This window comes from Phalacrocorax aristotelis, chromosome Z (genome assembly GCF_949628215.1).
Source record: "Phalacrocorax aristotelis chromosome Z, bGulAri2.1, whole genome shotgun sequence".
NCBI lineage: Eukaryota > Metazoa > Chordata > Aves > Suliformes > Phalacrocoracidae > Phalacrocorax > Phalacrocorax aristotelis.
This window is the reverse complement of record NC_134311.1, coordinates 62,678,856-62,933,952: the sequence shown is the minus strand read 5'-3', so window position 1 is coordinate 62,933,952 and position 255,097 is coordinate 62,678,856. Positions and strand designations below refer to the sequence as shown.

General features: G+C 40.6%; 9 protein-coding genes across 16 annotated transcripts; 3 read left to right on the top strand and 6 right to left on the bottom strand.

Annotated features, from left to right (window-relative positions):
• Nucleotides 1-10,414: 10,414 nt before the first annotated feature.
• Nucleotides 10,415-16,958, bottom strand: LOC142050785 (granzyme A-like). Its single transcript, XM_075079918.1, has 5 exons — nt 16,898-16,958; nt 16,669-16,810; nt 13,860-14,004; nt 11,213-11,491; nt 10,415-10,540 (listed from the first exon to the last, which is right to left on the bottom strand). Exons 1-5 carry the CDS (start codon nt 16,956-16,958, stop codon nt 10,415-10,417), a joined length of 753 nt encoding a protein of 250 aa, XP_074936019.1.
• A 4,788-nt stretch (nt 16,959-21,746) lies between these two features.
• On the top strand, nt 21,747-27,651 carry GZMA (granzyme A). Its single transcript, XM_075078547.1, has 5 exons — nt 21,747-21,831; nt 23,070-23,217; nt 24,957-25,095; nt 25,792-26,064; nt 26,848-27,651. The coding sequence occupies exons 1-5, from the start codon at nt 21,771-21,773 to the stop codon at nt 27,004-27,006; spliced, it is 780 nt and encodes a 259-aa protein (XP_074934648.1). The 5' UTR covers nt 21,747-21,770; the 3' UTR covers nt 27,007-27,651.
• A 4,861-nt stretch (nt 27,652-32,512) lies between these two features.
• Nucleotides 32,513-55,292, bottom strand: CDC20B (cell division cycle 20B). Its single transcript, XM_075079917.1, is given in 12 exon segments — nt 32,513-32,677; nt 38,051-38,167; nt 38,671-38,796; nt 39,870-40,113; nt 43,364-43,449; nt 44,289-44,479; nt 46,144-46,254; nt 47,084-47,088; nt 48,927-49,033; nt 53,197-53,317; nt 54,862-55,163; nt 55,275-55,292. Coding segments are annotated over 12 exon segments (1,593 nt in total).
• Nucleotides 55,293-57,726: 2,434 nt separating this feature from the next.
• On the top strand, nt 57,727-61,706 carry GPX8 (glutathione peroxidase 8 (putative)). 2 transcript variants are annotated; one of them, XM_075079025.1, is made up of 3 exons: nt 57,727-57,956; nt 58,567-58,828; nt 61,293-61,706. In XM_075079025.1, exons 1-3 carry the CDS (start codon nt 57,750-57,752, stop codon nt 61,454-61,456), a joined length of 633 nt encoding a protein of 210 aa, XP_074935126.1. In that variant the 5' UTR covers nt 57,727-57,749; the 3' UTR covers nt 61,457-61,706. The 2 variants fall into 2 exon arrangements, with proteins under 2 accessions (XP_074935126.1, XP_074935127.1); XM_075079026.1 differs by lacking the exon at nt 58,567-58,828.
• Nucleotides 61,707-85,349: 23,643 nt separating this feature from the next.
• MCIDAS (multiciliate differentiation and DNA synthesis associated cell cycle protein) lies at nt 85,350-87,582 on the bottom strand. The gene is made up of 4 exons (XM_075079916.1): nt 87,045-87,582; nt 86,443-86,657; nt 86,180-86,290; nt 85,350-85,826 (listed from the first exon to the last, which is right to left on the bottom strand). The coding sequence occupies exons 1-4, from the start codon at nt 87,580-87,582 to the stop codon at nt 85,350-85,352; spliced, it is 1,341 nt and encodes a 446-aa protein (XP_074936017.1).
• A 1,937-nt stretch (nt 87,583-89,519) lies between these two features.
• On the bottom strand, nt 89,520-92,464 carry CCNO (cyclin O). Its single transcript, XM_075079915.1, has 4 exons — nt 92,415-92,464; nt 90,435-91,101; nt 90,164-90,349; nt 89,520-90,005 (listed from the first exon to the last, which is right to left on the bottom strand). Exons 1-4 carry the CDS (start codon nt 92,462-92,464, stop codon nt 89,520-89,522), a joined length of 1,389 nt encoding a protein of 462 aa, XP_074936016.1.
• A 2,281-nt stretch (nt 92,465-94,745) lies between these two features.
• Nucleotides 94,746-119,803, bottom strand: DHX29 (DExH-box helicase 29). Of its 5 annotated transcripts, none has more exons than XR_012658032.1 (27): nt 119,339-119,803; nt 117,520-117,593; nt 116,670-116,783; nt 116,000-116,129; nt 115,471-115,613; nt 114,714-114,839; nt 114,139-114,265; nt 113,699-113,860; nt 112,938-113,103; nt 112,057-112,180; nt 111,056-111,652; nt 110,065-110,208; nt 109,800-109,976; nt 109,050-109,190; nt 107,374-107,518; nt 107,041-107,161; nt 106,048-106,132; nt 105,340-105,428; nt 104,622-104,750; nt 103,687-103,762; nt 102,288-102,512; nt 101,245-101,381; nt 100,494-100,587; nt 99,468-99,770; nt 97,960-98,012; nt 95,850-95,946; nt 94,746-95,081 (listed from the first exon to the last, which is right to left on the bottom strand). XR_012658032.1 is itself a non-coding variant. In XM_075079042.1 (27 exons), exons 1-27 carry the CDS (start codon nt 119,763-119,765, stop codon nt 95,026-95,028), a joined length of 4,341 nt encoding a protein of 1,446 aa, XP_074935143.1. In that variant the 5' UTR covers nt 119,766-119,802; the 3' UTR covers nt 94,746-95,025. The 5 variants fall into 5 exon arrangements, 4 of the variants coding, with proteins under 4 accessions (XP_074935143.1, XP_074935145.1, XP_074935146.1 ...); XM_075079042.1 differs by having other exon boundaries at nt 97,960-98,091; nt 119,339-119,802; XM_075079044.1 differs by having other exon boundaries at nt 97,960-98,091; nt 119,579-119,801.
• Nucleotides 119,804-119,937: 134 nt separating this feature from the next.
• MTREX (Mtr4 exosome RNA helicase) lies at nt 119,938-167,650 on the top strand. Its single transcript, XM_075079047.1, has 27 exons — nt 119,938-120,281; nt 120,662-120,793; nt 123,039-123,105; nt 125,175-125,237; nt 125,767-125,879; nt 126,722-126,896; nt 127,900-127,990; nt 128,341-128,465; nt 130,287-130,385; nt 131,095-131,197; nt 131,334-131,465; nt 132,661-132,740; nt 134,186-134,296; nt 135,393-135,494; nt 136,976-137,101; nt 150,464-150,614; nt 152,419-152,591; nt 152,894-152,962; nt 157,092-157,220; nt 158,361-158,471; nt 158,755-158,943; nt 160,557-160,720; nt 162,140-162,245; nt 163,494-163,550; nt 163,968-164,130; nt 167,019-167,123; nt 167,423-167,650. The coding sequence occupies exons 1-27, from the start codon at nt 120,166-120,168 to the stop codon at nt 167,473-167,475; spliced, it is 3,105 nt and encodes a 1,034-aa protein (XP_074935148.1). The 5' UTR covers nt 119,938-120,165; the 3' UTR covers nt 167,476-167,650.
• Nucleotides 167,530-232,840, bottom strand: PLPP1 (phospholipid phosphatase 1). 3 transcript variants are annotated; one of them, XM_075079050.1, is made up of 6 exons: nt 232,477-232,840; nt 202,665-202,816; nt 199,634-199,914; nt 183,091-183,148; nt 169,759-169,935; nt 167,530-167,975 (listed from the first exon to the last, which is right to left on the bottom strand). In XM_075079050.1, exons 1-6 carry the CDS (start codon nt 232,532-232,534, stop codon nt 167,850-167,852), a joined length of 852 nt encoding a protein of 283 aa, XP_074935151.1. In that variant the 5' UTR covers nt 232,535-232,840; the 3' UTR covers nt 167,530-167,849. The 3 variants fall into 3 exon arrangements, with proteins under 3 accessions (XP_074935151.1, XP_074935150.1, XP_074935152.1); XM_075079049.1 differs by lacking the exon at nt 202,665-202,816 and adding an exon at nt 214,808-214,962 and having other exon boundaries at nt 232,477-232,830; XM_075079051.1 differs by lacking the exon at nt 232,477-232,840 and adding an exon at nt 203,029-203,062.
• Between the last annotated feature and the right edge of the window lie 22,257 nt (nt 232,841-255,097).

Below are 255,097 nucleotides of genomic sequence, written 5' to 3'. Positions count from 1 at the left end.
AGCAATTAGTAGTAGGCAACTTCTTCAAAATCCAATGCAACTAGCCTCTGGGAAGTGAAGGAAATACTGCAAACCTGGAAGTGAAGATTGCAGCTAAAAACTGAGGAGGAATGAAAGTGCAAGGTTATAATGAGCAGATGAATTAGAAATGGATATACTATCCCTGACCCCATCATAACTACAACAGGAAAAAGCTGCTTTAAAAAAAAAAACCCAACCCAACATCTCCCCTATAGTTCACAGATCAGCAGAGTGGTGTAAATCACTGCCCCTTTCTGCTGGCATAAGCTTCAACTAAAATTGACATTGGTTTATATTAATACATCAGGCTGTAACCTGTGGGGCTCAGGAGCCTATGTAAAACCCACTGGGCAATCAGTCTCTCAGTAGGAGATAGAGGCTAAGTTCAATCAGAGGGCCAGAAAGAACAGCTAAGGGCTGTAACCATTTCAGTCCCCTAGCCAAATCTGCTCATAAAGGTGAAATAGCCCAAAGAAGCAGGTTGCATACTTAGTGCATGAGACTTCGCAGGTCTGCAGCAGTAAGGAGCAGGAAAGTTCTCCCTTAAGTCCCTCCCTTAAGTATTCCTTAGGTTAATTCACACCTGCCCTAAATTCATACTTGCTTGCTTACTCAGGGGAGATAATAGAGGAGTGTGCAGAGCCATCCACACATGAACTTAGGCATTTATTGCTGGTAGTAAACACCAGCTGGTAAATCTTGTTCTATAAATATATTTAGGAAATGCTCCTTGTATAAAACACCAAACAAAATCTGAAAGGGCTGCGTTTCACGTCTGGTTTTCTCACAGGGAAAATGTCCTAGGGAGATGATAAATAAAAAAATTACACACAGATGTGGTGAGGAAAAGAAATCATAAAAGAAATCAGCACACTCCCCTAGCAACTAGCCAATATTATTTGGAATAAGATGGAAACTGTATTCTGTGCTTGGAGCTAGAAGCCAAAGTAAATTATTACAATGGATCAAAAAATACATGTAATGGAAGAAAACAATATGAACAGATAGAGGTCTGGCTTATACATGAATATTGTGGAGGAAATAATGATACTATGATCTTCCAATGTCCACTGATTAAGTAGTGAAATAAAGCCAATGTCACTCCCTGTGGTTTTAATGTTTCTTTGTTGTTTTACCTTTTGAATCTATCAAGCTTTTCTTTCCAATGCACAGTTTGATCCTGTGAAGCCCTGAACTGAGCTCTCCCTGAAAACTGGTGCAACAGAAATTCATGAAGCTTCTCAAGCTATCAACAGCAGAAAATTTGGCACCATTATTTAACTTGTGGTATAAATATACTTTAAATGTGGAAGATTTTCTGGATCAGATCAGATTGGAGGTATTTTTTTTCCAAATTTACAGTATAAATTGTCTTCATTCCAGTTTACATCATAATTACATCACCATATATAATGTTTGGCATTCCTTCTAGAAGCAGAAAATGTTTCAAACCTTAGGTTCAATGCTTTACAGGAAACTGAGCAATTACTGGTTTAGTATCATTAAGCTGTGAACTGTGTTTCCATCTGAATACTTCAGAGCACAAATTTTCTAGTTCTTTTGCAAATAATCTATTTCTCAAGCGAAAGCATCTGTGTGGGGGGTCTTGAAGTTGTATTTATGCCCTCTAAAAACTTTGACCCCAACTGTTAAATATTCCCATGAAATTACATACCTCATGATACATGATTAATCTGTGCTAATACATAGGATTCATCTATTCATTAGGCCAATACTCTTAAGGCTGTGCTCATTTTACTCTTTAGATAGAGAGAGTATCATTCATTTCAGTTCTTCTAAACGGAAGCATTCTGGCCACTGTCATTATCCAGTCTTCTGAAAATTTAAAGTTAGGATAAGCAGGAAGCATTAATATCTCCTTAAATATGGGGAAAGGTTTAATACATTACCCTTGTTGCTCATTTCCAAAAGGCAGTCCCTAAACTAAAAATATGTTACCACACATTCCTGAATGATCCAAACTTTTCCCAGGCTTCCTTTACAAAAAGCCATAGGCACAATGCTATATGAGAAGCAAAGATTCAAAGGGAAGCACCGAAAGGAAGCTGAGCTGCAAAGTCCAGAAATAGGAAGTAAAAGATAAGAATCAGGAAAGTGAGATAGCAGCAAGGACTCCCCTTTGTATGATTTCTTTTCTTGTATCTTTTCAATGAATTGCTAATTACTCTTTGTTTCCACTGTAATGTGGCAACTCAACTTCACTCTGATAAAAATAGATGCTTTGGGACACTTCCTACTTGCTGAAGGCAAGAGGTGTTTACATCCTTTCTCCGGGCAGACCAGGTGCTACACAGAGAACTGGGTAGGCTGGCTGCCTATGCACAGACCTCAGGAGCTACTACAGAAATGACTGGGTAAGCCGGGGTAATCTGCAGAGAGCCTCAGGAACTAGAGCCATAGCTTGTTAAGAGCATATTCAAAATATACTTGCCCTTAACGCCACATACCAATATCTCGCATGTCCAGCCTGGGAGCTGGAAGACAAACTGACTGCACATAAATTCCGCTCTGAGTTTCCTCCCTCAGACCTATGATCTGCGTAGCACAAACCACTGTCTTTCCCTCAATGAATTCATTTAATCGGGTCAAATCATTCTACTGTGCTTAGAGAACATGTTCAAGAGACAAAAAAACATCACAGAGTGGTGGGAAAGCTCTTCTACATGGCAATAGGGGTCAATTTTCTCCAAGGCAGGCAAGTTTGGGTTTTTAACACACAATAAACAGGTAGCTGATATAAGTGGGGAAAATTATGAAAAAATAGGTTGTGATTCCATTATGCTGAAGTCTTTTTTCTGCTCCTTTCAAATCATCTACATTTTGAAAGGAAGGAAGGACTTTCAGTGCCCAGCACCTCTAAGATCTATATTACAGGGTTTCTTAAGAGTACGAGAAAGACACATACCTTCTCTGTACTTCAGAAAATTTACTTCTCTGAATATGATGCTAAACTTGACTGATCACTCACACACAGCCCAAACCAATGGTCTGCCTTCAGACCACCCCCCACCTTATCAATAGTTTTGTCAGTAGCTGTTTCTTTGTGAGACTTTTTGGTCAGAGGAATCTAAATCACCCTGATGAACTCATAGGTCCACTTCAGAAAAAAAAAAAAAGGCTTTCCACACAGAAAAATATCTCCACTATTTTTCACAGTTATTGATGTTCAGCCATTCCCCTCCACCCCCCCACCCTCCCCCACCCCCACCCCCCCAAAAAAAAAGACTCTTTCAGGAATAATCTTCAAACATTAGGGTTCTTTATCAGTAAAAGAAAGCAAGATGTGAGTGATGGTTCTTTGCATGTTCTTTGCATATATTCTGCCCATATGGTATGCAGCTTTAATGCTGAGATAATGTGAAAGATATTTTATCTCTCACTATTGACACAGTTAACTGATGTAGGAATACACACTCCATTGCCATGCAGCCTATGCTCTCAGTAGTCCTCTGCAGAACTAGAATAAAACATATTTGTCTGGAACAAGCATTTTCATTAATTTTGTTGTGACATAAACAATAACACAACAGTCAATAAAATTATAAACATTGTGAATTTTATCCTTTCCCTACTCAATGTGAGTGGTAATTGTACTCTGACTCTGTCAGTACCTGATAACTAAGCCAAATTCCCATCCAAGAAATGTTTGTTCTTGGTACTTGTGCAGAATCTCAAAAGTACACCATTTGGTTTTCAAATCCTAGGTCTATATTGTAGAATAAGATATTTTAGAATTGGTGCAGAGTATCCTTTTACTTGCAACTCAAGCTGATTTTGATCTCTGCTCTTTAAGAAAAAAAAAGGTGACATCTCTTTAGACACTTCTGGGAGTAGAACCATATCTTACATATTAATATGATTTCTACTTTTGTCTACTAAAATGTGGTTTTGAAAACCTTGTTGCGATTAAGCAGTAGTGCTATTGCCTACAACATTTCTGCAAAAGTTTTACCTTTGCTTTATATATAGTTCAGACTTGACTAAGTAGCTATTTCCTGTAATGAATGACAAAGCTATTAAAAGCTCAGCTCTTGTACTTGATGGGTTGCTAACAAGAAAATCTCTGATCATATGTGTGAAATGTTGAGTTGTTTGAGCTTGGGATAGGTGTCCTCATGAGCTAGTATTTCCATGTATTCTTTGCAATATCGCCAGGATAATAACCTTTCCATTGGCAGAGAAAAACAATTTTAATTAATTCATTCAGATAAGCAGAATGATAAAATTTATATCAATCATCACTTTTCTTTAAGAAGAAATCTCTCTTCCTTTTCATAAGTACCCATCTTGAAGCATAAATACTTTTCAGAATAATTAGATGATTCCAGAAAGGCCATAAGAGAACTTCAGCATCTTCTAGGTGATAAAACTTCAGGGAAGAGCCAGCCAAAGGCTGAAAGGAGTAAGGACACCGATGGGAACTATTCCGCAGTTTTACACACACTTTCTTTCCTTCTTCTTCCTGGCTTCTCTCTGCCACACAATGTCTCCAGCTCACACTTAGTCCTCATTATGCTGTTTTTCTTCACTGCTGACAATTTCATCTCTTTATTTAAATGTCCACTTTCTGTCTGATTTATATGCAGCTTTATTCTTTGCAAGTCTAGTTATGCCACACACAAAACATACCCTAAAAATAAGAGTGGAACAAGACTGTACCCCTTCAGCCCACCTTTATTGCTTTCTCTTTTTCACAGTACTCACACTCTGTCCATCTTGTGTATTCAGACTGAAGCCTTTTTGAAACTGGGCTAACTTGTGCAGAGTCATCTTCAAGGAGAATTTTGACAGTTGGTCTTCAGGCATTTCTATGCTATATGCAATTGGTATCGACTTCAGTGAACAGGTTTGGACACAAATTGAATTAATATCTTGGCTTCCATGAAAAGACACACCAGTCTAGGCCTCCCAGAACAATGCACTAGGAGGGACCTAGCACAGGCCCAGTTGTTTCCCCAAGGCATCAATAGGACCTTCACGCATGCACATACTTCTTACATCCTTTGTCCCTTGCCTCATCAATCATATGGCTGCATTTTCAAATATTTGAATATTTTTTTTTGCTGGGGTACACGTATTATGGGTGAACACTGACCACAATGACATAAATACTTTTCTGCTCATTTCAGTGGGGCCAGGATTTCAAGCAATATTTTCAATGTGTTATGATCTTCTCTGCTGTAAAGAAACCAAAGCCAGTTCAAAGCTTTTTGAGGGTGTGTTTTTAGTTAGAGTAAGGACAATAAAGTTTGCAAACAAGCTCTAATTAGAAAGCAACGAGGAGTAACAGCTACGTATCGCCTGTGTGTCATTAAGCAACAAAGCTGCCAAAAAGCTTAGAATTATAAGACATAAACTGAAAAACAGCCTAATCACTTCCAAATCTGTTTTAGCTCATATCTCATTATTTTCAACTTTCTTAATATATTGATAAAAGAGGTCTTATAACTAAGCAGTGTTACAAGTGCAGAACACAACCTTGTGTTCTTACTCAGAAATTTTATAATTTATACACATCTATAAATTCTCTCAGCATATTTGAGAGAATGAAGCAAAATTTGATTACTTATATTGCTTTTTTATTTTGTTCATAGATAAAACTTAATTGTTTGATCAAAAACTTGATGTTAATTTTCAGTCATTTAATGAAATACCCAGAAGCTTAATCATTTAAGACAAATGCCTAAAAAAAATCAGTAAATTATTCAAAGGTGCAGCTATTTTCCCACATTACGAAACTGGCAGACTGTTTATGTGATTTCTCCATACTGGCATATTTTTCTTCTCTTTTGCTTTACCTTCTGAATTGCCATAAACTGACCATGGGGGTTTTTAGATGGTTCCTGTCCTTAATAGAATAAACTATTTAAGCAAGCAGAATTTCTGAAATACTTCACATTCACATACACTTTCTTAGATGATTTAATTAAAATCAGATATTACTGCTCAGCCCCCAGTCCTATGTTCTAATTGTCCCCCATGTTGTGTTAAGGATCCTCTTCACTGTGCCAGGGGTTGGCCTATAATGTTGTAGACTATGAATTATGGCCAGGTGCCGGGTAAGTATCTCATCCTGCCTGTCAAGAAGCTGCAAAGGGACCAAAAGGAAGGTCACCTACAGGTTTTTGTAGACAGTATGTGTATGCCTGAGAGTTTAATTAGTGAAAGCCACATCACTATCAGTGTAGTCCATTGCCATTTGAAAATGTAACAGGTTTTGCAGACACACTAGTCCAGAGCTTCCTTTTCTTGTCATGCAGCTGCTTTAAAAGCAGGGTAACAAGGGGGCTGAAAAGATGTGTGATGCATCTTTATTTATGACAGCTTGAGACAGGGATGTTTCAGGAAGCCTGGACAACACATCCTGGTAGGTAACATCTTCTACATGGTTTCAAGATAACCTAAACCAACAACCATGTGCCATGTATTCATTTAAATTGAAAGGGTTCATTAAATATTCATGACTAGCATTTTTTATGACAGCGGTGATAAAAAGTGAGTTAAGTAACTTTTTTTTTCTTTTACTGGTGTCACTGTTTTAATTACTGCCTATCTTACTTTTCTATGTGGCTGCATAGAGGTTTGGTATTTTATCAAAATAAAGGTTTTGTGAGAGCATGTTAATAGGGCAAAGTCTCTCTTTTTACAAACAAATGTACATAAGATTGAACCCTGTGAAACTCCATTGTTTATACGTTAAATCTAAACTGTGCCTTTGGAAGTAGCTAAGATCTGCAAGTTTCTGTTCACTTTTTCGTTAAAATAAGGGCTTTTTTGCTCATCTTTCTGTGGTTTCCTCTTTGTCATGACAAGGATGTGGGTCTTAGTACAGCTTTTAGAGTTGATGACTTTTTGTGAGACTCAAAGCTAACTTTAATGCACATTTCACAGCTAATTTCAACAGCTTTGAAGGAAGCTATGCCACCTTGAATTGAATTACAGTTAAATTTAACCTATTTGCAATCTGCTAGATATTAAGTATGATTAGTCAATCCAAGAAGAGCTTCGTCAGATGATTGGGGAGTTATAAACATACTGGGATGGAGCTGTCTGGACCATCTGCCAGATCATTAATGAGATGAAGATAAATTTTGGAAACTAGTAAATCCTAAATAAATGATGTAACAAACATATTAAAAGGAGTCACTGTGATTTTCTGACTATGGTGAACTGACCTATTCAGACTTCGAAAGAGCCTTCTGGTTTATCTTTATTTCTTTTTGGCAAGTATCCAAGAAAATTATCCTGAAATTCTGATGGCTTTCTTTGTTTCAATTCTATTTCCTAAATGTTTCTTCCTGATGCCAGATTGAGTTGCCCAAAAGGAAGGTTACTTTTACAGCTTGCTAGATGGCGGGCAGTTCTGCAGTCGGAAGATAAAACAAAGACTTTGACTAGGAGCTGTGGAGGCAATCCATGCTCCAAACATATCACTGCACTTTCAGGAAATAACAGTTGCTGATAATAGAAATGCCACTTTCTGTACTGAGAACTAGAAGTTTGTTTAAAAAAAAAAAAAGATTTCCACATGGATTGCCATGGAATGCCATACAGTGCACATCAATGCCATATGTCAAGTCTTTGCATGGCCTGGCCAACCCTAGGGGCTGCTTTCTATACCTAGATATGACTATGTGACAGGTAACAAGTAAGTCATGCTTCTCAGCAAAAAAATCCTTTAGAAATATCATTTACCTGGAAGACCTCAGTAAAAACAGAAATAGATTCAAATGTCTGACAGAGAAATCAACTCAGCAGAGACCAAGCTGCAAAGTACCAAGTGTAGATAGAAGCCCAGCCCTGGCCAAGGGCAGAAGGATTCCTGGGACAACACTTTAATCCACTCAGAAATTTCCAGTAAAGATAAACACATATAGTATGAGAGAGCTAGTCTGGTACAAGAAGCCAGTATTTGGAAACTGGGAGGTAATGTGTAAGGGGACACCTCACAGACACCTAGAGATTAGTGTTGAGGCGTTCCAGATTAAAAAAGACACAACCAGATTTCTCTTACTGAAGGAAAGTGGAATTGCAAATGCCGTCCTGGAAACAACTGGAATCTGTAGTAAACTGCCACAAGCTGATGAATACAAGCTCCTCTCAGTCTAGTAGGAATGCACCTCTACCTTATTTTTGTCAGGCTTTGTGGGTGTCTGTTGTTGTAAAACTACAGTGTACCTGGAGCTACTCACTGTGGCTTTCCTGTTTTCAGCTCAGTTCTGAGAACCAGCCCAGCAGTGGTTTCAGCAGTGAGTGACACCTGTGGTCACCTTGTTAAGCCAACACACACCCTTTCTGCACCTTTGCCTAGCCCCAGCTCTAGAACCAGTCATCCTTCCACTGCGTGCTTTCATGGGTGCTAATGAAATAGAGAATTGCAGAACATTTTGCAGGCCCACTGCAAAAATCCTGCCATGCTCCCTGGCCCAGACTGCCCCTCACCCAGAGGGGCAGATGAACAGGCACTCTCTCAAGACCCAGGGATTTCAACACTAGCAAAGCCTTCCCTCCTGTTGCACATGGAGCAAATAAAGACTCTGCTCGCCTCAGGGTGGACTGAAAATGAGTCAAGGTTACTGCTCAGCTCACTGCTCCTGCACCTCCCTGAGGACAGGCCAAGGGCAGGCCAGGTCATTGGCCTGCAGGTAGGCCCAGCTCAGCAGGCCCCAGGGCAGGGCAGGGCCAGGCTGAGGGCAACACCTGCTGCAGTGTTGCTGGGGCAAGGGCTGATGACCCTGGAGGCTGACATGGGTCCTGGGCTGTAGAAGCCCTGGCAGCTGGGCAGGGCAGTGGTGCCCTGGGGGCCTGGCATTAATGCCCTTCCACCTGCTACATCGCCCATAAAAGAAAAAGAGGTGCTGTAAATGAAATCATTACAGGAGATCTCACACACACACACACAAATTTCAATATCTGAACTGGAGTTAACTTTCTGGGTTATGGTTTCCAGACTTTATTGCTCATTATTTCCTATCGATGACTGAGGTACAGCCACTGTTTGCATGAACAGAGGAAGTGAAATCTTTCCCTCCAAGAGGTTAAACACCAATCAGTTGTTACTGTGCTGCAGGGTGTGATGATTCTCCTGTGGGAAGGGCAGAAGGATATCCTTGCTGTCATTTACCTTACAAAGGTAAAAGGGACTAATTTGTGTTTGCAACTTCCTCTAAGACCCCTCAGCTGAAAAGTGTTAACAGCGGTTTATTATTCTATCCACTTTGATATTGCTTCCCCTTCTTTCCCCCAGTTTTTCCCATTTTCTCCCTGTGTTCCAGGCCTGAGCCAATTCTCACTGGCATCTCTTAAGATCTTCCTATGACCTTCAGTGAGAATTGGATGAAGCCCCCATATGCCACCTCAGCAGATTTTATTGCACCATGGCCAACTACCAACCCAGCTACGCGGTGTCCATTTGCTCCCTTATCTGTATAGCCTTTATGAGACAGGGCTTGCTCTGCCCAGCACAGTGATGCAGCTGCTGGTCAATAACCAAGGCCAGTATGTTGCTGTGTAGAAGTTACTTATTCATGCCTCTGTGACATCCCAAAGTTTACAGTATTCAGTACATATTAATGCAAAAATTAAAGAAGCAGAGAAACCCTGCAGACGGTCACTTCTAAACTGTTCACAAAAAAAGACCTCGAGAATATTTGCAAGATAATGGGAATATATCAAGCTAACCACAGGCTTAGACAAGTATAATTACTTCCTTTACAATCAGTATTTATACTTTTTTCAACAGACCACTCACTGAAAGGGTAAGATCATGAACCAAGCTGTGAGAAGAGATGATTTTGTTGATTTGATCACTGAAAAAAAAAATTAGGGAAAATAATTAGGAAAAAAAGACATTTTTTTCTCTCTCATAATAGATTAATTGGAAAAATGTTTATCTGTTTAATACTTCAACTCTTTGAAAATTAATCTAGTTAAATATTTAGTAATGGGGAATTTAAGAAATTGGTTTTGAATAACGTCACAGCAAAATATTTGAACACTTAAAGCTTTTGTTCTGTTTTTTCTTATTCAGCAGGCACCTCATTCACTATCAGGCTGAAATTGAATTTTTCTGCAAATACACATTCAAAAATGTTGCCTCATCCCAGGCACAACACAGAAGGTGAGCAGTACTTTCCCATCGCACCAAGAAGTAGTGTGAAGTCCAATACAAACTGTGTTATCTAAGAGGCAGTTTCCTACTAAAGATGAGAAAGCATGTTATCTGTACAAATATTTGAACTATTCTCATCAAGCTGTGGTGGTGTTATTAAAGCTGTAAAGTTGGGAGGTACTTTTTAAGGGTGGCGCACTAAAGCAGCATCATCTAGTTCTAACGCACAGCACAGTATTTATTAAAAATGTCTTGCCTGTCTCATGGATCTCTGTGAAGGGAAATTATTTCTTCTTTCCAGGCAATATATTCTTCAGTCAGTCTTATATAAACTCCAGGCATGCCTCTTCTTCCACATCCTTTTCCAAAAGAAGCATGTAGTGCCACCTGCAGTGTGTAAGCATGCTTGGAAAAGTTGCATCTAATCTGTTTCAACATACAGAATGGATCAGTTGGCTTTTGTCACTTCATAGGAGTTGGGTGAGGTATAAAGAGAGGTGGATTTTAAAGCCTGAGGAGCCTTTGATGTAAATGTTGCAGACCAGCACAGTGGTGAAATAATTCTATTTCAAAAGGTATTTTTTTATTCTTGGTATAAATTGACTCTCACTTCTATAACAATTGGCTTGGCCCTTCTGGACTCAGCACAGAAGGCATTAAAAGCAAGATCCAAACAGCATTTTTGAATGTACAGTTAATTCTGTACTATTCAGATGTTGACATCTGAAAGGGATCAGATGATTCAGACCCTAAAAGTTGTTCTTTTTCTCTGATAACTACAGGTGGTGCCTAAGGAGAGCACCTTAGCTAAAGAAATGCGATCATCCCAGACTCAAATTTGCATACTCTGGATCTTTTTGTGTACATTGACCTAAACTACTCAAAGTTTTAACACTTCCTTTTCACAGCAATAAAGTCTGTTACAAATGTGGTGAAAATCACTGTGAATCTGATCAGTAATCATAATCATCACACAGCGAATCATTAAGTGTCTAGCACCACTTTGTTCCCAGTGAAAAGAGAACCATTGTTAAAAGCACACCCCCTTCTCTTTGTAACTTTGTTTCTTTCCTTGCAAGCATCTCTTCTCAAAAATCCAAGTGTCCCTTTAGCACACAACATGTTGCTTGTTATTTTTGTGTCATTTCCATATTTGCTGTCACAGCTTTTCCTATCAACAATTTTAAGGGCTGTTTGCCACAGGTGTTTTGATGGCTTTCCTGAAGCTCTGACTCCCCAGCCAGCCACCCTGCATGTTGTGCCAGGTTTGATATCTTCACAAAAGACAGGCAGAGGCAAAAGTTGCACATATTTATTCAGCTTTGCCATACCATTCAGCTAGAAAAAAGAAGAAAAAAAATGCTTTCTTTTGCAGAAAGGAAGGAAAGTATAATCTAGTTTCACTTGGCATTTAGTCTCATTTTACCAATACTTTATAAATTACTTTTCAATACACAGGAACAGATCCTGAGCTTAACTGTCCCTTTGCAAATCCAAAAGAATTTTCCTAGTGTCTGTATAGCAATTCCCTATTTACAGCAGCAGTAGTGAGTTCAAGCCCAGCTTCCCATTGATTACAGCAGGAAATTAAAAACCTGCACAGGAGTTAGGCTTTTGGATCTATATCCTATCTGAGAACCTAACTTGCCACTGAGCATCTGTGTTGAAATCAGACTCTGGTGCTTGACTAACACACAGAAGTGTCTCAAAGCAAGGTGCAATGCACCCAGTAACAAAGAGGAAAACAAAAGCTATAACCAGTTAGACGTGACAGCAGCAACATAATTAGGGAAATAGGGAAAAATTAAGTCTTGAACTCTTTAGACTGCCAAGTTTTTGCTCTGAGAGATTCATCATTCAAACTGTCTGTGTTTTCATGGCCTTTACCTGACAGATTCATCCTTCAGCAGAGACCAGTTTAAGCCTGCAAATCAAAGCATAACAAAACACTAATGCATATGCTCAATGTGCTTGGTAAGGGCTCACAGCTACTGAACAGAAATTTTCTGTTTTACACATGATCACTGCACCATGCTGCATTTCACAGGTGGCTAGATGTGTTGCTGAATGGTTGTCAGTTAGACTACTCTGGCTTTATACCTTTTAAAAAAGGCATTCCAACAAATCACAAATTTATCCAAAAAATCCTTACGGTTTATTATCTCCAGTACTGGTGGGAATTTCCAAAGACTGAAAATTTATCCCAAGTCACTTAGTACCGCATTGCAGTGGAACTGTAGAGGTGGGAGATAAACCCTGGTGATAACACTATCGCTGGTCTGTGTCAAATTCAGACAAAGGATTTTATGGTATCCATGTCACTCTGGAACAGAGTTGTAACTTTCAGCTCTAGAAATACTAATTCCTAGCATCCATTTTGCTGTTGTGTTCACAGATAACCTGGTGCTCCTGATAAGTTGTTGGTAGACACAGGAGAAGCCAGTGAAATCAATCTGTCTGCCTTTGCAATGAATCAGATGGAGAACGCTCACTAACATCTGGGACTAGGAACTTCTCACACTTGGACTAGGAACTTCTCACACTTGGGCAATGGCAAGTCGCTGGGGGCACAAGTGTCTGTAGATGCTCCAGCTAGTTCCAAAACCAGACATTGCTAGTTTTCTCCCTGTGTCATTGTCATACCAAATGGGTGATACCATCTAAATATTAGAAATCAGGTTCAAGTCATCACTTCCTTTTCAGTACAATTCCACCAATTATTTCATAAGTGTGGTAATATTCATAATATACTGTACCTAGTCAATTATTTTACATATACATATCAATCTTTCACATACAATTTTTTCTTCATTATCACAGGTGTAACATTAAAGCATAGCCTGAATAAAGATCCATCCAAGATTTCTTAGGCATCATACTGAAGTCATGAACTTTCTAAAGGTATAGGCAAGATGATGTATAAGTCTTATCTTTCTCAGGGACTTTGGATCAGCACTGAAACTGCTGGTACCAGGAAGGTAGTCCTCCAGAACCATTTAACCATTTTCTGCATAGAGAGTGGCCTCTCCCTGTTCAAAACACCCATGGCTGCCTCCGTGTAAATCTCAGTGCTGGATTAACAGAGTTCTCAGTGCAGGGACACATGAGGCATAAGCCAGACTAAGCAGGAGCTGGTATGCAGAAAATTCTTACAGCCCTGCCCCACTTTGCCGTCCAGGATGATGATGTTGGTGAGGACATCTTTCCATGCTTCATTCTGCAGTGTCCTGAGCCTTCTTCACTGTGTGACCACTCTGTGCTCCTAGAGCTGAATTCATCTGTGTTCTATATTATCCATACTTTTATTTTATATGTTTACCCCAAATAATTAATAGTAAGTTTCAACCCCATTTTTGCTTAGTCCAGCACAAGGTATCCCTTTTGGATACAGCTGTGACCCAGACTCCATTGCATACATCACTTCAGCGCTGCCTTTGAAAAAGCGTTTTGGGGTTTTGGAAGGGTTGCTGTGTGTGCTGTGAGTGGATTAAAGGGAGTTTTAGAGCACTGAATGGGCTTGAAGTGTCATCCCTGCTCACAGTGCCACTGATCCTGTAGCCCTACCTAAATTAGTACAACCAAGTGCAGGGTGTTCTGTGATATTGTGAAGCTACCTAAACAATGTACAATTTGATATCAAAGAATAGCCAAAATTATCATTAGCAAAATTCCTTTTATAATAATACAACAGTAATTAACCCAATACCTTGAGGAGCATTATATCATTTTCCTTGGAAGACCAGTCAAAATGAGGATTAGGAAAGTAGCACATAACCTTAAATATCTGCTCTTCTTTTACAGCTATGGATGCTTGATGGTCTCCAAGAACTCTCCCTCCTGGTTCGTTTAATCTGTAATTTAAAGAAAGTACAAGGTGAGAAGGTCACTACTGGAGCTAATCAACATCTCTCAAGATAATCAAAAGACATGTAACATAATACTCACAAATTCATTTTACAACAACTTGATTAAAACATAGGGAAGGACATTGTTCTTTTCGATGTTTGGCATAAGCTTGTGTTTTCCTCTACAAAGTAATATTTCTTTACTGTAAATCTAGTTTGGTGAAATAATAGTGTGATAGCTGACTTTCAGGGATTTCCAGAGTTTGGAATTAATTTAATGAAAAAGCCTGCTGGCTTTCTAAGGATAGTCCCTTGCACAAGGACTGCTGGTGCTGATGCCTTTCATTAACCTTTTAATGGTCTCCTTTGGACTTACGACCTAATCCTACAAAGGATTCAAACATGCCAGATTAATGCATGTAGGTTGTCTTGCTGACATCAGTGGGTTGTCACTACACACATCAATACTCAATAATCATTCTGAGCAATATGCATACAGGTGAGTGTTCTGCTAAAGTGGACATCTTTAATATTAGTAAGAGTTTTGTCCTTAACTTCACTAAATACAGGATTCACACTATTAAGGAAGAGGGATGGGTGTTAACCTAACTCAAGACACCCTTGTAGTGAATATTAAAAAGGGAGACTGCCAAAACCCAAAGACAGTTATATGTCCAGTTCCCGCTAATAAAGAGTAATAGTTAAGCAACTCATAAGTCTCCCTCTGCCCAAAGCTATCTGACTATCAACAGAAATGTACGTATTAGAGTTTGTATTTCTTCATTTTGCCCTGCAGACCTAGTGCAGCCCAGTAAGATGACATTGCCAGAAGACATACTGCTAGTTTCCTGTGTTTCATCTTCAGAACGTAATCTCACTACACACAGGACAACTTATTCAAGCCAGAATGAAGACTTTATCAATCCAAACAAAAAAATAGTTATTTTTTTCATTCCAGCTGCATGTGTCACTGAAAGATGTGATTCATTTAATTGTATGCAAATGTTTGCTTGTGAAAATAGCTGCAAAGGCAGTGCTGGATCCTAAAAATTTCCTTTTTTATCTACAAAGCATACTTACACAGTGAGAATGATACAAGACTCACACAACTCCATCCCGGGGACTCTCATGTATCAATGTATCATCCCCAACAGAGGTGCAATGTATCATCCGCAGCAGAGGTCCAACTGCTTGACTTGGAGAAAGCCCAGTCAATCAGTCATTGTGCATACAGAGAAGCCTGGGGAGGAAAAAAAAAAAAAACCAACCCACTGCAACCTCATCCAGGTCTCTGACAGGTTGTTTGCAGGCCACCTGTTGCTGGATTCATGCAATTTTTTCTGAGACAAAAATTATTTCAGAAGTGATTAGCACATAATATTTATTGGTTAGAAAGGCTTACATGCACTGCAATTGCACCTGCTCGGAATAGTCTGGACATAGCATAGGGTGGGTGGGTTTTTCATGGGCATCATCATACAACTCAGGAGAAGGAGACCAGGCAGATGTTGTTTCACTTTGCCCCCAGTGACAAAGAAAGTCAGACCAAAACAATGTGCTTGTTAGAAAATCAAACCAGTGACCAGAGCTGCCCTTTCCTCAGGATCAGAGACAGTCATCTTCCCACTGAATAGTTCCCAAATCTGAATTTTTATAACCATAACTAACTGGATATCTCTAAGCCGTTGACTGAAGAGTGAGAGACTTCAACTACCACCAGAAAATCCCTTCATTCCGAAGGGGAAGGCTTGGCTTTTGTTTTGTAAATGTCCAAACCAGCACGTGCTAGGTGTGAATATTTCTACCCTTACAAAAAATACAACCAAACCTGATCCAGCTGAAGAAGTGTGGAAGTCAATTTCACTTAGAAAGAAGGAGCTGTGTCTGCTATTTCAGACAGCTGATGGAAGAAGGCTGGCTGAGCTGCCCATGCTGTGTTTGAGGAGGTCAGGTTTGCACATTACATTACATTGCAATTACAATTGCAAATTGTAATTGGTTTGCTTTTAGTTACTCAAAATACAGAAAAAAATATGGAGAACTAAAATATGATAGAATATTTTAGCAAAAACATAGGTATTTAACCTCCTCATGTGAACAGCAAATTATATCATTACCCTGAGCCAGCTGTTCAACAGCCTTGGGGTATCCCACCTGGAGAAGGGTGGTTGGTGGTTGTGCTCACATTTGACTTGTCAAAAGGACAATGCTTCTTGTCATTGTCATAGTCATGACTGACATTCAGTTTTTATGAGCCCAGGTGACTTAAAATGAGAGGAATAGTGTTTCCATCTCATTCAACTTCGTCTCTCAGGGTGTTTTGAGGCTTAGTCCAGACACAAAATTGAGGCACTTTGGAATATATCTCCAACTCTAAGACACTGCTGTTGCAGATGCATAAATGAAGAACTGGGTCTTTTATTAGCACAGTCTCTATCCTGTAACATTGGCAGGATCTGACTAATGAAGGTAACTAACTGTACACAATGCAGATCAGTAGTTTACAAAACTACTTAAAACAGAATGACAGGATTTAGATCAGTTTGGTGAGAGAGCTGCAGCTTTTAAAAATTCTTAAGAAATCAAAACCCACTTTTCTTTTATTACAGGCTTGTATGCCATGCCCCACCTCAGTGAATAGTTAAAATTGCCCCAGTATAAGATACTTACTTATAATGTGCTGCTGTCAAAACCCATTGCTTTTTCACAGGAGCTCCTCCACACACAGTTAAATTGTCTGACTGGATAGCAGCCATAAAAGGCCAGGAATGAGGACACACAACATATCCCCTGATAATGTCCGTGCAGCCATCTGAAATGCAAAAGAAGTGCCATTATGTTACCTGTTATCCAGAGGAAGTGGGAATTTGGACTTTTTTATCCTTAGATGAGTTCCTACATCTCAGGGGTACGATAACAGCAATTAGAGAGACCAGGAGAACTAACAGGAGGCTTGGCATAGTAGCTGCTATTTACTGACAAGAACATTGTAAGTCACAATACAGCCTTCTCTGTTTAAATGTCCCCTACAGAAAATGGTGGTCAAAACAGTTTATTAATAAGTCCCTCTCTTGAGATTTCCCTTTACATCATTGTATTTATTGTATTATTTTGTAATTTACTGCATTTATTGCAAATTTATTGTATCTATTACAAATCTATTAATTTGCAATTTATTGTGTTATTTTAACTGCAGCTTGGTTTCTTTAGATTTTTTCTTCAGGTTTATTTAAAACCTGCCTGTTTCTTGAATGCCCAACATGTGTCAATATTAATTGGTCCAAGTTTTACAAGAACTTCAGCAGCCCTTTACCACAGAAATTATATTAGAAAGCAAGCACTTAAGAAAATTCCTGAGCATTACATGGGATGAATGTATAATAAAACCTAAGTGTCTCAGAGAATTCAATGTTCTTTCAAATTTAAAGGGAAAAAAAAAAAGGGAAATATGTGAGCAGAATTAAACTGGCCGTCTTCAAGCAGGTGAACGAAAGTGAGAACAAGCACAGGGCCACCTGAAAAGGCTTCACAGAACACCAGTGAGAGGGAAAAATGAGTGCACATAAGAGTAAAAAAGCCATTCCCAAATTGTGGACGAAGATACAGCAGCAGCCAGCAAATCCTCTGCAGAAGATGGACTAGATAATCGCTGAGGTCCCTTCCAACCTATGATTCTATGTGAATTATACTGCCCAGGTAACATTTTCAGTTGAAAGACTGAAAAGGATTAATTCATTGTTTATGAGAGCCACTGGGAATTGGCATGCATCTGTTGTCTGATAAATTTAGGAACACCTCACACAACAGACAAGCTACACACATGGAGCGCAGAGCAATTTGTATTTTCTTAGCAGCAATTTTTGAGGGTGCAGGATTCAGATGCAGAAAAACCTAGAGCGTGCAAGTGTCAAATGCAAACAAAATGTCTCATCAGTGTTCACAAGAAAAAGCTAAAAAGACACAGTGGTGTGAGAGACGTTTCTGTATCGTAAACACTGTGTCTGCACCCATGTTTTGTATGCCTTGCTGGTAAACCACTACAAAAAACCAGAATGCCCTTGTGTGAAGAACTTAAAAAGCCTGCTGTGATCTTAAGTACCTTTAGAAAGGATCAGAAATGTAACTTGCCCAACATAGCTAGCTCTCGTTTTTATTCAAGAGTTAGAGAATAGCAGCTCACCAGATTGTTGAATGAGATTATATAATTGAAATGCTTGTTTCTATGGCACAGAATCTTACTAGTTATAGCCCAGTTTGAAAACATGTACATGATGCAACATAAAGTAACACATTTCATATTTCAGAATATTCTTCCAAAGCTCTTTTAAAAGAAAACACATGACTTAGAATTCATCAGCTTATGAATGAGCCAGCTCTAATTACCCCAAAATCACTCTTCATCCTCCAGCTAATCCTGGCATTATTAATCCTCTGGAGGTTACCTCTGCAAGGAGGGTTCCTTGCATAATTATGTTCAAGTCCTTTATGGCTTTGTTGTCCCACTAAGTGGCTAGCTTGGAAAGCAGCATAAGAGACAAAATGGGCAACAGACCCACGTTCTGACCAGACAGGGAAAGACTTGTGTTTCCAGAGTATAATATCTAATGCTGGATTCTTTCTGTCAAGTACATTCAACCTCATAGAAGTAATGCTGATTCGCTACAAGGCTTTGAGGACTCTCTGAGTTAACTACATCTACTTGTATTTCTGTGCTACTACATTTTCCTTTGATATCACAGAGTAAATAGGTGAAAATAGAGAAGATGAGCACATAGCTGAGGCAGAAAAGACAACGGTAAATATCATAAGACCCTGAACTGATAAGACTTCTCACATCAGAGAAGAAAGTAAAATAGGCATTCCCAGCATATGTCCTGTCCTTCCCCAGTGAGCCCCTGGGACTGTGTTCACCAAACACTGAGGGATGTGTCCAGGCAAACCCACTGGAATGGGGGTGGGGATGGGGCAGCCTAGGGAGGATAGAGGGAAGGAACCCCAGCTCTGCCTCACTGTGCTCCTGGCAGCTACCTGCTCTGCACCACTCTCCTGCCCTCCCTTCACCAACCCCAGGTGCCAGCCCTGTTGCTGAGCTAAGATGCTGCCTGAAGTCGGGCACCCAGCTGTTCTGGAAGGCTTAAAGTTGTGGTTCAAACTGGTCTCCTGAATTTGTCCCCTAAAATCATACCTGATGTTCACCTTTAGCATCATAGAAAGCAGCATGAAGGAAAAAGGAACATAGTCATCGGGGAAGCAAAATGATCAAAACAACTGAGTACAAGATAAGGGGCAGAAGCACTTGACACAGTACAGGACAGAGTTGAATGATCCACTGACCCACGAGCCTAATGACCTGGGAAATTTCCTCAAAGGCAAAGGCTAGAAATAGAAGCTGGATAGACTTGTTCTTTTACTCAGGCAGTGGTTTCTGCTGAGAGAGTGACTATGCCCCTTGCACACTGAGGGGAAAAGGATGGAGCATTTTGCTTACGTATGTCAGTCCTCTTGAAGACAAATTGTTTATGCAGCAGAGGAGCTAATAAAAGAGTTGGACAATGCACTCAAATAGAAAAGGAATTTTTCCACTGAGTTTGCCTTTACATGCAAAAGGCCAATAAAATCCAAACTTGACTATAAATGACCATAATGAAAGGAACCTAGCCAACTTGTTGCACACCGTAAAATTTGATGACAATTTTTCATCCACATCTACACAAGTTTTAGGCTGAAGAGGGCACTCTAACAAAAGCACTTGGGGCTAAAACTAGAGGCTGGTTATGTGCATATCAATCTAATCTTTAATACCTGTGCAATTGAGCAGAAAGCAGTCAGTTTTTATCAAACAGTATTATACACAATATATTTCTCATTCTAATTATCAATGTAAATGAGATTTCTCAGGATTAGAGGGGATTTCCTAAAAGGCATGGGCATGCTCATACCTATGGAGTTTCAGAAAAAAAGTCTTGAGAAGTAAGTAGGTTTTAGAAGTAAATAGGACTACATTTAGATATTGAAAAGATATAAACAGGCTATAGAAGATTTGTTTTTAGAAGGTAAGCGTGGGTTTATCTTAGTTGCCTGGAAAATATCTAGGAATATTTGCTAATGTTTTATTCCATGTCTCCCAAATGGGTTTTTCTTGAAAATAGATCAGGTAAACATAGGATGATACACACCAAACTTCTTTTCACTAGACATGGCTCCTCATATAGGAATATCCAAGGATGAATCATTGTAGTAGTATGAGTTTAAGCAAGTGTCAGTGTACAGGATTTTTGCTCACAAGTGCTCATCCTGATCATGTCTGTGCAGATTCCAGAGAGGAAACAGCTTCGGTATGGTAAGACTGCTAATTAAAATGTCATAAAAACAGACTTTGGCAATTATTTATATGTGAAAAATGAAAGAACAGTACCTATGATAACTGGCGATACTGTGTTCAGGAAAACATTGGGAAAAAAGAAAACACTAAGAACGCTAGTGCTACAAACTGCTGATACTTAGAGGGGATATGCAGGTATTCAGGAGAAAAATTAAAGAAAATTAAAACCTTGGTGTGGTTTTGCAGTGCATGCAGCTGTCACCACATCACATAGGTGACAGTGTTTCTGAAAAGCCACAGCACTGACAAACTGCTCTGCTATATCTGAAAATAGCTCCAGATCTGCCTTCTTCAGAGAAGTCACCAACAATTACCCTCTGTCCCAGAAGGGAGGACAACGGCAAATTCAAGCCAGCTGTCTGTCCAAGGATTTCTACAGGTAAAACTCACATCAGGCTGGGCCAACAGAGCTCAAAGATGCAACACAGCCAGAACACAGAAGCTTTCTGCAGGCTGATTGTAGTGGGGCTCAAGTCTTCAAGAAACCTTCTAGGCTGTGTGGTAGCGACACTGCACTGAATGTACATAGTTAGCTAATAGAATATTTGATATTCCAAATTATTTAATATTGATGGAAGTTATTTCTATTATTTGGATGTATATTTGGAAGTGAGGAACTGTGCCTTTACAAGGCTTTAATAAGATTTATTCAGTTTTCAGGACTCAATTCCGTTGCCCAAAACTCGGCATTTAGTGACATCTGAGATACCCTGGCTTTCATAGACATGGGCACAGGGCTGGCAAATATGACATAGCATCTGCAGAAGACCCATGGCCTTCTGCACAAGGAGGCAGATCTAAGACACCTTAGGACACTTTAAATGGCATTATACCCTGAGATCTACATCACTAAACCACAGTCAGTGCTACATGGATGCTCATCCAGTGAAAAGCTAATGAGTAGTGTCAGGTGCTGAAAGGAGCAAACATCAGATTCCTTGGCCTGAGGGGCTCCTGAACAGTGCCGGTAACTCTCTAATGGGGAATCGGCTGGGATTCATCTCTGACCTGGAGGGCATCTGGGGTGTCTAGAGTGAAACTACCCGTCTTCATGTGGGCAACTGAATCAAGCCAAAATTTATGTGTGCTGGGTCCCACTGTGTAACTGGACACACAAAGGCTGCAGGGTTTCACCCCAGTACTCATATATTAGCTCTCTACAATTGCTACAGAGAATACATGAGGCGGGGCAGATCCTGTTTTCACATCACAACAGACAATGCAATTTCTCACTAATACCTCTGACGTAAGCTACCTTGTTGGGGAGGTTTTTTGCCTTGGTCACAGTTACAAATGTCAAATACCATTAAAAGGAAAAACAAAACCCACATCCTTTTCACTTAGATATATATATTGAGCAGTGAATAAGGGGGAACACAAGACAGAAATCATGGGAGCTTTCCTTAATTTGTCCACCTATACTGCTGCCATTCTCCTGGTAATTCATGGAGGTAAGTGCCCAGCTGGATCCTTCTGAAGGTAAATGCTGAACATACAGAGTTCCAGTTAAGCCAGCCTACATTAATGTAAAGGAAATAGTCATAATTATTATTTGAGTTCTTATTATTAGATCTTTTTCTACTGTCTGCATGTGTTTGATCTTCTGTACAAACAAAATAATTTCTGAATGGGTAGTATTTAAAGCCACACAGAGGACAGGCTATTTGGAGTTGTTCAGAGGAGTTAACATAAAGATTATCTGACCTTTTTCTCCAGAGGCATACACATACATTAATGCCTTGATTTTCTGTTTTTCTGAAAATCAGGGTCATGTAATATGACTACATATAGTCACTTATATAGCCCAGTTTCCAGGTGCCTGCATAAGTCATATATTGTACATTTATCATGTAGCAGATCTGAGATTGTTACTCATTGTAAGTTAATTTCTTAACTATAGCAGCAAACTTCAGGAAAAGAAATCTGCAAGAACAACAATACTTTGGTGCTTTTCTTGTCAAAGCTCACCCCACTAATCTGATTTTGTTCCCATTGAAACATAGAATCATAGAATGGTTTAGGTTGGAAGGGACCTTTAAAGGTCATTCTAGTTCACCCCCACTGCCATGGGCAGAGACATCTTCCACTAGACCAGGTTGCTCAAAGCCCCATCCAGCCTGGCCTTGAACACTTCCAGGGATGGGGTATCCACAGCTTCTCTAGGAAACCTGTTCCAGTGCCTCACCACCCTCACAGTGAAGAATTTCTTCCTTATATCTAATCTAAGTCTACCCTCTTTCAGTTTAAAGCAATCACCCCTCATCCTATCACTACATGCCCTTGTAAAAAAGTCCCTCCCCAGCTTTCCTGTAGGCCCCTTTCAGGTACTGGAAGGTCTCCCCACAGCCTTCTATTCTCCAGCCTGAAAAACCCAACTCTCTCAACCTGTCTTCATAGGAGAGGTGCTTCAGCCCCCCAGCCATCATCGCTGCCGTCCTCTGGACCTGCTCCAACAGCTCCAACAGCTCCAAACATATAGAAGTAGTACTGCTGAGCAATTTTAAAAGTCTACCCTGAAGACCAGCATTGTGACATATGTACATACTTGCGCACAAGTATACTGTATTATTGTATTATGTAGTACTGTATACTTAGTAATTACATTAACTCTTTTTGCTAAAAGACTTTGTGTGCGTGTTCAGTATTTGTTAGTCCAGCTGTGTGTATTGTTATGTATTTTTATATTTAGGTTTGTGTGTGGATATCATTGGTGGAAATGAAGTAGCACCACACTCAAGACCATTTATGGCCCTGATCAATGGAGCAAATGGAAAAACTTTTTGTGGAGGAGCTTTGATCAAGGAAAACTGGGTGTTAACAGCTGCCCATTGTGAAGTGTAAGTTCTTACTCTGATTAAGAGATTGTCCTTAGTGAGAATCTGATGTCTCTCTTAGAGAAGGAAAGTTAATATCCCTGGCGGTTTTGTGCCTTTAGCATGACCATGATCATGTTCTGATTACTGTGTTTTATAATTTATATTGGCCAATGTGCTTCAGTGAGTAAAAAATCATATAACAATGTATACAGATCTTTACTGTTTCTGAAGAGATATTTACAAGCTCCTAGCTTCATGCAAGCACAAAATAGAAACACTGAAGTAGTGAATTTGGGGCAAGGGTTTATTTCTGTTTTCTCAGTCAAGCAGTGCACTGGGCCAGAGGATGGGCAGACTAAATAGCTGCTCAGAAAACAGAAATAAATTCTTGTCATTTTATTCTGTAAAAGATACGCAGTTCACCATAGAAAGAGACAGCATGCAGTTATACAGGAGCAAAAATCCTCCCATCAGATGACAGGAGACACTGAAAAGTCTCAGCTCTATTGGATATGTTGGTTTGTCAGCCAACATTTTTCTCCCTGTATGACTCAAGGTGCAAATGGATGTTTGGCCTTGCAGAGTAACTCAGTGAGGCAAGATGTGACGTTTAAATGATACATCCTATCCCTTGCCTTTGTGAGGAGGACTGGAGCAGTGCTGAGGCAGACCTCACACAGGCTTTGCCAATGGCCAGCCCAGGACCAGTGAATCACTGGACTCTGCAGACATCAGAGAAATGTATCCATCTCTCCTGTCCCATTCAAACAGGGAGATATATGGGACCTACTACAAAGACAGCATAAGGCCCAAAAATTGTCATATTAACATAAGGTAAAAAGTGTTTCCAAAGGAGATCTCATTTAAGAGAAAATACAATAAATAATTAACTTAATGATGTTCAGTCAACAGTGAGACAGCTCTTAACAGCTGAAGGGAAGGAGCAACCACTTCCTCAGGGTTGTGTTTGCTGCAGTGAGTTGCAAATGATGGCCACCTACACATCTGCTCATCAAAGATTCTCCCATTCAGCTGTAACGTACATTGTTCACCCAGAAACAGCTATATCTGTGGTCTGATATAAAGGTCTGCTTGGACTGCTTGACCAGGGAGTGCTAGACTCCTGGTTTCTCTGCTAGAGAATGCCAGCAGGCACCACTGTCACCACTTCAGTACCTAATAAGTATTTGAATTTGCAGAACAAGTTAGAGAAAGAGAGTGAGCTGTCTCACATGGACTCAGAAAGTGGTGTTGGAATGGTGTTAGGGCAAAGCAATGGTACAATTCAGTCCAGTCATGATGGTTTCTGAACTAACAGTGCTGTGAGCTATTCTCCCAAATTTTCAATACAAATTGCAGAGGACACAGCTGGTGAGACTACTACCAACAGCAAAGCTGATGCATCCACCCCTCATTCAGTTCCCAAAGGGAAACAACAGGGTTAGGTTCAGAGTCAAGTACCTGAACCCTGACTGTGCTCCTGGGAAGCTGAAAATAGGATAGCATGAATTTTGATTCATTGAGTCCATTTTTTTAACTACTTGTTAAAACAGGGTAATCTTTTCTGTTTTTTTTAAATTACTGTGGTTTTTTTATTTAATTTAAATTGATGTTTATTATTTTTATTTAAATTACATGCCTCTTCAGACATGAGAAAAGAGACTGTTTAGCAGCAGGACATTACAGCACCACAGTGAACAGCAAAGAATTATGGAGTTACAGCAAGTGAATCCCACTAACCATGTTGTCTCTCTTCTCAGGGAAAGAGGCGAAGTTATTCTTGGAGCTCATTCTCGGAAAGCAAAAGAAAAAGAAAAACAGGTTTTTCAGATTGTGAACCAAATTCGCCACCCACTCTACCGTCCTGCTCATAAGGAAAATGACCTCATGCTGCTGCAGGTATGGACTTACATGTCACTTACAGAATATGAATCTCCTATGATGTACCAGTTTCTTCCTTCTGGAGGGAGATGAGCCAAGGGAGTTTCTAGTGACTTTTCTTCTGGGGTGATATATTCTGGTCTGCTAATCCAGCAGACTGGAGAACTGCGGATACACAGGGAACTCAGGCAGTCAACAATTCCTGTAATGCATGCCATTGCCAGAAGTAGAAAAATTCTGGAGCTTGACCAAGATATTTCAGTTTCTGGCTTTTCAGTGAACAGTGAAAGAATAAAGATTGTCCACAGAAAGAAGCACATTTCACACATAGAAATAATTTGGCTAAAACACCTAATGTTCAGTCTGAAAAATAGTTCTAATTAAAAATTTCTGACTTCTCTGATTCTCAATTTTGCCAGCTTCAGTGATTACTGTTAGTTTGTCCTCCCAATGGTCTGAGAACCAGAGAAGTAAAACAGGGCATTTTTGTATAGCTAATATTTCAGCAGAAGATAAATGGGTTTTTATAAGACAAAAAATACTCATTTTCCTCATTCTTATGTTGACTACATAAATTCTGTCACAAAGACCTGAGGAATCTCAAAAAGAGTTTGCAGTAACCCCCCATCACCATAAAGGAAAAGATCCAATGGTTACATGCAGGGCCTCTGTTAGACTCCGCCCCATACTAACTATTTTCCATATCTTCTACAGCTTCACAAAAGAGCAAGACTTACTAAAGCTGTACAGCTCATTCCACTGCCTAACACAGGTGATGATCCCCAACCAGGAACAACTTGCACAGTAGCAGGATGGGGACAAACTCACAATAATCGGAATGTGCCTTCTGATACCCTGAGGGAGGTCAATATCACTGTCATCAGTAGGCAAACCTGCAATGACAAAAATCATTATAGAAAAAAACCTGTTATAACAGACAACATGATATGTGCAGGGTCTAAGAATGGAGGAAAGGACTCATGTTTTGTAAGTATATATACTGTCTATATCCACATAAATCATATTAAAAATTAAAGTACTAACTTTTACACATTTATAATTTCTGCCTCTTTTCCATTCAATGATTAATTTTATTTTAAAAAAGAGTGAATTTACAAGGGTTGTTCTTCTAAGCTTTAAAATCAAAACTTCTGAATTGATAATTCCACCTTCACAGACTTTGGGTATTGTGGTTTTATCGAGACATGGCAGGTAGCTATTCTATTCTTCAATAAAATTATTTTAATAGAAAAGTCTCTACGGAATAACTTATGAGCCTGTTCTCAAGCAGCTTACTTCAGTGGAAAAACTTCTCTGATGTCAGAGGGCTTTGAAACAGGTTTTGCTGATAAAAAGCATTTTGGCTGGGGCCCCAAGTCAAATGCAAAACTGTGTAAGAACTACCATGTTTTAAAAGATTTAAATATTGAATTAATGAAGTTACAGAAAATATGCCAATTTCTAGAGACTTTCTGGTTTCCAAGAGGAAAGTTTCCAGCTTTTTCTTTTCATATTCAAAAAGACTATCTATTCCTTAGCACTGAGCTAGATTCACTCTCCATTACTCACACTTGAAAGATCAGATTGAAGTCTTTTTTCTTCCTTTTTGCTAATTAAAATCTTACTTTCCAATGAGGAAAAAAAAGAAATCCACAATAGCACTCTCTACGTTTTTATTTCCTCCATGCATCTGGTGCAAATTTTATTTAAAAGAAGCAATTTTTAGCTTTTGTAAATTTGAATGACCATTTTTCTGTCCCCTTTTTCCAGGGGGATTCTGGTGGACCTTTAAGATGCAATAATGTGATGAGAGGCATCACTTCTTTCGGGAAGCCAAAGAAGTGTGGTACTGTCGATGGCCCTGGTATCTACACTCGACTCACAAAGCAATATCTTCGGTGGATAAGGAAAACCATAGGGGGAGCCTAATATATTGGGTTTTGACCAAGTGGTTTCCTACTTTGTACTTGTGCTAACAATATCTAGTTTTGAAATACACTTTTAAAAATAGCTTCATTATTCTGTAGAAGAGGTATTCTCATGCTGAATTTTAGCAGCTTGATGTCCTAATAGATGAAAATACACACGTCTGTTTTCAGGGCAGATGTGATCTTGACTGGGCCATAACACAATGCTCTGCTATAACAGCATTTGTAGCTTATACTGTCAGCCATGGAGTCATTCGACAAGTATTTGTGACTCAGACTTCCAACATTCTTGCATTGCTCATTCATACTGAGCTTTATGTGGATGAGTATTTCTGAGCAAGAATCTCAGCTGTTTGTGTCCTCACTGCATGCTGAGTATAAACCCCATTCTTCTGTATCTGGGCTTCTGCAAATAACCCTGAAAGTTAATGAGATGCTAGGTACAACTCCAGACACCTGAAAAACTTGGTAGTTTCTCTGCAGCAGAGTTCCTGATTTCACAGGTGTAGGGGACTGCTAAGCTTCAGAAAATTTTCAGAAACTTCATTTGAGTGTGGGACATAATAAATGTATTTCCTAACTGTCTAGTATTTAAGACCCATAGCTTTCATCCCTCTATGTACTTTGCATTTAATAAAGAAATGGCAATAAAAATTTACTGCTTGCAGCTGTCACTTTATATGGAAAGCTCCATCTGTTGCAGTACAGACAGTCTGTGTACATAACGTTTTGGATGTGCAATATGTTTGCAGAATGCACCAAGATCAGCAACATTATGTTCAAAAATCATCTGAAAACCCATCCTCCAGAGAAATGACAGGATTTGTCTCAGCTGGAATATCAGTATGATAAAGTGCTCTCCATAACATGAAACAATCTTAATTTTATGATGCCACTACTGCTGTTTGAGATATGCAATGAAATTAAGTGCTTCAGCAGCCGCTTGTCAAACAGCAAACAGACGTATTGTGAAAAATGCTTCTGCCCACCTCTGTATTAACAGTCTTGGGCACTTTCGATACCACGAACACCTCAAAAAAAGGCTTGGTTTTATTTTGTGTTCCTTGGAAGTAGTCATTAGCTAAGAGAAAGCAGAGGATGTTCAAAGAGTGAAAAAATCTTTATTGATTTTCGTTTTAAAATGATTGCTCAGTTCATCATAAGCAGCTAAACATCACTTATAACACAACACGGGAAAACACAGACTAAAACTTTTTACACAGCTGCCTTCACCTGATCTTGTTGAGAAGAGACAGTAGTTTTGGCATAGAGGAATAATGAAAAGTGAAGGAAGGAGAAGGCCTAAACTATAGGGATCTTTACTGAAAGTTTGTATGCTGAACATCTTCTTTTATGTTTTCTGTCCACTACAAACATTACACATAACTTTTCACATTCCTTATTCTTATTTCTAAAATGTTCTGACACTTGGGCTGAACACACAAACAAGCACACAGACACAGAGGCAAACACAAACATAAGAGCAAAGCAGGAGCAGAGAGGAGAATTGCCAGGAAAGTAAGTCTGCATCAGTGAAACTGAGAGCAGAGTTTGACCCACTGACTGGTACTGACACCCAAAACAGTGATTTTGATTCTGTCTTTAAACACATAGGAAATAATTAAGGCAAGTCCAGACTTTTTCTGTTTTTGCAAACCACCAAACACTTGCTTAGGAAAGAACTGATTCTAAAAAACCTTCAGAAAACAAAAATATCCTTATCAATCTAGTGAAAAATCTGTAGCTAATCTTCAAGACAACTGATCACCTAGGGTTATTTGACTCTTCCCATACATTAGTCTTACTTAATTTCTTTCCTCTTTGTCCATTTTTTCACTCTCTTTCAACCTGTTATAATATTTTTTCATGTTACTGCTTCCTCTTTGGTCTGCTTCTTGCTCTTCCCTGGAAGTCACAGGCAGCAACCTTGTCAATGGAAAATCCCACTCAAAGCCTACCATTCAGTACTTCTCAATTTTTCACACAGTAGTTCTGACCCAAGTGGGATCAGAAAGGAGAGGTTCTAACCCAGGAGAAGTTAAAATGCATGAAGAAATGTGCAAGAAAAAATGTGCAGTCTTCCTCCTCTAGCTTGACATTTAGGATCTACCCAAAAATACTTTAAAAACTTGCTTTTTTACATGTGTGTTATTTAGTGAATTGTGCAAAATGAGCCAGTGGAATGGGACTTACATGGTAAACAAAGTATTCAAGCCTCTGTCACCACTGCCAGTAGGGGGAACCTGGGAAAAACAGCAGAAGCAAGGAGATGGAACTGAGTTTTCATCTAGGCTGGGACTTTCTCTGATCAAGAGACATGAACCCATCCCCAGTACAGCTCCAACACTATGGGATGCAGCCCATGCAAGTTCATGTACTAGGTAAGAAAAATGTTATGATCTTTCAATGTCATTTTGACATCTAGAATGTAAAAACTTCTTCTCACCGTGGGTATATGTGATAACCGGGGGAAACGAACAGGTAATGAACTGCATTACACAAACTAATGCCCCATTTATGAAGGTAGCATCAAGTCAGATAATATAGTGCCTGAAGAACAAGGGACTGTCTGCTAGAGACTACTTAGTGCATTTATGTGTGGAAAGAAAAGGATTCCCCAACCTGAGTTTCTTTAATACATTTCATTGCATTACAGACAGACAATCATACTGTCATATTGGCATACCTGGGAAGACACATGCCCTGTATGGGCAATGAAGTTTTTCCTCTTGTAAAAATTTTTTTTGTCCTGAAGTTTTGGATTCCATATGTTGTACAGTGCTTAACCTTGGACAGGACTGTAGGGATGGCTGCCTGAGTTTAGGCAACTTAAATTATACTTAATCCTCTGTGCCACCCCTGGAGACTCAACTTTTAGTGCATACAGACCTCAGGTGCAGAACAAGCTGACCTCTTAGAAATGGATTCTGATTTCTGTCTCACTATAGGCCTGAATGATATACTAGGCATGTAACAGGCAATGAGCTAAAATATGCCATATTCTACAGGGAGGAAGTAAGAATTTCACATTTTGCCCAAGACTTCACATGTTAAGACCTTTGCACTGGCAGGATGAGGCAGCTATGCAAAAGCGATTTACTTTCAGCAACGGCATACTCTATACCTGCAAATATTCAACATTACCTGCAAAAGATTAGTGAAGCAGAATCACACTGCTTACTCAAGTCCTCAAATTCCTATTACAGAAAGATATATTTGGCAGTGAGGGAGCCTATCTAGAAAAGAAACACATCCAGAAAAGGAACTCCAGTTTATGTTTAATTTCATTCCAGAATAGTCACAGTCTGGAATTTAAATGCATGCTTAAATGCTTTCTCAGACATGGTCACAGAACAGAGCTACAGATCACATATAAGATTCTTTCATATTTATGGGCTGTTGGTTGGTTCTACTGAAACCAGTGACTTCTCTCGCTTTTAGATACTATGTTAAAATACTGGGGGAATACAGCCTGACCACTTTAATAACGAACAAGCATAATTAACAGATATGAGCACTTCTCAGTCTGAAAGAAAGGTATTTTCTTATTTTGACAGTTGAGGGTCCAACAAGATATGCTTAGCTTCAATATTGACCAGCTCCTTCCCCACCACAGCCCCCCATCCTGTGTTACACATCTCTTCCTGTGCTTGGCAAACCAATAGCATTTAGGCACTGGCAAAGGAAAGAGGAGAACTTCTGGGAGAATCTAAAAAATATACGAGTAAAGAGACTAATTCCACTGCTTTTTTTCCCATTCAAAAGAGAAAAATGTTTTTAACATTTTTAAAAAACTTTTAAATTATTTAAAATACTATTTTGAATACTTAAATCAGATTCTAAATGTTTGGTAAAATCTCCTCCAACAAACATGCTCATATGTGAAGACAGACACAGTATAAGTTATTTCCCATTCTTAGACATCAGTTTCTTGGTAGGCATTTCTCAACTGATAATCAATGTTCCTATTCTCTAACCTGTTTTGAAGACCACATGAGATGAGGTCAGAAACCAGTAGTTTAGTAGAAGATTTATTGTAAATTAACAACTTACTAGGTAAAAAAGATCAGTGGTCTCAACCTTCCAGACCTAAATTTAGCAACCACGTGATTTACAAACAGCAAAAGATGAGGTTTTAAAAATTATCAGAACTAAAGACATCACAGTTTCACATTCATTTCCAGAGATACTTGTGCCCCTGTTAACTTTGCCTATCTCTTTTCATGCACTTGATCACAGCTTAATTTTCCCTGGGCTGACACTGCTTTCCTCCCCTAATCTCCAATTCTTTCCCAGCTACAGGAAATATTCTAAATAAATTTCCAGCAGAAAAAAAAAAAATACAAACAAAATGAGTTTCTGAGCTCACAGGGCTTTTAATATACAAATGCAGGAGTGAATCCTTATCCCTGTGTCTCTTCATTCCTAATAATGAAAGCAAAGCTCTGAAAATGTCTGTGAATAGAACACATTTTGAATAGCACTACTGAGTTGCATCTGAATAGCATCTGAAGACCAATCCTGACAACCTTACTTAGCTGTTGACAGTGTAAAAGTCTTACACAGGCAAATTTCTGTCAAAGTCCAAGAGGTTCGGTCCTTGTGAGTACTAAATTAAATTCATAAGAGGGTAACAGCTGCCAGGTTTGCTGACACCCAGAATTAAACTGGTACCCTTAAGGAATGTATGAACTAACTGCTGTGTTTGATCCATGCTCAAATGCTCAAACAGCACGTTTCTTTGACTATGTCCATCCGGCTTATTAACCAGTTGATTACATAATTATACATAATAATTCTATTATATTTATATTTATATTTTCAATCTATTTATATTTTCAATCATTGTCAAACATAGTAGGTGGGTTTAAGGAAAGGAAACAATTAAAAATCCAATAAAGACATTTTCTAATTAAGCTAATTATCATTACCACTACAAAACCTATAAAGAATTCCCAAGAAATAATTTATATTTAGTTACAGTTGTATGTTTAACTGACACTCCAGAAATATCTAGACAGATTCTGTACCATGATCTATGTTTTTATATATATATATATATATATATATATATATATGTATGTATGTATATAGACCCTGGACTGGTCTCTACTGATCCTAGCCTCTGAATGATTCAAGGCAATTTACATGAATTGGCATGTGGTTCCCAATGGGGATGCTAAGAAGATGTAAAATTACTTATAAGAATCAGAGCTAAAAGAGGGACCTAAGACTTTATGCTGGTACCTGACACAAAGTGGATTCCATCCATGCTTGATAGTTTAATGAAAATAAATGCGGTGTTATTCTTCAGAGTTAGAATATTTTTCCTCTAAGGTAAGTAAGACAAGCTACTAACATTTCACATGATAGACTGATGGGGAAAATTGCTTTCTCTTTAAAAAATTGTACTAACTTTTGCCATGCTTCCATTGGAAGGAACACACATATTTTGAATTATTGAATGGGCTAAATACATTTAATCACTTGCTTTCAAGGAAAAGAAGTCACAAGAATGAGCTCAAATAACCGTCAGAAAAAGCCTTGCTGCTGTGCTTGCTGTCCTCAGACTCGTGGCACTTCCACAGACAAGCTATCACATCAGCCGCAACAGAAAAGAGCCTGCTCTTATCTGGGCTCAGGGCTATATGCAGGACTCTCCCTTTGTGACCTGTAAAATAAAATACATACAAAAAAATAAAAGATACACCACAATTCTACACTGATTATGCTGGTCACTGCTGGTCACTTTCACCATCCCCATCCCCCCCTCCCCCACTATGGCTTGATGCATTTTTACTGTAGCAGCAAAACATGCTGCATAGGATGTGGGAAGCTAGCATTATCAATAGAATATTTCTGCATCCAGAAAGAGCTGAAGGCAATATTTTCTTATTAGTGACCAGGCTTTAACTGCCAGCACTGCACCACATTGAGAAGACATTTCTGTCAAAGGAGAACACTGAACCTGAACTCTTGATTCCCCACACATTTACACCAACAGTCTCATCTGTGTTTGGTAATCTGTCTCAAGGCTGAGCTTTCCCATCTGACTGCACACGCCCTGCAGACAGTTTGCAGCTGATCCAAAAATAATGAGATAGTGTCTCCAGCTGCTCAGTTATTACTGCTAATGAGATCTTTTAAAAGTGATCCCACTAAATAATTTATTGGAGTTGTATATTGAGTTTGTCTGCAGTTGTAGTAAACTTTGGGAGCTAGACACTGAAGGCCAGAAGCTACCCCAGTCTAGCGGCACAAAGAACATACAAAACTCATTAACCTGGTTGTACAAGAATCTCCCTCCGTAGAAGCAACTGAATTTGAACTGAAGGCAGAAAGGGTCTGGTACTAAACTGAGACTGCTGAGACCTGTATTTACCTCACTGTTCTGCCATTGACCTCCTGTATCATCTAGCACAATGTCAATGCTAGGCAAACCCATGAGGTTTTTAGGCACATAGAGGAATGAGAAATTAGAAGCCTTTTTATTCTAAGTTACTGGCCATTAGCTTCTCTGGTTGGGTTAGTTATTGACAATCATATAGCTGAGCTAGTCACCCAAGGGGAAAAAAGAAACTTCTGAGACATAGTGTATATCATCTAAAACAGCCCAGATGAACCACATCCTAAAAGAAAGTTTGAAGGTATGAAACAAGTCTTGGGTGACCAACTTGAATGACCCTAAGTAACCTGTGTCCTCCCATTACCGGTATCTGAGTTCTCCATGAACACAAGGGGATAGCACTTCTCTAGCTCAAAATAATTTTATGAGAATAAACATGTGAAGAACTGTAAAGCCCTCTGAAACTCTGATACCTACCACAGTGGTACCTGATGAAGATCCACAGCACTGTTGCAGATGGACAGTCTGCCCTAACTTTATGAAGCTGCTACAATGGTTCTCTGGAGCCACTGTGACTAAAAGCAAATATCTGCTGTCCTGGTGCTGAGTAATATGTGTCCCTCCCAAACATTGTGACTAGAATTTTGACAATGCCACTAAATTATTTCAGCAGAGATTCATTTTCAGGCTTTGCTCCTTCTCAAGTTATCAAAGTGTACATGATCTTTTTTAATATTTAAGACCATGAGTTTAGAACTCAGCGAATTCTTTATGCTATCTCCATTCAGTGGCTGTAACAACTTTGAAGGAAGAGCTGAGGATGTAGTCTTTGGAGGCATCCAAAACTATCCACAACACTGACTGAAATCTGATTAATACTTTCAGTCAAAAAGAAGTGAAGGGGATAGGGAGAAATCAGAAAAGCTGAAATTATTCATTTCCGTGTCTTGTGAGTGGAGTTTTCTGGTTTTATTTAATTGTTTCAGGGTCACATTCAGATACTTTTCAAAGCAATTACATATCTTGTTTGCTTGTATGCTTTCTTTGATTGCAACAACTTTTCTAAGGGGAGAACATTTACATCCAAAATGAATCTTTTTTTCTAGTAAATTACTGTAATAGTTCTATCAGAAGTACTTAAAAAACTGACTCAGTGCTATAAAAAGGTTATTCTATTCTGAATATGCTCGGTAATAGGAAACCTCAATTGCTAAAGTACTCAACAGTAGCTGATGGTACTTCATTGTTAGCTGAGGTCTTCAGCATTTTGCAGGAGGATTAAACAATGAGATTCAGTTATGACTTATCTGTTCATTTCTTTGGGTGTAAAACTGAAGTAGTTAAGGGTGTCTGAGGCTGACTTAGAACCATCTCATAATCATCACACACAGAGTATTTTTTCTGAACATATTTTGATACATGCACAATTTCTTCCAAAATTCAATTGTTTATCTCTCTTCCACTCATCTTTGTTTTGACTCTCCTGTGCTTTCCTCTTACAACCTAGTGTTGAAGACAAGTCTGTCATTCCACCTGAGTCCCTGGTTCCAAGGAAAGCACACAAGTATAGCTGGGATTTAATAGATGCCTTTAAATGTAGCAATAAGGTACAAAAAGTACTTGTAAATGTAAGCTGTCAGGTTAAAAATCCAAAGCTTCTTTGGCCATATCTTGTCAGTGAGTGTGAAAAAAACATACTTGGGAAAATGTAGGCAGTGCACAAATAATTTATTTTCCTTTAACTTCAGATGCTTCTATTGGATCACTTCAGTTAACATTAAAACAAGTAAAATTAATGGATAGGAGTGACGTCACAGAATCACAGAATGGTGGGGGTTAGAAGGGACCTCTGGAGAACACCTCGTCCAAACACCCTGCTTGAGCAAGGACACCTAGAGCAGGGGGCACAGGAACACATCCGGGCGGGTTATGAATGTCTCCAGGGACGAGACTCCAGAGCCTCCCTGGGCAGCCTGTGCCACTGCTCTGGCACCCTCACAGCAAAGAAGATTTTTCTCATGTTTAGCTGGAACTTCCTGTGTTCCAGCTTGTGCCCATTGTCCCTTGTCCTGTCATTGGGCGCTGCTGAAAAGAGTCTGGCCCCATCATCCTGACATCCACCCTTTAGATATTTATAGGTATCGATGAGATCCCGCCTCCATCTTCTCTTCTCCAGTCTGAACAAACTGAAGTCTCTCAGCCTTTCCTCATAAGGCAGATGCTCCAGTCCCCTGGTCATCTTTGTAGCTCTCCACTGGGCTTGCTAGAGCACTTTCCTTCTTAAACAGGGGGGCCCAAAACTGGACACAGCACTCCAAATGCAGTCTCACTAGGGCAGAGTAGAGGGGGAGGATAACCTCCCTCGACCTGCTGGCCAACTTCCTTTTTATGCAGCCCAGGATACTGTTGGCTTTCTTGGCCACAAGGACACACTGCTGGCTCATGGTCAGCTTGCTGTCCACCAGCACTCCCAGGTCCTTCTCAACAGAGCCGCTTTCCAGTAGTTCAGCCCCCTGCCTGTACTGCTGCACAGGGTTGTTCATCCCCAGGTGCAGGACCTTGCACTTGCTCCTGTTGACTTTCATGAGGTTCCCCTCGGCCCAGCTCTCCAGCCTTTCCAGGTCTCACTGGATGGCAGCACAGCCTTCTGGTGTATCAGCCACTGCTCACAGCTTGGCATCATCAGTGAACTTGCTGAGGTTACACTCTATCCTATCGTCCAGGTCATTGATGAATATGTTGAACAGGACTGGACCCAGCACAGATCCCTGGGGAACACCACTAGTGACAGGCTTCCATCCAGATTCTGCTCTGTTGAGAACGACCCTCTGAGTTCTGTTGTTGAGCTGGTTCTCTGTCCACCTCGCTGTCCACTCATCCAACCCACACTTCCTTAGCTTGCCTGTGAGGATGCTATGGCAGACAGTGTTGAATGCCTTACTGAAGTCAAGATAGACAACATCCACTGCTCTCCCTTCATCGACCCAGCCAGTCATGCCGTCACAGAAGGCTATCAGGTTGGTCAAGCATAACCTTCCCTTGTTGAATCCATGTTGACTACTTCTGATAACCTTCTTGTCCTCTACATGCCTGGAGATGACCTCCAGGATGAACTGCTCCATCATCTTTCCAGGGATGGAGGTGAGGCTGACTGGCCTATAGTTTCCCTGATCCTCCTTCTTGCCTTTTTGAAGACTAGAGTGACATTTGCTTTCCTCCAATCCTCAGGCACCCCTCATGTCCTCCACAACTTTTAAAAGATGATGGAGAGTAGCTCAGCAAGAACATCCACCAGTTCCTTCAGCACTCATGGGTGTATCCCATTAGGGCTCATGGATTTGCAAGGATCCAGTTTGCCTAGGTGATCTCTGACCCAGTCTTTCTCAACCAATGGGAATTCTTTCTTTCTCCAGATTTTTCCTTTCTCTCCTGGGGGCTGAGATGCCCGAGGGACAGCTTTACAGTAAAGACTGCAGCAAAGAAGGCATTCAGTAACTCCGCATTCTCTGCATCCTGCATTGCCAGGGCCCCTTCCTTGTTCAGCAGCAGGCCCACTGTATCCCCAGACTTCCTTTTACTGCTGGTGTATTTAAAGAAGCCCTTCTTGTTATCTTTGACATCCCTTGCCAGATTTTGTTCCAAGTGGGCCTTAGCCTTCCTCGTCACATCTCTGCACACCCTGACAACATTCCTATACTCCTCCCAAGTGGCCAGTCCCTTTTTCCACATACTGTGAACCTCCCTCTTCCATTTGAGTTTCTCCAGAAGCTCTCTGATCATCCATGCAGGTCTCCTGGCTCCTCTGCCTGACTTCTTCCTCCTGGGGATGCACCAATCTTGAGCTCAGAGGAAGTGGTCCTTGAATACTGCCCAGCTCTCTTGGACCCCCCTCCCTTCTAGAGCCCTAGTCCATGGGATGCCTCCAAGCAGGTCTTTGAAGAGGCCACAGTTGGCCCTCTTGAAGTCAAGCACCAGAAACAAGGTTAACACTGAAACAATTAAAATTAGTGGATAGAGTGGATAGAGTGATAGTAAGCACCAGAAACAAGAAGGCTTAATAGCAAGGTACAACTCGGAGTGTAGCCCTACAGCACCATGGACCAATACAGTGCTGCAAGGAAACTCCACTTTCCTCCAGCTGTCAGCATGATCCCAGGGAAACATGCTGCACCACACTGCTTCACGGCCAAAATGATTCATTAAAACGCAGACAGCTATAAATAAGACATGGAGGTTTATTTCAAACATCACTTGGAAGCTGGTTCAGGACCCTTGCACAATGAGTGGCAAAAATGAAGAGCTATATCTAGTTTGTGCTATCTAGAAGGCCATCAGCCTGAATATATTGGAAGCAACCTGACATTGGCACACTCAATCCAGGCCTAGTAAGCCTTAGGGAGAAGTGAAAATCCATACCCTGCACCTGGGATGGCCTTTGAAATTATAGGAGAGAATCCCTTCATTACAGCCAAGGAATTTTACAGAAGCAACTTACACTATTATCTTAGTAAGTCAACCTTTACAATCCCAGTAATCAGGATTGTGCACATGGATACATGTGTGTAGGCAGAGGGAGGGTGTGTAGGTGACTTCTCTTTTAACTCTTTTTTAACATAAATGCATAAGGTATGCACTTGCAAAAACACACTAATTAGATACTTAACTTAAATAGTTAAAACTATTAACTGAAATACTTTTCATAGAGATCTGATTAATTGATAAGTATTGGATACTTCCATATTTTCATCTGATTTCCAGGAAGGCCTTGTCCAATCATCAGTTCGCTGGTTTTGGGTAACCAGAGCAAGGAACAAATCTATTGCAATTTAAAATTCTGCTTTAGTTTTCAGAATGGGTCAACATATACCATTCAGTAGATGTAATAGCTCCAGCTTAGAATCTCTTCCTCTGCCTCCTAATATTTAAACTCCAGAGACAGATGTTTGCCCTCTGACTCTTACACCTCACCCCAGCACTCTGGGAATTTTCCCTCTGCCTCAACATTCTCTCCACACCAAGAGTTTTGGCCAAAACTATTATTGCTAATAAGGAAAAGATGATGAGAAGTGTCTGGCTGTGAGACCACCTCCTCTTCAATCTCTTCTGTGTGGAGACAGAAGTGGTGAATGAGAAACAACAAACTGCTTCTAAGTTCAGTCACACGCTGCAGTGCTAAATGTAGTGCAATTGCACATCCAGAGAAAATCCTGCTGTTCTTCTGACCACAGAGCTGCCCTCAAGGTCAGTGGGAGTCTGCCAGATGAGCACAGTTATACAACAAGAGCACAGCCTAAGTATGCAGACATTTCATCATTTCACCTGAGAATCTGTAGCTGCACTTTGGATTATTTTCTCACGGTTTATGTCCCAGACATGCAAAATCCCATCTTTCATTCCACCCCCTGTAGCAAGGACTTTGGACTGCCAAGGACACCAGTTCATAGCCTAAAAAATAAAAAGACAAAAAAAAAAAAGAAAAGAAATGCCAGAACACACTAGGAGGTTCACTGGAAAAACAGAGTGGTTTTTGCTTAAAAGCGTAGTTGTAAAAATGAACGGCAGCAAACACCCAGAATGTACACACAGAGCAATGCAGGATCCCAAAACTCCAAATGCTGCTTCCCTTGCTATTGCTTCACAGTAGCCTACACTGTCCCACATACGCTCCTAAAACTCCAGCTTCTCTGCTTACCCTTCACAGACCACATCTCAGTACCAGAAGAACCCAGCAGGACAGAGTCTTATCACCTAAGCCAAACCATCACAGAAGCCTAAGCAACATGACTTACAGAAAAGAGACCTGGTTTATTCTGAGATATTTCCAGGATATGCCTAAGGCCCAGATTCTACCTGAAGAAAAGCTACTAAAAACTCGGTTCCACCTGTTTTAGTAAATTCCTCTGACCCTTTAACCCCAGTGCTTCAAGCCAGGCTTAGACTCTTTTGGGAGGATAAACAGCTTTTAAGTGCTGGACTCCCCTGCCTTTTATTGCTAATACCTGTCCTCTTTCCCACACAGACTGGGACTTCATAAAGATTAAGAATTTTAAATTGTCTCATTTCCAGTTTCCCACTTCAGATTATTTGCTACCAGCAGTGATATGAAAATATGGACAGCAAGGCAAAAGAAACCATATATTTAACTTAATTGCAGCAGCGAGAATTTTCCAAAGCTTCAAAAACTGAAACAATTCATTTGTTAACTTGTAAGTATTATGCTACCAAACTTTTCTGTGCAAGGCAGAGAGATAGAGGAGAACTCTGTAAAATTTATTTCTATTTGGCATTATATTTACAAAGGCCTACTAATTTACTAAAATTTCCTAATCAAAGGCCTAGCAAACTTATCTATGACTTGGAATGAGGAGAACTGGTCTTAAAATTAACTGCATCAGAGACAGGGAAAAGAAACCAATAGATATCAATAAGATAGTCTGAAAAATACCCTAACTGTCCACATCAATAATGTGATTTCATGAAAGCAAATATAAAAAAGCAGACATTCCTCCTCCATATACCTCAACTGCTGAGGAATGAGGTATGGTTTTCGGTGGTAGTGACCGCAATTTCACACCAGGATCACCAGATCAGATATTCAATATACCATCACTAGACCCACTTGCCAGCAACTGGTTGGTTAGTGACCATTTCAGGCTGCAAATGCTTTGTTTGTTCTGGCAAAGAGTCCCAACATGGTGCTGCGTGGCCCAAACATCATGGTGATGAATAGATCCTAGTCGTGAACCAATATAGATGACAAAAGACAGCATGTGTTTAATGTTGAAGAAGAAAAGCTACATTATCACACTGATGTTTCTTCTGTGGTTTCAGAAGCAAACCACATCAGAGTGAAATGTGTCTGCAGAACAACGGTATTTCAGTAAAAGGAAACACAAACCAACTCTCAAAAGCAGACCCTGGCTGCAGAGGTGGCTTACAACAGAAAGGAGCCAAGCAGCTGCTCAGTTCAAACCAGGCAGAATACCTATTTTCTCCCATGCTTTTCAGTTCCCTCAAGATATATTGCATTGTATGCCACTAATCTGTACCCTGTTCAACGGTGAAGTGATTTAATGTGAACTATTTCCTCTTCTTAATGAAAAATTGTTTTGCAAGATGATTTTTACCAAGGCCAGATATGACTCCAGGACCAAAAAAGAGGCAGTGTAAAACTGCATTGCTCTGAGAAAGGGCTTACTAGCAAATAACAGTGTGTTGTTTGGCTCTACCCCTTCCCTCGTGTCCTTTCTCCTTCCCACTTCCAGGCTTAAAGAAAATCTGCACAGCTTGACACTGTTGTACCAATTGCCTGTTAGGAAATGGATGCATGGTTCTACAGCCAGTACCACCAGTCTACCAAAGGAAGGAAGAAATACCTAGCTCCCAGACATGGGTTTTACACATCAGTAGTAGAATTGCACTGAAAATATTGAAAATACCTTGCAGTGCATTTTCTTTTCCTGCCTTTCTATGGATATTTCTTTTATTAAACCTATGACAAAACAGAAGAGCTTCCTGCTGGGAATTCACACTTGCAACTATTATGATGACATTGACAAAATCAGCAAGTTCAATACCATCTTTCTGGGTATCTGAGAAGCACATATCTGACGTTACTGCAATAGATTGATTTAAGGCAATAATGACTGAATACTTTCCAATACTGGCTCTTAAAGATCTTCCACATCCAAGCTGAGTGATTTGGAAGCTCTAACAATGCACACACAAAACTGACTGATTGCAAGAAACGTCATTCTGTTGTGCTTGTATCATGGACTTGCCAAGCTCTTGAAATTCACGAAAGCATGAAATATTCCACCCAAGCAGTGCTCCAGTGAATATTAAGCACATCTTTGTGGAAAATACCTACAGAAATAAATGGGAATATATGCTTTATATACAAAGGCATAATCATTCGCCTCCTGAAGTTTTATACAGATGTTTCCTACTAAATAATAAGCAGAAAAACTAAACAAGTATATTGGGTGTATTAACTCCAGCTGAGATGGAGTTAGTTTTCCCAGCAGCAGCCCTCATCGTGCTGTGCTGTGTATTGGTAGCTAGAAGGATGTCACCAACACACAGGTGCTTTGGCCACCGCTGAGCTGTGCTCACACAGCATCAAGGCTGTCTCTCCAGCATTCCCCCTCACCAGTAGGCTGGGGGTGGGCAAGATTTTGGGAGGGGACACAGCCAGGACAGCTGATCCAGAGTGACCAAAGGGATATTCCATACCATATGACATCTGCTCAGCAATAAAAGCTAAGAAAAGGGAGAGGCGGGGGGCACTTGTTATTACAACATTTGTCTTCCAGAACAACTGCTTCAGGTGCTGAAGCCCTGCTTCCTGGGAAGTGGTTGGTCATTGCCTGCTGACGGCAAGTAGAGAATAAAGCTTTTGTTTTCCTTTCCTTCTGCACACAGCCTTTGTTTTTGCCTTATTAAATCGCCGTCACCTTGACCCAGAAGAGTTTTTCCCATTTTATTTTCTCCCTGTCCCCATCCTGACAGGGAAAGGAGTGATAGAACAGCTTGGTGGGCACCTGGTGTCCTGCCAAGGTCAACCCACCACATCAAGAGAAACAGAACTGAATTGCCCACTTTGGCCACATTAAGGTTTTCAGTAATTCTAGTGGTATGAGTGGGAAGGAACTGGGCTCCTGAGAATCCAGGCTGAAAGTACATTTCTCCACTTGGTGTAAAAAGAAATCAGAATTATATCCTGTTGACCCTTAAGATGGCATATGTTTTGCTAAAAACAAGGTGAACTTTTTTGTGACAGGTTAATTTATGGTACTGAAATTTATTTACAGGTTCAGGATGATGTGTTGTTGGACTATTTTTAACAACAGAAATTAGTATGCAATCCCAAAGTAGCACAATTAATTGTAGCATCATTAACTTTATCATCAATTTCCACTCAGAAAGATTTGTAATTTAAGTTTCTGTTGTTTTCACTCCTTTGGCCAAGTTGAAATGCAACTGAAACTAATGCTTACTGTAATAAGGTATGCCACTTGGCATTGGCAGGATGTTCTAACTGCATCCTTGCAACTTAACAGTGTACCTACTGCAGCGACAGCATTTTATTAACTGGTTGTCCAGCTGGTATCACTCCACCCAGCAGACGTAATACAATCAAAAGCCACAACACTACCTCTAGTGTTCCTATCCAGAGATACTAGTTTCATTTTGAGTTTAACAATAAAATCAGTCCACCCTTGCTATCATTTCTGCACTTAAGTCAAACAGAAGACTATCACATGATTTTAAAATTGTAGAAGCATCCATCATAAACAAGTCTCCCCTCAGCTCCTTCAAGTCTGAGTCAAAGATCTGAAAGAGAAAGTGGAAGGAAGAAACCACAAAAGAGAACACTTGATCCTCATCATCTGAGTCACCATATTGAAATGATTCCTGAATATAAAAAATTCACCAGCTAGTATAAAGTTCACCCTTAGCAAAGCAAAGGTTAACCACTTCAGTCCTCCATCGGTTGTGCATAACAATGAGCTGGCCTTCCCTTGTAGATACACAGCTAGAGGGGTATGCAACTGTAACAGCTGTGTTTCACTGTGTCTGAAAAGACAGCTGCAATCTTGATATCAATGGAGGGGCAGTCTAAATTACATGCCGTCTCCCTGGCACCAGGCAGGCTATGGTTCTGGGAGTCCGGACCCACTGGAGACACCACCATTTCAAGCTCAGGCTTTGCACAAAACCAGGGCCACAGCCTCCACATCCTAGTGAAATTCTGCAAGTGGTGACAGCTTTCTGGAAGGAGAGTAAGGAACAGAGACTAAGGAGGCAGGCAAAATCCCCTTTGGCTGCTTTCCTGCCATACAGTAAATCTACATGTGATTTCTGAGATGGCCAATAAGTAGAGGGACAGGATAAATCACCTTTGAGCAAAACCAATAAAAACAGCTCAAATGAATGGGACATTCATCTAAGTAAAAGCAGCAGGACTTTCTGGGAATATACTATACCACTCACCTGCTCAGAATATAAATGATTCCAGCTCAAAGCTCCAACTACAGACAGGCGACCAAAAATATTTCTCAACCTCTTTTTGGTTTCAATGTCCCACATTTGCCAATCCAAAACAAACAAGAATTAAATATTTAACAACAAAATGAAGAAAGACTTTTTTCTCTTAATTTGTTTGCAAGTAAGCCACTGCTCCATTCTGATTTGACATATGGACAACCTCAAGCTCATTTATTTCACAAGTAAGACAAGAAGGAGTATTTCCAAATTTTGGCACCTTTATCAGTGATGCTGAAGTCAGACAGGATTGAAGGGAATGCACATCTCTGAGTTTAAAGAAATATACTTACATAGCAGTATTTGGAACCACTGGCCTTCAGTACCTTCAGATTGCTGACTCAGGACTGCAGCAGGTAGGTGCCCATATTATCCAGCATCTCAGCCAAAGTCCCACAAGAATCTTTTGATAATAGCACTATAACAGCAGGCTAAGAGGTATGTATATTAATCACATGGAAGTTAAATCCTCATGTGTGAATCCATAAGGAGAGTTTTGGCTTGAGTTCTCAAAGCACTGATCACTAGAGTGATCTTAGCAAGAGAGATAGAAGAAAAAGTAGCCTGTGAGTAATTTAATGAAAGAGTTCCTCTTACTGGTGGAAAAAATCTGATTGCCTCTGGACAACTGAATCATTAATTCAGTCATCAGCTTTTTAGTGGCTTCAGAGGACCCATTCCATATAAATAACACTGGATGTCACTAAGCCATTTGGTAAGGTACAGCATGATACAAGGAAATGCTATATATTGTCTCCAGCAGAGTTCTTCTGTAGTTTAAGCAATCTTTTTCATTTGTTTCCTTTAAAAAAATCAGTATCAAATTGTCTTGTGGCCACTTTAGCTAAAAATGGAGGAAGCCTAAAAAGTAAATTAGCTAGTACTTGCCCTTCTCCATCACTGGTGCCAATCACAAGGCAAGTTCCTTCTTTTATCCAAGCCAGAGATGAAATGTATTTAGAACTGGAATTCAAATCAATGCATTTGGTGGCTTGAAGAGTTCCTCCATTCCAGATGTGTGCAGCAGGTCCTACAGCAATAGCAATGAGTCTTTCAAGGCTCCAGTCCAGTATGTTTAGATCTAGAAGAAAGCTACTAAAAATTACTGCAAAAAAAGTTATAGGTGATACGATGGAGTGAGGGGGAGTATGGTTTGGGAGAAAAAGATTTTTTTTAATAGCCATGGAAAAACTTTAAGAGAATGCTTCTATAAACCATTACTAGCAAGTACTCCTCTTACATGAAGGAAAGATCTCTAACAAGTCAAGGTCTTCATAAGGCTAATCTCCACAAACTGGTATGTTTGCACAACAGGATCTGACTTACAGCTTCCCCACCAGAATTTTTTAATCTATCACCCTGCATTTTGGATCACCACATCACTTACTCTAATTTCTGCCACCAGGAATGAGGCTTCTCCACCAAAAGCTACAGTTCCAAAAACACCCTTGTCCCAAGGTAATTGTTGTTATTGAGAAACACATAGGAGAGAGACTACGTTACAGTCTGTCCTACATCCTCAGGTTAATGATAACATTTACCCTGCACATGACAGAAAAAAAAATGCAGAAAGGAATTAGGGAAATTCTCCTCCTCACCTGCAGAGCTTGCTTAGCAAGCATATGATGGAAATACTGTTTCCTCTGCCCCTGATGCTGGGTGCATTGCACTTGCAGATCCTGGTAAAGCAAGTGACTACAGAGATTAGCCTCAGAACAGCCTGCTATGTCAGGTGGGCCAGAAGAAGTTGGTATACAACATTTGATACCAACCCAGGATATTCTCCCATGTCAAGGGAAATCCTCAGCTGTCCATTTAGGGCAGTTTAAAAGTCATTCTGCAATGACCCCTGAAGCACAGAAGTTTGTTACCATAGGCCAAGGTCTGACATCATATTTTGGTAACTAAAATCACTCTGAAGAACAGCTGAATCTGTCAGTCAGCTATTTGACTACAGCCCTGGTTGATGCAGCCAGAAATAAGTATTAAGAAACCACTTCCAAAGATTTCTGTTAGTGCTGTTAGTCTTGGGACACACCTTGTGCACAATCAGTGTAAATCGTGCTAACAAACCTTTGTCCTGTTCACAGATATACATGAACACTTGCAAGGATATGTTGAAAAAACCTCCACAGGGACAATTATGAACACTTGCACATACAACATTGTTCATTAGATCTTATGAAGTATTAAAATATGTATTTGCTGCTGTAGACCAGAGATTCATGGGTGCTCATGTGTAACTTGTGCGTGTTTAATTTTTGCCGGAGCACCACCAAAAACATATGTGAGAATTCAGTTCAGAATGTATCTATCATCCAAACAATAAACTATGTCACTGATGTCTCCCAAAATATGAGATTTCCAAGTCTGCTCAATAAAGTTGCTGCTGTATTGACCGGCTGCTAGTTATCCAAGGCTGATAGCTTAAACATTTAACTAAATTAAGTGGAAGCAAGTGTATTGGTTTGATTTGAGAGTTGTATTGAGATCTACAGCTGAAGGAAACTGCATGAGAGTTAGGAAGTATTGATTATAGGGTTTGATCAGTCAGATCTCCATCCTGGGACAGACAGTTTTCAAAGATCCATCCTTATAAGAAAAATGACATCATGCATATGTCCTGCAGCATTTCCATTTTATGTGAAAGGTAGACATCTTCACCATCTTTCTTGAAACATAACATACATAATATAAGAATTCCGAATCTCTGCAAAAACTACCACAAAGGAGAAATTAACTCACAGTAATCATTGTGCAAGCCAGTAATATGAAGCCTCACTTCAGGCTCCAATGGTATGGAAGACTTCATGATGATAACAGCTCTAAACTCATTCTGGGTCCCCTCTTGACACCCTGTATAAGAAGATGTATCACACACAGATCAGTAATGCAAAGCACCACCAGTTTTTCTCAGGCCTAAGCCTTTCACATTCTTACTGTATTTGTCTCTCCATGGTCCACAGGAGGCCAGAAGAGTGTAATTTATCCTGGATAGGCTCGAAACACTAGACACACGAAACTAGGTGAAAGCCACCTTTACCACCTGTTTCAAACCTCCATGGATTTAGTCCACTAGAATGGAGAATGGGGTCTGCTATATTTTGTTTAAATTGTACCACAGCTCAATACAGAATGTGGGGGGTTTTGTCTTTTTCACCTTAGTTTTCTGTCAAAAATTGTTAGTAGCAGAATGTTTCATACGTGCTCTCCTAATTCAAAACCTCCTCATAGAGCAATTAACTTTTTTGCTTTCTGGTGTTATTTTCCCACCAAAACATCTCTCCCATCAATACCACCACAGGAAAAGGTTTTTAAAGCACACACCCTTTGATCACAGCACACTAAGTTTGTGACAACGCATAAGTGAGAAACAAAAGCAAATACAAGTATAAGCAAGAAGAAGAGTCATCCTTTGTGGTCACTGTTTTCAACATGCTGCAAGGACTCCTAAACATCATAGCAAAAAAGCCAGATCATTAGCGCTGTGAGTCGTTTAATGCTAGATTTTTACATATAATAAATTACCTTGCTGTAACATGCAGAGCAGAAAGCTGGAGATTGACACTTCTGTGCTTTTCACTCTGTTTTGACTTGCCTTTTTAATTACTCTCCAGAGAGGAGTATTTAGAATGAATATCAAAAGTTTCAGGGGCAGAAGACTTTACTTATCTCTGCAGCTGACCTTCTCTGTTCAAAAAAATTCAACACTGACAAAGTTTTTGTACTCTGTAACTTAAATACAAAAATAAACATCTCATATGGAATTCCAATGACAAATTGTGGAGAACTTCTTCAACACAGTCCTTCCCTACTCTGTCCTAACCTTCTCCCCTAATCCAAAATTTATTTCTGCCAGACAACAAATGTTTCCCCTCACAGCTATGGTACCCCCTCTCTCTCCAAAGACTGAAGGTGAGCAAGAAGCAGGCCACAGTGATTTTATTCTGTATCTAAAATTTTGTGGAGTTGAAAAATCAAGAAAGCTCGCACAAATTACTACCTCCGACCTGCTCAATGGGTTATGTAACACTGCATTTTTACCCTAAAAAGGTCTAATATCACTGAAATGAGATTTCTCTATAAAGAAAAATCTTTGAACACTTTACCAATCCCTTCTGAACCTGGCCAAGTAAGATCATTCAGGAAAACTAAGGCACTTAATTTTAACAGTTGGATGAATGGCAACACATACTGAAACACTCTGAAAATGTTTTTCTTCTTTAACATTGGTAGCTGGTATTGAGCAGTGAGATATAAAGGATTAAATCATCTCTGTAACTCATTTCAGATTTCCCTTCTCTCATGAGTAATTGATCTAACCCAAATTCATACTGATCACACTTTCAGCTGTATTCACATACTTGACAGACACATGAATGTGCCTAAGGGGCTTTTTAATGAGTAGAAATTAAGCTTCATTACACCATTTTGTGCTATCTTGCCTGGGGACTAGCAGGTATCACTGACTTTTGATGGTATTTCAGCCCTCACATGTTTGTGTCACTTCTCAAAAAGAGACTCAGGAAGTGGTAAGTGGTCAGTAATGTCACACCAGACCACTTGATCAACAAGTAGATGGTGGAATAAAACCCAGTTTTCCTGATACCTGCATTCATTTGCCATCAAGAAAAAAAAAACCACTGTGACTAATCCCTCTACTGTTGCTATTGACTGCTCTGAAATGAGTCTTATTTGCATGGAGAAGAGCAACAAAGGTATCTATAAACCTGGAGCTGAACTCCAGATTCATAAGGAAGCTGTTTCTTACTGTTTTCACATGAGCATGAATAAGGGCCTGACTGGCAAGATCCCATCATACACAGAAATAGCCAGATACCAAAACAAATCATCTACCCAAGACAGAACACAACAAAATATTGTTCTGATATTTAACAAACCACCTCATACTCAGATAACTCCAGGAATTTCTGTATTATTTCATAGCTTAGCTCCTCACATACCACCTGTTTTCCAGTCAGCTGATCATTCACACTCCCTTATGATCATTCATTCCTAGGATATCTTTTGGAGCAAATCAACCAACTGCCCCACAGAAGAAACCAGAGGCAGCGCTAGCAACAGTTTGCTTCATCTACCTTTCCTGTCAGGTGGGAGCAACAGGACCCTACCATCTCTGCATGTGTTGCACTCTCATGTACCCAACAGTCCATACGATACATATGCTGTGCCCTTTCTGCAGCACAACCCCACATTATTTTTAGGGTTCTGAAACTGAAAAGCCGAAAGGAAAATAAAGTTTTAGGGCCACCGATGTGTCAGTTGGGGCCCAAAGGACAGCCTTGTAAAATACCTTGAGTTAACCATACTGGAAGTGGTGGAGTATTATCTCTTCACAGGTGGTGGGAGCTGTAGAAGTAGCCCAGAGCAGCATAGACCTCAGCCACTTTGTATTATTCTGTAAACTTGTAGGAACAGGCAAATGCACTTGCTTTTCCAGTACAGAGGCAGCCTGCTGTAACTTACTGTTCAGTGTGCATGAGAATATTTGCTATATTGGAACATACCTTTCCAGATGCTTTCCAGAACTGATATTTTCACAGACCTTCATGTCACCACTTTCTGCAATGCTATATCCAACCTCCTGGATCACCGGAAGCTGAGAAGGACATTTCTGCCAATACATTGAAGTGAAAACATGACTGAATGAAGAAATCTGTCAAAAAATGTGTTTAAGTGTCATGGATAACACAATTCCCATCAAAGGGCTCAACACTTGATACATAAAATCTTCAAAACAGCGTGGGATGGGAGATCAGCAACAAATACAGAATACCAGTGTCCAAATCACGTGCTCTAACTTAAGCCACCATCTTTCGTTCCATAAAATACCAATTCACTGCTAATGATCACACAAACTTCAACAAAGCTGTTTGAACAAGGCCATCTTACCAGTGGAAGAGGTCCCTGACCCTGCACATCTCTAGGTACTACCACAGGTCACCTGCCAAACTTTAGCACCCTTTTGTCCTCTTCTGAATTGGCATTTGGGCTAATTTTACCAGCATACAATGCCATGTTTTCTGCAAGCAGACAGTAAGTCTGATGCCTCAGACTTGCTCTGTGAGGGAAGATCAGTTTTGTGATGCATACACTGCAAGGCCACTGATTCCAGCATGAGGACTACTGGATGCTGGAGTCCACTCTCAAACCAGGGTCCCAGAGCCTGGACTCCATGATCCGATTCCTTAAACAAGTATTACAATATGAAACTGAAAATATATGCATGGCATCTCAGAGGAATAACATTTTTATAATTACATTATTATTTTCTTGGCTGTCAAAGAAACAGATGATGCAGCAGACAAAGATAAGAAAAGGGAGATCTGAGTTGTTATTGGAACTTCTTCATTTTTAAAAAAAATTAGCTTAGGCCTTTAGCCAAGATTCAGGCAAAGGCTCACATCAGCTCACTCAGGATATGAATGTCTTCACCAATCCCTAGTAACATGCATCTCTTTAAAATGTTCACTGAGTTGAATGCTCTGATGCCAGCTGTTCTGTCTAGTCTGTAATTCTTTATTTACAGTCAGGTGGAAATGCAGCTGATGTTTTTACCAGCCACACAAGATCAGAATGCTCTTCCTCTGATGTCTGTGAAACCTATCCTTCCAAGCACATTCAGTGTTACTCTTCTTCAAAACCCTGTTGCAATCATGATAAGAAACATCCTACAAAAACATAGCTAGAAAAAAAAAGTGTTCCTCCTTTATATATCCCAGCTGTTTTACAGCAGGCCTTCAGCTTTGAGAGGCACTTTCTGTATGATTTATATAGACAACTTGGCAGAAAGCTGATCAGATTGCTTGGATCTTTGTCCCTCCAAAATAAGTGCAGACATTTCTGTGGAAAACCAATTGTGTATACAAGGAAGTAATCTTTTGGCCCACAAAGAGACCACACATGTTCCCTGGAATGTGAGAAGATTTTATTTTCAATGCATTCCATCCCTTTATGCTACCAGGCAGCATAAATTAAATAGTCATTAATTACTATATCCAAGAAGATTAATAGACTTTTGCATGGTTTTAACCAAGACTAACTTCCAAATGGTTTTAGGAAGAACTTGGGTTTTGGTCATCCCACAATGTTAACTCAATGACACCCACATTCACTTTTAGGAAATGGTTGTGGTCCTTGACGTAGAACTCTGTATATCTTAGTTCTAACTCAACTCCTGCTTGTAAATTACAGTGTAATTCTACATAAGTCACTTCACTGTAGAGGTGAAAGGCTGACACACAGAAGACTGACACACAGTCCATATCGGGACCAGCACTGTTTAATATCTTCATCAGTGACATGGACAGTGGGATCCAGTGCACCCTCAGCAAGTTTGCAAATGACACCAAGCTGAGCGGTGCTGTTGACTCGCTGGAGGGAAGGAATGCCATCCAGAGGAACCTGGACAAGCTCAAGAAATGAGCCCACATGAACCTCATGTAGTTCCAGAAGGTCAAGTGCAAGGTCCTGCACATGGGTCGGGGCAATCCCCACTATCAATATAGGCTGGGGAATGAAGGGATTGAGAGCAGCCCTGCAGAGAAGGACTTGGGGGTACTGGTGGATGAAAAGCCAGACATGAATAGGCAATGTGTGCTTGCAGCTCAGAAGGCCAACATCAAAAGCAGTGTGGCCAGCAGGCTGAGGGTTGTGATTCTGCCCCTCTGCTCCACTCTGGTGATATCCCACCTGGAGTGCTGCATCCAGCTCTGGAACCCTCAGCACAGGAAAGACATGGACCTGTTGGAGCAGGTCCAGAGGAGGCCACAAAAACGATCAGAGGGCTGGAAACCTCTGCTATGAAGAAAGGCTGAGTGAGTTGTGGTTGTTGAGCCTAGAGAAGAGAAGGCTGCGGGGAGACCTTATTGCAGCCTTTCAGTACTTGAAGCAGGCTTACAAGAAAGATGGGGACAGGCTTTTTAGCAGGATCTGTAGCAACAGAACAGGAGGCAGTGGTTTTAAACTAAAAGAGGGTAGATTCAGACTAGATATAAGGAAGCAATGTTTTACAATGAGGGTGGAGAAACACTGGCCCAGGCTGCCCAGAGAGGTGGTAGGTACCCCATTCCTGGAAACATTCAAGGTCAGGCAGGCCAGGGCTCTGAGCAACCTGCTCGGATTAAAGATGTTCCTGCTTATGGCAGGGGGGTTGGACAAGATGAACTTTAAAGGTCCCTTCCAACCCAGACTATATTATGACTCTGTGACTAAGAGTGAAGACAATGACATGTACTTATCTTTTAAAAAACATTATATTTTAAGGAAGAAATAATGTTTTATGTATATTACGTCATAGAAAATTCTTATCACCTCACAAAAAAGTTTTATTAAATTTCTCTGTGGTGTAGATTCAACTAAGATTCCTATATTCATTGAGTTTTGTATTTTAACAATTCCATAGTTCACAGACTCTTCAGTCAGACCATGGAGGAGGGCAGCAGAAAGGAAGGAGGATCCTTTTTCTTGAAGGAAGAAAGAACTGTTGATAAAAGGAGGATTTTCCAGACTATTTTGCTTATTTAGAAAGAGAAGTGATTGCCCTGAGGACCAGGTTTCCCAGAATGATGTAAAAGCATGGCCTTTTTCCAAGATCCAACGACCTTCAAGAGTACAATTATTACAAGATATCAATCAACAAGCCTGTTAGCCCACCTGTCTGACACTACCTCCTTTTCTTAGAAGTTGAGCTTGATAGCCTCACAGAAACTTCTCAGTATTATTAATTAAGGATTATAAACCACCATAAGCAAGGATATTGAGTATGCATCTCTCAAGCCTCCTTACTCAACGGTTATGGTCAAAAAAGTAATGTGAAAACAGCTATCAGCCTCTTCAGCACTGGCAAACAACTGGTGCAATCAAGGAAAATAGAGCACAAGAAAAAGTGTGGTCACTGACTAAAAGTTTACAACTTAAGATATGAACAGTCACAATTAGATAGCACTAAAATAGGTGGCTTTCAGTGTTATGTTATGGTAATAACTTCTAATAATACAGACAAGTATAACCATGCTTCACATAAGAAGTCAATTTTCAAGAAGTTAGTGAACAGAAGCAGGTGGGTGGCTGGAGCATAAGTTTACTTAAGATGACCAAAAAGCAATGGATAATGCCTAAAAAGAAAACATATTGGTGTGCCAGTGTCCACTAGGAAAAATTGAGGGATAAAGTGTACAGCAATAGAAAACCACACCTAAATGGGAAGTGCTCTAAAGTCTTTATTTCACATGTTAGGCAGATTCCACGTGTTTCTTCATCCTTGGCCAAAAATCTGACCTTCTATTGCCATGACAAATATTTTTTTTCTCAGAAAGCTACTTTTTGGCAACTTTTTCATAGCACATCATTCTGTCTACGTGACAAAATGAACAGCTACATCCTGCACAACTGAAGAAGTGATCTTCACACATAGTGGTTATTAAAGCAAGTGGAGAACTGAGTCATTCATGCTTCTCATGCGTATTTTTTACAATATATGGTTTCCCTCAAAGGTAACAAACGTATCTTGAGGGCTTCATTAGCTTGGTTTCAATTTTAGTTTGCAGGATGATAGCCTGGAGGAAGGGGAGAGAAGCTGAATCAAATGAATGACAAAACAATTGCTCTTGACATTTCTTTAGCAGGCATTTCCTAAATGGGCCTCCTCTTGTTACTGTTCTCCATGTCAGTAAGGTAGTATCCACATAACGGATTCCAGGCAAAAGATAAGGTTAAAAAAACCCGCACCAGGAAAGCAAATATCCTATCTGTGCATTTCAATGTTGCATTACTCACCTGCTTCTTTTCCATTTCGGCTCTCCTGTTATTCCTCCCTTCCAAGCCCCTTGTTGCATGACTGCTAGTTAGAGTCACAATGGTTTTCATGATGGAGAATTTCTTAGGCACCTGGGTATCACTAGAAAAACAATTTTAATGGAAACAATATCTTAAAAACCAGACACGGGGAAATCTGTCAAGGACTTTTCAGAATATTGCTGATTTCATAGTAGCAGTACTTTAAAAGCAAATTTGACACACTAAGTGGGACAATGCAAATACTGGCATTTGAACCAGTAATCCTGCTTTCCTTTTGTCAGTGTAGGGAAAGAGACATTTATACAGCACTATTCACCTTACCCTAAAAGAGGTGTCTAAAAAAAGGTCAGATTGATCATTCCATTTTTAAAGAGTGCCTGTTTACAACTGCAGCTCATATACAGCCTTAGATTTATTGACCGGTTACCCAGGATCCTACCCCAGAGGAAATCAATATCTGATTTTCCAGAACCATACAGGCTTTCACCATTGCTAGTACAGACCATGCAGGACTTCTTGTTCTAGTAACTGAAGAAGGGAAGACTTCACCTTGTTTTAGAACCTAAGTTATCTAGAGCTGGGTAGGTATTATTGAACAGTTCTTGTATTCTGCTTAGCAGAAGATAGAATTGCACTTTCCGACCAACAGCCATGGCATCGTCGGAACACATCCTGAACACTAAACAGCAGCTTTTATTTGCTCGCTAAAGATTTCAATTATTAATCAAGAATTGAGCCTTGTTTAGTTCCCTAGATCTTCCAGGAAGCTCTTCTTGTACATGCAACTTGTAAACCCTTCCCCGCTTTCCCCTAGCACTGCTGGAAGAAGGGGTCAGTGAGTTCAAAGGCTCATTTAAACTTCCTCAGCTCCCACTGTTGTTGACAAACAGCCTCCCCTAGCGTCGCTCTTCGCCAGACCAAATCAGAGTACTCTAAGTTTGATGTGTTCTGAATGGCCCTCAGATAAGTCTCTCCCTGAGGTAAGTTGAGTGTGAGTGTCCCTTGGCCTCTGTCCCTTTGTCAAGACCTGACGCCTCACGCATTGGTGGAGAAACAATGACACAGGGCAAGCTTCTCCTTCAGCGAGCGTACACTATACCACACCCAGGCATGCAGACTGGTCCAAGTTCTGCAGTTATGGCTGGATCTGTGATAGCTATGTGTAAGGCAAAGGAGAAGCAGAAGGAAGGGAAGGGGAAAGGCCTGTATAAATTCTCCTGCTCTGCTGTCAGTTATTGTTAACTATTCCAGATACAAAGGTGAAGCAACAAACCCTATCCACTGTTACAGCCCAGTGCAACTTAAATCCAGACCAATACAGCCCCCATCACAGAGGAAAAAAAGACTGGTTTGCAGCAGACATTGCTTGGCTGGGGATGAGACTTTGTTTGGTCTCTTTCCCTTCACCCGCCTTGATGTCAGCTCTCAATATGACCTGCTGTCCTAGGCTGTCTGCGCACTGGTAACAGGAACCTCAGGCCCAGCTTTTCTCTCATGACAGCAGCATACTCATGCTGAGAGGATACTGGCCCTGCACTTGCTCTGCCCGTGAAGTTCTGCACAGACTGCTGCTGCTGCACACCCAAAACCACACCCAAAGCCCCTGACAGCTGGGACACGGCAGGATACCAATGCACACCTTACGCTAATTCCGTGCTGCAGGTTATTTCAAAAGTCCCTGCACGAGGCCATCCTCTATACAAAAATGTTCCTTTGCATCCTGTCTGACCCGGAGCCTTCCCAGGTGTGCTGATGAACTGAGGCCCCGCGGAGGCACAAATACAGGTCACACAACGGGCCCTGTTCGGCTCCTCTGCGCAGCCTCTCGCGTGCAGCTGCTGCCATCTTGTGACAACAGGGCTGCTCGCCGCAGGAGCCCTGGCCGCCAGCTTCCTCTTAATGGAGCTCTTGAACCTGGAGTATGTGGTCCTTTCTGCGCCTAGGGCCTGCACAAGTGAAAGGAGACAAAACACCACAATTAGTCATGGCTTAATATCATTCTGTCCCTTCATGCTGTTTCAAGTTTTCCTCTGCCACGTGACGTGGGCTCAGCCCACCTCAGAGCAGCAGGCCATGGGGATGATGGGCTGAGGATTACTCCAGCAGCCAGTCACCTGCATGGAGAAAGAGTGAGGGGTAAAAAAATAGAAAGAAACAAAAGTTTCTGGTCAGATAAGTACCCCTGAATCAGCTGTCACACAGAAAGCCTGTGGCAGAGAAGAAAACTAGATTTGTGTCATTCATGCATTAGGCTACAGCACTGGCCTTTGAAAGACCCACGGCATCTTCAGACATTCAGCGTAGGATCCTGGGTCTGGTCTTTCCTGAGAGGTGGGCATTTGGGCAAACCCACATGTTGTCTGTCTGGAAGCAGGCTGGTTTTCTGACCTTCACCCAAAGACGAACTTCGCTCGCTTCTGACTTCTAAATCTCACCACTTCTTTGGCTTGCTTGTGTTTTTATTTTGTTTGTGTTTTTAATACATTAACATATAGCAAATAGAGGTTAAATGACAGATTTATATTTCTTACTTTAAAATTCATCCACAGAGCAATTTATGTGAGAAGAAACATAAAAGATAAGAAGGTATCAAAATTTTAAATGTAAAAGCTTTGATAATATAGAACACAGTATTTTCTTTTTCAGACAGTTTTAAAACAATGTTTTAGGGAAAACAGTGAAAGTAACAACAATAAGCAAGCACAGCAAGTATAATAGGCTTCTGGATCATTATTAGGTACTCCAGGAAATACTTATAATACATTAAGTCTTGTAATTTTTTTCTTATTTCTGAAAAAAAATTAGATGCAGACTACAACCTGTTGAGACGTAACTTAGACACCAGGGTTTTGCATGGATTTTCTGAAACCAAACACAAGCTTGCACAAGGTGAGCATTAGTCACCTGTGTTTGCTTGTTGAGTACAGCTTTGTTCATTTCAGCACAAAAGTCTGCACCTTTTCTGTCCCCACCACCAAAACACCATGCCCACAAGCCTCACTACCAGGCTGAGCTCAAGGCTCACATGTCCTCGGATCACAGGAAACACCCATACAAATTCTGAAATTTCACAGTATTTCCCAAGGATGTCTCTGTTACATAAACTTTGTGGAACTCTGTACAGTCTTGTAAACAAAATGAACTAGGTCTACACCTTAGGTATTAGAGAACAGTTGAATATACTACAATGATATTATGCAAATCAAGGATAGTTGAGGTGTTATTGAAGTCACTGAAAAGCAATAGACCCCTAGATCACAGGTTTCAGCTTCAGACAGTCCCATTCTGTTTTCATCCTTTAAAACGTAGCCTCTAGGTGCAGCAAGAAATTGGAGTGATAAGAAAAACAACCGTGACAGAAATCACTCTTCAATGGTGATTTGGACTGGAAGGAAAAAACAGCAGACTGACGAGCAACACGGGCTGAAAGTCAGGTAATAACTTAGAAAAGCCCAAGAACAGAAATGTGAGGAGGACAAAACAAAATCCCAAAAGCTGAGAGGGAGAGAATGAATAGCAGATGGACAGAAAGAAAGAGGGAAGAACTGAGCAAGAGAAGACATGAAAAAAGACAGAGAAAACTTTGGTGTTTTCCTTAACTGAGTTGTAACAACTACATGTTGATGTACCTTCAGAAACCAAGGGCAACAGGCAAACATCTTTAAAATATAAAATAAAACTAAGAAAGATAAAGACACCAGACTTTTGTGGCTCTAACGTTCAGAGTGTTTTTCACAATTGCCTCAGCAAAACACCACTGGAGCTGCCTGGCTTAGACCTGAGATTTTCAGCTAACTCATTCTCCTCTTGTGCAGGCCTTCTATCTTCTCATATCAGCACAGCTAGTTGCTAGTTAGCCAGAGGCAATAAAAATAGCAACCTACTTTCTATCATCAGCCACCCCTCCCATTACAAAAGAAAAACATTTTATTTTCTGCCCTTACAGCAGCCTATAAACAAGGAGGTTTTTATCTGCCTCATCTGCTCTCAGTTTTGCAAACAAAGCTGCTTGTGTACCCACAGCAGGTGTGACAGGCAGGACAGAGATGTAAGCTGGGTGGCTTCTATCACATTGCCCTCCTTCTACTCAAACACCTGGCCCCAAATTGCTTCTCCCAGTCTGTCTGATAGCATAGGTGCCTACTGCTGAACAACTCTGCCAGGGACACCTGAGGAGCCAAGGGGGTGTTGCCAGAGCTGCCGTACAGACCCAGAAAAGAGGCCCCTCTCAAAACAGTGTACAAACACTGGAGTATCCCACACAGATCAGATAAACGGAGGAATCAGCATCCTTAGGTGATGAGTACACACTTCTCATCCATCATTTCTTTTATTCGCCCCAGCCAGAGAGATTTCTGTATTTTACCTAAAAGCTCTGAAGCCCCACAGAAGCACTGTGAAATGAAACAGCCACTTCTGCAACAGGGATGAAATGAGCAGCTTGTTCTTTCCAGTACAAGCTGCAAGTCTCATATTTCAGCTCCTCCTCCACATTCCAGGCCTGTCCAGGCTCCTCTCCAAAGATTTCAAAAATGGAGTCTCTCACAACTACTTACCCACTGAAATACTCAGTGCCCAAGGCCAGGGTCTTTGTTGTCTTTCTGTCAATGGTTTTGTGTACTGCCATCCTCTGCCTGCTGCAACTCAGATTTTTTAAACCTAAAATCAAAGATTTTTATTCTTTTGAAGTCAAGGATTCACGAGGAAGGATTGTTTCCTTGGAGAAGTACAGAGGGAAAGTAAGTTACAACTTCATTGTATCTTTGTCTTGAATCGTTACTGAAAAACAGGTCTCAATTTGTAGGTTAAAAAAAGGTCTGGTTATGGGAATTTTTGACAGAGATGAGCACTAAATTCCTGTTCTTCAAAGAGTAGGCTGGAGAACTTTTATCTAGGTCTGCGCCAGGAATTAAGTATTAGATATAATAAATCATGAAAAATAGTTTTTCACATTCTTTATCATAAATTAATATAGCCCAATTATACAATTTGTGGATTTTACTCTTAGTTAAGAATGGTAGCATGTTGTGTTCAATTCTGGAAGTTGATCTAGTAAATATGATTTTAGCGCCTGCCCTAAATATCTGCTTTTTTACATGTTTATATTTAAACAATGCTGTAAGTTTAAGTTTATCCATTTATTGGATTTTTAAAACAGGTTGTCTGAAAGTAAATATTTTAAGTTGCTATCATCCTTATCTGTTTAATGAAATTATGATCAGACAGATTAAATTTAGCCTTCAGGCAGGAGGGATTGTAGTAGTGGGAGATGCCATTTTAAGACTTAATTGTAATCTCTATGCAATCTCTAGGTTTTTTTCTTACTATCATAACTTTATTTCTCTGAAGGCAACTTTGGTTGTAAACGTGGCCAGTTACTGCCAGCACACAGACAAAAATTACATCGCACTGCAAGAACTACACAGAGAGTTTGGTCCCTCCCACTTCACTGTGCTGGCTTTTCCCTGCAACCAGTTCGGAGAATCAGAGCCTAGTTCAAGCCAGGAAATAGAATCTTTTGCCAAAGGAAACTATGGAGTAACCTTCCCCGTTTTCCACAAAATCAAGATCCTAGGATCAGAAGCAGAGCCCGCCTTTAAATTTCTAATAGGTAACTATTTTCTTTTATATATCGAGCTGCCTGTAACCATGGTATTCTCCCTAAATTCCAGTCTGAGTTTGTTGGGAAACATTGTAGTCTTCATAGTCTATGGAGAGGCACTCGGCATACAATTCATGTCGTTTCAATGTGGATATCAAAAACGTGGTCAGAAGAGTTGTATCCTGAAAGCATCCATTTCCTCCCACTGATTATAAAAACAGACTACTGCAACCAGCCCAGCTAGAAACATCCATTCTGTGGATGTACAAACTTGAATGCAAAGACTCCCACTTACAAGATCCCATGTCAAATTATATGACTTTTATTGAAAAACAACTTTTCTCATTGACAAAAATGTAACTATGGGAGGTCTTAAAACTACTGGAAGATTTTATGTAAACAAATGCAGATGAGAAGATTCCTGTTTTAGCAGTCATATGCCCACCTTTATGTAAACTGTATTATAAAGCAGGATTATGTATACTGTATTTATATATAATCACTGATTTGCATTAATTTGTCTTGTGAACTTCAGGGCACAGCCTGCTAAACCCACTCACGCAAATACTCCTGTTACAGCAAGCATTTACTGACTTAGAGCCTCATACTCACAAGCAAAATGAAACTCTCTTCAGTTGACCAAAGAGCCCACAGACCCAAAGCCAACTTCAAAAACCTCTCTGAATTTTCCTGAGTTTTGGCCAGGCCTTGAGCCATACTACACACTGATATACAAAAAGAAGGATAATTAGAACATGACCCTTTTCTATCACATCATTTTTACTAGAAAATAAGGTAGGAGAAAGCCCAATCTCCCTGCCCCAAGAGAGGATCACATTTACCCAAATAAGTACCACACGTGTTTTTCCAGACTATTGCAGTATGAGAGATTCCAAAACCTCCCAGCCTATGCCAGTTCTTCACAGCAACTCTTGTCAGAAAGCACTTAAGTCTGTTGCTTCTTGCCATATCCTCTGTGATACCTCTTACGTACTTGAACATTTAGGAATAAATTAAGTGGTCATCATTGTCACTGTAGCTGTTTCTTACTACCTTCCCTTAGGCATGTCACCAAAGACCTCAGGTACAGCCTCATTGCTGCTCTGAGTTGCCTGGCGTCCAGTGGAATTACTGAATGCACTCTGGAGGTGCCTCTCAGTTCATTATAGAGGAGACTAGAGCACATAGGTAACAGCTGGGTGGGATGAATCCAGATTCTAAATACCAGTGCCACCAGTATGAGACATTAATACCTATACAGAAACAGAACAGCCATATTCACTCACTCGGTTCTTATTTGACATGCTGTTCACCCACAAGGAGAAAGATCCTCCGGTACTTAAATATTTTGAAATAAGGTTTTTCTTCGCTGACATTCCTCTACTTCACATGAAATTACTGTGCATCTTCAATTAAAGAAGCACCTATTTTCTTCATGTACCTGTTTTGACAATCAGAAGGTTGAACATGTTTATGCGACACCCCCTTGTGACTGTGAGCAACAATTTTTACAGCACTGTCAAATAGTCTAGTGCAAAAAGAACACAGTGGTAGCACAAAGATGGTTCCAAGGACTTTCTTTATACAACTTCTTCCTTTCACAGCAGTAAGGCATTCTGTTGGGCCAGCACAAGGTTTGTGGCCTCACCTTTCCTCAAATAATCTCCAGCTTCCTATGTGTTTGAATTATTTTGAGTTATTCATATGCGTTAATGAACACTGGAAGAATATTCAGAGATGGGGTTATGTGACTTCAAGACTGATCCTAGATACAACATCTCAGCAAAGGTATAATTACTAGCTGGGCCAGAGCCTCCACGAGATGAGCTTTACCAAACCCATTTGCCTGCCATGGTGTCCCCTGACAGTCACAACATTACAAACGTAGTCCAGTGGCAAAATACAACCCATTGCTTCCAACAATCAGTGGAGAGTTCAGCACTGTTCCCCAGTCAAAATCTCCTGGAGTTTTCTTCTAGTTCTTATCTCAAAAAGCAATTTCCCTCTAAACTTGTGAGACTCTCCAAGGACAAAGCCAGAGCCAACAAACTGCTTCTGCCTCCTCTAGGAGCCACAGTTTCCTGATTGACCCTTAATCTCAGAAATTATCTTGCCAGGTATTCATGATAGCAAAGATACAGGTAAGCTTTTGCCTCATGGGATGAAAGGAGCTGAACTAAGACATCACCAGTGTGACTTCCTGCTCCCATTTCACTTCCCCTAAACCAACATAAAACTAGGGATTCCCAAAATGAGTATGCAGCCCTCATATCCTCCTCCCTAGGAAGCTGAGGTAGTCAAAGTAGGAACTCTTAAACAGTTTCAAAAGAAGTGGAGAGCATAATTCACGTACCACTTTTCAGATCATTAATACCACCCAGTAAATCCAGCATGAGTAGCTGAAGAATCACTGCAGGGTAATGAAACAATGACAAGTGTAAGTCACTAAAATGGTATGACGCCGTTCTTACAGACTCTTCAAAGAAAGAGCCTCGATGGAATTTCTGGAAGTACCTTGTCAGCCCTGAGGGTAAAGTTGTGAAATTCTGGAGACCTGAAGAGCCCATAGAAAGCATCAAGCCAGAAGTAGCATCATTAATCAGGCAGATTATAATGAAAAAAAGAGAAGACCTCTGAAAAAGCCATTCATACTGTGAATCCACTCAACAGCTAGTAACAAATAGATTTTGATAGTCCATTAATACATAATTTCCCTGACTGAAAGACATGGGGCCCAGAGGCATTGTACAGGGCTTTTAGAGACAAATGCAACTGAAGATACCAGCTTTGCAATTTCTTCTCGAGGAAGATTACTGAATTGTGAAGCTGTCACTTAGTTGTAAAAAATTGTACATATAAAATTATTAAAAGAAAAATTTAAAAATTGCAAAAACGTTTCTTTGCCTGCTTTGTATTTTATTAATTTTACATTTCATGTTTACAGCAACACCTTTAACCTCTTTAGCCTTCTCCATACATTTGCGCTGCAGTACAGTGCCTCAGCTGTGAGCTCATCTCTTGCTGGATTCCCAGTCTCCTGACCTGGATGACGGCAGGGCTTGTGTGAATACATATGGTTGCTTCCAGCAGGATCCAAGGGGCAACAAAGAATGAACAGCCTGGTACTCTTAACAGACATCTTCCTGAGACAGTCCAAGACAGTGCTCCCCAGCCAGTTACGTCACATCTCTGGAATAAAACAATCTTCAATTAGAGGTAGAAGGGGATGAAGGTTCATGCCTCAAGCCCCACTCTTTTCACCTTGCAATTTCCCAAATTCTGCATGTAACTGCAAACCCATTACCAGCTCTGTTCCACTGTTCTATTTCAACTTGCCAAGTGGTTTGATTTATCTGTTGGATGAAGGCAGACAATGAATTGGAATAAGGAACCTCATTCCAGCTGTCCAAGTCTTAAAGGAGGGCTGAGAGAATAGAAATGAGGGAAAACAGTGTCTCAGCAGGGTTTTTTTAATATGAAAAAGGACTGGTAGCAGTTCTCTTGTAAGACTAACAGTGACTGAAAATACCTGAAGTACTTCAAAACATTTTCCAATAAAGATAACTGCTTAACTGTATTAAAAAGGTGAGAAATTCAAAAGCAATTGAAAAGAAAAAAAGTATTTTTTCATTCACTTATGACATTAATTGAGAAGTTCACAGAAAACCTCTGAAGGATAAGGGCACTAAAAGATTTTTAAAAGACTGAGGTACTGATGTAGAGGATTAAACAAAGTTACCCTCAGTAATGACAACCATCATTTTGGAAGGGAAGTCAAAACTTATGCATGACAATTTTAGCCACTCTAACTTTCAGAGATCAGTTAAGGGCCATGTAACAACCTAGTTAGTCCAAATGAGCCTACTGCTGGTGTTTTAGACCAGCCTCTGAGCTGTTTGCCATTAGCCTGCAAGATTCCGCATCCAATTGGTCAAGACAGTTCCTCTTCTTATGCTCAGGTCCTGTGTTTTGGTTATAGAATCACAGAAGGGTTTGCGTTATAGAATCACAGAAGGGTTTGCGTTATAGAATCACAGAAGGGTTTGCGTTATAGAATCACAGAAGGGTTTGCGTTATAGAATCACAGAAGGGTTTGGGTTGGAAGGGACCTTTAGGGGTCATCTAGTCCAACACCCCTGCCATGACCAGGGACATCATCACCTAGATCAGGTTGCTCAGACCCCCATCCAGCCTGACCTTGAATGTTTTAGGAATGGGGCATCTACCACCTCTCTGGGCAGCCTGTTCCAGTTTTACTCCAGTCTCCTCATATATGTACCCAAGGATCCAGCCTTGGGAACATTTGACGGAACATGTCAGGTGATTTTTGTCCTCTTATGTCCCTGCTGCTTTGATGGAGCAGGAAGTGAAGTGAGCTATGGATCCTCTCCCCTCACTGGGGGCAGTCTTGATTCCGCAGAACTAAGTGGCAGGACACAATGTTTTTCCCATAAATGGTGGATGATATCTCTTCTTGACATTGTACGTGACTAAAACATGATGTCTATTCATGGGCACTGCTATAGCTCCCTGCTTTTCATATTACTGAGTAAAAAAAGGATAAGTATAAAGAAATGTTGGATGCTGTCAGTGGAACACCTGACAAAAATCTATTTTAGTCCTTGTATTACCTGAGAATCACTCAGCATATGAGACATTTCACTCAAGTTTTTTAAATACCCTATGAAAGATAAACAGTGCAGTATCATTTTCTGGTTTGGAAGGGATTAGGAAGAGAGTGTGCATACCTTGCTTGTGATTCACTCACTAAAGCTCATATTCACAGTATACACTGTGATCTTAAATAACTCAATGCCAGCATTAAGCTCAACTCTCTTTCCTGGTATTCAGAGATAGCGTGGGATATTAGCAAATGAGTGGACAAAATTATTTAACTCACTGCTTCCTGAATTACTTTTACTTCAGATTCCTAGAAAAAGGTTTTGCCTGGGAAAACAGTCATTGAATTTCTTATTTCACTGTATGGTCACAATCCACTACAACCATCTTCTGCAGAAAGCATCTTTAACTGCCAAATCTACAGAGCTGGAAAGGCAAATAAATAAATGGAAGTTAGAACACTGCTATACAAGAACACATTTATCTACAGTCAAAAGCCAACAAAGTAATATGAATACATGTTTGTATAAATATCCAGTTACAATTTATGTAGGATATAGCATATTAAAAAAATACTAAACTACAAATCCTATAAACAAATTAAAACCTATTTATTAGAATCTTAAATTATCCCATCAATTTAAGATAAAACTGCTCTGTTAAGAAAGTTAACAGAGTTCAGGCCATGAGTGTTAAGAGTTTCTTCAACTCCATTTGAGCATAACCTACTGCATCTTTCAAACTAACACTTCCCTCATTCCTGTCTCATGCTTCCCTCACTCCTTAAGTCTGACACATCCTCATTATCTCTACCAGATACCATCTAACTGTCAGCTCCTCTTTCCAAAGAATTGCCTGGGAAGACAAATATTCTAAATCCACTTCAGTCACTGATTGGACATGTCCCTGTTAATTCAAGTACTATGAGAAAATACTTGTTTGCTGAGCCCACACGTCAAGGCTCCAGTAAACATTCAATGGTGTAAAAGAAACATATTGACACAGGGCCCGAACCTGAAACTCTTAATACTTATATAATTTCGTAAATTCTTTAGAAACCAGTTGGATTAGCTGTCTAAGTGTGTCAAATACAGTTACATTTATTTTATACCCTACATTCACTCACTTTGCATAACCCAGCACAGCTCCTTTCAGTCAGAGGAACTAGGCAGGCACTGGATCCCATACCAGCTAAGGATTCAATGAGTTATTTCTAATAACAGTGTTCATAATCTTGTCCCAGCTGTGATGTGCTAATGCGGTAGTGTAGTCAGTTGCTGCTATAAGAACAGCTAACTAACAATACACTACCTAATCACCACATAACAACACTAGGATCACCCTAATTCTGCAGGTCTTCACAAACATTGGCGCCATTTCTCTTCCTAGGAGACCCTCTCTTTGCAAGGCACATACAGCAGCACCCAGATCAAGCAAGTAATAACAAAGAGTTTCTTTTTCATTCTCTAAGTGCCTGAAGTTCCACGATGAGGATAGTGGTAACGCTCTGTTGCCTGTGGCGCTATGTTTGATAGAAGCTTCCACTGTAACATGAATCAAAAGGATCAATGTGCTTCCAGCCTTTATTCCTCCAAAGTATAACACTATGTCCTTTTCAAATCATGTCTCCTGGTTGGTGAGGCTATGTGCAGTTGTTTACAAATTAAGTAATTCTGAGAAGCAAGGGGAGAAGAAAAACTCTGAGGTTGACTTCTCTTTTTTTTTTATAGAATGGACAGGTAATCATTTTTTAGATATAGCATTTAGCCAGTTAATTTCCAGCATCTGATTATTCAGTTTACACACACACCACACACATCCCCCCCCAAAAAAAAAAAAAAAACCAAAAAAAAAAACCAAAAAAAACCACAAAACCACACCACTCTTGATATTTGGCAAATATCATTACAAAAAATGTAAAATCAAACTTTAAAATTTGTAGATTTTTTAACTTCTTCTTTTGCTTTAAGAAAACTTCCAGACCTTAAAATTGTTTGAAATCTTTGAATTATTTACCTGTTTCAAGTATTTATAAACTTCCTGTTACCTTGGTATCTAAAAGCAGATGAAAACCAGAGCCTACATGAAGCAAGAATTATCACAGTTCTTTAGATAATGGTGGATAGCAGAAATACAAGATACCACTATAATACCAAAAATTAGCCTGACAGCCATAACCAGCAATAATCAGGTGGACCCAAAATATTCCTTATACAAAAGTAGTAGCTCTCCATTTTGATGATCAAGGTGTGTGGAAAAGATAGCAACTGCATGTTAGCTGATGTCAGGATTTCAATCATTTAGCATGCACTGCCATCCAAGTCACACACAGATGCACAATCTGCATTCCTGGAAATTAGAGCCCTAGCACTTTCCAAAGGAACCGTGTTTAAACAGCGATGAGCCAGCCCTGCAGCAGGTGGCAGTGCAGTACTAACTGCTACATTCAAATACAGCAGTCAGGTAGCAGTACACTGCCTACCAGACACAGAGTCCGTGCAGAGCGAGATGCATCACGAAATAATATCCCTGGAAACATCTCTTGTTCTCTGCCTAAATTCAGCATTGATTACCTGTTTTGAGGTTCAAGTTTCATATAGGTATACATACAAGATCAAGAAGTAAATATTGTCATGAAATAAATGGTGCAGATAAGTTTCTGATTCAGCAAGACCTGAATTAAAGCAGTAGAATAAAGCCTATGTGGAGTATGACTAGAGTCAGATCCCAGACTGTCCAAAAGGAACTGTATAGTGTTGCAAACAGTTTCTTGCTGTAGTTGTAGGAGCACCAGTACAGTATGTTATGTCCACAAGTTAATTAGTATCATACACACTCACTTCAGTCCTTTTCTCCCTCGGGCATCCATTTATGGTCAGAGTTGGAACCTGGCCCTTAATCTAGATGAGCCCAGAGTCTAACTCAGATTAGGCAGTTTTAGGTTATTTTGAAGTTAGAACTATAATTGGTTGCTCCATATTGCAACTTAACTTTGTGTGACGAGCCACACTGTACCTCCATTTACAGCCGTGTAAGGGAGGATGCATAAAAATCCCAAGATGCAAGCTTACGGATTTAGGCTGGATGGAGGTAAAATTTTACCTACAACATCCATTTTAATGGAAAATCCTTTGCAGCCATGCCAGAAAGCAGCCACCAAGTTAGACACTTTGTATAAGCGTCAATGAATACCAAATGTGAAGCCCTTCCTTTTGTTTCTTAAAAACTGGTCTTAAATGACTCCAAATAAACATCAACACAAAACAAAACACTAAAACACTTACTTGCCTGAGTACTGCTGTTAGCAGCCACAGAAAAGCATTGGCTAATTGACTTCTGCTTATTCCACAGCAAGAGGAAGCCACCTCTTGAGTTTTCCACGATGCTTTTGAATGAAACAATACCGCGTGCAGCTAGCAGCTGTTGACACATCAGAAACAGTCCGCTAACTGCACTGCCTCACTGTTACATTCTGTTGAGTTTTGGCCAGTAGTTCTCCCTCACCCCACAACCAGATTTTCTTCTCCTAGAGCCCGGTCATTGCTCTTTTTAACAACATGGCTCTTCCCATGGGGCCACTTATATAAAAAATTTATGTTGGAGCGACATTCCCAGCAAGCTGGTGGCTACGTTTCTGTACCGTCATTGTACGTTAAGGGCACACTGCTCATCTCCTGCCTCAGTATTTTCAGTATGGCCAGTTCCTTTTACACCTTCACCTCCCACTCCACCCATCTGCATATTGCAGTCTCACCAGGTTTTGAGACCTATGGATACTTCTTCAGGCAGAAGCTGCTTGTATTTTGCCTCTTGCTTACTGTCAAACATATTGCTGGTGATTAATAGGTTTTCCACCTAGGTTCCTACTGTATATGCAAGTTCTTTGTTGTCCCTTTTATCTTTACCACCTTCTAAATGTGGACAAGTCAGATTGCAGTGACAATAGAAAGACAGCTCTGTAAATCCATACAACCCCTTCAATCAGGCTAAGTAACTTTCGCTTTAAACAGCAAGCAGCCCCTCTAGCACCGAAGGAGAGAAGCCCACAGGTGGTTTCGATCTCTTGCCTCAACAGATGTCATTTTACTGTAACTTGTGCTTTTCTGACATTTCAGATGCTACAGTTAAGAAAGTGTGATAAGGATTAGTAGGAAAACAAAAGAAAAAAAGGGGAGGGAACCACCTTCTTTTTCCACAATCACTTATTTTGGACAGTTTCTTTCTCTCCCTCACCTAGAAACATAGAGTAACTCTTTAGTGCAGTGCACACAGAGAGGCGTGCACGTCTCTGCCCGCCCTTACCTGAGCCCCTTACGGTGGGCTTTGCTCTCTGTTCCGCTTCAGGTGGGCTTTGCTCTCTGTTCCGCTTCAGGTCTTTTCCAAGACTTCACATAACGTTCTCCTTGACGGAAACACTGCGGCGCAACAGTTCACAAACTCGTGGCTCACAGTTCCTTCATCCTAAACCACCCTCCAACCTGCCCTGCTGCTGGCAAGGCTTCGCTGGGACCCGCGGCCCCGAAGAGAAGGCAGACCAGGCGGAGAGGTGCCTGCCAGGCCGCCCCCTCCCCAGGCAGCGCAGCCCCCCACATACCCCGAGGGAACCATTACCCGTAGCAAATCCGCATCCCGCCTACTCATCCTCTGGACGGTTTTTAATAACTTCTCCATCTCCGCCGGGGCTGCCGAACCCGCCGACGCCTCGGGCTGGGTCCCCGCGGGCCCCCGGAGGCGGTGAGCGGGACGGGTAGGGCAGGCGCCGTCGGCAGCCCCCGGAGCAGGCAGCCCAGAGGGCGCCGGTTCCGACCGCACGGGAGCCGGAGCTGCCGGTGCCGCCGGAGTCGTCGGAGTCGTCGCCTAGTGAGAGCCGTACCGCTCCCCGGCGCCCTTTAAGCAGCCCACAGGCGCGCTGCCGCGGCGGGAAGCAGCAGGGGGCGGTGCGGCCCGGCCTGGCACAGCCCGTCCCGTCCCGTCCCGCCGGCGGGAGGGAGGCAGCGCGCCCAGACTGCGCGGCGGCGCCAAGGAGCGGCGGCGGGCGGCAAAGGAGCGCGGGAAGGCGGGGGACAGCGGGGCTGCGGCGGCCGCCGGTGCCGAATGGCCCTGCCTCGCCCCCGGGGTCCGTCAGACCGCCAGTCTTTCCGCCGGGGTGGCCGCTGCCTGCCCCCGCCGGGGTTGTTGAGTCATCTCTGCAAGGCTACACCGCCCCCCGGGGGTGCCGCCGCCTCGGAACCTGCCTGGGGGAGGGAGTGAGGGTGGCTTCGCACGATCCGGGCGCAAAACGCTCCCACGTCGGTTTGTCCCTCACGGAGGTGTTTTCGCTGCTGTGGAATTTTAAACAAAGGAGTTTTGTTTTAGAAAAGCTATCCACTGCTAAGCGTATCGCTTCTGAAATGCTTCCAGCATCTCAGTGATGTGTCTTCAAAGTGAAATAAGAAGGTCATCTTAGATGTTTTCATTTCTTTCTCGCCATGGACTCATTTTAGGCTCCTTATTATGGAACCTATGCAGCCAGTTGTTCAATTATTTCACTTACGTACTAGAAACTTTGGTGAATTTTTGTAGCTTGTAAAAATAATCCCAAACTAGATATAGAAACCGTGTAGCTTGTTCCCGCTGACAGCAGAAGGTGTTGATACACCCTTGAAGGCTGGCATGCAGGTTCTCTTTTTTTTTTTTTTTCTCATCCATTATCCTTAAGGTCTTTTAATACTAATTTGTTTTCATCATCAGACTTTGGAATTTATCGAGATAAAATACGAGTTTATTGTCTGAAGGTGAGATTTGGACATCCGTAGCAAGCCTCACAATATTGTCAGAGAATTAAGCGCTGCCTGAAATAACACATTTCAGGAAAAGTTGGATTCATTGCATGCAGACTGCTGAACAAGCACCACTAATACCTGTAGTGTCCAGGTATCTCAGGATGTGATAATGGTGGTGCTCCTTGCCAAATGATCGCTGACAAGAGATGGTGCTAGCTGACACCAAATTTTGGCAAGTAGAAAGATCACAAGAGCAGGTCATAGAAAATTGTCTTAAAAGCAATAGAACACAGGTTGTCTCCATTTCAGTGATAGGGAGACATAGCAATACTGCTCTTTATGTAAGTTTCTGGATTACCTTGCTTAAACCAAAGGCCTAGTTAGAGAAATCTTTCTAGCTAAGGAGCACAGGGCCCTAACGTGGAGGGCTTACTGCACTAACTAGTTTTCCAGACAGAATGTAGTCGCTGTCTGTGATATGCAGTTTGACAAACTAAGAAAGGTGTAACAAATTATGTTAAGAAGAAGATTACACATTTGGAAGTGTGAGGGATCTGAATGAGATGTACCACAGGATTGAGTTTCTATTTGAAATAGGTGGGAAAACTTGCGGAACGTATTTTGATGAAAATTTGTTTCCATTTTGCAGTTGCAAACTGATGCGATGTTTCTGGAAATCAAGGCCTCTAACCTTCTGCCAGGGAGAAAATTATGTCCCAGCTTCATTAGGTGAGATCTTGAGGTACAGAAACATCTGCATTTTTCTTCCTGTATTTCTTCACTGTTTTCTCTAGCTTTTCAGCCAGTATCCCAGAAAGATCCCAATCTTGTTGCGTGCTCTGTCATATCAGTACTCAGATGCTTCTGAGTGGGTTAGAGAAATGGTTCTCATGGTGGTACCAGGCAAACCATGGGAACCTTCTAAGTGACCGACAATAGTAGTAGATAGTAGTTCCCATTTATAAAAGGGAGCTTTGACCCTCAAGTGTTTCTAACTGCAATGGAAAGCAGAGAAAGGGTGGGGAAGGAAGGAATCAGGAAAGTGAAGGGGCTCCATTCCTGTGGCTGTTCTCTTCATATCATTTTATGTTGTAATGAGCAACTGCTGTTTAGACTCTAGTATGTTCACCAGGCAACTGGAATATTCTGGCAGTGAACCCACAGCTTCATTTTAGCTGTACAAAGCACTGGTTATTAAGATGTCCTTCAAAGGACGAAGAGGGAAATAAAGTTCCTGCTTCTTTGCTGGGGTTTACCTTAAGCTAAGCACTCAACATCCCAGTCCGGTAGTGTGCTCATCAGACATCTCCCATCTCATTTATCTTTGCCAGCACAGTAAAAGTGGTTGTGAACATGTGGCGCTTGAACTCTGAAATTACTATCCACTGTTCCTCCTCAAATGAACCTCAACACCTCAAACATTAAGCAAAATTACATCTCCTGCGCAAACAAGGAGGAAAACAAAAAGACCCTGAACCTGTTCCTTATGTTGCTGCATTCTCTTGCCACAGGTAGGCTGCATTATCTGGATAGAATGACACATGAAAGATGGAGTACCATATTTATATTTTTCTAGCTCTTGTCCATTTGTACCACACCTTCCCCAGTACTTATATTTCTTTTATTTCCAACATTAAATTTAGCAATAATGGTGAGCCTGGTTGGCAAGCATGCATAAGTAGACTCAAGATCTCTCACTCAGGCAGGAATTTGTGCCAGCTGTCAGTTTTTGGCTTGAGAAAGATTTTTATTGGTTTTAAAACAAAAGGAAAAAGAACACAAGAAAACAAATGTGTCAGGGGATAGCTACATTTCAATAAATTATATGACTTTTCATGTTACTGTTGACTCCCAGCATTGTCAGTTTTAATGTGACCTTCAGCTTTCATAGAACAACACAACTCACAATCCATTTCTTCAGCGGTAAACTATAGTAATTGCCCATTTTTGCTGTTCAGTGGGCAGATCAAGAGCTGTCCTGCTAGTTTCTCTCTTCAGTGTGTACTCATATTAAGAATCCGTTTCAGCATGCGACTGCTACAAAGACTGTCTCAATTAAGGCTTCCAACATGCTGGAGTCCCATGCTGGCTCTGGGGACTGCACACAACATACAACTACATTTTGTTTACCTTGGCCAAACTCCAAAGCAACAACAGAACCTCTGGGTTTGTTGCCAGCTGCCAACTGTGTGCCTAAATAATATTTCATCCTGGAATCCCGAGAGTCTGGATTAACAAACTGCTAAAATGCCACTCAGATGTGGTTCTTTCCAGAGCTTCTCTAGCAACTTCTCTTGTTAGCATGGTACTTATTACTACATTGCTAGTACCAAACCTCTATAAGTTATTGTAAAACTAAGTTATGCAAAAAGGTATGGCTTTGAATAATTATTAATTGTAACTATATCCAAGGCTTCAGGCACCTGTTGTAGATTATTCCTCTCAGGTGGTCTCGGAGACTGGGCAAGGTTTCTAACATTCTTTCCTGGATAAGACCAATTAAACGTACACCTTAAAAAGCAGTTGTCATCTGTCTTTGGAAATACATTTCAAATCAAGTAATTGCTGACAGGTTCAGCTCCATCAGATGTGAGTTCCTGAAATTCTGTTGCATCTCTATTTCCCATGGAAACAAGTTTCTTGTTTCACTTCAAAAAACTAATATTCAGGGAATCAGGTCAGACTATATTTTCAATATAGTTGAACCTATAAGCCAAGTTTTCAATTAAAATGTATCTTTGTGGGTTTTTTTTTTCAGTTTGGTACTACATTCTTTGAAAACAGGTCAGTAGTTACAATCAGATAACATCGCTCACTGTTGACATCCTGAACTCAGTGGCTTAGTTATGCATTTTCTAGATAACATAGGTTAATTCATATCCTAAGACTGTGTTCTTAGTTAATCACTTTAAGAACTTAATGGTTGAAGATACGCAGTTTGTACCTAACTCTATAGTAGATGTTCATCTATTTCAACTCTTCCACCTGTTTAAACTTCTAAAACCCTTTTTTGTTATTCAGGGTACAGGTATAGGTCAAGTCATGTCTGTCCATCCACTGTATGTGAAATTCTCTCCCCTCAGAGCAGATACAAGTCCATTCCAGCTCCTCTCAGAGGCAGTGTAAGTCTCCAGTCCTGCAAAGATCTTGGAACCACTGGATTCCTGAGCCCACTCAAAGACCTACTGAGGCAAAGCAGACTTTGAATTTCACCAGGAGATACAAACTTGATAACAAAAGAAAAGAGGGGAACACAATATGAACATACATACAAATGGAGCTATGTTGGAGACTATGAGATCAAACAATATATATTTATCAGTAAATATATATGTAGCTGTTTTATTAGTAACACCTTTCACACAAAGAACCCCAAGTAAGAGATTCACCTGTTCTTTTTAGCCTCATCTCTTCCTTTCCCCTTCATTTTCTTGAAGTGTACTTACTCTGCACTGCACAACCCAGAACAACCTAGAGTACATTTTGCCCTTTGCTATGGTAATGTGAATGCATATTTGATAGCTCTAATTAGATTTCTGAAGAATACTCTGCAGAGGTGGTGGGTACGTACCTTTTATCAGCTATGCAGCCTTCCCTAGAAAACCAACCAGCTGCGAAGGAAGCAACAGGTAGGAGTTTCCTAAAAGAAAAAGGAACTTAATCAAGGCTTTTAGAAAGATGAGCAGTGGTGTGTCACAGGTTAAATAGTGACTTTGCAGCAGTCTTTACCTCTCACCACAAAAAAAGATGCAAAATGTCCCAAGGATGCAAACAACTGTAGGAAGCCAAACTGAAATGTGTCAGGAAACCTCCTTTGTCTGTTCATTTCCACCTAACATCCACCTCAGTAAGGAAATTAGAAAACCACTTCTTTGCTGATGCACAGACAGTAAAGGCCCATTAGAGCATAACAATATAGACTGCCTTCAAGACAAAACTCTTTGCAGTCACGTAAACTTTTCAGGCATTCAGCATCAGTCAGTATTAATAAATAGTTCTATGAACTCTTTTCAGGATTCATTTAAAGTTAGAAGTTCCAACACTTGAACTAGAGAACTAATCTGCTGATTTTGAGCAAGGTGAGCATTTTTCTTTAAGTGGTATAATTCCTTTTATTGCATTCCTCATGATTGCTACTTCTTACAGCAACAAAGTACTGAAATACAAAACAGTAAAGTCATGATCTCTAGAACATCACTTAAAAAAAAAAAACAACTCCCTTCTCTTAAACCTTCCTATTCAAATAATTAACTAACATATCCTCAAATCCCGTGAGATCCACACCTTACCACAAAAACCACACCGGCAGAGCCATCACGTATATTGTATGACTCGGCCTAAGTAAAGCGGTCCTGCTAAAGTCACTAGGCCAATTTACATACCTAGGTTTAAGTGGATGTACTAGAGTTTATAGACCTCAGGCCAGAGTACTCCCATATATGCCCCAGCAGCAGCTTGTCTGTTGTCCATGAGAGCTGGGACAGGCCTCAGTAAATGGCTTAGACACCTGTAAGTCAGGGAAGGATGCAACCACACACATTGGCACTGGATGCCAGGTCTGGATACATGCCTTTGGCAAAAAAACAGGAATAGAGACAATTGTATAGGTCAAGTGCAGTGTTTTGGTAATACCCTTCCACTCTGAGAAAGGAATCTAGAGCCTGAAGAGAAGAGGTAGCTCCATACACTGGCAGCCACATGCAGTTCTACCCACACCTAGAGCAGCACCCATTTCACCACCTGACCCAGGACGCTGTTCGGAGGACCTGCCAGTGTTGAACAGTACACCAATACAGCTGAACAGCTACAGACCACTCTTGCCAGCGCGGAGCACAGGTGGGGCCAGTGCTTGACTTTCTGCCCCTTGCTGAGTACACGTTTAGATTGCCAACACGGAGCCAGAGCAGGGAGAAAGAAGGGCATCTCGGAGTAGACACAAAGCCAAGAAAACCTCCATGCTAAGTTGCCTGAATGGTGCGTTAAGCGCAGGGAGGCTGCCACAGCACCACAGCACCCACCTTGAAACAGCTACCTCTAAATACACAAGATGAAGGATCAAGACCCTTCCCTGGGGTCTCTTCCAGCACTTTCCTGCAAAACCTGAGAAAGACCTGCTATAACCTGTTTTAGCAAAGCCAAAGTTGGTTCAGCTTTCCACTGTCTACCTCTTAGACAGGATTTAACCTCATGGTTAAAGCACTTCCCCACAAAGAAGTGGGTCCAGGAGTCCTGCATCCCAAACAGAGACATTGCAATGCCTCAACCTCCACTGGGTTTTTACCTCCCCGTGTAACGTTGACACTTGGACACTGGTTGTCAGGTATGTGGTTGTGTTTTGGAGCAGGGATTGCTACGATCAGGTCTCTTTCCCAGTGGATTAGTGAAAGCAGTTGTGAGCAGATACTGCCTCTATTTACCATAGTGGAAATATAACCGTGTGCTACTGATTGCCTTCTGATTTGCCTCTAACTTCTGCCTTCACGTTTTTTACCTTGACTACTATTATATTTCTTGTTTGTGTGTCATCTCTCTTTGCTACTTATTTTTTGTTCCACAATTTTAATATTTTCTTATTGAAAAATCTTTAATATGAGCATTAAAAGCCAGTGGACATCCCTCAATAGTTTTCTCCACATCCTAGTTTGTGTCACTCTTGATTCTCACTGAAGAACTTTTCCTTGCTGTCAAAATCACTTCTACATCTAGCCCTTGTGCATTTACTGAAATGTAAACATAATTGACAAACATTCATTATCTTGAAATTATGACCTACTTGCTAATTTGCACTGTACTGGATGCTAGTAAAATGCCCCCTTGGTTACACAGGTATATTTGCTTTGTGATTTGTTTTGTGTTTTGTTTAAATTAAGTGATTTGATTAGACTATGGGGCAGTTTTCAAAAGCATCTGACACCCCTAATATTTGTTTGTTTCACTAACTGTTTCCATATTTTCCATTGCTTAAGGCTTGGAAGAAGCAGCATCTCTGTGAAACAGAAAACCTTACTCGTTGTTCTGGAAGAACAACATAGGCAAGTCTGTAGATGCTGATAGAGTTTCACATGTTTATGACAAAGGCTCCTTCTCTAATAAGAGATGGGTGAGGACTTAGGCCAACAAGCAGACAAAATTCAGGACTAAAACCCATTTCTAGTTCCTTTCTAGATGGATCCCCTAGTTAGTGGCAAAAATCAGGTCTAATATCTGTTTGGTGGCCTTTGTTTATTTCATTAAAGTTGGTCAGAGCAATGTGTTCGCTTGCTTGTTGGGTTACGTGTGTGTGTGTATCCAGAAGAGATGGAAGGTCTGCACAAATGTTCAGACTGGCTGAGGTGCATCTCCATTTTCCAGTTCTTTGCAGCTTCATACACTACAGTGAGTTCTGTCGCTCATGTATTATGTTACTTTCACTCGTAAAACATGTTCTGATATTGTTTGAGAATTTCCAGAGATACATCACCAGTGCTATGACCATGTTTTGCTGTCACAACTGTACTACTATGACCAGTAGAGGTTACATACAATATATGAGATTCCCCAGTCTTCTACAAGACATGCTCCAGGTTGCATACAGTGGCCTTAGCTGTGTCTGCAGAAGTAAGGAGTGAGGAGTGGCAGGAGTGGACCTGGTAAGTGAAACAGCTGATGCTAAGATCCAGGGTCCACACTGTACTTGCTTAAGGCAAGAGTAACAGAGAACCAGCTCTAGTCCAGGCGTCTGGACTAAATGGCCATTAGCAGTTGAGGTAAAGTAGATGAGCTCCTGGTGGGCGTCTTTGGTTTCATTTCATCTGTAATCCAGCTGACAAGCTTCGAGACTACTGTGCAATACAAAACCAAGGTGGGGAAGATGGGATCAAGCATGAGACGTGCTTCAAACACACATTCTTCATCTGGACTAAAGTGATAATGTTGCTGTAGTCCTTATACAGCTGAATACTGTCAATGAAGGGTTTTTGAAGTGCCACCACCTGCACAGATGCCTGTCTTCCCCAGATAGGTATCCCACAGAGCGAAAGAGAGGAGACATCAGAGGGGCCAAAGCAGAGTCCACTTTAGCTATTCCTGATATTCTACTGGTGCAAATTAGACATTCATGCAGATAAACTACCGTGTATCAGTGAATAAGGACCCACCACTTCCTCCACATGCTTCAATAGGCTGGAGCCAAAGTCAGCAGAGCATGGTTGTTTTCTGGTCAAGCTGAATCATTTTCAACTTGTGGTAAATAAGACTAAAGTCATAAATATAGGGCCAGATACCATATGTACAGTGGGGGCAGTTTTTAAGGTTTTGCCAACATGCCCATGGACCTTGAAGGGCAGTTTGTAATCTGGCTGATCCCAGGGCTGGAGCCCAGTCTAAGGTACAGAAGGGAGCACCTGTACATGGGTGAGGCTGTGAATGACTCATTTTTCTAACATTTTTATCCCCTGACAGAGACAAAGCCCATGCTTTTGAAGTTTTCATGTTTTTAATTTTGCACAATTTTGGTAGTACAAATCAAAACAGAATAGAGCAATTCGGTGGTTGAGTCCAGTCTTTATTTGCATTTTGGAAGTGCTTATATTTCATCCAGGAAGAAAACCATACACAAGTGAGGTGACCTTTACCTATTTGATAACTCCACACATGCCAGAAGCTGCAATTTGAACTTCATAAATTTGATTGAGTGTCCGTCCTTTGTTGGACACTTGTTCAAATGCATTCATAAGCTCTCAGGGTCTGTGTTATAAACACTGACTGAAAATAGAGTAACAATACACTGAGGTGTGTCTTTGGTACAATAAACAGGTTAATCTGGCTAAACCTTTCATTAACATGGAAAGAGTTTAGGGCTGTAACATAATTTTTTATTGCTTTATTTAAACAGCTGTATACTGTTGAATAAGTTGTAAAGAATGCTTTTGTACTGAGGTTTAGAATTAACATGTTAAATATATTTTCCTACAGTAAAAAAAATCACCTTACATAAATGTTGTGGTTTAGCCCCATTCAGCAACCAAGCACCACGCAGCCACTTGCTCACTCCCCCCCTGGTGGGACAGGGAGAGAATTGGAAGAGTAAAAGTGAGGCAACTCATGGGTTGAGATAAAGACAGTTTAATAGGGAAAGCAAAAGCTGTGCACACAAGCAAAGCAAAACAAGGAATTTGTTCACTACTTTCCATGGGCAGGCAGGTGTTCAGCCATCTCCAGGGAAGCAGGGCTCCATCACGTGTAACGGTTACTTGGGAAGACAAACGCCATCACTCCAAAGGTCCGCCCCTTCCTTCTTCCCCAGCTTTATATACTGAGCATGACGTCATATGGTATGGAATATCCCTTTGGCCAGTTTGAGTCAGCTGTCCTGGCTGTCTCCCCTCCCAGCTTCTTGTCCACTCGGCAGAGGACAGGGAGCTGAAAAAGTCCTTGACCTGTGTAAGTGATACTTAGCAACAACTAAAACATCTCCACATTATCACTGCTGTTTCCAGCAAAAATCCAAAACACAGCCCCATACTAGCTACTACGAAGAAATTTAACTCTATCCCAGCTGAAACCAGGACAGTATCCATCCCTTATTCCATACCGTTTACATCATGCTCAGTTTCCACACTATCCAGTACAACTTCATTAACCTCCACACACACCCCCTCCTTCCATCCTTTGATAAAATATACAGATATAATTTAGTCCATGGCTTTGGGCTCTATCTTTTGTTATGGTCACTTAGGACAGGAGAGGTGGGGTGTTGCGTGGAGTCACTGGGCACCAAAGCCAGCTCAGTTCGGGTCACTGCTGCACTTGCACTGCTTCTTGAAAGGCTTGTCCTCCATTGGCTTGGGTGGTTCCTGCTGTAGTAATTCTTATAACATGCAGCTCAAATCACAGGTTACAACAATTTAAAGGTATTTCCATTACAATCTCCACCCCTGGTCCATTTGGATCAGACCATCAGATTTAACATTGTAATGACCTCCTCCCCTTGCCCCTGCTCTGGCTTGGACTTATCCACAGACTGTAGTCCTTTAGGCTTGTACCTGCTCCAAGTGGAGCCTTACCCAGGAGCCACAGTCTCTCCAGGGACACACCTGCTGCAGCATAGACTTATCCAGAGCCGCAATCACTTTGAGGTGCTCCTGTTCCAGCGAGGCCTTCCGCATAGGCCTCAATGCTTTCAGAGCTATACCTGCTCCAGCATGGCCTTGCCCATGGCTGCAGTCCCTCCAGAAGTAAACCCGCTCCAACACGGCCTTGCCGATGGCTGCAGTCCCTGCAAAGCCTGCTCCAACATGGCTTTGTCCCATGGCTGCAGTCCCTCCAGAAGTAAGCCTGCTCCATTGTGGGCTTATCCATGGCCACGCACTTTGAGGTGCTCTGGCATGACCCCATACAGAGCCACTGATGCTTCAAGGTGTACCTGCTGCAGCATGGACTTATCTACAGCCACAGACACTTCGAGATGTACCTTCTCCAAGATGGATTTAACCTTGGGCCACAATTGCCTCAGAGGTATACCTGCTATGGCACAGCCATAACCAAGGCCACAGATGCTTTGAGGTATACCTGCTCTGGCATGGGCTTATACACAGCCACAGATGCTTCAGGATGTCCTGCTCCCACATGGACACATCTAGAAGTCACAGTCCCTTTGACCTGAGCTGAAACCAGGACAATAAACTTAATGATTATTAGTATACCTTAACAGATCTTTGACCACATGAAACTACAGCCCGGTCATCTATTGCAACCACTCGAAGTATTGTGACAGTAGTGGAAAGTGACTTCAGTTTCCCATGTCCACTCCACCTGAGCTAAAAGAAGATGTATCACAGAGAGTAAATTTGCTAATTCATGTTGTATCTGTTGCCAGAGTAGTAGACAACTGAGCATCTGCAAAGGAAAAAAAAAAATTCCCCGAGGAGTTATGACTCAAAGTAGAATTGTTTGAATAACCTCCAGTGAAAAGTAATCAGGCATACAGAGACTGCGATGTGTCAGAGCACCTGCTAAACAAATAAATATAAATGGTGATAACCCTTCTAGTTCTAGGCATTTACAAAAAGAAACGTTTCAACCAGCTTTTTTTTTTTTTGACGACTTATTCATATGCTCAACTTTTTTCTTCCTAAATCAAGAGTCCATACAAAAGTAACAGCATAGTATTTATAAATACTTTCTGCAGGATCATAGTTCTTCTTGTAGGTGTTGATTTTGGCTTTAACCCAAAACCCTAAAATGAGAAGCAAAAGGATTTAATTTTGAGGATGTTGAATCCATTGCTCACAGGAAATTCTACTCATGGCAAATATTTAGTGTAAAACAAATACTTCACTACAGATCTTGATTATACCTGCTCTGAGTTTTATTCAAATTTAAAAGGATTTTTTTCTGTGTTTTGTGAAGAATTAGAAATGTCATTGTATTTAATAATTTCGAACCGAGCACTAAACTTCAGGGGCTCAAAATTACATTATAATTGTACACTGCCTCAGTTTTAACACTATATAATCCATACTGAAAACACTAGAAAGCTTTACAGTTTGCAGATATCTCATTAATTTTTTCATTTCCCTCCTTTGTTTTTTTTTTGTTTGGGTTTTGGGGTGGCTTTTTTTCACAACTCTTGGCTCTACCACGACGATAGGGTTGTAAGATTTGGAGGGAGGGGGCAGAAGCTGAATGTGGGGTTATAGTGTCTAAACCCACCAGTTCTGGGTCTGTTCTGGGCCCTGGTGTAAGGACACAACACGATGAGATGACCAAGGAGGTGGCAGAGTAGGCTGTTTGAGCCTAATCACTAGCTCAAAGGGACTGAAAGCCTAGAAATAAAGGGAAAAGCTTTCTTACAATATTTCTATGATGTTTGGCAAACAAAATACACTGTGAATTTTTTTACTGATAGTGTAAAGTCACGTGTTTGGTATCTTTCATTCAGAAAATTATTCCTTTAATAATGCGGCTTATTATTCACACTGCTATGAACCCAAAGCTCACTGCTAACCAATTTGGAGTATAACACAACAGAAATTTAAAAACAAAAATGCAAAGGACTCCCTATAAATACTTATTTTTGACTAGACAACTGAACATAATCATGAACAAAATGCCTTTTTCTGGAAGAGTTCAGTGATGTGAATTATGTTTTTAATGTGCTGGTCCTGACCAACTTCTAAAGCCTTTTCAGCAGAAAGACATTTGCTACAAACCCTGCAGTTTAGCTTGCAACATGCTTCCTTTCTTACTTCTCTCCCACACGTGCCTCTCCATACCCCTGACTCCAATATCAGCTAGTTGCAGTCCTCCAAGAGGCAGGATGAGTTCAGGGCACAAAGAAGAGACAATACGTGGTTATGAAGTGCAACCTGAGCAGGTCACAGGAAATCAGGATCCTGCCTCTTATTTTGTCACAGACACATGCAGTGGCCTATGCCAAATCAGGTTACCCTCTGTGCCTCAGCTTCCCAACTGTAACTAGGGTATAGGATGCTCCCTTTTGTATCACATCTATCTTTTTGGAATCAAGGAGTCTCCAAGCTATCTTTTACTATGTGCATATTCCGGGCGCCATGGCCTCTGTGTGCTATTGCAGCACAACTTAAAAGAATAATAATCCCATTAGGAGAAAAGTGTCTGTAGCAGGTCTCTGGCTATACTGCCTCAGTACTATCATAGATGGGAGCTCACCTGATGTCTGGGACAGTTCAACCGTTACCACAAATCCCCAAGCAGAAACTGTTAATCATTCATATTGCAAAGTGCTGAAAAAGGGCTGCGTTTTAAGGCACGAGCCAGCTGTACACATCACTACAGAAAGGCTTAAAAGAGAGGACCTTTCTACTCTTCAAGGTTACAGAAGAGAGCCTTATAATTGTTATTTGCATTAAATGTATGCAAGTGTGGTCAACCGGAATTGAGAATTCCCAGCAATTCCTCCGGAGTGTGGAGACTCTCTGTTGAGACAATGTTCCACCGGTGTCCCACCTCAGAAAGCCAGAGCCGTCCACCCAGAGGGATTCAGGGGGATTCCTGGTACCTGGGCTAAAGCTGTTTGAAACTGTAAAGCATCAGCTGAGGTGATCTTTGTGCGAATAGAAATATGAGATTCAATACAGGAGTCACTGCCTGAAAACCTGAGACCTCTGCCATAGAAGAGATCAGAGCACAAAATGTAACCATCTTCTGTATGCTTGGCATCTGTCAGCCTGTGACAGAGAGACTTTCATGGAGGATGTCTGGCACATACACTCACAGGCATTGCAACAACAATTTACTGGCTGAAAAAGGGAATAAGCCTCAAAATTTCCAGCTACCCTATTTTAACAAGTGAGTTCTAATTGTAACTGCATTACCTGTGCAAGAAATCTGGAGATTTTACCAAAAGTGATCACAATGTGTGAATAACCTTGAAGACACTTACTAATTTTGTTTTTTTCATAGTATTTTTTTGAAGAGTATAACATAAATATTGAACATAAACAGCCACTTGCAATCAGAGTTTGAAGAGGTGCTAGGTGTAAGGCAGACATTAAGACTGTTTCTGCTACACCTATGAAATAATTGTGCCAAAGCAAACTCAGCCTCTTTTGACATCATTAGCTTTAGTTGTTCATTAAGACTGTGCAATGCAAGTGTAAATAATGGCTGCTGACCAAAAGTAAGTCAATGTTTAGAAAAGATGAAGAGTGCTGCTGCTGTTATATAAAACAGACTGCAAAATGCTTGTCTTTTCCCTGAAGTTAAACACAGGGGTAATTTTCTCTAGGAAAATATTCAGGAACACAAGGGGAGAAAAGTCAGTGAAATTCCATTTCTCTGTAATTACTGATCAGAAGAGCCAAAACCAATAGAAGTAGTTTAGTACTGCTGCTAGACTGCCATAGCCACATTACGGTCTAGTCTCTACATGAATACCTTCTTCCAAGCCACTTTGGTGCCCACCTGCCACGAAAGGGTCTGTGGCAAACCAACAGGAGCACCAGCTGCATCTTTCTCATGGGTCTTAGCTTCATATGAATGGGAGCTGTAGGAATCCATTTGCTTCAAAAATGGCAGTCAGGCCAACTGAATGTCACTAAATGTGTGCCTGTGTTAATGAACAAGTTGATATGAAAACCAAAGCAAGAGCATTTCTATTACAAGCACATGGGCAGTAGCTCAGATTCGTGAACAGGCAATATTTTCTTTTTATGACTCATTGAACAACCTTGGCAATCCCCACAGGAAAATGCCATGCCAACACTCAGCCTTGGGTATTGCCTTTAGACAAGGGAATCAGGCAATATGGCTGATAAAAAGGCTTTCTGCATCAAAAGCCCAATGCAATTTCTAAATACCTCCATCCAGGTCACTTTTGCCCATGCCGTCCTGAAAAGACCTAAATTACTGACTTAATATGCACCTATTTACTAAAAGATAGCTCTGCTTTCTTGTATTTCTTTCTAATCAAGCCATACCTTGAGGGGTGGTGTCATTTTTTGATTAACACCTAAAGATTTTACCCAATGAGAAACCCATGTGCCCAGAACAAGGCTTACATGGAATTGAGGTGCTTATATTCAAAACATAATCACTCAACCCTTCCCCTGGCAACCCCACCCCCACCCCAAGTTAAAAGGTATTTTTCTGTTTCACCTGAAAGTGTCACAGTTGTCCGCAGTTCTACACCACCACGAGTCCACAGCCATCCATCCCGTGGCCCAGCAACAGCAGGGCAGGGAAAGACAGAGGAATCTTACTTATGAGCAGGAGCAAGGCTCATGAAATGTCATTGCATCTACTTGATTTTATTTCTGCTGGGGGCTTGGCCAGCTCCCTTCACCCATTGCATGGACCACGCACCACCAGGGAGAGAAAATCACAGTGAACATAAACCACCGACCAACGTGTTCTTCAGCCTGTCAGACCTGCACATCCAGGGGCTCTGCCCTGTGGCGCAGATCCTGCCCCAGACACTACACATAAAGCCAGATCTGTTTGAGCATGAGGTTTCCTAGTGGTGGACTTCCAGACTCTCCATGCATCAGCGTCTGATGGAACAACGATGAAGCATGAGCATGCTTCCAAGGGGCCAGGCTTGTGTCCCCTGGGATCCCAACAACCCCTGCCTGACGGAAGGACAAAAAGCTCTGGGAGCCCTTTTTAGTTCCTGTTGACAAAAGCAGTCATCGGGCTGCTTTAATCTGTGCAAGTGATTTGCCCACTTTTTATGATGGTCCAGTATGGAAGTGAATGGCTTGGCTAAGTGTGAACAGAAAATACACCTTTACAGTGTAAAGGAGATGTCTATAGTGTACCACTGTAACTATGCAACTATGTTTATAGAGTAGCACTATGAATGTGCCATGTTGCATACCAAACACCTTTTCCTTTTACCAGTTATGTGTCTGTGTGTCTGGTGATGCTCCTGTTGAGACTCAGTGAGAAGCATCTTGGTCTGATTAGCCAGTCTTCAGCCTTTCCAGTTAACAGGCACTAAAATTAAACAAGTTTTTAAAAAGACTTGTATGATCATTTCATATTACTTTTAGACCACAACTCAAAATTAATCAAGGATACTTTTAACAAAGAAACACTATGAGCAAAAGTAATCAGTCGAAAGTCTATAGCAGGTTAACTGTAAAAGTGGATAAACGTGTATTTGTAGTTCTGAAAAGGTGTGAAGTAGCAGTGAGAACAACACTGGTGACAATCCAACAGGGTGATTGTTTTATTGCCGCATCCTATGAGAAGTCTACAGTTTAAATGTGTCACTTTATTTCTGAAGAATTGATACGTTTATGAGAATTAGAAAGTCGTACACATGATATATGTTGTGTTTAACTTTGTAAGACATGTGGGGAGGAGCCATAGATACTTAAACAAGCTGCTTTTTTTTTTTTTTTACCAGTTTATTCCCTACTGAATTCAGTGCAGTCGGGCAGGTTTTGTATCTCCTGTCTGCTGCCAAACCAGAGCTTTCATGCAGCATTTTGGCCAAGGTGGCAATTGTCATGTCCTGAAATATGAACGCCTCTAGAGTCGTCGCAGAGTTGAGTCCTCGGTATCCCAGACAGGGCTTCAGCACCTCGCCTGCGGCACAATGTCGAAGGACCGCAGATGGCACTTGAGGACCGCAGATACTGAAGGACCGCCTTTGCGATCTCCTAGGAGCCACATAACTACATGTCATACTGAGATGACGACGTGGTGCTGTTACCTTAAGCACCACACAAGTGTGGTGCAGTCAGATAGCTGTTAATGCTCACGGACCCATGCAAAAATGCTGGAAAATCTAAGTACTGAAAAGCAGAAAAACTGGTAACTTCACAGAGAGAAAATCTCCGTCCTGGTCTGGAGCACAGTGCCTTCATTCAATTATACGCCACAGCAAGATAAACTTCAAGTACCGTTTCACTTACGCTGCCAGCGGTTCAGCTTTCAAACCAGTGGGTGCAAGCGGAATGTATCCATTCAAAACGTTACTCACGCTCCTCTTTACTTGAGATAGTATCACTGAATGTTAACAGCAGCGTGTTTTATTCTAAAATTTGCTGCCTGAGCACACCAAGCAGAGTAAACTTGGTGTAGATGCTCAGCTTTCTGTCATCTTTGCTCTAATGAAAGCAAATGTGCACGCCTGATGCAAAACACCGCGTTTAGATTAAATCAGTACAAATAAACGGCAATTTTAAGCACTATTTAATCACCACAATGAGTGCAAATATACACCTACGGTTGCACACACGAACGACGCCAAGTGTAATTTGTAAGCATCGCGGATGTAAAATTCCGTGGTGGGGAAAGTGTCTCGTGTTCAAACCACTTGGGACGCTCCGTCCCCGTTCATACCGGCCGCCTGCAGTCACGACCCGGTCAGCTACAGACTTCCGCTCGGCTAGGTAAAATCTACGGGCAAAACCCGGCAGATCTCCGTTCAGCCGCTACGCGCGGTACGCTCATCGGCAGACAGTGAGGGCGAGCTGCCGACCGAAGGCTGCGGGTGAAGCCGCCGGCCAGCCGCGGCCCCGCCGCTCTTCTGCCTCCCCCTCCTCAGCCTCCGGCCGCGGAGGACAAGCCCAAATACCCGTTTTCAAAGAGAAAAAAGAGGAGCCTGAGGCTGCGGCAGGCCCCGCTCCGCCTCGCCCGGCACACGCGCGGCCGGGGTCGCGGGCGTGCGTGAGGTCTCAGCGCGGCACCCAGCGGAAGCGGTACCCACCGCCGGCGGTGCGGAGGGTGAAGGCGTTGCCCTGGGGGAAGGACAGGGTTCGCATGCGGCCTTCCTCCCCCAGGGCCATCCGCAGGCTGCCGCCCGCCTCCAGCCTCCCGCCGCCCGGTCGCGGGACGTCGCGCACGGTGCGCAGACCATGGAAGGCGCCGTGCAGGCGTGGGGCCGGCCGCGGGCGTTTGGCCGTGGGGCTCCCCACCGGGCTGCCTCCCGGGATCCCCCCAGGGGTCCCCCCCCCGCTGCCCCTCAGAGTCCGCAGGGCAGCGTGGCACTTCTCCGACACCTCCCGCAGCATGGCGTCCACGCCCGCCACCGACTCCCGCGGCTCCGACTGCACGCACCCTCCCCAGGTCCCGGCCGGACCGGGTCGAGGTGGTGAAGGATGAAGAGGAGGAGGAATGGCTGCCCCGTCGGCGCACTGCGGGAGCGTCATCGTCTGCCGGGGAGAGAGAGCGGGACCTCAGCGGCTGCGCCGCACCGCGCGGCCCCGCACCGCTCCGCACAGCCCTGCCCCACCCTGTCCCACCCCGCACCAGCCCTACCCTGCCACGCTGTCCCCCACTGCCCTACTCCGTCCCTCACTGCTTTACCGCACGCCACACCAGCCCACCCGCTCTGCCCAGCCCCACCGCTCTGCCCAGCCCCACCCTGCCCTATCCCGCCCCACACCTCGTCACCCCCCACGGCCCTGTCCCACCCCGTGCTGGCCCGCCTTACCCCGCACCCTGACCCGCAGCACCCCCGCCGCCCCCCGGGACCGGCCGGGCCGGGCCAGGCGGCCGCGCTCACCTCAAGGACAGCGGCCAGCTGCCTGGCCTGGGTCGCCAGCTCCTTCAGCTGCACGGTGCTCTCGTGCGGCGTCGACAGCTTTACCTGCCTCTGCGTGAGGGTCGTCTGCAACTGCAAAGGACAAGTCGGGACAGGGCGGCAGGGACAGCCCCACTGCCCCGGGGCCGGGGGATGCTGCACACCAGGGGCACGCCGCCACCGCAGCGCGATGCGAGGGAGAGAAACCCAGCGCAGGCCCTTAGGGAGGGCTTGGGGGTCCCGACCTGGCTGTTTGCCTCAGGACTATCTCCCAGCGCTTTCTGGTACTGGTCCACCAGCTGCCCCCAGCAGGGCTCGGGGGAGGGCAGGCGCTGCGGGGGCGTCTGCACAAGCCTGCTGCTCTCCAGCTGCGGGGTGCGGGGGCCGAAGGCCACCTCCTCGCCAAGTGAGAAATCAAAGTCGGTGCAGTCCAACGGCGGTGGCGCTGAGGTGGATGCATCTGGAGGGAATAGCCACAGGCGTTAAGCCAGAGGAGGTTTTCGCATCCTCTCTTCCACCAACCCCAGCACACCACCCCGGTTCTGAGAATCCCTCCGGTATTTCCCGACATGCTTTTATTCTACTGCGGTAGCTGTGCTCCCCAAACCTGTTTGGATTTAATTTCTATCTCCCACGGGGGAAAGCTCGGTGCCAGCCCAGGTCCTTTTAAAGGGGTGTGCAGAGACGCACTGCCTCACAGACTGTCCCAGGGCAGGATGAGCATGCAGTGAGAAGGCATCCAAAAAACCCAAAAAGAAAGCAAAAAAAGAGGAGACTGAACACAACATGACTGCTGGTGTACATATGCAGGTGTGTTTGGCTCAGGTGAAGAAAAATATGTACTTGCCAGATATAAAATAATCGACGGCATCTCTGAACTCTTGGAAATCAAACTCCGGTACATCTTGGAAGCAGGGACCCTGAGAGGAGTGAAGGAAACGTGCCAGTGAGCAGGGTGCACGGCTCAGACGTGGCTGTGCTGCTCGCGACTGCCCACAGCACTCCGACACCGAGTGCTGCCTGTACTCAGCACCTTCCCACAGCCCCGGCACCCCCGGGTGCCTGTTCCCTCCCCTGCCCTTGCCACTAACCCGTCTATCACGTGGGACAAGACGCTGTCCTCCGCTCTGCCCATTACAGAGGTGTGAAGCCCGAGGCTGGGGGGCTGCCAGCACCCATCGGCTGGAGGGGCCACTCCTGTGGGTGCCCTGTGCCAGGGGCGGCCAAGCTGGCCCCAGCCAGGGGGTTACCTGCTGCAGGGTCACAGGGCCGGCTGGGGTGATGGGAAGGGTGGGGGCACAGGCTGCCAAATCCTGCCAGTCGATGGTGGTGAGCACTGGGGACAGCGAGAGGCAGCGGTGAGGAGCCCGGGCAGACACGGGCATAGCCAGGGGGGCACGGAGAGGTAGGAAGCACTGCCGGGGGCATCCTGGAGGGGCACGGCCGGGGGGATGGAGAGCGGGGAAGCGGGGAGGGGGGGGGAGTACGACGACACCGGGACGGGCGGGGGGGAATACAGCGAGGACCACGGAGAGGGGGACGTGGCCAGGTGGGACACGGTGGAGGGTATGGTGGGATGTTACGCCTAGGGGATGCAGGGCCGGGGCACCGTGGGGAGCGCGGAGGGAGGCACGGGGAGGGGGACACTGCCGGGGGGTCAGGGCTCTCCGCCGCGGACAGACTCACCGAGGGCGGGGGCGGCAGGGGCCGGCGGGGCGGCGGAGCGGCGCGGGCGGGGTGGGGGCGCATGGGGGCTGGCAGTGGCCGGGGGGGTCCCCGCCTCCTCCCGACTTGGCCGGGCCGGCTTCTTGGTGAGGCGGGCGGGCGGACCCTGGACCCTGTTGGGGCAGATGCTGCCGAAGGCCCGGCGGCGGCCGCCCTGCTCCATGCTGCTGCTGCGACACCGGCATCGGCGGGCGCCCTCCGTCCCGCGCCCCGTTCGGCGCCGCCCCGCGGGCAGGGGCCGGGGGCTGCCCTCCCGCCTTCCCTCCACCGGGGCGCGGAAACCTCCCGCCGCCTTCCCGGGCCTCGCCGACGCCTCCCGCGCCCGCGGAGCTCTTCCCCGCGCCCGCGGAGCCAGGGCGGGCCCATGGGGCTGCCCCGGAGCGAAACCCGAGGAGAGGCGCTGCCAAGTCCCCTCCGCCCCGGCCGCCCCCCCACCCCTCCGCCAGCACCTCGCTGTCCCCGTCCGTCGTCCCGTCCTGTCCCGTCCCGGGTCCCCGCCGGGCCGCGTGTGGGCGTCAACTCGGTGACTGGGCTACCTTTTACAGGGACAAGTATTATATGCTGGGGCCGTCAGCGCTGGAAGCATAAAGTGGGGGCAGGGAAAAAAAACTAACCAGCCCGCGGCATCTCGACTTTACCGAGCCCCGCAGCGGGAGAGGGTGCCCGCACCGCTGCTTCGCCGAGCCCAGCAGAAGTCACCGAGGGGGCCCCCGGAGGATAACCCGACCCCGAGCCTCTGGTGATGGGCTCGCAGGTGTTTTCTGCCGCAGCAGTTTGGATACGTTTTGCTCGATTTTCCTGTAGACCTGAAGCCAGGCTCGGATCGGAGTGCAGACCGGCGTGCGGCGCACCCGTTGCCTGCTGCCCCAAAAGGCCAGCACCCCCCACACCCCGGGGCAAGGTTAGACGCGTATATGCTCCTTCAGCATCTCTTCTGTGCACAGGTACAAAGGGAATAAAATGGAGAAAATGAAGTATTTTACAACATCATGGCTGGTTTCTTCCTTTAAATCTTCTCCCTGCTTGAGTGCCAACTTGTTTAGGAGTACGCACCTGGATTACAGAGCTGCGGGAAAAATATTAACCAGCTCTTCTATCATTTAACGTTTTGTTTTCCCGCACTTGGGTCAGTGCCTCTATTTTCTTCTCTCCCCGCCCCGAGCCATGACCAAGAGTGTCAGTTTGAAAGGGTGAACCACACCGCCAGGCATGATTTTCTCGTGTTGGACTGAACTCATTCTGTGCCAACGCGTTTCCTCCCCCGGCCGCGTATGCACACCCCCAGCCAACAAACGAGTACAGGTGAGAAGTGTAAAAGTGTTTATTCAACGTTCACTCGGCCCTTCAGTCGTTTTTTTTCGGACAGTTATCGGATTAACAGAAGACTAGTTTATACTCTCTATATTATTTAAATAGACTTCAGGAAAAAAACAGTTGAAAGATATAGCTCTAGTGTACAATATAGCGGTGTGCAGAAGGTAACATAACCCGTGAAACCGACCGGCGGTGCGATGAAGGGGCCCCGCATCAGCGCCGCGGGGTCAGGTCGGCTGCCAGGACTGGGGCCGATCGCCCGCGTGCGTCTTCTTGCCTCTGCCTAGCGGCTGCTCCACAAACACCGACATTTCTGGATCACCTCTGGGGGAAGAAGGAGGTGTAGCGACTGCCCGTTCAGAGACACCAGGAGACGGAGGTGAGTCATACAGTGCCTCAGGAGCCACTGCGGGTAGCCACTGATCCTCAGGTCCAGGGGACGGCGGTGGCGCAGCAGGCAATCTGCCAGCCCTAGGCTGCCGGCGGCCAACAAGGACGGGGCATACTTGACGAAGGCGTAGTCGGCCAGGCTGAGCTCCGCCATGCCTCCAGCCAGGCTGCGGGCGTCTGCAGCTTCTCCAGCATCGGCACCTCGCGCCTCCAGCCGCAGCTGACTGAAATGCTCTAGAAAGAAGCTGACGGTAGGCGCTGCGAGCTCGAAGCCCAGGCGGCGCAAAACGAGGCATTCCAAGTTGCGAAGCTGGTGACGACTGAACGCGTTGCAGCACAAGGTCAGCAATTCTTTCATGCTGGGAGGATGCACCTCCACCTGCGAGGGGGGACACAGCAGCTGGGGAAGCCGCAGCCGGGGGAACAGGGAAAGGGGACGGGGCGCAGAACCCGGCTGGGGCTGGGGCCGGGGCTGAGCCGGCGCCGGAGCCGTTCCGGAGGCCGAGGGGGGCTGCAGGCACCCGGGCGCTGCCCTACCTGCTTGCACGCTATGAGAAGCGCCGTTACTCCAAGCAGCTGAAAGCAGTCGGCGGCGATCGGCGTGGTAGAAAGGAAGCGATCGATGATATTGACGGCCAAACAGAGCGCTTCGAATGAGATACCGAAGTGCCGGTATACGGGAATGAGCCAGCTGACCAGCTTGCAGCGTGCCTCCGCCGTCACCTGCAGCACCGGGAGCGGGTGGTCAAGCGGTCCCGGACCGGGTACCCCCGCCCGCAGCCCATCCCGCCGCCCCCTCTGCTCCCACCTGCGGCTGCTGGGCGAGCGGCTCCCGCGGCTGGAAACGGCTCTCCAGCCCCTTCCGAAAGCGGTACCAGCTCTCCCCGTAGTCCCGGAAAACTTGCAGCTCCTCCGGACTCGCCATCGCTGTCCGTGCCGTCGGGCGCCGCCGCCGCCATGCAGAGCGCTGCGACCAGCAGCCGGGGTAGCCGTCGAGGTTCTGCCGCCGCCGCGGGGTGACGGGGCCGGGGCCGGTGCCGGGGCCGGGGCCGGGGCCGGTGCCGGGGCCGGTGTCGGGGCCGCCTCTCGTCGCCGTCACCTCGCCGGAGCGGCGGCACCGACTCCGCGCCTGGTCGTGGCGGCGGATTTTTGTGGGACGGGGTGGGTCCGGTGCCACCCCGCCCCGGTGCCATCGCCGCCCCGCCCCGCCCGCAGCGCCGTCTCCAAAACGAAGTCCGCGGCCGGGCCAAACTGGAACCGAGTTTGCAAGGAGCCCAGCGCTGTCTCGGCACTTTCCACCGCGGTAAAGAGGCGACTGGAAGGCCTTCTCACTGGGCAGGGCGGCCGCGGTGGCTCGCCGGGGAGGCTGCGGCTTCAGAGACCGGCGCCGAGAACTGTCCCTCCCTCCGGCAGTGCACGGAGAGCAAACTGAGCACAAGCGCCGTATCGGTGCTGGGACTCGTGCTGTTTCGCCTCTTTTTCGGCGACACGGACAGTGGGATTGAGGCCACCCTCCGCAAGTTTGCAAATTACACTAGGCTGAGTGGTGTGTTTGACTTGCTGGAGGGAAGGGATGGCATCCAGAGGGACCTGGGCAAGCTGGAGAGGTGGGCCTGTGCGACCCTCATGTAGTTCCAGAAGGCCAAGTGCAAGGTCCTGCACATGGGTCGGGGCAATCCCCACTATCACTATAGGCTGGGGAATTAAGGGATTGAGAGCAGCCCTGCAGAGAAAGACCTGGGGGTACCGGTGGATGGAAAGCTGGAGATGAGCTGGCAGTGTGTTCTTGCAGCCCAGAAAGCCAACCGTATCCTGGCTGCATCAAAAATAGGTGGCCAGCAGGCTGAGGGTTGTGATTCTGCCCCTCTGCTCCTCTCTGGTGAGACCCCACCTGCAGTGCTGCATCCAGCTCTGGGGCCCTCAGCATAGGAAAGACATGGGCCTGTTGGAGCAGGTCCAAAGGAGCTGCTGAAGTCACTTGGTTTGTTCAACCTGGAGGAGACTGAGGCCAGACCTCATCGCGGTCTGCAGCTTCCTCACAAGGGGAGGAGGAGGGGCAGGCGCTGATCTCTTCTCTCTGGGGACCGATGACGGGACCCGAGGGGATGGCAGGAAGATCTGCCAGGGGAGGTTTAGGTTGGGTATTAGGGAAAGGTTCTTCACCCAGAGGATGGTGGAGCACTGGAACACGCTCCCCAGGGAGGCAGTCACGGCACCAAGCCTGATGATACTCAAGAATCGTTTGGACAACACCTTCAGAGACATAATGTGAATTTGGGGTTGTCCTGTGCAGGGACAGGAGCTGGACTTGATGATCCTTGTGGGTCCCGTCCAGCTCAGGACATCCTATGATTCTGTGATCCTAGACATAAGGAAGAAACTCTTCACTGTGAGGGTGGTGAGGCACTGGAACAGGTTTCCAGAGAAGCTGTGGATGCCGCATCCCTGGAAGCATTCAAGGCCAGGCTGGATGGGGCTTTGACCAACCTGGTCTAGTGGAAGGTGTCCCTGCCCACCACAGTGGGGGTGGCCTAGATGACCTTTAAAGGCACCTTCCAACACAAACCATCCTGTGATTCTATGAAAACCAGTTGTGGCAGAGCCCAAACTGAGCCAGCTGAAGTTGCTGCATCTTCCATTTTGCTACTACTAAAGTAACTGCCTTTCCAGCTCCTAGCATTTTAACTCAGAACCCAGTGAACTTTAACTGCTACAGATTCCTCTGTATAAGTATTACTTTCATTTGAAGTCACTGGGAAATAGAGCACAAATATAACAGTGGAGATACTGGGAACACTGGAGCTCTCTGGATGGTTTGGGTCTCAGTTCCAGTTCCATCCATAGACTGTTTATGTAACGGAGCACTGTTTTAGGCAGCTAAATGGAGAGGAATCAAGATGTTTCTGCACTATGACCCCTGGTTTACAGAACCAGAGCTGAGGCCAGACATGACTAATTTATTGGATATGATTTGGTTGTACAATTCATTGATCCAGTCCGCTGTAGATGAGGAAGGACTTGCAGAAGGAAAACAAAAACCTCTCCTCGGTCAAGCGATGGGGAAGATGTCAATGGGAAAGGAAACGTGAGCTTCAGTCTACAACCCCAGCAGCACAAGAGAGGAGGCGGTGGGAATTCTGCAGTTTGAATGGCAGGATCAGGAAATCCTCTCCAAGGAGAGGATAGAGACTAGTGGGACATGCTGCCTTTCAAAAGAAGTACACCCTGAAGAGCCCTGTTGTGACTATGGTGAGAAAGAGCCATCAATACCGGTCTTGTGGCTGACAAACGTGTTGAGAAAAGTAACACAAAGGTGTTAGCAGAAGTATTTATTAAATAAATGGAAGAAAAAAGTGCATCCACCCAGAAAAGCACAGGCACAGAAATTGCTCATGTATGCTGCAGAAGCAGAAAGCCATTGTAGTATTTGTTTTATCTTAAAAATAACTGTGCTTATTTGTAATGAAGCATGACCTGCTTCATTTGTTTTGCAGAAAACTTTATTCACTCAGGAGAGTGTATAATTACCTAGTTATTACAATATATCCCCTTAAAAACAACTGAAATAAGCTATTTCTTTAAAAACTAAAAAGCAGGGCATGCTAGAGGAACACAAAGAATGCCTCTAAATTTCAACATTACCATACATAAATGAAACAAAAGCTCTCTATTCCATCACAGTTAAATAAGGGGGAAGAACTCAGGGACAATTAACACTGTCATTAGGATTTAGCCATTTAAACCAACAACTGATATGCAAAATTCAAATCCAAAAGAAACAGGAGCTTTTTAGGTGTAGATATACTTAACCAGAACAAAATCTAGGAAATTGTTAAAAAATGTTTATATCTTCAAGGGATGTAGTTTGCAAGTTTTTATTTCTATGTCTCTGACAGAAAAGAACAACGTGTCTGGGAATACAGAGTGCAACACTGAGGTCTTAAGATCAAAATTTCTCTGTTAAAATGCTTCCTTGCGTATGTGTTGTATACTTCGGAATTAAAACCAAACCAAACCCAACCCAAAAATACCTCCTGGATCTTCTAGGAAACCAGGACTACCACTAGTTTAATAACAATTCATAAAAATATAATAGATGTCATTACTTTTCCCTCAGAGTTCCTAGCAAAATACTATTAGGAGAACTTGCCTCTTCCAGAATTGAGTGTAAAGTAACATGCACAAGCTGGTTTACTTTCAGCTTATGTTTCTCTTAATGCAGCAGTACCAGTTCAGCTATGATAATCTAACTGGATAGCTCCATGTATGTTGCATTTTCATGCATTTTATTCAGTACACTATTAACCTGTGCTGTATGAAATCTGTATTTTTCAGATGAAAAAAAAGTACAGAGTTCCTACTTGACTGTAATTGTTTAACGGCAGCCTCTGCCCCTCCAAATTCCTTATTCTTGAAAGCTGAGTTGGTGATCTAAAATTTCACTTTGTAATTGTATGGTGTGGATAGGTAGAATGTAAGGAGTATTCAGTATAAAAGCAAAAGGAACACATCAACACACAAACATTGAGGAGGTAAGAGAGAATAATGAAGACCAGAAGGCTTCAGCCACTGATTGATGAGCCATTGAAGGAACTGCTCTGGTATAGCCTTGAAGAGGGTCAACTTGCCCTTCGACCAATAAAGGGCAAAAACATGACCCTCATGATGATCACTTGAGGGGGCTTGCAAGACAGTGCAACACAACATATGAAAGTGACAGCAAAACTTACTACAGTAGCAGGGAGAGACAAGGATCAGGGTGAATAGGGAGGGACAAGTGCGAGAAAGGCAGAGGGTGGGCAGGGGCTGCTGGTCAGTACACTTGTCTAGCTGAGTACCTGATCACAGCAGTCCAAACTATCTCCTTATAAAGCAACTTCTTAATGTAAACCATACAGAAGAATGAAGACATCTACAAGACGTATTGCTTAAATACTGTAAATTCATAGATTAAAAAAAATTACCACTTAGGAAACCCAGGTAAGAAATGTCCGTCTTCTATTTGCACACATCTAACTGAATTCTACTCAACTGAGATTCAGGACCCAATCTTCAATCATTACTACAGTCTGCACCACCAGTGATGGTATGATTAGAACATTAAACAAAAAAAAAGAGAAACTGGCACAGCCATTTTTATATTGAAAAGAAACTCCTTCCATCATTCATACAGTCAGACAAATGGCACCAAAAGTATTGTAAAGGCTAAACATATTAAAACATATTCATCTTTAAAAATGATAATATAGAGAAAGGTAAATTCTATGCAAAATCATGCAGTCTTTCTACATCATGGATAGTATGAACCACATTAAGCATTTAAATACTTTCAATTAACGTTGGAGTGCATATTTCCCCTGACATTCACTGAAGCTCTGGCTTGTTGCTGAATTCTGGTTTCAGTTACCATTCTCTGTTTTTATCAGTTCTTTGATGATGTGTAAGATCTTGTCATCTAGGAAAGAAAACAAACACAGTGAGTGAAAAAGAGTGAGCTTAAAAATTGATTCCCAAACCCCAAGAAAATCAGAAGACAAGTCCAGCTCTCTGCAGCTTAAAGTCTTAATGTTTTAGGCTATGCCAGAGTCTAAAGCAAGACCAGTGATTCCCATTTGCAAAGTAAAATGGCAATCAGTGTGTCCACAGGACATCATGAGAAAGTTTATAAAATGAGCTGGTACTGGCCATTTCAGTATTTCATAAAAGACACTGAGAAAGTGACAGGTGAACTACAATACACTAGTATACGGAAACTCCTCTTCTTCCTCCCGATATACAATATTCTTCTGAATATCCAATGTTTAAAGTTTAAAATGTGCTCCTCTACCCCTTCCTTTGGCAGCCAACATGCCATTCTCCATCATTAACCTAAACTGCGAGCCAACTTGCATGACACTTAAAATTCACCCATGCCTGAGGTTCATCACAAACAATCTTACTTCTGTTTTGAGATGCATACCTCACCATTACTACCACTACCTTGAATGTTGTTATAACAGATATCTTTAAAACAGCAGTTGTGTAGATCTTCATGCATCTGGGGTGAGTCACATAATATACTTAGGATTAGTAATGACTTTTTGGATGTCTCACAAGATAATGGAATGACACTCAAGTCACACTAACCCTACGGGGTGAGGATGTAGTGGACTAATGCTTCCTCAGATTTGCCACAAGGTTCACTTAACAAATAGTAATGTCAGCAATACAGTAACAAAGTTACCTTCAAGTGACATTTTAGGATTTTCTAGCTTCTTCTTTAAAACAGACTCAATGAGAACTCTCAGCTGTTTGAAAATTACTGCTATCTTTACAGGAGCCTATAAAGAACAGAGAAGGCAAACATTTGCATTACTCAGACATTTTATACCAAAGTATAGACTAAAAGATTACCTTACCTATGAACAGAAGTTTATAACAAGATTCCTGCAAACATGATGCATATAAATAATTTTAAGCATATGGATAGCATACTGATGACTTACGTTGTGCCCTCTTATCCTTAAGAACCCATTGTTTGTAGCATCACAGGCTAAAAACCAGCAGCTCAGAAGGGTAACTTGGAATATGTTCCCACAGGTATCATGAACAACCAGCATATGGTGAAATTATTAATTTACCAATACCCTACTTACTCTAATTGCTTTTTTCCAAGGTACAAAAGTACAAATTACTTTATACCTGAAAAAAAATATCTACACATTTCCCTTTCAGGAGGTCTGCCTGGCCTCCTGAGAAAGCAATCACGAACCTCTCCTAAATCTTGCTAGGAATTTGGATATATAAAGCTGAAGCTTTTTCCAGGAATCTTTCATTTTAACCCTCCCTCCCTATTCCAATCTTCATTTCATTTATATACTGCCTGTGGTACAATGAGAAGCTATTATGGGAAAAGCACAAAATGCAACATATTCTGCTTAGCATCTCAGTAGAAAAACAGAAATTCTGAGATACACTACAACATGTAATTGGCCCAGTAACTGCACAACCTGTAGCCACATAGGGAACACAAAAAATTCTCCAACAAACCCACAAGGGAGCTGGTTTTTAAAATTTCATATTCATGAAAACCAGTGAATTCAATTAGGTGGTTGCTTGCTTTCATCTGTGGAGCGTAGAAAACGAAAATGTTTTGTAGCTTACGGTCTTCCTTGACTGTAACACAGGGCTGACAGGAGCACAGGAAACTGTAACCAAGTAGCTGGCAGGCTAGCAAAAGCTAATGTTTGCCATTTAACAGAATTTACAGAGGATTTTGACATGTCACTTTTAATTTTGCATGCAAAAATAGGCTAAGAAAATACACTGTTTTCCCATTCCCATATGTGCTGGTTTCAGCTGGGTCAGAATTATCTTTACAGCAGCTAGTGTGGGCTATGTTTGGGATTTGTGATGAAAACATTCCTGATAATACAGGGATGTTTTCGTTACGGCTGAGCAGTGCTTACAGACTCAAGGTCTTTTCTGCTCCTCACCCTACTCCACTAGTGAGCAGGTTGGGGGTGCAGAAGAAGCTGGGAGGACACACAGCCGGGACAGCTGACCCCTGCTGGCCAAAGGGACATTCCATACGATATGGCATCATGCTCAGCATATAAGGCTGGGGGAAGAAGGAAAGGGGGGACCTTTGGAGTGATGGCATTTGTCCTCCCAAGTAACTGTTACACAGGATGGAGCCCTGCTTTCCTGGAGATGGCTGAACACCTGCCTGCCCATGGGAAGCAGTGAAGGAATTCTTTGTTTTGCTTTGCTTGTGTGCACGGCTTTATGTATTTACCTGTCTTCATCTCAACTGACAAGTTTTCTCATAAAAGCCTTCCAATTCTCTCCCCCATCCCACTGGGGCAGGGGAATGAGCAAGTGGCTGCGTGGTGCTTGGTTGCTGACTGGGGTTAAACTGCAACACCAAATAAAACTTTTTTACATGGAAAGAAAAAACGCCAAACACCTCAAACCCAAGCAAACAGGTATTTTCCATTTGGACTTTTTTCTTTCCCAAATAATTCTGTTGGGCTATAAAACAAAATAAATAGTATTTTAAAGAGAAATACATACTTATAAGATTGTAGGAAAGGGTAATATAGAATTGCTTTCAGTACCAGCTTTATAAACCAAGGTTTAGTCTGTATCATTGTATCATTTCCAATACCTTTTCTGAAAGAACAACCTTTTTCATGAAGAGAGAGGGAACTGATTTGTTACAAGCTGCATACTACATGCCTATTCTTCTGAGTGTGATTGCTAGGGTGCCATTACGTGTATATAAACTTTCCCATAATTTCCTTTAATTCTCTCCTTCCTTCTTCCATCTTGCCTTCATCACTCCAACACACCTGAAAATGGATCCAGCCATCAACTGTCAGGAGACGCTCCCGATGCTGGACTTCTATATCCCCACCAAAAAGCAAAATGGGAAAAGGGGATATTAAAGTAGTCTCTCTCAAATACACCTTAGTGTACCTCACCTGCATATAAACAAACACAAGCATTAAAACCAACAACAAAAATCCCCAATCCACATCATAAAATCTATTACACCAAATTTGATTGCTACTTTTAAAAGCAAAACCCCATTGTTTTCCTTTTAAGATCCAATCAGCACAAGTCATTGTACACAGAACAACCAACAGCAATTTGTCTGCCCTAGACCACATAAAATACATCACCTCTAAGTAAGCGACAGGCTTATACACTACGAGGAAATTAGCTAAAGACAGGAGTTATTTGTTAAAATTAAAACAGAAGGATAATGCTAACCTAGTGCTGTTCAGAAAAGAGATGTCAAAATTAATAAACTTACTGAAGTACAAGGCAGGTAAAATTCTCCTGTTACATTCTTAGCAGCTGGTTTGTCAGTCTATCTATATCCACATATGCATGTGCATACATGCATAAATGTGGGCACATCTATAGACACATACACAGCGTAAACTATGGGGCTCAGCATATGCTACTTCTGGCCTTGGAGCCTCTCACAGATAAAGACAGAATGGGATGGGGCAAGGAGTTGTAGTGGGAGGAAGGTAAACAGAAAGAGTACGTCTTCACACAGAAGTGCAGGCTTTGTTTGTTCCACTGTTCATGGACTAACTTGCCTACCTTAGCTGCTGTGTTGCCTTTAAACTAAGGTTCTTGGGGGCAGCAAACAGTTTCAGCTCTCCAAAAAACCTACTCTCACTCCATATGCATTAAGAAGTCTAATGTAACTTCCTGTGTCTCTAAAGTTGGCCATTAAGCAACTGCTGTCAACAATTCCTGTTGTACCAGAAGTGTAATTAAATATAAACACTTGAATTTAGCAAATAGCTGACAAATTTTTCAGTTGTGAAGAGGAAAACTTAAGTGACAGGAAAAAAAATGCAATTCACTTCAGAAGTTCAGCAGTCAATTACAGAACTGGCTACTTCATTTTAAGTTCTTACTGGGGATATGCAAGGCCTGTACCAAGTTTCGAAACTGTAGAGTCCGCTTCGAACAGTAAAAAAGAAAAAGCACACTTTGAACTGTTACTACTACATATTACCTTTTAAAGCGATCACATTAAAATCAACAGCACTGTATTAAAAAAGGCAATGATACTACTAATATTAATGTCACACAGAAAGGCACTTTCATCTACAGCTACCAGTTTCACCATGAACAGATTTGTTCATGATGTTCAGCCTTAACTTCTCCTTCTTCAGCACTCAGCTGACTCATTTTTATGGACTTCAGGATCATTAGATACCAAAGACTCTAAAGATGAACAAGACATACTTTACACTCGTGCATGTTATTTAATATCAGAGGTGTAACTTCAGCTTTACACAAACTATCAGCTACATTCACTATTTTCACTTACCTTCTCCTGGTAAAGGAGCCATCCATATGTCTGTAAGTCTCGATTTACAGAGGAGGGATGCACTTGTGCTTTACCCTGAGGAGTTTCTACCATGCAAGCCAGCTTCTCTGTAATATCCACAGACTTTGTATATATTATTTTTCCTACGTTGTCATACAGCCCTGCAGTCAACACAGCTTTAAGAAGAGCTATTTCATGGAGAGAAAGGGACTCTGCAGCTCCATTTCCATCCCTTCCATATTGCGTTGTAGGTGCTGTGAACCCTGCTGCTCTGACCACCCTTATGAGTTCTTGCTTCACATCCTGAAATTAGTAGGGTATAAGTAAAACTCTGAATTTGAAAAGGTACATACTCCACACCATCAGCAGGTAATGACACTCCATCCCAAATACTCATGATCTCCAGGGGGAACTAGAAAAAACATTTGTATTTTCTGCAACCACTTCGGAATTCTGTGTTTCTATGAGAAAACCCTTATCTGGTGTGTAGGATTAGATATATGGTACTATATATACTGCAAATACTAAATCTCTCACCTATAGTTAAAATAAAAAAACATCTATTTGTGTCAAAGATCCACTTCTGCTTAAGAGAGCTCAGTCACCTAAACCTGAGTAGGAAAGACCAATTAAAACATCTTCTTACCAAAAATAAAAGGTCATTTACATAAGTTTGTGGATCATCTTTCAAAATATCTGTTAACAGACCTGTTCTTTGATATCAAAAATAAGACAGTCTAAAAGTATTTTAATTCATAAGTTTTGATTCTCTGGTGGAAGTAAAGATTAGCTTCTCCAATGGCAGTGACTGCAAAGATGTATACCAAAGTGTGCAGATCGAAACTCAAATGCAGACACAGCTACTTTGACTGAGGGTGTGCATTTCATCAGCCACTAAGCATTCCACTTGTTTTTGTCTTTTCTAAATAGTAACTGCAATATATCACCTCTTTAAAACAGCATAACATTTCTGTAGGGAAATTTTAACAAATAACTTTTGAGTGCAGAGCATAATTTTTTGTTTACCTCCAGAGTTAACAGTGAAGTCCTGTTAAGGAAATTCCTTCTGCAATAAGTCATTTCAGCACGATACCCCCCTTCTTGTCGAGCCCTTCTCCACCTAAGGAAAAAAATCCCGTCTTATTACAGCAAAAAGAATCCCAACAAGAGTATAATAATATGAAAGTGGTAGTAAGTTAAATGGCAGTACTGTGTTTTGGTCAGCATTCTCCACTCAAATCTAGACATAAGTGGCATTATGGAAGATGAATGCTGCTGGTCTAAGCACTCCAGAGAACATGTCTGTAACACAAATGTGACAGACACTAACAAAAATAAAAGGTAATTTGCTCTCAAAAATTACACACTTCTGTCTGTCTTGACAGTTGAAACAAATTCAGGTGTGGTTTTTGAGACTTAGTGATAATATCCTAAAAAGAAAAAAAATATGTATGTCATTTTATAATATAGAAATTTGTACTTTCTCAAATACAAAATAGCCAGGTCAGCATACCACAAACAGCAAACAAAATCCCTTAAACACTAGGATAAACAGCCACAGTATACCTCTGTATGTGTACAAGCATAGTCAAAGGCTAAGGCACTAAGCAAGCTATGCTTTTGTGTTACAGTATTTGGCAATCTACTGTTATTCTGAAGAGAAAAACTCCAGGCGCAAGCAATTCAAGAGGAGATACTTATTAAGGATTCTTTACAGAACTACATTACTTAAGCATCATCTGCACCTAGCTATAAGGACAGGAGAATTATAATTTACCCAAGATAAGCGTTGTAGATTGTTATATGGTCTGAAACTGCCATTGCTAGAGATGATTTTGCAAGATCTGCTTCATCTTTTCGACCAATTGGTGTAGTAAATGGGGATTTTTCTGTCATAACAGCAGCCAGAGTTGCCTGCAATTAATAAGGTACACGTAATCTAAGAGTACTTTATTATAAGCTTACAGGTTTATCATACAAATAGCTTTAAATTTTGTTTTACAGTAACATTTAATGATATTTCATCTTCTACTAAGTCTCAAGGAAAACTTATCACCATAAGAACTTCCTATATAGAATTCATAATTTACATTAAAGACATAGTTTACAAAGTGCCTTATATACAATGACAAAAATTATTAAATCTCAAAACTGACATTAAATATGTTGTCAAATGACAGAACAATACCCGATATAATACAGTAAAGCTCGTATTAAACAACTCAGTTAGGTTAAAGCACATTAGCAGGAGGTACTGAGAGAATAAAGAATTTTAACTTTCAGTTTTCAGCAACTAACATACCTTTGCTTCCTCCTAATTCACAGTAAATTAAATGGATTAGGTGAAAGTGTAAACTATGCCACAGTATTCATACAATAAGTTACCACATCATTTAATTTGCAACAGCTTTACATTAGCATGTTCTTGGCCCACAAACTGTGGGGTAATCCAGATCGGTCTAACCCACACGTAAGAGGGCCTTTTCTGTAAGTGTCATACTCCCTGGGATCATAACAGACAGAACTGGCAACCAAGTCTGACTATCCCCTTGTGAATAGTACCTAGGCGTCTAGAATTATAGAATCATTTAGGTTGGAAAAGACCTTTAAGATCATCAAGCCCAACTGTAAGGAACACTTAGATTGTTCCTCTCCATGATGTCCAGCTGTCCTCACCATAAAATAAACATTTTCACTTCTTGCATCATCATTTCAAAATACCATGTTGCAAGAAATCAGATTAATTGTAGAGAGTTAACTATTTTTGTAACTTTTTAAAAAAATTTAGATATATATTTTGGTTGGTTGGTTTTTACTCACCACAGGATCCAAGCAGCCAAATATAGCACCAAATATAAGCATTTTGCCAATCTTTACATTGACAGGAAGGGCTGCAAGGTGCTGGCCCAATGGAGTCAGCTTGGGTTCATTTAACAGACAAGCCCCAATCTTCCTCAAGAGGTTCATTGCATTACCAATTACTTGCTGCTGTGGTGGGTCTAATGCTCTGGAAAGGAAATCTTCAGGAGAGCCAAGATTGCATTTCTGTGGAGTAAATGGGCATAACAGATTTTTATATTGAAATATATAACAAACTCATATAGTAGCTACAAAGGAAACTGGAAAGCTGTTCTTGCAATCAGAAGTCCATATTCCCTCCCCTCTAAACGAGCCTTTTGGTTCCCAAAACACAGGTGCATCCCACATTAGGTTAACAAAACTTCATTGTTTTGAAGGACTTCATTTGGCACAACCACTCATCAGAGAAGCGTGCCGCCAGTGGTCACAGATGAGCTGGAGACTCTCAAACCTGAACGAGATGCAGCTCAACCTGGCACTAACTTGTAAGGTTGCTAGTTTTCCTGGGTATATCTTACTCATTCAGGATGGGAATAGAAGGAATGGAATTCCTTCCTTATGCAGAGATCAGTTTGAATGTGTGCTGGTTTTGGCTGAGAAGGGGTTAATTCTCCTCACTGTGGGGGTCGGCTGCCTTTCCAGCTTCCCGCGCTCTGCCGCGTGGCGGGGGGGGGCTGGGAGGGGCAGGGCCGTGGTGGGGGCGGCTGACCCCGACTGGCCAATGGCAGATTCATTCCGTACCACGTGACACCGTGACCAGTATATTGAGGGGGGGCAGTGGCAGCGCGGGAGCAGCGCGCCGTCGCGTCGGCGCTCGGTGAGCGGCTGCGGCGCGTGCGGTTTGTTTCGGCGGTTCGTTCCCCCTCTCCCCTCCCTTCCCCCCTCCCCCGGGGCTTTGCGCCTCTCATTGTTCTCCTTTACATTGCATTTCTACTGTTGTTTCTTTTAATTTTAATTATTAAACTGTTCTTATCCTAACCCACGAGCGTTACCCTTCTGATTCTCTCCCCCATCTGCCGGTGGGGGAGTGAGCGAGCGGCTGTGTGGGGCTGAGCTGCCGCTAAACCACGACAGAATGCTATGTAACTAAGTTTGAATTGTCATTCTGAGGTAAACTGGAATACTGTAGTATGCTATTCTCACTCAGCAGCATGCTCTGGATTTTCCAAAACAGAGGTATTGGGCCCTGGTGGGAGAAGCCCCACTAACTACACTGGATAAGGGCTGTCTTAGCAAACCCTTTTAGCTAACAAGGTGAGTAATTCCAAAACCAAACGAAACTATGAAGGTGTAATTCCTCCAAAGGTACATGTAATATTTTTAGCTAAGATGATCAGTAATTCTAAAACCAAAGCCATACCATAATATGAAGGCATAATTCCTCCAAAGGCACACGCAATATTTCTGGAACAGAATATTCCATGAAACTTTCAAACCTACAACATCGTAAAAACACAGAATTACAGATATTCAAGTTAATCTTTGAATCCAATTTATAAACTCAGGTTTCACATGCTCATTCTTTGCAGATGTTCTTTTGAGGGGCAGGGGGTTGCAGTGGCACATGTTTTAATGCACAGGTAAACTGTGCATTAAACAGGTAAACCCTTTGAATTAAGATGTGCATGGTAGCTTGGAAAGCAAGAGTTTTACAGAAACGCAGGGAAAGGCACTAAGACCCCGATTTTCAAAATAAATTCTTCAAATGCATAGCTCTCAAACTAGAAGTCTTTCATGTGGCTAAAATGCATATTTTGTTGGTTATTTCAAAATAATTTTACCTTAACTGTTTCTCAGCTGAAAGTTGCTTCAGACTTTCAGACAAGCAGGAAAAAGGCTATTGCACTGCAGTAACAGAAACTAATTCTGCAGTGCTGTACAATTTGATATTTTCCCCTCCTGTTATCCATACAGATACCACTTCAGAAACCCACAGATTTGTCTGATGAATTCAAACATCAGGAAGTAAGGTTTGAGTATATCTGATGCCAGGCGCTATATGATGTTAAAACCTGATCTTCTACAATTCCTTGGTGCTGTGCTTTTCCTTTGACTTTTTTTTCAAAACACTTCCATTATGGAGTTACTAAGAATAAAATTAACTTTTTTAAAAATTGTGAAACGCAAAGACTATTGTAACACTTCATTCATATGATATTCATATTGTTTTTTACAGTTTAATCTTTCCAGTTTGTAGTAATTAAAGTGAATTTCAACAAGACTTCTTCATTTTGCACAGGAAAAAAAAGATAAAGATATTTATGTGATCTACAAAATCTTGCTAAGTTACAATACCTGTCTCTTGTGTACATTCGGAAGCAGAATCCATCCCTAACACGCCCAGCTCTTCCTTGTCGCTGCAGAGCACTAGCTTTACTAACAAAGGTCTCCTCCAGGGAACTCATCTGACTACTTTCGTGATACCTTAAAAATTGTAAAGCAAGTGCCCATTCAGATTTCAGAATTAAAGTTTTGATGTATACTTAACTTAAATACCAGCATATTGATAACATACCTGAACAGTATTTATCTGAAAATATTGTATTTAATTTTGAATACTAAGCATACCTGGGAGAAACTGTACATCATAGCACCCTGGATACAACTCACTAAGGAAAATGTAAACATTGGAAAATAAAAGAGCTACGGTATTATTTCATCTCCTTGGCAATTCAGAATTGTTCTAACACATTCTGTAGGGCTTTACATATTTAAAATGGGCAAAAAATAACTTCCAAAAACTGAGATAATATAAAAAGGATCTCCTTTTTTTAAACCAATACTTAATCATGATTCTCCATATCTACAAACAACTCCCCTCATTGTTCTTCACACCATCTGAAAATCTAAAGATTCATGCCAAACTTGTACCTAAACCGTAAGCTGTTCAATGAGCTCAGCACATTTTTTGTCCAGAACTGTAGTTTAATAAGGATACTAAAAAATTCTTGCAGTACTAGCCTCCAAATATTTACAGTAATCACAGTATGACAGACGAAAATCAAGCTCTCACCTATTTTCTTTTGTTCTCCCAGTATCAATTACAAAGACAACATCTGGTATTGTAATACCCGTCTCTGCTATATTGGTTGCCAAAACAATCTGAAAAGTAGTAACATAAAGTAAATAAAAGTCTTATGGAATGTCTGTCTAACAGTTTTCATCCTTTTAATCAGTATTATAGAATAAGTTTGGTTAAAGTTTTTTACCCAGAAGAGTTTCATTACATAATCTGACAAAGTATTAAAACCTACATGACTTGGAAAATGGTTTAGTCTTCCCCAACTACCGAGGAATCGAAAGACAAGTGGGAGTTTTGCATTCCCTTTTTGTTTTATAATCTGTTGAAGTTACTAGCAAGTACCTGCCAAAATCGGTCACTTTTAATTAATAGTTTGGCAGTAAGAGAAATACTATTTTCCTAGATAAAAGCTATAGTTACTGGTTAACAGTAATTAAAATACAGGAAAGCAACAATCAAAGAAGCTCTTAGAAAAATAGCAGCTTTAAAAAATTGTCTGATTACTGTCAAGGTTTTCACAGCATGCTAGCTTCTATCTGTTACACAGTAATGAATTAGAACTGTTTCTCTGCAGCAAGACCATTCCAAGAACAACTGGTTGCTGTGTAATTCCATATGATCTGATTTTAGAACAATTCAGAGTTGCACCCACAGAAAGTTTCTCCTTTCAGTGGTGAGCTTTGCCTAAGTATATCATACCTTTCTAATACCAAGAGGAGGTATTGTAAATGCAGCTGCTTGATCTTGAGTTGAAAGAACAGAATGCAAAGCTATCAACCTGTGCCTAGAATAAGAAATTACACCAATCAATATACACTTATCAAATTAAGATACAGTAAAAAAATGAGACCAGAATGATGACAACAGTTTGGAGAAAGCAACTACAGTAGACACTTAAGAGTAAAACTTTGTATGATTAGGTATGAAAGTCTGCTTCAGTGTTTTATTACAATATCAAGAAAGGATAACACTATGAGTTCATAGGGCTGTTCTCCTATTTGGTAATAATGCAGGAAACTACTACTACTGCAGAACTCCTGGTTAGTGGTCTAGCAAAAAAGGGAACTAGGTGCCCACAAACCTGAGCTCTTTACATTGTGCTTCTAAGACAAGGACCATTACCAAAACTTTGCACAGAACTATAAACACATGCAACTTTCAGTCTGAGTAATAAAGGCCCTCAGAGATGAGACAGGCACAGAGATTAGTACTTTCCTGCTCTTCAAGACCTTGACACCTCACTCCATCTATGAATCTTTAGAATTTGACTGCACATGTTCTTTTTATGCCATCACATTACAACTTTTAGTTATCCATAAAATAAATTTCAAAACTATCTGTCACTACCACCCTATGCCATATCTCTTGGTAGATTACTGTCTCTGGTTCTCGTCTCAAGAAGTAGTCACTTCCATATAAACAGTAAGCCACAAAAAGCTGTATCCCAGATGTGGCAGCTTCCACACCCTAAGAAGTGGAAAAGAAGTAGTCAAAAAGAAAAGTTATGACTCTGTGCCATTCTGAAGCACCTGTCATTTTTGCTTGTATCATTTTTAGATAAGTACATTTGTAACACAAAGAGCTCAGAGGTACAACTCAGTTTCCCTTTTCAAGGAGACCTTGAAGGCAGACTTTAAAACCCCAAAACATATTAAGTTAAACTATTAACTTTACAGAAAATACCTGCATTACCTGTCACGAAAGTTAAATCTTCTGTCAGTTGAAATGAGATCATACAGCTGTTGGATATGGGCAAGGCCTGGTAAAAAGATCAGCACAGCACCCTCAATGTTCTTGAACTGGGGACTCCTATCTGGAAAGTTACAGTACAGGCACATAGTTAAAACAAACATGCATTTGCAAACAGTTTCACTTTAGAACAAGAACTAATTCTGGGCCCCGTGGTAAACACTTTTTAGGATGTTTCACATAAGAATGAAGTATTTTATTATCAGTAGAAAGCACTGGAAAATAAGTCCAAAGGACAACCCCAAGCATATGAACTTCTTAAGAAGTAGACCATACCTAAGTATGCAAGCAACTCCAAAATAAGTTCAAGGTTGATCTTGTAAGGATTCATATAGAAGATAGTCTCCTGTGTACGACTGCTATACTTTGCATAGTAAGGAGCCAAATCGATACCAGATCCAGACTGGATTGGGACATACTCCTGAAAAAGAAAAGCAGGAAAAAAACGTATTCTCAGTGTTTTAGAAAAAGGTAGGAGAGGAGCAGGTGAATTTGTTATTCATGTAATTAGGTTTCTTAAAACAGAGATTGAGATAAGACAAATTTAATTTACTAACTTCCAACCAAAATCAGTGTGAGTCAGATCATGTCACAGCCACTTACATAACCTGTTTATAGCTATCTACTACTGTTAAACGACATCCTAGATTTAAAAAAAAAAAGTTAAAAATTAAGCCTCTGGAAGCAGTACTATACAGTCTATTTCACAAATGAAAAGAGTTCCTAGGTCCATATCTGATATCCAGTTGGTATCAGTTCAAAATGGGATAACAGGGTGGCTATTCTTCTTTCAAAATTCCTATTTTAGGGTATAAGAAACAAGTCTCCCCTTTCTCCTCTCCCTCACCTCACCCTTCTCAACTAATGGCTGCAATGAAAGTTAACAGTGATTTAGGTGGCAACTCCTGCAGTATACTGGAGCAGGAAGAAAGGGGGAAGATGGGAGAGTTAGCAGAACCTATTGACATTTAAAGTGTTTATAAACATCTTACAGATACGTACTTAGCATAAGGCTTCTGTGTTAAGTGGCACTATTATAGATTATTTCATAGTTAATCAATGCACTTAAAGAAGCTTGCCACCACATATCCTTCTGTCTGAAAGCTCAACGGAAGTAAACCACCAAGATGGAGAGGCACTCAGGAGAGCACCTGGGCTTCAACTAAAGGCTGCTGTTGTGATGTATGAGGTAACTACCACTCTAAGGAAAAAACAGAAAAACAACAACACAGCACACGACAGCTTATTTTTCAACATATGCATCAGTGTTTGACCACACCAAGCTAAATGGTCCTGCAGAGATTTTGAGAGAGCAAATCAGAGCAGACAGGTGTCTACCCAAAATATATACAGTCTAGATGAACAGCCTAAGTTGCCTAAAGTCACATGGCATTCATATACTCTTCCCTTCAAGAATTTTGATCCAAAAGCACATAGAGCTGTCACTGCAGAGCACCTACAGGATTAACTAACCACAGCCTGTTAAACCAAAAAGCTCTACAGAATAATCTCATGTAAATAATCTCATTTAGCGTGTCAAGTTGGAGGATCTTAGAGGAGTTTTTCAGCTAAAAAGGATATGGCCTTGCCTCTTCTGTTCTTAAGATTCACTACTTAGGAGAATTCTTAGGAGAAAAAACTTAAATGCTTTTCCCTGCTGCTGCTTATAGATCTAGAGCTGGGAATCTGTGCAGGAGAACTCAATGTCAAATACAGCAAAATCAAGGCAGCTGTAAAAGGGACAAAGATAAGGGTGGAGAGACAAAGATACGGGTGCAGCATTAATAAACATTTGATTTCCACTGTAGGAGTGTTATTGTGTCTGTCTCTTGCCGACTGAAAGAACATTTGATATTATACAATCCAATCACGTTTAATAACAGGATCTAAAATGATAAAATAATAAAAAATAATAAAATTTTCCACGCTAAAACTAGAAATGCCTATTTTACCTGATACTTTGTAGTGCCTCCTCCTTTGCTAGTAACATTTATTGTTATTTCTTCCTCTTCCTCCAAGAACTTCTGACAATATTCTGAGTCTTTCTCCAGAACATAGCCAGTTGCTTCAATTACATCTTCAACATGGAAAATCTTTAGTGAAAATTCACAAAAGAAATACAAGACATGTCAAAAACTAATCATCACCTTTTTCTTTTTTTTTAAAGCTTACATACAAAGCTGAATAGGGCGTGCCCTTCTCTTAGTGTTGTAATAGATCTTGCAAACTTCAATTTAATCTTATGATTTTTTAAAGCCTAAACTTAGAGCTGCTACGAGTTTGTTAATGGCCTCTCCACATGATCACTACCATTACCTTTACCACAGCCTATATAATGTGCATGAGGAACACACATAAGAGTGTAATGACAAAGCTGCATAGGGGCTGGGAGGAATTCTTTAATGCTTTCCCTTTCACCTAAGTTGAAGAGAGAAAAATCAAAGTGTCACTGATGGACTGATTATGATCAATAATAAATCCATCAGAAAAAAACAGTACAACCTGGTACTTCAAAAAGCACTGGAAGCTATTTTATATTTTCAAAAAGAAAAAGGGTTACAAGTCCTCGAAACACATGTTTAAGATATGTATTTTGGGGAAGAAAAAAGTGATATAGGTGTATTTCCTACAGACACTAACCAGGCAAAGACTGTATATGTGCATACAAAGTGTCTTGCATAATCAAAGAACCATCTACCTACCTTAACAGGGTAACTCCTCCCTGAGATCCTTAAAATGGGACAGTGTGAGAAATAGCTAGAAAACTTCTCACTGTCTACAGTAGCACTCATTAAAATCAGATGCAGATCTGAACGCTTATGCAAGATCTCCTTCAGAATAACTAGCAAGAAATCAGACTGGACACTTCTTTCATGTACCTACAACGAAAGAAACATATCTATAGTAAGGCTTTAGTACAAGACCCAGAGTAACTATAGTTTCTCCAGAACAGTAAGAGCTGATAACCTCATCTACAATAACATGAGATATACTTGAAAGAAGACCATCCTCTTGAAGTTTCCGAAGCAGGACACCTGTTGTACAGTACAGTAATCTGGTGGCTTCTCCTGTTCTTGATTCCATACGAATTTGATATCCGCACAGGGAATTCTTTAAAAAAAAGATATTTAAAATATAGTAATAACTTGAAATAGTATACAAGCTAGAGATATTAAAAATTAAGTTAAATTTGAGCACTGTTGGATTCAGCCACTGCACAAGTTGCTAATTAAATAGTATGGTGAATGACTACCATACTATTTTTTCATAAACACTCTTCCCCACTAAGAAAGCAAAAATACACTGAAATCTACAATGAAGTTTCTCCGGAGTATCAAAGAGCTGATAACTGTGTCCTTCTCAGGGTTCTTGCCAATCACAAAACAAAAATATTTTTGCACAAATGGACTACCACAAAACATAAAGGACCTTGGTTTTCTTCAAATAAGAAAACAGCTTATCTTAGAAGAGCCTTTTTCAAAACAACAGGGCCTTTCTTGAAACGGCACCATCCCCAAAACAGCGTCTTTCTCAAAACACTGCCTTTCTCAAAACGGCTCCTCTGTCAAAACAGCACCCTCCTCAAAAGAGCTCCTGTCAAAACAGTGCCTTTCTCAAGGCCGGACTGGACTTCTCAGAACCTTATCCAGGCGAGTTTTCTCTATCCCTAACAACAGATGTCTGCCTCTGGGCAATCTGCTCCAATGTTTGACCATCTCCATTGAGAAACACTCTTGCTCATAATCACTCTGTAAAGATTTTAGAAATCATACACGGGTACCAGAGGTTCACAGGTGACAATTTGGAAAGAAAGAGCTGACATAGCAAGAAGCCCTTTTCAAGAGAAAATAACATCTAATTATTCAGTTGTGTAAGAAATAATGTTTTCACTTTGTACCAACAATCCAGCCCCCTGTATTTAATCATGACTAGAAAAAGGAATTCAGACATATCTTACTTTTCCTCCTGGTCCTGATTCACAGCCTAGCTCTTCACAAACCCTGGTTGCCAGACTCACTGCTGAGATTCTTCGGGGTTGTGTGCAAACAATGTTACATTTTTTTGATCCCTCATCTAGCAACAGGTCTTCTAACAAGAAATGGGGCACCTGGGTACTCTTCCCACTGCCTGTTTCACCAGCCACAACTACTACTCGATGTTTTTTAAGAGTTTCTACAATCGAGCACCTATGCTTAAACACTGGTAGCTTCTGTCTCTCTTCCAGAAGTCTCTGGTATCTGGAAGAACTTTGCAGCTTTTTGAACAAAATCCTTGAAGGTTCTAAATTATCTGTGTCTGAGGTCTCAAGGGAGAGACTGCTGAAGTCCTCATCAGAAACTAAGTTTTCCCAGGAATCTTCAGGACCCTCAGATACTATTGGTTGGTTTTCAGATTGTAGCTGTTGCTGTTGTTTGAGTTTGTTTAATAATCTAGCAATAAAGTTATCACGAGGTTTGTTGGTTTCTATCTTGTTTTCTTCTTCCTTTTTCTTTTCAGTATCCCTCCATTCTAGCCAGACATCTCGGTAGGTAGGAGGCAGTAACTGGTGAACTGACTTCAAGTGGAAAAAGCAGAAAAAAATTACTTCATGTAGTACTTACTGGTAGCATCACTAACATTTTACATGTAAATGAACTTGAGTGGAAAAGATATGACAAAAATGAAATATATACAGAAACTATGAAAAAAGTAATATTAATGTCAAGAATCCAGTTTTTATTTTCAATTGGCTTGCATTCTTCACAATACTGGAAGAACAGTGTTAGTATAAAAAAATTTCCTCCCTGGACGCTGCAACACATATGCATGATTGTAGACAAACTCAAATATAGTACAATCAGAGAATTTAAAGGGAAAGACTTCATTAAATTGCTTTTAGAATTTAGCTACAGGTATTACAGCAAAAAAGCGCAAAGGCAGATTCCAGGCTCAGAACAGTAATGTTCATGAAAATCTTACTTGTCCTTTGGTTAAATGATAGAGTGCCAAAGTAGCAGCTAGATGTTGTGCTTGCATACTATCTTCCGTTACAATTGTAGGACACATTGCCATTACATCATCTGACGATTTGGTAATCCTGACCCTTAAAGACAAATTCATACAGGCATTTCTCTTAATTTTTGTCACCCATATAAACAGCACACCTGTTAACGTTTTTGTTTAAAATATAAGAGTGAAATTCAAACAGAGAAACTAAGCAAAATAAACTTCATGTTACTCAATAACATTCTGTAAACAGAAACAGCCAATAAAGTTTGAATAAATAGAAGAAAATTTTCAGCAGCAGGTTCCAGCAGTGAATTTGTGATTTTTTTTTCCTCTGAACAAATGTCTTCACTTTCTCCAAAGTAGAAATATTTATACACATACAGATCACCACTAAGGTTAGCTGCTTTCGAAGAAGGGCTAAATATTTGTTTGTGTGCTTGTAACTACTAAGCAGAGATTGAGATTACAGTTAATGATCTACTGAGTTGCAAACATCTGTAGCAGATATATGCCAGTCAGACCAGCAGTCAGATTTCTCATATTCTTAGGGGGACAGTATATTAGTAGCTTTTAACTTGAGCAAGAAGAGAGGTTCTTTTACTTGGTTCCTTGAAGAAGCATTACTCATCTATAATGCCATGTCTACTTTATTTGTATGGGATAATATTCTACTTTATACCACTATATTATTGACTCGCTTTCTAAAATAAATTTAAAAATCAGCTGACACTGCATTCCTTTCTATACAAACTTCTTGTAGCTTTGATACAAATTTTATCTTATTTTTTATTTTTTTATTTTATTTTTAAATTAACCGAAAGGAAAATTTAAAGTTTATAGAAAATACATACCTACATTTCCAGTATTTTCCAACTGGAATCTTGTCAAAAGCAGGATTTGGGCTCTTGGGAAAATTCTTCCTGCACCAGTCAATCAAAAATTGTTTTGGAGATTTACCAGTCCAGCTTCGAGCACTATAATCAAAATTTCTTATATCTAGCGGTTCTTTCTTTTTCACTAGAAGAGCAGAAAGACACATTTCAAGTCTCGTAAAATTTATTTTACATTCCTTTCATAGCCAAGAATGTTTTTGCCTTTTCTTCAAATGTATTTTTACTAGAGAGCAGTATTTTCTGAAAGGTTTTGCAGAAATAACGGTACTGATACATGACAGAAATTCCTCCTCTGCCCACAAAAGTATCTAGCAGGAAATTTATTACAATATTTTTGTTTGCCATCTTTGATCACCCAATATTTTAAGAAATTTCACTGAAGTTTAGTTATTAGAAAGCAATGTAACAGTTTGAAGATTTCCAATGAAAATAGTTTAAAAAGATGAGAAGGTGCCAACGGAAACAGTAACTAGCCCCATAATTAAAAAAAAACCCAACTTTAAGACTTGAGAATATGGCAAAAATAACTTTCAGCATCACCTTCTAAAACAAATACAGATCCTTTAAAGTCAGCTTGGGCAGTGAGCAGTCCACCTGCCTCTCCAACAAGCACAGCTCAGTGACTAAGCACTGCAATGCAATACAACCTAGAAAACCAAGAACTAATACTGGAAGTTTGTGGTACACTTCAAGCTTGTAATGAACCATTTCCAACACACCTTTGTCTTCCTTTGCAGCACCATCAGGTTTTTCAAGCAAGTTCAAATTCAAAGTGGTTTCCTGAGGCTGAGGTGAAGGAGTTTTTTTCTTTTCATTTAGTTGTTGGTTTGAAATCTTTATAGCCAGATTAAATACCGGATGTTCTTCAAGTATTGCCATTTCTGTCAGAGAGAGAATAAAACTTACACCCGCCAATTACTGAGCATTTATTCTTTAAAAAGAAAAGATAAATGATATTAATTCATACTAAGCACCCAAAACCAGAAGTAAGGTAACTAACTTTTTAGAATTTGACCTACCTGGAAAGGATAGATTCAGGAAAGCCTGCAATTCACACAGGGGCTTAAAAGATGATGAAATTAATTCAATCTTAGAGACTTAATTGCCTAACAAATATGCAGGCTGCAAAATAAAACACTGGTAACTTGCATAGCTCTACCTTGCTGAATTCTTCTTATTTTCTCCTGTGCTATCTTCTGACCTTGTTTGTCTTTGTCTTGCTTGGAGATGCTTGCTTGTTCTTTTGCTTCTGAAAGCTTGGCAGCCAGATGTACATACCTCTCATTCTATTTCAAACAGAATTATTAATTACAAGTATAATATTGTAAGCTTGTCACTTTTAATAAATTTAATAATAAGAAAGTGGGGGCTTTTGTCTTTTACACCAAGCTTACACCATGGAGAAACAATTAGTTTTTATGTAACTAACAGTCAGAACCTCTCAGAATTTGATAGTCACTTTCCTAATCTCACTGAGAGGTGTTTCACGAATTTTTCCTTTGCAGCACAATGCATTTAGTATTTTGAGCCTGGCAGAAAAAAAACAAAAAGGAAAGGTAAAACAAATAAGATAGGAGAAGTTTCAACATATTTTCCCTTCAGTAGCCTGCAAGTGTAAAAATAGATAACATTAAAAAGTACTCAACCCCCACTTTTTAATTAATAGATCCACCACTTGCAGATGTGCCAGACATAGTTTCTGAAAGACTTCCATTAAGTTTTATTCTATCTTACTGGGTCAAACTTTTCTTCATCTGTCTCTTTCACAGACTCATTCTTCTCTTCATCACTCTGTTGCTCAGCGTATCGCAAAATCCATTCCTTCATACTCACTTCTTTCTCTTTCCCCACATTTGTCTCCTAGGAAGACCAACGAAAATGATAATTATAACAATAAGTGAAAACAACAGTGCTTTTCTCTGTCAGTATTTAGGAACTATTGCCTAGGATTTTATATATAAACTAAGTTAAACAACATAAGTAACACAAAAACCCATGGAGCAAAGCTCTTCAACCAGGGTGAACACCTTATGATATACTTTCATAGATCTTAACACTTGAACAATTATAACTGCTGTAAGAAAAAAAACCCTCACTTTTGTAAGACATTTTTTAGATTTCTAGGTTTAAGATTCAATAACCACAGAAATCAAAACACTGCAAGTACACACGCAAATTTAAACAGAGTACTCAAATACATAAAGAGTGCCACCTGTAAACAGACAGAATGAACCCATTCCAAGAGAAAATTAAGCTATGCTTTACCACAAAAATGAACTACAGAGAGCCTTCTAGATTTGACATGAAAAAAAACCCGTTACCTTCAAATGATCATTCCACTGAAGTTAAAATAATGTGGGTGATAATTATTAAGCATACTGTGTTTTCTGAAGTTTTTCACATCAGTGTTGGAAGTCAATGCAAATTCTGTATTTTAGAAAACTTTGTCCTCTCTTCCCCCCAGTAAATACAAATTGAGTTCTCAGTTTACCTTAGTTCCAGGGACATTTTCTTTCTTTTTGTTATCTACTGGGCAAAGTGGAGGTTCATGCTGAGACACAGGAGAACAAAATTTTGCTCTAGGTTTCTGTTGCTGTTCTTCAAACTGCTGGCTAAAGCCTTCAGGCAAGGCATCTTCAAAATAAAAAACCCATGTCACAGAATACGTCAATAATAGTTACTGAAAATCTTTTAAAGTGTGTTGGGAGCCAACTAGAAGAACATAAAACAAACCAGTGTGCCTGAAATAAAATTAGGTTTTAGCATTTAGGTAAGCCAGCATTTGCCTGCTGGCCTTCTAAAAAACTCTAGGAGTACGAATAGGAGGTCTATAAGACTTTATACATGAAAAAAAATATCGCAATACTAGTCAGCAGCACCACCTAGGAAAGGAACACTGTAATGACCATGGGTCTTAGTGAAACAATATTTAATTACTACTATGAAGCATTCCCATGCCAGAGCAGATCCTGTTACTCTTCCATTAAAAACTGTAGTCAATTCTCTGTCACCATACTCACTGTCAGGGAGGTTTAAACAAAGCCAATCAAGTGCAGAGTGAAGATCACCACCATACAAAAGTGTATTTTTCATTGCTTCCTCAATGTGCTCAGTCTTAAAAGAGAATCTTTGTAAAGCCATGTATACATCCTATAAATAAAAAAGTTAGTACTAGGATTTAATCTAGCAATCTAATACAGGCTTGTAAACTCCAATTTCCCACACATCAGATAACTGGCATTAAATAGAGGTAAACAGCATAAATTATTATATCAGTAGGCTAAGTAGAAAATCCTGGTTTGCATACAGAGGTTATAATAATTTTTTTTGTAAATATGTGTATGTATAAATAAATCCACATTCCAGTCCCTGTACAGAACATATTTTCTAGTTAGAAAGGTAAACTTACAATTTTCCAACTAAATGGAACAAAAAATGTAGAAAACATAAAACACTCAGATTAAGTTCTATTCTTCTATCCTGTCTGAAGACTCCAATTTTAGTTATCAAATGCATAAAGACATGTCTCTCCTACTTGTCAGTTCCCCTGACTAATGTAACTACTGGAAAGCATGCTACACTGGCTTGTACTACATGCAGAAGTGTAGTGGTACACGTGACATGAATGACAAAAAAGAAACTGTTTAATCTAAATAAACAGTGGTCAGAGAACAACACGTTAAACTCTACCTGCAGTTTCTTAGCAGTAAGTCTTTTGGAAATCATTCCTTTGTCATCATATTGGTTTTTATGGTCATTGATTACACCAATGATTCTTTTTTCCAAATTACCATTTATCATTACCTGCACAGAGAAAATGAGCAAAACATCACAAATTTTTGTGACACATCTATGTTTTTCATGGCTAAGGAATAAGAATGCAGAAATTTCCCTGCCATTCAAATCCCCACTTTTCCAGTTTTTCTAAGTGCAGTAAACATTTCTTATGAAAGGGACACTTTTTTCTTTTTACCTTTGCAAGCTGCACACTTTTACTTGAAATAGAAGAGTTCATTCCTTATTACAGAGAAGGCCCATTTACATCTTCAAGGAAATTCAGTATGTCAAGGGAAATACTGTAAATAAAAAACCCCTCTAACAGAAAGAACAAGGCCTCTCTCCTCTGCTTACAAGAACAGGTATAAAATAATTTGATCATCAAGATACAATCTGTGACACTCTCCTTCCTATCTGGCTTAAAAAATAATTACCAAGCTTTGGTTGCTACTGAGGTTGTTGTATAACATCTGTATTCTTCCTCTGACAGGAAGAAGAATCTATATGCACAGCAGAAGCCCAGACATAACTCTTGATAGTCCTGCATGCAAAAACATAGACATTCTTTTGCCCTGTTACTTTACCCCTATTTCTTAAAGCACACTCAAAATCCCAAGGAGATCAAGGCCAAGACAGTCCATGTCTAATACATGAATGTTGTTTACCTATATAACATAATACAGAAGAAGAGCTGGAGAAATATTTACTCAGCTAAGACAGTAGTATGAAAACTAGAGCTGTTCTACCTAAAGAATATACTCACCTTAAGAACAGATTTATCTAGATTTGCAGCAGCGCCGGAATCTGTTGTTGAACTAAAACTGTAAGTTTTTGGACCTGCAAATTGCAAACAATCATCAATCACATAAGCAGAACACAGAAAACATTGTTTACACTAGCTGAAGCAGACCCAACATAAAGCCAGTTAGCACAACCAAATATTACACTAATTTGCCAGAAACATGCAGGTACATAACAACAATAATCAACAGTACAGAAAGGCCCTTGAACAAGAAATAGTGAAGAAGGGTATCACTCTCAGAAGAGAAAATATAAAATCCCAAGTGGCACAGTGAGAAGCGGGATCCATTGCTCACTCTCTCTCAACACTGGAACAAGGAGTGTCAAATAGGGAAGCTCATGGCACGTTCAAAACAAGTAAGACTGTTGAGGTTTTTCGTTACGAAGTGCACAGCTATGTAACAGAACTCCACTAAAGGTGTGGATATTGGACATTTACCTAAGTCCAAGGGCAGACAGGATAGCTTTGTAGTAAACAAATCAATTTGGGAGGGCATTGAAAAACCATTGGACCTGGGTCAGGAAGACCCTAAGCCACAACTGGTGGAGGATGAAAGAGTACCCTATGGAAGTATCACTGCATGTCCAACCTATTCTTACCTAGGTACCCATTTTTTTGCTCCAGTCTAGGAGAGGGCACTGGGTTACAGAGGCCTTTGGTCTGATCTGTTGTGGTCATTTTAAAATACTTTTCATTTAGTGGCTGTTAGAAAAATATTAATTCACAAAGCTATTTATTATTATTAGAATGGTTTAGCTTCTCAGAACATGCAGCTTGATATTGGATTCTATCATTTTCAGAACACATACTGTTTCTGATACTGCACAGGCAGAAGGAAACCGAGCACTCCCACAGCTTTCGCCAGCCCTCCAGACTGCGTGCAGCCCCAGGGGAAGCAGTACTGTGCTCCAGGCAGCACTGCTTCCTCTTAGCTCCTCAGCCTGCCTGCAGGCAGGCTGAGGAGCTCAGCTGTGCTGTGCTGCCTGCAGAGGGGCTCTAGGAGAACCCATTTTAAAATCAAGACTGGGTATAGCTAACCGCATTTCGGAAAAAAAGCAGTCACCTCTGGTCAGGAGCTACAAAGAGCAGTTACTGCTCATGAGCTAATGGCTGGCACTTACTGGCAGACCGTGTAACTACTCAGTATTTAAGCTACACTAACTTTTCACTTCCACTCACTTATTTCTCACCACAGTAGACAATCTGGGAGAGAAGCAGGGTAGTTTCTGAAGAGGACTCAGCACCATGGTGTTGGAAGAGTAGGAGACACAAGATGTATGTTTAGAAGAGCCCAAATTTTTAAAAGCAGAGTATGTGAATAGGTTTAGGAAGTTTAAGTTAATGGATTGCGAGACTTTGTGTTACCAACTTGGAATCTTGAATGGCCTGTCCATTGCATGATTTGCTCATAGCGTGCAACAGAAGCTGTTACTGATGTTATAAGGTATCTGAGCTACTACTGGCAAAGCTGTTTTATTGAAAACAGACATCACAAAGTGCTGCATAAGACTGGTTTTTGGGGCTGCACCCAGAACAGTCATGCCTCGGCTCATCCAACACTGCTGAAGTGCCTCCAGCCCCAGAAATGCTCTGGACTTTGTTCATGACACACACGCACAAAAAAATCCCAAATCCACATTATGGTGTTTTTAAGCACGTATGGAACGACCCTATACAAAAGCAGCTCATGACTGGGAAGGTGCCACACCAACACTTGTTCTGCAGGAACTGCCAATAACCTAATGACAGGCTTTTCGTAACTAAACGCACTGATACCAACAAGGCTCATCCGCTCGGGGACACCCCAGGAGGCGAGACGGGCTAAAGCCAGGCCTGGCCAGCGCCACGTCGGAGGGATCTCGGGTGCCTCTCCCCACGTTCAGTAAGGCCAGGCCTTGTAGCAGGCCAAGCCCCCACGCAGGGGCAGGCCGTGCCGAGGTAGCCCTCCGCCGCCCGGACCCTGCTGTCCTCCTCCGGGCACGGCCGCGCCGGGGCCGCCTCACGCCGCGGGGCTCGGTACCTTGCTTGACACGCGGCTCCTTGTGGGCTGGCAGCGGCCGCGGCACCGCTCTGCTGCCCGCCTCAGTGGCCGCGGCGGCAGCAGCGCCGGCCTCGGCGGCAGCTCGAGCCCTAGCGGCAACGGTAGCGGCGGAGGCAGCGGCATAGGCCGCGCCGCCCGCCCGCGCCTTCTTGTTACGGCCGCCCATGGCTCCCCCTGCTTGCACCGGAACCCGCCCGCCACCGCCCCCTACATCCGGGCACCGCGCTCCAGTGCCCGCCCTTCGCATTGGCCGGTGCCTCCCGCTTGACACCGTCTTCCACCTCCCATTGGTCAGCCCTCAGAGGAAGGCGCCTCGCCGCCGCCAGGCCTTCTGGGCCTTGCGGGGATCAGGTTCCGGGGGAAGGGTCCGCCGGCTGCGGGGGGTTGTTGGAAGGGTCTGCCTGGGGGCAGTGGGATCGGTACGGGACCAGGGATCGGGCTGGGGCCGCGCGCGGGGCTGCCAGCGCCCGGGGGTCTCTGTTTCTTCTCTGGGTGCGGCGCCGGTGTGGGACCGGGGGGTGAGGGGAGGTGGTGCGGCGCGGGGCATTGTGGGAGCGGTGGAGAAGATGGCGGACGCCTTCGGGGACGAGCTCTTCAGCGTGTTTGATGAGGACTCCGCCGCCGCCGCCTCCGGCGCCAAGAAGAGCAAAGCGGGCCCGGCGGAGGGCGGCAGGAGGCCGGGGTGAGAGCGCGGAGCGGAACCGCGGCTGCTCTGGCGGCGGCGGCTTGGGCCGCACTACCGGGCCCGCCGTGTGCCGGCCTGTTTGACCTACGGAACCCCGTCAGGTTCCGCAATCGGTGTGACCTGAAGGGATGGGGCTTCCCGGGAACCCTGGCCTCGAGGCAGTGGCCGGCCCCAGCGCAGCGGGCGTCTGGGGGGCCGGGGGCACCCTCGTTCGGGAAGCGGTGTGAAAACCCGTGGGGGTTTTCGTGGGCGGGGTTCCCCAGGTGGCGGCCTGAGTGCAACGTGATCGGTGGTGTCCCTAGGGCACCTGATTTCTTTTCTGAAAATGCATTCATCAAAGAGGTAAACTTCTAATTTGTTGTGTATTTACGTTGCAGAAGACGATCGGAGGAAAAATCTTCAGTGGCTCCAACAGGGAAGCCCAAAAGGGAAGTTGAGGCTGATAGGAATGAAGACGCACTTTTGGGAAAGAAGCCAAAATTGGAAGATGTTGTATCAGAAGATGCTAAGTAAGTACCCTTAGTGTGTAAGGAGGTCGTGGCAGGATGCACTGGTTTAGCTATATGCCAGTTGTGAGTAGTGGGTGTAAGTAGCTTTACAGTGTTTCCGTATAAAGGTGAATTTGCGTATGAAGTTGATTTTCCATTATCTGTTTAAGTGAGGGCATGCTGGTAGTACAGCTTCAGCAGTGATGAGCACTGGTACGTTTAAAGTAATGTTGCAGAGAGGCAACCGCAATATGAAATGTTCGTGTGTTTGTGACTGCTGCATATGGATCGGTGGCTTGTGGTCAAAGCCATCATGTTGTTTTCAGGGGTCTAGTCAGAGATAAGCACTGAGGTGATTGGGAGGAGGCAGGCTTGCTGACTACCACACCACTGAAACACAGAATTGGGTTGGGATACAGTAAGAAGAATTTGACCAAGGAGACAGAAACGAGGCTTTTGAGGCATAAGATCATAACTGCAGCAAATACTTGCAATCTTAAGTACGGACATGCTTTTAAATTTGAGCACAAATGGGAGGCATTTGACACAGAGAGAGGGGTATATTCGGACATATCAATATCTGGGGAGATAAGGTAGCAGAATAGAAGCCAGAATGCCATTTCTATTCTTTAGGATCTGCGTGTGCCTCCTTCTTTTCTTTCCAGAACTTCATGATAGGTATTTTGAAGGATTTTGAAACAGATTGAATGGACAGTGCAGGCACTTTTTCAGCTTAGTGTATCTTAAGAGATGCTTGGAAGTTTCTATCGGTTCAGAAAATTATTAGGCAGGTTCATGGAATAAAAATTCATCCAGAGCTGCCAAATACAGGTGTGTACCTCCTAGCCCAAGGTGTAGAAAACCCTACTACAGAAATTAAAATTATGTGCTTGCTGTGATGTCGTAAGTCGGCAAATATAAGAATCCTGTAGAACTAAATTTGTAGTTTTAGGATGCAGGCATTCTTTATTGTGGCACCGGGCACACCGGGGGGGGTTGCTCCACCTAGTGTGTGCCTCGAGGTGCTCTAGTACAGGGGTTATATGCAATCAAAATATACATATTAATTAAACTTCTAGGAAATAATTACTGTATTCAAATTATTCTTGCAACTCATTGCTATATGCAAATGTCCTTAACACATGTGCATCCATGTTCATTGGCGGTCTTCTGAGGTCCTCTGGTGGTCATGGATAGTCTTCCTCACTGTGTCTGCTGGTTGAACTCAGTCTCTGGGCATGCTCAGTTCAGTTTTGGCTTGGTTACATAATTCTTACTAAATTACCTAATTCTAGTACATTTCCCTTATTTATTCTATTCAAAGATATGGTACCTCCAGACTCCCTTCTATCTAATCACATGTAGCAAGTTCTAAGACTATCTTATTTGTAAAGTATTCCAGGTATTTCAAAACTTAGCTGTGTTGCGCCAATTAGAGGAGGCCATACGTTCTTCTGAAGCTGGTATTAAATATCGGTGTGCTCTTACAGTGTTCTCTGAGTGATGTATTGTTGAATTCTGTCAGACAGATTTCTGGTCTGGATTGTTATTTGGTTTTACGTGGTAATTTCTCTTAAGTTCAAGGTAAGGTTTTCTGCAAGAAAGTTACGAGAATACTTATGAGAAGACTTCTAAGAACACTGTAAACAAAGGGTACTTGTACAGAACCAAAATAGAACCAGAATCAACATTTTAAGTCAGTTTCTGCGTTAATGGTTTGAGCAGAACGCATACTTGCCCACAGTAGCTTACTAAGTATGTTAAAACTGTCAGAAAAAATTTTATGCAGTGAGACGCTAACCCCTTCTTGCAGCCCTGAGACAAGGGAATGGTAAAGAAAAGATGGGTCTCATCTTCAGGCAGCTGCTTGGGATGCTTCAGGCTCCTGTTATTCAGTGTCATGACTAGTAGCAGGAAAACAGGTCTAGAATTTTGCTTTGTTGTATATTGAAAAAAAGTCCCCATCTAATCAGAAAACTTCATGTGAAAAAATGTGATCCAAGTGCTGTTTTGTGGTGCAAGTTTTTAAGGTGTTACAAATCCCAAAGCAGTATTTAAAGTAGATTTATATACTAGCAAAATTTTAACACTTACAGGTATTCTCAGTCCTGGTAATAGTCTCCGCCAACTGTCTATTTCAAGAGTTTTGTGCATCTTTTTTCTAATATCGCAATTAAAGTAGAGGTGAAATTCAACATTTTCCCGTTTATAAAGAAAACAGGATTTAAAAATACCTTTTTGGCTGTCCTAACTCATATATTTTTAGTCTGGCAGACCTGATGCCTCAAGTAAAGGTGCAAGCTGTGGAAACTGTTGAAGGCTGTACGCATGAGGTGAGTGCAGTGAAAATACACATGAAAAGTATAGGCTTGTTTTGTAGAATTATATCTATTACTGCCTGTATAATAATAATACTGTTTATTTCACTTGTACTTATTATACCATACAACCATAGATTCATTTAGGTTGCAAAAGACCTTTAAAATCATCAAGTCCAACCATAAACTTATCACTGCCAAGTCCACTGCTAAACTATGTCCCTAAGTACCACATCTACACGTCTTTTAAATACCTCCAGGTCCAATGCTTGACAACCCTTTTGGTGAAGAAATTTTTCCTAATACCTAATCTAAACCTTCCCTGGCACAACTTGAGGCTATTTCTTGTCCTATTGCTTGTTACTTGGGAGAAGAGCCCAACACCCACCTCGCTACAGCCTCCTTTCAGCTAGTGTAGAGCACGATAAGGTCTCCCCTCAGCCTCCTTTTCTCAAGACTAAACAACCCCAGTTTCCTCAGTTGCTCCTCATAAGACCTGATCTCCAGACCCTTGACCAGCTTTATTGCCCTTCTCTGGACATGCTCCAGCACCTCAATGTTCTTGTAGTGAGGGGCCCAAAACTGAACACACCAGTGCCTAGTACAGGGGCACAATCACTGCCCTACTCCTGCTGGCCACACTATTCCTGATAGAAGACAGGATGCTGTTGGCCTTCTTGACCACCTGGGCGCGCTGCCGGCTAACGTTCAGCCAGCTGTCAGCCAGCACCCCCAGGTTGTTTTCAGCCAGGCAGCTCTCCAGCCACTCTTCCGCAAGCCTGTAGTGTTGTATGGGGTTGTTGTGGCCCAAGTGCAAGACCTGGCACTTGGCCTTGTTGAACCTCATTCAACTGTCCTTGGCTCATCAATTCAGCCTGTCCAGATCCCTCTGTAGAGCCTTCCTACTCTGAGGCAGATATATTATTTCATTTTATATTTAAGGTAGTACAGGCTTGTAAAGAGTTTGAGGCCTGTATCTGGCACTAAGCATGCACAAAATGCACTAGAAAAATTAATAAGATATCTTAACAGAAGCAGTTTGAATGATACTTGCAATAAAATGAGTGATTGTGAAAGACTCAATGGTGATGTTGATAGGTTTTCACATTTGAAAGGTACCAAGCCCATTCTGAATGCTGTTGAGGATGAAAACCTGGTTGTTAAAATACGTCTGTGTTCATAGTGCATAGCAGTGCATTGAAATATTTTGCTATTCTAGTTCAAGAATGAAAGGCTTTCTTGTAATGCTGATGACTGTTGAAACTTAAATTTTGGCAAAAGGGGAAAGAAGTATTTTTATGTAAAAGCAAAATAATAAAAACAGTTTTCAAATTGTGTTAATAAACATAAATACAATTTAAAATATGAAAAAATCGGAAGTATTAGTGCTATTTTATTTTTTTAAAATCCTGCTTCATCCAAAGATGACAGTCAGAGTTTCTATGCGAATTAAATCTGGAAATTTTAACTTCCTTGTACTTGTATGCTCATTTTCTTTTCTGTGCAGTCTTCTAGCACTAGGTGAAGCTAATTAGGGTCACATTCAATGACACTGTATGATGAGACCTTTGTATTGAAGGAACTCCATATACAATTGATAGAGGCTCTGAAGCCCGTGCATCTCTACAGTCTTTTTTATCTTGAGATGTCTGGCAGAGGTTTGCCATCACTTAGTAACTGAAGAGAGCTTAAATATTTAGGATGAATGACTAATTATTAGATATTGGCCAGGAACAGGAATTTTACCTGTATAAATATATTGTCCTTTGAAAGGGAGTGTTACCAGTGTGAGCTGAGTAATTGCTTCTAATGTCCATCAGCCAGAAGCCGTGATGGTGTGCTGGCCTGAAGAGCTAATGTTCCAAGGTAGGTGGAGCAGAAATACGTCACACAAGACTGTAGGAGAGTATCAGAGAAGTGACGGAGTAGCCTTGGCATATGAGCTCAGAGAAACAGGATAATATAAATTCGAATTAGTTTTCATGCACTTTACATCTTCTGCCCCAGCCCTTCATAGCTTGCCATGTCACTAGAGTGAACACCAAGAATTCTGCAAGTGTTTTTATTTAAAATTTATTTCATAGGTTGCACTTCCAGCAGATGAAGTCTTCACAGGTCTGAAGCCAAGAACTGGAAAAGCTGCAAAAGTATGTGATAGATTGCATTTGTTTTTCTTTTTGCATGTGCTTTAGACAGTAGCTGAGGGTAGAGGGAAAAATTACGTACTTTGTCAGTAAGGCTTGAAAGATGGTCTGTTGAAAGTAAGATTGGTGTGTCTATATTGTAAATTTCGTCAGGTAAAATGATGTGGTTGAGTGGTGTGGGTAAGCTGCTGTTATTTAAACTCTGTTCTACAGCATCAGGTAGTGGTTTCAGTTTTACACTGTAGTTTCTCTTCCTAAATTAATAAATCAAAGAAAATACAGTCATCAGGGCAAGATACTAATTTGGTATGGCAATGGGACATAAGTAAAGATCCTAGGTGTGGTATTAGATAAAATGATTTAAATACAAAATCACTGCAAAATTCTGGATTAAGATCAGTTGAAGTTAGAAATATCTACAGGATTTAATTTCTGCCTGTAATTTGCATACAAGATCAGTCACAAAATTTAGTAGATGTAAGTAGCAGTCTGTGTTAAAAAAATGTAATGTTTTTGCTTGCTTTCTTTTTAGGAATATCCATTTATTCTTGATGCCTTCCAGAGAGAAGCTATTCTTTGTGTAGATAATAACCAGTCTGTGTTAGTGTCAGCTCATACATCAGCTGGTAAAACTGTTTGTGCTGAGTAAGTAATTTTCTGACAGGTGCTAATAAGAGAATGGTGCAATGTTTGTCGTGCCATTTTGTTGAACCATCATTAGCTGTTGTGTCTCAGTTTCTTGATGCGAAGTTTGGACCATCAGTGTTAGAACTGAATTCACTACTCTTGAACATAAAAATTACTACTTTCATTTTGTTTAGCGGGTAGCAAAAGGCTTAATTCATGATTAAGCTTACCTTTTATTTTTAGGCAATCTGGTTTTGTTGAGGTATTATTATATAGATTGAAAGGAGAGTTTCGTTAATACAGATTTGCATGAATTTGGGAAAAAACCTTTTGTTTTCTAGCTCCTGGCTATAACTAGTGAAGAGTTTCTTGTGTGTTTTCTTTGCTTTGTCAGAAGCACTGGTTTGATTTAATTTGAAACTTGGTGTTTATTGGGCAAGAAGTGTTTACAAGATAGCGTAGGTGTTTTGTCAGTATTTGGTCTGACAGTGGAGTGGCTTTGCTGACCTGAGTTGAGAAGTGGGATGTACCTGTAGATAATAAATGTTTGTCATGAAACAGTGACAATTAGATTTTTAGATTAAACTAGATGTGCTCTGATGTCCCTAAAATCAGTTAACATATCATCAGTGATTTGTTGCTCTCCAAAGAGGCATGCGTAGTTGAGTTAAGATTGCACTGAACTTAATAATGTAGGTATGAAATGTTTCATATCATTATACTGGTGTTCTGAATTGTATATTTTACTTTTTTTAAATTGCATTTTATTTTATTTATTTTATTTAGCAGAAGATTAGAGGAAAGTAACATGCTCTGAATGTTTTCCTGACAACTTTAACATGTACAATGTTTGAATGCAGGTATGCAATTGCCCTGGCTTTGAGGGAGAAACAGCGTGTGATATTTACGAGTCCAATTAAAGCTTTGAGTAATCAGAAGTACCGTGAGATGTATGAAGAATTTCAGGATGTTGGTTTGATGACTGGGGATGTCACCATTAATCCTACAGCTTCTTGTCTGGTAATGACAACCGAGGTAAGATCAGACATTAATTCTTGGTCTGCCTGTGTTTTCTTCTACCCTTTTCTGACTGAGAAGGTCTGGTATTAAAAGATTAAAGTTTTTGTAATAAGCCCAATTTGTGTAGAAAATGTTATAAAGTTCATTATGTCTCACTTTAATGTTTTAACATTTGGTTATTGAAAAAGTTAGCTAAATCTCTGTAAATTCATGCTTTTGGACTACCATTCAGGCACTTTCATTCTCGCATGGAGAAGGTCAGAACTTAATTTTCTGAATGCTCAAGACACTGCGATTTTTTTGGATACATGTGAAGTACTGAAAGTCAGCCTGACATACTGAATCCTGTAGGGCCAGGACTTTGGTCTAGGGAAACAAAATGGGGGAGAGGACAATCACTGAGTGGTAGCTGAGTGGTTCACACTAGATGCTAGTACTCCAGGAACATACAGCTTTTCATCTTTGGTAACAAAGTACTGTTGGCAGAGTTTTGTTGCATTTCTCCTCGTAGACATCTGTCCAGCAATAAGTTGGAATTTTCCTTTCCGTCTTCACCTCAAAGGAGTAAGGAGCCTTACAGAGAAAACTCTGCTAGGGAAAGTTCGGGGTGGAGAGACAGCATGACTGATTTCTGACAAAAGGTTTCCTCTTAATTACAGAGAGGTTATCTGTTAGGATGAGGGAAGAAGAAGGCTTGGCAGAAGTAGATGTGTAGACCTGTAGCAGATACGCTGCCATATAGAGGCCGGGAGCAAAATAACATTTTTTCTTTCATGTTCCTTCACTGTTCTTGCAAGGAAACCAGTTCATCTCGTATCATGAGATTTATTAGATTGGAATCAACTTGAAGAGTGTCTCAGAGCCAATCTTAAAATGCTTTTTAAGTTTTGTGCAAAATAAGATTTCATATTGCCATGTAAATGGGAACCAAAAATTCTGCCAGTTTCTTACTGACATCTCTGTAACATCTGACTTGTTATTTCATGTGATGCATCTCAATGTGGTTTTTCTTTTCTAGATTTTGAGAAGTATGCTCTACAGAGGTTCTGAGGTTATGCGAGAAGTTGCATGGGTTATTTTCGATGAAATCCACTACATGAGGGATTCAGGTATCATATATGTACAATTTTTCTTTTAAAGAAATCTTTTTTTTCTCCCAAGACAATTTTTTTTCTTTTGAAGAATGAAATCTTTATTCTCTCTTAAAATCAGTCATCTTTGTGCCTAAATCATTCAGAATTTGTTTTCTACTGAATGGATATAAGTCAGGTACTGTGTGTCACAGTTCACATTTTCTTTGCCAAGGCAAAAGCCACTTTGAGGGTATCTGATATACCCCATTTGTGTTGGGGAGGGTTTTTTTGTTTTATTTTGTCTGTAAGCATGCTGTTCTTTGGCTTCAGAGATGAAGAACAGGCTTTAATCACATAAATCTCCCATGTGACTTTTCCATTTTCAGAACGTGGTGTGGTTTGGGAAGAAACGATTATTTTGCTCCCTGACAATGTTCATTATGTGTTCCTTTCTGCAACTATTCCAAATGCCCGTCAGTTTGCTGAATGGATCTGCCATCTTCACAAACAGGTAATGTTTTTGATGTGCCATACGTGCATCCCTGTTGTCTTGGGGCATAATACTGTCTCTTTGGCTGATGAGAACTGAACCTTTGAGTGTCTTTTTAGTCGTCGTATTGCTGATAAATGATGGTATCATTCACTCTTGACTTCTCTGGTTGTACTCCTAGCCTTTGCATCTATCCTGGCTGTTGGTTTTACATAGCAATGTGCCCTTGTGGCCAAGAAGGCCAAGAGTAACCTGGGGTGCAATAAAAGGGGTGTGGCCAGCAGGTTGAGGGAGTTATCCTCCCCCTCTACTCTGCCCTAGTGAGACTGCATTCGGAATGCTGTGTCCAGTTTTGGGGCCTCCAGTTTAAGAAGGACAGGGAACTGCTGGAGCAAGTCCAGCAGAGAGCTACGAAGATGATCAGGGGACTGGAGCATCTCCCTCATGAGGAAAGGCTGAGAGACATGGGTTTGTTCAGCCTGCAGAAGAGAAGATGGAGGCGGGATCTCATCAATAGCTATAAATATCTAAAGGGTGGGTGTCAGGATGATGGGGCCAGACTCTTTTCAATAATGTCCGATGGGCAGTGGGCACAAGTTGAAACACAGGAAGTTCCACTTAAATATGAGAAAAAACTTCTTCGCTGTGAGGGTGCCAGAGCAGTGGAACAGGCTGCCCAGGGCGGTTGTGGAGTCTCCTTCCCTGGAGACATTCAAAACCCACCTGGATGAATTCCTGTGCCCCCTGCTCTAGTGTCCCTCCTCAAGCAGGGCGGTTGGACAGGATGATCTCCAGAGGTCTGTTCCAACCCCTGCTGTGATTCTGTGATTAAAGCGGTTTCTTTGAAGTTTATTTTCCACACCTATTTAGATGCCAGGTTGATTTCAGCAAACATTCTGAATTATGAAACATTCAACAAACTACGATTTTCAGAGTGCTGATAGACAAGAAGTTATTTGGAGAATCTGTTTGAAGAGCTCTCTGAAAAGGCTATGTGGAAATCAAAAGTAAATCATACTTCCATAGGAAATACTATATATACTTGCAAACAACGAAAAGAGGAGTGGAAGAAATCAATTCTGTGTTTAACCATTAGGTTTATTTTGTTCTATTTTTTTAAGAGATGCTATTGCAGCTAGTAATATGGCAATTAGAATTAGGGAAGTTAATATCCATGAGAGGTTGGTCCAATTTTAAAAATACCCAAAGCTTGATTCTTATGTTGTTTGTGATGAAAGGAGTGTAATGTAATAGGGGACTCTTTAAGCTTGCCACAAAACCTTGACTTTGTTTCACAGAACACTAGACTGTGATTTTTATTTTTTTTTAAAAGCAGATTTCTGTAATGTTTAATGTTTTGAAGGAAGTATTTTGTTTATTTTTTTTCTAAACAAGCTTTCTCCATGCATTAAAACCTTAAACGTTTTTAAATGTCTACTGTGTGCCTTTTTTAGGTGGTATAAGAAATACTGCAGATATTTTTACAAGATAGAAATTAACAGTTTTTCTTTGGTTTTAAAAGGTGTTAGGATTTTGAGTCTGTGTAATAAATACAAAAGGAGAATATTACATGTCCTTAATTTTTGTGTTGTGAGAAAGAATTTTTATAGCCAACTTGTGTTCTTCTAAAGTATTTGCAAACTTTAATTTTCTTAAGCAATGTCATTCGTACAAAATGCCTATATTCAGGAAAGCAAATTTGTTATCTTAGTTTCTGTGAGTCTTACTTCCTGGCTTTTAGAAAAATATAATAGTAATGTATTGGATTTTCCATCAAGTAAGTGTTTTTGCAATGCGATTAGAAACATTAAATATTTTGTGTGTGCTGTTCTTTCTTTATAGCCTTGCCATGTGATTTACACTGACTACCGACCCACTCCACTGCAGCATTATATATTCCCAGCAGGAGGAGATGGACTCCACTTGGTTGTTGATGAAAATGTAAGGAATATTCAGTTCATTTGAAAGATCTTTACAATGAAGTGTAAATGGTTAACAGTTACCTCTGAATTGTTGTTAAATTTTTGGAATCTTATAGAAGAGATTGGTTTTATTATCTAATGCCATATAGTCAGCTGAGTAATACTTTGCTGAGATGTCCTAAGTGCACTCATCTATGCTTTGTTTTCTAAAGTGCGTGCTGTTTTCTGTAAATCTGCAAAGTAGCTGATGTTTTTGGTACTGCTTCTCAAAAGAAAATGTAGAAGCATTTAAATTTTACTTCTGTTGAGGGCAAAATATTTTTGTGTCTTTAGGTGATTTTGAAGTAATGACTTGTTTAAAATTCATCGTTGGCTTGCACAGCAGTAGCTAATGCCATGAACAGTAGTGCACTTGAAGTTAGGTCATCTTTGGGCAGTGTAGTTTCATGTAGACATTACTAAAAGTCACCTTTGGTGTTGTGTCATTCAGCAGGTCAAGCATGGTTGATGGTGTGGTTGACAGAACAATGAGTAATAACGCTGGAGACACCAGTGTGTAATTCTAAGCTGTTCCACTGACCTAGTAAACTAACTTGCTAGCTTATGCATTGTTTTTGTCCTTCTGCCTGTAAATATGGGGTAATGGGGCTGGGGATGCAGAGCACTAAGTATTTTTAAGTGGGCTATTTAAGAAGTAATTGCTTAGAAAGATTGTGTTTTGTATCTAGGGAGATTTCAGAGAAGATAATTTTAATACAGCAATGCAGGTGCTTCGAGATGCGGGAGACTTAGCAAAAGGGGACCAGAAGGGCAGGAAAGGAGGAACGAAAGGTGAGTCTGAATCCCATTCTAAAGTAACCTTTTGTATAATACAAGAAAGTTTATGCAAGTTGTGCTTGTGTCTCAATTATTCCATCAGATACTTTAATGCTAAAATTACATTTAAATTCATGTAATCTCTCTGCAGGTCCTTCAAATGTTTTTAAGATTGTGAAGATGATCATGGAAAGGAATTTCCAACCTGTGATTATTTTCAGCTTCAGTAAGAAAGACTGTGAAGCCTATGCTCTTCAGATGGCAAAGTTAGATTTCAATACAGGTACGCATAAATAAAACATAGTTTTATTCACAATTGTAGTTTGATGTGAAATGTTACTCTGGTTAGGTATTTCTGTTTCCTTTGGGACTTTCTGTGTACAAATGAATGAAAAATACATAATGCTTTTTGTTTATTATGCCAGTATGTCTGGCTGTTTTCAGTAGGAAATTGTTCGTGCATAAAGAGTACTTGGTTTTCACAATGTGGAATTGTTCCTCTATTTTAAACTCTATTTCTGTCTCCAAAATCGTGTTCACTGTAATAATAGCGCAAGAGTTCCTAGAAAATCCCATTTCTAATGATATTAACAAATGTATTCCCCAAAATTTTCATGCTATGTCCATCAGAAAAATGAGTATTCTGTCAAAGTCAAAACAACTGTATAGCAAACCACTAGACTGTTCTTTCTTAACTGTTCAATCCAGTTTTCTTTCTTTCATTCCTCCCCCTTCTCCTGAAAGGAAAACCCAGAAGATAAACAAAGAAGACACTCTTATTTTGGATTAAGACTAAGCTTGGAAATAAATTTAAGTTCATCACTTCTCGTAAATGTTGAGAGTTGTAACAAAAATAAGGAATTTGTTGGAAATCAACATAGCGTTTAATGTTTATGAACTGTTCAGGGTTCTTGCTTCCTTACTTGCACCAGTCTTTGCACATTCTGGTTCAGTGTTGCAAAATAATGCAGCTGTTTCTGTCAGAAAATGTGAAGGTATGCAGAACTGCAGAGATGTAATTTTATGTTTTCTTCAGTCATAACTCTGAATATATATTCTTGATACTTGCACTATATAAGAAGAAAGGGAAGAAAGAGAATTAACAGGGACGAGGAAGAGCCTCTATGTCCATGGAGATGGGCTAGAAGGTGGAAGAGACACAGGGGGAGGTTTATGAAATAGAAAGTACATGAAACTGAGAAATCCTGAGCTTGGAAATAGCTGAAGTTTGGATTATTCTGCCAGGTTTGTTCTATTTTCCTTTTTCCTGAGCATCTAGTACTGGTTACTGTTAGGCTCCCTCAGGCTCACATTCAGATCTTGATCATCTGACCCTATGTGGGCGGTTATGTGTAGACTTCAGTCTTCCATGCTGTTTTTATGGTAAACTTTTATAAATATTAGAGTGTGGTAAAACGTTATTTACATGTGGTATTACCCATCTAGATTTTGTAATAACTTACAAATTGCCTTCTTAGATGAAGAAAAAAAAATGGTTGAAGAAGTGTTCAATAATGCAATTGATTGTCTGTCAGATGAAGACAAAAAGCTTCCTCAGGTGAGTGGTAATTGAACAGGGTAGCTGCTGCTGCCATGTTTTCTGCAACTTTTGAGGCTATGGGTCTTTTGTAGTAGGTACAGAAATATAAAGTAGATACTCTCATTCATCTTCCTGAGTTTTAGTACCTTTTTCATTGCTCCTTGGCATTGTGAAATAGGACTCAGTGATTAGGATTCCTTCCAGTTGTGATTCCAGTAAATGACATATGCCAAAACTAACCATGGAGTTCCTACCCTTTGTGTTTTTTTTTTCTAATTATGTTTTTAAGTAAACACAAGGACTTATAAAGAGATATATCTGGGTTGAAACTGTCTGGAAACAGTTCAAATGGGCGTCCAGTATTCACTTTTTCAGGTATCGACTGCTGAGCCATTCAAAAAGTTGAATTGATGCATTTGCATTCTAATTTATTGTATAATGACTAAGCGTAGTGACTGTCTTTACAGTGGAAAAATACAAGCTTCTAAATGGACAGAGTCATATAGGATTCAGTACTTTGTTAACAAATACTAAAACTATAATTTCTTTCTACCCCTTCTTTCCTTTATTTATTGTGTCTGTTGTTTCTTAATGAAGTCATGTTTATTGTGAGCATGGCAATTTTTCCTTGGAAAAAAACAGCTACCGAATATTTGGCCATGCCTACTTGCTTCAGATTACATATACGTGTTTTGTTTGTGAACTTGAGAAAAATGGGGGGGATCCAATATATTAGGTGGGTTTTTTTAGTAAACTGGGTTTTATGCGCTGTTTGTTTTAGTAAACTTACAACAGCGATATCACATCCAAGTAATCTGGTTTCGTCTCTGATCAGTGATATCTCAAAAGTGTATTCTCAGAATGAGGTTTGGGGTGGTAACTGAGTGTTAACGGATTGTTAATGGTAATCTTTGTTTTCAAAGAAAAAAATGGAGACAAAGCTAAGGTTATGTTGGTATTTGTTTGAAGTGTAATAGTTTTAGAATTTAAGAGATTGATTCAGTCATTTAGAGCCTGAATTGCCTTGTATGGCTTTCATAGGTGCTGACCTCACTGTTCTACAGCATGTATAAAGACGTTAAATCACTGCAACTAAAATTGAAACAAAATAATCTCATGCACGCCAGCATCACTATTTCCAAAACTGATTTTAAATGAGGCATCTTTTATTACAGAGGCAAATGTAAATGCTAACTGCATGTGTAAATTAGGGCATAGCTTCACAGTTGGCTTAACCCAGTTTAAGACTAGTCTACTGCAAAAGTTGGCCTCTGGCTTTATCCTTCATATCATTCCTAGCTCTTCCTGGAAAATAATATTGAAGGGGTATTTGTTTTACTTAAAATGAGGAAATAGGGAATTATGTGAAAACTAAGGGTAGTCTTGAAGCTTTCCATATAGGTTTTATTTTTTAGTAATGAATATTAAAATTTGTTTACTGGTCTTTATACGTTTCTTCCCAGGTTGAGCATGTACTTCCTCTTCTGAAGCGAGGAATTGGTATCCATCATGGTGGTCTGCTTCCTATCTTAAAAGAAACCATAGAAATTCTTTTCTCTGAGGGCCTAATAAAGGTATATATTTCATGTCCATATTTAGGTTTTTATCTGTTGTGAATATACAGTCAGTAATCCTGAAAAACCGAAAAGTATGTCTTAGCTCAGGATGTACACTAATACCGTAGCAGAGGTCTGCTCGTTCACTGCAAAAGGTGAATGACTCATTGCACATGCCAAACTGAAAAGTGCATTGTGTTTTGAATGTGATCCTGTGCAGGAAATGTAAGGCTCGGTACTCACCAAAACCGTTTTTTAACATCATGTGGTCCAGTAACTAAGCAGTTTTTAAAAGAGCTACACACGTGGGAAGGGAAAGGCTGTGTTCTGTGGATTTTCACACTGGGTTCTACAAATGCACACAGCACCTCTGGAAGCCTGTAGTTGTTCCAGTGACACAGGTTAATTGGTATAATTATTTGCATTTATCAAGGGAAGGGAGCTGCAATCATTTGCATAAATGCCTCCATCTTTTTCTGAAAGAACAATTCTTGAAGCTGGGTTTTTTTTTCTCTCTCTATAAGGAAAAATTTGTAGTCTTTAATAGTTTGCCTTAGATGTCTTATGTTAGTGCACAATTACAGCTCTGGTTTTAAGTGGTGTAGATTTTATTCTGGAGTATTTAAACTTACAATGTTTAACTGTAACATTTTCTTGAACTGTTCTACGATATATTTTGCTCCTATAAATGACTGTAGACATTTACCAAGCTATTTGGTGGTTGCCCTAAGGGACATATATTCAGAAATATCTAACCTTAGATGAAAGTTTTGTGGGGTTTTTGGTAGCTAACTGCTGTTTTCTTCTTGCGAACTTTGAATATGAAATTAACTATTATTTTCTATTAATATAATTTGCACCCCTCTGTGGTTTGTTTTGGAGTCTTCCACATGGTGCCATCTAACTAGTTTTCATGTTTTCCCAGAGGAAATAAGGAAAGAGGGAAAGAATGTTTTTGGTCTAGTTTTTAAATATTGAATGCATCTATGTTCATATGGTGACCGTACATAAGTAACAAAATCTGGACAGGTTTTGCACAGCAATCTGTTGACTATTTGCACTTTTGCTTAAGAGCCTTTGGTTTTGCTTTCTTAACTTCAGTCTGTTTGTTTAGGCTTTATTTGCAACCGAGACTTTTGCTATGGGAATTAATATGCCAGCCAGGACTGTGCTATTTACAAGCGCCAGCAAATTTGATGGGAAAGATTTCCGATGGGTAAGTGAAAAACAGGTTCTGTAGAGTAACTGAATTGCATATTTAAACCTTATTAGGATTAAATTTAATCTTGATATATCCACTACAATGTAGTAGAAAATACCTTTTCTTTCAAAAATCTTTCTTTGTTCACTAATCCATTTATAATTAATATACAAATTCCTGAAAGAAGGTTCCTCAGATTATGCATGAGATACAGCAAAAGGGCACTGAACATAGTCTAAGCCAATGTTCACTGTTAACCTAAGACATCTGCACAACTTGTCCAAAACTGTGGGACCCATGTATTTTCTTCAGTGTCACAGGAAAGTAGAGAATAAGTGGGCTTGATATTGTATCATAACGATCACCAAATTTAGGTTTTGACAGTCCCAGGAAAAGAGATAATTTACTTAAGGAGAGTATTGATTGTTCTGTTATAGCAGAGTATTTCAGGTAGCCCACAGAAAGACAGAAATGTGTGGAGGGAGAGACAGATTCTTAAACAGCTGGAAAACAAATAATTTAGAAGTTTTCAACATTAAAACCAGATATGTGATTCACATGTAAGTAGTAATAAGCACATACAAGTCATCACAGCAAAACTTTATGTGTCACAGCAAAACTTAATAAGTATGTGTCATGGTTCATCTTTCAGAGGTGGGAAAATGGCAGTAAACAGGACATGTGACTTGGCATGGAGTGAACATCTCTTCAGTCTTCATTTGGGCTGTTCGGTTTCACAATCTATTCGGTGTGATTGAATGTTCTTAAGATGCTTGTGAGAATTAGCCACCTTTGAGGTGCCAGACGTGTGGAACTCCTGCTTTTAAAATTATTCAGCACAGTTTCCTTAAGTAGTTTTTGAGATCTGACTTCAAGTGAGACTCAGGAAGTTCTTGAGAATGCAAGTTCCCCAGATGACAAAAAAAGCCAGTTTTGTAACTTACTGAGACGTATGGAACCAGTTATAGCTGGCTCTTGTCCATGTCTCAGTTCTTTAGAACATCTTCAGTTTCATGGTTAGTAGGTATAGAAATACTGCTCTTGCTAGGTATCAGTATTTTAATGTTACGTTTGAATCATTTGAAAGAAGTGATACATTATTTGACAATGGTGAAGATGTATTACCGGTATATTGAAGATGTTTTATATTTTAATAATCTCCACCATGCCCAGCAACCTTCCATCACATAGGACATTAGTAAAATGTTTTTTGTGCTTATTAAAATGATGCCGAGTGTTGTGGAAATCACTATAGCTATGGGAGCATTAGGTAATTTACACTGCTGACATACATTATTCATAGTCATGTTTTTATATCTTAGTGGCTTAGTGATCAATTATGAGTGATTAATTCAATCTGTGAAAAGTTCATGTCTTAGATAACTCCTTTGCTAATTTTTGTGTCATGGTCATTTACTAAGTAATTGTAAACAGTACTTTATATGTTCTTGCTATTTTTCTAATGTTTGTTAATTTTTTTCTTTATTTTATTCTAGATATCCTCAGGTGAATACATTCAAATGTCAGGTCGTGCAGGACGCCGAGGTATGGATGACAGAGGAATAGTAATTCTTATGGTGGATGAAAAAATGAGTCCAACAATTGGCAAACAGCTTTTGAAGGTAGGAGAGAAAGTAACTTTTTTTTTTCCAATCCTTCCCACTGAGGTTATTCTCATTTGAACAATGTAACACGTAAAATTATACACCTAGAATAAAAAGTGTGTAGATCATGCAGGTAGGAGATGGCAACTCCTAGGAGTATGGGCTTTCACTGAATTGTCATTGAAGTGGGAGTTTCTATTGCAAAACAAAATCAGAAGACCAGTATCATCCTTCTCAGTATAAATGGGATCTCAGGCAGGAGAGTTAGAATTACATCCCATTTTCTAGCAATGCTGCTGCTACTGCAGTATTCTGTTTGTTTCTTGCTGACCACAGTTGGTTCAAGGATATTGCTGAGCTAGAAAAGGTTTGCTGAGCTTTCCCAAGAATTATTGAAGGATTGGTTCTGTGGTGAAATAAGACTGATAACGTACTTTTCAGTGTAGTAGACAAACTGGACAAAGTCATGCCAAAAATGAGGTGCATATGATAAATAAGAAGAGTGAGATGGCTGTCAGTGAGCTAAAAGTAACTGGAGAAATTGATAGTGCTTGTAGGAAACGTTGAGATTTGGAAATCAAGAGGTTGAAGAAAACACACTCGTGGTTGAGAAGGGCATTAGATAACTAGAGATAGGGCTTCCCCAAACAGTAATGGAAGTTGGTACAGGTTATTACTGTAACATCCTCTTGCTTTATATCTTGAATGTGAAACGTTGCACTCATTACGCTTCTATTTAAATTCCATGGCAAAAATAACCATAATATTCAAGCATAATACTCTGTTGTGTGTGTTGCCGGTCTTAGGCTGCTTACGTTAATTGTGAACACATGTTAAAATTGAAAACTTGGGGAGTTACTCTGCAGGCTATTCAGGAGCTTGTAGCAGGTCATTTTGTGTTGAAAAGGCACATCATTATTAGAGTTTGTATAAATTGTGGGAATCACCTTAAATCAGCATCAAGGTATGTTAATAAAAAGCATGCATTTGTTGCCAAAAAAAATCAGATGTCAATATTTCTCTTTTTTGTTCAGACAAATGAAGAACAAGGGGAAAAATTTGTACACAGCTGCTCTTAGTTATGCAGACCTGGATTCTTTGTTCTGTGTCTTGCTCTGTCAGTGCGACATGCTAATTCATAATAAATGTGTAAATTAGATCACTGCTATACGTAGGTAGTGTTTACCTCCTTAAAGTCAGAATTTTCATGAATGCTACATTATGGCTAACTAACCAGAAAATAGTAAAATAAGAGATTTCAAAAATATTGGAACCTATTCACGTATGGTAGCATTAGGTTTCAAATTTATTTCTTAGTCTTGATTTGATTTATGTTTTCTCAGTGGAGTGGACATACATTTGTTTGTTTATATGCATACTTAATGCATGTATACATCTCTGAGATGTATGAAGACTAAGTATTTTAACTGGATTTCTGTGAGTTTTTAAGACTATTTGAAAAAATAGATATTATTTTGTGGCATACTTAACTAAAGGCTTTATAACTTCGTGCTTCCACAGCTGAAAAATTAAACAGCGGGAGATACAAAATAAGAAAAAAACGGTACTTATAAATAGCATCATTTTGTGTACTTGTAATCTGTAGTTTGTAAAGAATATCCCTAGAAACTTACTTGTATGAAATAATTGTAAATAGTTTCAGAAAAATTGATATTTCAATTAATCTTCCATTCAGAAGGTGGGGTTTTTTAAGCTTGTTAAGTTCCGTAGTTTGAGAACTATAGAACTCAATCTGCAGGAATTAAGATGAACAAAGGGAAATACTAGGTCACTTATTTTTTTAATACTATCTCTATTTCCTTAAAATCTAGACAACAAAATAGTAAAGAATATTTCTTTATTGAAACTATAAGCCCTTTGGTTTTTTTTCCTTTTGAACTATAAGGAAACAAAAGGGAAAATAACTGCAACTTTTTTTGCTTTCTGTATTATGTCTTGGTTCTTATCTGCTGATGTAAAAAGATGTACTTCACTTGTGAGCAAATACTGGATTTGAGATTTCTTTGAAGAAGATCAGAAGGAGCTATAATGAAGGTATTGATGCTTCTGTAGCTTCTTTAACTATTCAGCCAATTGCTGAAAAGGCAGTAAAAGTTATCTTTTGAGATGAACAGTACAACATAAAAATACTTATTTTCCTTTTTAAATACAAAACACAGAGAAAATTTCATGATAAAACAGGCCAAGAATGTATACAGACTAACATTTCTTCATTATTCATATTTTGTATGCATCGTTAAGCGTGTCTGAATTAGGTTGTACTTAGTGACTGACAGTGTTTGTCTGTAATAAGATCACAATCATGTTTTGCAGTAGTATTTTGCTGCCACATCAAGTAGTGTGGCTTTGCTCCAGAATAAGCTAAAAATTCATGCGGAAAAACTTCAGAAGAAATAAATTAGCCATATTGAGAATGATAGGACATTTACATAAGACATTTTAATCATAGCTACTCAACTCTAATACAGGTCTGATCCAAAACATTTCTTGAATACTAGAGCAAAACATCTAGGAATAATGTTATCAGCTGCCTAACACTGCAATCGTGAAGGGAGAGCTTTGAGTGTATTTCAGTACCAGCAGTATTGCTGCAGCTGTGCTGTTTGGCTGCAGCACTGTTCATTGCAACGTGATACACACTACTTAAAAACTTAAATTCGAAGTTCAAAGCTTAGATGCAGCTCTTATTAGGGATATTTGTAAATATTTCTTAAACTCAGTAACATATGTTTTCTTTCAGCAGTGTAACTAGGGTTTTCATTTGTCTTTAGTGTTTATTTGTCCACTGTGTATTTAATAAACTGGTGACTTGCACAAATCCGTAAAGCTAAATGTTTACAATACTCTTGGATAGCTTTCTGAAGATGGTAAATTATAGTTCTACATTTGCATAATACTAAAATATTTTATTGGAAATTTTTTTCTTTTCCTTAATTAAAATCTTCAGCTATATTGTGTTAGTTTAGGTAGGAAGTAGAAAGCTTGTCCCTGACGCTAGATGGCCTTTGAAACCAGAGCAGCATCTCCCTGTTTGGAATTTGGCCATGTTACAAGCATGTATTCCTACAGAGGCAATTGAGTAACTGAACAGTGGTAATCTGTTCTGTCTCTAAAAGGTAAAAATCTTAAGTTAATTATGTTACAGAAATGAATGATGGTATCATGAAAGAAAATGTACTAATGTAGGTAGATCTTTGAGCCTTGAATTTCAGTGTACCAATTCTTTGCATCCACTTATTTCTTCACAGGAGAGGTTAGATGGACTGAAAAACTGAAAGAAAACATTCATTAGCCAGATAAAATATACAGTATTATGCTTTCCTTGTCATTTGCGTGTGGAACATAAAGTGCCCTGATGCCAAGCTGTAGGAGATATTCCACTGGCTACATCTGGGTCCTTGGCAGGTCCTTTATTTATAGAGTTGGCAGTACTGTGCTTATTTGGCCTGTGTGTTGCTATTAGAAATCGTCTGGTCTTTTTGTATTTTATTTTGACTCTCAGGTTGTTTTATTGTACTAGGCAAATGAACAGGATAGCAATTCAGATGGTTTAATACTTTTCTCTTAAACTTCCTGCTTGCTTGCACAGCTCTCTGATGTGACTGCTGTGCAGCTGTTGGAAAGTTTCTTAATTTTGAAAGGGCAACTCATGGTTCCCTTATAATTGAGGCAGCATCATTAGATGTATTGTGGTTTAATCATCTGCTATGTATCACATGGCTGTTCCTTTCAGACTCACGAATTTTTAAAAATGTGTTTAGCATGAAAAGCAACATTTACAAAAATAAATCATTGATGATCAGCCATAAATGTAAAATTGGAAATGGTGAGGAGGTGCTAAGAAGGTTCAATTGCTAGAAGAGGAAGTCTGGAACAGGAGCTATCTGATAAAATTGCTGGAAGTTAGTGCTTTTGCATAAGCATAGCTACCTGTGTGCAAAAGGAATTAATGATAAGCCTTGGGCACCAGAATAATTTTGTTTGGATTTCTAACATAGAAAGTGCAACAAGCAACTAAAACTCTTGCCTGGATCATGAGAAATGCCATAGTAATGTAATACTATAAAAAACTGTGACAAATCAGCATAACAGAAAAACAGTGGTGGTTGTGTAGGAAAGAAATACTGTTTTATGCAGAAGTAGTTCACTTAATCTTTAACTGTGAGGATGCTTGTTCCTTCTTTTGGCTTGTCTGGTATTGACTGACAGGCCATGGGTCTGCTCCTGTATAGGTCTTTCTGTGTTTAAAAAAAAAATATAGGTGTGTATGCTCTTGAATTGGGTTGAAAAATAATAAAACTTCAAACATTACCTACTGCAAAAGTAGTGACTCTGCTGTTTGAGTGGTTGGGATTTTGGGTGCTTTTTTATTTTTATTGTTAGGTAAATTTAGGACAGTCCAAAACTGTTGTTAGTCTTTCTTACTCTTTAAAATACTGATATACATTAACATAATATTCTTGAAATTATTAGTGGTTTTCTGTTCAGATGGTCTTCTTTGACTAATGTGTAGAAAACCTTTCCGGTGAATGGGAATTTTTTTTTTCAGGTGGTACAAAGTATTCTGTTACATGGAGTTATAATTTTGCTCTTACAAACTACTGAATTTTTACTGTATGATCAGGCAGGAAGCATGGGAGTAGAGCATCAACAGAGGTCGCTTTTGTAAATGAAATGCTTAGTGCTGTCTGAAGTAAAGAAGCAGAGTTTGATAGCTATGCAGGGCTGCCACAGAAGGCAAGAACAGGGAGCTGCTGCCCATCCCTGTCAGGAAGCTGTATCAAGGTACAGTTAGATCCAGGCTAGAGCATAGCAGTTGTTTAGCGCAGTGATTCGCAGAATTGCAGCGCAAGCTTTGGCAAGAGGGTATCCTGATACAATGTCTACAAATGATGTTTTCTTGCACAAACTGTGGTTGCTTGAATTGAAAGTGGTATGGAATGACATGGCTTATTACTTATTTTTTATGATGAAGACTCTGCAGAGTCTTTAGTACTGATGGTTGTCCACCCCTTTTAAAACTGCTGTGTACAGATTTTCCACTTTCCCCCAAATGCTTTAAAGATGTTTCTAGAAAAGAAATTGGTATTTCAGTTCATTTCCCATAACTAGTGAATAGGTAGTAAGTAACAGCTTTCCATTTTAATCTTTTTCGGGACTATGCACAAGACAACAGGTGAAGCCTTCTAGTGTGACTGTCTCCCGTCAGCATTCAGTCCCACTGAAAACATCAGCTTAACGTATCAGCTTAATTATACTCCTGCACTCTGGTTTGACTTCAAGCTTCTTTGTATGGAAAAAAAAAAATAAATGCGTCAGGATTTGAGAAATTTACCAAAGCATAGTTTGGGAGAGAAATAGACTTCAGCTGGAGGTTGGAACTAATACTTCTTGGAAAAGCTGTTGCAAAATCTAAAGAAATAGATTCTCACTAGTAGTTTGAGGAGAGCGTAAAGTTCTTTCTAACCTAAAGTTGTGACATAGATGAGAATCTCAGTGAAACAAACATTTTATCAACATTTAGATAAAAATAATTTTAATGTGAAATTTTTATTTTTACTGTAAACTGCCAAACTTTTCTTGTTCTTATGAGGCTTGAACTTCAGAAATTTTCCAGGCTTCAGTTCAGGAAGGTACTTAACTTCTTAGTTAAGTACTTACATACTTAACCTTAATTTAAAATCTGCTTAAAGTCAACAAGATTTTGGCATGAAATCATGGAGAGAATTCAGCTGTTTTAAGACAGATATTCAAACGCCATTTTGAACAGGGTCACAGTCCTGAAGGTAATTATGCAAGCCAGCAGATAGAAGAGAACAGCAAGTAGTTCTTCCTGATGTTTGCAACCAAAATGTGGGAAGATGGGCTGCATCAGATGGCATGTAAAATGGTTAGTCACTTCACGTCACTTCACTTCACGTTAGACCTTCACGTCAGGGTTTTCTTGAGCCAATAGGAGTAAGCTAACTGGTATTGTTTATTAATTGTCGTTGCTGCTTGTTCATACCACAAGTTACTTGTAGTTTTATTAGGTCAGTCTGTGGAAAACAGTTACCCGCCCCGCCCCCAGCTGACAAATTTTCGGGAATTTTTCTTTTACTTTGGTAAACTCATCACTACAAATGTAAATGCATTTTGACTGGTTAAACTAGATTTTTTTTTTAATCTCTGCCTTCTTAAAAAAAGTCAGTGTGAGATGAACAGAAGACAAAGTTCCTTTCTAAAATTTATTTTATATTAAGTTTTTGTAGAAGTATGTGGTCTTTGCTAGGGCACACATTTCCTTTAAGTTAAAACATACTGCATATTTACTGAAATTGTAAATTGTCACATCACTGACTTAATACCTGTAGTAGCAAATTTGAAACGAATGAGTGTTGAGGATCTCAGCTAGCTTCTGAGTGCAGACACAGATAGCATTTGGGTTTTTCCATTTCAACTTTCTCTGAGTTCATCCAACTTAGAGACAGCAAAATTATGCTGTCAGGTGTATTCTACAATTACAGCTATAGAGTTATCAGGCCAGCTCAAATTCAAAAGAATTATTGTGCAGTATGGTGTTGAATGCATGTTAAATTATCTTTCCCCCCACCATCCATTTGTGTTCTGAGCAGAGCAGTTCATGTACCAATGCTATGATCCTGGTTTGGGAACGGCCAATTTTAAAATTTTTAAGTTAAAGTATGATACTTGTGTTGTATAAATATTTGTAGTTTTAAACATTTGAGAGTTTAAATATTGCTTTGTTAAATTGGGATGCCTTGATACAAGTGTGTAGGGTTTTCTGTATGTTTTTCTGTGTTCAGAAAGAACTTGGAGTTACCAGCCTGAAGTAAGACTAAGGATAGTTATGGTTGTAGGTGCTACTGTGTTAGAGAGGGTAGATGGCTGAAGAGTTCAGGCTCCAGAACTAACTTCAGATGGTGGCAGTTGCATGCAAGAAAAATGGAGATACATTTTTCTTTCCCTTTTAAGTCTCTCATTACAACTGGAATATTTGTGGAACCCAAACTTGAGGTATTTTCATCAGCAAAGCCTGCTAAAGCTGTCTTGCCACCCACAGTGGCTTGTGTTTGTGTCAGTGAAACTGTTTTGGGGACAAAGTAGTGAGCCAGATTGGTAATAAATTTGAGCTTAAAATAGCTGCTTACCATTGTCTGTTAAAAATAACCCTCCAGAGGGGTTTTATCGGTTTTGCAGTCATGGTAAATGTAGCTCAGGATAATCCTGTTATCAATATTACTATGCAGTCTTTTTTTTGATATTTCGGAGAGAGATCTGATTATTCATGTGGTAGCTGTATAATTGATATGTGAAAAATATGTGCTCTTAATTAATATTTCACTAAAGATATTTCTGCATCTTACAGATCTATCAAGCAGTCATTTGCATTTTCATTTCATAAGGTTTTTCGTAGAAGTTTTTAATGGCAACTGTCACAGACAGCTAATTATACTTATTTCCCCCTTATGAGGAAAAGAGTGAGAGACCTTTTAAATATCATCAATGTGTTCTTTGCTCTTTTTGTAAAGTGGTTCTTTGTTTCTTTTTTTTGGAAACTGGTTCATTCAGCTTATTTCTGGAAACACTGATAAGCAAATGAAACTGTCAGTGGACCAAATGGAGTAAAATGTCTTGTACTGTATCTGGTTTGTGTCGTTATGAAAGATACTTTATTGTTGCTTTGCAAGTTGCCTCTTTCATCTTTGTTACCTTGTAATGTCCCTGTGTGTTAGTTTCAGACAGTCTTTGCCACTTTATGTTCCCAGTGAAAGGTTGGTACACGTTTTCCATGAGAGGCTGGAGAGCAAGAAAGTTACGTGCAAAATTTGTTCCTCTCTCTGCATGGAAACAGTTTTGAAGGTGTAAATATTTTTATCCCACTATAAGAAAGAACAGAGAGACTAACCCTTACCAAATGTATGTCTTGCCTAACACTATGTGCCGTAATGCAGCAATGAGTGCTCTTGCATCTCTGGTAGGCAAGGCTTCCAAAAATCCTGTGAATATCTATTCCAGACACTAATCTTTCTCCTCCCCAATCTTCATATCTTTCTAGTTTATGTGGGCAAGAAATGGTAGGACTAGTAAATGCTGCATGCCCTGTTGGATGATTTGATTGTGTTAAGAAGAGACTGTTCTGAAATTGTTGGCAGTTAAACTGGGCACAGTGGTTAGCGGCTATAATTTTCAGATAGTTCTTGACTAAATTATTCCTGTAGTGAATTGTTTATGATCATGTTCCGATTTTTAACATTATCAGCTTAAACCAATCATTCTTTTGCAACCCAAATCTAGGAAAACTTGAGAGAGTGCTACTGGTGAGTTGGCTTAAAATTTCACAAGCGAAGTGGTTGTAAGTGCACAAAGTAGCTTTGTTGATATATCCAAGCTGTTCTCATGTATTTGGGCAGTTCTCATCCAGAGGGATAAAAAGCTTGCAAAATCATTATGTTTTAAAAATAATATTCAGAAATAAAACTGTTGCTACTGTCTGAAGATTTGGGATGGTGTGGCTGCCCTCTTTGAAGGGGTGAGGAGGAGGATTTCTTGCAGAAAGGAGGCCAGGAACTGGGGTGGTAGTCCTCTGGCAGCAATAAAGTCATGGACACAGCGTGTGTTTGAAAGTGACTTCTTGACACCTGTTCAAGGCAGTGTTTCTCATCAGCTTTTGTTGTAGCTCTTATCCGTTAGGCTTTTGCACCATCTTCTGCATGAGTGCTTGCTGGTTCTTCCTTTCGCTAATATGGAGGTTTTTCTCTGGAGACAAACTGAGAGAACTTAGGGCAGATGGTTGTGTACCCTACGTCAAAGAGAAGGTTGATGAATTGTGTCAGGAGGATCTATGGTAGAGGGAAAGCTAAATGCCAGACACATGCTTCATAATATTTTTAAGAAAGTAAGAAAGAAAAGTAATCAGTCTGGGAGCTGGAGGCCCAGGGCTTGAGCAGAGAAAGGGATTGCAAGAGGAGCAAACCGTCATGGAGAAAACGTAAGTTAAACTGATCTGCCTCATTATGTCTTAGCAGCAAGCTAAATCCAGTATAGTTGAGCACTTTATACTGTGTAGGCTCTTCAAGAGCAAGTTAGGAAAGGAAGGTCCACCTTTTCCATTTTCCTATTAGTGATATATTCCATCTTCCCTTTCCTCCTGTTTGTCCTTTCCCTCCATCATGTGTATCTGACAGGTGTCTTTAGGTAACTTCTTATTGTCTCTCAGTTAATCATGCCAATCTTTGTCATTTGATGGAAGAGGCTGATTGTCTACTCATGTTTTGTGTGTACTTTGTATAGAAAAGAAACTGTATTTTGCTATAAGGTTTCCTAATGCAGCTGCAAAATCCATGTGTTACTTCTAGGTAAATGACGCAAAGGCATCCAGGTGATTGCTGCCTGAGATGCGAGTCTGCTGATAGCCTGGGGTAGTCAGTGGAGGCTAACACATGCTGCAGAATTCACTGTCTGTCCTGAAGGTGTAATACAGTAAAGCTACTACAGTTATGTTTAATTTGGAGAAGTAACAGTTCCAGTTTTCAGAAAAAATGAGCTGCTCAGAACTTTTTATTTCAAATGTAGTGTTGCTTACACAATGACACTGAGAAAACAGGAATTTCTGAAACTTGGAGAAGGGTGTGTTTATGAGGTGAAGGAACGGCAACAATTCACAACTTTTGCCAAAACAGGATTTATATTTTAACTGCTTTGTCTTAATAGAATGATCTTATTTTCAAAATGTAAAACACTGATCATATGTTTAAAGTGAAAACTGCCACATTAGCAACGGGCTCAAATGCTGCCTTTCAAATGTCTGCTTCGTATAATCTTTTAAATAGCTGGGTTTTTTAGTTTGTTTTTAAATCACTCATTCACAATTGCTGTGCTGGTTTTAAAAAAGCCTTTAATGTGAATCTGCAGGAGTTGTTTGGTCTTTCTTGGCATGTTCTGTGCATATATTATAGCTGCAAAAGTTCATTATAACTTTATGATAGCATTTAAGTGAGAGTGTGACACGATTTTATTCCTTCAAATAGTTGATAGTCACTCAAGCACACAGCAAAGTTATGCCATAAAGCTATGTAACATTGTAAGGGATGGAAAGAGGGATTCATAGTGTGATCAGAGCAGCCACAGCATTTTGCCAGACCTCTGCTGGCCAGCTGGTGGGTGTGTTCCAGCTGCTTTAGTTGATGCCTGGCTACAGCAGTGGACTTTGCTGTAGAAAAGAATCTGACCTACTGTTAGCTGACACTGGTGTAATTGCTGTGCCATTCTTTAGTAAATGCCATCTTTAAATGGCATTCTCTTTTGTAGAGAAGCAAGCTTTTTGGGGAATGGTAATTTATTTCTCTTTCCTAGAATAACTGATATATTTAGAAACCTAGACAAGAGCTTGGATACATAACATTTTTATCAGGTCCCAGGAAAACTGTGTTATATGTTGCATCAGCAACAGAAATTCTCTTATCCTTGTTTCGTGTATCAGACCAGACACATTGGTAGAAACCTGAGCTTTCCTCCACACGCTGCAGCTCACCTGATCATGTTGTACTTATTGACACATTTCTGTTTGTAGAAACCCATTTGTGGTAATTTCAGAACTGACAGTGTTATTTTAAATACTCATTTCATGACAATTTAAGAGGTATTTATCTTCTGTGGTGCATCACTTGAGGTGAAAACCTATGTGTGTATTTGTCGTCTTCTCACGGATGTAAGCTAGAGTGAGTGAATGAGTCTCTGGCCCTGGAAAACAACATTAGGCTATATGATTTATCTTAAACTTGTTTTACATGTACTCATGTTGTTACTTTCTGAGTGTAACAATACGCTGAAGGCTTCTCTGTAACAGCTGGGTTTTTTTCTGAGATTAAATAATCATGTGGTGAGCAGGATTCTGGCATTTGTAAGGTAATCTCACAGGGCTCTATATCTCACATAAAGCAAATAGGATTACAGTATTCTTATATCTCCTACATGTGATGGAGTCTTAGATTCAAACTGTCTTCTATTAAATCTGACATCAGTGCATCAATGGATGTAGTATCAGAATTCCTGATTGTACCTTTAAAATCGAAAGAAAAATGTGGGTGTTGTGGTGATGTAATTTAAAATCTGTTAGATTTAGCTTGATATATGGGAAAGCACTCGACGTGAATTTCAGCGTTTGCATGTATAAACTAATCATCAGGTTTTTTAGTAGCCTATGCTCTTTTTGTTATATATGATGAGGGAATATCTCTGCTATATACCTTACTGTATAGCAAAAGACAAAGAAATGAGTTGCAAAAGAATACAGTATAACTGGTTATAGGTAAAGTAAATTTTAAGCTTAAAAGGAACTGCAGTGTCAGCCCTCTCTGAGCTTCTCTAATGGCTGATAGGATGTGTTGAACTTTCAGCAGCCACAGAGTGGCATAAAAATATGTCTTGAAACATTGTCATTTTCCTTTTATCTGTTTTAGTTGTTACTAATCTAAAATGTTTAATCATAACTGAATTTATTCATAGGCCATGGTGAAATGACAACACTTGTTTAGTGAATCTCTTATTTCTTGTATAGGTCACTCTTTAATGAGCAGTAAATACTAAATCATTGCAAACTGTTGCACTTCATCTTCTTATACTTTCAGATTAAATGTCACTTGCCATTTTTTACTCATCATGCAAGTCTGGATTGCTGGTGTCTTCAGTGATCTAGTAGTTTTTTTAGCAGACCTTGCTATTTTTCTATCTATGCCTTTTCCAGATTCCCTATAAGACCAGACCTCTTTGAGTCTCTACTGGGCAATTTTGTTTTGAAAAAATACCAAATTACATCATTTCTCTGTTTAGTAATTCCAAAAGTTTGTGGGTTTTTTTAAATCCCTTAAAGACGTAATTACATTAGTTATGTGGGGGTAGGGAGTGTGTTGTCATAAGCTTTTCAGGAATCGAGGTATGCTGATCCACGTACTTGTTAACACCTTCAAAGAGCTCTGAAAGACTTGTGAGATCTAACTTGGTTTTATAAAAGTCTATTTATGCTGCTGTTCTGCTGTATTCTATACAGCTGTCTTCTGCTTCTGTTTTCCACTCCTTGTGTTGTGCAGAAATTGCCATTTTTCTGCTTCATAACTGCTGGGTTTCCCTTGGATCCTTTCTGAATAACTTTCAGCCACCTGTTCCTTTGATAGCAGTGCTACTTTAGATGAAAGTTTGTGCGCTGCAGTTGGGCAACTTCATACCTCAGAAGTTTTGAGCCTCTGTCATATGGTTGCAGCAACTTCATACTTGGTTTATCAGGATGGAGTTCTGGCTGACACTTAAGTTAGAGAGAGTTTCTCACATTTGCCCTTTTCTCATAGCGGTTGTAGTGTCAAGGCGTTCTAGATGTTCCTTGGGCACTGTTTAGCTGTTCTGTGTATTCTCTGAATAGCTGGTGGTTCTGATGTGTATCAATTAAATGTTTTTTTCTTCTTATGACAGTGTTGTCTTCCTGTTGAGTAAAACCACAATAACAGCCATGGTGGATCAGGCCAAAGGTGCATCTACCTAGTCCAGTACCCTTTTCTGACGGAGGACAGTAGTAGGTGTTCTTAGTAAGATGGGGAAAGAAGGTAGTGATGTGATATTTCCCCACAATACTTTCCCAGTATCCTTTCTTCTTAGGTTATTCAAAATACCTTTAAACACCACCTTGTGAAAAAATCGAACTTTACAGAATCCCAGAATGGTTGAGGTTGTAAGGGACCTCTGGACATTGTCTTGTCCAAGCCCCCTCCTCCAGCATGATCATATAGAGCAGGCTGCCCAGGACTGTCTCCAGATGGCTTTTGTGTATCTCCACAAGTGGAGAGTCCACAACCTCTAACAGGCAACCAGCAAAGTAATTTTATAATGAGACATTACTTAAGTTAAAGTAGTAGTAGACTACCTATTTTTGAACAGACTTCCCAAGACACCAATGTGATCAGTAAGTCTTACGAGAAAAAGGTGTGCAAATAAGTTTTTCCAGAGTGTTAAAATAATGGATCGCTTTAAATAGTTAATAACTATTATTTTAAAGTTAAAATGATGGAATCCAAGTAATAGACTATAAGCAACGTCTAAGTTTTTAATCTGAACTTATAATTTCATTCAGAACTAATTTATAATATTGTAGTATAATAATAGATATGATAAGACATCTAGATACTGCTACATATTCACCACAAAATTGCTTAGGGTTTGATGAGACATGTAATGTAAATTCAAGACAAGTTGTACAACCCATCCAAGCAGCTCCTCATATAAAACACTGCATCATGATTTGTTTGATATGTTCTTACACGCTGCAATTAATATTTTTATAACTGGACAGTGTTCCTGGATTTTTTTCAGGGTTCCGCTGATCCTTTAAACAGCGCATTCCACCTGACGTACAACATGGTATTGAACTTGCTTCGAGTAGAGGAAATTAACCCTGAATACATGTTAGAAAAATCCTTCTATCAGTTCCAACATTACAGAACTATTCCAGAAATCGTAGAAAGTAAGTATTGCTGTATGTTGTATCACAAGAGTTAGTATGCAAAATGCTGCACCATGAGATTGGGTAGTTACACTTCATTATGCTTATAAGAGTTTATACCTGTGCAGTTCTTCCCTGCCAACAGTTGCCACTGCACCATTTGTTGCTATGTTATAGTTTCAGGAAGAGTAATTTCCTCCTGTTCTTAGGACCTATGTTGATATGCACTGTCAATCTGTGAAGACAGCTTTCCTCTCAGAGTCAAGCAACTATGGTTGTCACATTGCTAAACTGTAGAACAGGAAGAGGGAAAATCAATTTAAAAATTCGGAGAGGGCTTGTTAGAGGTGCAGAGAAGCAAAGTGTTATTCCTTTTTGGTATGTAGAACAGCTAAAGGAAACAATTTTAATATCTCGTTACAATCTTTGAAAAGAACTTCATTCAGAGTAGTATAGGAAAAAATGTTCAATTAAAATACAAAGAGAAATTCGGAGAGGGCTGAGACATTATTTGCACTCCACTGAGTAACTACATTTTGAGCCATGATCTTTAAATAGTGTGTTTTCATGAGCCAAAGTCAGTTTCCAAAGATCTCAGCCAGTGTTTGAGAGTGAGGCCTCTTTCAAAACCAGAAGAGTCTTAAGAACATGAGAGGTAACTGCTTTCTTTGCCACTGATGAATGAGCAGTTCATCTGTTCGTTGTTAATTTAATATTAGGAGAGATTTTGTGTGTACGCGTGTGTGCGCATGTGCATGTGGCTTTGATAAACGTGCAGGGGGGGTTTCGGTTCCCTTTGCCGAGTTTCTGTTAGTTTGCAGACGCAGTATTTAAGACAGTAATAGTCAAATATGTATTTCCTGAGAACCTCCCTGTTCTACCTGGCCTAGATCTTCATTCTGGCATTCCAGCATTGCTGTTTAAATAGAGAAGTGGAGCTGGAGAACATTTTTCATAGTTCTTGGACTTTTTTTAGACACCATACTGGGCATTAGAGTTTTGTAATCACTTCAGCTGCAATTAAAAACACAGTGGAGATAAATGGTTGTTTAGATCAAGGAGGAAATAATGCCAGGAGTATGGATTGCTAGCTTTTTTCTTTTAAAAAGTCAGCACCTAAAGATAGGGAGCACTTCCCTGAGCTGTCTCTGAAGTCCCAGTGAAGTGGGATTTCTGAGTCACCCATATGCATTCAAATGGCATGCAAGAGGGTGAATTGGTAGAGAGGAAAAAGAGACGTTTTAATGTGTCTTTTATTTATGTTTACTAGTGGTATTACCAGTGTGAGAGAATGAAGCGTGTTGCTTATAATAAAGACTTATTTGCCTAAATAAGATGTAAAAATGTTGGAGGAAGAGAAAAATTATCTCCAACTGATAAAATCAGAGCCTAAAACAGGTTAGGAATAATATCTTCTAACAATTTCCCTCTTATTGGAAGACATCCTATTAGAATATTCTTTGAACAGTCTTGTTTTCATAGGAGGAGGTAGAAGAGCACTGGTAGGCAGTGAATACCCTCGCACAAATCATTGCAAGTTTTTGTGGGACTTCTGTGCAATCAGTGTTTCCTGGACAATTGGGGATCTAGTCTTCTCTGTTTTCTCAACATGTTTTTTTTTTTTTAAATAATTTTTAATATTTAATTTTATATAAATAAAATTTAATGGCCACATTTACAGCTTTTGGGCTTTGCAGAGAATGGATTATTGCAAATAGGAAACAAATGCCAAAAATGACAAAATACAAGTTGAGTAGATCTGAAGGTGAAACACCGCTTTCTAAAAAAGTTATTGATTTCCATGAGATTTTACTTTTTATTATAGGAGTGAATAATTTGGAAGGACAGTACAACAAAATAGCAATTCCCAATGAAGAAAATGTGGTCATATACTACAAGATCAGACAGCAGCTTGCAAAACTCGGTAAAGAGATTGAAGAATATGTTCACAAACCAAAGTATTGCTTGCCCTTTCTACAGCCAGGAAGACTGGTAAAGGTAATTTGATTTTTATTTTGTTTTGGTTGTATTACAAATCTCTACCTATCCATGAAATTTGCAGAGCTAATCTGTGTCTGCCAGTTTACTGTCTTGAAAAATTCCATGCATCACACTGAGCAACCATTTTGACTTTTGTTATGTTTCTTTGTTAAATGTTCAACAATGAATTATAATAAATACTGTTTTCATCATGAATAATACTCCATGACTGCTGTTGTAAATATCAGAAATACAAAAAGATAGCTTGCTAGGATGTGATTATACATGGGTTATGTTATAACATCTTGTAATATTTTCAGGTGAAGAATGAAGGTGATGACTTTGGATGGGGAGTGGTTGTTAATTTCTCTAAGAAATCGAATGTTAAGGTAAAATATAGTCTCTCCATTAGAAAAACATATACCTTACTGCTTTTTTGAAAATAAGATGAAACTCTTATTTTATTTATAGTTTTCAAAGGCAAAAAAAAAATTTCAGCCCAAATTTACAAAAACTCAGGCCTTCCTGAAGTGCAAGTATAAAGAAAAACAGTATGGAAGATGGGACAAACTCTAAGCCCTGTGTTCCTTTTTGCCTTTTGGCATATTTATGGAGGAAATGCTTGCTTGTTTCTGGGACAAGTAGTTCAAAGGTGCACTTGACACTACAAACATTTCAAACTATATAGTTTGTTTCTGAGACATCCCCAACAGTGCTACACTAAGCCGTTGATGGGGAAGATACTATGGTATCTACTCTCAGAAAATCTATAGGAGCTGTAAGTTAGTGTTGAGAATGTAGGGAGACTGACATCTGGCTCTATGTAGAAGGTTATCTTAAACGAGGGAATTGTGTCTTGAGTCCTAAGCTAGTGCATGAGATGTGGAATTGCTTTTCCTCTGACGTTGCTGTAGAGTTGAGGCTTGGGGAGATAAAATACAAAGAGAGCAAAACAATAGAAATGGATTCGGGGAAATGTGGAAGAAAATACAGAGGGCAGTGATGTAATAGAAGTCAGATTTGTTTTTCCTTCCAAAACTCCATTTTTATAGTTGGTCTCCACATAACCCCAGAGATTATGTTTGGTCTCCCTTTCAGAAATGTTTTGACAGGCTACTCTGCTGGCTAAATTAAAACCTAAGTTTAAAGTATTTTTCTGTGGTAGCATTTTTGCTTTAATTTTGGCAGGAGAGCATTGACATTAATTAGTGGGTCTAAATGAGAAGTTGTGTTTGTCAAGTTCTGGTGGTGCCTGTACATTGTGGCACCTTTTGGTGCTTCTCTAATATATATTCATTAAAGAGGAAATGAGAAAAATGTGTGCATACAGAACTTATTAAAAGATATTTTGTTTTGGTTTTCCATCTTCCTTTTCAAAGTCACATTTCTTTCTTTTTCAAGTTGGAAAATTGGACTGTTACTGCTATTGCTTAAACTTTTGCTTCTAGACTGCTTTTTTCATAGAGCCGCATGAGCAGTAAAGCAGATCTCTCTCTCACCCCAGCCTTCTATGTAAAATTGCCAGCTTCTGTGTCACTGGAGGCATTTCTTCTATCTGTGTCATATTTTATCCACATATGTATTTGCCTCCCCTATCTGGCCTGTCTCACTTCTTCATAAAGCCTTTAGGTTTGAATGTTAGCTTTCAAATTGTAGTCTGTTCTGCAAGGGATGGCTCTGGCTCCAGCAGCACTATTTTTCATTAAGTCACTTCAGCAGCTGGGTTGAATTTTCCCTTCTGAATTCTGTGGAAAGAATGACAATAGGTGCTGAAAATTACGGAACAGACTTAAAGCTATGTAGCTTGTAAAATTGGCACAGAAAGACTAGTTTCTATGAGCAGAGGCAAAACAAATGACTTAAAGAAGCTGTTATTTACCCATTTTATTGTGTCTGTTCAATACATTTTTGTCCTGGGTACAGATGCACTTTCCCATTACTGTTTATTGTATACTTAGTGACTATTGAAATATATCACTATTTTGCCTTTTCTTTAAACCTTCAGCCACCTCTAAGCTGTGACAGTTCTTTGGATTTGCTTTTAGGAATGATCTTGAATTCAGTCTGTATTACTAGTTTTTCTTCAGTTGTAAATTTTTCTTCAGTGTATCATAGTTTCTAATAAGGTCCTTTTTCTGATAAGGAATATATGTAATTAAGATTAACGTTTAGAGTTTTAGTATGTCTGTATTTCACTGAGTAATTCTCTTTGTTCATTGCAGCGTGAAAGCAAAAGCATGAGTCATTGCCAGTTATGTTAATTGTTAATTATATTTAGATATTTTTCCAGCGTAGTTTCAGGATGCAGTGTTCCACAAAATTCTGAATGCAGATAGCACTTTATCCTGAATTACAGTAGACAGAAGAATTTATTTGAAGCAGTGGTGCTTTCTATATGTTGTACAGTATAGTAGGCAGCAAAGTAGCTATTTCCTTTGGAATTCCTAAAAAGACCCAAATATTTTTGAGTAATACATTTTATTTCCACTAGATTGTGCTAGTAGTATATGATTTTTATTGTTGTGCTGTCCATAGTCCATATTGTCATCTGATCCCTGATTCTAGACATCAAATTTTTGTCTGTTAACAGTTATTGATATTAAAACTTGAGATGCTGCAATTTGGTCTTCCTTGTTTAGATGATTATAAACCTTGTATATAAAATTTAATTTTACATACTTACCTATTTGTGTTTGTTGATAATGTTTACTGTATAAACATTGGTTTTAGTGCTGTGTCATGGTCTTTGAATTTTCAGTGAGTCTGAAGGAGAATCTGGGAATCTGAATTTATCTGTGTCATATTTGTTGACTTACAGATATGATCATCTGTCTTATCTTGTTTTGTTTCCAGGCACATGAAGTAATAGATGTTTCAGGGCAAATCTAAAAAACTTGATATGACAGACGTGTCTGTGACTAACAGATTTTTACAGGATATTCTAGTCTCCTTCTACTCGTGTATATAAAAACACAGCTGTTCCAGTTCAACAGTTTAGTACTTAAAATGTTGTAGGATACCCACTGAAGGGAACGGTACACATTCAAAAAGCAGTTATAGATTGTCACGTCTGGTCAGAATTGGCTACAATCCATTGGTATATGTAAACTTATAGAGAGTGATATTAACAGCAAATGTTAATGACATTTATACTTCTGCTTTAGTAATAAGTTTACAATACAGTTACTGATAAAGATATTTTTGCCCTCTCATCATTTTCTAGATCTCTCCAATTCTAGTGTTTTCTGCAACATATACGTGCAGAAACTAGGAGTTTAGTCTTCTTTGTTCAAGTCAGCATTATGCTTTTCACAGCTTTGGCTGGATACTGATTTGGTATATGTGGATATTATTTTAAAATTCTAATTCAGAGAACAGCAGTGGTATGGGTCTTGTACATTGCTGTGAGTGCTTTCTGCAAATGTAGGATAGAATTCAGAGTAGCAGTTATTTTTCCCAGCAAGTGACTGCATTTCTTGAAAAATTACGTATGCTGTAGAACATGATTTTTGCATTTAGTTTATTATGGCAGTTTCTTATAGTACTTATGAGCATCTCTTAGAAGTGCTATCTGGCTCCACCCTGCTTTGCATACAGCAAAAGAAAATAGTAAGTTGTAGATTTGTAATTAAAAATATTGCCCAATAAAACTGAACTGAGTTAGCATGGGATTTTGAAAAGACTGTCCTGTTTTTCTGTCTGTCTTGTATTTGGAAGCAGAGAAGCTTGTACATAGTATTTTAAAAGGTGATGTCTGCCATCAGTGTTAGGCCTATAACTTAGTTCTATTCAAAGTCATAAAAATATCTGCTTATTGTAGGAGTGTATTTGAGCAACCCTAGTATGTACTGATCCAGTCAAATAACGAATGTCAGGTTTTTTTAAAGGAGTCTATAATAAAGATTATGCCTTTGCGAACAGTAGTCTTTAACCACCACAAAACTGCACGCTTGTGTTCTTTAAAGGAGCATCAGATGTTAGGTGTGCAGTTTGGGGTGTATGAAGATGTGGCCTACAAGGTACAGCTTCATATTTGCTGCAGATACAAGCTGTTATGCTTGCAGGATTTTTCTGTGGTCTTTATTGTCGGGGGAAAAACTTGAGCTTGCAAACCTGCAAATGAAAGGGATGCCCCAAATTTTGTTTCTTTTTAGGCAAAGTTCAGTACGGCTAGCATGATGCAAATATTTTTAATTACTGTTACAAAAGATGTTGGCTTACTTTGAAAGACCTACATCTAGAAGAAAAGGCAGAAGAACCTAAAGCTGCAAGTAGGCTTTAGGCTACACAGGCAAGGGAAGATGGGGAAGGGGTAATTTTCAAGTGTGTTTTTCCATGTGAGAGATCTTTCAATTAATACTGATTCAGTAGTTTTTAGAATATACTGCCTCACTGAGCTGATACTCTGTCAAGCGTATCATACCTTTAAAGTTGAATAAAATCATACTTTTTCCTTCCATTGTTGCTGGTATTTTAAAGTAACAGTTACAAACCTGTTTTCTTCTGTGCTCTCAACAGCCAAATTCTGGTGAATTGGACCCATTATATGTAGTTGAAGTACTACTGCACTGCAGCAAAGAGAGTTTGAAAAACTCTGCTACTGAGGCTGCAAAGCCTGCCAGACCTGATGAGAAAGGGGAGATGCAGGTTTGTTACACATTTATTCTCAATAGTTTCTTATAAATGTTCTCAAAAGATTCTATTTCCAAAGCATTTGCAAACTGTGGTAAAAGAGGGATTGATGCATTAAGGAAGAGACAGGAGCTGTACACCTCACTCTGCTTTCTTAAACAGTTGCTGATTTCACTGAAGAGGAAACTTTCAAGTGTGAACAAAATACTTGAGTGAATTTGTTACCGTATAAAAAGTGCTTTGAGACTTAGTTACTGTTGTGTTTTATATTTCAAATCAGTAGATGTAAGGCAATAGCAGAAATATAAACAAAGTTATAAAAATGACCTACCTATGTGATTAAATCTGCAGATGAATAAGTGTCTGTAAACTGTTTTTCTTGGATACTTGTGCAGGATTTTGTGGGTAATGTGCATTTGTTCTACTAGATTTGAGAAATTAGAATTTTGATAATTATTGACTAATAAATTTTAGCAGTGCTGTTGGGCAGATACTTTTCTTAGCAGTATCTTCTATCTCTGGGAACAGAATTAGCTTTTCAGACCCCTTCAGGTCTCCAAGGCTTTCTCATTCTAAAATTAAAATTTAAATCTCTAGTAAAAGCATTTGCGCAATTTAAATTTTTTTGTTTGAAACCCTATGTCAAGACAAACAATTACAATTTTCAGATCAGGGACAGTTGTTTAATTTGTCTGGATGGGTTTTTCACAAAGTCCATTTAAAGCCTGAGATATGGTATTGATTCTTCATGGTGTCTTCATGGTTTTGATACTTACAGATATGTATTTGCTGCTTTGGCTTTGAAGTTCTCTATTGTTAGCATTCCTAGTTAGGTATATAACAATAATTTGGTTTGGATCATAAGAGTTATTCCAGTAGACAAGAGGCAAGGTAATAGAAAAACTCAATTTTTTTTTTCTACTTGTAGCCTCTCTCCAGATTTAACCGAATACAGAATTTTCCCATTTGGACAAACTTATTTTCTTCTTTATTGATACTTAATCTCATTATTCACATCATCTTGCTTCCTGATGTTCATTTACTCACTGCTGTGTCTCTGTGTACTCAGTTTTCCTTTTCCTTTGTGAAGTTTTGCAATGGAACAGTAATAATATATTTTTTACAATTTATCAGTAAATGCACTCTTTTTGATAGGTTGTTCCGGTTTTGGTACATCTTCTCTCAGCTATCAGCAGTGTCCGACTTTACATACCAAAAGACCTGAGGCCTATTGACAACAGGCAAAGTGTGTTAAAATCTATACAAGTAAGTTCCATTAGGCTGTGTAAGCTCTCTGCTGGTTAGTGTCTTGAACGCAAGATAACTTGTTCTAAAGAAATTAATCTAAAGCTTTTATCACATCTTCAGCCTTATTGTTAAAAGGGGTTGGAAGCCATGATGTATGTCAGTTGTTTTCCTCATCAACAGTAATTTTAAACTAGTTTTGAAAACTGCTGAAACATCACATAACAAACTTACAGTACTGCCTGCTGTGTCCCTATAGTTGTGCCAGCTGATACTGTTACTAATCTTACTAAATTCCTTTTAGGAAGTACAGAAGCGATTTCCCGATGGAGTACCACTACTAGATCCTATTGATGACATGGGCATCAAAGATCAAGGACTAAAAAAAGTAATCCAAAAAGTAGAGGCATTTGAGCACAGGATGTATTCACATCCTCTTCACAATGATCCCAACTTGGAAACTGTATACAAACTTTGTGAAAAAAAAGCACAGGTAAAAATACAAAACCAAACACTATAACTTGTGTGTCCATAGAAGGGCAACGAAGATGGTGAAGGGTCTGGAGAACAAGTCTTGTGAGGAGAGGCTGAGGGAACTGTGGTTGTTTAGTGTGGAGAAAAGGGGGCTGAGGGGAGACCTTATCGCTCTGTACAACTACCTGAAAGGAGGTTGTGGTGAGATGGGTTTTGGTCTCTTCTCCCAAGTAACTAGTGATAGGACAAGTGGAAATGGCCTTGGATCGCATCGGGGAGGTTTAGATTGGATAATAGGAAAAATTCCTTGACTGAAAGAGTGGTCAGGCATTGGAATAGGCTGTCCAGAGAGGTGGTGGAGTCACCATCCCTGGAGGTGTTCAAAAAACATGTAGACGTGGCACTCCAGGGTGTGGTTTAGGAGGCATGGTGGTGTTGGGATGACAGTTGGACTTGGTCCTAGAGATCTTTTCCAACCTTAATAATTCTATTCTAATTCTATGATCTATATTTAGCTGAAGAGAGAGACAGTAATAGTTCCCTTCTTAATTACTTTTCTTTTTATTTGCAAAGCCTAAATAATCCTTTTTAAATTAATAAACCCAAATAATCAATTTTAAATACAGTAAAATTATTGAATCTCACTAACAGACTGGCTGAGTCAGTGGTATGCCCTCTATTGATACAGATGGGAAGTACATCTGAAAAGAAAACCAGAAAAAGTCACCAGGGATTAGAAGGTTACAGAGGTACCACTAGAGTCTTTTTCACTGGAGAGGCATAGCACAATAGCATGTAGGTAAAGTCTTCACAGATAACTGCAACTGGTAATTTTCAATATGCTCACGCAGAGCTAAGTTGAATTGATGGGCCTTATTAGCTTGGGGAGTGTATCATACAAATTGTGCTGCTGCTTCCTGAGCTGACTCTCAGCCTGGAAGCAATACGCTTATCTATTTTGTATAGAGACATACCCTGCTAGACTGAAACTGGTTGTGCGCAAAAACAGCTCTCGTGTTTTCATGCTCGAGAAAACAGGATCTCCAGGAGTCTCTTCACAGAAGTGAGGTAGTCCTGGTATGGTCAGCACAAAGTTGTATGTGGTAAGACCTGATGGATGAAGCAGACTTCTGCAAGGGTGTCTGCACTGTGCACCCTGCTGTTGGTGTTGCCTGTGACTGAGATAAACTATGAGACACTGGAGAAGCTCTAATAGCAGGAAATAATGCCTTTGGGTTACATTTGATTGAATACTTCATTAGCTGAGACATAGTACAGGTCTCAGGAGACAAGTGCTCATTCCTCAACCAAAGATTTCTTCTGTTGTTTCTTGGTGTCTTCTGGTTGGGATTTTTTCACGTGCTGGGTAAATAGCTTAACTTCCCAAACTTGCCAGTCTTTTATGGGTAGGTGGAGCTGTGGGTTTTTGTTTCTGTTTTTGTTTGGGGTGTTTTGTTTTGTTTTTTAAATTTGTTTTAAACCTTCCTCTTAGTAGAGTTAGATGAGTAAGTGTCAACTAGTATGTCCATATACCATCATTCTGAGGCCTTTATGTAAATTAAACAATGTCTTTAAAACAGTTGCATCTATTAAACCAGCAACAACATGTGATTTCTCTCCTGACCCTACCAGATTGCTATGGATATTAAAGCAGCAAAACGAGAACTGAAAAAAGCCAGAACTGTCTTACAAATGGATGAACTCAAATGCCGCAAGCGTGTTTTGAGAAGGCTGGGGTTTGCCACATCTTCAGATGTTATTGAGATGAAAGGACGGGTCGCTTGTGAAATCAGCAGGTAACTGGCTTCTGTGCAAAATGATTATTTTCATGAATACACACTTTACTGTCCTCACTGAAATTAATATGTCATGTTTATAAAGTTCTGAGGCCATTAGAAGATAGATTCTTCAGAAACTATGTGATCTGTGTCATAAAGGGAATATACTGATTGAAGCAGTAAAGATAGCAACTTAAAGGACAAAATAATACAGTAGATTTTAAAACTAAAGTGTGGACATGGAAAATGCCAAAACAATGGCGATTTTCCTACACAGCTGAGGCAATAGTGTGTGTTTTCATTTAATATTGTACATTACATGAGAGGATGGTCTCAGCTTCTATGGTTCCACTTCCCAGGACAATTAGTACAGAGTCATTCACAAACAAGGGTAACGGTGATTGTCAGCAATTACCAAGTGGCTGACAAGTTTGGAATACAGCTTAATTGCTTCCCCTAGGGCTGTTGGAACAAATCTATGGAAGTGGTGAATTTTACTGTAATACATTTAGCAGATATGTATATATAGAAACATATCGTAAAGATTCCACAGAAACTGATGAATCAGATTTTAATACTTCAGAGTGTAACTCAGATTTTGGCAGAATTGTGTATTTTTAAAAGTTACAGTGATACTGTACCCCTTGCCTTACAGATAGTTTGAAAGATGCTACCTATATTTGTTCAATATCTAATAACCTTTTTTCCCCCCTGGAAAATTTGGTAGCAAATTGGGAAGCTTAATGAGAATTTTATCAACCTGCTGACTTCCAGGAACTGTTTGCTGAAAGTTAAACTTTTCTTTGTTAAAAAAACCCCAAAACAAACTACTTTTTTTTTTTTTTTTTGCCATCCCATGCATTTGTCTGATAAACTCCAAGAATAACGGTGTAGTCTTATCAACATTTTGATGGTTTATTGAAGTAGTATGTTTGGATTTTGTATCCATGTCGTGTACACATAAATTACAATTTATGATTAAGTCTTTATTGTACAAGTAAATTGAAGCAAGTTTGTTCCTCTTTTCAGTGTTGGAAATATCCAGTTGAATTTTCTTTGAGCAGCAGCAGTACCAATTTTAGTCCCTTTCATAAGTTGTCCAACTGTCTGGTTCTTTTCACTCTCTTGATGTCTTGTCTGATAAAAACTGAGAAGAGAAAAGCAACTGTTTATTCTAACTTCTATGAACTATCAGGAGAGGTTTTTGTAGTTCAGTAAGAGCTTTCAGCTTCTTTAAAATACTGACTGACTCACTTACTAATTAGCACCCCCCTCAGAAAGCTAATATATTAGTATTTGGTGTTCCCATGAGAAAATTAAGAAGCTATTGTTTCTTACCTATATCCAGTTGCTTCACAAAGCAGATTAATAGTACTTAATTTTAAAATCACATTTCAGTAAGTCTTTTCCCTAAGCTTCCTTCTCTTTCGCGTTTAGTGCTGATGAACTGCTGCTGACAGAAATGATGTTCAATGGCCTCTTCAATGAATTATCTGCAGAACAGGCAACTGCACTGCTAAGCTGTTTTGTATTTCAAGAGAATGTGAGTTACTTCTTCAATTCGTGAATTCTAGACATTCCTGTCTACCAACAGTATTGTTTATAATTCAGCTCCAGAAATTGGTCATAACAGTACAAGCCATTGCACATTTTAATCCTTTCCTGAGGTGTTTGACATGAACTCCCATTGAACTTAACAAAAGCATTGCAGCTTCAGTGCTAAAGTATCTTTCCTCATGAGTAACACGCCGAAAGTTGTGTAAAATTGCAGTTGTGATGAATCTACAACTGTTTCCTCCTCATGCAGTGAAGCAATATTAATAGATTCTCAGCATACGTGTGTGTATGTATGTATACACACACATCCTTAAAATTTAAAATGCGGAATGTTTATTTTATGAAAGAGGTTTAACAACATCTGATCCTACACTCAAGGGTATCTTTAATTCTGAGGCAAGCCAATGTTACGTTATTTAGACAGTACCCTTGACCTGTTGATGGAAATGCCAGTAACACATGGAATTAATACCGAAGAGCTGTTAAAAACAGACCATATGTTATTAAAAGCAAAACCATTGGCATTTAATACCAGGTGCCATTTTTTTCCCACCTAAAAGCTTTATAGAAGTTTAGTATCATCAGGAAAATACAGTAAAAATAAACTTCCATATGAAATATTACTGCAGACATTATGAAATATTACTGCAGATATTACTTCAGGTTGATTCTAACTGTGAAAAGCACATTAGCAGCAGATGCTCATGAATGACTTTCGTTAGCAGAAGGGATGCCCAGCTAAGCCATTTTTAGTTAGAATATTGTAGTTCACTCAACAATAGTACTCTGGTCTAAACAGGTAGGACAGAAACGTTGCTGTATTTGAAAACCCATATTTTCATGCATAACCACTGATGTTTAAGTTATTAAAAAGCATTAGCTTTTTAGATTCTTAAAGAAAATATTGTAACAGTTAAAGTAGTAAATGATCAGTATTTTGGGAGTTCAAAACTAGGGAACACTAATAGAGGGAATTTTGGAAGTATTCAGAAAGCAAGTGGGCTTTTTTTATACTGTTGGCATACTGTACAGAAAGATTTCATTTTCTGGTTTAGTTCGAGAAACAAGTGCTTGGGGAATTCAGTAAATTTCAGTGTTTGATACCAGGTTTGAGAAGTCATTGGAATAACTCAGGGTGGCACTAGCTTCACATTGAACTTCTGTTTTTGCATTTAATGTGGTGTAGAGCAAATGTGTGGGAGCGCATGAGGTGATTTAATGTCTTCTTTTTCAGTCCAGTGAAATGCCAAAATTGACAGAGCAGTTGGCAGGACCACTTCGGCAAATGCAGGTAATGTGCTCACTGGAAATCTGTTCGAGCTCAGGGTTAATGTTAACTTGAGTGAAGTGTGTGCGTAAAGTATAAGCAGCACACGGTGAAGACTTGATTTTGGATCATCAGTGAATTTGTCTGGCATTGCATGTGGTTTTGCAGTGTGTTATAATGGGTTATCTTGTTTGCAAGAAATCTTTTTGCTAATTTAGAACTTGCCTTTAAAAACTTCTATAAGCTTGCTTACTACACTGCAAGTTGTTAGTGCAGGCAGACTTAATGCAAACAGTGGTTTACTTTCTGATTCTGGATAATTTCACACTAAAAAGCAAACTTAATCCTGTATGCAGTACCTAATAATATGCAAGCCTTTCTATTGGTTAAACACTTAACCTGTTTAAGTATATTATAAATCTAAAATATTTTATTTTAAAGGAGTGTGCAAAAAGGATTGCCAAGGTGTCAGCAGAAGCAAAACTGGAAATTGATGAAGAAAATTACTTAAATTCTTTCAGACCCAACCTAATGGATGTTGTGCATACATGGGCAAATGGAGCTAACTTTGCTCACATCTGCAAAATGACTGATGTCTTTGAAGGTATGTTAATCAGTTCTTCTTTGGAGGTGTGAGATAGTAATTCCGTATCATGGAATGACAATTCTGAATAACCTTATAATAGATCACAAAATTAAGTAAGTCACATGTATTCACATATCTGCACGGCTGAAACTAAGTGGAAAAATTGTTTACTATATATGTTAATTTATAGTTTTGCTGTTGATAATTTAGAATCTATGGAAGACTAAAAGGGATATCTCTACATTTTAAAAACTTTCTCTAAAACTCATAAATCCTAAGTATTGCAGCAAGAGGTAACACTGTCTTTGCTCGTTGAAGGAAAAAAATATGTTCCAAGTGCTTGCCATTAAGAAGTACAGCTCTTGCACTTGTCCTCATTACAGTTAAGTGTTTTGTTTACTCAGCAAATTGAATGTTCCTCCTGCTGTCTTAATGATGACAGAAGCAAGAGGTGGTAACCAAGTCTGTGCTTTGGATGGCTCATCACAGCAGTGCAGTGCAGATATTTGAAAAGCCTAGATGTAACCTGTCACCTGGGCTAATTTGGTTCCTAAAATTGGAGTACTAGAAATTGCCCCTTGAGGAGGGATACTTAGTTTTCATTATTTTAAAAGTAGAATGACTTAAAGCCCAGATACTTTGTAAAAAGACAAACCATCCACCTGAAGGTTAAACGATAATGACAAACCTCATTTCATCTTTTACCAGCTGTGTTGAAAGTTGAGAAGCACAGTAGGATGGGTGCACCAGTCTATGTGTAATGACCGATATTTGAAAATCCTTCTGTGAAGTCGTTACTGTCACCATTGTCTTGCTCTCTCAAATGCTGTTTTCTTGTTTGTACATACACTGTTGCAAATGGGAGCCTTTAAAACAAAGGAATTCATGCACTTCTGTAATCCAGTGCATAGACCCAGGAACTTTCTAAAGCAGATTGCCTGCGAGCAACAGGAATCCTGGCAGTCTTTGATTCTGGGTTCAGCAGATTCCTCCTATTGCATTGAATGCCTGAGCCTCACATCTGCTCTAGAGGCACGCTGAGGATGGTGAACACACAAGAAGAAGCAGGAGCTGGCTTCTGTTTTTATGTTGGCACTTGACTGTTCAGAATACACAGGGCAGTAATGTTTTCCATTTATCATATCTGGGCTATCCTAGCCAGCCAATGATGCTAGCTCCCTCAAAACTGGATGTTATGGGCCTATTTTGAGAAGTTCAGCTCTTGTGGCAGGGGTTGATGCATGATTTTTTCCTTAACTTGTAATAGGCTGGGTTTCTGTACTTTGTCCGAAAAGAAGGAAAGCACTTCAGATGTCCACTGCTTACCTTAAATGCAGTGTGGTGTTGCTAAATCCCAGGGGAGCTTGCCCTGGCTAGCCAAGTCGCTATAGTGATGTCAGAGAAATAAAAAACAGAATACAAAAAAAAAAACCCAAACCCTAAACAAAAACCACATAATGAATCACAAACCAAAAACCACGGCATCCTTATTTTGATCTTAAGTAGACATTTTCATTTTAGGTATTAGTGCTTCTTGTCTCAATTTTTATTGAGGTTGTTAACTTAAGGTACATCATGATGGCTTATTAAAGCTCTGAAAGGAGGTGTATTTTTCTCTTTGCCTTTTGGGCAATGTGGAATTAGCAATAATGAGTTTCTTCTCACTTTCCCGACAGCTTTGTAGAAAGTTCTTTTCATATGGATAGTTTTTCTCCAGATATTATGCCTTGTCTAGAGCTAGTATTTCATTGAACCACAGAAAGGCCGTCTCGTCCAACACCCCTGCCATGAGCAGGGACATCTTCAACTAGATCAGGTTGCTCAGAGCCCCATCCAGCCTGACCTTGAATGTTTCCAGGGATGGGGCAGATACCACCTCTCTAGGCAGCCTGAGCCAGGGTTTCTCCATCCTCACTGTAACACATTTATTCCTTCCACATTTCTATCCTCTTCCAGTTTAAAGCCCATTTACTCCTTGTCCTGTGGCAACAGGCCCTATTAAAAGTTTGTACCTATCTATCTTTGCTGTCTTTTTATTATCTTTTCAGTACTTCCCTTTAAGTAGTGAAAGGCAGCAATAAGGTCTCCCTGCAGCCTTCTCTTCCCCAGGCTGACCAACCCCAACTCTCTCAGCCTGTCCTCACAGCAGAGGTGCTCCATCCCCCTGATCATTTATGCACCCTCCTCTGGACCCGCTCCAACAGGCCCCTGTCCTTCCTGTGCTGAGGGCCCCAGAGCTGGACACAGCGCTGCAGGTGGGTTCTCACCAGAGAGGAGCAGCAGGGCAGAATCACCTCCCTCGACCTTCTGGCCATGCTGCTTTTGATGCAGCCCAGGATACGGTTGGCTTTCTGGGCTGTGACTGCACATTGCTGGCTCATCTCCAGATTTTCATCCATCAGCACCAGGTCCTCAGCAGGGCTGCTCTCAATTCCTCCATCCCATATTTATTTACCCTATGAGAGTTATTTTGCCTACAATAGTTTTGACTGTAGCTGTGAGACAATACTGTTTGCATATTGGTAGAAGGGCATAAGGATTAGGGCTGTTTTGTGAAACGTACTTATTTTGATGACTTAGGTTGAGCTCATTCTCAGTAAATATTTAAGTTCAGTGAAAATATTCAACAACTACAGTGGTATGTGGTTGCAGGCTGAGCTTGTATGCATTACTGCAAGCATGCAGTTGAGTTATAGAGTGGTCTATAGACTCTGAAGTGGCACAGGAGTAGTAAGGTAAAGCACTTTCTGTCCCACTGCCTTAAGACATATGGCTGTTCTTACCCTTGGCTTCCAGATAAATTGAACAAGGTTGAAGGAGAAACTATTTGCTTTGGTCCAAAGTGGGCTCAAGCAACTGAATAGATCAGTGACAGTGGATACAAAGTTTTCCCTCTTTTTATACAGGTAGCATAATTCGTTGCATGAGAAGGCTAGAGGAGTTGCTGCGGCAAATGTGCCAGGCTGCAAAAGCCATTGGAAACACGGAGCTGGAAAATAAGTTTGCAGAGGGTATGTACTTCAGTATAAGTAATTCTAGAGAACATGAAAGGGCTAGTAGGGTGTGGGTGAGTGATTTGGTAATAGAATCTTCTGGTACTGACTTCATGGTAAACAGCATCATTGCTGTCTTTCCAGATAACATCTCTGTCACAAAGTTTGACTTAAAGAGGTAGTGTTTTGATGCATACTGACCATTTAACCAAGTTTGCGACTGAAAACAGATGTACAGTGACTTCTTGTACTGAAAATAGTGATTGTGTTTGTTAGTTGTAACTGCTGAATAGTAATATAGTTTTCCTTTCTAATAGGGATTACGAAAATCAAGAGGGATATTGTGTTTGCTGCAAGCCTTTACCTATAACAGAAGCTATCATCTAAAAACAGTACCAGAGTCACGTTATGGAACAAGTTCATATTAAGTGACTATTTCATTTTAATGGTGTGTATTTAAACCACAGTTGTTTCAACAAGGCATGTACAAACAACAGTGTATGTATAACTGTTACAACATTTTTAATAAAAATTTACAATTTGAATAGCTTCTTTCTTTTAAGCAAGAATTTGAACCAAGAGAAATTTAAAGTTTAGATATACAATAACTGGCAGATGTTACTGTGTACAGGTGAAGTGAGCATCCAAGAGCAGCAGCAGTCCTTTAAAGGCATTGACTTATATTACATAGTTAGCCTGGTGAAATTGTTTTCAGAGAGCAAGACAGGCGAGGTGGGTCATTCTTCATGGTTGATGATTGCTGCCAAAGTGATTTCCATTTGTTGGAGTCTCATGTAGGGTTGTGTGGGAATCTTCTTTTGGCTGAAATGTACATCCTCTCACTTTGAAGAAGTCAGACACGTACACAACCTAAGTGAACAGAATAGTGTTAAGCTCCTGCACTTGTGTAAGTCTTTGAAACAATGGGTAAGTGCTTTTGCAGAAGGTAGATTCCATGATCAGATTAAACCATTAGAAAAGAGTTACAAAATCTCATAGAATTCTGGCATCTGTTCTTTCAATAACTTTTTCTCCAGCTATTACCCCCGTCCCATTGACCACTTAAGCCATCAGTGGCTAAGCCAAATTCAAGGCTGCTCTCACTGCTTTATCAGGTACTGCTTCATTACAATAGCCATAGTTTCAAAAACTTTAAATGAAGGAGCAAGGATCTCACAATCCCTTCCCACATCACCTCTTCCCCTCCCACTACAAAACTAAGAACTGCAGAACACTGGGAAGCAGAAGAAACTCACTTCCACACTGAAGGCTGGCTGGTGACCCAGCATGATGCTTCAGCTGCATACCAGATGAGTTTCATCTCCCACTTAGTGCTGAATTCACTCAACTCACTTTTGTGCTCCATTTGCAGTTGCTGCCCCAGCATGCTCTTACCTCAGCTTTCTGTTTCTGGTGGTGAACTCTTCAATTCTTTCAGATGAGGTTTGTTTTTGTTTTTTGTTTTTTTTTTGGGGGGGGGGGAGGGGGGTACTTTAAAAAATAATTTCCTCACCTTTCAACTCTGTTCATTGTATTACTTATTTATTCTAAGTGATGCTTGGTGATACAAGAATAATAAGATACCCTCTCAATCATCCAACACTAAACAAGTTCACTAAACTTGTTTTCCTCATAAAATTGCCCTCAGCTCTTCAATCCCTGATGTTTCTCATTCCCTGCGCTCCTTTTCTTAGAAAACAAGGTTGTATGAAAATGAGGGGCAGGATTATGTTTTAGTCAACATGCAGCCATTTAGTAACAGCTAATGCAGTAGGTCAGGGTTTCCCAGAGCTGCTGCAAGCCTTGCTTTGATGACTGACTGCACCAAGTAAACAAAGCTTTGTCTTGAAATGAACCAAATGCTTCTGACTTTCAGCTGAGAAAGTCCAAAAACTTGGAGGTGGTTCTTCCAGGTGAGCCACAGTTCTTGGTACTGCATTCTTCAGTGTGACCTCAGTTAGCTCATGTCTCTGAACCGGAAGTCCCTCTGATCTGCCCCTTCTCACGGCTGATCAACCTTGGCACTCTGATGACAGCCAGCACAACTGGTGCCACTAAGTCAACCAGGCCTACAGCTCCAAGTTTAGGCGATACTCTCTTCCTGGGGATAGCTTTTCACTCATCAGTACAGCTACAGCTAAGCTTCACATGCTGGTTGTTGTGAACACCATTTTAAAATGCATACAAGTGAAGGGTTTTAGTTTCCCATCAGACTGAAGAAACCAGGCTGTATGAGCTGGCAGACAGAGACTTCCATGCTGTCCTTATCCTTAACAGCCTTTTTTTTTTTTCCCTGTTTACACCATTCTCCTCTGCCACTGTACTTGAGATTTAGGATTTGGCTAGAAGCAAAAAGTATGGCTATATAGAGGCCCACATAGTTTTGCAGATCACTCTTTCCATCACGGTTATTTAAAAAGCTCTAGGACAGGGACAGTGTCATCATCTAACAGCTGAATCAGCGGCTCATCTCATCACTGGCCCAGTGTCTGCCTCACTCCCCATATTGCTCACCCAGTTCAAGGCACTGTTTCCCCTCTCCAGCAACTTTCAAAGCATTAGGAAGAGTCTGCTTTCCTCTGGACACAGCATGCAGTTCTAAAGTGCTGTTTATAAAAGCAGCATTACACAGCCCCCCACAGGAATTACTTACAATGAGCACAGCTACCACTGCTCCCTGAATGAGTCCTGTTAAAACATCACTCCAATGATGCTTGTAATCAGAAACGCGTGAGAGACCCACATAGATGGATGCAGCAATAAGACCAAATTGTAGAGTAGGTCGTACAAGTCTTGCCCAGTCTCCTTTCATTCTGGCCTGAAGGTAAAGCTAATAGGAAGAGAAAAACCATTATAAAATGCAGTAAGTAAAGAAGCAGTGATCATGTAAAATTGCGTTGGGTCTGGTCAAAGAGTTGAGTTGAAATTTACGTTCAGAGACATGATAATGTCCACAACTGCTTTGGGTGCTGTACTCTCACAAGTGTGCTACGGCAGAGTTCAATAGTTAGTGCTGGTCTTTGTGTTTTTATATATAAAACTACATAACACCATTATAGAGATACTTGCTTTATTGGTACCACGTGTGACAAATGACTATTTTCAGGGTAAAGTTACTGCTAATACCAGAGACACTTAATGGTTAGAATGAATCTAGCATTTTACTTCTGCATTACAGTTAAGTCCTATATATAAAAAAATTTCGCAACCGTCCAAATTTACAGTCCTCTAAATATAGGGAGCCCCATCTTGCTCTGCGCAGGGAGACCATTAAAATCTTTACTGAAGTTTACATTTACTATACATAGAGCTGACACGTTTTTAACTTCATTCTCAGTTCCAGTGACCTTCGGTATTATCAACTTTTGGCATAATGATTGATAACATCTAGGATTGCACCCCTCAGTCATCACTGGTGTACTTCACAGAGCTCCATCTGCTGCTAGTCCTTTTTAGCTGCATATTAACCATGTTACCACTCTGGTAAGCAAGTGGTTATGTGCAATTCCCAGGCTTTTGCTCTCCCCTCAGCTCTATTTATGTTGTGTATATATGTGCTTTTGCTGTGCTATCTCAAATGTACAGTATTTAACTCTTATTACTTCCCCATCTAATCTAAGACCCTGCTTTTGTCTCCTCTAGTCTGTCTAGGACAGACTTCTTATTTCAGCTGTAAGAGGACCTTCTCCAAATCCACCCTGTAAACAATTTAATTTATTCTGGAACTTGATCCTGTCACCAAAAAAAGGCATCATAGTTACCATAGTTACAGAGAAGAACAATGCAATTGGAAGTTATATTTAACATTTCAAGTATATCTTTTCAGTACCATCTAGGAACTTCAGGTTGAGTACAAAATCTTAATAACAGTCTTGTGAAATTGTAGAAGCGAACTAAAACACAGGCTTCAGGCAGGAAGACAGCACACTAAACTTCTGGTAAATCCCTCCATTGCCAACTTCAAAAGCCATGGCTACCTTTTAGCAGCATTACACTTACAATGTAAATACAGGCACAGAGCATGCACTGTGCATGCAAAGGTGCTACGTTCCGAAGTTAAACACTCGGGGAATATTTGGTGGGTTTCTGAGTAACATACATCATAATTTTGGCATGCTGACTTTTTCAGATACAAATGGAGCATCAAAAAGATCAACCCTAGCCATAACTGGTTTTCTGTAATAGCAAAGTCAGGGTGAGATCAGACTTTGAAGAAGCCATAGCTAAACCTGAAATGGAAAATAACTTTTCCCCCTCAAGTGGTGGGCACTGCACATTTCTGGGGACCTTAATTTCACCACTAGGGAAAATATTGTTTCGCCACTTCAAAAATTGGCTGTCATACAGTTCTTTTAACAAAAGGTATTTAATGCTCTTACATGAATACTACTTCTGTTTTTACAAACAGTAGACCAGAACACTACCCAGGTGCGAAATGGAGCACAGGCAGGTAGCCTAAAAAGAGCTGGCTAATGATTTGATATGAACTCTCCTTTCTTCCTTCTCCATTCCCCTAAACTCTGCTTAAGACAGCTAAAAATACCTGTAATGAAGTTTTTCCATGTAAGCATTGCTGGTACTTGTCAAAGGTGTGTAGTCGTATTAGAAAGAAAAAGGGTTCTGCAGCTGCAGATAGGTGGGAAACCCGGTTTACTTATGAACAAAGTAAGAAAATGAGGCAAGCCACATAAAAAGCAATCTTGGAAAGATGGCAGCCCACAAAACCAAATGACCAAATGAAGTAGTCTTTGAACCTCCCTTATGCAGCATGTATTCAGATTTTCTTTATGCTTCACAAAGCATCAGACAAGAAACTTGGATTTAACATCTACGTGAAGACTTAATTTCCTTATTAAGGGCATAATCTCCAGCCACAGAGAAAGTGTGGAGCTGCTTTATCACCTGCAGAACACATGCAGCTGGCTGCAGGCTTCATCAGTTCTAGGTGCTTCTGCACACCACCAGCTCTAGTAGCTGTACAGGAAATGCCCAGTGCCCTTCTTGCACCAGCAGATGGATTTATATTGTTCTAAAACAAGATGTGAGAAAGGTGAGAACTCATACCACAAATAAGCGTCAATATGACTGATCACTGCTGTGTTTAATTTGAGAAACAGCAGCTGCTGTTCTGGTTACAATTGGTTTTTTTCTGGGTTTAGTTTTGGGGTTTTTTTTGTTCAGCTGAAAGTAATTGCTTATTAATGGCTGCAGCAATGGCAAATTCCGTGTTATTTTTAAGTGGGTAACTTCAAACTGACACTGCTTTTAATAGGCTTAGGCAGTTGTGCTCCCCCACAACAATCTTTCCTACTACCAGGACTCACTCTTAGAAAGACAACAGCAAGATGTCTGGGCTGAAACAGGCCAGCAGGACCACGTAGGAAAATAAAGCAGCCAAAGAGAGGAAGGAGCTTTTGCCTTATAATTCCATTAAGTACAGAACCAAGATTGGTGCCAGAACTATGCCCAAGAGTCCTTTATGTAGCATGTCCTTAAGCAGTATATGCACAATACAGAGATGTCCTGGTGTTACACTGCATTAACACTTACTACCATTTTGACCCTGTTGACTAAGAGAGGGCAATGACTTCAGCCTGTTTACAGAACCCCTCCCGGTACGCACACCATGCCCCAGGTTCTTCTGCTCCTCTTTGAAGTCATTTACAGCACAGCCTTAAAGAAGGGAAACAGAAGCAAATCCCTGCCTGGCTCTCCACCGAAGTCTCTTTGCTAGAAAAACAAACTTTAAAAGTAATGCTTGTAATCTACAGAAGCAGCAGGAACTTTAGGTTCTTTAGATTAAGGTTTAGGAACTTTAGATTAACATCTGGTTAATACTACTGTAACGCTCCTTACCAGCATTTCACTTCTTGCTGAGAAACACATTTGTGAGCTTATGAACACAGGAGGAGCATCCAGAGATGCTCTGGTAGCAACGCAGTCCTGCCAGTGACAGCGATGTGACCGTGATTCACTGCCATCCTGTTCCTCAGTATGTCTCTCATCATTTGGTAACGTCATTCAGCTATCATCTATTTCTCTTCACTCCTCCATCCTGCTGTTTCTCATGTTTGTTTTATTCCTTTTTTTTCAAGTGCACAAATAGATTTCATAGAAACTTTCTTGTAAGGGGATTAAATAATCTCCAACTTTTTTCCCCTACTAGCTAATGCTTACTCTATAATGGAAGTATGTTCTCTACACCACACACATCCTGAACACAAGCTTCTTAATCTATGATCTAGTACTTCATTTCTAAAAATAAACATAGGAATGAAGAGAAACTCACAGCCACTTTGTGGCTTCTTGCAAGAAGCCACAGACATGAACGGAAGAGCCTCTGCAACTGGAGAATTATTTGCTAGCCTTAATGTTTCTAGCATACCTTTCAAGTATTTGCTCTTCCACCAGAGCAGTATTAAAATACATATACACATGCCTGACTACCTAATTTTAAAGTCCAGTGACTTTTATTTCCTAACAGCTAACACCTCACATCCCCAACTTAAGGGCACAAAATTCTTTTAAATCTACCAAAACCTGCTCACTCCACTAACTGAGGTCATATTTCAGATATTTAGTTTCAATACTTAGAACTCCTTGGTCATTTGTCATTCAATACCTTCTCAGCTTTTTCCCAAAATCCTATTAGACAAAAATTCTGTGCTGCAAACTGTTTTGCCTATTAAGGTATGGGAAATTCTCCTGCACTTTCAGTCCTCCTTCGGCAATGGAAGTCAAAAGGAAGAAAGTTTGGTGGTTTTTTCCCACACACAGGAAGAGTTTTACTTGCACCAATTGGTTTGTTCTGTTCACTTCTTGAAAATGGATTGTCTTCAGTAGGACTTGATGTTTCCCTGGTATCAAAAGGCCCTAGTAATCCCATTTCCTACAGGTGTCCTGTTCTGCCCTAATGAACAGAAACACACTTTCCCTTTGGAAATGTACCTATTTTCCTTCTTATCTTTGTCTCATCAATCTTAATATACTCATAGCATCATGAACTTGGTAGCAAAACAGAGAGAGAAAATGGTTTTCCTACAGAGAAAACTCCCCTGTGACACAGAGAAATGAGAATGCTTCTCAATTTGTCTGAGTACAAATAGTCAGAGTCTGGAGGGAAAACAAAGGTGCAGAAAGTAAATTTTCTTTTTAAATAAGACCTGCTTTGAGAGACCATAGTAGCTGATACAAGTTTTGGGAGAGCGCAACTAATAGCATTTATTTTACTTAGCTTAGCATTTACCATTGTGTCTAACTTTGATTTCATGAAATCTGCCTGAGCGTTAAGAAAAAGCCCTACGGCAGTACTGTTTGGCTCTTAGCAGGCACAAATCCTAGTGCAGTTAGTGTTTGGATCCATGACTGGTCACTGCAGAAAAGCTCATACTTTGAAGCAAGTCTGCTAATGCAAAAAGTCCCAAGAGCCACAGGCAGTAACCAGTGCTGTGGAAATCCACCATAAGGGTTCTTCCCAAACCAAGCAGCTCTGCAAACAGTAATGCGTGAGCCACCTCGAGTGTGTGTACACACGCATATTGTTGGCTTTGGGATTTCTAGCGTGGAGGGAGGGGATATAGAGGTACTATGTGTTGGTGGTTTTGTTAATGCGGCAGGGGCGGAAGGAAGAAGGGAAAGTACAGGACCTCCAGTATTTGAAAGTCTTCAGAAAAAACAGCCTCAGAGTAACTAATATGATAAAAGATGGGGCAAAATTCTCTAGGAGACATGGGATTAGGAATAAAGGCTGAGATTTGTAGCACAGGCAAATTCCACTTCTAATGATATCCCAAGGACATCTTTACAAGACAGTTCCTCTACCCCTCGCCCTCCTCCCCCTCAGCTCCTAAGACTGGGAAGTCTTCCATTGGGAAGCTGAGTAGGTGCACGGAGCACCAAAGTAACTATCCACCCTCCAACTCCATCAGTAAATAAGCATCATTGCTTTTTGGTGAGGAGAGGGCACTCCAGTAACAATAGTACTAGCACCCGCATATCCTTGTTATTCAAACAGGATCTTCCAAGAGAACGGAAGAGCTGAGACATTCACGCTGGATTCTTGCATAATGCTATAAAGCAACTGAAAACTAGTATTTACACAGATGATCTGCCATCTCCCTGTTCTAGTCCTGCTCAACAATCCATCAGTACAGACCAAGACACACCTCCACTGCTCAGACTAGGCAACAGAGGGAAAAGCCCCCTTTGGAGATCTTCCAAGCTTTCTACTTCTATGAAGGTTTGCAAAGTAGCTCTTCCCTTTCTGCATGTTACAGGAAACTTTAGAGATTCCTTTGTATAAAAGCTAGTTTCTATAAAAGCTATTAATCATATTTCAGCTAGTACAAACACTGGAATTTAAGCAAGTGTAAGAAATACAGGCAACAGTTTAAAAATTTGAGTTCTGAGCACAAAAGAACCGCCAAGAGCCGTCAAATGTGCTGAGAAATAACCTGCCATATACAATCTTGTGTTTATGCAAATATTAGGTGCAAGTGCAACGGCTTGTTTTATACCTGTGAGCACTGTATCTATGAACAAACACAAAGCTTTAGGCATCAGCCAACAAACACTGCCTGCAAACGAAAATCAATATGCAGTTTGTTTCATGTGAAGCTTGATGTTAATATGGATAATGCCTATGCCATGTAATTTTAAACACAGGCTCATATCCAAACAGAAAACTGTATTATAAAAGCACTACAGAGATGTAGCAGAATGCACTACTCATGAGCTGGGGTTCTTAAAAAAAAAGGAAGAAAAAAGCAACTTTAACTTTGAGGTTATTTTGCCTTTTTAAGGAGATCTCCTTTTCCTATGATCGTTTATATTTATGATCCCTGGTATATCTGCAATATTATCAATTCTTTAGTTTTATTTTGATTGGGCAGAAAACAAAGGAAAAAGTAGCAACATTTCAGAATTAATTTCTCCCCTTCCAGTGAAGGAAAAGAATGTACGTTACTTCAAGGTGGAAGCATCTCTGGACTGCTGTTCAGAGGAATGAGTCTACCCCTTTAACTCTAACCATGTATTCCTGCTGACTCCCCTGTTCCAGCTCTCATGTCTAAACAGCCCTATGGTGAGCTGGTAGAGGGAACTGATCCACTGGACAGCTGAATTAAGGGAAAAAAACAACCAGGCTAGGGAGAAAAGGCAGAATATATACTAGCCTGGCTACTTTAAGATAGCTGCATGCTGCTGAAAAAAGGCAATTGGTGTGCAAGAGCTGCCTCCTATGCAATGGGAAAAAAAATCCTGTCTGTTACTAATAGTAGCCTAACTCTCAATTCAATATCAAAAATACAACCAATCTATTCTGTACAGGCACTTCCCAATGGACAAGTAATGTTTTTTGGGTTTTTAATTCTCCAGCCTCAACTTGGCTGAACATTGCAGAAATAATTGTTTATTGACATCATTTTACCATAAAGCAGGATAAACAATAACATTTTATTCCATTGCAAACGCTAACACTTGGCTCCCTTCTGATGAGAAAAAAGCTAGATGTGTTCCTTCTACTCGGAACAAGCATGTTTCTGTTGTGTCTGCCAAGTTAGAAACCTTCACTAGAGGAACACAAGTGCAGCAAGGTATCACTTTCAGCTCGGTCCTACAGGAGCCAGTTCACAATCTCATCACTACTGACAGCCAATGCTCCCAAGCAAACTGGAGAAGTTGCTTTGTTTGCTTACTATTAAAAAGTCTAAATACCATTATTAAGAGAGCATTAGGATCACATACTGAGTAAAAGCACAAGCGTCTCCATACTTGAGCCTCACAGCATGACCAGTTACCCTTCATTTTTTCATCTCTGCTTCAAGTAAGATGCTTGGTACTACCCCCAGCTACAGCCAAACAAGACATTTTCAGTAACATGTCTTTTCATTAGTTTTTGAAGCCTACATAGTCCACTTTCATGTGGGCATGAACACATCAAGGACTGTTCTGCAGCTCTAGCCGGTAGCATTTAGGAAAGTAAAGAAATACTGCCATACGAACAGACATACCTCGAATACTGTGTTAAAGGCTCCCAGGCTCATATTTGGGTACTGTTTCGATCAACCTCCCATCCCAATATAAGCAATTAAAGTACGAGATTTCAAGAGCAAAGCTTGACTGGCACATTTAGAAGCACAAGTACAAAAAGCAGCCTAAACCCTGCTTTCACTTGTGTTTAGCCTATGATCTCTCTGCAAAGGAAGGCCCAAGTCACTGAAATACCAGTCACCCTCCCATTCTCATCTGTAATTCCCTCTGTCCTTATAAAGGACACACAAGATGTTCTTTCCCAATGAGCTGTGGGAGAGCTTGAGAGCCGCTCAAGTTATAATCGGCAAAGATTCATCATCCCCTTTCATCCCAGGTCTAAGCAACACAAACATGTTGCCGTCCCCAGAATAGCAGAGCGGCTTGGCTAAGTTTCCACACTGCTGTTCTTCATACCAGATTAGGTGAAGGCAGGGCAGTGCCCGAGCGAGCTACAGCCAAGACCGACTCCATTACAGCAATCTGATCCTCAAGGCCGCATTCATTTCTGCCAACTGCAGCACTTGCAGCGGGGTCATTCTTGATACTGAAGTCAGCATCCATTTAGCATTTTAATTTACAATATCTTTCAGACATAAGTTTAAAAAAATTGAAGCAAAAACTTATGATTAACTGCAGCATCTCCCCCTCAAGGGGAAGGGTGCTAGTTTGGTTGCATAGAAATTGCTAGAAGAGGTGTTCGACTACCTTCACCCTCCCATTCTTCAATCCAAGATAAAATGGTTTTGTTGATAGAGGAGAGATTGTGCCAGCTGTTTTAACTGTGAAAGGAAAAGAGCAACAGGGGGAAGGGATGATGGAGACTATTTGGGATCCAGCATCTGTTATTAGGTCACTGGGTTCCCACATACTGTTGCGGCTCAGACTCCCTCTGGTTTCCACATGAAGCCATTGCTGGCAAAAGCATCCCAGAGGTAGCGGCTCTGTCTGGACCCAAACTGACCCACCTAGCTCTGCCAAATGAATCTCAAAATACACTCTCAACCACAACTCCCTGGCCTGACAGTCTGCAAGCAGATTTTTTTTTTTTTGTGGTTTCACTCATTCTATATACCAAGGAGTTAAACTAGAAGAAACTGTAAGCCTAACGTGGAAGTAGACTGAAAATCCAGGCCTTAGAGTGGGCCAGCTAGACACACAGCTTTTTTACAGGCACATGGCAACATAACATCCAGTTAAAAATGCAGCAGTAATCTCTATGCTGTAAGAATGATGAGTGATACACACTACTCCTTATTTAAATAAGTAGGTTATATGAACTATTTAACATTCCTTGAAGTTATTCAAAACTCACATTTCTATCGTATTATCTTTCTTTCATAAACACCTAACAAGTTCTAAAATAGAATTAATGCATTCTCCTCCTCACTCTGCAGATGACCAAACGTCCTTTCTCAATGACAGGTACCACAGTGATTTGCAGGAGGCACTGCCCTTGCTTCTGTTTTAATTCCAGGCTGTCATACAGAGCAAGCTACACGAGACTAGCTCAAGTGGAGTTTTTGCACGTGAGCACACTGACAATTCAAACATGGAAACAAGGTGTAGATTCATTATAGTTTGCCATAAAAGGCTTTAAGCAGGGACTAGTTTAACGAAGCTGCTATCAGTTACGGAAGTATGTACATTCATATGGCATCACAGACATATTACTTTTATTTAGATAACCTTTAAAAGCTTCACTGCCACATGCATGGAAGGTGAACCCAGCTCCTGCAAGGAACCTAAGACAGACAATATTAAGTAACTGTAAATGCGGGGAACAATGGTTATTTGTGTCCTCCCAGAAAGACATGAGCCCAAATTACATCCCAAGTAAGTATTTCCATTCCTGAAGTTAAAAGTTAAGTTCTGCTCTCCAATGTTGTCCCACAAACCAAAATGCAAACTAAGGAGAAATACTTCAAATTCCCAGATATGTGCTTGCTTAGACTATTCATTTTGAACAGTTCATGTGGCATGACTCTTTCATATTTCTTTAGCTCTATTTAAATTCAAGTTACATAGTTTCAATTTGGAATTTTAAGCTTTTCAGCTTCTATCCTTCCTTCCGAACCAAATCCACATTTTCTTCTATATGCTCCTGAAGCAATACAATAACAGACCACGTAGACAAAATCCCCACTTCCTGGGTAGTGAAGCCCCCAAAATATGAGACATTAAAGTCATAACACCCCTAAGAGACAAACTTCTAAAAAACCATCCACCTATCAACACCTACAGCTTAACGGTTTTTGTCAACTACTTCCTTCACATTGAGCACTAAGCCTGCGCTGTCAGGTGTTTCTTTGTACGGCCCTCACTATGAGGTAGGACAAGCAGCATGGAGAGGACAAGGGGGAATGGACACAAGTTGCTCTCGGGGAGATTCCGACTGGACACCAGAGGAAAATGTTTCACAGTGAGGACAGTCAACCATTGGAATAATCTCCCCAGGGAAGTGGTTGACTCGGCCACGTTGGACACCTTTAAGATTCGTCTGGACAGGGTGCTGGGCCATCTTGTCTAGACTGTGCTCTTCCTAGAAAGGTTGGGCTAGATGATCCCTGAGGTCCCTTCCAACCTGTGATTCTGTGATTATGTTCAAAATTGCAGTTTCTTCCCCCAGTACCAATGACGCCATGCAGTCAGAACTCAGATACCACAGTTCCCACTGAGACTTGTGGAATTTCTCATGTCACCAAAGGTTTAAAGCACATAAAACATTTTCAATGATGAATCACCTCACGCTTGATTTTAATTCATCATGTGCAACTTCACAGAAGAGCAAAAAGCAGCTACAACTTGTTTATAATTCAACAATTCTACTTGAAGTAACTGAAGCTGCAGAAGTATTTTACTACTTTGCCTAGTATTTTGCAAGGTGGCTTTATTTAAGCCACACACTTCAAGAATATCTCATTTCACAGTTGCAGTGTTTGTGCTGTCTGTGGCAGAGACCACTTTCCCCTTGATTCCCCCAAAAGGTTTCCTCATTTTTGAAATGCATAACCTGACACAGTACAAATGTTTAGCAGTAACACTTATGAGTATGCTTTCTGCAGTATGTACACAAGGCAGACTCTTCCAGTCTCTCCAGAACCAGGATGCTAGTGTCTGGTTATGATTAATACCGCCTATGAGTAATGCCACATGTTAACGATTCAGTCTGCTCATGACTCAGTCTGTGGCTGGAGCAAGTGTGCAAAGAGCAGCTGAAGCCAGCTTCAGAGTTTGGTTAATGAACAGGTTATCAAGTGCCACAGGTTTGGTTTACAGCCAGTGGTAGCATTCAGCCTTGCCACGTGGGCAAGGAGGAGGGTTAGAAAGCAGTTTTCCTCCTTTTCGTGCAGTAGCTGTCTGCTTCAAGACATCTGTACTTTTTACTTTTGTTGTTTTTTAATAAAAAGACCACATCCAATGCAAAGGTTGGTATGCAGAAATACAGTGTTAATTATCAAGGTAAAAACATCCCACACAAGAATTAACCTCCTTCTCATGTGCCTATGAAGGCCTCTGAACAGTTTCTGGATGAATAATCTTATTACAGGACAGAAGAAAGTCGAAGTCTTTCCTCTCCACAAAGCCTCTTATTTGGCTAGGCAATAGCTCAGCCAGAGACAAGACAAAAAACTGGGGTGCAGGAATAGATGAAGAATGCCTTCTCCTCCAGCCAGTGTTCTGGCTACTCATCAACAAGTTTACTGAATAAAAACCTCATCTCCAATATAACACTTACTGTTTAACTCTCTTAACATGAGATTTATTAAAGACATTCATACCCTTCTAGTCTAAGGGAGACAGGTAAAGCCATGTTGTCTTGCAGTTACTACAGAACTGAGAGAACACAAGGACAGTTTCTGTAGCAGCATGCTGTGCCACAGTAAGTTTTGTTTCATTGCTGAACCAGGACTACAAGCTCTAGATCTACAGCATTTCAAGGTGGCATGCAGAAAGTTGCTAAGAGTGAAGTTCACACGCACAAAACCCCAAGACAGTTAAGGTTCATAGTTTCCCGTTCAGGAGCTTTCCACACAAGCTCCTTTGCATGGATTCAGAAAAACTATAGGCAACTACAGAAGGCATTATTCAACCCACATGAAGTTAGCATCTTCAAAATATAGAATGCTTGACCTTCCTGCCAAAGGCTGCATTTTTTCAAATCCTAGTAGGTTAAACAAACAAGGCCTCAAGTCCAATCTGTTCAGCACATCTTCTATTACACTGTATTCAGCTAAAGACAGCCTCAGTATTACAGCAAGCGGGGGGAGAGGGGTCAGCTGGGGCACACAGGTTTTAATTAAGAGATTCAAGGTTTGAAAATAGCACCTCCTTTCTCTCAGCCTGTACCAGCTGGGAAGTCCTCCTCACCACCACCATTTCCCCAGGCTGCAGCAAGCAGGGCTTTTCTTACACATGCACATGACAGAGTTAGAAGTTCAGACAGATTCAGATCCCTGCCAAATGACTGCAATGCAATCAGTATGAGTTATAAGCCACACTCATTGCCACACACTTAGCAAGGTTTTTCTTGTCTCTAAGTTTCTGCTTCTGAGAGGTGGCAGTATCACATTCTCATGTTGCTCAACAAAATCATGCGTGCACAGAGAAGTTGGATCAGAAGGGTATGGGCTGAACCTAATAGAGCAAATGCCAATTAGTTTGCTATATAGCAGTAATTGCTCCACTGTACCACAGAAATAGTGGTTTTGGAATCATATTACAAGTGAACCTATATCATTTTGGAGACTGTCAGTCATAACAAGCAAGTAAAGACACTTTTTTCTCAAAACAAAAAAGCCAAACCAGCTGACAGACAGGAAGTTGCACTACATTCTAGTCAAACTCAGGACATAATACTTTTATGAACTCTTTGTATTTACATTAGATAAAGACAGGTAAGAGGGGATAGGAACTAAATGGGTTTAGCCATAAACAAAATGCAGTGAAAGATCCAAACTGATCACTGACTTGCTGAAAAAGCTTGATTTGAAAATAAAGTTTAGAAGACTTATTTCATATTGAAGAGCCACCCCTTTCTGTATGAGGTTGTGGAGTTTTCAGTTTATTTTGAATAATTTGTCCACTCTATATGGATGTTATACTATTGCCAAAAGATGGTGGGAAAAAAGAAAAATGCAATCAGGATGAGAAGGCAAATTGAATCTGAGCTCTGTGAAGATCCCGACATATGTGTGTTATGTTAGCAATTTATACCCAGAACAAGAGCTTAATCTTACAACTACATTAACAACAAAATTGCATAAAGTAGTTTAATACCTTCTGTATTACACATTAGCAGGGGGAGAATAAACAAACCAATGTTACAAAACTTATCCTAGGAGTGAAGATAATTTGCCCAGCTGCCTTGTAACAATTTGAATTGAAATATATTAGGTTCCAGTTGAAGCATTAGTTAATTGATCTTATCATTAGTGATTTCTTCCACAGACAGATTTGTCCCCTCATTTCCCTCATTCTCCTTTCCTGCCCCTAAAAGGTAAGAGAAGACTACAAGAAATTTGAAAATTCAAGTTCACCTGCTGTTTTGAGCTTATGGGCCCACCCACATGTGATCAGGGTCTAAGTTTAGGGTTTTTGTTTTTTAAAATAGGCTTTGCATGTTTCATTAAGTCAGACATATCTTATTATATTTTTAATGCGCCTGCAATACTTTCAGTATAACTAAATATAAGTAGCAGCATATTTTCCAAACCCACTGTCACCAGGTTCATTTTAGACAAGCCAACTACCATACTAAGTGTTTTTAGGCATACTCAACATAATTCTATTTCTTGTCCCAGTATCAGTGGCATAACCCTTCAAACTCCTACTGAGAAATCTTCAATTATCTCAGACAAGTGTCCTTCAAAAGCAGTGTCTCTTGCGCAAAGCCGCCAAGTAACTACTTCAGTTTTGTGCTAGTAACTAACAGACTCTTTGTTCGCATACTTACTGCTAGGAAGAGCATGCAGTACATAGAGAACGACGAATGGCCAGAGTAAAATGATAGTCTGGAAGAGAAGAGAGCAGACATCTCATTATTTTTCTTTTTCAACTCTCAGTCTACAGGGAGATTAATATTACACAAGTGAACTCATAAAATGCAAGAATCTCCATACTTTTTTTTCAAGGAGACTATCCAGGCATAACAGCTATCACTCACTTCTGGTAACAGCTTTTGACAAACAGCACAGACTTCACTACTCAGCAGCTATCCTATTCCAGCACTAAGTTGATCTCCATATCAGGTAGTAACTACTACCCCTTGACTGAAGTGTGAACACATCCTCAAAGCTAGAAGTCAGGTGCCCTTTAAGCAGCATAATTTTTTCATCTTCCTGATCAATACCTGAATGTAAATATAAACTTAAATGTTATTTACCTGATAGTCACAGTAGGTGTATGAGAACAAACGACACATTAACCACCCCAAACCAATTACAGATGCATTTGATCACAGTCAAGAACTAGTAGTTAACAACTCATATCTAGATGTTTATACCACATGTACATTTGTTAAATGTACTGATCCACAACAACCACAATCATCTATCAATGAAAGGTAGGGGGAAAGGCAGGAAGGCAGTTCGTTAGCCAGCCATCTGCAAAAGATGACACCTCATCTAGTGTTTGCAGAGATAGCTTCATACTTGGCCATCTCCTTTAATGAGTGTCAACATTGCCTTCAACTTGTAAAGGCTTATAGCCGGTCCAGACTGAAGGGACTCAGCAGTTGATGGAGACAGTCCAGGGCACTCTTAAGTGGAGAGATTAAAGAAACTGTACTTAAACTGTTTTTTCTATTTTATGCACAAAGCCTTGCAACGGTGCTGCTTCACAGGCTATCAGCCAGGTCTCGGCCAGGCTTCTGCACAACTTAGCACAGCACTCCTCACTTAAGAGCTTGGCATCCACAAACAAGGCCAACTTAATAAAAAGTTTCATAGCTCCTCAGACTGCCCTCCACCATATCCAGCAGCTCCCTGTTTTGGTGCCTCAACCAGGCAGTGTCTGAGGCCAGGGAAATTCCTGGTATAGGGAAACATTTCTACTCTTTGTAATGAGAGTAATGAAGGTGGCTCTGATGTGCTATAAGGTAATTGGGTTACACATTCACCACTCAAATACCACAAGGAAGGCAATAAAACAGTCTTGTGCACAAGTGAAACTGCAAAACTTCCTGCATTAATCTGCATGTGAAACATTAAAAAACTGCATCATCAGACATCAGGAAAAAAACCCACATAAGTTTCCTTGGTAGATTTTAGAGTTCTTGGTTTATGTTTTATTCAAAGCACTGCCAGTAGCTTTTGGTTTCAGAGATACTAAATAAGCAATCTTGAAAAGATTAAGATGAATTTTGACATACCTCCACAGATATTTTTCAATTCATTTCTTAAATAGAAAAATAATATATTGACAATGTGTTATCTTCAGATGTTTAAAATGCAAAAACATTAAGATTACATTTCAGCTAGACATTCCTCCTCCACTTTAGTACTCTCACTTTTCACTAGTCAAAACCCTGGGACAAGAGTCCACTATGAAAGCCAACAGAATACGCATTTTGAAAAGCTCTGTGTCTTTCAGACAAACATGTCAACTGAGCCACAAAAGCAAACCATGCTGTTCTACAGGACAGAGAATAGAGAGTAAGGAATTCCTGGTTCCTATGCCAATATTTTATCCACGGACTTTGAGGCTATTCCTGTTGTCCGTAAAATGACATTTCCTACAATTCCTGAAGGCAACCTGTTGCCAGCTAAAACTCAGAAGACTATTAAGTGAGACAAGGAATAAGTACAATTCTTTACATTTATTTTGGAATTCCTATACCATTTTAAAGGTCTTATTGACTACTGACGTTCTTGTTTTTAGGAATGTATTAGCCCAACGCAACATTATTAATGTTTTGTTCCAAGTTGAAGATTACAAAATTTGAATGCATTCAGATCAGGAGTAGATAAGTATGCTGTACATTATTAAAAATGTTGTGCTTAGCACGTGAAGGTATTGCCAAAAATACAACTGGGACAAAGTACTGATCCAACTTGTACATTGTGCAATCCCACTGAAATTTCTTTGGCAATACTGTTGTCTCTAGACTTCTTTAAAAAAAAGACATATTTTTAGAAACAACAAAAAACCACCTTAAAACCCTTTCAAACACTAAGTTTTCCATTGTCAGTTTCCCAGTGATTCCTCAGCATGAAAACAATGTCTTCCCAAAGCCAGGAGAACATCCTGTCTATCAAACCAGCCAAGCGGCTGCACAGCCCAAGCTTATTCGTGGTCATACTGCAAGTGCTGGCTTGCCATAAGCCAGCATGTCAAAAAATAAATATATTTTTAAATAAAAAAAACCAAACAGTATTTACTAGTCACAAGAAGACAAAAATATTTGAAGAAAATACATTTACAAATAAAATGGTACAGACAACCCTCAAAACCCTCACCTTTTGCTAATGAAGGAATGGCTAAATTATCCCAGTAGGAATTTGCACATCAGATTTCAGGACATCTTTTTCAAATGAATATTAGAACAGTACCCAGTGAAACTGTACTGTCATGAAATTGAGTTGGTAAGTGCGAAGTCTTGTTTTGATTCTTTCCAAAATGGCAAAGTGTCATCAAAACAACAGCTTTGCAGAAATCCATGCACTTTACTCCATCAATATACCTCACAGGTCACTTCTGATGTGACAAGCAAGGCTTAAATTTAACAGGAAAAAACATAAGCTTTAATTATTTCCACTTGGGCAATATTCTACTACCAAATTAGAACACCACCTTAAGCAGTAACATAAAACCAGTTTCTGGTCTCAACTGAGGTCTAAGGTATATTCTCAGTTTCTAATGTATACAGTACTGCTGGACATCTCAGAAAGGTCTTAAGGTAATATAAGGGCTGTCTACCTTTCTTAAAACTTAGTTTTGCCACAAATTTCACATTTCACAACAACAAAAGTAAAGATGCTATACTTTCTTTAAAAGGTTGCCATAAGAGTGGTTATGATTAGTCACAACAGTTTGTTATTTTAAGTCTGCATTTTTAAAGATTACCTGGAAAATAATCAAAGTACAAACAAATCCCAGACAACAAAGTCTAAGATTTCCTTGCAGGACTTGACACCAACGACCATTTCATTCTGTTCTATTCCTTTCCATGCACGAAGGAAATTTAGCCTAGGGAGCAGAGCCCACCTGGTAGAAGGTACCATTTCTTCAATTACTAGAAAAATGGAACATAACCCACAGCAAATGAAAGGATCATTTGTCTTACACTGTCGCTTGCAAGGAAGAGCATGCTTTTTGTAGTAAGTTCTGCTCTGCAATATTTTGTGAAGTGCATTATTTCATAAGGGAATCACTGAACACTGGAGCTTAGTAAACAAGCTTGATGTCGTGTCCCCATAACACGTGTTTGTAAGGACACCCGAATTCGCAGAAACGTTAAGCAAAGTGCAGGACTCTGACAGTGAAATGAATAGCCTTAGTGAAACACAAGACTAGGAAATAGCTAAATACATATGGCACAGTGGAGCGTTAAATGGTAAGACACTGAAGTGTTAGAAATCATAGTAGAAAGGGATACATCAGAAGAAAGGGTATTCTTGTGGTGCCACAATAAACCTCACAGAGGCTGAATGATAAGGCTGTCTTCCCAATATAAGTACTGAATTATAGAATGCTCCCTTAGAGAAAAACAAGAGGTCCAGCAAAACAATATGCACACTCCCACATCAAAGCAAATAAAACCACCCATTGGATTAGCCAGCAAGTCCTTCCTATCCTCAAGTTCTCTGGATTCTCCACATCTGACTCATAGCTTCCTCTGACATTTGTATTACCCATTCCATTGATCTGGAAGGGAGTAATTGCCAGACAGAGCAGCAGCTCAGCACAGCTGTGTCGAGCAAGCCAGAGCGCTCCACGTGCTTGTCAGGGAAATATTCCTAGAGGACATGGTTTAATAACTGTTAGTCCTATGCTTAAGCTGGAGCACCATATTCTTTAAAAGTCCAATGTCTCTGTATTCAGCAATCAACATTTTCACAGCACTTGCTCTTTTCTCAAGCGCTAGACTTGCACAAGTACAACCTTTTGAAGGTGTTGCAACATGAGACTAAATAATTAGTGTTTTGCACAATTCCCTAATCATATTTGGGGTGAGGGGTAGATCCACTCAGCTCTACTTTAAGCAGTGGCAGATAGGAAGAAAGCTTTGCCAATGCTGACGCTTAATACACATGAAACTACACCCAGGTTTTTTTGCAGACAATTAATTACACATTTTTGCTTTTACAGGCTATTTTACCATACACTCATGTTACACAAATGAAAGTTTCTTGCTTATCCTACTGACATAGGATATTATTTACTGACGAAAAACAGATTTCGCAGGTTGTAGGAAGAAATAGGCAGTCTTTTGCTAATTTCTAACTTATCCTTGCTTACCCTACTATCGCAAACAAACATGTCTGTTCTGAGCTCTTGATATTACAAAGTCCAGCCAACTGGCATTACACATGCACGTTGAAAAAGCACCACAGAGCAAGTTCTCTTTTTTCAGTTTTGACTTTGTCATTCAATTGAACTCAACACCCAAAAGGAAAGTTTAACTTTCCACTACATTTCTAAGTTAGCCCGTTCCAAGAGGGGGAAAAAAAAAAAATCTGGACTTCGTTTACTTATCTTTTCTAGTATTTCCCTCTCAGAAAACAGTAAAAATGAAAATAGCAGCAAGAGGCACTCAAACCAACATTTCTAAAGACTAATAGTTTGCTCTCACATGCATCAGATTACAGACTTCTTTCCATTAACCACGTCTGCACAAGTTACCCGCATAATACTGTTCTGACTCACAGGAGTGTTGCTATCATTTTACATGAAGGGAATGAGAACAAAAAAAAGATAATCCCTTTTAAATCAGGGATTTGATTGTTATTCCCTCTTTAAGAAACCACTTTGGGTATGAAGCACTTGGCAAGTGTGCAGAACCCCTTCCCTCCACAGATTTTTGTAATCTTCAAAGGGGAAAGAGGGAAGGGAGGCAGCAGGAGAACCAACAGCATTAAGGGGGATTCCAGTTCCTTCAATACTGTTCAAGCAATACACACACAGTTATACTCATGTTCAATGCTTTATATTAAGAGACTTTTCCCTTCTATCGCCCTGGACATAAGCTTTGCAAATCAGTGAAATTCTGCCAAGAATGAGTATAGGCATCTACCTGCTTGATTGCTAGCTTCCAAATAATTTTCAGTTACAAATTTGGAATCATAATTAACTTCAGCATAATAAGCTACTGAAATAGCAGACAGACTGCAAACACAGCTTTTTCTGAAAACCATTAAAGGGTGAAGTGTTTTATTTTCAGTTATGAAAATGAATGCTATCTATTACCACCAAGAGGGACAATTCACATTAGTGCAAAGGAGATGTAAGATCAGAAACATGATCCAGATTGCAGAACTGCATCTCAATTGGTTACAGCATGTTCACCTTTCAGATCTGATTCTCTCTACTGCCAACTAACTTTGATTACAAAAGGCAGTTCTTTATGCTTCTAGATCAAGTACAGTCCCATTTCATCACCCACTGTAGCCCAGATACTTCTAAAGTTTTAAATATTTAAAGACTCTTATTCTGCTACCATATTTCAGCTTTTTCCTTCCATGTAAAAATCAAGTGTAGTTTCCCTGACTCAGCTTCAATTCTCAGAAGTGGTGAATAGTTTCATTAGGACTGGAAGTGTTCCCAAATCAGCCATGTTACACCTTGAAAAACAATAACGACAGAAGGGTCAGAAGCAGTGCTTAAGGAAAAAGTTGCACCATCTCAATAACAGTACACATAAGCTACCTTCCATTCATCTATTTCCACTGCTTTGGTATTGAAGCTCCCTGAGGTTTGTTTTTTTTTTTTGCATATATCTTTTCAGAAATGAGAACTATATCTTTGCCTGTGATGAAATCTCCTGAACACATAAGTTTCAGTACTGTAGAGCACTTCACAGGTTAAAAGCTCCACAACAGAAATCTTCAGAATGCTATACACAACATACCGGTATGCTCCTAGCAAACACGTAGTTACTTAGTCTGTAGCAGCTTTAGAGACATTTCTGATTCATGATGCTGTTAGAAACTCCCAGATTAGAGAAGTACTCCATTTAGTTATGCTTGAATCATTAAGCTTGATTTTTGACAAAGCTTTAAGAAGTTTCAAAACAAAATATCGGAACATTTCATACAAGCCAAGTTATTTTAACACAAAATAATGGTTTATCATAGGAATATTTCCAGTACTGAGACACAGGTGGGGTGGTGGGGAGAGGGGGAAGGAGGAGGGGAGACTGAGACAATTGTTTAATAATGATGGGTTAGTCTCTTGGCTTAGGTTTAAAAATGCCAGAGCAAATGAATTGCAAAGACTATGCAGTGAAACAGGATAAGTATTCAATAAAATTCAAGTTATGTATGAAGAAGTTGGGATGTTTTTGTTATTGTTTGGGGTTTTTTTAAACACAGTTACAGTTTTGAATGTATACATAGAACAGACGACATAAGAGTTTCAAAAGTTTGGCTGAACCAAATCATGCAAGTTAGCCCCATACCAGCTCTCTGTCATGGGTGCCTAGCTACTGGGAACTACTCTGAGTGATATAAACTGCACTCACCATCATGCATGAGCACAACCTATGAAAGAGCTCTAAACAAAGCTGAAATAAAATTCCTAGCAGATGATTAGTAAAGGGCACCACCTTGGCCACTGTGTCAAAATAAATTATCAAGGTCAAAACAGTCAGCTCTAATTTCCTAAAGACTTCTTTAAAGATTACATTTGAGTTTGCAATGGCAGACTACACAGAGCTTGTTTTGAATGCAGTCAGCATTGGAGCAATGTGTCAGCTGAAGTAGGGAACAGTTTTTTCCTTTAGACATCAGAACTGTGATATTAATCTGTACATTAGTAATAAAATTATAATTATTAAACTTGACAGCTGTGTTACTGTTACCACAAGCAGAACACAACGTGACACTGATATTAGAGACCTTTAACTATCCAAAGTTAAACTCAACTTCACAGGAAGTATTTCACACACGTGTACACATCCTGCTAGTTGACAAGTCTGTGTTGGAGCGTAACAGAGTTCAGACTGCAGAGTGCCTCTGAAGCATCTGGACTTGTATGATGTGGCTTAATTTTACAACTTCATGTTCCAAGGTTTCACTTTTGCATATGTGCTTAACAAGCTGATGAATAGAACAGGAAGGACAGCATCTTGGAACTCCCTAGTCACCAGGTTCTCAGTGTTCCTCTAAACCCAGAACTCTGAACTTTCAGGTCCCACCCCAACATCCATATTCAGTAAAAAAGCTAAAAAGTTATATCTAACAAAAATATTTAGAAGTCAGTTACTGCATTATTGTGACAAACCTGAACTGCTCAGCTAAAAATGCAATAAATACTACATCCAAGAAAAATTTGTAGTCACTCAGAAAGCCTGAACAAATAGGTTAAGAGCCCTTTAGCACACACCCAGGATTACTACACATGAAAAAAAAAAACACTACTTCACACTGTACAAGAATGTGTGCTGATAGGAATTAGTCTAACCAGTGTTAAAGAAATACGATAAATCAGGAAACTGTACAGCACACTGCAACCAAATTTAGCACGAGTTCAAGAAGAAGGCATTAGCAGCCTAAATTAACATGCTGGCATCCAGATCATCTTCTGAATACTCATACCACTGCTTTGTTCCTCCTCCTTTATATTCAACTGTCATGTTAAGGGAGAACATGGATTTAGGGATCAATAAAAAAATTATTTTGTTCTGATTTGATTTTAAAGATCTGAAAAATTAAAACATGTCACCAGAACTGATTTACGTGACTCAAGCTTCAGCTACAGAAAGTTTTAACAGTAAATTCCTTTTAATATATACTATAGAAGATAATTAAGGCAACCACTTGAAGTACATCCACTGTCAGTAGTCATTTGCAGATCACCTGCACCACCTTCTATCTGCTCAGAAACACAGGTTATGCAAGACATGGTATGTATGCACATGCATAATGCACACACACTCTTAATTGGTTAGACTCGTGCTACCATGGCTAAAATTGTTTGCTCAACAGGCTTATCTGTTAGAAGACAGTTAAGACTTCTATTCTCACATCCTTCTCGGGAAAAAATCTGAACCCCTACTTTCTACTCCCGACTTTGCAGTGTGTTAATCAAGGAAGAACATGTTATGCTTACGCCTTCCCATCTGCAACTGTTCTGTGTTTCATAGCAGCAGCATGATACTTAAGCACTTCACATCCCTGGAATGAAAAAGCCTGCACATTTTACCTGAAAATTAGAGCATTGCTGCATGCCTATAGTATGTCTGCTTTCTCCCTTTTAAAGAACATGAAAAAAGTGGGGGTGAAATGTTAGCTATATGCATTTTTTTATCTAATAAAATACTGCCCCCTCCACTTTCAGAAGTAGAAACCTGAACTGTCTCCCTGTACAACACCAAAACCACTTTGTTATGGAACGAGTGGCAATATTTCAGTTTCAAAAATGTCAAAGTTTTGAACTGCATTCATGATGAATTTAAAAAAAACAAAACACAAAAAAACCTGGACCCAGCAATTACCCAGATTTGAAATCCAATCCAGATTTTTCAGTGGCAGTCCAAAAGGACAATAAAATTCCATCAAAGGGACACATCTGGCACTTACGAAGTTCAGTTCGGAACAGATCTTATATGAACAAGACAAAAAGCCCTCATATCTATGTCTGAATAAAAGAACAGAAACAAACCAACAATACCTCAACAGTAGATGTTTTAAGAGACAGGAAGACCTCCAACTCTCCACCTTAAATGAGAGGTCAATAAATAAGCTCCAAGGTAGTGAATTGAAGTGTTCAAGAAGTTAAACCCTGTGTTGACCTTTTTCCTTTTAACTCACCATAAGGTACAGCTGGAGATGCATAAAAAGGAAATGCAGAGTCATTAAAAGAGGCTCAGCAAGGAGGAAGCTCACTTAGGTGTTTGGAGGCCAGTGTTCAAGTCTTGCCCAAGGCTGAAGAATAGAAAGAATTGCTAAGTCTTCCTTTCAGGCTTAGTAAGTGTTGTACACAAAAGGGAAGGGGGGACAACTCCAAGATAGAATCCACTACTTAGACGGGGCATCTCTTACACTGAAGTACAGATTATAATTTCTAGAGTCTGGAGGCAGAGCAGCTCAGGCATCTCATATCCAGAAGTGCTTCTCCGAGGGAAATTCAGCTGCCTCAAAATCTGCTGGAAGGGCAATAATGGCAGGGTGCAAGCCATTCAACAGCCTTCTTTTTTGACACTGGTGTTGGACAGGCCTAACAAGAGAAGTGCTCTTTGCTAACCTGCTACTCAGGAACAAAGATGAACTAGTCAGACTTGTCAGCAACAGCCTTCGTTGCAGTAACCATGAGACGGTAGTATTTCAGGGTCAACCTCCTCAGAGCGAAGACATTCCATCACCTTGTGGAAGAAAACAAGCAGGAATAACAAGAGGCCATCTTGATTCACTGAGCAACATCTGAGTTTAGATACAAAAAATCATGAGAGGTAGAAACAAACAAGCTGCCTACCAAGGACAAGTACTGAAGCATCATCCAAGTATATAGAGAAAGAATTAAGAAAGCCAAGCCTAGAGCTAGTGAGGGACACAAAGGACAGTGTGAAGACATTGCTAGACATTGTAACAAGGTCTCCACCATCTTCAAGATCATGTGGACAATAATATGGGGGAGAAGGAAAATCAAGTCAGCAGTAAGAAAAGGTTCAATGAAAATTTCAGAAGGCAAAGATCCAGGATTTTATAAGATATCTCTAAGGTATACTCAAAAGGGTAGAAGAGATTAGCTTTTAAGAGAAGCCAGCATATCTACTTTATTAAATGTTTTAATAATTTTTCTGGTGACATTTTAGAAGCTTTTTTTTTTTAAAGAGTTTTCACTATCATCTGCAGGTAACAATCATCCTGAAATACAGTATTTCAGATTTATGTTAATCCAAAACTCTGAACAACAACTTCATAACCTAATTGCCAGGTATCTGAATTGGTTCTTAAAGTTTTATCCACTAAATTGATTGGTCCCAATTAGTTTCCGTTTCAGAGACTTTTGTTACCAGTATGGCACAAGCAAATCAAGTACACCAAACACATACTTCAAAGGTTTTAAGCTCAACACAGCATTAGCAGCAGCAGTGTTTCACATTCTTTGAGTACTGATATTACAAACCTACTTTTTTCCTACATTATTACTGCAGGAAGTGATTCTAAAACCAGAAGAATTTAAGGACGTACGCTTTAAAGTTTTGAAGTTGTAGGGAGGCATCATTTATACCAGCAGTAACTAGAACCAATTTATTTCCACCCTAGTGTGTAGTTGTCCCTGTGAAATTATTCAGCAGACACTGAGTAATAAAACTGCATACTTCATGCTACAAAATTTATTCTTAACATTTTGTGGATAAAATATAAGTTTAAATAGAATCAGATTCAATGTACCTGACCTTTACACAAGGCTTTAATGTGCTGTTTGTGCTGCCAAGTTTATAAAATGATATATATACAAAAGTGACAGCACAATCCTAAATTAAGTTCTAAAAATACTATAAGCTGTATATAGCACCTACTACATTGTTTGAGAATCAAAAAAAGGCTCTTGTTCAAAGGTTCTTTCAATTACACACAACTCTTCAATACCAGAAGCATGGTTTGTGGGGGTTCTTTATTGTTGGTTTGGGCATTTTGGGGTGGGGGTGGCTTAGGATTTTTTGTTGGCTTTCTGGTTTTTACTTGCTTGTAGAAAGAATTTTATAAAACTGGAGAGAAAAGCCTACCGCCACTACTAAGTTCCCATCATCCTAAAAAAAAAATTACCAGAACCTTTATTTAAGCCACATTTACTATCTTTGAGACTGGATTTTACAAGCCGTAAGAACTGCCCACTCTTTGCTTAAGATGACACTCAAAGTTTACAGACACAATTAAGGCTGAACTTTTCCAGGTTCAGGCTGGCCTGCTCAAGTGCATCTCCTGGATTCCAGATCCTGCTACCTAGGGGTTGCCAATTCTTTTCTGCACAAAGGCGACCAAGGTAGAATTAGCAACTCCTGACTGCCAAAATGAGTTGGGAGCAACCAGTTAACATCGCCACACAACATATTAGCACAGTCTAACAATACAGTTAGAAGGCACCCCACCACCATCTGCAAGGTCTGAAGTACAATACATTTAAGCATAACTAAACAAATAACTCATAAAGTTGCCTTTTTTCCCTTACCAGAGGCCTAAACAAAGGCTTTTTTGAGAGTGTTGAAGACTTATCCCAAAATTCATACACCAGAGTAATACAGAAGCTCTTCATGTTCTGCTTTGTTACTCCACTAGACATTCAAGCTTCACTGTTTACAAACTCATTTCAGACAGACAACCAGCAACTACAGCCAGGTACACTCACCAGAAGAACAGTACAATATTAATTCACAGGTCCTGCTGCTGAACATCTGTGGTTTCTATTAACTCTTTCTGATGCAGGGAAGCTAACAAACAGGATGCATGAACAATCTACCATGGACTGGCTAGAGTGGACAAGTTCAGGGAGCATGCCTTAGCTACGAATAAGGAATGGAGAAGTCATCAACTGCCCTTTCATGTCCTCTCTGCCTACTCCTCTTTGAGGAATTTGGGTATCTTGCCAACCAACTCAAAGCCAGACAAAGGCAAGCAGTAGCAAGCCAAAAGAGAAAGAAGAATTGAGCAAAAATGGGAGCTGCAAAAGCCAAAAGAGATCAGAGATTCGTAGAGACTTCTCACTTACGTCCCCACTCAATCAGGGTTATTAGCCTAGCACACCTACATTTTTACTGAGCCCTGCTTGGCTGATTTGAAAATGGAAGGAGACATTTGGCAAGTCATTAACTTTATAGGTGCTAACAAAAGTATCTTAAAGGCAATCGAGTAGCATTAAAGTATACACTGGTATACTAGCAGTGACATGCTAATTGCTACCACCAGTGACAAGAGAACCCCTTGGCTTTGATCTCTCTTCATTCAGAGACACTAAAACTTGTTCTTGTATATCAAACTTACTTTTCTAAACATGAAAATACTGTCTCCCAGTAAAGAAACTATATTATATGAAGCTCTGTAGACTTCTGCCCAGTGCAACTACATTTTAAAAATATGTACCTTACTCAACTGTGTTATGTGCTTTAAGGAGAACTTTGCTATTTGATACTTAAAAGAAAAATCACTTTCACAGGTCAAGCACCTTTACTAAATTACTACTCTTAATATTTATTTAAATTGAACACCACAAAGCTCTATACACAACTAGCTGGCATCAAACCTAGCAACACCTTCATGAAAACTTGAGAATGCAGTTCTGTGTAAGTCATTCACCCTCAGAAAACTGCCACGAATATCTCATACCAAGCTTCTGTCTAGCTTAAATGCTAAAAGACTACCTGAAGAAATATTTGTCTTACAAAGAGACACTGAAGAAAGTACAGTTTCTACTGCTAATACTTAATTTAACTAGCAATTTTAAATATAACTAGTGATGTCCATACATATTTTAGACATCTGCAAGCACCTTCAAGTAATATATGCCAACTCTTACATACCTCTTTCAACAAATATGAAGGAGATTTACTAAGTACACGGCTGCGATTGTGATCCTCAACTTAGTTTAACCACCAGCAGTACTGAAAGTGCAAACACACTATAAAAGTTGTCAAGGAGAAGCTAAGCTACTTAAAACTGAAGAGGACTGTTTTCAGCATAATAAGAGCAAACAAGATACTTCAGTCAGCAACAATTAGCTTATCACACTCAGAGTAGAAAGCAAAACTGTACTGAAACCAACTAAAATCCACAAGGCACTTTACTAATTTAGACAACCAAGCATAAGTCCATTGGTTTATATTCATGTTAAAGCATATATGTATTTTAGAATGTATTTTAATACTACTGTTACTGATGAACAATAAAGACTAACGATTATCTTTTTCTCATGTTACAATATGAGACATATGCAAAGAGATGCTAGCATCAAATTTGCATAAAACAGTACTGGAACAAAATAAGCAATGATGCTTGCCCAAACCACTGTCAGCCACCATACATAACTTGCAGGTTTCCAGAAACATAGGTTGTTTTCTTGGTTTTATTCTTCTAGAAGTTTGTTCAAATGGTTTTTTGAACCCACTTATAAATTTACATATCCCAGGACTGCAAAGAGTTTCACAGCTTACTTCATCTTCTTAACTTTGGGGGGGGAGTAAGAAACTATTTCAAAGGTATCACCTTCCATTTTTACTATTAGGAGGAAATAGGAACAAATTGTTCATTACCTACCTTCTGTATCCTTTAGAGACTTCCATCTTACACCAACCTCTTCAACACCCACCTACTTACTCTATTTCAGACCAAGAGCTCTGATCTACTCAGGGATGCTACATACCAGAACTATTTATACTTTTAATAAGTATAAAATTTTTTAGAAGGGATAATGAGAAGGGAGGAAAGAAGGGAACAGAAGAATACAATATGCATAGTGGAAGCACACAATTGATTTTTACACTGGAAGCATTGTTCTCCTGCCATGAATTCAGAAACAGCAAGCAAGGATTAGAGCTGTCTTTTTGATTGTGTAACTGAGCATGAATATCTCAAAATGTTCAAAACCAGCCTCAAATTCTACTACTACACAGGAATGTCAGGTTAAATTCAGAACATGTTATTTTGTATGCAACACTACAATTGTCCTGTCTTCATTCTTTCTTGGTATTTCGACCTGCATATTTATTTTATGCAAATTAGGGTAGATGGTAATAAGTTTGCCACTAATAATTTTGCCCACTGATCAGAAATTCACCTGTGGGTTACAGTCTGAGAGTCTACTGACCTCCTCCAACTTGCTGCAAAACTCACTGCAATCAAACTCCCTCCTCTTAGAGGCTTAATAACTGTAAGGTGTGCAGGCATATGACATAAGATCATTGAAACCACCGTTACAGATGCAGGGCCCAATTTCCATAAGAAACACAGAATGATTTACTGGGTCATTGCATCCATGACATGCACTTGTTCAGGTTAATGTCCCACTTTAATTGGCCTTTCTTTGACCACTCACTTATCTAGTTTTTATTTACAGCTTCCTAGGTATGGAAAAGTCTCAGCTGAGAGCAGAAGCACCAGAGGTGAGCTCATACTGAAGTCATCACTTCAAGTCAAGTTTGACCAAAAAGGAGAGCCCTCTTACATAATTTTCTAGGGAGCAATAGGGACAACTGAAAAGGGAACAAAACAGTAGCTGGAAATACAAACCTCTCAGCTCATCAGTTAAGATATGACAGACAAATCTTGCTTCCAATATGGAAGTCTGAGATTTCAAAGCACTAGTTGCGCAGGGAAGAACACAACTTAAGTCATTGTTCTCCGACATCCTCCTACAACAAAAATCTGTTTCCTTGTTTGAGGATAAGCTAACTATGTTTTTCAGCATCCCCAAACCCAGAAATTTTTATTTCAGGGCCATTTTAGTCATTACAACCCACTCAGATTTTCTCCTTTTTCCTCTTTATATTTGAGAAGCATTTTTAGAAGTCAGGAGTTCAACTGAAGACTCAGAGCTACGCCCAAGTTGAATTTTGAAAGCCACGCAATTTTTTCACAAAGCACGTATGGATGTGCAATTTTGTTTAAAGACTCATTCCATTTGAAACCTAGACAAGTATCTTTTCACATAGTAGGAGAATAATAAAAATAACATGTCTAGTGAGCTGAAGCAAAAAGTCAAAACATTTTACCCCTGCCGCAATATAATACACAAAAAAAAAAAAATCTGTATTTCCCCCCCTCTTGTGTTGTAAGTTACCTTTTTATCTTCTTTTAAACTCTAAAGAGTTAGTTTCTGGCAATTACTTCTGCTAACTCACCACGCTAGAATTTGCAAAGCCAACAAGATACCAAGACAATTTGGTTTCTTAGGGGAGGTAGCATCTCCTTTACTGCAACTAAGATTGTTCTACAAGTCTGATCTTTGAAAAGTCAGTAACATTTAAAAATTTGACAGACATGCTGTTTAGAAATTGTTTTCTACATTTCATGAAAATCTTCCTTTGTTTATGCTGCCTTTTTCCAAATTTAAGGTGATAGTCATATAGAAAGTGACCATTACAAGACTTCAGAAGTACATCATGTATTTCCTGGAAGAGAGACAAAAGTTATACCTTTCTAGTGGATATTCCGACTTTTCAGAGCTACTCACAGGCAAGGGAAGTCCATCCAATAATCAGTGTCTAGACTAGCTTAACGTTAATAGAAGTCTTCTGAGTACAATTATGGGCATTAGCAATATTTAAAAAGCTGTACATGAAGCACAGTCCTCTAATCTCTCAAAGAACAAACTCTAACTCATTTATTTATTACCTGCATGAACACTGCTCATTTTAGGATTATCTGCTATACTGCCTCTCTATCATCATGCACTTGCTCCTCTACTACCAACAGCCATTCAAAATACAAACTTCTCCTGGCACCTTTGAACAGCTGATGTCCATGACTTGGAGCTGGACCTAGTCCCCCACCAAATGAATACACAACATTTTCCTCTGGCTCCTGAGGAATACCATGCCTGCTACTGGAAGATCCATAGGGAACACATGCTAGAAAAGCAAATGAGCACAGAGGACAGTAAACAAAACATACAGGCACGTACTTAAAAAACCACACACAAAGTTCTAACTAAGAGGGTATATAGGTCTTCTGAAAGAAGAATGGCAAAGAGTTTCTCTAAAGCTAAGCTTCCAGGGAGCTCAAGCAACTCTAATACCAAAAGTTATTCTGAACACACTTGAACGTTTCCAGTAGCATTCAAACACTGTTACTTATAACACACTGACAAAACTCCAACATGTCAGATGCTTCATTTTATTTTCTGTTTTCTTGCTGCAACGGGTAAGTATTTATGGTAATGAAATGCCTCCTAATAATGAGAAAACTGAGTACAGTGATTCTTTTAACAGTCATCCACATTTTTGTATGGATACATCTAGTTTTTATTTGCTTTCATGCTAAATCTGAATAGTTTCCCTTGCTATTCCACATCCAATTCTGAAGGCAGTTTTCAAATTCTTCTCTTCATTGGGATGCACAGACATTTTAGAAACAAATAAAAGCCAATCAAAACTGAACGTCACACATTTTGTAAAAAAGCAGAAATGAATACACAATAATTTATGCATTTTTCTGTACATAAAAAAACAAGTTTCCACCAATTAGAAAAAAATCCCAGTGTCTAGACAGGGCTCAAAGTTTAAGATATATTGCAAGAAATTTATTCTAGGAGAAGCACAAAAAATGCAGTAGCAATACCAAACTCAACGTCGCAAGTTAAGACACAGGCCTTACAACCAAGTATACAAGGTTAGTCAGACTCACCTTCCCTCATTGATTCTTGCTTTGTCTCCTTGACAAGCGAAGTTCTCAATGTAACCTAGACTGCAGTTGATTCGTGCCCAGTCAGGCTGGCATACAGCGAGGAAGTGAGGACGCAGTCTACCTATGGAGTACTTGGCAATGTCTGTCAACGACTGACTAGCAGCTGCTCCAAAAATGAAGGTCCCAATGGCTTTGTAAATAGTGGCTATGTAGTTATTTCTGACAAATGAATTTGAGTGCAAATGATTATAAAAGACAGACAGAGTCTCTCCTAGGACAATCTGAAAGAGAAATAGGGACAAGAGTTAAAGAAATATAATCACTTAAAAAGGTATTAGTCTATTGTTAATACTCAGACATGTAGTTTCAGAAATTTTTTTACAATCATTAAGCTGCATATTTAAATTTTCCAAGAGTCAGCAGTAACCACGCCCAAGCTTTAACACTTTTACGTAGAAGAAAACGAAATCTTTTATGTTACCCTGCTTCATGTTGAACTTAATATTGCTGATTTTCTGAACATTTATTAAAACAAAGCCTACTCAGAGTAACATTTATCCATATTACTTTGCATGGCCTTAATTAGAAACATTTTCTCCAGCATTACATTTATTCTGCACTGAGTCTTCTTCAGCTAAACTTCTGCTAAGCCAAATTTTTCTATTTCATCATAAAGTTGTTAGGTTTTATGTGAAGCCAGAGACAATTCTGAAGGGTCTAGACTTCATTTCTAGACATAAAAGGACAGTTATTTAGACAAAGAAGTTTCCTATTCCTCAGGAAAATTCATTCTTTAGGGGAGAAAAGAAAACTAACGAAGGTAGGGAAAGACAGGCACTACAGAGGTCTTTCCAATGATTTCTCACCTTGCATGTCAAAGGCATATGCATCAGGTGTTGACAGGAAATCAGATTGTTTTCCTGCAACTTTATCTTTTGCAGAAATAAAGTTTTTCCAAAACCAGGTATAAAACTTCACCCCAGACAGGTTGGACATTGAACCAGATGGCCCCATCTTGTACAGAAAGGCTGGACTCGGGGATGATCAGATGGATGGGGGACTGCATGTATATATGTAAAGTGATCTTTAAGAACCCTGTAGAGATTAAATGGTGGCTCCGTCTGTCACTTGAGAGTGACACGTCCAGATCACAGCAAAGCGGAGCTTTGGTGAATGAAGCTGTTATCATACACACTGACACCTGGACAGACAAAGTAGCTGTCACCAGCTTTGCACATTAAGGCAAATAGACAATCCCATCAGATGCATGACACTGAAGTTTTACACTCTGCACCATACTGAAACATGGACTGCAGCTGAGAAACACCAGAACGTGGACTAAAGTTGAGAAGTTTTCAGTAAAGTAGATGTTGGTAAGCTCTTATACAGAATCTACCTATCCCAGAGAGTAACCTCTTAATGAAGGTAGTTGAACAGAAATATCACAGCTGTAAAACCTACAAGGTCACTTATCTCAGTTGAGGTGACAAAGTTAGGTGATGTTAATGCAGCTACTTCACTGGATGCAGGCAAAGATTATTCATCTTCAACAATCTGACTGAGCACTAGTTAAAGAACACCAATATTTGCTTTTACCATCTGACTTTAAAGCAATATTGACAGAAAAGCCTGATTTCACAACTACAAGATGGTCCCTGATGTTACAAGGGTGACTTTGTTAGCTCAGTGTTCATACAGACTCACATGGAGATTGGATAAATTCAAAAGAAAATACAGCCATTAAAAATTACTATATTCACTGAAGCCTCTTCTGATTGGGAAGTCCCTGAGCTGCAAATGGCTGGCAGCAAAGTACTGAGGACAAAACATCAATCTTTGCCTGCTCTGTTGTTCTGTCCTTCATCACCCATCTGTTTTAACTGCTGCTAGAAATGAGGCAACAGGCTACATGGTCTACTTGCAACCAAGTACTGCTTCTCTTAGGTAATAACTACCAACAGTAGTAATGGTGAAAAAAATAGTCCTATCTTAAAAGGCAGGATCTTTTAGCATAAATCACTTGTCAGCTGATAGAGCAGACAAAACCAAAAAAGTTTTATCTGCTCCAGCAGTATTTCTGTAAGTTTTTCAAGCAGTTTTTGCAAGGAAAGGAAGACTAGGTAAGTCAGTTTTGATTCCCGGACCCACATTTCTACAGTTATGAAAAAAAAAAATCCACCCAAAAGCAGACATAAGCTACAAATTGACCTTCATGTTGGAACTCAGATAAAAATCCATGCAGTCCTTATGCAAGAAAGAGTTAGATTGCCATAATATCCCTCCTGGTTTTAACCCATTAGCCCAGAGAAACAGCTAGCCAATACTGAAGTTTACATTTAGCTGCTCCTTTTCCAGCTTTGATTCCTAAAATGTTCTTGGTAGTATTTATATACCTAAAAATCTTACTTTGCATAAAAAAGTTTTAACTGTGCTGAAAGTATAGCTCTGATGAGCTTGGATGTCACCCAACAGAGCCATGAGAAGAGTCGGAAGCTTTTTAGCACATCTGGACAGAGATCTTGAAGGACCCTTGCTGGAACTAAAGTGCAGTCCCATGAGACTTAGGACGTGTAATGGTTAACTGATGAGGTCCACGCTCAGAAGTATTGCCAATAACAGTGTGGCAGATGAAAATTCTTACTTAATAGGTCATGCAAACTCGGATTCTGAAAGTAGCAGCTCCCAAAATAGAAAAGCTTGAGACAGTCATTTTAAATACATTAGTGCTATTCTTAACTGATATGGTAAGGGATGTAGTTTTTATCTCTCAAGACTATAGAACTAAGCCACCATAGTTCTAAAGTATTCTTTTTCTGTTCTATAATTCTAGTTGTTTGACCTCAATTAAAGAAAACTTTTTTGTTATTCTTGTCAGAACACCATTTCTAATGCTTTAGCATTTGTTCTAAGAACATTTTAAAGTTGAGAAACCATATAGAATAGTTTTAGAAGTCTGTATTAACAGATTGCCCCTCCTCCCTCCTCCCCACCCCCATCGAAATCAAACGCAATGAAGAAAAGTTTAACTTACAACAATTATACTGAAAGGAATAATTATTCCTGCTAACAACTTATAAGAAATGGTGTCCTCTTTGTATGGATACCGGATGGATTCATCACTACAGAAAACTCCTCTCTGGAAGGGGATACGTCTTGAATTGAGAATTGCAAAAGGCAAGCCAGCTAGCAAAAAGGAATAAAAAATACATTACAAAAGCAACAAACTCTGGCGATGATTATACCCCCGCATTTCCAAAGAGAAGTGCATAAAGAGGAACAAGCATGCAGCAAGTTAGAAGGTTATGCACTTGCTTTGGCCAATGACTACTGCCTTGTCTTTGCAGCCACCAGGAAGGACTGTTAAATGAAGGAGAGCAGGACAGGATTCCTCTCACCTTTGCATTTGTGGCACATCAGGTATGGACGGATGCAGAAACCATGACTGAGTGAACAGTTCAGTGACAGCCACTGAGTTACTCAATCTGCTGCTACTGCCACAATGATCAGCTATTCCTTTATATTCCAGTGAGCAATAGTTGCCCCTTTGTAACTTCTCTGGACAGCTTTACAAGTCAGAAGAACATAAGTTCATTTCATGAAAGCAGAAAAGGGGTGCTCCTCAGAGGATGCAAGTGCAGAAGGAGATTTCAGGAAGAGATATGGAAAAAAGGAAAAGTTACACATGCATGCAATCCCCTCACTCCTACACACACTGGATACAACGTGGTCACTGCACGAGCCCTGCAGCCTCAGGGCATGGAGGTTTTATTCCCCTCTCGTCCACAAAAGAGGAAGCCTTTGGCTCATCCTAAACTCAACATAACACAAGATTATGGCCCAAAATGCTTCGTGCTGTTGCACCTCAGGAGACCTGCAACACTCACCAAAACTAGTCATTTGAACAGCAAAGCTTAAAAAAAAAAAAATCCACAAACTTAAAATAGGATAGAAATCACTGCAAACTAATTGAATCATATTTTTATACCCTGATTCTCCATCCTTGAAACATACAGCGTCTACACAATCTGTTTGGGTATAGGGATGAATATTCTCAGAAAGAAATGGCTGTACAGAAAAAAAGAAGTGGGCAACTACCAAGAATGTTCAACGAAACAATAAATCTTCTTTAACTTAGGGATGTACAGCCCAGTGGCATTGAAGTGCTTACAAGCCCTTGATTTTGTGCTCAAAATTCAGCAGTATCGCACATAAAATACATACCAATTTAGAGTTAGACAACAAAAATCATCTATCTGCAGGAAGACAATCCTAATCTACCAGTAAGGCATCAAAAGGATGAAAAACAGCCTTCTTTCCTTTCTGCCAAAGATGTTGCTGTAGTCTCAGTTCTCTTCTCAGGACCTCTGTGTCCAGGCATAGCCTACCTCTTCCTTTCCATATACACAGCTACCCCCAAATAAATGCGTACAAACAAAAGTGAACATGGGACCATCACACATGAGACATACTGTAGTTTCGCCAATGTTGTGCTATCAGTTTTGTTCCTCACATTATAAAGTGACTGCTTAAAAGAATGCTTCAGTTTGAAACAGACACAGAAGAACAATTAGTTTGTAATAATGGCTCATAAGTGCAAATTTCCTTGAAGTGACCTCTGATGAATGACACAGCTTTGTTCCATGACCAAGCAGTTACAGGCTTATCGTAGTGCCCATGTATTCCAGCTAAGCCCACAGCAAAGATTGAAGTATCTTCTGTGCTGTTACGCACAAAACAAAAATCTATAGCATGCAAAACCTCCCCTCTGAAAGTGGCAGAACACTGTCATTGTGAAGAGGGATTGTTTCCAGTTTCACACCAGCAGGACTACAACTGACCTAGCTCTGGAAGCTGTCCAAGCACACCAACAAAGCAGAAGGATAGCAGGAAAGGCTAAGAGCCAAGCCAGAGCGTCACCAAAACACTGAACCATTCAGACACCAGCCAGCACAGAGCTAGACTCTGAAGTACAGTGCAAAAACATAGCCTTTCCAATCAGGAAAAAGAAATCCCTCTCCCTTTCTCCTAATAGTACAAATAGCAGGGCTTAAAAAACCGCTGCAGGCCAGACCTTGTTTCTGCCCTCCCCTTGTGTTAGTATTGTGACAGCATCTCACAATATATCATCTGTTATGGAATGAAGACTTCATCGTTTGCCCTGCACCCACACAAACACCAAGATTCATATACAAATAAGAGTCTCTTGATTATTTACAGGTTTAGTTCTTAGAGTAGGTAGTTCTAACCATCATGGTAAGACAGTTGCTCACAAAATTAAGTTCAACGTAAAAAAACCTTACCACAGCTTCAGCAGACTGCCACAAATACCTGCGACCACATCACGTGACTAGCTTGGCATCCTCCTTTTTAAAGACCTGTTCTATGAATAATAGTGTCATGGTGGCTTACTCGCCATTTCCTCCTACCCACACATGAATGGTTCAGCTTCTCAAGGTGAGAAATAAAATTGTATGTGGATCATGGAGATTAAGTCCCTCAGGCAGTGACGATGTGTGTTTTTCCATGCAAAGAGAAGCTACTTGAAATGTGTGCTCACTCTCCAGCAATATTGAGATTGTGATGCAATTAGTCTGTAATTGCTTGTAGCACTTTCCTATATCAAGATCATGCAAACAAGATACCAAGCAACTCAAAGATTGTTTTTGCTTTTTAAGCAAATAAGAACCAGCTAAAATTAAGTTATTGAAATGCCCTCTCTTTCATAATTTCATTCCACCTCTTTTACTCTATTTGAAACCAATACCACCTTGTTAATTACGAAAGAAAACTTAGGTAAGACAACATGAGTCTTAAAGTTCTAGGTATCTACCTGGTTTGAAGTAACAATTGGAAAAACTATGTATTGAAACACTATACTGCTAAAAAAGCTTATATAGTGAACTTCATTAAGTGTTTCTTCAGTTCCCCCAACTGTATAACAGATTTTAAAAGTATTTCCACCAGTTGTTTGTCTTATTGCATTTCTCAGCACATTTCAGTGCTGAAAGGAGACATGCTCCATGAAGGCTTGAGATAAGTTTTAATTTCTAAAAACTGTATTAGAGTAAGATTGATCAGATTTACTTAACACTGTTAAACTAGAAACTAAAGTCACAGAACTACAATGTTTGTAATCTACCTTTTGCTCAATTCAAGGCAGTTATTAGCCTGACAAACCATGCCAGCACTGGCTTTTGGTATCTTTTTGGTCAAAGTACTCTTAATGTCAATACCTATTCCCTCAGAACACATGCCATACAACAGGTTTAATTTACTTCTTTTAAACACACATGGATTGGCTTCACTATTAGCTGGTGGGAAGGCGAAGAAAAGTTGAAATCAAATCAGAAGTATGGCAACTCCCACTGTTTCTGGCAAGTGAAGCCATTAAGAAAAACTCACAATACTTAGGGGTTTTGTTCTGTTTTAAATGAATCTGCTAAGTCTGGTTTTGTGGGATTTTAAGGTTGTGGTTTTTTTTAAAAAATAATTTCTAAAATCAGATCAAAGTTATTTCAAATATATAGCTTAACTACTTTGTGCAGTGCAGCTGTCTCTCTCTCTTGAAGACACCACAGAGACAGGGATAAATATAGTTTGGCCTTTTCTTTAGTACAAGCAGGATAAACAAGCAGAAGAACTGGCTTAAGTGATGGAAGAGGCAAAGCCTCTTACTATAGCAAACAGAACAGTAGGGTTTCCCTACAGTTGTGATGGACATGTTACTTCTTCACCCTGAGAGTTATCATAATTTCAGAAGACAGGAATAAGTTTTTGCATCACAGCAGCAATTTCTTAAGTGTGAAACCTCCTGGCACAGGAACACTGGATATGACTGAAGATACCAAATGATATTTGTCTTCATAATAGTACAACTGTCATTAGTGCCAAGCTCTAACTTCCCAGATATAATTGAAGGACAAATTTTAATAGTAGTATAGGAGGCGGTATACTTCCTTGCCAGAAGATTTATCCATGTAAAAGACTAAAGTAGCTTCTCAAGGAAAAGTAGCAAAGATTCAACAGCAGATCATTGTGAAAAGAAATCCTGCTCATCTACCATAGTCCTGTGTTGCCGCAGTAAGTTAAAAGAAAGGCCCTGCTTTTTCTACAAACCTCTATTTTCCCCCTAAACAGGTATAAATTTCTAAGGGCAGAGTTTGGTACATTTAAAAGGACAATCAGTAAAAATTAGTTGGGCTTAGTTCTACATGAGAGTGGAAGAAGTTGGGGAGTTTAAGTACTCCTCTTAAGTAAGGAGTGGAGACGGCAACAGGTCAAAGGCTCTCTACTGAATACTTCCCAAATGACAATACCAAAAAGCATCCCTGATACAATTGACTCGGAAAATGAAGCATGTAACAAAGTGAAGAAACTGCCTAAAGGGAAGATAACAGGTATGTTAAGAGGAATTATAAGGTTGGGAAGAGCTTACCAGTAGGGTAATTTCAAGGATAAAGCCAATAAGCTAGTGTTATGCAGTGCATATGCCAGCATCATTAATGAATAACTAGTAGACATACTGCTGACAGAGCTGGCAATTCCTTGATGCAGTGGAAGATCAAGGTTAGCCAGTTCTGCCTGCAGAACAACTCTTAAAGACTGAAGCAAGAGAACAGATGGAGATTTGTGCAGTAATGAGTTCAGAGTCATGCACTTGGAGTTTAAACAACTCTGATGAGCTGGGAGCTTGTCAGGTCAAAACATGAGGGGAAAATAATGTCTGCTTCCTATGGTGGTTGTATATCAATACAACAGTGTGACCATTAGACAAGTCTTTCCAAAGGCATTAACACTTTTAGCCATCTGACAAGAATTTCTTCTGAAACAGGATTCAATCAGAATTTACAAACAGGTTTGGTTTTAATTCACCTATTTAAAATACAGACAGAGAAGGACTGCTAAGGTACATTCCTCATGTCAAAAAATAGAGAAGCTGGGTTTTGCACAGTTCAGCACTACTTAAAGGCTGTAAATCAGCTAATTCCATAGGCAATAGATATCAGAAAAAAGAGCAATACTGATCCAGCAACAACCAAGAATTAAGGAGCCTCAAATACAGTTGGCAATAAAGATACTAATAGTGAGGGAGATACAGGCCTCTGGAACAGCCCTTCAGTCAGAATACAAAGAGCTAGAAACACAAGCAGCTCAACTGCTAAGACTAAATATTTTAAACAATTATAGTACATTTGTTCAGTAGTCCGACTCCTATGGTAAAATGGATTAGATTTCCTCACAAGCTGTAGTCACTTCTGACCAATTAGGTTGGGGATTTTTCCATAAACATCCTGTATAACACAGGTCTATTTATTTCCAAGTTTCTAATCTTAATCAGGTTTCTTCACTGTTACAGGGCATGGAGTTGATCTCTCCACAGAACTAGAAGCTGTTCATTACCCCCATCGTGAAGAGAAAGAACATCACATTATACACCTCCTTCAAGTTGTCCTGTCCAGTCTCCTCAGGAATGCATCACTTGACATTTATCCATGATGTATTTCACCAGCCATATTATTGCCACCTTTTGCATTTGCTGCTCTGAGTACCCCACTTTGCTGCCTCACTGCACACACTCTCCTCCTATACTGAACAGGGCAGACTCCTAGAGAGCTCTACTTGGTACCTTCCTCCCTTGTGAAAGTCAGGGAGCACTTACTCCTACTGACCACTTCTCACATTTCAGTGAATTATTTATACATTTAAGGGTTCTTTATCTAATCCCATGGCTATTTAGTTGCTTACTATGGTGAAGTAGTCACTTGACTATACAGATCTAAATAATGAGAATTTTTTTTAAAAAATGCTGCCTTTAGCCTGAGTACTCCATCTTCCTGGTGTATTAAAGGGATTAGGAAGAGAATAGATGTGACTGACACCAGGAAACGGTGGCTATGTTTCCTACAAAAGCATAAAACTTCAGAGCTTAAGTAGTGGGTAGCAATAGTTTTCTCCAGGGTTTAGAAACAACACAAATTTAAAAGATTTTGTCTTTTCTCCCGGCATTTCAAGAAAAGCCACCACCGCTTCCATGCTATTATCTAACGCCAACTTCATTAGTGTAGCTTTAAACCAGAAGTGATACCTAGACTTAAGGAAAAAAAGCATAAGTAGTATTTTGAGGTTTAAGTCTCCTTACACCAGAAATTAAGACAGAAAGCACAAGACAACATTACCCCTGAATAGGCTGCAGAGGTTTCACTACTAATTGCATCAGCAAAAACTTCCATAGTATTTATTCATACAATACTAGAAATCCTGCCTGGAAAGCTTGTGAAAGCTTCGTGAAAACTTTTGCGTATTACTCTGTATACCTGCTCACATTCTGTGGGTGTTTGTTACGGTATCATACAGGTCTTTGCAGATTAGGTTAAGACTTCGGCTTCTCCTCAGTACCAGAACAATAGTACTTTCCATTTCACAAAAAACACTTTAGAGTTCAGGAGGGCACTAGAAAGACACATGCTTATACCATCACTCCACAGTTCACCAAGAGACGATGGGTAAAAACCATCTTTCTGCATGAGCATTTTGCTGCTTAAGGCAGAACAGAAGGAGATACAAGGGGTGGGCCAGAGGAAGGGAAACAGAAGAAGCAGCACAAAAAGAAGCTCTCCCTCTCTTTCACTTACTTTCCCTTTCGCTGGTGCAGTCCTTTCCCTTTTTCACTACCATCTTGAGTCTTTGGTCAAAATACTAGATGACAATAGCAATTATTAGTGACTAGGTATGAGATTTGAAACAAGGGAAAAAAGATCTATGTCACAGACTTTTTTTGCTTAAATGACAATACTTAAAATATTTTAAATTGTAACTCCCTCTCCCTACATTTCTCCCTATCCCATTTTACTCTTTTGTATACTTTGCTAAATAATACCTTCAAAGACAACTCCAAACCACTGTGACTGCTGGGATTTCTCATAGTTATGACCAAGCTTCACTGAGCATTTTGAAATCCCTTGTCTGGATCTTCTTCCACTGTCAGACTGCCAACTGTTTTACAGTTTCATACACTGAGAGCATTCTTCATCACTGTATTTAACAAATGTACCTGAAGGATTGAGAAAAGTACAATATCCAGTCCACAGACTTAACAAGCAAGTTGCTGCAATTTATTTAAAGTTAATTGCATCTGGTAGGAGTGATTTGTACAAGTACCAAACTGGAAGTTGTGCTCCTCAGATCTTTCCTCACCCGATTTGAAACCGAGCCCACCAGAACGCCCTTCCCACAGATGGGGCAGAAGTGGGGGCCAAAGCTGGATGCAGCAACTACCATTTCTCAGCCTCTGTCCACCACAGTGGATGATCCCACCCAGGAATTACTCATCAATTCAACCGAAGTGCATCACCCTGTACATGAACCCTTCAGAGTATAAACATGGGTTGTAATTATGTTGGCTTTAAAAAGAGTTTGAACAAACACATATGAGCAGTTTATTCCTCAGAACTGGGTTCAGAGATTATACTTATCTGTAGTAGTACAAGATGAACAGCTAATATCAAGTAGAACTCATGCCAGATTATGAAGTTCAACAGCATTACCCAAAAAGGTTTCTAGTGCCATACCAAAAAACCATGAAGATAGAACACTCTCCTTTTCAAAAAGTTCACCAGATAAAAGTCTTGTTCAGAGCACAGTAAAATTATTAATACATAACCTGAAAGTTAAGTTAAACGATGCAAAAAGTCCACTCTAGGGTCAAAGAGCAAGTTCGCTTTCAATTAGTTGCAAAGCTATAAACAGTAGGTCATAAAGCTTTGACGCTGCTGCAAGAAACAAAGTGCACATCTACCGATTAAGTCTTCAATAGGTTTCATTACAGTCCCTTGTTTTATCAGTCTCTGCAACAGCAGTAGCTACATTTGTCTGTCAGAAACATACAAGTTAGCCCACTAAGTGGCACACAAGTGCTTATGTTATCAAATAGGTGCTTTCAATAAAAGTTTCCCTGCAAATTTATCCCTTTTACAAACAGCATAAAAGATTAGTTTCTTTTGCCAGAAAAGGAATCACTAGATTGCCTCCAGAGTATGATTGTGCCAATCTGTAGGAAGGAAAAGTTACAGTCAGAACATCGATACACATGGTAGAAGGAGATATTTCTGAACACATTATGCCTAATGCCTTTCAGGTTAAAGCTGGCACAGAAGCAAAGCTATGTAGGTCCCTTTTCGGAAGGCATCATGATACTGGAGACATCAGCCTTTGCCAAACCAAACTAAGAATGTTCTGGTTTTTTTCTGAAGAAGACAACATGACCTGACCACCTGAATATCTTTTGGATGTGTTCAAAATAGAGAAGTTAAGTCCTATAGGCCCATAATATTCCTTTCCCTCAAAGAAGTCCCAAGTAGCAGAGCTCATCCCAGTCAAGTGACTTATTCAAAACTGTTTACTACTGAACACTTTCCCTGTCAGGAACATCAGCATTTGCATTACCTGTTTCAGTAGCAACAGTTATGATGAACTACTTTGTTTCACAGAAACTCAGTGCCCTACTTTGGCTGAGTTAGAACTGAACTCTTGCCCTCTCACGAATCAGGCCTTCGTATCACCCAACCACTCACCAGTGGGTTGCATCCCTTCAGCTCCTGAACAGAGCAGCCATGCAAAGCTTTGGCAAAGAACTACAGAAACCCTGCTCAGAACCTAGCACAGGGAGCAGATGAAACTCAAGAACTCTTGAGTTGCTCTGTTCTTCTGCTCCTTTGTTGAGAAAGATGCTTCAGAGAGGCCTCCTTTGCTCTGTGCTTCTTTCCCTAATTGTGCCTACCCTTAGATCTAAGAGAAGCTGTATGAGTCACTGAAGGCAGCAGTTGTAAGAAGCAAGATGACTGGAGGAAGAGAAAATAGGTTTGGAGGTGAAGTCACCAGGAAAGACCAACTGAATAGAACTCACAAAAATAGGCATGGTTGGACCTCGCTGCAAGAGAGACACTGACATTAATTTTTTGTTTATACTTGGAAGAGCTGATCTCATGCAAATAGCTAAAGACCAAAAATGCAGACCAAGTACATCATTAGAGATTAATACTGGCCTAGACACCTAAAGAGATTAATTTTTCCAGCGCACTACCACGGTTTGTTTGACCCTAAGTCTCCAAAAATTCTAATACAAAAATTGTACTCCCCATCCAGACAGACACCAAAATCAATTTGGAAAATTGAGAATGAAGTGGTACTTGGAAGAGAATAAATGTGAGTTTCTTTCCCAGATATTTTATTTCCTGATAAAAGGTGGCAACGGAAACAAAGAGCTCAGAGCTATAACTGGAATTGTGAATTCTAAAAGCATTTTTAAATTTTTTTGAAGAAGACCCCTGAGAGTTTCTAACACATCTTTAAATCTTCATAAAATGTTCTGAAGACAAATCAATGTTCAGGCAACCTAGTTTCTTTTATGCACAAAGACTTCTTAACAATAAGCTAGCTATTACTGCAGATTTTGTTGTTGTTTTTTGTTTGTTTTTTTTTTTCTTCAAGTTGTTTTACATTCCACTATGGGCTTTCCCCAACAACTGAACCAGACAAGACCTTTTATTATTATACAGAAAGATGTTCAGGCCATTTCTTACTGCACTCTGAAGACAAGCAAGCTGTTAGTGCAGCAAGGGGCAGATACGTAGTAAAATTTCAAGCATTTCTGCTTAGATTTCCTGAGGCTTTAGGGACTAAGAACTAAATAACTTGATCAGCAATACCTGTACATTGTTGAATGCTATGAGGAAGGTCTATAACCACTCTATTACTCAACTAACCATTATTTTTTCTCCACATTGCAGATATGATTGGGTTTGCTTCCCTTAGCTTCCTGCCACAAGTTCTTCCTTCTATTTTGTGATGTGACAAAGCTGAAGTGTAAATCCTGCTTAGGAACAAGTATCCTGTTTGAGGGAGACCTTGATTAGGGAAGAAAAATTTGCACAGAAGTACAATTTATCAGCTCTTATTTGCATAGCATTAGACCCAATTTTTACCATCAATTCCTTCATTGAGAAGCCTTTTCCCTTCAGAAAAGGCTCATGTCAGGATAACATTTTTGACTAGATTGGGCAGTAATTCTGATTATCCCCCATAAGCTTTCATTCATGAGCCAGTTGTGCCCCTGCTAAGGATATTGACTCTGGAGCATACTACTTCTAAAAAACTTAAGCTGCCTTGCAAAAAGTCTCAAGCCTCCATTGAGTCAGCCCAAAACAAAAACCAGGCCGAATGTCAGATTCTCCTATTCCCAGACTGATCAATATTCCCCATCCATTTTGACTAAAGGCAAGCTTCAAGCTACAAAGCATTCAACTGGAACCCACTTTCAACTCCGTAAGTTCTAACAACCCAGATATCATACTCCCTAGCTCTAGAAGCTCACCCTAGCTGTAAGTTTTCAGTAGCCATGAATTATTTTTCACCTTTGCAGGAGGCTAAAGAACTCCCTAAATCTAAATTTGAGACTAAGAAGGCCAGTAATATACACGCTAGAGTCATTACTTTCTCACTAGACTGCAGAAAACCTGTGTTACTTTAAGTTCCACAAAGCATTCAAACTGAAGAAAACTGATCTAGATAGCCTGTATTGCTGCTGCAGAACTACAACTGCTTTAGAATTTTTTTTTAAACCTCTCAGCATGGCAGCCAGAAGTCATTGTTCCAGTTATATACTCAAATCCCCTTCACACAGACAGGCAATAAAAATTCACTGTGTGAATCCTACAAAAGTATCATAGAAGAAAAATATCAGAATAGGCTGGAATCAGTGACAAGTCTAATTCTAAGTTATAATTTTAGATACCTTGACAGTTAAAGTTACAGTAGCTGTCCATACTATTCTTAGATGTTTATACTTTTAAATAAATTAGCTCTCAGATCTTTCTCCACTGCTTTAGAGCCTAAAAAAAATGCATTCTCAATTGACTTTCTATTACAGGAACAGCTTCTTCAAATCTAAAAATGGAAGAAAAAAATCAAGACATGCAACAGATTATCTAACTGCAACTGAAATGCCTCTTTAGAAGTCCAAAACTGCACAGAACTGCAACTGCTAGCTCACCTTTGCACAGATCAATTAAGTTACACATGAACCGCACTACAAAAGAAGTTTTCCTGAAGTTGTGCTGAAGATATATGCCAGTACATGTCAAAATTACAAACTTCAGACTATTTACCTCAAAAATGAAACTATACTAACGATAACAACTGTTGTTGTCTATCTTCTATTTACTGCACAAGACAAATTCAAGCTTTAAAAATAAAATAGGCATTTAAGGGAAGACTAGAGTAATGTATGTAGAGGTTCTGCAGATCTCTACTTGTTTTAGGCAATGGCTTCCATCCTTAAACCAGTTTAATATATACTTCTTACTGATTAATTTAGCATATACATTTATCAGAAGCCCAGAGATTATGACCATCTCTAATTTGGTCAGTGGTTTGGTCAACCACTAGAAGCAGAAGCAAGATGTCATCGTTTCAGATTCACGACTATTCTGAATAATTAAATTTTGGTTCTCTAAACCAGTTCAAACCTTACTAAAAACCTGGATACAAGCAGGCTTTAAACATTTTTAAAAAAACCTAATGAAGAGTTAAATTGTTCTTTGTAAAAATCATGTGATCTTGAAAACAGAGCCTCTTTTCTACAAGCAACTCTGTATTCCATTCTTAAGAGTTTAAAGAGTTCGTCACATTTTTACTAAAAACTAAGAAAACCCACTGAGTCCAAATTACACTTTTTACTGTAGAAAGTATATGGAAGCAACAGTCACTAGTTATAGGTTTGTGCACTCCATTACAGTGCAAGCTTTCACAGAAAAAGTATTTAAGTTATCAGACTAACCCATTCTGAACAAGAGATGTATTTATTCCACAGCGTTTCGGAAGCCTGTAATATTTTTCTCCCCAGTGATAAAAACCTAGACTAACTAATACAGCTTAAATCCTCATCTTCATTTTTTTCTGCTCTTAAAACAAAGGAGATTAGTGATACTAGTTAAACATCAGCTCCAGATTTTCTGTGCAAACAGAAAGTAGCAACAACACCTTTCACATGCATATGACTGTACATATATGGGATTTTGCCTGTGTGGACTGCCTTTAACTCACAGTCACAGTGCTGAACTCTTGGAAGGCATACATTTTACTCCCGTCACCAAAGCTCCCTATATATTAGCTACTTACAGAGAAAATGGGCAGGGTGAACCCCACTGTGTAGAGGACAGTGGATGTGATGGTACTGTCATGGAACGGATACTTGATGCTGTCATCATTACAGAAAAAGCCTCTCTGATACGGTTTTATTTTGGCCAAGTTTAGAACACCAAGGGGTAAGCCAGCTGTTGGGGGAAGGAAAACAAAAAAAAAACAAAACAAGAAATACATGTGGTTAAATCAAAAAAAATCATTTTTAAATATGCATGGAGGAAGCTACTAAACATGCAAAACACAAATTTCCCAAGTATCATGCAATGCACACACTCACCAAATCCTGTTTATAGAAATTTATCTCTTCTAGAAGTCTACTTCAGGAGGACTCTGGGGTTGCCCACCAGATACAGAAGTTAAGTAGAGTTCAAAGTCCTTTCATCAGTAAGGTGGGTTGCCACACACTGAACCAAGATTATGCTTAAGAGAAGCATCTGCTACTCACATGACTTAATAGTTATTGAGGGCAGGCTGCCTTTTGTACTCCCGCCTTCGTCACTAGCCCACAACACTGGCTTGTATTTGAATTACCAGCCTTGTTCTACACACTATAATCTGGTCAGTGTTTACAGGGAACAAGACAAAAATGCATACAGATTTTGTCATAGTTAGGGAGTTAAAGATTTCATGCAAGTAGTTTTCATGCAGGTAAAGGGAACAAGAGAACTGCAGAGACACCAAGGGAAAATACAGACACTCTGAATGGACTGCATCTCAGGGTAATGAGATTTACACTTGAGGAGTTGCATTTACACCGCTTTTGTACACTTTTGAAGATTTCTGCATGAAAACAATGAAGTTATTAACATGGAAACTGAGGCTCAGGTACAAATGATAGCTCTCTGAACTTACACTGTGTGACATATTACCTGTTCCCTCTCTTACAAGTTCAATTCCACCGTGCTGGCAGTAATGCCAAAGAAGCCATCAAGACTCTGACAATTACTTTCAGGTCTGTAACTTATTTCTGACAAGAAGTATCAGCTAGGGAATAGATATTTGCAGGAGCAATGACCTCATGATACTCAAGTTTGTCATTTTACTCTCTCCTTGTCTCGTCCCATCCCATATATCCCCCACCTTGTCCTTTGGTCCCCTGAGCAAGTAATACATCAACAGTGGATAAATTAGGCAATACTATAAGAATTGCAAAATCCAAAAACAACAACAAAAAGAAAATACTTTGGTTTAAAACAAGGTAAAAAAGGGCAAACTAAACTTTTTATTGTTCCCCAACATCCATATAATATGCAATAATGCATATAGACACTCTATATGTGAATTAGACGGTAAGGGCAGTTATTGAAGCAGAAAAGACTACTTGTGATATAAACAAACTGCTGTACTGGGAACAAAAGACATTCTGAAGAAGTTCATGCCATGAGAGATTGCTTTGATTTTCAGTGATACCTGTTAAGTCACCAGAAGTCACTTAAAGGAGTTTTAAATAAGCTTAGTCCTATATACTTCGTTAGGACAAAAGACACCAAGAGTGAAACAGTAGGAACAGAGTGATAAATCCTGGCTGCTTCTTTGGGCTGCAAAGTCACAGTGCAAAAGCTCGTGAAGTGCATAATGAAACTGTCTACATGCTTGGTAATACCACAGCTCCCAACTCGTCTTCTAAGAAAATTAGTATGGCCACAGACAGCATCTTGGCAGGAATTTAAAGCCTCCTATGGAGCCGAGGGGGATTTTTTCCACAAAAAATCTGAAATACCATGGACTGTCCACACTTAGCCTTAACAACTGGGCATGCTGATGCAGCAAAGCACTTCAGCAGATGCTTACCATCTTGTATAGTAAATCTGAACAAAAATGCAAAAGGCACTACACTTGTTCAAGTTTAAGCACAAAGTTTTTCATGAAGTAGGATGATATACCTTCAGATCAACTGTCTCAAAGGTGTCTCTCCTCCTCTGCTTTAACGATCAAGAAAAGAGCTAGAGCTTGACAGAATGCAGATGGCAGAAGCAGCCAAAACACAACTTCAGCCCTTCAAACACAAAGAGGGCCACACTGAAGAACTCAAAGTTCACTCAGATCAAAGGACGCTGCTGTATGTTCACATGTCTGAAGCCAATTTTCAGCTCCGCTCAAGATTCCACTAACGTAAGTCAGAGCCTGTTTCCTGTCTTTATCTCTGCTATTGCATACCCAGCATGAAGATGATGGAGTGGCAAAGCTATTACCTGTTTGATACAATTATATCTTCTTGAACAGGTCACCAGATTTGCACGTGCGGAAATATCACATCCTCATGGTTAATTTAAGCAGCAGCTTGTGTTTTGCCGAAGTTGACTACTTCAACATAAATACCTCTGTTTTCCAAGAAAAGCTGCTACAACTCAACACCAGGAATTTTTGTTTCCTTCCAACTCAACCATTTTTACCCAGTATTGCTCAGTTTTTACAGCAAGATTTTGGCTATAGCTATTTCATTTTTACCAGCTGCTGAAATATGTTCTCTAAGTGTTCTAGTTCATTCCAGGAATCCACTTGCAAACACAGAGTTCTTAACTCAAAAATTCCAAATTTAAATTTCTTGCCACCAAACTACACAGGTTTACAGTCATGGGTCATGTTTTTTTTTTTTCCCCAAGGAATATTTCTTTAGGAACAGGAAGACAGAGATTACACGAGTGTACATGAAAAAGTATTCCAAGTTTGCTAGCAAAACAATCAGTTTGAACTCAAGATTTAATTTAAGCTTTCTTTTCTTCCCATTAAATACTCTCATATGAAATTTGTTTATGAAAACTAGTTTGTGAGAACTTTTACATCACCAGCAGTTGCTGGTGCCTATCCATCTAAACATCCCTTCGTACATTTTTATTCCTTTCTACATCTGTTTCATTGAAAGAAAAGGATGCACCTTTTAGTTAAGTCAGATTAAGTAGTGCATAATGTAGTCAAAGTACCTTAAAAGTGGGTAATCTAGAGTTGAAATTAAGAAACAGGTTTTTACTTTCAACTATGAGATTCTGGGAAGGGAGGAAAGAAGAGAAGCAGCCAATAAAGGGGTCAGATGAAGACAGTTCACCAAAGCGACTGCACAATTCATTTGTATAGTCCATAGTAAAAGAATGTGAGAAATTTGAAGTTGGTTATGCATCTTACACTAACTGACCATTTCCTTTTTTTACATTACCGTTCGAATTCCTACTGCAATCTAAATGATGCACTGCTTTCCAGCAGTACAGCAGAAGACTTTGTGAAATGGTCTTTAGTTGAAGGTTAATGTACCCCAAAGTAGCAGCATTTTTACTATTACTCATTTTACAGGGAGAGAAGGCAACAACTTGTACATGTAAGCAAACATTCCTGAAGTTTTCACTATGAGAGGAAAAAAAAAAAACACACCACTAATATACATAACAGGTCAGTATTGCCATCACAGGTGCCAAGCATCTCCATGACATTTAAGCAGGCTGACTACACTGAACTTCTGAGGAATGCACATATGTTCAGTTTCATTAGCTTCTACAAACTGGAGGAAAGGGTTACCAGGACCTAGTGAGAGATTACATGGCTAAAAGGCAATCTGTGGATCAACTTCCATGCCTTGTCCTCTTCACTATGTACCTCCTCCTCTTTTTTACCTAGCCAGTACTATCATTAACCTCTGAGGGTGCTCTTCTGATCTAGGTAACTTTATACATTAAGGGATCATAATGGCTCAGTTTTTCATATCCTCCAAAGCATGACCTTCAGCTGTACAAAACACTGCTCCTTGAAGTTCCCCATGCTTCAGACTCAGAACTGGAGTTTCTCTATTATCTGTTAAAATTTGTCTAGTTGGTCTTGTCAAGGACTAGTGATCACAGGTTCTGGGCTCTTTTGCTATGTAGTAGCAAGAAACAGATGGCAGTCCTCTGATCTGGTTTCTCTGCCCTTTAATTAATTATACAGGGAAAATGACCTAATCACTCCAATGCTCTGGAACTGGTGCATCCAAGACTTTGTAAAAAAGCAGGAGGCGCTCTGTAATGCTCACACAGACAGACTCTGGCTAACGAAGCTGAGTAGGAAAAGAGACTGCAAAGTGCTTGAGCCTTTACCTATGAAGGAAAGGTGAAAAAGCTTCACACACATGGACAATAATAAAAGCACACAGATGGAGAGGGAGAGAGGCAAGACTGATACTTCAGTTACTGAGCAACAGTTGCAGAGAAGAAACAGCCTTCAGTTTTTGGCTAGAACTATAAGAACAGGGCAACACACATTTGTGCAGAGTGAAGCTAAGCTAGCTGAAATAGTTACATGGGACTATGCTGAGTTCACAAGGAGTTTCCAACTCTATTTTGTAGGTTCAAGCTAGTTATAGCATAGTTTCCATTGAAAACCTATCAATAGCCTTCAGGGAACTCCTATTTAATCACATCCAGCTGGGCAACATGGTGTGACACAAAAGCCTATAAGGAAGGAAGGAAAGTCCAGGCTGGGAGACTATGGAGGAAGCCACTGTGAGAATGGTTCTCCACCCACAGAAAGGAAATACCAAGAAAAAACAATACCCAAAGGAAAGGGGAGGTTAAGTCTTCCAAGTATTGGGGGGGGGGTGGGGAGGGCCAGGACACAACAATAACAAACCACACCAAAAACACCACCAAACCATTTGTCCTCATTCCAGCTGGGATAGAGTTAATTTTCTTCATATGTGGTCTTTCTTAGTATGGGGCTATGTTTTGGATTTGTGCTGTAAACAGTGTTGATAATACAGGGATGCTTTAGTTTTTGGTAAGTAGCACTTACACTGGTCAAGGACTTCTTCAGCTCCCCATGCTCTGACAGGTACACAAGAAGCTGGGAGGGGACACAGCTGGGACAGCTTACCCCAACCAACCAGAGGGATATCCCATACCATATGACATCACGCTCTGTGTATAAAGTTGGGAGAAGAAGGAAGGGGGAGGATGTTCAGAGTAATGGCATTTGTCTTCCCAAGTAACCATTATGCCGTGCTTTCCTAAAGATGGCTGAGCACCTGCCTGCTGATGGGAAACAGTGTATATATTCCTTGTTTTGCTTCACCTGCACACAGCTTCTACTTCACCTATTAAACTGTCTTTATCTCAGCCCATGAGACTTCTCACAGAAGCCTTTTGATTCTCTCCCCCATCCCACCAGGGCGGGGGGGAGAGAGCGAGTGGCTGCATGAGGCTTGGTTGTTGACTGGGCCTAAACCAGGACACCATTTAATGAAAAAGTGTTGATTTTTACATTTTCAATAATTTTTAAGATAAAAACAAAAGAAACATTTAAGTTACACAATTTATCCTACAAATTGAAGTGCTGGATACCGAACTATGATCTTTTTACAATGTGTATAACACTGCACTACTTGTGGCATTTATCACACCTGTAACTTTACAGTGAGGCACTTAAGTTTACAGGCATAAGGAGTTGGACCCTGATACTCAGGTGTCCATTTGGCTTTGCCAGCAAGCTGCATGGGATATTTTTCCCTAAACATGGGGGGAAAAAAGCATTTATAGCTGAATTACCCTCTTTTATAGATAGCAGTTGCCATAAATTTTTGAGACCAGCAGAGAATATTGTTCAACAGGAGGTAGCTTCAGGGTCTGAAAATACTGTGTTCTACTTAAAGTTTAGGAACATTTACCTAATTAAGTGTTAGGCAGGTCTTCCATTTTAAGACTGTTTAAGTTTCTGATCTTGATTCAGTTCTCTGATCTGAAAGGGAAGAGTCTCTTAAAGTTTCTAACCATTTCAGTTATACTGTGCCATCTAGTTCAGAACCAGGTGTGGTGCTCAAAAAACCTGAATACACTTTCAAGAGCAATTCAAGATGACTTAGACTGTCTTACCCTCCTCCCACCTCTGGCCATCCACTGCTATCCCCTTCCTTGCCACAGCACTAGCTTTTCACACCAACCTGTTCATGAAAAGAAAAAAGCCCATGCCCACAACACGGGTTTTTCAGGAGCACTTACTCACCTGGCCAAGTACAAATCTCTTAGAGCTGGTGTAAAGGACAGAATAGGAATTGGTAGCCAAGGGTGTGGAAGAAGAGAGAACAAGGACAGGCTGGCCACAGTCTTACATTAGCTTAAACACCTTATGAAATTTTTTTCTGGCCAGTGGTGCTTTCTCCCCACAGTTTCAAGTAGTTCAAAGGAATGCACTGTATTTTTGTAAATGTCCTTTAATTAACCCAATTGGCCTCCTTATCTGTAGGAGCAACCAAATCCTCACTTGAAACTCTGTGCCATCTTAAAAACTTGTGCTGAACTGGTGTTTCAAGTTCTCCAAGACACAAAAGACTCCTACCTGGTCCTCAGTCAGGAAGTTCTCTTCATTTAAACAAATTATCTAGAAACTGGGAGAAAAGTAGTTACCCTTGAGGGAGACTATGGCAAATGAGAATATTTTAGCTTGATTATTAACCAAAGTTTTTTCCTCATGCCGTACTGAACTCACACATTAAGTGCTACTGTACTAGACTAACATAAGACTGAGAAATATTTTTATGTTTCTCTACACTTATCCTGAAAAAACAGTATCAATGAAGCCTGCACTTTATGCGCTGACAGAAAGTCAGCTTTGGCTTTTGTAAAGAAATCTACAATTTGCAGTGAAGTTGGATAGTATCAAACAGGAACTCTGGCTGTACTGGAGAAACAATCTCCATAAACATAGCAAATGACAGCCTCAAAACAGATCAGTTATTCAGCTAACGGCTGATTATTTAAGAAAAAAGGTAATTCTCATAGCACATTTTTATTAGAGAGATGATGCTGTTAAATAACCCCACAGACAGAACAATGCCATCATTCTGAGCTGAACCTATACCACTGGTAATTACTACTGAGGGCAAGGGAGAATTTAAGTTATCCCACTTTTGCACACACATTTTTGCTTTTATTTTTGGCCAGGACAACCGTGTTTGTTTTGCTGCTCATTTGGCAATGTACAGTCTGGGGCAGGGAAGTATGCAAGAGATTTAAAGAAACAAACAGGCCAGCCTCCTGCTGCTGGGGGGAGTTTGGGAACAACTGTAAGAGACACTGTTCTTTGCAGAAAAGTAGATGCACTGAAATTTTTTTTTTCCCCCACAAGCAGTCAAGAGAAAGACGCAACCCCTCTTAGACAGGAGGTTCTGGGAATACAGAACACTACTAAGAGAAAGAAGAGATTACAAAAAATAAGAAAGTGTTTAGGCTTTTAACACCTAGAGGTGAGGTATGCACAAGAGAAAAATCAATACACTATTTATTTTCAGTAGCTGAGATGAATGGGTACCCCACAACTCACCCCCTAGCCACTTTAAAGGACTTTATCTTACTTTTCTACCCCAAGGAATGCAAAATATTTCTAATACCAGCACACTGATTGTTCTGATAATGCCAGAAGCTGTGCTAGGCTTCAGTAAACAGGATATATGTACTTAAAAAGCATTGAGCTACTAATCTCTGCTACTATTCTGCTTGCACCTATATACTACTTACATTTGTATTTGCTTTCTGATCTATGATTTGGCTAACAGGGAAGCCAGATCACTAAACAACTCCCGCTCCATGCCCTAAAGCCAAGGTAAGGGTGGCAGGGGCAAGAAGCAAAGGAAACCTTCCTCTGAGCTGGACAAGTCTCAACACAAGAGTGCAATTTCTAGTCCAGTCATTTACTAACAGAGAACTACATCATATTCTAGTTTCTCTACATTCAACAAGTTAGTACTACATGGGAGCACTAACTCAGTTATCTACATTACCAATCCATTACAAGTCACAACACTTGTTTAAAAATATTCACATAGACAAGCGTATTCTTCCTTATATCTACATTTCAATCAGAAAACTGGACTCTCAGCAGCACTAAGTACCCGTTAGTCTAAAAACCATACAGCTGTCTCTCCCTTGAGCATTTACAGAAGTAGAAACACAAAAATGCAGAGACAAGATAGTAATATATCCTAGCCTGCTCTCTTACATACAGATAGAAATATGCAGCTCAAGAGAGCCAGCTGCAGGTCATGAGCAAAGGCTGTGCCCTGGGGTCTGCTCTGTTCAGGGATCAGAGAAGGCTGAAGTTAGACCAGCTATGGACAACCACCTGGAACTCATTAGCAGTTCACCAAGTGGGGCAGAGGCCACATGCTCTGATTTCTGACAGACCTGAAAGAAAGATTTAAGACCCTCAGACTAATAACTAAAAGGCACTGGAAGGGGGGGGGGGGGGGGGGCAGGCTGGAAAGGGAGAGGATAGCAGCTCCTTGTGTTGCAATGCTCCTCATGGGGTGGGAATAGAATCCAACTGGCTGCCACCAGAGCAAGTAAGAATGACTTCTCCCACCATAACCCTTCCTGTTTAGGGGAATTTAAATACTTAATCACTGTCTGTATTATGTGCTCAGTATTAACAGTGAGCATAAAGGCTTTGACTGTATTGTCTAGAGAATTAAAAAGCCCACAGACACAAAACCACGTACACACCCCCAAAGATGAAGACCCACAGGCAATCTACCTAAAGCACTGGGCTTACAGATGGAAAACAAAACAGCAAAAGGAACTGAACTATCATGATCACCTGCTGGCACGGCATGCAGGGATTCTTTTTTCTTTTTTACACTGCAGGTGACACCAACTCTGCCATTTAAGACCATTGCTCTTTTAAACTCCAGAAGTTATAACTACTTTTCCATTTAAATATTTGGTTTTTGGGAGTACACAGCAAGAGACTTAGTGTGTTTCACATATATCTGCACACCCTAATCTGAAATACCATTCAATCTCTAGAAGCATAACAGGCAACTAGTTGTTAGGAGTGTAAAAGCTCTTTTTCCCCCCCAAGTCTCACAAGCATAATATTTTATTTAAACAGTCTTGAAAAAAGTCAGGCCTTACAATGGCAGTGCTACAGAGGGACTCAGAATTTCTATAAGATTGTCTGCCTTCATCCACCAGAACTGTACACACTGCGGCATGCCACCATGTTTAAAAGCAGTATTTTTAGTTATCAGAACCACCTTTTTTCAGGGTACACTGAAGTTTGTAGTGTCTAACAGTAAATTCTGAGAACATAAGCTCTGTATTAAACTAGATCTAAACAGGATTTTAAAAGGAAACAAAGAATACCCTATATTTTAGAGCTATCAGAGCAATTGTTTTGTACTGATTCACAAGACTTCCTGAGAAGTTCATTAAAATATCAAGAGCAATGTTGTATAAATATTTTAAGTATAATGAATAATGCCACAGCATAAGAAGTCTTCTAGTACTCATAATAGGCAGCTTTCCAGTTTCAGTAGAAATTAAAAGCATTAGATTTGTGATCTTAGCTTCTATATATAAACAATTAGAGATTTCATTTTCTAGTGTTGATGACTCCAGTCATCATCAAGAAGAGATGGGAAGAATGACAAGACACTGAGTCTGCAAGCAGAAATAGTGACCTTACTTCCAATTCACAGGATCTCTACTAGCATTAGACCCAGCCATTGTACTGGCTTAGAGTATTTTAACTGAATGCTAGTACTGTCTATAGGCTCACCTAACAAAACGAAATTGAAGCCCTCATTTCCCCTCAGTCAGCAAAAGCTACAGAACTCACCCAAGAAATAACAAGAAAAGGAGACACTAAATGATTTCTGGAGTTTAGTGGGGAACAGTTCCTGACTGGAGGTATTTGCAGGGTCTGATCTCACTGCCTGTCTTCTGTATCTCAGCATTAAATGTCCTCTTGACTCCTTAAGGACCATATATGCTCCCCATTAGTTTGCTGCACGTCAGAAGGTTCCCTGGTCATACTTCAAAGTCTATTCTATCAGGTCACTTCACCACTAGGTTCCAAACCAGCCCCTTCAGCTTAAGGTAAGCATAGTCCATTGCCCTTCAGATACCTTAAAATAAGGTAGATAAGCTTAGACACATGTGTTCCTTATCATCCCAGTAATCCAGTTTCAGAGAATATTGCAACTCCTCTTAAGTTTCAGTGACTCAGCTAGGACAGGCTTACAGTAATCTGTAGATCTGCAGTAACAGAACAAAGTTAAAGGGACAAAAACGCACTAAGATTAGAGAGAAAAATTCTACCTTATTCTAAAAGAGGCAGAAGCTAACTGAGATGCTGAAGTTTGGTACATAATTCCTTCTACACTTAAGGCAAAACCTGTGCAAAACTCCTGTTTGGTACAGCTTCTTCCTTCCCTAGGAAAGGGATCATGTAACAAACTGCTACAACCCTTCTTCTATACCAGGGATAGCTAGCTGACATGTCAAAGCTACCTTATGAGATCAAGCAACCCCTATGTGGCCCCTCTGAAAGATGCATGATTAACAATGGCAGCGTAAGGGGAAAAGGCATTAAAATCTAGGCTAAGGCTAACAAGATTCATTGTTTCAGCAACATCACCACAGAAATAAGGCTGTATTGATATGGCTCCAGCAGACCTTTGGTTTCATTTAGTAGATTCAGGGTTTATAGCCATTCTAAGATGGGTCCCCTTACCTGACATACTTGCCTTTAATTAAAAAAAAATAAAAACTTTATTTTCCTGTTACCAGATACCAAGATGCCACATGAACAGGAGATGCCAAAACTGTGTTGAAGTGCAATACAAATAAAACTGAAGTACCTTAACACAATTCTGAGTCAGACTGCTTCTTGGCTACATCTTTTTAAAGATTAATCAGCAAAGTCTATTATAGAGCAAGACCAGCCTATTAATGTTTCTTGTACAGGTTGTTTCAAATCCTCTAACTCAATGTGGTAACAGAAAGAGTACTTGATAAGTACACTGGACAGTTTCAACATCATTCTTCTGTATCATATTCTGCTAAAGCTAACTTGGGTCTGGTTTTGGCTCCTATATGAGCAACCAGTCTTGACTTTAAATGCCAGACCTGACTGCGCTAGGATGATCTGGCAAAGGTAGTTTGAAAGGCAAAATGCAAGTTTATCAACAGAGAGTTTTTAGTTCTGTGCCTAAGATCAGTCTCATAACTGGAAAGGAAAATTCCTCCCAGAAAGTGAGTCAACTCATTAGGAGTAGATTGTTAAACAAGAAGAGATAAGCAGAAGAACCTTAATATAAGCAGCACAGTTTTCTTTCAGTTTTTAATCTGCAGGACTACAGATCTGGCTGGAAAATTGCTTGTGGGTCTACTCACAGGTGGGACTGAGAGGTCTATTGCTGCAGCTGAACTGATTAGTATTTCCTGATGTACTGGCAACTATATTGGTCCAACAAAACAGGCTAAGAAAGCATCTTAAGGAAATCTTGCTTCTTCAGAATAGCTTTAAATGGTTTTAATTTTTGTCATAAAACTGGGTTAAAACTAGTCACTTGCTAGTCATCCATTATCTGACTTTCTTCTAGAGTTTGTGGGTTTTTCAGTTGTCTTCAGTCAACTGTTTTACCTGATTAAACGTCAAGAAAGAAAAGCTTCCTTTGCAGGATGGGGGATAGGGAAAAGCACCCATCCCTGGCACCACCACCACCCACCCTGAGCAAAGGCAGCAATAATCAAGCCCGTATTAACTGAACTTGGCTTTTTTTAAAGCCATACTTCTGTGGGTGGTATATCCTGTCAATCAGGTTCTATGTAATTCTGTTTAGCACTTTTTTTTTCTCCTCATCTAATTCTGGAAAAAGCATTATCAGTTGTCAGGGATAAATCCAAGACACTTGGAAGGCTACAAAGCTTGAGTAATCTCTTGTCATCAGGTACCCTCCAGAGTCAGTCGCCTCTGTGCATGTTGCCTGCTTCCATGGCTCCAACAGTCACAGACAGGGGACTATCACAGCAATATCCTGTCATCAGCATCTGGTCAGTGCAACAGTGCACCTACATAAAACTATGCAGTAGCAGGCAACCAGTAGTCAACCCTTTACTTCCCCTCCCGCTGAGGCTGTGATCGTGTGGGTTTCAAACCACACAGCTTTTAGTCAGTGTGAGTTCATGCTATCTAACTCTTTAAAACTAGGTCAGTGTATTGAATCAGCTCAGCACATGCTCAACAAGCAGCTATAAAGGTGAGGCAGGACCTCGTCAACTATGAGAGATGAGCTATTTTATCATTTAGCTGTAGTGTGGTACTTCATTTCCTACAGAAGATGTGTCAGAAGCCCCTTCCCTCCCATTCCCTTAAGCAAAGGTCACCACCTTCTTATAACCATAGTGCAAGATCCCTTCTGTCTGTTTCAGGTTAAAAAGTGACCAGGACTCAAGCAGCTGGTAAGGAACCTCACTGCTGACAAGTATCTTCCTCTATTATGGCAAGAGGAAAAAGCATGCTGCTGAGTTCAAGATTTGACTCTTGGGAAGGCACTGGAAGGTGAATTAGGACTTACCCATTGCTGTAAAAAGCAAGTACAAGAACTTCTCTTTTTAAGGCTGGAGTTACCCTTAAAACAAGATATACAATACCTGGCGGAGCAAGAACACAATTGCTGACTTTGAATAGTGTTCATTAACTAGTTGAGTTCTAACCTGAAGCTCTTCTGTAAGCTTCCTAGCAAGGTGGAAAGTCTCTGGGTAAAGAGTCTTTCTCGATGTGGAGGAACATAAAAAGTGACTGTTGCCAAGAACAGTAACAAGGCACAATGTCACAACTGGAGTATTCTGCCTCATGTGTTTCAGAAAGCACAGTAGGAAAGGGAATATCTTTTTAGGTGATAACCACGTTTCCAATGAACTGAGAGTCAGCTTAAAGAGTATTGTCTCATAGTACCTGGTGGACAGCGTAATCTGAAGATAAGCTTCTCTTTCACATGAACCTGTTACAGCTTAACAGTGTATTCATGCACTAGGAGAAAAATTTTTGCATCCATATGACATGGAAAATAAGGACAGTGACACATATGTCAGTCACAAGTAACAGGGGAGGAGGTTTTATTTGATCTAGGGCAATCAGGAAGTTCTAACCCACATAGAAGGGGACCTTCCTTGACAGAACAGCAATAACTTAATCACAGAGATGGCTGCCTTCAGTGTTGGCAAGAGTAAACACCCCCAAAAGGAAAGAACAGCACCTAAAGCAAAAGCATTGTACAGGGTGTACAGTGGTCCAGCCATCTCACCCTCCCAGTCACATATTGCAAAAGCAAACTCACCTGTCCTGTACACATGCATCTGCTGTTTTGTGTATTGCCTTGCATCACATAACATTCCAGCACTCTTTAAATAGTAAGCTTAAAGAAGTGATATAAACATTTAGCATTTCTGTGTTGAATTCAACTGTTTTTCTGTTTGGAAGACTAGAACTTCTTTCCCTTACTCAGAAGTAGTTTCATGGCAAAAAAAGTAAATAAGGCTGCCACAGTCTCAACTTCCACACCACTAGCCACCTACCAACCTCCTCCTTGCAGGTACTGATTGTAGCTCAGGGCACCTCAACAAACACCCAAGCAACAGATAGCTAGAGAATGCTGGGCAGTAGGGAAGTTTCCAGCTGGCTTCTTGAACCAGCACAGAGTAGGACAGAAAAAAAAATCCTACACATACACCAAACATAACTAGTTAAATTTAAAACTGCTGTAGAAACAAAGTAATTCTTTATCATTTCCACCATATTGCAGAGAGGTGGGTCAGAACAGTGAAAGGCCAAATTCTTTAGAAGACAAATTTTTATCATCTTAGGTTGCGCATATTCTTGCATTACACCAGCAATCACATATTGACAAGTACACTCCCTAATTACTTATAATAGCTTGTCAGTGATTGTACAGTCAGGCAAGGGACTAAAGAAACACAGTTCTGTTGTATTCCAGCCCTGCACTCAAGTTAGGCATGAACTGCAACAAGCACAGACCAGATACGAGTTGTCCTAGAGTCTAGCATCACACAGGATGTTTTCCTTACTGCTCCAGTCACCTCTGCAGAACTTACTTTAATCTGACTTGGTCTTAGTGAGAGTTCTGTCGAAATGTATTCAGTAGTTCTTCCACTGATTACAGTAATATTACCATGGGTTTCCCAATTTTGTTCTTTAAGTGTTGTTTACCTGCCTTAATGAAGGAGCCTGACTTGCTCCTTACAATAGACCTGTAAGAGTGGCACAGTATATATAGTGCCTAATGTCCATCAGTCCCAAGCCAAGTTATTCTAATAAGCTGTTATTTTTTTGCATAACAAATCAAAATACAATAACAAATGTAAACAAACCATAACAATCAATTATCAAGTCTCAGTATCAGTGGAAAGTAGGTTTACTGACTGTTGTCTAGAAATGTCACTCCATTACACATCTCTGCCACGCTACATAAAATGTCCCTCCATCAAAAAAACAAGGAGGGACAAATAACAAAAGTATTCCAGAGAAGTAAACCCTGCAGTCCAGGCTATTCATGATTTCCAGTGACAGAAGTTGACCACTGTCTACTGGACCACACAGAGTAAGGGATCCATTGCCTGCAGCACTGCAGAGCTGCATACTGACATGCAGCACGCACACACCCAGCACTGCAGATCAGCACACAGAATGCAGATACAGCCGCATCGTGCTATTTAAGGGCAGATACTGCAGAAATCCTCAGCTTTTTCTTTTTTTAGATTACAGAAAAAGAAACTAGTTTAATGCTGAAACGCTAGTATCACTTAGAAGGAAAGAACATCCTGATAAGGGATACTTTTTATTTATTTTCTCAGAGTACCAAAGGCTGCTTCCTCAGAATTCTCTCTCCCTGATTGAGTAGAAAGGTGGATGAGTGAGGGAGTTTCCTTATTGCTAATTAAGAGCAACCTTAGACTTAAGTTTCAGGCAACCAAACTGATCTAATAGCTTAATGTCACATAAAGGGGAGATGTTGCTCCCTCCTGCTCTGCCTGCTCCTTCATCTCTTTCTTAGTCTCTTACCTCTGCTCCATCTTGGGCACCTGTCAGACCTTCCAACAAACCTATTTAAATCACCAAAAACCACAGTAAAGCTCCTTTTCCTCTTCCTTCCCTTTTGGAAAACATGTACTGGGATTGCTGCACAAAGAATGGTTTGACCAGAACAGGAGCAAGTAAGTCACAGACATACAGTCAGTGTCATCTGCTTCCACTGTGGTGAGCTTATGTATGGGTAAAGTCAGGTCACCATAACTTCAAGTGATATCCTTAGTTTTTTTCTAACATTGCTGAGACAGTGGAATTAATTTTTCTTCCCCATCTTCACTTACTATGTATGGGAAAGGTGCAGGCAGGAGAGGGAGGAGGAAAAAGGCAAGCTCTGTATCAAGTGACAGTAAGAGTTACCTTGGGGATCATGAGAATGCCACTGGTAGCCCTTTTTGTGGTAGAATAGGCTACCACACCAAGACTGAGAGTTCAGTCCTCAGCTGAAGCTGGTCTACATGGTTTTAAAGTTTCAGAATGACACAGTTGAAGTTTTCTCTTTGAGGCTTCATGATCTCTTTAGTGGAGGTATGAGGTATCAGGGTACCAATACCTGCAAGTCACTTTATCTGGGCAGTATCTTGGTCATCTGAGAAGATATCAAAGTACACATTGGGGACAAGGGCCGGGAAAAAGTGAGAGCCAGAATAAAAGCCCACAACCAACAGGAAATATTCTTCTTCCAGCAGAAAAATTAAAACAGATTCCCCCTTCAGACACACAGGCTTAAGACTGAAGTTCTTCTAAGGGCCTGTCTCAGTCACACACGAGCCAGAGAAAATAGAATTTGGTCCTATAACTACTATCTTTCTGATTCCTATACTTCCATATTTTTGTCTCAGCTACAGTTTCACTGAAACCTGTAACTCAATGCGTTTAAAGTTGCAGGTGTCAAGCGACTTCATGCTATGCACTTCCTGCATTTTTCCCCCACTACTAGTAGGAAGTAAACAAGTCCAAGGGAAAATAAAGTCTGCCAACCCTCCAGCACACTGAGGCATCAGATTAGGGCATCTGTGACCCAAATGCTACATGGGGGCAGGGCAAGCTGTGTAAATTGATACTATGCTGCAGGGTAAGGTCAAGAATCTACCCCCCAGGTAGCAACTTGGGGCAGGAGCAGGGGGAAACCCTCATTCTTTTAGCTGGATAACCCTCAAGTCATATATCTCTTATAGTCTTGATTATAATACATTTTGGTTTTCTTGAATACTCAAGATTACTTAGGATATGCACATATACTTTACACAGACCAAAGTATATGCCTAGCGCAAGCTTTTGCCTAATTGTAAAGATTTTGTAATGATAATTATCAGGACAGACAAAACTGCTTTACTGGCCGTAAAGCTAGGATGGAAGTTTAAGCCTTGCTACAGCATAGCTTAGTAAAGCTTCTGTTAGAAATAAAGACTGCTCCTACACAGAACCACCATCGTTCTCCCAAAGCCCTCTCTCACATAACACTTATTCAGAGCAATGCATCATTCACCACAATTTTGTTCTTTAGTGCCATTTAGCTACAGGTACCATTGTTATTTGAAGCATCTAACAAGGTAAAACGCTGCTCATTATGTTCATACTGACGCTACAGACATCTTCAGCCAAGAGGACTTCATAAGCCAGATCTGCTTGGCTGAACACCACCCACTAACATCATGAGAAAGGACTTAGATCTATTACTGAAGTACTGCTCTGGTCCGATTAAGAAGCAAACATGCAAAATTAACACTTCCTAAGACTGACCAAGGCGTACATCTTCAGACACTGAAGACCCTTCCCAGGCCCTCACCACCCAGAGGTCCTGAGGAGTCGGAGCTCTTCAGAGAGCAAAGCTTCCCCCTTCGCTCTTCGATAACTAACATCCTTACCCTTCACACCGAGTCACTACCTAAAAGGAGAAAGTTAACGCAAACTGACAGGCCGCGATGTAGTTTCAACAGAGCTAGAGACTGAAGCAGAAGCAGGAAACATTAGGAAGGCGCCGTTACGGGGACCACCTAAGCGCAGCAAGGGAAGTGCTGCGGGTGTTGGGGCTCGGCGCAGGGCCGCCGCCGCGTCGCTCCTGCCCCGGTGTCCCTCGCCGCCACACACGGACACGACAGCGCAAACACCCTGCTCTAACACGAAGCCCACCCCGCCTTCAGCCTCAGCCTCAGCACTAGCTTAGCTCCACCGAGACCGCAGGCGACTCAAACAAGAAGTAAGCCCCTTCCCTGCCGCATAGCACCTATCGTGCGGCGGCGGAGGCCGGGCACTGGGATGGCGCCCGCTCCCGGGGTGCCGGCCCCTCTCCGGGCAGCAATCCGACCCGCCACGGGTAACCACCACATCCCAGGCCGCGGACACCCACCTTCCCAGCTCAGGCTGATTGCCACGGCCGGTCTGTAGCCGACAGAAGAGATTAGGGAAGGGAAAGTGAGGACACCAGAGAGAAGAGGGAGTTCCAGATGTCAGCGGATGAGCGACAGCAGCTCCCTTCCCCCGAGGGCTCTCCCCTTCCCAGCCCGCGGCCCCCTCGGGCCGGCAGTGACCAGATTCCTCCGGGCGAGGGGCGGGAGGGCGCGGCGGGGAAGGGGGGGGCGGAGGAAGGGGGCGAGGGGGCGGCAGGCAGCGGCAGGCAGGCGCGGCAGGGGCGCAGGCTGGCAGAGGACCCGCTGCGGGCTGGTGCCTGGCGCCACGGGGAGGGGGAGGCGAGCATGCGGGTTAGAGCGGTGCGTGCGGGGAGGGAGCGGAAAGGGCACGGCGCCGCGCCGCGCCCCGGAGAGGGCTTCCCTCGCCCCCTCCGCGGCCCGCCAACCTACCCAGCACCACGCAGACCACGTCCAGCCCCACGAAGGGCAGCCGCGTCCTGTCAAACATGCTGGCAGCGCCGTGCGCCCGGCGTCAGGCGCGGCGGCGCCTCCTCACACGGCGCGGCGGTGTGCAGTGACAGCCTCGGCCCGAAGAGCGGGAGCGGAGGCGGTAGGGAGGGGCCCGGCCACAGCGAGGCGCTGCGCTCCGAGGCAGTGGCGCCCGTCCGCCCCCCTCCCCACGCCCGCGTTCCCGTTCCCGCCGCCGCCGCCCGCACTGCGCCACTGCGGCGGCCGCCGGGGCTTTAAGGCGGGCGGCGGGGAGGGAAGGGAAAGAAGGGCGGGCTACCGGCCGCGCCTCCGCCCGACTCGAGAGACTGGCCGCGCCCCGCCAGGGCGGCCGCGCTGCAGCTGCAGTCCGGAGCCGGCCAATGGCGCCGCGGCCCGCCCCGCCCCGCGCCGCCCCGCGCCGCCCCGCGCCGCCCCCCTCACCGCCCGCCTGAGGCGACGGCGGACCCCAGCCCCCGCCTGCTCCGCAGCCCAGCTACTCATCGGCCGGCCGCAGGAGTGGAGCCGAGCCGAGCCCCTCGGGGTCGCCCGTGCTCGGCGGATCCGGGGGGGAAGTCCTCTCCTGCAAACCTGGGGGGGTTTCATTTGTTTATTCGTTTTTGTTATTATTTAACAAGGAAAAAGTTTTTTCCGCCTCCGGAAGAGTGTTGGAAAATTGTAAAAGAACTGAGAAGTCGAGTTTCAGCCCAAGCCAAAGCAACGGCTGACACCAAGAAAAATCTTTCCTGCATAACTGCATTTTTAACAGCGTTTACCACAAAACATACAACTGTATTCAGCGGTGTCGCTAGTGCTGTTGGGCACAAACTTATCACTCACGCTACTGAGCACATCTGTGTTCCGTTCCAGGCAACGGCTGGTGGGATGGGCGGTGCCTCCCACACTCCAAGCATCAGGCATAAACTTTTCTGCAATTTTTCATGTATTTCACCATCTAATTCTGCAAACAGCTTCACTTTGTATTATATCCTAAAGGCTGAATAACAGGTTTGGCTGATCAACGCGGGAAACAAGTTATTGGTGTGGAAATGCCTTGGTAAGTATGCTGTATCTTTAGTTCAGCTGTGCTGCCTAAAGAGGTACATCGGGCAGTTGCACACAGAATATATAAAGAAGTTCCACACAGCAGCCTATACAGGAGTTCCCGATTTTATCTCAGTGCCTAAGAAGTGTCCCAGCTGCAATTCAAAATGGGCAGTTCTAGAGATTACAACTACCCTTGATTTCTCTTAAGTGCAGTGTAATTCACAGGGCGCGTTTTCCTGTACATGTATTCTGGGATGGTCTGGTGTAGGTAGTAGCTCCAATGTTGTCTTAAAATGCAGTAAGTAATGGAACAAATTGGAGCGTAACCTAGCAACGAGGAAATCTGGGCTTATCTTTGTGAGAACTGCTGCTGAAAGAAATGTGTGCAATCTACTCTGCTCCTCACAAAGCAGGGGATTGTTCACAAGGTCTTAAATCAGGAGTAGATAACATCCCCAAAATTGCAAGATGGTTAGAGAAACCAGGAGACAAGCAATGCAAACATTCCATGCCCAATTGCTGGAATTGCTTTCTTCAACCCAAAAGCATCACGTTAATCTCGGTTGGGGTAAACAGCAAACAGCTCTCCTGATCCACACCCCTATGCAGTAAATTCAAGGCCTCCGAAGAGATTGTGCTAATTTAAATGGATCTCTTCCCAGAAGAATGTAAGCAAGATAGTGATTACACTTAAAAACACCTGGAAATTGGACTGCAGCAGCACAGCATTCACCAACATGAGAAATTAATCACGCTTTACTGTCTTGCAGTTTCTACATCTCTGTTTTACCCTTGAGATGTAGCTTGCCTGAGGGAAGAGGCACCTCTTCAATCTTCTGCCAGAATTCGGTGAAGAAAGCAGTCACTTGGTTCTCCAAACTTTCCATTGCACAAGGGATTTGAGCCTTGTTGTTGCAACCCTACTCCCACCACTAGGCTTGCTATGTCTTGGAAACCCCCAGCTAAGCACCGTTTGAGGGATTAGTTTAGGACTGCACTGTTCTAGAATCTCAGATGGCTTTTCTGGGCCTCCATAGGCGAACAAGTACTAACTATGGAAGCACCCTCACCCAAGCACTTTCAGCCTGAATTACTACTCAGATTAGCAGAACCCTACATTACTCCAGAGCTGTATTAACACAAGTACTGGATCTTCAAATACGTTGCTATTTCACACAAAAAGGATGTTTTGGTGTAAAAGTGAAGAGAGAGAAAAAGCACCTTTAACAAATAGCACAGTATCTGCAGCAGCAGCAACAACGCCCAGGGTAGCAGAAATGGCAAACCGATGGTGTTTGATCACAGACATCTGGAGCAGTATGTTCCCCGGGGGGATGGAGGATGTTTGATTACAAACACAAATAGAAAGCGTGTTCAGCGTTAGTTGGAGGGGTGTTTTTTAAGTATACAAGGCAGATATCAGAGCTTCTAAATTTCATTTTCTCCTGGTACTGTAGGAGTTTTGTGGTACCTTCTCACTTCGTGGCATTTTTCCTGCCTAGACTTTGCTTGATATCTGTCACTTGCAGCAAGGCACTTACGTGTCCACCATTCTTAACCACCATAGTGACCCAGTGTGTCAAGTCAGATCACTCATATGCTTAGCAGGGTCTATGCTAAAGAATGTTTTTGAACCAGGACCCGAGTAAAAGAATGAAGGCAACAGGCGAACCTCATAAGTTATATTTTATCCCTTCATTAAATTTGCACTTCAAAATAGTCTGATATTATTGTCTAGAACTTAGACTCCCCTAAACATCTTCCCCTCTCACCAATTATCTCGTTTGGTATAATTCCTTCCTTCCTTCCTTCCTTCCTTCCTTCCTTCCTTCCTTCCTTCCTTCCTTCCTCCCTCCCTCCCTTCCCTCCCTTCCTTCCTCCCTCCCTCCCTTCCATCCCTTTTCTTCCGTCCCTTTTCTTTCTCCCTTTCTTTCTTGTACCTTTTGTTTGTTTAATTGAGAGCAGTGAACATCAGAGAACACCAAGATGAAGTTAAAGCCCTGTTCACGTCTTTGTTTTCTTCTGGTTCTTCCAGAAATTGTGATCTTCACTGGTTTGCCTATCCTCCTTAAAACTTTTGTGTGTACTAGGATTAAACTCTCAGGAAGTTTATCATTAGTCGGTAGTGGTACTTGTGTGGTAATTGATTAGTGCCGACCCCGCAGGACCCTTAACTGCAATTAACATTCATATAGATCAGCAGCTTTAGTAAATGATGGGACTTTCCCAGGCTTGTTTCTCTGCAGCTTGATCTGGGATGGGAGTGAATAGCTCTGAATGAGCTGTTACCGCTCAGGAGAGGGATGAGAGGGTCGCAGTGGATAGTTTTGGGAATCCATCCTCAGGGTGGAGAGTTCATCACCCCGACCAGAGCGCTGGGAATGCCGTTAGGAAAGACTTGCAGAGTAATCCGTCAGATATCATTATGACACATTTCTGAATACCAGCAATCCCACATCAAAATGGATAAGTAGAAGCAGAGAAAGCTCACAGGAAGGCAAAAAGGATTTTTAGAACTTGTATACAACAGCTTCAATGGAAGAGAAACAGAAGTAGGACAGGATTTTTCAACAAGGAACGGGAACTGATGGGAGAGGAAAAGGCTTTGTAAGAGCAGATCTATAAAGTCGCGAAACTGTGGAGCAGGTTAAACGTGTAACAAGTATTCACTACTTTGTATCAGATAAGAACTAGACACAACCCCTATGAGGTGTCAGACGACAGAACTCCTTTACATGACAATATTGTGGAATTTATTGCCTCAGGTGCTGTGGGGCACAAAATTACAAAGGAGCCAAAACGCACTAGGTAAATTCATGGAGGATAGGTCCACTGTTAAACAGCGGATCCTGGTAGTTTAAGAAATATCAGAACTGCTGATTTCCCACATTTAGAAAGGTCTGCTGGGAAAGAGTAATCCTTTAAAGGCCTGTTTCTTAAGCTCCCCCTAAACATCTGCTGCTGAGCACTGTTGCACAGTATGGGGCAGGATGGACTTTATCTTCCTCAGGTCTTTGATTGTTCAAAGCCAGCCGATGTCCATAGTGTAACACTGCAAAATGCACTGGTAACAGCAGAGATTAAATGCTTTGGACTGGTTTGTAACATTCTGTCAGATTCAGACTCTGCAATAATTTTGTGTGGTTGTTTAGAATTTATCTGTCAAAACTCCACTTATGCAGTAAGACCTACACAAGAGGACCAAGGAGGAAAGTCTGCCAAGATGGCCCTCCTGAATTTCTCTTACACCATTTGTCCAGGGCATAGGATTCGCCCCTTACAAAATGACACACGCTGCTATAGGTAGTGTTGAGACCTGGACCTCTGAAGCCAGTTGACACCCCTTGCATGGTCTGTTTCAGGAAGCAGGGCTTAGACTCCACCAAAATATCTTAGCCTCATATCTCTTCTTTTGTTTGGTCTGGCCGTTTAGTTGCTTTCTTTTGCTCCTATGTCTCATGTTTGTTTGGTTTTTAATAAGGAAGCAGTGAGCAATAAAGAACATCTATATTTCTTACAAAGCGTGGGGGGTTTCTTCTCTTCCCTCCTTTAATTATTTCAACTTTAAGTACAGTTCATACTTGTTTGGGTACTTCACCCCCACATCTCTGTTAACTGTGTTGTCTGTTCACCAAAAAGCTCCTGCTGTCGGGCTGACTTGAGATTGTCACCTGCGGCATTCCACTCCTCCGCTCCCAGGCAAGTTCCGATCCATGAAGGGATCTGATGCCCCAGTTTTAGGTGAAGGTGACCAGAGCATTTCCACAAGAGCGATGAGACCTCTTCTAGTAGAAATGACAGATCATTTCTAAGGATTAGCCACAGAAATAACAAATCAAGCAGACATAACCAGGCAGCATAATAGCATAAATTCAATATTCATGTCCATTTAATGAATGAAAATGCATTAACACCCAAGTATATAGCTTTGTTTATAGATGTTCAATAGCATGTATCAATCAGCCTCAGAAGATCACATAGTATATTCTAGAAAAAACACTTCAGGCTACATCTACATGAGTTAATTAAGTGGGGCCGGCACACATGAAACAGGTACTGGCACATGACTGTCCATACTATTTATGTGTTAGCTTAAAAACGGAGTTGTTCAGAACTAACTAGCACAGGCCGGGGAGCATTCCCCATGGCAAAACAGCATGTAGCCATGCTATTTTGACAGGAAGAAAATGCAGCTGTGTGGCCATCAGCTATGCTTTACCAGTTGGCCTTAAGGCTAAGAAACTCCCTGTTTGCTCTTTATTGGATTTTATTATTTGTTTCAGTTACAGATATTGCTCTGAATCAATAGTAGGTTCCGAAAGAAAGAATGTCCCAAGGGCACTCACAAAATGTTCATGGCTGAGTGAAACTTTTATTTAAAATATCTTACGATTATTGCAAGTTGGAGTGATTCAGGAGCAGCAGGATTTATGTCCTCTGGCTTCTGATTTCCCCTCTCTTTTCCTCCCTTCTTGGTCATGCTTTCTAGTCAAACCAGCTAGCAAAAATGAGGTAACTCTGGCAGCAGTAGAAATCTCAAGAAATGAACTTCAACAGGGTAAAGCAGTTGCATAGTGAATGATTTGTCAATGATGTATCAAAGGCAGCTGGTCTTAACCCATTGTACACGTAAAGCAGTAACCCAGCGGCCTGTGCCTGGTTCCGTATATGTTTGGATATCCATGTATCCACTTCAACAGATCGAAGATAACAGATAGAAGATAAGCTTGAAGGAAAATGTATGTCATTGCACCTCTTCCCAGTACATCTCCATGTGCTTCACTGGCTGATCAAAGTCATGCAACCACAGTGTGGCACCTAAGGTGTCTGCTCCTGCTGCTTGTCCCTGCTTGGCAGCAACAGTCTCACTCCTGACGCTCTGTGCTGTAAACAGGCAGCAATCTACACTGAAACCATGGTGAGGAGGTAGCAGCTCCCAGTCCTGAACCACTTCAGGATGGCTTGGATACCAGTAGCTGTAATGCTAGAATTACAGCATGGGAGCAGACAGAAGCAGAGAGATCTGGTGAGAAGTAGATCTGGCATTTTGTCTTGGCCTAATTCTTACATTCCAGCTAGGTGGATGAACTGCCTGACTGCTGCCCCTTCAGTCCCACATGTCCTGCTCATTTACGTTGAAGAGTCCTCTGAACAGCAATAGTCCCTTACAATGTACATTTGCTAACACAGTGAGCTGAGCCTCCAGACATTACTGCAATATTCATAAGTCATATTAATCCAAAACTACACTCTGAAGCTAAGGCCAAGCTAATATAACGAGAATGGCTATAGAAATATGTCTGTAGGGGGCCTTTTGCAACTTTTTTAGTAACAGTATTATGCTGTTACAGTTGTCAATGTTGCTTTTATTTGAGCTCCACAAATGTGTGAGGTTTTTTTTCCAGTGCCACAGATCTGAAGGAATTTATTCACAACTCCATAGCACTTTGTTGTTGTTGTTTTCTTAAGACATTGTAAATACATGGGATAAAATTCAAACTAGGGCACATCTCCCTGCACTGATATAATGCAATTACAATAGCCTAGCACATGAATAATTGCAACTACAAAAATAAATTATGAGGGAGCTTTGAAAGTGAAATAACAATAGGCAAAATGTCACCAAAACCCTCAAGGAAGGCAAAAAGAAACCCACTTCAGTATTGATCGTGGAGCATGTTTATTTCTTGTATCTCTAAATTATTCTTCATAGGGCATGATCAGGGTCAGTTTCTGCTTAAAACAAAATTAAGGGTGGAGGAGAATAAATCAACAGATAATTGCAACACTAATTATTTAGAATTCCTCTTTTAAAATTATGTAAGAATTTGGGTCTTTATAGAATCATTACCTAATGAAAGCTTTTGACTCTCCATCTTCTATAAAATAGCATTTGACTCCTTGAAACAGCCATCAGAGTTAAACACAAAAAGCCACAGCTGGAGCTGTGCAGCAGCATATAGAGTGTTCAGTTACTGAAGTCACTTCCTCTTAGTTTGCATCCTACAGGCAAAGCAGGAAACATAGGATTTCACTTTGCTGTCTTGTCCTTTCACACGGATTCAACCTCGTGCCAGCAGCAGATTTGGTGCCTCAAGGTACAAGTCGATGGCTCCTGTAATCTACTGCCAGAGCACAGAATGTCCAGATTATAATTAAGCCCTGACCACTTGGTGTTTACTTTTATTACACTAATACTGAGAGGCCCCAGTAAAATTGGAGCCAATTGTGCTATGTGCTGTACACACTCACAGTCATTGCCTCACAGACCTCACAGAGCAGGGTGAAAGAAATAAATATTTTCTACAGCAGCAAAGAGAGCTTTAATTTTGCTGCTGTTCTCCTTGAAGCATTAATCCCGAGAGAGACAAGGAATAAACCTGTCCCATGAGAGCCATCTGTGCAGATGAAAGTATAAAAATATCCTCTTATCTTCTGTTTTATCTTTACCTTCTACATTGCTGCTTCTTTCCCAACTCAAATAATGACAATAAGAGTGAAGTCAGCACTGGGCAGGGATGTTGTAGTGTCTGGAGCAGCAGAAGCAGTGGAAGCAGGCAGGAGTCTCGCTTGATGTGCTCTGGCTCCTGTAGTTAGACCAAGCACTTGGCAAAGGAAAGTAGAAGGATTATATCTGTCAGAATAACTTTTGTGGGACCCAGCTCTTCCAGGGATTGTTTAAAATCCACATAATGCTCTTGAGTGTTAATGCTTGCATTGGGATGTTTGCATTAGAAGATAAATGTGCAAGAACACATGTTTCCAGACATCTGCCTAGAGACTGCACATCTGAGCAGTTTGCTGAAACTTGGTCCAAGGTCCATGAGGTCCTTGGGCTCCTGAAATGACTTCCAAGGTTTGTAATAAATTGTGCTGCTGAAGTGTACTGCAGTTAAGCAATTCTCACATGATAGAAACAATGTGTGGTGCACTGCACTAAAACCACTCCATGTTATTTTAACTTTTCAGCCTTTGAAAGCATTCAGAAGGGAACTCAAACATACTGAAGAAATTCATACCTACAGATGTTGTGAAAAAAAGAAGAAAACTTGGGATGATGCCCCCAAATTATCACCCTCCCAATACAAGACTAGTGGATAACATAATACTGATCTTCGCTGTGCTTTGTGTTAGCCAGAAGTGAGGAAGACTAGTGTAGTTGTTAAGGTATGAGCACTTCCCAGATTTCCAGGGATGCCTGGCTGAATTGCTTACATCCCTCCACCTAGGTCCATATTTCTTAAGCCATGCCAGAGAAGTGAGGACTTGAATGTGCAATGCCATAGGGTTAAGTGGCAGTGTCTGGGAGGGAAGGGTTTGTTTTCAGGCACCAAACACATTGCAGTGTTGAGTTTCCCTTCCTGGTGCACACAGGGGCTTGCATCTGTTGGAGTGTGAGTCAACAAACAGGTGGTATGGTCTTTCAAGGAGCTTGGGCTTGAATGGGAATGCAAGCAATGAGCCCACCTGCACCATGTGCCTGGTTCGTTCCCTTCTGCCCGGTGGGGAAGATAGCGTCACTGTGCTGCAGGTACATACTACAAAGATAAACATCACAGAAATTACAAAGGACTCAGGTACTACTGTCATGGGTATAGATTCAGGACACTGATTTAATTTGTTCCTTTCTCTAATGCTATTATTATTATTATTATTATAAAATTCACAAATAATAATCTTTTATGAGGCTGCGATAGGAGTTTTTGTTCAGCTGTACTTAGGATGAACAGAGCTGCTAGCTTTCAGATGCAAACTCAAATTATTTCAGATAAGATCCATTAAGGTACCAGTGCATCAACATCAGCAATAAACAGCTGGGGTGATTCTTCCTATAAACAGCATCTTAGAAAACACACGATACAGATCTGTGCAAGTTTAAAAAGCCAGCGTGACAGCTATCTCATGCAGTATTGGTTTTTTAGAAACAAATACAAGAGCAGAGCAGCCTCATCATAGAATCCTTGCACAAATCAACAGGGCAAAATCTGCTCACTGCATATGTACTTGATATGACTAAAGCAATTCAGAGGCATAAAAAGGCCATGCAGTTGCTAAAAATAGGCAAATGGAGAGTATCCCATCCTAGACTCAGCAGTTGGCAGAGGATATGTGCTGCAGTCATTTATCATGAACCTGATCTTTGTTTTGCTTAAAAGCCCATGAAGCGTGTGACAAATTAACTTGCTTTGGAGCAGCCAAAGCAGCTTGGTAGAGGTAACCAAGGCTGAACATGGTTTTTATTGCCCAGTTACCTGCAGCCTTAAAACAATTTTGGAACTGTGAATAGGTGACACACAAATTCTGAGTGGCATTTCACCACTGCGATTCTCTGCTTCTAGAATAAAAGCTATGAGGGAAGTTATAAGCAGAAGTGGGAGGGGACATGGTACAGGCAGGTCCATAAAACATATTAGACTCTGTTAAAATGTGACATGTGTGATGCAATGCAATTTTAATATTACATCTGCTAAGTATGTCCACTGTATGGTTTGTTTTCTATCAAATCATTTGTACTAACCTTGTTTTAAAAAAATCGACTACTTTAACAAAATTTAAAAAAAAAAAAAAACAGACCTGTTTAAAAGTTGGACATCAACTCTATATGGTAAAGAACCTGCTTGATTTTATAACAGCTGAGAGAAACGGTTCTGTAAGGCTGGTGGCTAAGGAAGATCTCAGAAATTGTAGATTTTTGCTGTAAGCCTGCTCCACGTGTGTTATGGAAGACAAGGGGGAACTCAGATTCCCAAATCTCCCATCTTCCAGCTGAGTGCTTTTACTCCTCACCATGGGCAGGATGTAACCCATCTGCTTCCTGGCTGTGTTTCAGGGGACAGTTAGGTGTGCTCTGGTTATTCCTGCTCAGCCAGGATCAGCAGGTGACAAAGACTGGAGAATCCCAGTTTTCTGCATCACCTTTGCTCTCACCCATGCAATAGGCTCCTGGCACTCTTGTGACACCAGGGATGACGGTAGATGCCTGCATGGTTGGGTCACAGATACTGTGAATATGCATAAGTGCTGATATCTAAAAAGCATGTCAGGCATCCAAGACTTTGTGAATCAGACTCAGATGGACACTGTCACGGAGCTGTTGGTCTTCAGCCCTGACTTCCTAAATGCATTTCTTTAATCTTAGTCATCTTTGCTGAGACTTGTTTGCTCAAACGCTCAATCCAACACATGTAGTGTTTGCAAGATGGGAAGCTTCCCGTTCCTCTGCCTCCTGCTTCTAGCACAATCATGCTGTTGATTTTTCTTCCACTTTGATCACTTGGAATACGCCTGTATTCAAATGTCTCATTAAAAATCTGTGTCTGTGTGTACACACGCATGAACGCGGGCATACCTGTATTTATCAGATTAAATAAATGTATTTTAATTGTAATCCAGTTTAGTGCTAGAGTTTATTGTAAGAAGCAGAAAGAAAGCCAGAGTGTTGTAGACAGATTATGACATTTGTTAGAAGGAGGGACCTTCTGCCATCAGTGCAGTTCAGAGTGGTACCTGGATCCTAAGCCTGCAGACACAGGGTTGCAGCTCTGGAGACAAAGACAACTGTCAGCAGGAGGAGAAAGGAAGCAAAGGAAATGCAGAGGCATCCCCTGGAATATTTAGTTACTGAAGAGCTATATGTGATTTTATCAGTGTTGTTAGTGTTCAGTCTTGCAAGAAACTTTTTGAAATACAACAGTGAAGGAGTACTCTATGCATGGTGGGGTGAAGGAGTAAGAAGTGTGGGAGCCTCATCTGAAAGCATCAGAGAAGTCAGTGAGTGCAGCAGCTGAGGTGAAAGTCTCAGTGGGTCTCTCTAATAAAGGAGGAGACTAGTGTCAACTACAAAAGTGTTTTAAATAATATTTTGCAATGGAAGAAAATAGTGGATTGCATTCTGTGTTTTTGGAAACAGGAAGAAAGATGACAGGATGGATTAGAGCATTCCAGCATGAAGATCCTGGACAGACTACCTCAGCATTGGTCCTTCAGGCTTTCTCAAAAAACATGACAGGGTGTCTAGCACAAAAACATGCTGAGAAAGGTTCAGATTCCAGAAACACAGTGACTCATGCATTTCCAAAACAGTGTTACAACAAGTTGCAGTCCAGATTTCTTGCTGTATTGTATGTAATGCACATTCAGTGGTGCTGCTGGCACACTTCCCTCTGAATCAGTCTTGAACCACTGCCCCAGTTCAGAGTTAGGCGACCACTGTGCTGCTGGAGCTTCTGTCATTACAAGCAGATGTAAAACAAACGTCCCAATTCCATGTAGTCATCACTATCCTCTTACCAATGGCAGCGTTTAATTCATTACTGGTCTGATGGACACTTACCTTCTACATTTCCGTGCCCTTCTACATTTCTGTGCCCTTCCAGTTGGTTACAACAGTTTTCAGTTGGGTAAACATTTAGCTCTAGGGAGCTGGACTCTAAGTTAAGGAAAGAGAGCAGGAAGCTGGAAGGGAGGATGTTTTCTCTTTCTTTCAGTACCTTATGCAATGATATTATGTCTTAATGACCTTTCCTGTGGATTCTCCTTGCACTGTGTGTCTGACAAGCTCTTAGAGGCACAGGAACCATGGTGAGAGGTGAGGTGCTTATCCTGGTTCTTACTGCTAAAGAGAGGCATCTCAGCCTTTGGGAGATCTTGATCTGTCTATGTAGACATTCACCGCAGCTTGTAAATGCACTAGAGGAAAGGATAATAAAGAATTAGTAGCATTGAGGTTGGACTGAAATGACCATATCCAAATCTGCTGAAACAGCAAAAAGTAAGAAACCAGACTGCAATCAAAAATTTAAGGCCTTCTCTAATCATTTGAAGCCATCACAAATATGAAGAAAGAACAGCAAAAGCCTCTTTTCTTTGTGGGTTTTTTGTTTTCTTCTTTCCTTTTAGTGTACTGGTAGTTTCCTTGAACAAAAAACATCATGAGGCCTATGTGCCTTCCTAGTAAAACTTTTGCCCTCTGTAAATGTGACTGTTTCACACCACATGGAAATCTGGAAATAAGAAATTGTATCCTAAAGGCAATTTAATTGAATCGATAGTCTGGCTTGAAGGAGTCAAGTTTGAATTTTCCCCAGAGCACATTACTTGTCTGCTGAAATAGAGCGAATTTTTCAAAGGTTAGGTGTTGCCTAATGTGTGCTGGAAAACCACCTTTGTAGATTTGCACTGAGGCAAGATGGTATTTGAATTTGCTGGAATGCTTTACATATTCATATCGCCTGAAGGTTGGAAACATTTTATCACCAGCAGAGTACAACAGATGACAGTAAAGATACAGTTCAGGCAATGGAAAATGAGATTAAAACAGTTGTTGAGACTCAAATTTTCTTCAAGACACACTTTTTTTTTGAATGCAGAAGTCCAGATGTCTTTTGTGGAGATGTACTGATTTGCAGAGTGCGTGGTACTGGATCCTAGGGACAGCTAACATAAGTACAGCTTGATCCCTGAAGGGGCTTTATATGTAAACATGGAAAACACAACAGCTTCTCTTGGCTATGAGAGGAGTGACATGCCATGTCCCTGCAGCTCAGACTGAGGTGAATAACTCCCTACAGCATTTCCTACAGCATGTCCTTCTCTACAGCACTCTTTCTGGCTAGATCACAATTCATTTTTTAGCAATGATGATTTCCACAAATCGTACTCTTGGGGATATATCTCTCCAAGAACCTGTCCTGAATGGCAGGGCAGTAAAAATTAGACACAGTAATGAAGAGCAACCTAAATCTGGTACGTCTTTTAACCTAGAGCTGAGAAACCCAGGAGAACCAGATTATGATGTTTTAGTCTTGTCTCAAGTAATCCAGATAGACTTCTTGCAAATGTCTGGTTTTTTTCAATGATCTTTCTACAACACCTCTCTTAAAAATTTAGCTGCAAAATCAGACAAGGCTAAGTCAAGAACTGAGCTACTGAAAGGTGAGGGAAGGACACGGGTGGCTTTTATAGTAACACGTAGTTTCTGGTTCTGCAGCTGACAGGATCCATAAGCTTTACTGATGTCTGGAGATCTCTGGGTGTATGCAGCCACATTCCTGTGCACACAATAGCTGGAAAAATTGCCATTGCAGTCTTGGAAAATATGGTTTTTCTTCACAATTATGATATATTTATATAACTGCAAGATGCAAGCTTAAGATTGCAGTTGGCAACACAGCAAATAATTAGGGATGCTCTACGTTGTGGTATATATTAATAAGTTGTATTAAATAAAGTTATGCACTCAGATTAAATAAGAATATTCATGTATTCCATTACATGACATATTAAAAAAACCCAAACAACCAAACAACAAAACAGAGAACAATGCAACATGCACACACCCGGGAAAGGAAGAGAAAAGAAAGAAAACCTGTTGAATAAGCAGTGCTGTAAAAAGAAGTGGAACTTTTGCCAGAGACCTTGTAGTCTCTTGCACCGATTTACAATTGTGTTTGATCCTCCTTCTTCAGTTTCTCATGGGACCCTTGTCTAGCTTTGTCATTCTTTATTATGAGACTGACATCAATCTGCTGGTCTGTAGCCAGTTGCACTAATAATAAACTGGCAAGGAGATCAGAAATTACTGGAATTATTTGGTCATCTTGAAACCGAAAAAGGAGGACTACTCCAAAACTCTCAGAGGCAAAAAAAAAAAAAAAAAAAGACACATTCTTAAATGCCATTTCTGTTTTGCAGCAGAAAAAGTCTACAAAGTTCAAAATTTTCGATTTATTTAATGCTGTGTTGGCTCGAGAACTGTGCGGAGGGCCAGGCAACAGAATCTATCTCCTCCAAGAGGGATTAATTTAATATTAACAAACAAAAATATATGTTGTCAAGGACCCAAACCTTTAAAAGCATAGAAATAAATTATTAAGGAGAATGACTTTTCATATCTTATTGCCTACAGCTTTATGAGTAACATACTCTATTTGTCTCTTAAGGCTTATAGTCTAATACGGAGCGTTAAGAGACTGCATAGGTTTTTGCATCAGGTAGACAAGCACAGTGTGTGACCGATTTGCATATTTGCCCTCTTCCACAGTTGTTTGAAGACATTCAGCTCTCCTGTACTGAGGTAATTTGCTTACAGCTTTATAGTTCTAACCTGGCTCCACAGGACTGTGTAGTGCTTTGGGATATCTGGCTGACTCCTTTTGAATGGCTGAAGGGAGAGCTTTGTGAAGCTTGGGAGTGTCTTATTAATACTCTTGTGAGTGGTAAGAAGATGGAAACAATGACACAATGCTTTCCTCTCTCTCTGCACCTCTAGGTTTCTGGGTGGAACTGCACATGTCCTGAGGTAGCTTTTGCCATTGCATGCCATTTTTCTATTAATTTCCTATTATTTCTTCTACAGCTTTTGTGTGTTTAGTAAGGCATCGTTTTACCCTCTTTGAGAGTTCCTGAAGTAAGAACAGTAAAGCAGTCTGCAGAGTTAAACCAAGTTTAGCAGCAATGATGTATTTGCCAGCTGGAGGGCATTCTCCTCACGTGAGAATGGCTGGAAACTGGATATAGCCTGGAGCAACTGTGGCTGTGTGTACCTGTATTATACCAGCCCATCCATGGTTGCTACCTCTCCTTTGCTGCCAGTGGGAAACATACCTCTTGAATTCAGTTGGGCCATCACGGCTGATACACAACAGGAGATCAAACTTAGAGCTAGAGCCATGACATTTTATTGTTCCTGAAAGCGAGGCTGTAAAGCTGACTGCCATGACACACTCCTGCTTTTGGTGGACTGGATATCAAGGTGGCTGCATGATGCAACTGGTCACAGCTGTGCTGGTTTTGGCTGGCATAGACATTCACAGTAGCTGGTACAGGGCTATGTGTCAGATTTGTGCTGGAAACGGTGTTGACAAAACATCCCTGAAACAGTAATGTTTTAGTTACTGCTGAGCAGGGCTTACACAGGGTCAAGTCTTTTCCTGCTCCTCACCCCACCCCACCCCACCAGCAAGTAGGCCGGGGTGCACAAGAAGCCGGGAGGGGACACAGCCAGGACAGCTGACCCCAGCTGGCCAAAGGGATATGCCATACTATATGGCATCATGCTTAGCATATAAAGGTGGGAGAAGAAGAAGGAAGGTGTGTTTTCCTGAAAAGAGGGCTCATTCACCTGGTGTGCAAAACACCAGACTACACACAGAGTTGAGGTATTTTATTAATTTCACGTTTGTGCAAAAAATGGGTGATACATGGTAACTCCACAAATCTAGCACACAGCACCAAGAAACTACAAGGTATTTGTACAGTTAAATGTGCTGTCACAGCCAATATTCACACCCCCCAGTTGATCATGGGTTAGTTTCTTTCTCACTTTACTAAAGGTACAGATCCCTTTAAATTTGCCACACATGCTCAGAGCGTAAGGGGCTTATCTGAGTAGGGGGTTTTCTGGCCTGTGGGCATGATTTCAGTATTATAATAAGGATATTTCACCTAAAGGACACTTAGTTTTAGTTCTTATCAACATGCACAAATATCCCAATTAGTTGTCCACCTTGACTATATACTTTGTCACACAGCTTTCAGTGTCTTCTGAGGTAGGATGTTCCCTTTTATCAGTCTCCCAGTTCTCCAAGGATAGAGTTGTAAAACGAATGCTTACCTCTCTCAGCTCCTCTCTCTGACCACCAAATTCTGTTTTGCAAGTCTTACATGGTTCATTGTTATTTCTTAGCAGAAAATTTAATTTTCTTCATTTCACATTGGGGGGGACGTTCGACGTTTGTCTTCCCAAGTAACAGTTCCACATGATGGAGCCCTGCTTTCCTGGAGGTGGCTGAACACCTGCCTGCCCGTGGGAAGTAGTAAATGAATTCCTTGTTTTGCTTTGCTTTTGCTTTACCTGCTAAACTGTCTTTATCTCAACCCACGAGTTTTCTCACTTTTACTCTTCCAATTCTCTCCCCCGTCCCACTGGTGCGGAGTGAGCAAGTGGCTGCGTGGGACTTAGTTGCTGGCTGGGGTTAAACCACAACAGCCCACCATGGCCAAACTTCATGACAAAAGGGTGCAATGTGTACTTCAGGGGTTCAAGCAACAGCAGGTAGTTGTACATTATTTGTGTGTCAGGCCTTCGCAGAAGTGCCCTCTCTAAACAGGCCAGCACCAGAAGTGTTAGGCCTCCAGATCCCCATAAGAAATTTCTTCTACTTGATCTGCACAAGTCAGTGGCTTCTCTGCAGCCCACTCACTGGAGGAGAACTTTAGACAGAGATACCTCATGGGCTATGCAGTTATTTTTTCATCTGCTGAACAAGAACTGTCATTGGGAGTGCCAGAACAGGGACGGCTGGTAGTTAGGTTAAGCAAAACTGTTTTAGTTGCTCTAAAAAGCAGTGTGATACAATGGACAAGTGGTGGGACTGATGGAGAAGCACATGGCAGAAAACTGAGTTCTGAGCGTTCCATGACTTTTTATATACTTTGGCTTAACATTTTAAAATAAATGTGGTCAAAAAAGTTCACAGCTCTTCTCCAGCTGTCTGCTGGCTTGAGGTTTGTGGCTCTAGTCAGTAATGAAGGAGGTGAACTGCATGGAAATTCACACAGCACTTAGAAAAGGGATGATCTTTCAAAGCTCTGGGGCCATTCCTTACAAGTGTTTTTGAAGAGGACAGAGTGCCCTTAGTGTTTTTTTACTCCCCAGAAGTACATGACAGCATCTACACACAACGGATTATTCACCAAATTCAGCGGGTTCAGTTGGTGCATACTTTCCATGTGGCTCAAGTGCTAGAAAATACTCCACAGAGAAATGCTGCTTACAAATAACTAACAGGCGAAGAACAAGTACATAGAGGAACCACAATGAAACTACACACAAATCCCAGAGCGCCTGTAAATTTTTGCCCAAGGACTCAAAGACAAGCAACATCCACCCTGGGATGAAACAGCCACCTGAGGGTACTTCAAAGGTATTCTGTTTCTTCCTCCTGAGTTATAAGAAAAAAAAAAAAAGAAAAAAAATTGGATTTTACTTCCCAATTATATTCTGTGTTTTACTTTGGTATTCCTCTTTCCAGTGTTCTTTTTTTAAAGGTAAACCTGTTATATCACACTCAACAATATAGCATGTAAACTGTGATACAGGTCTGACTGCACCTGAATAACAGCTGCTTAAGTATACCTAGCTTCTTGCATGGAAAGCCAAGTCCCACTGTTTCTGATGGAATCTTCCTCTAACTGCCAAAATCTTTTCAAGAGCAATTTCTCCAAGGCCTGAATCAGTGCCCATTGAAAGCAAAGGGAAAGATTCCTACTGATGGCAGCCAGCCCAAGTAAGCCAGAGGTCTAAACCGCCTGTGCCAGAAAATTTTGTTTATGTGCATTTTGATGACTTTTAAAGCTTCTCTTTTTGTAGTTGTCTTTCTTATGGATCTTACTTTTCAGTGAATTTTTTCCAGACACCTCACATACTGGTTAAAGCGGGGTTGATGTGTTTCTATCCCTGACTCAACACAGAATATCATTTTATCAGATTAATTTTTAAGAGACCTGCTTCAATCGGGGTGAAGTGGGAAGCATATGCAACGTTAAAACATTCTGCTGTCCAACAGCCTGATTTTCCCTGTATAAACACATGGGATGAAGGTAAAAGACTCAGTCATGTGCTAAAGAAAACGGTGCGGTGCCCTTGCAATAAAACTATAGAAGCCAGGCTTTTAACAAGTTTACCCAATGGTTGAAGTTTACTTGCAGTTTGGCCTCAGAGGTAAGTATAGACATTCCAGTGCGGATAGGAATTGAGGGCAGATTTCACTGTGGAAAGAACTGGGCCCATCTTGTAAGCTCCCAGGGAAGGCATGGGAGCCTGTGGTCACCTACGTACTCGTTTGATGCCACTAAATGGCAATTTATTACCAAGGTGCAAATCAGGTGAACAAACCTTCTGAAAGGGGCTCATTGGGTCATCTAAGTTATCTGTGAAAACAGACAGGAAAGGAATGAAAACCTATGCACCTTTAAGTAAGAGTTTATTTCTGGAGGAACTCTAGCCCGTCATTTCTTGCAACTGCTATGATGGGTTAGCTGGCTACCTGCAGAAAACAAGTGCTGTCTGTGGTATAATCAAGTGCACTCAGAATGCAAAGACTGTCATGTTCTGTTTTTCTTTAACTAAACTTGTTTTCTTCTGTTGGAGTAGGAGCAGGAACAGTATATATGGTCACAACTCACTGTTTTCATAGACCGATATTGTTTTAGGCCAGACTTCAGTTAGTTTAAAAAAATCCAGCCTTAAGAATAGCAAATTTTGTTACACCTTCGATATCCCAACTAATTATTCAGAGAAGAAATCACAACTAGCTGGGTTTTGGCTATCAGAGGCTACTCCTAACTTCTTACTCCTTTGGTGTGTGACTTATCAAGAGGTAAAACAAGTTAACCCTTAAACCTGAACCACCACTGTAAAAATATTTAGAAGTTGGTGGCATGATAAAGAAATGCGATCTCAAGGGCAGAATAAATCTAGAAGACAGCAGTTTCCTGTGCAAGAGTCAGCTCCTCATAATAACTTTCACAGAGGTAGATGACCTTTTGCCCACTGTTGTCAATCTGGCTGCACCCTAAATAGCAGCTGTATTTCCATAACAGAGGACTCAGTTATTCAGATCCTCCCTCTTAAGCTGACGAACTGTGGACAGAGTAGGTGATTCAGCCTTCTCTTAATAAAAAGTGTTGTGCTTCCATAGGAGAAGAGACATTGAGTGAACATGAGCTCTCTGAAATCCCAAACCCAGCACAAAGCATTAATGGGAATTGTCTTCACTGCCTCTGCCACCCTGTGCCAGCCCAGAACCCTTGAACTCTTATGCTGGAAGGTGAAGGGATGTCCGAGTTTGCTTACACTAACTTGGGGTCCTGGTTTCAGCTGGGATAGAGTTAATTTTTTTTTCCTAGTAGCTGGTACCATGAGTGTTCTGGACTTATTATGAGAATGATGTTGGTAACACACTGATGCTTTAGTTGTTGCTAAGTAGTGCCTACACCAGTCAAGGATTTTCCAGCTCCCCATGCTCTGCTGGAGGCGGCTCAGCTGGGACAGCTGACCCCAACTGACCATACCATATGGTATCATGCCCACTATATTAACTGGGGGCAGTTAGCTGGGGTGGGCAGGGCAGTGATCACAGTTCAGGGACCAGCAAGGCATGGTGAGCAATTCCAGCGTGCATCACTTGTTTTGTGTATTTTTTAATCATCATCATTATTTTCCCTTCCTTTGCTGTCCTATTAAACTGCCTTTACCTCAACCCACGGGTTTTACTTTTTTACCCCAATTCTCTCCCCCACCCCACCTGGGGCGGGGGAGGGCAAGTGAGCAATTGTGTGGTGCACAGCTGCCAACTGGGGTTAAACTGTGACACTTGGTATCCCGACCCCTGCTTTTATTACACATCTGTATGCAAAAACCCAGATATTCACTAGGGAGATAAATAAAACGCCCAGCTTCAATGCAGAACAGCCTCCCCTTTCCTCCCATAACTGGCCTGTAATTTGAATGCCCTGTGGCAATTTCGTAATACAATCTCCTTTTGCTCTAGGAGATGAAGCCAGCTGGGGAGTGGGGATAATGTCTCTGTTTGGTGTGGCATTTAGTATCTAGCCTGGAACTCAATGTGCAGGCATTCCTCCTCCCCTCATATTGCAGCTGAGTGACTTTGCTGTATTGATTTGAAATGACCTGACTAATCTCAACTTCCTCTAACAGTTTAATGAAATGTCAGAAGTGAACAAGGTCCACAGAGTTGAAAAAAAGACCATTCAAACAATGATGAAAAGAAACACGTGGACAGCAGTTTTTAAGCAGTCTTTGGGATATTGGAAATAATTCAATGAGCTTTAGCCAAGCTGCAATATAAACATACTAAGAAGGGACCAAAAAATAATTTATATAAAGCCGCATTTTTCATCTGGACTGCTTAATCTACTTCAGGATAACAAAAAGATATATGGGAAAAGCCACAAGTAGGTAAATTTGAAAAGAGACCCTTCCTGCCCCATCAGATCAGTTAGTGTTTGGAAATGCAAACCACAGAGCAATGGTTACACAGCACTGGTTCCACCATCTGAAATTACAGGAGTGAGAAGCAGAGGATCTGGCAAGTTGGGTCCTGTCCCTTTCCAAGAAAAGTTTAATAGTCTTCTGAACTGCAGAAGAAATTAAATATGCTGATCATGACTCCAACCTCACAGAATACCAGCTCAGAGGGAAAAGCTTACATAGTATTCCCCCATCAAGCATGGTACAATAAGCTAAAAGAAACATATCAGTGCTCTGTGTATTATTAATATTTTACTTCCTATTAGGAAGTAAATGAGAGCTCTGCTAAAATAGCATTTTCACTACCAAAGACAGCCCCCAGATTTCATGCACTGCCATGGAAATGAATTTCTGCCTCCGACTGAAGGTAAGAAAGAGGGACACTTTTTTTCTGGTACAGCTGGTACCAGCTATTACCAAGCACTAATCCTTTTCCCATTATTATTATTTTTCCTCAGGTACCTTTGTATCCATTGTAATAATGACAGATGCCTAGTGCAGTTGCCCTCTGGAACACAACATCCTGAAAGGCAAAAATACTCTTTCCAGAGGCTACCATCCCTCTCACCTCCCTTATGACCATTTCACCGCAGAATGCAGCCGTTGCAGCATCAGCCTGGCTGTACGCACAAAGGAGCCTCTGGGACTTCCCAGAATGCAGACCGTATATCAAAGTTATGACTGCCTCAGTTAATCTGGGAAGTCTCTCCTCCTTCCCACAGCAGCTCCAGCATTCAGTCATAGCGTTGCTGCCTCTCAGCTTTCCGCTATTCTGCCTTGCTGGAGGGACATTCACAGACATGGGTCACAAACGAGCTTTAAGCAACCTTGTGGCTGACTGCACACTCTTACAAGTGAGTTAACATTTGCCCAAAGTCCAGCATGCAAAGTTAGGAGATGCCAGGTCTGAGGAACGACAGGGAACCAATTGCTCTTGCAACCTTCGCACTCTCCACCTGACACCTTATTGAAGAAAAGTTACGTGATCATGTAATCAAAAGCCAACAGTCGTGTGAAAACCTAGGAGAGGAGGGGGCAGTCTGGAGGTTGGGCGGGCAAACTATCAATCTGACAAAGGGTTCAGCATTATAACCAAAAGCCATTATCTTTGCATACTTTCTATATGTGGAGTTCAAAAGGCTGAACTTTTAAGAAAAAAAATTTTACATGAAATATCCTCCCTCAGCCCTTCTGTTTAAATGATGCAACGCTTGAATCCTGAATGCTCATTTTGTTGCACAGACCATTTGAGCTACAGGATTTTAATACATTAACATTACATTATTAATCCAGACAGAACAGGAAAAATTGATTTGTAGGAACAGATGAGCTGTGAGTGATGGAAGAGCAAGGGGAAACTGAGAGCTAATAAGCACAGGACAGATTCTGCAGCCTGCTAGAAGCAGAAAGGAAGAATCTGGGCCACGATAACATTAAGAAATGGGAACAGATGCTGCTAGACTGTTACAGAGAAGGCAGCGAGGTTAGTACAAGCATGGATATGGAGAAGGTAATTCTTCCTCTCGTCATGGCAGAAGGCAGATGTAAAAGCCCCATCATCTGTTCTTGTCCTTAGAAAGTATGACTACTGTTCATCACAAAACTCCCACTGAAAAACTAATCCCTTTGTCTCTGTGCTCAGTCTGTGTGTAATCACCCGCAGACATGTCCACAACTTCACCATGCAGGCTTGTCCACAACCGCTCTTGGAGCTTCCTGGGAATTTCCCTCACTAGTGATGCTTTGGCAATGGCTACAGGTCATGCTGGGTTAATGCCTCATATATCCCGAGATCTGGATTTTACCTTGATGGTATCAGCCCAGATAATTACAGCTCCTTGAGCCTCATGCAATGAAAACTTCAGTTTGCATCAGTTACCACACAATATGGAAGGATGGATCTTCAGAGTGCAATGAGATGGTGCCAAACAACGAGCCTGGTACTCTTATGAAAAAAACCTTAGACTCTTACTCAATACCCAGAGTTGACAGCATTTCACCTCACAGCTTACTTCAGCAAAGCTCAGATGTAAAGACAGAATTCAGTATTCCCAGCAGAAATTATTTTTCCTCTATGAGAAGGTAATAAATGACATTTCACAATACACCATCAAGTCCATATATTACTTTTTCTGCTCCACTAAATCACATGATGATTTGCTGGAACACAGAACATAAGGAATTGGAATTAGGTGGCCACCAATGCAGGTCGCATGAGCAAGCAAGATGAAGTGTGCATTTGTGGAGAATTACATTTTGTGCTTGCATGAAAATAGATACTGCAATCTACTTCTGGTCTTTCAAATTTAAATTACCATTAAATTTTAAAATACTACTTAACTTAGGGTGCAGACTGTTGACAAAGAAAATAAAAACCCTGAAAAGGCTAGTCTACTTACACACTCCTGCTTCTGACATTTGTGAATATCTCAACTGCGTGTAGAAAAAAAAAAAATACTTTCTCATAAAAAAAATGAACTTCAG

Excerpts from the sequence above, each read along its gene's own strand:
- LOC142050785 (XM_075079918.1), bottom strand. The coding sequence starts at position 16,958 with ATGCCAAGCCTCCTGTTAGTTCTCCTGGTCTCTCTAATTGCTGTTATC. Across the intron at positions 16,811-16,897 it reads TGTTATCGTACCCCTGAGAT|ATGGCTGCACGGACATTATC; the intron begins GTAGGAACTCAT and ends TTTGCATTTCAG. Across the intron at positions 10,541-11,212 it reads CTTGCAAGGAAAGAAACAAA|GTGGCACTACATGCTTCTTT; the intron begins GTTACAAAGAGA and ends TACACACTGCAG.
- MCIDAS (XM_075079916.1), bottom strand. The coding sequence starts at position 87,582 with ATGCCCGTGTCTGCCCGGGCTCCTCACCGCTGCCTCTCGCTGTCCCCA. Across the intron at positions 86,658-87,044 it reads CGTCGATTATTTTATATCTG|ATGCATCCACCTCAGCGCCA; the intron begins GCAAGTACATAT and ends TATTCCCTCCAG. Across the intron at positions 86,291-86,442 it reads GTCCTGAGGCAAACAGCCAG|TTGCAGACGACCCTCACGCA; the intron begins GTCGGGACCCCC and ends TGTCCTTTGCAG.
- DHX29 (XM_075079042.1), bottom strand. The coding sequence starts at position 119,765 with ATGGGCGGCCGTAACAAGAAGGCGCGGGCGGGCGGCGCGGCCTATGCC. Across the intron at positions 114,840-115,470 it reads AAAATGTCCCTGGAACTAAG|GAGACAAATGTGGGGAAAGA; the intron begins GTAAACTGAGAA and ends TGGTCTTCCTAG. Across the intron at positions 109,977-110,064 it reads CTCATGTTATTGTAGATGAG|GTACATGAAAGAAGTGTCCA; the intron begins GTTATCAGCTCT and ends CTTTCGTTGTAG.
- CCNO (XM_075079915.1), bottom strand. The coding sequence starts at position 92,464 with ATGGAACTGGAACTGAGACCCAAACCATCCAGAGAGCTCCAGTGTTCC. Across the intron at positions 91,102-92,414 it reads AGAGAGCTCCAGTGTTCCCA|AGGCGAAACAGCACGAGTCC; the intron begins GTATCTCCACTG and ends TCGCCGAAAAAG. Across the intron at positions 90,350-90,434 it reads CGCTCGCCCAGCAGCCGCAG|GTGACGGCGGAGGCACGCTG; the intron begins GTGGGAGCAGAG and ends CCGGTGCTGCAG.
- GPX8 (XM_075079025.1), top strand. The coding sequence starts at position 57,750 with ATGGAGTCTCTCACAACTACTTACCCACTGAAATACTCAGTGCCCAAG. Across the intron at positions 57,957-58,566 it reads TGGAGAAGTACAGAGGGAAA|GCAACTTTGGTTGTAAACGT; the intron begins GTAAGTTACAAC and ends ATTTCTCTGAAG. Across the intron at positions 58,829-61,292 it reads CGCCTTTAAATTTCTAATAG|ACTCTTCAAAGAAAGAGCCT; the intron begins GTAACTATTTTC and ends CCGTTCTTACAG.
- PLPP1 (XM_075079049.1), bottom strand. The coding sequence starts at position 232,534 with ATGTTTGACAGGACGCGGCTGCCCTTCGTGGGGCTGGACGTGGTCTGC. Across the intron at positions 199,915-214,807 it reads TCACCCTGCCCATTTTCTCT|ATTGTCCTAGGAGAGACTCT; the intron begins GTAAGTAGCTAA and ends TTTCTCTTTCAG. Across the intron at positions 183,149-199,633 it reads GCAAGAATCAATGAGGGAAG|ACTATCATTTTACTCTGGCC; the intron begins GTGAGTCTGACT and ends CTTCTCTTCCAG.
- MTREX (XM_075079047.1), top strand. The coding sequence starts at position 120,166 with ATGGCGGACGCCTTCGGGGACGAGCTCTTCAGCGTGTTTGATGAGGAC. Across the intron at positions 127,991-128,340 it reads CCACTACATGAGGGATTCAG|AACGTGGTGTGGTTTGGGAA; the intron begins GTATCATATATG and ends TTCCATTTTCAG. Across the intron at positions 152,963-157,091 it reads CTAAGAAATCGAATGTTAAG|CCAAATTCTGGTGAATTGGA; the intron begins GTAAAATATAGT and ends TGCTCTCAACAG.
- GZMA (XM_075078547.1), top strand. The coding sequence starts at position 21,771 with ATGGGAGCTTTCCTTAATTTGTCCACCTATACTGCTGCCATTCTCCTG. Across the intron at positions 23,218-24,956 it reads ACAGCTGCCCATTGTGAAGT|GGAAAGAGGCGAAGTTATTC; the intron begins GTAAGTTCTTAC and ends CTCTCTTCTCAG. Across the intron at positions 26,065-26,847 it reads GAGGAAAGGACTCATGTTTT|GGGGATTCTGGTGGACCTTT; the intron begins GTAAGTATATAT and ends CCCTTTTTCCAG.